Raw genomic sequence first — 258,839 nt, 5'->3', positions numbered from 1 at the left:
GGGAGCCTGTTCCAGTGCTCCACCATCCTCTGGGTGAAGAACCTTTTCCTAATGTCCAACCTAAACCTCCCCTGGCGTATCTTCCTGCCATTCCCTCGGGTTCTATCATTGGTCACCAGGGAGAAGAGATCAGTGTCTGCCCCTCCTCTTCCCCTTGTGGGGAAGCTGTAGACTGCGATGAGGTCTCCCCTCAGTCTCCTCTTCTCCAGGCTGAAAAGGCCAAGTGACTTCAGCCACTCCTCGTACGGCTTCCCCTCTAAACCCTTCACCATCTTCGTGGCTCTCCTCTGGACACTCTGTAGTAGCTTTGTATCCTTTTTGTACTGTGGCGCCCAAAACTTCACACAGTACTCGAGATGAGGCCGCACCAGTGCAGAGTAGAGCAGGACAATCGCCTCCCTCGACCGGCTGGCAATGCAGTGCTTGATGCACCCCAGGACATGGTCGGCCCTCTTGGCTGCCAGGGCACACTGTTGGCTCATGTTCAACTTGCCATCGACCAGAATCCCCAGATCCCTCTCCACGGGGCTGCTCTCCAGCCTCTCGTTCCCCAGTCTGTATGTACATCCAGGGTTGCCCTGTCCCAGGTGCAAAATCTGGCACTTGCCCTTGTTAAACTTCATACAGTTGGTGATTGCCCAGCTCTCTGATTTGTCCAGATCTCTCTGCAGGGCCTCTCTGCCCTTGAGAGTGTCAACAGCTCCTCCCAATTTTGTGTCATCGGCAAACTTGGATAGTAATCCTTCAAGTCCTGCGTCCAAGTCATTTATGAAGACATTAAAGAGTGCTAGACCTAAGGTGGATCCCTGCGGAACCCCGCTAGCGACTGGTGGCCAGGCTGATGTAACCCCATTTACTACAACCCTTTGAGCCCGGCCTGTTAGCCAGTCAGGAAGCTGAACCACATCTGCTGTTGGTCAAAAGCGCCATGTTCTCTATCTGCATCCCATGTGGGATTTGTCCTACAAGGTTCCAGGTGCTGCTAGAGTAGTGAAGTGCTCAAGGATTTCATAGCCTTGCTGACAGAGGCAAGAGAAGCCAAATCTGTGCCTCTTCCAACACCTTCTCTTCTGCAGGCCTGTCATGCGGCGGACAGGCTGCTGAGTGCCGTGACTGATCCAAACAGAGCTGTCACTTGTTATGAGAGAGGACAGCCATGTAAGTGTATTCCCTGGCTCAGACACCTCACTGCGAAGTCAGGCTGAGTTTTTCCCCGTCTGCAGGGACAGTGAGGGACTTGCCCTCTAATGTGTCCTGTAGTATTCTGGATGGTGGGATGCTTTTTGAAAAGAAAGTGCCTAGTATTTCTGCTAAGCACTGTTCTTCCCAGTCACCCTCATGCTTCAAAGCCCCTCTTGCTTAGCTTGGTGCTCGTGACTTGTGGGCAGGCCCCCGTGCTCCTAGGAGGATGTGGCTGACCTTTTGCTTCTTGTTTCCTCTGGGCAATGGGAAGGAGGCTTGTGAGGGCAGGGGGTGCTCAGGGCTCCCCAAGCAGGGAGAAGAAAGGAGTTTGCTCCTACACTGAGGTGTCTGCAAATGGGAGGTGACAGCCCTCTGCATCCCTGCATGCTCTTGTGTTGTTTAGGTAGAAAGAGAGTGATTATATCCTTCCAGGTCTCCACTGAGCTCCAAGGGAACATGCGTCTTGCTGCCTCTGATCAAGGGGCTACCAGGGAGTCTGAAAATAGCATTATTTCTCCTACTGTCATTTCTGCTTTCTCAAATTACTTCCTGGGTGATTGGTGGAGACAAATGCTTGAGAAATGGGATCTTGGCAAAGAATCTGAATGCCCCCAAGTCTGAGATGGCCAAAGAGCTGGAATCAGACAGACACACACACAGACATCGTTAGCCGCTAGCCTGCATGTGAAATGAATTGAGATTTCCTGAGCTGGGATCCAGCTGGCGCCCTAACGAAGACTTCCCTTTGTTCTTGCAACCAGACAATAAAAAACAACCCAGATACAACCCCAGCTTCCCCAGGCATTTCTGTTATATAAGTAGTCCGGGTCTTGATCAGTATTTCTTTGATTATCTCTGTGCGCCCACATAAATATACCGTGTGTGCGTACACACAAAATTCATCTATTTATCCACCCCACAAACCATTTTGCTGGGAGACAGCATGGTCTCCTGAATTTTTTATGGCTCCGCTTAGGTTGGAAACAATCCAAGGGTCAAACACTGTGCTGTATCTCCAGTCACCTTGCCAGTCAGCGCAGAGCATGGGTCTCTGGTACTTTCTGAATCTCTGATCACCCACAGGGCACTAAATTACAGCTATTACACTGCAATTCGCTGTACAATTTTATTCTTTGATACACTACCTGCCTTTGTCTGTCTGCATAGCAGTGAGAGCGGTATGCATTATTTACCAGGCTAAGTACACTGCTGCTGCTAGTGTTGGGAAAAAAAAAAAAAGATAAGAGAACTGGAACAGGCTTGAAATATAAAAAGATGGCACAAATACAGCTTCCTGGGAAACGCTTTTGCAGTTATATAAAACTTTCTGAGATTTTGCAGTCCCCTCCCTGCACAGGGGTGTGTCTGTGGCCTCCCAAAGCTCTTCAGGAAGAACAGAGGTACTGGGGCAGATGCAGCGTCTAGTCTGGCCAGTGCCTGGGCTTCAGGAGGACCCCATGGCAGGCACTGTGCCTGATGAGGAAGGCCAATGAAAGGCACATGGTGAGGAGAGCAGGATGCCGCTCCTCTCCTCATGGGATACCCCAGGGCCTTAAATTGGTCTCTGTTCCTTTGTTTCAGCCAGAAATCCTTCTGGGCACCAAGAAGCCATTCCTGTGTTATTTCAGTTGATATATTCCAGCCTTTCTCCAACCTAACCATGGTTTGTGTTCCCTCGAAGCTGTCCCTTGAATCTACTGGGGCAGGGATTTGGGGAATAAAATCAATTCCAGAAGATTTCCATTTAGTGCAGAGATGATCAAAACAGATCACAGTGCTCTACTCTACTTTGGCAGCCTGAGAAAGGCAGGTGATAGCTGGGCTTTGCTGCCCTGCATTGACTGCTGTGTCCTTTGGGCTTCCTTCCAGGGCAAGGGTCTGTCTGCAAGGCTGCTTTTGGAGTGTGCCCGGCCAGAGCTGGCTGGGTGATGCTGTCCCCAGTTGACCTGCTGAGAGGCAGCTCCAGGCTTCTCTGCAGCGTAGACAGCTGGTGGAGGTGCCAAGGCAGAGCTGACCGAATCCTGGCAGGAGTGAGTGGCAGAGCCAAGGCCAGCCCAGAGAGGGAGAGCCTGGGAGAAGCAGGATTGCTGCTTCTGTCTGGTGAGAGGAGGTGGGATGTGCAGGCAGACTGAGTTGTTGCTTTCCTTCGCAAATGCCCTGCAGATGTTCCCTTCACTTTCCCCTCATCAGTGGCAGCAACAGCCTGACCAGCTTGCCGTGGCTCTGGCTTTAGGTACTACATAGAGCGATGGTCAGACAGCACCTTAGCCATCAGGTTGTGAGTACGCTGGGTGCTAGTCCTGCAGGGAGAGTGCAGCTGTGTACAAGCTGCCTGTAGGCAGAGCTGAGCACAGTCACGCACTCAGACCAGCTCCTGGTCTTTTATTTGTTGAGATAAGCTGCAGCCAAAGTGGTTTTAAATCTAGGCTGTGGTCAGGAAAATGTTTGCTCACTGGCTGAATGTCATGAGGCAAATGTAGAGGGGAGAGAGAGCTGGGGCTCTGATTATTGCAGAGCTGGTTGAAGTGGCATTGGCCTGTATTGCGACAGTCGGTGCTCTGATTGTTTCCGCTCTCCCCAGTGTTTGGGGACCTTATTCACTTTCTCTCCATCTGCTTTCCATCTGAGCTGGCCCCATTATTGCTCAGCAATACAAAGTAGATTGCAGGTTGCTTTCTCTGTTTGGCCCCCAAAGCAGTCCTTACAGGGGATGGATTTCTGATTGAAATCTTCCCTGTCGATTGCTACTGGGATTCTTCTGATACAGCATGAAGACACTTCTTGTGAAATTGCTAGCAAGAGAGGGCTGTGTTTCCACGAGGCTCAGGCTCCCGCTTCCTTCCTTTTCCTGGCAATGCGACACTGTCCCCATTTCAGAGGTGCTTCACACGCCCGTCAGCTTTTGCAAGGCCCTGAAGTGGGAGCATCAGAGCAGCCCGTGGAGGAGTGTCCCCAATCCTCTCCCCTCAACAAGCAAGACTGTAGGCTGTGCCTCCCTAGATAGGCGTCTTTCTGAAATCAGTGCCGAGAACTGAGTATTTTCCTTTCCTGCTGAGGTGAACCAGCTCTGGGTGAACCCTGAAGACTGTTTCTGACACACAAAGCATCAACCGTCTTCCTGTCCCTTGTGGGCAGCTGGGCTCAGGCCACTGGCTGTGGGCTGTGCTGCGCAATGTTGCCCTTCCTTGGGCCTGAGCAGTCCTGACTGTGGGAGCAGGAATTGAACCCACACTTGGATGAGATGCTTACAGGGTCTCTGCCCTTGCTGAGAGCCCATTCCAGCTCTCCCCTTATAGTCGGCATCTGAGCATTGGTTCAAGGTTGACAGTATATTTTTTTTAGCCCAGTCAAACTGTGTTCAAATATGGGATCCCCTAGGAGGTCAGGTGAACCTGTGCGTACAGGTTAAACACAGTCTAAAGATTGGATGGGGCCCCATGTATAAGCTGTGCCGGGCGGATGCAGGAGCATAATTTTTGTTGCTGGTTGTGGAGGCTGCTCTGACAGAGCAATGTGGATACAGTCTGAGAGACGTTTTAGCTCAGCTGGGAGGCAGTTCAGGCACAGTTTGATGTGCTCCTGCCTTGCTTCAAGGGTGGCACCTCAATCATCAGGATGTTGGTGTGAAAGGGGAGTTCCCTTTGCTGCAAGGTTTTCCTTCTGTGGACAGCAAAGGCTGTGGCTGTGTGAAGCAGGCTAATAGCCTTATTACCTTTTCTTCTCAGATTGTCTGGCTGATTAATTTAAGAAGTTAAACATCAGCACCATTTTCTCCATTCTGTCCTTCACCTGACGTTCTCTACTTGTGTCTCAGACCTGAGAAAAGGTTTAAATGTCCAAGAGCTAATCTGTCCTTTCCAGCTAAAGCAGTTGGAAAAACAATTCTCCTGCCTCACATATTAGGGATAAAGCAGCTGCCCTGGTTGGGCTCATTTCTCTTCCAGGAAGAATATGACTGCTCCATGCCCCTCTGATGGCTCTGAACCTGGGGCAGCTTGCACATCTCCAAGATGAGGCCAGATACAGCTGGCTGTACCGCTCCGGGCTGTGTCTCACAGCCATTGCCTTGGCTGTGAGCGCGGCGTTGGCAGGCAGGAGGGAGACCAGGATGTGGAAGGAAGCAGTAGGGGAAAGAGGCTGCAGCACAAGGCGTGCATTTTCTTTTCTAATTTGGGATTTGAACTGTGTGTGGCACATGCAGGTGGGATTTGAATGCTTTTTGATGACTTTACAGAAGGACTCCACTGTTCCCAGATTTCACAACCTGGAGAGAGAAGGAAATTAGCCAGATTACTTAGCTCCAACTGCCAATGGCCACTTCTTGAAATGACATCAAGGGTGTTGCTTCAGAGGTGCTATCAGGGTTTGGAAGAGGCTGGAGAAGTGCCATGAAACAGGGGAAGACATCTATAGGGGAAACAAAGAGACAGACAGAGCCATTTTGTGTACCAGCTGCTGCTAAAACTGACAAGCATGGCTTAGCCATATTTTGCTCTCAGGTAGAGAGTACTCGGGTGTTTTCCACACATGTTCATCTCTGCAGTTCATCTCAGAGGGGAGTGCTTTGTCTCGGTTGACATGCAACCCTGCGAACACCATGCCTTACTGACCTCACTCACACTGGCAGATTCTCTTTTGAGGGCTTTACGGATAAACTGACCTGTATCTTACTGAAACATGTTGAGACCTTGGCCCGGAGCACCAGTCTCTGATGTATTAAGGTTGCTGTAAATTCCTTTAAAGAAGGAGGACCCAGGCTGGGACTAGAGACATTGAAATACCATGAAAGTGTTAGTTCCTGAGCACTCCCACACAGGGACGCTCTCCTGCCACTCTGCTTCTGTGAGGTTGGTTGGTTCGCATGTGGGGAAATTTGCGGATGGAGGTAATTTGGTTCCTTCCCTGAAAAAGCATGCCATTGCCCTGCTTCACTCTTCAGGCTCTGGAGGTCTCTGCCAGCAGCAGAGCTTGCAGTGGATTAGAGACAAGGAGTCCAGGAAGGGATCCCTGTTCTCCTGGGATTTCCTACATGCAGATCCATAGGAGTGCACTGAAGGCAGCACTTTCCTGTGCAGGCTGTCCCAACTTTGGGCAGCCCTGGCAGCTGACAGCTTTGTCCAAGTGCTGCCCAGTGTGTGGGCAAGAAAGGGATGACATGATGGAGAATACGGCTTGTGGCAGCCCTAACCCCCTGTTGAGCCTGCCTGCTTTTCCCTGGCAGCCCTAAGGGACTGTGGGGTGTAGTGGAGCATGTGGGTGAACTGATGTTAGGGTGAAACAGCGGGGCAGGGGGACCAGTGGCTGCGAATTCCTTGGCTCTGTGCTTCCCTGCTACAGGGGCAGAGGGGCACTGGGGAGCAGAGGGTGCTGCAGAGCCCAGCTGCAGGAGGAGTCCCCAGCACCCAGCCCTGGTTGCATTGCCCTGGAGGAGCCTGGGGCATGGCTGGGACCTACCGTGTCCTTGTCTCTGCTGAGGGAAACGCTTTTTCCCCAGCAGGCATATGTTTGGCATATGAAGGCAGCAGGCATGCCAGCTGAGGTAAGACCTACTCCGTGAACTGTCTGCATTGAGGCAATGCTCCTTCCAACTCCAAATGTGCTCTATGGGAGACCTGACTTTGAAATTAGCAAGAGCAATTTTTCTATGACTTCCCTTGCAGTCCCTGAGTGGCTGCCAGCACTGCAAGCAGCAGGGACCCAAAGCTGCCATTTGAAAGCTCTGACAACGGGAGACTGGCAACAGAAATGCTCTGAATGAGCTGCTTGGAGAAGCCTTCAGAGCCATTCAATTCAGAGACTGATATTAGCTAATTTCTGCCTCCCGTTGCAGTTTATTATTAGGAACCTGGAAGCAGACACCTCATCTCTTTCTTTGAAATGTCTCCTGGCTCTCCCCCTGCAGTCTCCATCTCCTGTCAGCAGCATCCCAGGCAACTCCAGGCAAATGAACAGAAAAGCTGTGAGTGGCAGATCCACAGGCCTTGGCAACAGTGCAAACACCAGGAGCTGGTAGCGGTTCGGTTCAGAGGATAACATCCCAAACGGTAGCGCTCCAGGAACGCAGATGTTGGCAATACCTGCTATGAAAGCAAAATTTACTCAGCAGGATGGTAGTTGCAGTTCACAAGGAGCCAACACCTCATTAATTTTCTGCTGTGTGTAAAATAAAGCTGTTAATGATATTTAGTCCTTCTTTTGCACCTTCCCTTTGAGGAACTTGAAAGCATTTTGCAGACGCTAATTAGTAACGGGTTGCAACTCCTTGGGAAACACAGCAAAAAAATAATTGGTCTTTTATACCTGGGGAAACTGAGGCACAAGGACAACGTGGTTCCTACATGATGCCAGGAGAGCACGAAGCAGCAGGTGAATAGGTTGGAGGCACTGGGATGCTCTCCCTGTGTCCTCTGTTGTGGCTGGAGAAGTGGGGGAAAATAACCAGCCCTGTTTGTTTGCTCAGAGCAGGCTAGTGCGGGAACGCAGGCAGCGTGGGGTGATCTGCAGCCATCTCCTGAGACATCTGTCCCAGAGTTTGTAGGAGCAGCTTGCGGGACTGTAGGAAATCCTGACCCTTGCCGTCTGCCTCTCTCAGCTTCAACTGTGGTAGCTCTGGCTGCCCTTCTCTGGCATAAAGCTGGAAGCAGAGATGAGTAAAACTGTTTTGTCTATTGAAAGACAGGCTGAACTGAGTACCTGCCAGAATGCTTTGAAAGCTCCTCTGCTGAGGGTCAAAGTAGGAAAGGCGAGTGGGGAAGAGAAGAAAACCCTGTCTCTGGGTCGCTGGTGCCTCTCTAGAATTAGCACTTTGTGCAAACTTTTCTCACTGCAAGCTCGGGACTTACCAACATGTCTCTATTTGGTGGGCTGCAAAACCAGCACATTCAACAGCAGACAAACGACAGACAAAGCCACCCTGTCCTGACCAGTTAAGACACCAAATGGAGTACTTCTAATTGGCAGAGTGCTGGGAGCAGGGATATGCTCTCCAGGTGACCAGGCAGTGGTCTTCAGATGAGGCTGAGTGTGTCTGAGGTGTGTTTGACTCCCTGCCCGTGCTTCAGCGTGGCTGCGAGAGGGATGCATAGGTGGGAGACAGGCAGTGACTCTTTTGTGGCCACTCTGGAGGTTGCTCTTTCAGAGCTTTACAGGCACAGCCTGTGATTCATAGGCCAGACAAACCAGTAGCTCATCCCACCTGCATAAAACAGGCCATAGGACTTCATGGTGGTCCCTTGTATTGTTCAGAGCTGCAGGGACAGTCACACACATTAGCCATCAAAGCCCACTCCCTCTGCTCTTCTCCACCAAGCTCTGTTCCTCACTGCCAGTTGGGAGGATTTGGCTCTCCTGAAGAAATATTCCCGGCATTTGATTCTTGGCTTGTGTTTCCCACCTGCCCTTTCACTGAGCACCATTTCCGCAGGATCTGTTCTCCAGGGGCTCTGCTTGGGTAGTTGCCCTGAGACCTAGCGTAAGCCCTGCTGTGAAGGACAGTGGGGTTTTGGACACAGGAGGGAGATGGGAAGTTATTTACTTTAACTTTTTCCAGTCTTATCTAAATTCAGTAAAGCAAACCTTTCATGTAAGGAAAAGGCTTATTGTCCTCTGCTTTATTCAGGTGAGATGAGATTCGGGTCTTCTAGCTTCTCTTGGAAGAGTTTATTTTCTATTTAGCAAAATCTTTGTCAGCTAATGCTATTAAGGCCTGGTGAATGCATGGCAGCTTCTGTGCGAAATGAGTTTGGCAAGCTCATTTCACATCCTAGGCTGTAGGTATAGGTGTCAGAAACCAAGAGCTTGTCTGGCTGTGGCCAGCAAAGAATCTAGCAGCCTTTGGGATCTGGGGTCTTAAGAACTGGGGCCAGATCCATTGCAAGACAAGGCAGAGGGAGAGAAGCAGGCAGTGTTCTTCCTCAGCTTCTCTGGAGACAAATCACAGGCTTTCTGGAAGTTTCAGCTGGCCACCTTTGTCTGGGGCTACACAAGAAAGCCCAAGAAGAGGCATTTCAAGGTCTGACAGGCTCAATCTGTAGGCAGTGCAACTGCACCATGCCTTTGCTACCCATTTTAGAAAGGCTGACTGACTAAGGCTTAATTGCTGATGAAAAGCCTCTCCCAGGTAGCTCTTACCCTAATGTAGCAACAGTACGGCTGCAGTATCCTCTGATCCATTAGAGCCTTATCTGGAGTTCTTTATTCATCTTCTAAAATCCCTTTAATTCATGTCTTCCCAGAAGATGATCAACCCTCTTCTGACTTCATCCTACTTAGCCGTATATATAATCGCCTATTGTAATCCACGAAAACAGCCCTGATACCTTGCTGCTTGAATTATAAAAATCCACTTTATCCTCTGTAGGAAGAATATTTTTATCTCTTTCTTGCTTTTTCTTTAGACAGATTAATAATTTTCTGGGTTTATCACAACCCCCATGGGTGTTGGACTATTCCCCATGCCTGGTATATACTGTTCTGTTCTTCGATGCTAAAAGTTCAGCATCTCTTCCAATATTTTAATAGCACTTCATCGCAAACAGTTGGTTTTTATTTGCTTTGCATTCTGCTCTTAGTTTCTTCCTATTTTTTTTTCCCCTCTAGTATGACATAGGTTTGATTTGTTCCCTGTGGGTGACCCTGTGATGTGACTTGGCGTATCCCTCAGCAATACGTGGGAGCAAGGGCTACTGAGTTCAGTTGTGCTTGGCGCATGAGAGCGAGGAAGCATCTGCCATTCGCCTGGACCCGCAAAAATGAGTTGATTGGTACCTCACCTAGAAGCACCTGGCCCCACAGAGCCCCGGATTAGGCACCTTGGCTTTCTGATGGGGAGAGAGAAGGTCACAGCTAATCCAGCCTTCCTCTGGGACTCATGCTTCTGCTTCAGCCTCTGCAATCCTCCCCTGAGAGCAGGAAGCAATGCCCAAAACACAGCCTTTCCTCACATCGGCCTTCCACTTCTCACCCGTCTAATGCAAGAACCAGGTGCTCATCAAGCCATGTTGACAGCTAGCAGGTTCAAAAGAAGAAACATCAGTTCTTTGCACATCATGTAGCTAAGCAGTAGAAGACCTTGCCATGGGGTGTTGTGTGTGCTTAAACGTTACTTGTGTTCAAAGGGAAGTTGGATAGGTTCATGGAGAAGGAATCCAAATTAGTTTACTACATATACAGAAACCAAGGTCATTGGTTAGATGGGCTTTGGTGTGACCAAGCCAGCCTCAGGGTGTTTCTTACACTCCTCACCCCATGGGGGAAATGGATTGAGCTCCCAGTGGTGTGCTGGGGAGGGGGTCAAGCCCAAATCTCACAGGAGCCACCAAGCTGAACACCAGAGCTGGTGTCAATAGGTCATTCCCCAGTCCTTCTCTGGGGGCAGAGGTAGAAGGCACACTTGGGCTTGCCATGCCTTGGCTGTGCCTCTTACCTGCTGAGCTACAGCATTGCAGGGAAGGCAACAGCTCCGCTTCCCCCAGCTGTGCTTTTCACAGTGGCTGGCTCTGGCAGCATGCTCTGAAAAGGCCTAGCAGGGGGAAGGAGGCAGGTAGAGGGTTGCCTGGTTGATGTATTGCAATGCTCTTAGCTGCTCATGGAGCAATAATTGTAGCTTATAGGCTCTGCAGGGATGTTCTAAGAATCTGCATTTTGTGCTCACACATGCTGCTTAATTCACATGTTAATTTTTCATTTCCAAATTGAGATGGTATTCACCCACCTGCATCCTTGGCATGTTGGACTGCCTAGGTAATCTTAATGAACTGTTTTGCATTCTTGGGATGAAAGATGTGATCAGCCCTAGGCAGGGAAAGGACGCCTTAGCGTGAAGGCCTAGGAGACTGGTTACAAGTCTTCTCTTTGGGATAGTTGGTGAACCACATCCCTCTGCCACACTCTCTCCTTCTGGAAAGAAAAGATAATGCAACATGCCTTACGGGGAACCATCAATGCTGATCTCAGTGAGCAGCAGTAAATGACGCTGAGCTCTTCTGAGAGAGGGTAAATACTGAATGCAAAATGGCACGGAAACAAGTCCAGTCTCCTCTGTAAATCCATCGAAGAGTGTTTAGCACCTAAGTACTCTCCAGCTTCAGATAACTGAAGTTATTTTATAACTTTGGCTTTGCTATGAAAACGCTAAAGGTATGGGTGAGGTCAAGATGACTAGCTGAAAACTGGCCAACTCTTCTGTCAAGGAGGGACTTTGGTCAGATTTGCAAGAGATAAAGCAACAGCCTCATCTGGCAGAAAGCAGGGTGAATTCTCCTTTCCTCCAGAGATATCAAGCTTCTTAGGCCTTGGGAACCGGCAGATGGCTGAACAATGCAGAGATGGAAATGAAAAGCAATTAAAATCCCTTCTACCAGAACGCTGGAATTATCATATGAGAGCGGCTCTGCCGTCCCTTAGCCTTGTATTTGTCTTCTTTCTCTTCCCAGCACCGAGAGCTGCAGAGAAGGATGTGGCAGCCACTGTGGTGGCTAGAACAGAGCACGTGCCCAGGAGATATCTTCTTTCTCCCCTCCTAGTCAAGCAGCGGAGGTCCTACACTGGGCCGGGAGGAGTTAAAATCCCTTCCAGAGAGATTTTATTCTGTCAAGTGTAACGGTGGATATTTTCATTATTCATATCAATGGCTTTTCCTGTTCTGAATGCCGCTAAGCCTCTGTCCTCCGTAAAATCTCGTGGCAGTGAACTTCACAGGTTAATTATTCATTGTGTAAAAATAGTCTCTCCTTTTATCAGTTCAAAATGCATTGCCTTTCACTCTAATTGCATGTCCTCTGTTCTGGTATTATTGGGCAGTCTGTATGAGAGAATGATTTACTTCTGCCCGTCCAGACATTATTTTGTACGTATTTTTTCCATCCCTTGTATTCATCTTCTTTCTATATTACCCTACCTCAATCTCCCTATCTCTCCCCATTCAGAAGGCTCTACTGGCTTCTAATCGTTTTTGCTACACTCTCTGTTCCTACTGTGTCATTTTGTCTGTGACTATAGCAGAGCTGCTGTAGTCAAACCCAGAAGATGGGACTCACCCCTGTGTGTCCCAGGCTTCAATCCCATGGAATCAAATAGCGCTGCACTTGGGTGACACAATGACAGAGCAGGGACAGGCCATCACCAGGCTTTTGTTCTTCGTATCTCATCCTTTATGCACCCAGATGCTGTGTTGACCTTGGTAACACATAGCCCAGATGGCACTGGCCTTATGGACACCCTTTGGGGTGCCACATCTGGCAAGGAAAGGCACGCTTCCTATCAGCATTTCTTGCTGTGCGCCACTTGCGTCTGTCATTAGAGTCCTGCATCATCACGGCTGTTGTGCCTCAACGCATCACAAGGCAGGAGGCAGCTCCAAAATGAAGTCGGCTTCAAAGTCATGTTGTTGTAGAGACTTTTTTTTTTTTTTTGGTTGAGTTTCCTTTTATCTGTTTTTTTAAAATGCTTAGCAAATGCAACTTCCAGCTTTCTTTTCTGTAATCATGTAGTTTGAAAATCTACAGGGAGGAGGCAAGCTGAGATGCTCAGAAACTAGCATGCCTGCAGAAAGTGAGGATTTGAGACTCCCCCTTTTCCTATCCATTAGGCAGTATAAGATTTACGGAAGAAAGGTGAAGACTGATAACACAGGCCCAACTGGCTTTCCACAGTTTCCTCCAGGACTGATGAGCACAGACACTCTTGTGTGATCTGAAGAGATGGCAGAGGTACTCTTGTAATAGAGCTACATAAAGAGAGGAGGAGATTGCTAAAGTCTTCTTGGCTCTGTGATCACTTGTTAATTCTATTACCCATATAGGTGCTGCTGCATTTGAAATCCCTCACCAGATTGGCCACTGATTGTGTTTTAGCAGTTCTTTGAACCTGTTTTTGATCTTCAATAGCTGCTTACATCTTACTTTTGACTGCTTTGCTTTCAAATGGTGCCAGTCAGTGTAAGGAGTGTAGATAGAGGCTTTTTGAAAGTCCAAATAAACCACCTCACTTTTCCTTTATCTGCTGTTTTGCTGACATGCACAAAGCATCTTGGTAGATGTGTGAGGCATGAATACTTTTGCTGAAGCAGTGTTGGTTTGTTCCTGTTATATCACCACTGTCATCTAGATGCTTTATTCTTTGCGCTTTAATTATCTTTTCAGCTAATTTGCCTAGTTCAGAGTAAGGCTCATTGGACTGTAATTCCCAGGATCACCACTAATGCCAATTTTAAAGATAGATATGCTTTTACTGCCCTCTAATCCTCCTTCAATACAGTAGCTTATTTTAATGAAATATCATGAGCATTAGAAGACCTGGATAAACCATTGAGGCTCTGTGCCTTCCTGATTTGTGGATGCATTAGGTTGTTCCCGCACCTATTCTGTTAGCCTCTCAGTCCTTTGCAATCCCTTTTCCATTTTGCCTGAAAAGAGTGATCCTGGACTAGCCCCATCCTTTTACTCCCCTATCCCGCAAATGTGTGCTGAAAGGGATGCTGAGGAGAGATCACCTTCTTTCCCCTGCACTGTCTTTCCTTGCTCTAACAGTCCCTTTCAGTCCCTTGCACTTGACTCTTGGCAATGCTTCCTGCTCCTGGCAACGCCTTGAACAGAGATTTCCCAGCCGTTTTGATCCATGGACTGGCAGTTGTGGTCCCCCAGTGGTGGTACAGACCAGTACCCACCAGATGTAAGGACTCAGATGGCCAGTGTGTACTCTTTACATCCCCAAGGAAGGCACGAAGGCTGTGGAGGGAAACTGCCATGTCGCAAAGCTCATTTCTTCAAGGCTGAGTCTCTGCTATTGCTTTTGTGGTGTTCTGCGATGCTTTTGGGGCCAGCATTTCCCCACGTGAGCTGCCCCAGCTGTCCCCCAGCAGCTGCCCTGCTGCAGGCTGGTGCCTAGGCAGGACCTGCATTGCAGACAGTGGGAGAAAAGGGAAGATAAACTGCGTGAAATCACTTTCTGGGTCTGTGGACTGCTGTTGTCTTGTTTCTTGCTTCCTTCAATAGTACTGAGCTCTTAGGAGGTGAGGGGAAGAACCTCAGAGAAGAAAAGCTTTTCAGGTTTTGAAGACCGCAGGGTTTGGCAGCTGACTCAGGTGGAGGGATGAAGGGCTTGCTGCAGGTCTAAGCCAGGGGAAAGGCTGAGCTGTGAACGGTGGGGGGTAAGACAGAAGTCTTTCCTGTTGGAGGCTTGAGGTGGTCCATGGTACCTCCAGGCCCAGGTGCAAGAGGCTGAAGAAGCTTTGCATGGGCTATGTTGGGGGCTAGCACAAGAGTCTGTTGTTTTCCGGCTTCCCTCAGCACTACAAAGAGGGTGACACACATGCCGGGGGCCTTACAAATGACCTTATGGGTGAATAAAGCCTGGGGCACGTCTTAGTAAAACTGGATTCTGTATGAGGCATAAGAGGAGAGAGCTACCTTTTCCTTCACCTCCTCCTGTGCTGAACTGCTCTTTTCAGCCAGGATTGATTTATCTACATAAGAATGACATTTAAGGGCAATCTGTTCACATTTGGTACATAGCAATTTATAATCCATATCTGCACCTTGTTTAATCCTGCTGCTCTAACGCAAGTCTCTTTATCATCAGCTGGAAGGCTCAGTAAGTGAAATGATACATCTTTGCTCATTAAAGACACAACTCCCTTTCTCTGTGATGAGTATGTAGCGTAAAACATTTTAGCATCCCATTTGCTTTTCATTTTCTCATGCTCGCTATCTGTCAAATGAGTCTTTTGCCTCTTAATATACTGATTTTGTATGTGTATGCATCTGCCTTTCAACAGCCTTCTCCATTCCTGTAGGCTGCTCTATCAGAAATCCAGTGCTGGTTTCTAAACAGTGACTCAGATGACCCCCAGCTGAATTTTCTCCTACCTTTTCCTGGTAATGTCAGACCTAGGGACTTTAATAATATATGTGTCTGAGACCTCTTAGTATGACATTTAAACATATACTCTGTCTTGCTGGCACAAGATAAGCTGTGGAGGCTAATCACACGTCTAAATCACACCATGATCATCATCAGCATCATAGCTAGCTACCTCTGTGTCCAAACCTATCTGGAGATGGGGCAAACATAGTTTAACACTATCATCTGCGGTGCTCCACAGGAAGCAACTAGCTCATCCAGCTTGGACTGCCTAATGGTTAGGGGTGGGATGGAGAAGTCACCAAATGTTTGGTACCAAGCAAGGGCTCAGCACTCCCACTTCAGCCAGCAGAGATGGAGTCAAGGCAGCCTGCACAGTCTGAAGGGCAACACGGCTCCCTGGAGGGAAAAGCCACCCAGTGAGCCATGCAGCTTTGCAGGCTGCATTGGCAAGGGTGGGATTTAGTTGCCAAAATACAGATGCCTCATGCTGTTTGAGACACCTTGGGGCATCCAGGGGTTTCTCACTGGCCCCATAGCCCCCTGAGGAGCAGCCCAGGGAGGCTGGGAGTCCTCAGAGCCATCATACTATAGTGGTGAATGGCTTAACTATGTGGGAAACATGTTACCTTGAACTCTTATGCTGGGTTCAGCCTGATTTTGAGATGGGAAAATGATTATTAACATGAAGTATTAAGTGGTCATAGTCATTGATATAATGACAGAAGGCATTGATACAATCTCAGGGTATGAACTCAAACAATGGTATCTAAACATCTTTATCCTGCTGCGTGATGTCAGATTGGTTTGGATGTGGAGAAGAAAAGATTCAAAAATTGTAGAGAGCTGGCAAACTTAAAAATGAAAGTCCTTATGAATGCCATTAGAAATGCCCATTTTTGTAGGCACTGAACAAGCATCAGAATCTGTTGCTTTGCTCAACAGGATTTCTAGTACAGAGGGGGGAAAAAAAGCCATGAAATAAAGGTATGTTCTGATATCCCCAGCAGAGTGCCAGATACTCTTATACCCATCCGCCTGCATACAGTCAGTGTCCTGAGGACATATACTGATGACACAACTTCTAGAGAGCTGAATTGTCACACAGATACTTTCTGGACTTTCTTTCTGTGTGTGCATAGAAAATAATCTGGCAGCAACGTGTAAGAAACCTTCCTGGGTAACTAAGGGACAAATGAGGACGGTGTGTTTAATTTTAACTGTCGATGCTACATGCTGTCCTCATTTGTTCCTCAGCCAAGCTACTAGCATGTTTTTCTTTTAATTTGATCTGCTACTCCTAACCTACTTTATTTCTAGCACAACCTTTCACCACAACAGTTACCCATCTGCCAGCTGAACAACCTTCCTTAATGTGGGAATAAAATAAAACATCTCCTTCTGTGCCGGAGTTCCCGAAAGCCCTAGACCAAGCCTGTGGGTGATGCCTGTAGGAAAAGCAGTCTGGGTGCCACCTGGGAGAGTCTCTGAGCACCCTGAACCTGCTGGGCATGAGCCACTGAGGGCTGCTGCCTTCTCATTCCCACCCCGGCCCTTCTCGATTTGCTTTTTGGCTAGAGGCAGCTGTATTAAACTACCATGTTCTCCCTCTTTAGATGGCCAGCTGAGAGCATCAGGTACCAGACAGGCGAGCAATCACATCAGGGTGGAAGCTGACTTCAAATGCTGGATGCGGTCAGTTTGGGAAGCACAGGTAATTTGCATTTGCAAACTCCGAAAGACTTGCATGCAAATGACAAGCAGCTGGCATGGAGCTTTGATACATCCTTCAAACTGTGAATAACACCTGATTAGAGATTAGCAATGGTAGTATCTCTAGTTAATAAGGGCGATAAATGTGCTCTGGGCATGTACATGGCCATGTCTGACCTCAGCAATATTTAAAGCTTTTGAGCATCTTGTGAAGGATGGAAAAATTAGCAGAGGTAAATGGAAAAGGTCATACCAAGAAACATGGGTTTTGCCCTGGGCAGATCATGGCAAAGCAATCTGATATCTTTCTTTGAGAAGGCAGCTGATTTTGTAGCCAAAAGAGATGTGGGGGATCTACTTATGCTTCGAATACAATTTTGATAGAATGCCACTGAGAAACCAGTGGACCTGAAGTATTTGGGGATCAGTAGAGCTGACAATTAAGGTAAAAAACTGGCTTGAGAGCAGATGACAGCAGAGTGTGTTTCACAAGAGCGTACTGACCAGGCTTAAGGGTCTAGTGGTGTTTCTTAGGGATGAATATTAGGACTGATCTAATATTTTCATTAATGGAAGCATAGGTGTCCTCTGGTAGAATTTGATATTCATGGAAAGGTGGGAGACATCAGCAGAACAGAAGAGAATCAGAATATCATGCAGCAGAAATTGGGTCACTTTGAAGACTGGAATAATAGAGAGGTAATAAGGTCTGATACTACAAAATGCAGTGTCAGAAAGTCTGAGAAACTGCTTATGAAAAGCTCAGCTGTAAGCTGGCAGTCCTTCTCTTTGAAACAGTCAGAAAGATAGAGATCCTGGGGGTGCTACTGCATCGTACTGGCTGGCAAAAATGATGATTAGTTTCTCATCAGTGTGTACAAATACCTGAAGGGAGGGTGCAAAGAAGGCAGAGCCCGGCTCTTTTCAGTGGTGCTCAGTGGCAGGACAAGAGGCAATGGGCACAAACTGAAACACAGGAGGTGCGTGAACATCAGGAAACACTTTTTCACTGTGAGGGTGACCAAGCAGGGACACAGGTTGCCCAGAGAGGTGGCTGGAGATACTCAGAAGCTGTCTGGACACAGTCCAGGGTCACTGGCTCTGGGTGGCCTTGCTTGAGCAAGGAGGTTGGACAAGATGACCTCCAGAGGCCCCTCCCAACCTCAACCTTTCTGTGATTCTGTGTGAAAATGATACAGCAAGGAGAAAGGCAAATGTCAGCCCTCTCAAATAAGGTATATTTCCTGCAAAGAGTGGGAATTACTACTGCCATCAGAAGGACTGCTTACAAATAAAAGTATGCTGGAAAAAGGCTTCGTAAGCATCAGAAAGCAGTGAGGTTCTGCAATAGTTTCTCAGCAGGTGTAATGGGGAGAAAAAGCTCCAGTGGGCTTTAAGAAGGAGCTTGTCAACATATAAGAGGAATATGGTCATTTGCTTGCCAGAGGGAGCAGGGGATTGGGCTCAGGTATTTCAATTGCAAGCCTGTATTTTTAAACTGCCAAGAAGGACAAATCCACCTTTTAGGCTATTTCTCCAAACCTGAAGCTTCAGAGAGGGTCCCTTGGCATCAGCAGGTCAGTGTTATGTTTTATATTCTTTCCTTTTCTAGATCATAATTTTTAAGCCTTTGCTGAAAGTTCATCTCTTCCTGTTGGCTTCCTAAATTGGGAAAAATTACAGACATAGCAGACTTATAATACAATCTTCTGTGCTTTTCTAGGTTACTGTAAGTCTAGGTTTTGGGAAATAAATGTGTCACTATAATTGGCCTGGGCTGCCTCCCTGATGCTCCCTGCTCCCTGCCAGAGATTTGTGCAGTATTTCCTGTTATCAGAGGGTTATCTTTTCCCATAATATACCAAATATCTTTAATGGTGCTCTCTGGGAAAATGTCTCCATTCAGCAGTTTCACACCTCTGGGCAACCTGCTAAGAAACGCAGCACTCTGATGGCATGACCAGTGAGCTAAAGCCCCCCATTCTGCACATTGCACCAGGAAACATTTATATTCCCACTTTGAATTTTCCTACTCAAGCATGGTGGCTCACACCCTTCGTGGGTCGCTCTGCTTCCACCTTTGCTCTTCTGGAGTTGTCACTAGCCTGCCTGGGGGGGAGGCTGGCAGGGAGAGCGGTAGAGGTGTGCAGGTTCTGTGTCACTTGTAGGTGACAGGAGCTGGGGGAGAGGAGGGTGAGGGACATCTCTGTGAGCTGACTCCCATGTACGGGCTCTGTTGTCCTTCCCTCTGCTTGCCATGCCTCTGTATGCACCTGGCACGGACCTTGGCATATGCCTTGCAGTGCAGAGCCTCCTGAGCACCAGCCAGCTCGCTGCAGGACCCAGAGCATTATGGAGCTGAGGTTTCCAAGAGAGAAGCTGATTCCAGGCAGGTCTGGACACACCTACCCCAGCCTCTGTTTTGAACCCTAGGCCAGCCACTGCAGCCAAACTCTTATTGCTAGAAGTTTATAAACACAGAAGGGAGAGAGAGGAAATTCAGGTTACCTTCATCCAGGCAAGGATGTGATCAGTGTGTCCTAGTGCCCAGCCCTGCCCTCTGGTACTGGTCAGTGTTACATCTTATTTTGGGCTAATGGAGGAGCTGTGGCATACAGTTAACTGCAAGCCAAAGGGAACAAAACACTGATGTATCTGTCAGCTGAGAAGGATAATTTCTTTTTTTTTCTTTTTCCTTTGGTACGGAGGTGTGTATTTTACTGACAGCTTCAGCTGTAAAACAACAGAAGGATGTTTGTGCTGGGAGACAATAATCTGTGACATGCTGGGGATCTGTGCTACTCTGCTCTCTGCGTCATAGATAACGGCAATGTCACAGTGCATCTCCCCAGCTGAACAAAAACACCACCACAGCAGCAGCCCAAATGCTGCAACTCAGAGTAATGATGCCACTGCACTTGTGGCTATTACTCAGAGATATTCTCCTTTCTGTGAATCCACTGCGTGTGTTCAGCTTTCCTGGCTGTGATACGCGGTCTGGTCAGCTGGTCAGGCAGGCTTAGAGAGGCTGAGATGTCAGATTTCGGTTCAGCTTTCTAGTGCTGCTGGGAACACTCAGAATCCGAAAAATGAGAGAGTTTTGCATCGCTCCTACCACTAATGGCATTTTGTTGCTATGGCCAGAATCCCACCTGGCCAGGCTTACATCGGGGAACTGGGGAGTCCCCATTGCAGCCAGCGCTCAGAGCCTTCTCCAGCCTTGCCTTGGTCTGGGACCCCTGTCGGAGCTGGAGGCTGAAGCAGAGGGGGGCTCAGAGCTGCCAGCCCTCCCTGTGCACCACACAAGTGAAGAGGGAGCAACCCGTGAGCCTGGCAGGGTCTGCTGTCTAGAAAAGGCTGGAGGAGCTTTTGAGGTCTTGTGGTCCTGGGCTTATTTTCCTTGACCAAGGGCTGACAGCCACATTTGTTGTGCCAGTCCTCCAGTCAGTAAAAAGGGGATAATGAGTCCACTAGCAAATACTTCATTCACCTCCTGTTTCCCCCCACTGTTTGCAAAATGCAGAGCTCACTCCTGGCTGTGTTGATGGCTGACTTGTTCAAAGTGCTACCCTAATGCAAGCAAGTGACAAGTACAGGGTCACTCAGCAAATCCATCCAGTAATCTGTAGATTCCTCCTCAACGGGCTGTAACTTGAACAGCCCTAGCTGGATTTGATCCTCCCAAGAAGCCTGTGAAGGCAGCATGGCACCCAGCTTGGAGGTGAGGGGGGATTGCTCTGGCAGGGTGCTCCTGACGCCTTCTCAGAAGATGGGTACACAGCAGGGTCCTGGCCATGTACTCAGCACTTCTCTGCAAGCTGCATGAATCCTTGGCTGCCTAGGAGCACACAAAAGCTTTCCAGGTGAGGACTGTGGGATCAGCCCAGGATGATGCTGCATCTCCTAGCTTAGCCCAGAAGGGACTTAACTGGAGAACAAAGGTTCACCCATGTGCCCCAAGGCTCACTAGTGCCCGCTAGAGCAACACCAACATCAGTGCCTGAGCTTCTCATCTGCCGGTGAATCATGTTTCAATGGACCAGTTCTGGAGCTTGTCTGTGCCCTCACTTAGCTGTAGCCCAAAGCCACTCCAGGCTTGCCCACTATCTGCTCTATAAACTGCAGTCTGGGCCAGGAGACTGCCCCAGCATAGGCAACAGGCTGTTATTATATGCTGGATAAATTGAACTCAGACTGGGTCAAGCCTGGGTGCAAGAGATATCCCAAGCTTGGTACCTCCCACAGACGTTGCAGGTCTGAACTACCAGCAGCACCATGGACAAAAACATGTGGATCACAGAGCCCTAAGGGCTCATGACCCTCACAGACCTGTTCTTGCTTCTCTCACAGCATGTAACACAGACTGACTGAAGTAGGAGAAACTTCCCCAGTGATAGATTATACCTTCAAGTTTATATCTGTTGCCCTTGGAAGAGTCCAGCACTGGCGAGTGCCAAGGACTGGTCACATTGAGCCCATCGGTTCCTCTTTTCTCATGGAAGCAGGCTATGCTGCTGCTTCTTAAGACTCAGGAGACTGTAGAGAATATTTCAAGACTCATTGCACCAAAGCCTCCCTCGCTTCAGAGCTTTGATACGCAAAATATGGAAACAAACCCGAGTTTCGCCTTTTCTAATTACTGCTCAGTGCTTGAGATGTGTCTCTCACATTTCTGGCTGCCATGGGAAGGTGGTGATGTGGAAAGCTGATGTATATTAAAAGAGCGCCGATTTGGCTCCCTGTTGCTGCTGGCTCTGCTTCTCTCCACAGAGCCTGCAGTACACCCTGAATTTCTGTAGATGTTGCTGCGTGCCTGCAGTCTCCCAGCGAGGTTTTTCACAGAGGGAAGCCCACAAGTCCAGAGCATCTGGAGGAGGCTGCACTCTCAGAGGGACTTCTCTTTCCTCCCTGGGCTCCAGAAAGCAAAGATACAGGTGTGGATGCTGATCTCTGCTGTCTGGCAGCGAGTCTTGAGGAACCAGCTAGCTAGGATGGATTGGGATGGGTGCCGAAAGGTCACTGTGACTAAACCTTGTAGAGTTAAGAGTTTGTTGAAAATCATTGCCGACCTCGCGTGCAGGCAACGTGTCCGTGGTGCATTGCCTGTGCCACTGGGTTCTTCAGCACTGGCCCCACACTGGTGGGTGGTGCCTGGTCTGAAAACATGGCTGTTCCTAATGTCATCCTTTCATCTTGGGGAATCAAAGGGTTTGCAGGTGTTGCACTCCTCAGTGTGTCCCAGAGCATCACACAAGTCTGAGCGTGGCCTTCTTCAGCAATTGCGTGTACCCACTCTCTTGGCTTACAGGAGCCCACTAGCTCTGAAGCACAAGGTCTAGGGACAGAGAGGATACCTTTTATGACCTTAGACTGCCGTGGCCTCTGCAAAGTAATCTGCAGTTACCAGCTGAAACTCATGGTGTGCAAGCCCACGCGCTCCCTGTGACAGGTCCTGCCCTGGGGATATTAGCTGAAGCCAGGTTAGAGATTGATGTGACTGCTCTTGATTGAGAGTGGGTAGGCAGGAATCAGCTGGGTTCCGGGAACCCACAGTAAATCCCAGCAGATGGGAAATACTCCTTGTGACAGATGCAAGACCTTAGAAGCAAGGAACCTTCAAAGACGATTACCCTGAGATGTGATCTGTGCCAGGCACACACAGAGCGACTGGAGAGACTCTAGCATCAGTGCTCTCAGTGCCAGGTATTATTGGGCTTCTCAGCCCCACGGAATGGACAGAGTGGGAGGCGAGAGGGAAGGGAGTGGGGCAGCAGGCTGCAGCTGGGGAGTTAGGCTGCTGCACAGCTGTTCTCCCTTCCTACCACCTGCAGCAAGCAATGCACTGGGTAATGGTGATGGCAGGGCTCCTTCTTTCTCCATGCTCCTCCCAAATAAGTCCACCTTGTTTATTTAATGCAAGTCTCTGATCTGCAAACACAGGAGAAATTTCTCATGGGAGAAATTACTCTGGTTTAAGAAAGCAGACGAAGAAAGAAGGTGATGGGTTTAAAGAAACAGCCCTGCCTGAAGAGCACACAGCCAGAGCTGGAACAGAGGACTAACATATTCACATCAGACCTGACCAGGATCTGCTGGGACTGGTCAACAGTATATGTGATAGACTTGGCACGAGTGTTTGGCATGTTTGTTTATAGGTATTGTTTCTTTTCAATGCTTATGTCCTGAAATGAAGGGTATGGTGTTTGGAGAAGCTGGCAAATCACTGATTGTCACTGTCCTGGAGCAGACACAGAGCTGTGAGCCCTGAACTGAGGCTGACGGTGCTCAGAATAATCAGAGGCAAGGGCAATGGGGATGCTGTTATAGAACTATGGCCCTGTCCTAGAACAATGGTAGCCAAAGGTCTTAGCACTAAGTGAAGTATCTGGCAAAGGTTGGGACGGAGGGATTAGCCCTCTTCACCCTTACCTCTATGTGTCAAAGCAGCCGAGCCTGACTGCAGGGGGGAGTATCAATGTGTTGAAGGGAGTGCAAATAGTTAGAAGGCCAGAGGAGCTGGTGGTGCCACCCGCAGCAAGCAGGGCACGGGAGAAATGCGCCCCTCTGCCCTCCTCCATGCAGTTGTCTCAGACCTCTGCTCCCTGCTAGTGGTGTAAGTCATGGATGTCCTGAAGAGTACAGTGGGGACCACGGGGCTGTCAGACTGGGCTGCCCAACAGGAGAACCTGGCTGGTTGGGTAAACTTGCCACTTCTTCCTCAACTCAAATCCTGGAGCTGAGGGATTTTTGCTTGTCCTGCCTGCCCCAGGCTTGCAAGGATGTGTGGCTCCCATGGAGACCAAAGTGCAGGAGCAACCAGCAGAGCAGAGCTGATGGTGTGCACTCCAACGGGAAGAGTATGAGAAGAGGACAAGTGTGCGGTGCAGCCTCTCCAAAATATTCTCCCAGCTCCCAGCAATCTGCAGCTCAGGGACTGCTTGACCAGAGCTGCTTGGTTAAGCTGTTGATGCGTTTGTCTTCCTTGAGTTTGGTCCACTGCCTTCTGAACCCATCTTGATGTTGACTATCCCCAACACCCTGTGGCAAGGAGTCCTACAGCTTAACAAAGCATTGCATGAAGAACCACCATTTCTTGTTTGGTTTGGACAAGCCACTTCATACATTCATTTGATGCTTCCCCACCTAGTTCTGGTATCAGAAGAGGCAGAAAATATCTCTGGCTTTGGCAAATGCACTGAAATCTGCCCAGTCCAACCTCAACCCTGGCAAGTTCAAGGGCAGGCTTAGGCTGCATTCAGCTTGCAGGCTGTGGATTGCCCATCACTTTTAGGACTTGCAAGTTATCTGGACTTGAATGTCACTCTACAGCTTCATCTTTAGCAAAGAGAGGGAGACCTCACCAGATACATCTCCTCTCCTGAAATGCCAGGCCAGAGTCAAGGCACATGCTTCTCAGGAGGTCCTTGCTCTGCAGGCAGAACTTGAAGCAGGTCTGGGTGAGCCCCCGGCTGTGCTGAGCTCCTGGTATTGCAGCCCCCCACACCCCTGTGGGCTCCCTGCCTGACTGGCACCCAGCGAGCAGATAGGATCCCTGTCTGGCTATGCCACTCGTGGGGCCTGAATACCTCACCCCAGACTGGGATGAGGCAGAGATAAGCCCATTCTCCCTTGCATGTGCATCCGACAGGACTGAGCTGCTTTCTGAAGGGCTGCAGGCGGGTGGCAAGGACCCGTGTCCTGTGCGCCACGGCAGCGGCTTGTCTACCCCGGGGTCTTGTGTCCTTTCAGCGTTAGCCCTGTGCACAAAGGGAGACTGCTTTGCATGCCAGCAGGAGCTAGCCTGGCCTTTGAGCAGCACAATCAGCCCTTTAACTGCTTTCAGCTGCCTTGCTCCCCTCTGCACCCCCATGAGGGGCTGGGAGCAGAGTCCAGGGTGCCGGGAGCCTGAGCATGGGGAATCCTTGGCCGGGAGATCTGCTGCTCTGGTTATTTGAAGAGGCTGCTTGGCTCCTTTTGGATCAGCAGTTCTTCCTACCAAGAGCTGCAGCACTGAAATGGTGACATGGCTACTGTAGCAGCTGGGGGAGAAATCTTGGCCCCATGTAAGGGCATGGTTTTCAGGTGGATCATCGCCTCTCCTCACCAGCACCTCCCTGTGCCAGTGCCCAGAGGGGCAGCGAGAGCTTGGCAGCCCTGCCAAGGTGGACACTTTGACCTGGCTACACCCTGGTTGGTTTGGGTGCCAAGATCTTGCACTGCTCTTTGGGAGTGGTGCTCTGGTGTGCCTGTTCACCCCTCAGGGACAGGGAAAGGTGACCCAGCCCCTCTCCCTGGGTGGTCTGTGAGGTGACAGCTTGGCTCGGGGAGCACCGATGCACAGGACACCAGGTCATTCACCCCCTTCTTTCCTCTTCCCTGTCATGTATTTCGGGGCCTCCATTCACTGTCTCCAGTCATTCATTCCCCTGCCCCAACATGTTGTTTTAGAAGTTGCTCCTTATTTTGGATAGTCCCCCGAATCACCCCTACTTCAGAGGGGTACACTGGGGAGTGAAGGAAGTGGGGGAGCAGCCATGGAAGGCACAGGTACCAGCATCAGCTGGGCTGCAGGGTAAGCAGGTCTTGAGGGGAAAAGTAGTGGAATTTGATTTTTTTTTTTTTCTTTTTTAGACAATACCGTAGGACCTCTAAATCCTGCTCAGAAATCTGCTTTATCAAAGGCCAGCCCTGCCTCCCAGAGTCTGCTCCCTTTACTTTCTTTGTGCTTCTGAGCAATCTGCTCCTACACATGTTAAGAAGCACTTAGTGAGTGACTAAAACAAAGCCTCAGAAAAGGAATAACCTAAGGATTTAATAAACTGCAAACGAAATTATATAAAAAAATTTCCCAGGCAGTTGAGTTTTCAGTGATTAAGAAAATACAATTTCCTGTAATTAAATCTTAACAAGAAATGTTATTAAAAACACTCTGTCCTGGCTTTTGTAATAATTGCCCATTCCCCCAGAACAGTAAACAGAATTAGAGTCTGCAACACACACTGTAATCCATGTGTCATTTTGATCAAATTTGCCTTAATAACTTTATCTGGAGAGAAAAGTTGAATCACAGTGTCTGAAATGGAAACCCCTGCACGGCAAATGTGACATGTGGCTGCTGCTAGGGCTGGGGTAGGGGACAGTCAGAGTGGAGGGGGTGCTGGCACTGGCTGGAGGTGGGTGACACTGGCAGGGCTGCCCTGTCCTTGCATGAGCTCCCTCCACAGCTGCTGCTGCACCCTAAGCCCCGGGGGCTAACAGGCTCAGTGCTCCTCTCCGTGTCATGGGGCATGTACCGCACTCATGGCTCTACCCCTCAGCATCTCCATCCCAAACTCCTTTGACACCCTGGCTTCCCCCATGATGCCCCAAACCTCCCTCCTGGGAAGCGCTGCTCTACAAGAGTCATTTGCCCATATCTGTGGTTTCAGCCCCGTCCCACATCGTCTCTCGTGCCTGGTGAAGCACTCCTGGTGCTCCCTTTCACGTGGTGTTTGATGGCACCGCTGCCGCCTGCGTTTTAGGGCCAGTGCTGGGCTTTGTGCCGACATGTCTCTGTCCCCCGCTCCTTGGGTCCGGCTGCTGGGGGACTCTGGCTGTGAGGCTACCACAGCCTTGCCGGTGCTGCTCTGCCCCCCTTCCCTCTGCCTGCCTGTGGCTACAGCCTGCTGTGCCCCCTGTCTGTGTTTCTGTCTGTGCCCCGTTCCAGGAACAGCTCCCTCCTGCCAGCCCTAGGCTCTTCTCCCCCTTTCAGGCTCCCCAGCACTTGCCTAGCATCGGTTGGCCCTGGCTGCAGGCAGAAGGGGGGTTTTTGTCCCTGCCCAGTTGCTCTCTCTGGCGTGGCACAGCCTCTCCACCTCTCCCCAGGGCAGCTGGCAAGGCGTTGTGCATTTGCCCTCCGATCCCCTCCAAAACCTCCTTCCCGAATGCTGGGGCTGGGAATAAAAGTCGAGCAGAGCACGGTGTGGGGAGTGCTGGCACATCCTTCCCAGGCAGCAGAGACTAACCAGGAGCTCTGTCAGCTGGCTGACAATTTCCAGCCTAACCTGAAATCAGTCTGACAGCAGCTGGGCAGCCCACTCAACTTGGGGGTAATTTTTAAAGCTGGTAATTGGCTGTCATTGCTGTTGTGTCAGGCTCACCCTCCAGCAAAGGCTGGGAAACGGATGGGGAACCTGCTTGCACAGAGGATGAAGGTTTCTCATGTGTGCCAGGGTGGCCACGGGTAGAGATGGGGCAGCAGCTGCACACACTGGGAAGGGCTGTCCTGGATGCTCCTGCTCTGCATCTTGCAGTGCGGGGGAAAAATAAAGTCCCTGCTATGAACAGGAGCTGTTTGCAGCCAATGTGAAAGGGGAAGGGATCTTGTGAGCAGCTTTGTTGCAGAGAGCTGCTGGCAGATTTTTCTAGGAAAAGCAGAGAGACTTGGAAAGTGATGGTCTGGTACCACAGGGAGGGGCGCGGGCTTGGATTTGGGGTGATCTTGCTTCAGATGCTGTTCCCAGCCACAGAAAGAGGCTGGTTTCTCTTGGAAATGTTGTCCAGATGTGCTACAGGGCTGCAGAGCCTCTGCCAGCAGTGGCAGAGCATGGCACTGAGCAAAACCTGGATCCACTATCTGCAGGGACTTCTGACATTTCAGCAGTTGCTTACATCCCCAGGTAGAGGCGAAATGTAGAAACTGGGAGACTTGAGGGGAGCAGAGAAGCTTTTGAACTACTATGCCATTTTTTGTCAAAGAGCAAACATCTGGACATGCTGTACAATTCTGTTCAGTTCATTGCATTTTCCCACCCAGCTTCATTGCCCCTTTGAGCTGCAGTTTAAGAACCTGCTGTCCTTGTTCTCCTCTAGTGATCCAGCTTCCCAGCTAGATGTACCCCAACCCTTATGCCTCCTATGAGACCCTGTAACCCATGGAGGCTCTCCTCATTGCATTATAGGAGATATAGGCCAACCCAAGCAGAGAGGACTCAGCTTCTCAAGGAGAATCTGAAGCCTGAATTATGAACTTTGTACTTACGAAGAAACATGGATTCAAGCCAGAAAAACCTAATGAACCAGTTGCGCTCCATCTCTTGGCCCTGTCAGTAGGTACCTGGCTGTGAGAAGAGGACAGATCCTGCCAAGGTGATGCTGACCAGCCAGCATGGCAAATAGGAGGAAGATACATGGTGGGATGCCGCTATCTATCTATCTACCTACCTACCTACCTACCTACCTATTTTTCACTCCAACCTCCCTTTTTCTACAGCTACACCAATCCATCCATCTCTCTCTAGCAGAGAAATGCCCCATTACACTGTTTGATGGTAGCATCTCCCTCTCTGAGTAGTGTTTCTGTAGGGGCAATCATCACAGTATCAAGGCATTATCTGCCTTTATACCAGAAAAGGCTCAGAAAGTGTTCTGCACCTAGCTCTGAAAACTCCCAAACAAACATACAGCAGATGCTGTCTCTCTAAACAATGGCTTCTTGCAGAAACTAAGTTATTGGTTGTATGGGATCCAGTGGTCCCGCTACCCTGCAAAAGCTGCACGCTCCCGCTGGACTCCGTCCTGCATTATTTCAGGGAGGTGGCAGGGCACACTCTGCAGCTCACATACTCCATCAATGCATTTTGCTGGCCAATTTCTTATCTGTCGGAGTCTAAAATGCCTGCTGCTGTCAGAGTGTTTGAACAAACTGCCAAATCCTCACTCCGTGTCACACTGCTGGCATCTGTTGCTTGTTCTGGCAATAAACCAGTTTATACTGTCACGATCCAACCCAGCGGTTCTCCTGAGTCTGTGCGGGATGGCTCGGGAAGGCAGTTTCCTTTTCGCAAGGCTTTTATTAAAAACAACATTGGAGAGAGGAGTTTCTGTGCTGAGATGGTGGAAGCAGTCGGGGGATTGTTTTTTTACAGCACACCGTGCAGGCGGTATTTTATGTGTGTTCTTCCTGCAGGGGATGGCCTCTATTCTTCTCTTCCTTCCACAGGTGTAAATGAGGAGTCTTTTTAGTGGAGTTACCCTGCTGTGAAGCAGGTGTAAGCGAGAGGAAAATCAAACCCCATCTAAAAAGAATTGGCAAAGATAAGGTCTTGGAAGCATGTCGGAGATTGCTGCTTCAGTAGGTACTTGAGGAATATTCTCTGTCAACCCAGACAGCGGGGCCATCGGCAATAGAAACCAAGTTTAAATAAAAATTTCCTCAACTATTCTGTGGAAAGCAAGGCTACGGCAGGGCTAGCCTTCAAATGACAGGGCAGCCTCCATGGGAATCCACTTACCTCTCAGGGGAGGGCTTGGTGCAACCAAGCAGCTCTGATGAGAAACTGGGGGATCCTGAGGCTGGTGTGAGTACAAAATGGCATTTGAAAACAGGCAGCTCTGAACCTTCCAGCAAATGAGAAATTATTTCAAAAGAACTGGTGTCACGAGTGAATCAGACAAGCTGCTTTGAAACTGAGCTTCTCGTGGCATCTCAGCACCTGAAATCTGCTGGGGGCTGAGTTGTTTCATGCTTGATGTGTCCATAGCAGCATTTTTAGCTGTGAGCCCTCAGGCATACAGAGGGGTGCTGCAGACCCTTGTCTGGAAGTTGGGGTCCAAGGGTCTGGGAAAAGTGTGTTTGGATCAAAGTCAGTGTGAGGTCCTCTCAGCTATTACCTGCTAGAAGTCCAGCTCAGGGGGATGAGATACTCCTGGTATTTCACCTTGTGCCTCTGTCTTTCAGAGGTCTGGCCTTATTGCCCACTGGGAAGAGAAGTGATTGGAAGCCCGTCAAGCTCCAGGCACTATAGTACGAGGGTTTATCTGAGCAAAGGAAGGAGAAGGTGTACAACTGGGCCACAAGCAGTGCTCCAGGAAACTCCCAGATGGGTTATGAAAGCTGGAAGTTAACACTGAGACCTCGGGTAGCACTTGTGAGGAAGGCAGCTACTATACCTTGTGCACACTGTGCCTTTGCTGGAGAAGCCTAATGCTCACCGGCTGCCCTGGGCTACCACCCCCAGCACCCCTGCCATTATTAGATAGGACAGTGATCTTTTAGAAACTGATCCTAAAATCTTGCCCATCTAGTGAACCCACTCTTGGAGACCCCCCACTAGGAGATGTAAGTCAGATCAGAGCTGTGCTGGTACAAAGCTGTAGCACTGGTGGTGTTTATCCATCAGGAGACTGTCAGGCTGATTTCTGCGCTGAGGGTGTTTAACACCGCTGCTGTGGTCCTGCCCAGCAGTGTGCAGGCTTCCCACCTCACCTCTTTCCCCCAGCCCTGCAAACAGCCAGTGCCTGAGCACACTTGGCTTGTACCTTACCTCCAAACTTCAGCATCCATTGCTCCTCCTTCTAGGCAACACAGTCCCCTCTCTCCTCCACCTCCTCTAGGGAGGGAGCAGCATGACGTGATTAAAAGTAGAAGGCTGGAAGGAAAGGTGGCTTTTCTGCAGTAGCAGATACAATCAAGAAAACCTACAGAGATTGTGTGCCTGGATCAATTTCATTAAGGTTTTTAGCTTTCGGCTGATGACAGGTGTTGAGTTAAATCACTCAGGTCATGTTTTATAGTCATTAAAAAAAACCCAAAAAGTGAGAGATCATAAGCCATTTTCAGGAATTCCCCTCCCTTTCTGTTACTGCAAAATTTTAATTATCTTGCTCTGCACTTTGCACTGATCTTTGGACGTTAAAACTGAGACCTTAAGCTAAGGATCATGCTCTAATTTGGCATTGCTGTTGCATAGTGATACACCTCCCTTGGCACTTTTTGCAAACCTTGAATTCTCCTTCTAATCTTGCACTGGCTGTAGGGGCAGCAGAGCTCTCTGCTTTGGTCGTGGCTCTTTTGAACACCATCCACTGGATCCCCCCCGTCCTAGGAGGCTGTGCAATCAAAGTGACGTTCTTCAAAGTCAGCATGCCCTGCAGATGTATGCATGCAATTAGTAACCTTCCTACCCACCTGAATTTTTGGTATCAAACCTTCCTTTCCTTTGAAAATGCCTCAAGAACGATCCCCCTGTGGCCTTTATCATCCATCAGAGGCCCGGAGATCCTATAGAGTCAGAAGGAATGTGAAAATATCTGTTTTTCTCTAAGTGGACCCAATGCAGTGAAGATCTGTGGGACTTTGAAGCTAAGGAACTCCTCACCAGAGGATGTTAAGCTGCCAAAGTTTATATGGGTCCAAAAAGAGATGGGACCCAGAGGCTGCTCCCAATGTGCTCCTCCTCGGCCCTGACACCCCTTCTTTCTGGCCGATGGGTGGGCTGGGCTGATGCGCAGCCTACAGACACACAAAACTGATGCATGCACCCATGTCCCGCTTCTCTGCCTAGCTGGGGGGCAAGTGCATTCCTGCAGAGGGGCGGGGAGAGCAGGCAGGTGCACGAATATGTAAAGTCGCCGCAGGTCAATGTTACAGCACACATTTGCTGGAAGCCACAGCCAGCCTTTAATGCACAAATATGCCTGTCTGCTTCCGTTCATTTGAATTTTGCCTGGCTGTTTTTTGAAGGCTTTGAAAGGGCTCTAAGTTTGTACTGTGTTATGCATGTTCAATAATGCATTTCCTGCTCACAATGCTTAAATTGTTATCTTCATTGTTATTTATTAAAACATCTCCAAGAATGTCTGGACATTCATGGCTCTGCATCTCAAGTGATTCATTAAAACACCCACTTTCCCTGTCAGAAACTCCACTCTTGCATTATATTGTGATCTCCATCACTGAGTGGGTGAGAGGCCCCGTGTAAGGTGGGATAAAATCTTTATCCCACTGCACATCCACAGGACAGGGGTGTTTGCGGGGTCTCTTGCGGATGGATGTGAGCATATACTTTCAGTTCTCCCCTCTTGGTTACATGTGAGCCAGCTCTCCCCTAGTGTTAACCCCTGCTAGCAGGGTGCTAAGCTTCAGATGTCCTGCCCCTGTCTCCTCAGCATGGCTTAGGAATTTAAGTGTCACACCTTGATAACCCAGCTATGTGGCTTCTGGATTAGAGCTGGCTGGTGCCGAGCTCAGAAGATGGGCAGGCAAAGCGGGCAGGCAGAGTCTGCACTGATACCTGCAATAATCCTGATGGAAAGCTCAGGTAAGAGCAAGGATAGTATTTGCAAACCCAGGGAAAACGCGCTATCTTGAGTCAGCAGTCCCCTCTGTTTAGCACTTGTGAGATTGCATCTGGAGTACCGGGTCCAGTTTGGGGCTTCCTGGGAAGAGATACCAACAAACTGGAATGAGCCAAGAGGAGGGACACTGGGATGGTTGGGGGCTGGAACATGTGCCATGTGAGAAGAGGTTGGAGAAGCAGGGAGCTGTTTGCTGTCTTCAGCTATCAAAAGAGCCGTTGCAAAATAGGATGGGGCCAAGTTGTTCTTAGAGATGCCCAGAAAGGACGAGGGGCACAAATCGCTCCAAGGGAAATTCTGATCAGGCATAAAGGGAAAAAAGATTGTCCCCATGAGAATGGTCAAGCACTGGAATGGGTGCCCAGAGAGTCTGCGGGGTCTCCATCCTGAAGATATTCACAGGAGGCTGGACTGGGTGACTTCCAGACATCTTCACCCTGAATTCTTACCTGGTTATAGCAATCTTGAATCTGCTGCTTATTGGAGGCAACATTTCATAACCAGCCCTTCCCCTAACAATCCCTCTCTTGATCTCCAGACAGAGCTTGCTCCTCCAGCTATACCTTTTGCCTCCTGCCACCCTTACACAAAACACAAACGGTCAAGGAAGACGTTCCTTCCTTCCTAGTGCCCACACTTGCTGGCAGGCTTCCCTGCCTAAATTTTGGTCTCCCAAATGCAGACTCCACCTTGCTCTGTTGCAGGTAAGACCTCCCTCACCCCAGACAGGTGTCCCAGAAGGAGCTTTGCAGGTCTGGGAATCAGGTCGCAGAGTTCCCCAAAATCTCTGGAGGAACGACAGTGTCACCAGATTTTGACTTGTTCCCTCTATCCTCCAATTCAAGAGCGAGCAACATCAAATAAAGCTAGTGGGAGCTGGGCTTGAAAGAAGCAAAAAGAGGCATCTCTTCCTAAAAGAGGTAATTACTCTGCCTCACTCTTTGCTGCAGGATGTTACGCTAAATTTTCCATTAAGTCCAAAAGAGGAAAACCCACGCATAGTTACTAAGCACGAAGAAACTGCCTGTTTCAGGAAGTCTGTGTTGAAAATGAGTGGAGAGGAAAGGGATTAAAAGCAAGTTTTGTATATGCCTGCCCTGCTCTGCTGTGGCCACTGTCAGGGACAGGGCCCTGGGATCCTGTGGGATCCTGTACAGATGTTCTTATGCAGCGAATGGCATTTTCCTCGCCGCAAAACTCACCCCATTGCAAAACGGCTAACAAAAGATCTACTAACCGTCTTCTGTCAGGCAATTAGCTAAGACAACGAGCAGCCTGGGTTTCTGTGTTTCTTGGAGAGCATGCCACTTGCATTCCTGGGCAGCTGTGCAGTCCCTTGCTCTTACCTGGTCAGTAGAGATTTTTGAGGAAAGTGACATTTGACTATAGCTGTGCAAATAAGCACTGCTTTGGTTTGCTACAAGAGCAGCAGCATTAAAAAAAAACAAAACCCACAACTGGGGGTCATTGTGAAATTCATTATTTTTCAGTTTCCTGCTGAAATGAAAAGCAGAAAAATCATCCTGTGTTGAGTAAATGACTCAGTTTGAAAGCAAATGTTCTGATTAGGGATCTAAAAAAAAAGGTGTAATGGGTTATTAGAAATCTGTAAAATAAATGGTTATTTCAACACGAAAACGTGAAATGGCTAACTCAGAAAATGTTGAATGGTGTCTTTGAACTTCTCAGTTTTCTTCCCCTCAGCTGAAATAATTCACTGATTTTTGCAGTGATCCATGACTTGGCTTGGTCAACCCAAAAATGTGTCTTTCAGTGAGAAACAGTGACCTGGAAAATTGGCTCCTTCTCCTGCTCAGGACCACCCCTAAAATGTACTCCTGCTCCTGCCATGCTGATTTTCAATTGCTGCAGCTGCACTGCTGTCCTTGCCACTAATGGGCTCTGCGGCACATCCCTGAGACGCTGCCTTCCTGGTGCAGTTCTTCTAAAAAAACAGCTGTCACAGGGTTGTCTGCCTCATTTCAGCCTTCTCCTCCTCAAGGGTCGTTCTTGCTTTGCTTCTAAGTGACTGGGTGGCTTTAGATACTCTTTCAGCTGTCTGGCATGCAGTGCTTGCCACGGTCCCTGCCTTGTTGCCTGGCATGGAAAGTGGCGCTGCAAAAAATCAAGAGCAGCAAGGGTTGCAAAACCCTTCTGGAGGCCCGTGGTATTTAGGAGGGATTACGGCATGTGCCTCATCTGGCCGGAGGACCTAGGATCCCATGGTGCCCATGCAGACCCCCAGAGTAGCTCCACATAGCCGGGCTCAGCTGCTTTAAGAGAGGACAGCGTGGATGTTGAGCATTTGAGGCCACACCTTGAGTACTGTGTTCAGTTTTGGGCCCCTCACTACAAGAAGGACATCGAGGTGCTGCAGCGTGTCCAAAGAAGGGCAACGAAGCTGGTGAAGGGTCTGAAGCACAAGTCTTATGGGGAGCAGCTGAGGGAACTGGGGTTGTTTAGTCTGGAGAAGAGGAGGCTGAGGGGAGACCTTATCGCTCTCTACAACTACCTGAAAGGAGGTTGTAGCGAGGTGGGGGTTGGTCTCTTCTCCCTAGTAACAAGCAATAGGACGAGAGGAAACGGCCTCAAGCTGCGCCAGGGGAGGTTTAGATTGGATGTTAGGAAAAACTTCTTCACTGAAAGGGTAGTCAGGCATTGGAACAGGCTGCCCAGGGAAGTGGTTGAGTCCCCATCCTTGGAGGTATTTAAAAGACGAGTAGATGTGGTGCTTGAGGACATGGTTTAGTGGTGGACTTGGCAGTGATAGGTTAATGGTTGGACTCTATGATCTTAAGGGTCTTTTCCAACCTTAACGATTCTATGATTCTATGATTCTATGATTTGGTTTTTAGTCTTGCAGTGCTAGCTGGCCACAATGATGTGGAGCAGTGGTGTGCTGTGGATTTGGAGGTCCACTCAACAGTGGCACATTTCAAGCACAGGCAAGAGTGCTGGGTATGTCCATGCCATCATGGTAGCTCAGGGCTTAACTCTGAACACCAACTAAAACTCCCTGGTTGACAGCACTGCGAGTCCTGCACCTTAAACTCGAAGCCTGCACGCGGATGGCGTGGACGCAGCCAGCTTGAGCCTGTGATGGGGTGAAGGTGGGCCCAACTCGGCAGGCATGCGGAGATGAGCCAGGGCAGAGTGAGATTTTGCATGCTCTGCTGCAGATGGATGGCATGTCCTTGGGAAAGTAATTTCCTCCATCTGTGTCTCGGCTCCATCTCCTGTGAGTGGAGTGTGGGGAGGGTAGCCCGTTTCCGTGGGGTCTGCGAGGCTGAATTCGTTAGTCCACGAGGAGAGCAGCAGTGTTGGCGAGGAAGGCTCTGGGGAGGGCAGGGTGGTGATTAGTCATTTGTAAACAGCCCCCCACGCTCGTAGGGATCCGGGCACTCAGTAAACCAGATTCCAGGCAAGCAGAAAGAGTCCCTTCTCTCAGCTGCTCTTCCTCTCAGCCCCCTCTTGCCTCCCAGAGCTGAATGCAAAATTAACACATTTATCACATGCTGTCTGAAAAAAAGAGAGAGATCAATTTAGAACAGGCTGTATTTGCAAACATCTGAGCCCAAAATAAAGCAAACAAACAGTTGCATGACAACTCTGCCGTTGCTTTTCATCTGAAGCCCTTTGCTGGGGTGGAATGTGCTGCTCCCTTGCCTTGCTTTTCACTGGCCTCTGGCAGGTGATGCAAAACACTTCCACGCTCAAGTCTCCAGTTATTCCAGCAAAAGCTTTTTAAGGAGCACCAAATAGGATCTCAGCCAATGACCCATGAACATCTCCGGCTGCCCCAGAGCCCTTGCCTGCTGCATGGTGCTTCCGATGGTGGTTTTCTGTACATGGTGTGGCTGGGGTGTCCGTGGTGCTCTGATCCTCAGGAGAAGACAATTTCTTCCGCAGCGGACTCCCACGTCCAAACAGCTGGAAGAAGCTGAGAGTGGCTGCATTGCCAGGCTGGGAGAGACACTTTCTCTCCTGTAGGAAAAAGCAGAACCTGATTTTACCCACATTTCCTAATAACAATCAGAAAAAGTGGTGGCTCTGGAGGCAAACACCCCACCTCTGTGAAGCACATACAGTGCAACAGGAACAAGCTCCTCTTTCAAAATGGCACTGGCAGTGCATCGAGCCATACCCTCCAGAGGTCCTGGTGGGGGATGAGGAGCAACCTGAGCTGGCATGGCCCTCAGAGTTCCCAGCTGATGCTGTCAATAGGTGCTGCTTCCCAGCGTATGTTGTGGCAGGGTTTATTTTGCTGTGGTGTGGGTCTGCCCCGTGGGGCTGAGGCCCGGTGAGGTGTCTGCAGCAGAAGAGACTCCCTGTATGGAGATCTCAGGGAATCTGAGCCTGGCGAGGGAGGGCGATGCCTTCAGAGGGGAGGAGACCTGTGAGGTGACTTGGTGGACAGTCTGTTAGACCCAGTTCCCTTCTGTAACTGACCCATGCAGAGACCTGACACTGGAAGAGTCACTCTCAGGCGGGTTATTTGTACAGGCAGGAGTGGATGTTAAGGTGCAGAGGCAAGCGGGGAGAGCTGTTTATTTTTAATCTGTGCCAAACCTTCAGAGCCAACTCCCTTCACCATGCTTCTTTCTCAGTTCTTCCTCTGTCCCACCCTCCCTCTTGTTGTCACTGTCACAGGCTCACAAGGATGATGGATGAAAGGCCTTAGAAGCAGCCGGTTTCACATTTCATCATTGTCACATAATTCGCTTTCCTCTGTGCCTGAAACCGCTCCTGCTGCCAGAAATGCCCTTGGCATCCCAAGGTGTGCTCTTCCCTTGCCAGCGCCCAGCCAGGGACAGCCTGTTGAAGTTAAGTGCCTCTGTAGTTTTGCAGAGCCCCCGGATGCCTTGAGAGGAGGGATTCATCACAGCCCTCTGCTTCTGACAGCTAGAGACGACAGCATTGACTTTCATCACAGGACAAAGGGGTGATCTGAACGTGGCAGGGACATCCGTGTGGAGGTGACCAAATGGCTCTGATGAGCGAGGGAAGGGAGCCAGGCTGGGAGACCTCGGTGGCCCAGGGACATGTGGGAATGCCTGTGGGACCTCTATATGCTTGTGCAGCTCAGCCTCCTGCTAGCTGCGTAGCTCTGCTCTGCTCATGGGGAGGGGTGGCAGCTGTGCTTCTGGTGCAGCGGGCAGGAAGGTGACTCCTTTGGGGGTTGGCACTGGGTGTCTTGGGTCCCCTGTGGCACCAAAGAGGGTTTCTATCATGGGCAGTGGCACCTTTGATGTGGGGGGCAGAGGAAAGCAAGTCCCACGGGGACTGCAGCGCTGGAACCCCTGATGCCCATGGATAACCACAGCGCGTCTCCCTGTCACCTCTGTGTGCCTAGGCATGGCCAGATCTCACCCTATGTCCCCCCACATTGGCAGGCTCAGGTCCAAACCATGCCTGCCAGGCAAGCCCTGATCCTCAGGAGGGATCTGGGCAAGGACTAGTTAGTTAGAAAATATTTCCACTGTTGCTTCTCAGGTTTCCTCTGCTTGCAGTGCAAGCAGGTGAAAAGCTGGGTTGCAACCCCCCTCACAGATAGCTGTGATTGAATGCCTAAGGAGGGGAGGAGAGGGGAGGGAAAGGAGGAAAAGAAAAGAAATGATTGAATAAAAAAACGCCTAAAGTAAAATAAGAGTCAGTGTGAAGCAAGAGAAGACATTGTAAATCAAACCCTGCAAAAGGAGGCAGAGAGCAAACACTTCAGCCAGGTCTGAGCCACCACCAGTTATTTATTCAGATAACATATTATTAGTGAGGAGAGACACTCACATCTGATATATATCTCTCAGTCCCAGAGAAATATGAAAAGGCAGCTGGCTCTGCTCCTATCAGAACCATTCCAGATGTTTTCAGCTGGTGTCAGTTGTGCTGCTTGGCATGACAAAGCAAAGGAAAAAAAAAAACCAGAGAAAGACAGGAAAAGAAATGCCATCATCTTATTTTTAAAACACAAAAGGAAAAAAAAAATCATGGCTTCCCATATTAAATGTTTCCCCTGGCAGCCCATGGTGTAATTGTCATTAACAGCTGAAACAGCAAGAGAGATAGCAGAACACAGGGCTCCTATTTACCATTGTTAATCAAGCACTAATTGGTAGTTTAGGCATTCTTAAATTATTGTGGGGAACATTTCAGAAGTGTCAAGAGCCCAAGATCCATTCTCAGAAGTGCATCCCAAATCCGATTTCAATGTCTGAGTCATTCAGGTGCTTTTGAAAATTTTTACCTGAACGGTCACAGCTGAGACTGAAGCATAAATTTTGGTGCCAGGTGCTGCAGCATGGAGCAGTGGCCGTGCCCCGAAGGTTTTTGTGAACATGATGGAAGGTGCAGGAGGAAGCGCAGTCACCCTGTTCTACAGCTGGGGGACGAAGTTATGCAGGGATTAAGGGTGGTGCCTATATTGCTTTATTAGATAATTCTGGAAACAAGCCAGGCTGGTGTGTGTCCACAGGCTAGCTCTGAGCGTGCCACCCCACCAGCCCTTGCAGCGTGCCTCTCGGGTGGTGCTTGCTGATGCCCGCCGGCACCTCCAGGCTCCTGCCAGGCCACAGCCACTTGTTTCGTGCTTTGGTGGTTAACCAGCGCTGCTGTGAACCAGTGGTCACTCTCAGGTGATGAGCAGGGAAGGTGTTGATCAAGGTAATGCCTTACCTGCAGAGATCAGCTAGTCTGTGGTTAACGCTGTCTGTGGGGAGGGGAGGCTGGAAGCCGTTGCAAGACCATGCTTTCTGCCTTTCATCGGGAGAAAGAAGAAGTAAGCTGCGAAAGGAGCATCAAAGATAAACACAAGCAGTATTGAGGAGAGGCAAACATGGAGCTGGGATGCAGCCGGAGACAGTTACCATAGTTACTCCCCATTCCTGCAAGGAGAGAGGCTCAGGCAGCTGCCCACTGCTTTGGCACACAGAGCAGAGGTATCTCCCAGCGCCCAGGGGTGCTGCTGGCAGCTGGAGTCAACTCAGGGGGGACGTCAGTCTGCCTGCCCTGGGCTTAACCCCTTAGCTGTGCCAGCCTGGGCAAGGAAAATGTCCCTACCACCCTAAAGCTAGCAGCCTTGAGGGTGATGGGGCACAGCTAGGCACGTAGGACCGGGGGGTTTTGCTAAGGGATGGGCAAAGCTGCAGGAGTACAAAGAGGATCCAGAGGCTGGTTGCAGACTTAACTGGGCTGCTTGTGGTGTAGATGTGGGCCTGGGAAGCTTAGGGGAAAAGAGGGCTTCCCTTGAGATTCCTGATTTGGCATCAGGTCAGGATTTCAAGGATAATTGGCATCTCTAGTCCAGTTGGGGAATTGAGTTTAGATCTCTTTGGGGCCACTGGAGGAGGTGCATGGAGGATCCCATAAACTCTTCACCCATCTTGATTATGCACATTGTCTCTCTGCTTTTGGGGTCCCTTGTCCCAAAGAAAACAGCCAAACTCGGGCTATGCTTTGGGCCTAGAGTTAAGCCATCATTGGGATGACACAGAGCATGCGTTACCTGCACTCTGTATGAGCCTCAGCCCCAAAAAAGCCAGCTGGATACTTGAGCTGTGCTATGTGATGACTATGGAAAAAGGGCAGTTAACTTTTACCCGGCAAGAAAAGGCCTTCAGGTAACATCAGCTGACATGCAGTGACACCTCCTTGGCCACTGACTGGCTTTTTCTCTCAGAAAGAGTAAGAAGGAGAGAGATATTTACCTGTGAGCGAGGGATAAGAAGCCTACAAAATGAACCACAAGGCCCTGGAAGTTGCCGGTTCAGCTCCAGCCCACCGCGGCCACCCGCAGCACGCCGGCTTGGTGCTCGTCTCCTGATGGGCAGCCCCAGCATCAGCCAGACCTGCTCGCACTGGCTGCCGGCAGTACCACTGCTGCTTCCCTCGGGAGCAGGGCTCACCTCAGACCGTGGTGTGCTGGGTGCCTCGGTGCAACAAAGCTGTTTTGAGCTCAAAGCCAGAAAGTTTGCAGATACAGAGATCCGATGCAGGGGTGGCCAGAGAAGCTGTTGGCTGGGAACGGTGCCAGGCAGCCCTGTCCCACAGAAGGGGGTCAGCGTGGCACACGGGCTCCCAGGGCTCAGCACCCTCCACAGGCTGTAGCTGAGAGCTGGGTTTAGGCTGGCTGGGACCGTAACCATGGCAGCAGCAGCTTCTGCATTGCAACATGGCTTGGGGACACTAAAAAAAAAAAAGGATGAAAAAAAAGGAAAAAAATTATAAATTCTAATAATTATATAAGCTTGCTAGCAGATCAGGTTTGCTGCATGCCTTTCACCTAGGCAGGGCCCACCCCTGGGCACCAGCTGAAGATGTGATTTCTAGAGGAAGCCGAGCATGTGCTCTGGGAAATCAGGTCGTGAGCATTCAGCTGGATCTGTGGAAGGGGCTCTGCTGGCTCCTGTGCTCCTGCAAGCTCTCATTACACTAATAGGGAGCATGGGGCAGAGACATGGGTGCCGGCACCCTTGCTGTGCGCTTAATAAAGTGCCTGAAGCTCCTCTACGTATTTTTATTAAAAAAGTGTCAGTGCCTCAGTGAAAGGCAGGGGGGGATGACTAAATTGCTGTTAAGCGACATGTTGAGACATGAAATCAAGCGGAGCGCTACATTTTTAAATTAGTTTTTGACAGTCCTTTCCCCAGCATCTCACCAGGCTGTAGCTCCCGGGAGGCTGCGTCCCGTCTCTCTCCCCTCCTCGCTGCAGCTCCTCTCAGCTGGGATCCGCAGTGCTAGTTTCTCCTGTTGGGGAGGTGGGACAGCCACGCTGCCTGACAGACCCTGTTGTCCTGGAGGCTTAGGTAGCTAGTGAGAGCTGGGGAAAGCACGGCGGGTCCATCAACACCTGTGGATGTTGATTGAGCCCAGCTCCTCTGGGCTTTGCCAGCTCATGTGGGTGCAGAAGCTGCTATGTGAGTGGCCTGTGCCTGCTGCACCCCAATACGTGGCTAATGGCAGGGTATGGGTGACGGGCTCTCTCTGGGACTGTCGCTCCCAGGGGCTGGGTGTGATGACCACGCCAAACTCCTGCTTGACCTGAGCAAGTGGCTTGATGACAATCCCGAGTTTCATGGCTCTCTGGCATATGGCCATTCCTTTGCCAAAATCAGCTCTCGGTCCATGCTTACAGACCAGACCCATACCCAGCTGCCCATCCCTTGCCCCATCCACATTTTGCCATGCCCCTGCTCTCCTGCACTGCAGAAGAGGCTGGGGTGAGGGATGGGATGTTGCTGGGAGGGGGTATAGGTGTGTGGGACTCCTTCAGTGGTGCTGTAAGCAGAGCGAAGCTGTATGTCTGGAGAGGCAGACTTGTTCACGTTGCTGGAGAACGTCCCCCTACCACCCACCCCGCCAGCAGAGATGAAGTGAGGGGTGAGGGATTCAGCCCGAAATCCCAGGGCTTGGTTTTCTTCAGCTTGCCTGGGATTTTCACGTAGGGGGTTTAGTGTGAAAAAAGTGGCTTCACAAGTTATGAGTCAGGGTTAGGAGCCTCATTAGCTATCACTGGGAAGACAGCAGCGATGGAGCGGGGAAGGGTGGGGGAACGAAGGGAAGCTCAGAGAGAAGCTGGGGACCTGCGCAAAGCACTGGATGTCTTCAGGCTCACTCTGTCCCTCCTTCACCCGCCTGGCATGCTGCAGGGGCTCTGGCGATGTCTGTGCAGGGCTTGCATGTGAAGGGCCGGGGTTGTGAGCGGAGAGCTGTGCTGCTCTAACGCTATAAATGCATGCGGGGTGATGTGCTGATGCCCAGGGTGCAGGAGGGTGCCTGCTGCCAGAGCTGCTAGCTTGTGGAGGGGCAGAGAGGGACAAAAGGAGGGAGGCACTTGCAGGGGGGAGCAGCGAGTCAGCAATGGAGGTCTTGGGAGTGAGCAAAGGCACTGAGGAAGAGCAGGAAGCCTGCACGGCTGTCCCTCGGTGTGATCCAACACATTGGGCACTCTGATGGCAGCCGGTTGTGTGTGCACGGGTGGGTGTGGGGGATGAGGTGGGGAGCGGCTCCCCAAGGGGCAGGTCTGCAGCAAAGCTGGCCGCCACTGCGGCAGCACCCTGGGCTCTTGCTAATCCGTCCATGTCAGGTCAAAGGGGCGTTAATGCATCCTGCCCTGCTTGCACTGTCAGGGCTGATCTCGGCTGGCGTTTCCACTAGCTGCAAACAGAGGCGAGAGAGTTTCCGTCACAGAGTGACAGCACGTCCCTTTCCCTGTCCCTTTGGCCTTGATGTCCTGTTTGCCCTCTTTCATTCCACATTTCTGTGTTGGGCAAGACAGTATTTTTGATCTTCACATGATCACAGACGGCAGGAGGGGGAAAGACTGGGGGATACCTAGAAATATCTGATGCAAACTCAGGGATATACACGTACATGCCCAGCTAGGAGCCAGCACGCACATCCCTGGGTCTGGTACCTCAGCACACACATTGCTATGGTACCTCTCCTGCAGCAAGGCAGCTGGGCAAGGGGCCCAAGCAAGCTCCATGGCACACACGCCTTCATCCCTGGCCAAGCAGCAATGTCTTTGAGCTTAAACTTCCTGAAAGCATCACCAGCTGAGATCCTCCTGCTACCTGCCAGACATTCTCACGGCTCTTGGGCTGCATTTCTGGGTGCCCGGAGCTCATACATAAAACTTAAAACCCCATCTGCACTGCATCCCTTGAAAGCTTCTTGGGTCAGAGACATGAAGATGGTCCCCGGTGGGAAGGGAGGGGGCAGGCTGTCATCTCCGATGAGGAGGGCACCGGGAAGAGAGGAAGAGTTTCCTGCCTGACACCCGCTTGCTTCTCCCATCCATCGCTTCTGTTATGGACTATTAAAAATTAACCAAATCATGTTCGTCATTAACACGCATTGCCTTTGTTCTCCAGGCTCCCAGTACCCATTTGCAGGGCTTTTGTTATGTATTTTTCAGCACTTTGTCTCTTTAATTGCTCGCTTCTCTCTGATGTGGTGAGCTGTGGTTTGCAAGTCAGCTGCAGGGAACAGAGGGGCATTTTTATTGCTCCAGACTGGAAGTCAGTGAAATAAAAGGCTCCGCAAGTCCCAGCTATTGCAGCCGAAGCAGGCCCTGCAGTCTCTGGTGCCTGTGATAGATGCTCCTTGCCTACTGGCAGGCAGACAGCTCTGGAGTCTTTAATCCATTGGGGGTGAGAGGGAGGGAGTCTTTTCTGAAACTTAGGCTGCCTTTGCTCCTTTTCACCCCTTTCCTCCCACACACGGTCCTGCTGCTTTTCTCGCTCTCTGCTCTTCAGTGATGTAGCTGGTTTTGGCACCCTGATGTGCAGTGTGGGGCTAGGCTGCGGGTGCTGCTGTGCTGGAGGCCCTGGGCTCAGCTGCTGGCTTCACTGCAGGTGCTTGCATGGGAAAGAGAAGCAGGACCAGGCTGGAGGTATCCCCACAGCCCTTTCCTGATATTAGTCCCTCCCTCTGAACCTAAGTGCTGTTTTCACTGGAGTTTAGCTGGGCCAGGCAGGCCTCCTAAGAGCTTGTAAGGTCTGGTTCCCCATAAAAAATGGATGCAGCATGGTAGTCCCAGCAGCTGGGCTGGGACTGGGCGAATGCCAGCAGGAGGTGAGAGCAGCTGCCCCGCGTTTGATGGTGTGATGTAGGCATCGCTGTTGCTGAAGGGAGGTGGGTGTGCAAGACAACAGTGGTCGCCAGCCCTGAGATGCTTCCTTCTGCTGAATGCTCCAGGGGGACGGGGTGAAACCAGAGAGCAGGCTCAGCAGGAGGCACATAGGCTGCTGCTGTCGCCAGGAGATCTTCCTGTCTTGCTGACCCGGGAGGAAGCCAGGAAAAGAGGTTGTAGCGTAGGGTACCATCGCTGAGTCTCCTGGGGCAGCCCGTCTCTCCAAGCTACCAGTCACTCTGGCAGTCAGCTGGAGAGCATGCAGAGATGGGTCAGCTGTTTCGGTGCTGATGCAGAGTGACTCAGGCCTCTGCCCACAGCTCCCCAGTGGGATGCTGAGTGGAGCTGACAGGCAAAAGCAAAACATCTGCTTCAAACCCTTGTTCTTTGCAAGCTCAGCAAGTCACCAGTCAAGAGCTCACCTCTTGGAAGAGAGGTACCCAAGGGAGAGGTACTAGGAGCTGGGGCCTCTGGTTTGGGAGCAGAGGAGCAGGAGGCTGCTTGGGACTGAATCCTGCCCTTTGGCAGCTTGGGCAGAGAAGAAAGACTTAGTTTCCCTTTGGGTATGGACAATTAGTAGCACTAAGGTTGGTACTCAGCTCTTTGATCAACAAAAAAAGCCTAGACACCACATTTCTGGGCTTAATTCAAGGGTTGCTGACTGCAGTTAGACAAACTGTGCTATTAGGAAGGGCAAAGATAATCGGCTGTTTCTTCTGCCCTGAACCTCTGTGAATCACCCTGGTGGAGGAGGATCTTTGGTCTCAACTACCCTAGTTAGTCTCCTAATGTTTCTTACCAGAAAGGTGTTAGATCCTCAAAGCACACGTGTTGTAAGGGTACATTGGTCTTTGGGAAGGAATCAAGTCCCTCTGAAGATGATGTAAATCTTTTCCTTGACTTCATCAGGCTTTGGATCAGGGCTGGACTCATCACGGTCTCCACATGGCAAGGTGAAGTGCCACCGTGATTAAAACAGCCAGGCAGGGACCCAGCTGCAATGGTGATGGCAGGAAGTTTTAGGAGGGGAAAGGCTGGTGTCAGCCTTCCCTCTAAGAGCTTTAATGCCCAACATGTTGAAATTTAATAATTAAGGAGGTGCTTTCACATGTGTTTTTTTTTCTAATAGTCTAACAGCGTGAAATAAGCCATTCAATAATTAATTGACAAAGTTGAACTGCACATGCCAGCACCCGAGCTGAGAGTGTGGGCTCAGCCTTTGCAGACAAATGAAGTGAGAAGTAATTGCTTGATGAAGAAAAGGAAGATATTAACATAAGATTTGTCAGGTCCCTCATAGGAATTCATCATAGTGGGTCTGGGGCTTCAAATGGGATTTGTGCTGCTAATTCATCACTAATTAACACACTAAATTGGCCCAGGAGTGAGGGGAGAGAGGGAGCTGGGGTGATAGTAGACTTCAACAAGAGCAAGAGGAGGGAGAGAGAGAAAAATCTTTATTTGTAGGGGATGATTCAGAGGGAATAAGGAGGAGACAAAAATGGACTGCTGGCACTGGACAATATCTGCACATGCGTGTTTGTCATCGGGGAAGTGCCTAGCAATGTTGACACCCACATGGATGATCCCAGTGTGTTTGGATTGGAACTTGGTTCCAGTGAAAGGGGTCCCAGCTTTTCTCCTGGCTGACTCCAGGCTCCTTCCTTCTCCTCATCCTCGGGATGCTGCTGCTGTTGCAGATGTTACAACTGCTCTCGCTGGGTGAGATTAGCAATTCAGCCTGACTCTGGTCCTATGCTGCCCAAGTCTTGCTTCACTTACAGTCTGTAGAAAGAACTAGGTGCAACAGCGAGGGCTCATACGCAGGCTGAATGTGGCTCTGAAGTGCCACTGTAATACGTTAAATCCTCCCAGGTGCCACCTAGAAAAGGCAGCTCTATGTGCAATAAGAGGTGGCACCTCGAAGTTGCCCCAATAATTTAAGTCTGTCTCTCCAGGTTATCTGTCTCTCTGTATGTGTGTTACATGGCTTGGGTCTCTCCTAATTACTTGTTACCACATGGGACAGGGAGAGACAGTGAGGGCTCAGTCAGTGTACCCAAACCTGGCAGTTAGGGTACTAACTAAACTTGGGGTGTGCTGTTCCCCTCCACATACTTGATTCCCTGGCTGTTAGAGGAGTGTCACCTTTTCTGTGATTTTTTCTTAGTTTTTTTTCTTTATGAGAAAGCTCAAAAGCCTACTTCAGCATGATAAAAACACTAAAAGCTTTAAAAGTGTTCCTGAGAGGGAAACAGCTCCAAGTTTATTCCCAGGGCAATAGATTAGTAGTGTTTAGGGCTGGAAAGGATCACTAGTTTAATCAATAGATTAAAAAAGATCACAGCTGTTAGTGCCAGACTTTGATTTTTACACTGCCGCTACATTTTATGTGGCTGCCTCCCCATCTGTGGCATTTTATAGCACTCAGGATACCTCTGTGTTACCCCAATCCAATTTATGCTCTAATCTTATACTATTCACCTACCTCTTTGCTATCCCTTATCTCCTCAAGTATTCCTGGATTTGTGTCCTGCCGTGTTTCCATCACTCGCAGGATGTACCAGATGGAAAGCAGTCCCACGAGAGGCTGGCAGTGTTTGTGTGACGTCTCTAAGGCAACGCAAGGGCAGTCTCTGTGCTGTGTGCTCTTTACTTCAGGACCAGCTACTCCTAATTTTAGCTAGAGGCTGACCAGGAAGGGATGATTTGTATCCCTTGACACTACAGCAGAATTCAGCTTGGAGTTCTGAGCTAAGCCTCTCCACCTTGAACATGTGGACAGGGCACCGGCTGGGTTCAGAGCACCGGCTGCCAGAGTCTTCCTGGATGAGACTGCTGGGAATGGGGTCATTTCTGGTGAATAAAAAGGTATTTCTCTGCTCTCTCCCTTTCCCTGTCTTACAGCAACTGAGCTGCTTCTCTCTCCCCACCCGACCTATTTTTGATCTTTGGCTGTCCTGATGGTGATAACTCAAGCACTCTTACGAAGGACAAAGTCACAGGCTTCAGGCGAAACACACTGCTGTCAGCGGCTGCTCGGAAGCAGGGAGCACTGCAGAAAGGGCGGTGGCAAGAAGGATCTCTGTGTCTCTTGTTTGCAAAAAAAAAGGAATGGATACAAAGAACAAACTTGTTTTCGCAGGAAGTCAGCTCCAAATGTCCCCTGAACTTGTGTAATCTTTTTGCTGCCTCGATGTGACTAGATACCTGGGTGGATGGATTGAGATGCTGCAGCAGGACAGGCTACAGACAGAAATAGAGGCACTGATAAATTACAGTGTTTCTTTGGTGAAGTTTATTCCAGAGACCTTGCTGCAGCTTGTAGGAAAGGAGTTACCCTTGAGGGAATGCTACAAGTTTTTAAAGTCTCAGAAGGTAAAACCTTTCATAAAAATGCAATTGGCTTCCAGCCAGGACCCCTCTAAAGAGCATCTTAGTACGCTTTTGGCTTTGGGTTATCTATCTGTGGATTGTATGTACAAACATACTCCTTCCTCATGTCTTATGCACTGAAAAGGAAAATTTAGGTGGCAGCTGTTTTTATGACTTCTGGATTTTTTTGAGAGACAGCAAAACACAAACTTCACTGGAGAGAGCCACAAGTCCATTCTCTGGCTTCCCAGTACAAGTCTCTGGATGACTTTTCTTTAGTTCTGCTACAGATGGCTGGCAATTTCTGTGCCAGTTTTTTAAATTAATTTGCATTGAGGATCTCTACTCTATTGTTATGTTCCAGATGGGAAAATGAAAAATCCCCAAATGAGGTATCCAGCTCCATATTTCTGTCTCTGGAGAATCAGCCTTCATGAGATCCCCTTGGGCATTGCTGATCTAGCAGAAAGCCTCCACAAGACTTTGTTTTTTGCTGATCAACAAAGCTTCTTCCAGTCAGATTTTCTCTTTGGGTTCCAGGGTGAGTTGGGAGTCTTAACAGGGTTTGGGCATCATCTGTAAGCCCAGAGCAGTAATGTCATCTGATAAGTAACTTCTTGTAAATCTTCCGCCTTAGCTACAGCATGATTTCTGCATTGGCTTGTGTTTGCTCTTGTAGTGATGTGACACCCCATTTCCCATGAATGAATAATCAGACATTGATTTGAGGAGGGTCCCAGCAAACACTGCGCTTTTTGTGACAATCCTCAGGACTCCATGAGGTCAACACCTCACTTGTAGCATGGTAAGAACACTGAAGCCCTTCTTCCAGAAAGCACCAGGAAATCCTGGATGGTTATCCACCATCAGTGCTATAACTTCACAATGGTAGAGAAGATGGCTCTCTCCAAAGCTCATCTGGGGTTCACAAGTCAGTACTGATCCAGAGGGGAACCTCACAACAGACTAGAAATACCTGTTACTGATTCCCCAAGGCTACCTCTTGTGGCTCCTGATTCTCCTGGCAGGTTTCCTGTTCCAGAGCCAACCGAGGACTCTGCTGAGGATGTGAGCATCGTCTCAGTGTGTACACATAGTCCAGAGGATGGTGCAAGCTTCCTTCTTCAGTGAGAATAGCAGGTAGACGCAGCCCTGGAGAAAAAAACCAACATCTGCAACTACTTCCACAGTGGGATTTTTAAGACAGCAGAGCCAGAGAATGGACTCTGCTCTGTGAAACTCCTTGGGAGCTGTGTCTTGCTGCAGTTATGAAGGTGGGTGCAACCTGGGAAGAAATGCCTGAATAAAATGGCTCTGCTTTTGGGGTGTTCTGGGTACACGGCAACTGGTGGGGAAGACAGTGTCACGACTGTGGATATTCCTGTCCTTCTGGGTGGGATTTCTGCTGTTTGCCATATGCTATGTCCTGCAGTATTTGAGCAAGATGTATGAGGATGAAAGTCCCTGGTGCCTGGAAGGCAGAAGGTCTCCAATGAATACTTGGATCAAACAGGACTCAGCCAAATAGGGACCCATTGCACTAGAAGAGACTTCAGATTAGGAGGTGGGACTCTGCTGGCTGACAGGGATGCAGTTCCCATGCCTGTCACGCCCCAGAAATGCTTCCCTGGTCTCATTGACATATCTCAAGACATATCTCAAAGTGCTAAAAGTCCTGAACCTCGTGCATTTTAAATGATATAAATCAGATTCCCACTTTCCTAGCAACATGGAGGCTGGAGAGTCCTGCTTTTATTATCGCTTTACTGTGCCAACAGCTCCGCATCAAGCCTATTACATTTACATTTCTGCTTTCTGAATGAGGGAAGTGGGTAACAGTACGGTGTACCTGGAAAACACATCTGCAACATTAGTTTAGGCTTGCAGCTCCCTGGAAAGACCCAGTGAACTGCAAGAAAAAGCAATACATTGGAGTATTGCAAGAAAAAGCAATACATTAACTCAGTACAAGCGATAATGTTTCCACGCAATAGCCAGCTCAAGCGGCTCTAATAGCTTTCTACTGACTTTCTGCTGAAAGAATGACTCTTAGCTCGAACAACAGAGATGTATCTTTGGGTAGGGGAGGTTCCTTCCTACCAGAGGCTGCTGTGAGCTCTGTGAGGGTCACTCCAACATTTCCAAACTGGAAAATCTGCAATCAAAATGACCCTGAAATACCTGCTTTGGTGACATTGAAAAGAAACCTTACAGCTTCATAAATCAAACTGCAGTGAGGAAAGGAAGTGGAGGTTGCAAAGCCTGAAACTGGAGGCTTTAACCAGTGGAAGGAGCACCTTGGGCTGTAATGCTCGGAGTCAGCTTTATCAAAATTTTAGGAGTAAGCAATGGCGTCCTGACTGCATCTGATGGTAAGAGGATGGATGGCCTAGTAAAGTCTGGGACAGGCAGATCTACAGTTGAGCAAATAAGATTGAACGTGCAATATATATCAGGCAACTCAGCCTCTTTTCCTCCTGGGGGGAATGCCAGCCATCTGCCATTTCACTGAATCCAGTTAGTATTCAAAATAATGGGAGTGACATGGAGAGAGGGGAGATAAATGTATTTTTTATAAGTGACAGCAAAAGCGTCAACTGAAAGGGTCTGATCTGCCATGGCTTGTGGCAAGGCTCTGGCATTACCCCAAAAGGTCTCGTGCCATGTCCAGGGGAGCGTGGCGTGCGGCACTGGAAGGGGCCCTCCCTTGGACACATGTGGTATCTGCTTTGCTTCTGTCAGCTGCTTAGAAAATTGCCTGCCATGAATAACCTGTTCAGGAGTGGTCCCCATCTGTCTCCCTGGGGACTGGTGCCTTCTCTTTCCTCCCAGTATCAGGGATGGGTCAGAGGGTGGGGATGCTGCCAGTACCTCACAGAGCCACGGGAAAACGTCAGCGAGAGGTGGAGGAACGTCCCACGGGTGGCACCACAGAGCAGACACGGATGGGAAGAGTCAACAGAGCAAGACCAGCTAGGGAGGGCAGAAAGGTGTCACCCGTGCTTGGGGAGAAAGCTGTGGTGTGCCGCGGTCCCTTCAACAGCCCGGCTGGGGCGCAGCCTGGGAGGGACCATGGTGTGGGGTAAGGCACAAAGGGCAGGAGCCCCCTCAAATATCCTCGGTCCGTCCCCTCTTCTCCCTCAGCAAAGCGTGCCCTGGCCAAGAGGAGCCAAGGTGGAGCGGGATGGGGGCGTGATGCGGGGAAGGGGTGACCCCACTCTCAGCCATCAGCGAAGTTTGCTAGCGGTGGCAGCAGGGCTGTAACTCTCCCCCTTGTAAACACTCAGTGCTTCCTTCGTTCAGGCAGATTTAAAAGGAAATCCAATGCGGTTTACAAGCTCCCAGCCCATTAGTGAACGGGTTCATAAAGCAGCGAACAAAAGCTAATCAATATGCTGAGTGCAGGGGAGAAGGAGCCTGAAAGCATTTGCTAATCTGGAGGATGCTGCCAGCCTTATAAATAAGAAGGGTCTCTCCGATGGGAGTGGGCCCAGGGAGCAATTTGGCACCTTTCATCTCCGGTCGCCCGTAAACGCCTCTCTCCAGTAATGAGCCTGCTGCTCCCCTTCCTCCTCAGCGTGGAGCAGAGCGAGGAGGAGGAGGCAGGCAGAGCTGCTGCTAATGGTGACTTGCCACAGGGATCAATAGACGGGAAGCAAATTAACTGGGCTCCCGTGGGAGGGGATTTGTCGATAAGTGGGGTGGCGGGGAGTGACACCTGATCGGATGGCTGTGCCGCTTCGCAAATACCAGCCTGTAATGAACCCCCGAGGGAGCGGGAGGAAGGGGACCCTCCTGCCTGTCTGGGTTGCTGCCTTCCCTCACCTCAGCCTCCCATTAGCACACACACAGCTTTGATTTTTTTCCCCTAACCAGTTCTCTCGCTGCCTCTCTCCCTCTGTGAGGTGCTGCTCCCTCCAACAAAACTTCTCCTGTGGAAGCCCATGGGAAGAGGGAAGGGTCCTCAGAGCCCAAACCCCTCAGGCTCAGGGCTCCTCACAGAGGGTGGCCTGGGGGGCTTTGCCTTAGGACATCTCTGAACCCCTTCTGAAGAGGCTTGCAGCCTTCTTGCCCTGGAAATGTGATATGTGCTTGAAAAAAAAGCCGTGGCCTTCTTTCTTAGCCTCCTGGCCATCATGGCACTGTGCTGTGAGGTGGGGAGGCGGGCGAGGAAGGTCTCAGCCAGGCATTCCTCCATCAACCCCTTCTTTCTCCCAGGCCTGGGGGAGGACGGACTGCTTCTCTGGGCAATGAAACTGGCAAAGCACGATCCTTTCCCTGCCAAGCCTGGTGACTTGGTCAATCTTTGGTTTTTTTTGTCAGCACTCCCAGAGATTGAGGTGTCCTCAGGCCCCTCTGCTAGCAGCTGGCGCAGGAGGCTGGAGGATGAGGTTGATCCCAGCCAACTGCTCCACAGAGCAACCTCACGGACGTGGGGCTGCCATGAGGCTGGGATTACAGAGCAAGCGTCTTCAGCAGAAACTGATGCAGCCTGTCTGGACTGTTGCTTGACCCCGAGCTGCTCTAGCTACAAAATTAGGGGAACAGCCCTTGGCTGGGAGCCCTGGGGGGACCTCCTGCCTGCACTCCTCCCCTGCCCATGGGGAGCCTGGCACTGCAGGCATTAGCCCTGGGGTTCTGCACCTCAACTGGAGCCAGCAGAGGGGGCAGGAGGGGGTTAAGGAGCGATCGCCTGCTGGACCAAGCCTGGCTGGGAAAGGACAGGACCTGCAAGTTGTGGCACCTGCTGGAGGTGTTTTGAACAGGAAATCTGTGCACAAGTAGTGCTTTTAACAACTGGAACAGATTTCATTATCTTCATGGTCATATTAGGCAGCTCTGGCAGGAGGGTGGGTGGATAGGAAAGACAGCAGCAGGAGAAAACTGTGCACTAAGAAAAGCAAGTTCTGAGCACATACAGAGAGAAGGATGACCCTGCCCTAGTGTGAGTCATGTCTGCAGAACAGATCCATATTTAGTATCTTTCCTTTGCTGCAGACTTTAGGGCACAGTGTAGCAAGGTATCAGTCAGCTGCTGAGACAGCCAGGGACTGGATTTCCCAGGGCAGTCGGCCAAGAGGAGGCTGCCTTGGACTCCTGCAAACCACTGCCAGCCTCTTTGCAAGGCGAACCTTGCATTTGGACAGCACAGAGCGTTCCTCCTGGAGCTGACCAAGGAGATCCTCATGGTTCTGGACCTGGCTCAAAGCAGAAGTCATGAGAGGAGCCTGAGTCCAATGAGTTTTGTGGGGAACACCCAAGTTCCCTGGGAGGCTGGGGAGCACGTGGCCGTGCGTGGGCTGGAGGTGTGTCCCTGAGCAGGCAGAGGTGGGCGTCCCGTGCCTCTTGCTCTCGCTGCAGGTGGAGGAGGAAGCGGGACGGAGGCCACCAGCCTCTTCTGTGGCAGGCAGCCTGGGCAGCCTTCTACCAGCAAGCGATCTGAAGGAGCGGGGGCAATTTCCCAGCTGTGCTGCCTGTGCTGCTGTGGCAGGGAAAGTTCTTGCTGTGCTGGGAAGGGCTGCCCCTCCTCAGCTGCCTGACAGCTCATGCCCTGGGGGGCTCATTTGGTGCAGATCCAGCAGTGAGTTCAAACCGCATTTAATTTTGTCTGCACGCACAAAAGAGAAAATCCCATTGTTTCTGCTACTAGCTGCTTGACTGGCTGCCCAAACAAACAGGCAAGATAAAGTGACCCTGGGCATCTCTGCTGAGCTGTGGCCAAGGCTTGATTGAGCAAATGAACCTGCAGACAGAGAACAGAAAAGGCCAGGGATTTGCTCTGCCTTGGCTGTCCTCCCTCCAAATGCTGCTGGCGCCTGAAGGAGTGGGGTCCCCTAGGCACCCTTGTTGCTGGGGGGCTGGGGGGGCCAGTAACAGGACCAGCTTTATGGTGGGAGGAGAAGGGAAGAGAGTCCTTACTTGGGTGACCAGAGCACTAAGTGATCAGCATCTTGCTTGCAGGAAGGAGAACAGCATGTCTTTGGGAGGCACCCTTTGTCCGGCCGCTGGGACTACAGCTTGTTTGCCTGCCCCCCTTCTCTCCTCATGGTCAAAGTCCCCGGTGTCTGTAGGCGTGCTTAGGAAGGTATGCTCAGGACCATGCTGTAACAACTTGAGAATGATCCTTCCTTCCCTCCTTCTGTCTCTCCCTCACTGCCTTCTGCACCCTGCTTTCTCATCCTTCCATCTCTCCTTCCCATCTTGTTGCTGATCTCCACCTGCCTTCCTCATCCTCCCTCCTGCCTCTCCCTCCTATTTAATGTCATCCTCCCTCTGCAGCGAAGCTGTGCCTTTCAAGCAGCCTATTGAAGGGACTTGCCAAAGGAGCCATTAGTTAGAAGCAAAGCGGAGGCCTGTGATGCTGAAAACAAAAGGAGCGGTGGTGGAGAGCAGGGAGGGAAGAGCCGGCCTGTATTATGCAGCTCTTCTCCACTGCCAAGTTCAGAGTGACCCCCTTGCTACATATCTATCAGCCACACTGTGACAGCCATTTGTGAAATGAGTTCAAGCGGTCCTATTTGCATTCCCTAATGAAGACAACTCACAGAGCCCGGGCCTCATTGCCCCACCCCACCCCGCCTCCCTTCAGCCCCAATATGAGAAGCATGAGCACCTGCTGGAGTTTCTGTTTCTCTGGAGGAGAGCAGTTCTCGTAGGAGCAAGGAAGGTGTGTGAGCATGAGGAGAAGGGACCTAAGAGAAATCTAAAGGTGACAACAGAGGCTGGCAAGCTCCTGGCTCTTTCAGGCTGTTAGGAAACAGGTGAGAATGAGTGTATTGTCCCAACAAAAATACATTGCTTTGTTGATGTAGCAGGGGCTGAGTGTGAGACTATCTCATCTCTTGGTCACTGTTAGCAGTGAAGGAAAAAAGGTCTGTGTACAAGAATGGAAAATAAGATTGGATTGGACTCTCTTCCTCTCTGTACCAAAGCCCTTTGAGGTTAAAATGATGTCTGGATTTGGAAATTACTTCTGTTGGGACAGTTTGGCAGGATCTTCTGGGCATTATTGCTCTGCCTCAGATAGCAGTGAAGCCTGGCTCCTTCCCCAGCACTGTCAGAGCAGTTTCCCTGCACAAAGCTCTGCCCTAGCAAAGAGCCAGTATGTGCCCTCAGGTCTGTTTGCTCTTTCTGTGGCATCCATGGTCGCAGAGTACCTTTGCTTGGGCAGAAGGAGGGTGCCTGCAGGATGGCTGGAGTTCTGTGTTCAGGGCCTGTGTACTGCAGCCAGTAAAATACAGTGATGCTATAGGTATAAGTCCATATAAGCAAGTGCTCCAGATTAAAAAAAAAAGCAGTATTGTATTGCTCTTCACCTGTTAAGTGCTTTGAGATCCTTGAATATAACATTTGATATAAATGCAAAATAATTATTATTTTGCAAAAAATTATTCATTTCCTTCCATTATACTCACACGCACCAAGGCGTACGTTCCCATTGCCAGGCATTTGTGCATAATCTCTAGAGAGGGACTTGTCTGATTGTTTATTCAGTGTAAATAAGTTAAATGCTGGGGAATGAATGGTTCTACTAATTGAATTTATTCTTGTAAATTTAATGCCATTCTAGCCAAATGTGCCATCAAAAATGTGCATTATTTTGTTCATCTGCATGGTCACCATTGAAATTCAGAGAACACATCTGAAATCCTAGTGCATAGCTGGAGGAAATGGTCTTTCCAGCAACCCATGGAAATACTGTGTGGAATTTCAATATTTGTATATCCAGAATGACTACTTCTGTTCTTATAATAGAAGGATCAGTGACTGCAATTGTGATGCTGAAATGTGCCCACTGTGAGAGAAAGTACAGTTTCTTAGTTTTTCTTACTTCTCGCATATGGATTCCTTTGAGGCTTAGAGTCCCTGTATTTGTTCTCTGCCCAGAGAGGATTTTAAAGTAAAGAGGAAAGGGCCAAGGAAAATCTATAGGTTTTTCTATAATTGTGCTTTATGTACATTGTAAGAATTATATCTGGGCATAACTCAGCACCAGTCAGGTGTATTTTGCTCTAAAACAAGCTGCTTTATAGCATTTATGGAGAACTGACAGCAATGAATGAGTGGTTTGTGAGGACACTATTAATTGATTTGGAAGTCCCGAGTGCAGGAGTTTCTTTTTATATCCGAGTGCTAGGAGAGTCTATTATGTTTCTTGAAGCTCTTCATCCATGTCTCACACCACAGTGGGTCATATATCTGCTGCAAACCCAATGTGACCCTTTTGAGCCTGTTGGCGTGGCAGTTCAATGAGATGGTTTGGAGGTGGAGGAAGCTCCTGCTAGACCTGCCGTAGGAAGGAAAATAAAGCAAAGCAGAGAACATCATTATGCCATTTGCTGCGTGCTGAGTAGGGCATACAGCTCTGGCTTCTCCAGCTCAAATGTGTTTTGTATAGTCGAGCTAAAAAAGGCTCAGAGCAGGGCAGCAGCAAGGGTGACTAAAGGTGGGGAATGGCTTAAGTGCAAAAAGTGATGAACTGGTCTAGGACTCCTCTGCCTGGAAGAGACAGGTGAAGAGCTCTGAAACAGTGAGTACTGTGGAGAAGGAGAACAAGGAACAAATGTTTTGTCCCAGCATCGGCACCGGGGGAGTCAGAGGGAACTGGCAGGCAGCAGTTTCAGAAGAGACCAGAGGAGGTGGCTCCGCGGCAGGGGCACGGCTGAGCAGTGGGCATCTGGAGCGTCCCAGATGTGACTGGACAACTCTGTGAAGGACAAATCCATCGTGAAGTATTAAAGACAGGAATGCCACGTGTGACCCAGGACGTCTCTAAGCCAAAGGTGGCTGGGAGAGTGATCTGGGGAAATCCCGCGGCGTGCTTGCCCTGCCCTCATCTGCTGCTGGCTGGAACAGGCTGCTGAGTGAGACAGGTCTCTGGTCTTACCTGGTACGACCGTTATTGCGCTTTCATGTCCGTTGCTCAAAAAACACCCTATGGCAGTCAGCTCAGCTTTAAGAACACTAAACTTGAGAGAGTTACGTAACTATTAACCGCTTTATCTTCATGCTATTAAGTATCATTAGGTCCCTACTATGGGTTTAGCAAAACCCCGATGAGCCAAGAGGGAGAAATAATTGCAGCCCATATGCCTGAAATCACCCATCCCACTAAGGACTGCAATTCAGCTCGTGAGCTGTAATCACATCAATTAACCTTTGTTCCATTTAACATTAGGAGGGCCATAGAATTACAGTTTTCGTAATTAACCTCCTAAATAGGGATGCATCCAAACCAAAGAGAGATCCCTATGTCTCCTGGGCTCATACAAAGGCAGGGGAAGAGAAAGATGAGGGTTATTAAATGGAAGGAAAGAGGGATTAATGTCCACAGAGCTCTGTTGTTGCCTTGCAAGGGGAAGGGCTGCCCTGAGCCCCCTAGGCTTGGGAGCCTCCTGGACAGGCAGCAGTGCTGCACGAAGGGCCTTGGATCCAATACCAGGGAAAGTAGGGACCCAGGATCAGGAATGGGGAAAGGGGGAAGCTCCCAGGGCCTAAGTAAGGGTGAATAAAAGAAGCTCCCTCCCCAGAAAGGTGTCCTGTGCAGTACCCTAGCCCCTCCAAGAGCAAGTGCCTAGCTGAAGACCCATGGGCTGCTTAGGACCTGGTCTCTGCTGCCTCAGGGAGGGAAAACCGTGGAGCAGGCATTGAAAGGGAAAAAATGGAGAGGATTCACTGAGCAGCAATGGGAAAGTAATTGAGCTAAACTGAAACATAATTGGAAAATAATCGTGGTGAGCAGCAGTTTAACACATTTTATTGTAATTTGAACAGAAGTTGCTTTATGAGTTTGTGTTCATCCCCATCTTGGAGCTTGTGGTGTGCTGTCTATAGCATAGACAAAAGACTTTTTCTGTGGCTTGGGACTGAAGCCAGAAACAGACTCTGCTCCCTCATCCCCACTGCCACCTCTGTCTCCATATGCAGTGCTGGGGAAGAGCGGGAGGAGGAATCTGGTTTCTCCAGCAGCATGGGAGAGGATGGTGGTACCACCCACAGCAGGAGGTGGCGGCTGCCAGCTGGGGGGATGATGCTGGGAGACCCCACTTGCTTTCTCTGGGTTAGTCAAGAGTATTTTCTGTCCATGCTTTCTATGTGCTGATTTGCTCCAAAGCCGCTTATGCAAAGCGTTCAATAAATACCCCCTGAAACGTGGAGGAGATGAACAAGGTAATGAGAAGAATAATGAAATGTCCCTCAGCCTCCAGGGAAGCAGTATTGACCAGCCATGGAGAGAGCTCGTAATGAGGCCCACTTTACCCAGAGAGAACAGTAATAGCCTTCCCTTTTGCAGCCCCCCTCGTCATCCCTGTAAATTGTGTTTGCTCAAGAAAATTATTTGTGCAGGAACGGAGCCAGGCAGCAAGTGTGGACTGGAGGAGCCAGTGTGGAAGGAAGGAGAAAGGTTGGGGGGGAGTCATGGGCCAGATGTGGCTCCTCAAGGTCAGTTACTGCTGCAGACAAGGTCTGCTGTGTAAAATGCCCCTGTGGACCCTGCTGGCCCAGGATCCTGGGGGCAGGGGACTTTGGGAGTGTGGGAGCCAGAGCTGGAAGCAGGGGGTGGATCCTCTGCTCAGTGAGTGCAACCCTCGCCTCAATCGCGTTTTCCCCTTGCCTCATCCACATCTCTCTGTCCAATGCTCTGTTCTTTGTGCAGATGGTGTGATCTCTGCGCCAGTCCCACTCTGCCCTGACAATTACCCCAGCTCCTGAGCAATGCCCCTGCCCCCAGCCCCTGTTCTGCTGCGAGAGGCTCACAAGATGCCTCTGGATTCAGTGCACTCGCCCGGTGGACTAACTGGCCGCTCTCCTCTGGCGCCTTTACCCACCTCTGTCTGCTCCAGATAAACTGTGTGCTCAGTGACAGGGCTGCAGTTTCCCACCCGCAGCAGCTCTTGTTTTCTAGCCCATGACCCAGGGTTCCCAGCAGCCTCTCCTGCACCACAGTGTCTCTCCTTTCAGCAGTCGTAGAGATTTCTAGAGCACACCATCTGCTCACCTGGTTTTAACTGTGCTATCCGCTCAAGGCAGCATCCTGTCTACCTTGACCTTTATTGCATTATCCCTGCGCCTTCCATTCCTTGTTTCCATTCCTTGCCCCCTTGTTATCTGGGGAGGCAACAGGTCTCTGTCACTTTGCCTTGCTGTTCTTCCTATTCGTTTCTCTGCCTTTTACTGTCAGAGCTTCCTTTGTCCGCTCTCTCCTTGAGCAGCATCCCAGTTGGGACCGGCATCTCATTAGACTGCAATTCCCTTTGCCTTGGTCCGGCGTACAAAGTGCCAGAACATCTCAAATTGAGCTGGGACTCTTGTCTTGCAGACAGCAAGGTCACTGCAATCCAAGGAGCTCCTAAGCATGCGTGTATATGATGCGGCCCACATTCACACAGTGCAAAAGGTAGCTCTGCAGACTTTAGAGCTATCTGAGTCCTTAAGCTGGTGCATGTGAGCACCCACACACTGCATCATTTGTTTGGCAGATGGGGGGAATAAGGGTTTATTTTTATTACCATTATCATTGTATCATTTATTTCGTCAGTGATGTCCAGAAGAGAGAGTCCTTTCTGCCTCCATGGCAGGTGAGAGAAGGGTGCAGAGAAAAGCACCAGACAGTGGCGAGCTGAGCTAAGGCAGGAACCCGCTAAGTGCGGTTGGGAGATGTGAGTCTTGAGTGTGTGGTGGACCACAGACATGTGGTGGTGTCGTCTGCCCCAGGTGGGTTTCTTCTTCCCTGCTACGCTCTGATGTGGTCCAGTACATGGTCAATCCAGACTGGGGTTTTCAGAACTTTATGGTGTCCTCCATGGTCTCACCCTGGCCCTTGGGACAAGGTGATTCTCCCCCTGAGCTGTGGACAGCCTCATGCTGGCACCCTCGGGGATGTCCACCTCCCCACTCCAGGCAAGGAACAAAGGGGTTAGGTTTTACAGTGCCCTGGAGAAAGTGCTCTGGAAGCTGTCAGCCTAAAGCAAATTGGAAGAGCCCCCCCACTGTGTTCAATCTCTTGATTAAAGCAGCAGCTGATCTTATTGTCATTCCTAACAGATCAGTGCTGAGTTTTCCAAGGCTGCTGCTGAGCCCGTTGTTAGCTTGGCTGGTTGCAATGATCTGAATTTATCCTAAGAGTTTTTGGTTTTTTAATGGTTTTGAGCCTGCTCAGAAAAGAACTTCTTTCTCATTTTGTGTTCATTGGGGTTTTATGTGGAGGAACCTGCCAACCTGGCAAAAAAACTTTGGTCATGAGTTGTTGAGGGATGCTGAAGCAAATCAAACTAAACCTAACTCCATGAAATCAGAAAAAGCTAAGCTAGGGCCTAAACAGACCAGATTGAAAAAGAGCCTATCAGACCAGCCTCAGCCAGACCAAACCAGAGACCTACCTTGACTTGAGCAGACCAAGCCGGACATATTTGGGTTAATATTTGAGTTGAATGGAATAGAAAGGTCTTTGGGCAGGGGAACAGAAAGACATTTTCTTTCCTTCTTCCATTGATTCCAGGAGGAGCCCTGCTCTGCTTTCCTTGGGAAGTGGGCTTTTTGCTCAGGTGCAGAGCTTCCTAAGGTGAGATGGCTACTTGGAAAGCTGACCACAATGCCACAGCATTTCAGGAGGGACCACTTTTCTTTCTGTAGCTAGTAAAAAGGCCCTGTAGTAAAAGCCAAATGAAAGCAGAGACTCATCCTTATCCGTTATTTACTGCCTTAGGAATCTCTGGAAACAACATGGGAAATGGTACCCATTGGTATCACAGCACTGACTGTGACTTTTGTGCTATGGTTGATGCCAGATGCTAACCTTGGTTTCTTCCTACCTGGAGGTGACACACAGCCCTGACCTAAATGAAGGGGTTAAGAAGCCATGTGCCTATGCCATATGATCACAGTCAGCAGCACCCATTCATGGCCTTGCTGCTCTCCACACAACGAGGTATCCAATGGCAATCCCAAACAGGAACAGTGAGTGTTAAATGGAACAGCTCTCTGGAGACTGGGTATTTACCAGACTGTCGTTATCCATTGTAGTCCCGTATGATTTTTTTCCCATAAAAACAAGGAAACAAACAAGCAACCCAGCAGAAATAATTTTCTGCAGTCTCAACAGTTAGGATAAAATCTTTGTTTTTAGACCCTCTCTTCTTCCTCATGCTTCAAGTTGAGCTCGTTACCTTTCCCAGCTAATTAACATGCAGCCTGCAGGTTCTATTGCATCAGCTAAATATAAACCATCCTTTTATTTTTTCCTTTTGTTTGAGAGCTGTTGACAGGCTTTTTGTTCACTTGAAAGGTAGAGGATTAGCCATGTGAGGTTCATTCCTCATGTCTGTCTCCTGTCATCAGAGGACAGTGGGTCCCATCCATTAGCCAGGCACACGTCCAAGGCAATGCATTGGGCAAGGCTTCAGACAGGACAATGTCACAGCCAGACTCAAGGGAGTGTGCTCCTGGGCTCTGACTTGGCTGCAGTCTAGTGCTGAGGACAGGAGCTCAGCTCTCATCAGTCCTGGGTTTTCTTCCCTGCCTCTTGACTGTACAGAGAAGTTACCTCCCTTCAGTGTGCTTCATGTTCTCCACGAGGCGTTTTGGGAACAATCCTGCTTGGGAAGAAGAGCAGCTGAGGTCTATGAATAGGAGAATTGCAGGGAGGTTGATCCCAGTCATCCACCTTTTGGTTTAACCAGCTGGTACCTGTAAAATTCTATGAGATTTCCTAAGAAATGAGCATCTAGCAGACACAAGGCAATGATACGTGTCCTCTCCATGTGCTTTCCAGGCTTCTACTAACAGAGCTGGCCCCTGTATCTGGCTTGTCTGCCAGTTTGTAATGCTTTAGGAGGAATGACATTCCAGACTGAGGAAGGATGAACACAGCCTCTGATGTTAATTTCTCATCATTTGGTGCCCCCTGTGTCCTTTTTATACCCATTAGGAGGACAGGGTGACATTAAGGGAGCCACAGACTGCATTTCAAAGCCTAAGGGATCCCATCTTGGCTGAACTGTAGCTGACATTTCACCCACCCCGGGCTTTAATGTGCAGCAAAGACCCTCTGGGCATGATACACAACTGTTTTATAGAGCACTGAAACAGAGCATTCTCCAGCTGGGATAATAAAGGAGGGGATTTTTTTTTTTTTCAATGGCTCCTGTTGGAACACGTTATGAAACCCTTTGTGAGAGGCTTTAAAGAGTGCCTTTAAAATTAATTCAAATGGAGTGAGACTTGGCAGAGATTGAAGTGGAAGAAGAAGGTGGGGGATGGAGAACCTCCAAACTAAGGGAAATCATTCCTGGAGCATGAAGAAAGCTGTCTGCGGGATTAGAACTCTTTCCTCCTCCCAACCCACGAAGCAGGTGGCAAGACTCAGCATTCCCTCCCTGATGCTGGCACACAGTCGGCCAGTTTAGCACAGAGTCATTGGTCTCGCTGGTCCCAGCACGCACTTGCTACCCACCAACCACAAACAGCTTGGTGTGCACCCTCGAGGTGACCAGGTGATTTGGCTCTGGTGTGATCCCAAATGAATGTTCCTTTGGGCCTACACCATCTCTGCAGCCAAAAGGTTCCCAGCCACATCCATCCCACTCTACTGGCAAGGCTCCTACTTATTTCTTTGCTTCCTGTGGGAGGTGGAAACAAACACTGCCACCCCTTATAACATCTGTCCTTCTCCTCTCTAGGGCAGTCTCTGTGAATTCTCTCCTTTCCTACCCAGTTCCACTTATCTCCTGTCTGTGTCCAGCATCACCAGTGATTTCAGCATGGAGAAGAAAGTTAAAAAATGGAAAAGATCCCCCCTCCCAGCACACCCTGTTTTGCAGGAATTTATAAAACTAGGGAGTCTGAATCTAGCAGTTCAAGAGGAAAGACCTTCACCCTGTTGATCTGATACCTCACCTTGCCTGTGTCCTCCTTGCTGATACTTCGTCCCGGCAAGCCCAGAAAGCTGGGCAGTCCACCTTGCATCCCAGTCCCCTGCTGCTCACCCAGGGCTGTGCTGCCCTCACATGAGGACAGCAAGGGATGAGGAACAAGCCATCTGCTGAGGGGACATCATCATTGGGAGGCACAAGGCAGGGACTTCTGTCCCAGATGTTTGTCTGACTGGCAGCCAGGGCTGTTGAATGTCCAGAAATCAGTAGGTCAGTGCTCAAAGTGTTAAGACTGGCAGAGCCAGGGATGATGTGTTAGAGGCTTTCTGGTGCCTTGTAGCTCTGCTGGGGAGTCTGGTGAAAGAGAAAGCAGGTGCTTTCTGATAAAGGCTTGCTTTCTGAGTCAGATTAAAGAGTTACTATAAGGAGCAAGGGGATGAAATTTGAAGATAGGGATGAGCATGGGAATCTGTATGGTAAGGTCTCTGCTACATGTTGAAGTCTTCTTCAGAGGGAAGAAAAAGATTAGTCTGGAACTGAAGCATAAGAGAGCTGGAGTCTGCTTTGGCCTTGGGAGAGGGAGAGAGTAAGGGAATAGTGTTTGGGGATCTCCATGCTCTGCCAGTGAAGCCTTATGGTGCAGTACAGGTCTTGTGTCATCTCTGGGCTTTCCAGCAGCAGCGCAATGGCACATCTGTGGTACTCAAAACAAAAAGAGAAGCTAGAAAGCCTATAGCCTGACTGCTAGCCTGACTCTGCCATCTATTCCTTAAATCCAGCCTCAATCCTACACTAGAGCCACTAGTTTCAAAACCTTGATTCCTCTGTGCCTGCTCCAAAGTTGATCCGTATGTTAACTGTGCAAGCTGGAGTTTTCAAAGCTGGAAATATGCCTCGGGCTGTTTTAATGTTTCATCTAAAGTGGGTCATTCATTTCTGAGGAGAAGATTAGGGAAAAACAAACACCGCTGCTTTGACCACACTGAACAAAATTCTGACAGATGGGTGGCTGGAAAGTGCAAGCTTATATGTTGGAGACGGGAATCGATGTTTGTAAAATACCACTCAGCCTAACTAGAGCTGCCCCAGTGAAAAGCCATGCATCTTTGAAAACTCCCCAGCCCATTTATTTTCTGTAGAGACCGGTTGCAGCTGGACTGCTCTGTCCTCTGAAGCGCTTCTGTATGCTGAGCTTGCTCTACCTTCCCATGGCTCCCGCAGTCCAATTTGACAGCATTTCCAACATCTACAGGGTGATTTTTTTGGTGCAGCTCTTACTCTGTTGTATCATGGTAAAGTTTTCAGTCCACAAAGCATCCTACAGCACTAGTGCTAAAAGATGTCTCCTCACCGCACTGTGCTCAGGAGGGGCCTCCCCTGGGAGAGCGGATGGGTGAGGTAAGGCAGGAGGCGGCTCCCTCTCCGAGAGCTGCCCTGGCTGCTGCACATGGCGAATGTGGGGAAGGAGTAAATCAGGCGAATGCAAAACGCAGAAGGATGATCTCATGCTGCCCACCCCAAGGGACCGGCTTTCTTCCTCTGTCACTGAGCTCCTTGCTGTCAGGGAAAAGGTTGCATAAGGTAAGATGTTCATTGGGACCAACTCATTCCTCCTTTTCTGAGTAATGAGCGTGATTTGTGCTGTCCATTATAACCAGATGGACTCATGCTTCAAACATAAAATCCCATGTAAACCCTGAAAAATCAGACTTTAAGATCTTTGCAAATCTAGCATCCCAAATTAATGATAATTTTGAATGAATTTGGCTTTGTTTCTGTCCCTTAGTTCATCAGGTATGAAGATCATAAAACCACCCGATTCAACAGGGAAAGTGCTGATGAACAGTTCATTAATACCTGTGGCACTCAAACGCTATCATGAGCAGAACTTAGAAAAGGCTTTGAGGAAGGGCTTTGTCCTCTGCTGAAGGCTATGAATGAGCTGGAGACAGAGAGGCTGAGGCAAAACTCGGGGGACTGGAGCAATGGGAGTCAATGTGAGCAGAGGGAAAAGACTACCTGTCATTGTGGTCCCTCAGTCTGGAAACCTTCTCCCTGGTCCCTCTGAGGAGAGAAGGCGTGGGGGTACTTCTCTTGGGGTGCTTGGTGATAGGACTGGAAGGATGCTGAGGAACAATCATGCCCTGGTACCCAGGAAAGGACCAGACAGGGCTAAATTGGTCATCTCCATCATAGCATCCTGTCCTGTAATTCCCTCCTAGAAAGGAGCACAGGCATGGAGAGGAGACAAATGGCCCTTCTGGAGACAATGCAGTGTTGAAAAAAGGAAGTCCACAAGGTGCAAGGCAGCACAATGTCAGCTAACACCCCTGTCGCCATGCTGCTGCCTCGCTCCCACTCCTTGTCCACCCCACACCCCGGCGCTGGACTGAGAGCTTGTGCTATCAGCCCAAATCCAACTAGGGAAGGAAGAGCATATGTTAAATATTAAGTAGCGTATAGCCATTAAGCACTTTTGAGAAATTTCAGCTTGGGTGTAAAAACTTACTGAAGTCCTAATAAGTGGATTATCTGCCAAAAGGTAGTGTACATCAACAGAGTGGATTATACGTTTGTGCACACAATGCGAGGCAAAGTCATTCCCAGAGCTCTGCTCCTCAGATGGGCTCCCTCCCTCTGTTTCTGATCCCCCCCCCGACAGTTTTCTCATCCGCCAACACTGTGTCTTTTCCCTTAGTGCCTTGAGATGGTAAGATATTGAAGGGTTTAATTTCAAATATTGACACTGAAAAGGGTAGGAGTTTTTTGAGAGGTGGCTCACATATGCAAAAAAAAAAGATCAAGGTGGTTTGTTTATAAAGGGGTGGTTCTCCAGCTGCTGGGCAATTCAAAGCATCTGACATACTTCTTCATATGGCATAGTGGTGATATGATTTCCCTTTATTCCATAGAAGTCCATTACTTATCAAAAAGATTAAAGGGATCTAAGTGATGGGAATAATCCATCTGGAGGGTTGGATGGAGGTAATGCACATCCTCAGGTGATCCAAGTGTCTGAACCCAGGTGACTTCGACTTCTTCCATGAGATATCACCAGAAACATCAGGACATGGATCTGCAAGTGTCTCTTGACTGTGTTAGCTCTTGGTGGACAGCCTACATCAGGTCAAGCAGTGAGCTACTACTTTGCACCAGGTCAGAAGTTACCTGCTTGAGAGAGAAGTATGCTTTGCAATAACCTGAGCAGTTTGAGCTAAAATTTGATCAAGAAAGTGCCACAGCAATGGGGTTTTCCACTGGAAAGCTCCAATTTATTGAAACTCAGAGTGTGTAGCAGTAAGAGCTGACTTCAGTGAACGGGAAAAAAATATATGTGCAAGAGTATACATTTGTAGGGAAAGAAAAGTTCCCAGATTGTCAAAAACATGATGAAATATTTGGAGCTTTCAGTTTGCAGCAGCTTTCCATTCTTGAAATGTTAGTTAATTCATACGTAGAAGAAAAAAAAAGCCAGGCTGTATGAATAAAGGTCTGTAGCCTTGGAACTGTTGGAGAGGCACGCTTGCTGCACAAGAGCCGGGCTGTCTGGCAGGGGAGCGATTTCTCCCATCTCCTCTTCAGAGCACCAGGGCAGGATCCCAGCCCCAGAGCGGCAGCCAGCTGCTGGCCAAGGGCTTCTCCTGGGCCCCCTCCTTCCAAAGGGCCATTTGGCAGGGAAAGGACACGTTGCCATTGGGCAAAGGAAAAGATTCTGCGGCTTCCTTCCCTGCTGCTTTCCCCTCCCGAGTCACAGCTGGATCCGTCCTTCTCCCTCTCAGGCTGAGGGGAGGAGAGAGGGGAAGACATGCCGGCAGGGATGTAACCCTCGATAAATGCCACGGTGCAGCCAGCATGAAATGAAGAAATATTGCTCCTGGTAAATATTTATTTTATATCAGAAATTAGCATACCAAATGTAATTAAAAACAACTTTATGTGCACATCTCTCCCCCCCCAAGTCTGTCAAATGACATCTTAGAATAACTAGTCATAAAGAATGTGGCCTAATTAGCAAGCATCCCAGCCTACTGTTGCTGTTTGATAATTACCCTACAATGAGCTTCTGAAATTAGGATTTCCTTCCCCCTCTCTGCCCTCCTCCAGCCAAAGCCAGTGCTGACTGGTTTTCTTCCTCTCCCCTTTTATTTTACCTTTCTCTTAGTGAATACCCGAGTGCCTACATGCCAGAGCCACCCTCGAAATCCCTCACGTTGCTGAGATGGGGATCTGAGAGTGACACTTGTCAGCAGAGGCACCCCCATCATGCAGGGCGGTTTTTGGAAGGAAGGTGCTGGGGTTTCACCAGTGCTCCTCAGCTCCTCATCCAGGAGCTTAGCTGCGGCGAGAGGAGCAAGGGGATGGGAGAGCTGGGATGGGGGGGAGACAGGAGGGAGGCACAGGGAGGAGCAATTAGAAAGGTCTTAAGACAAACAGGAGAGCAGTTAATCCTGATCTGGTGTGCAGCTACTTAATTGCTCATCCTGGGGCTGCTCCGGGAGTGCCGGCATGCAGTAAGCCTGCTGCCTCTGTACACCAGGGCGTGTGTGAGATAAAAAACGGTTGTAAAGAGGGCTTACAAGCCTTAAATCCATCAGAAATGACCCATCAACAGCAGAAAAAGAAAAAGAACCAGATGGTGCCTTTTTCCTTTTGTTGCTAGAGTAAAAACAAGGCTGCCTTCCCCAGCCCCATGCAGGCTCTGAGACCAAGGAGAGGGGCGGCTGGCTGCTGGAAGCCTGAGGTTTGGGGGCATAAGTGGCTCATTTTCTCCTCCTGAGATTTTGGACTGTCTCTTTGTGATCCCTGCTGCCCGTGCTCATGTGCAGCCCTGTCTCACCCTGGCCCCTTCTTTGCAGATCCATCCCCTCCAAGAAGCATCCACGGTCTCCCAGGGCCAGGGTGGGTGGAGGACGGTCCCTGGGGCAGGTCCTCAGGAGACCTAGTGGGGAATCACCGCCTGCCTCAGACATCTCCAGTCTGCCTGTCTCTGCCCGAATGAGCCCCTTGCTCGCCTTCTCCCTAGGGGACAGGACAAGGTGCTTTTAGGACCTGACTCATCTGACTTATTTTAGACGTTGACTTTAGCATGAGACAGATTACATCATGGAAGAGTCTGTTTTCTTCCCTGACTAAGCAGAGATCCCAGGGTGACTTGCTCAGATAAAAAACAATAGTGAAATGAATCCCATTCTGAGATCTTGTTTTCCCACAAATAGAGGCTATCCAAGACAAAGCAGAGGAGAGGGGCAGCTAGTATTAAAGAACAACAGAATTAACTATAATGGGAAGCATTTCCCAAGAGGTTTTTCAAAAGAAGCTTTTCATCAGCACACAAGAGAGGCATTGGCTTTGTCTGGCTTTGTCTGGGATGCTTTAGCAAGAGGAGTAAGGGCATGAAGAGCCAAGATTTTGGAGAGACCAGCATCCAAAAGGGTCATGCTGGAGCTGAGTTCCCTGGAAATTCAGAAGTGATGCTGAGGCACCCTCAGGTCCACTGGCACACTGGTGGTTTTGATAGCTTGGTTGGGAGGGGGAGGTGTAAGGGAACCTGGGACTTCGGGGTGTAACCTTGTGCATGTCTGGAAAGAACAGGTCTATTCAACCCATCCTGCTATCTCTAGGGGCAGAATAAAAGCTTTGTCCTACCTACCCCTTCCATCCCATGTGGGACCAGAGACCTCAGATCCTAGTGTTGGTCACTTGCCAGTGCTGTGCCTTTGGTCCAGTGTCCAGCACACTGGGAGATCAGCTCAATGGGAGCTGGGAAGAGAAGCTGTGATGAGTTTGCTGGGTCTGCAAATGAGGAGGGGCTTTGAGCAGATATGCTGCAGTAGGGGCTGTGACCCTCCTTGTTGCCTGCCAGTGATGAGTCTTGTTTTATATGAAGGTTGAAACTGGGTTTGGTGTGCCCAGAGACTGTTCCCCAGCCGGACCCTGCCCTGCCTGGGGGACGCTGGGGCTGTTGCATGTTTCCAGCCCTGGTGTTGGCTCAGAGGCTGGGCTCTGAAGGGCTGTGGATGCCATGAGGAAGATGAAGAGCACCATGCTGCTGGTGGGCTGAGATGTGCTGGCAGCCAGAAGGAGGGTGGAGGGCAAGAAGAGAGGGGAAGGGACCTGGCTGGCTTAGAAAAGCCTTCCTGAGACTCTGCAGTAGTCCCTGTCCCTGTGCTGGCCGTTCTCCCGACTTTATGGAGACCACCGCTTTTTGGAGAGGGCAGAGAGGATCTCCATGCAGTCATTGCAAATGCATCAGCCTCAGACACTGGTTTCCTAATTGCTGTGCATGGCTGGGTCCTCTTGGGGATCCGGCAAGGAGGGCTGTTGAAGATAAAGAAGGCTGGTGTTTCATTTAAGTCATTATAGAGCTCCTCAGGGAGCTGGAGGGAAGACAAAGTGAGAGGGATGGAGGGGGTGAGGGAGGGTGAGGCAGCAGGAGAGGAGGGGAGCGAGGAGACAAGGAGGGAGTGAAGGAAGGTGTGGGCGAAACAGGATGGAAATACGGTGAAAGTATCTGGAAGGAAGAAAAAGAGAAAGGGAGAGAGAAGGGAGCGTGGGTGAGGGAGATGGGGGTTGTGATGGCGGAAGAATGCTCCCTATGTCAGAGGATGAGAAAAAAAGATCTGGTGCTTACCAAGAGCAAGGAGCGGGAGCACTGCAAGCCCCTTCCCCGGGGCGTGCTGTGCTGGGACCCTGCGGCCTCACGCTTCTTCCACCCCTCTTCCCTCCCTTTCACCCTGCTCTTTGTGCCACCTCCCCAGTCGTTCTTCTCCCCCTAGTTCCCCCCTCTGCAGCCACCTCCCTCCTCTGGCTCGGGCAGCATCAGGCAGATTTTTAATCTAGGACATTTTAATTTTAATTTCTGACAGCAGTGAGAGCAGCACTTAGTCTCCTTCACCCACTTCTTTATTCTTTCTTTTCCTTTATTTTTGTTTTCTTTTTTTTCTTTTCCATTTTAAAATTTCCCTTCCTTTTCCTTCCTTTTTCTTTCTTTTCCTTCCTTTCTTCCTTCCTGCCTTCTTTCCTTCTCTCTTTCTCTCTCTCCCCACCTGCTTTTGGACTCCTCAGCCCTTCTCCATCTCCTGCCTCCCCCCCCCCCCGACGGAGGGAAGCGGGCGGCTGTTTGCAGAGCAGGGGAAGGAGCCAACAAACAGCAGGGTGAGCTCAGCATCGCAGGCTCTACTCTCAGGAACTTCTAATTGGAAATGGTTGGCTTGTTTTCTTTGGAAATATTTTCTGGTTAAAAAAATGACCCTTTTCTCTACACTTTTTTTGGGTAGCAGATTGTTGTTTCTGTCAAACATTATGTTTTGTAGATGGAAGAAAATAACAAATATGTATAACAAATATGTCCTCTCTTTTCTTCCCCTTTTTCCACATGGGTAAGAAGAGAGAAAACTCAACAAAAATGACACTTCTGAAAAAGTGAAGTATTTTCATGGATTATTTTGAAGAAAGTGATTTTTTGTTGTGGTTGCAGAGCAAAAGAAAAAAAAAAGACAGTTTTGATGAATTCTGCTGGCATTCTGAATAGACAGAGAGACGTGTTCTCACTATGGCTATTTCACTGCTATCCTGCAGCAGAGGAAACTGAGGCACGGGCAGCTTCATGTCTTGTCTCAAAGGCAAGCTGTGAGTCTGTAGGAGAGTGAGGTATCGATCCTGGCTTGCAGGCAATGCCATACCTGAATATCTTCCCTGCTGGCTGTGAATCCCATCTTACCAGCTCACCAGCTCTGCAAAGGGCTGGCCCAGGGGGCAGAGGGGAACACAGTTCTTGCTTCCCCTGAGGATGGGGGAGTGGGAGAGGGGCTGAATTAACCTTGTCAGCCATGGCTAATTGCCTTACAGACAATTATCTCCTTCCAGTCGAAAGTGCACTGTGCTTTTTCCCCGCTACACACAGTATATTTACACCTCACCCGCTCTGGGTGCGTTCCACCCAGGTGCCGGCTACACCCTTGTGCTCAGGACAGCGGGCACACCAGGTAGGAGCTGTGCACCAAGGATGTTTCTGTAAATGAGGAGGCCAGGCAGGAATGGGAAGGAGGAGATTTAATTGCTGGGCTCAGGATGTTTTCCAGAGCTTGCAACACAGACTTTCTCAAACACAGGATGCATCAAACCTAATTGCTCTCCAGGCTGGCCTGCTCCTTAATTAGAAAGTGTTTTAAAGCCCCGTATCAACTCCCTGCTGCTCTGCCTTGCAGTATGAAATGAGAACAAGCTGCCCTGGCACCTTGCAGCACTGCCCAGACTGAGGCAGGAGCGCAGGCTGCCCGGTCCTCTGCCTGCAGAGAAACCCCACAGGGATGCGGCATTGTGGGGTGCAAGGGTGCCCTCTGCCTCTGTCCGCCCCACCTTCCCTCAGCCTGTTTCCAAACAGGACTGTCCTACAGGATGTGTTTGCTTCCCTGGGAACAAAATCCCCTGGATTGAAATCCCAGATCAGTGAAGACATGAGGAGTTGTTGTGGGTTCAGCCTTGAGGCTGGACAAAATGACAGCAGCAAGGGGCAAGCAGGGAAGATGCTCCCTGGCTTTCCCTGGCACGGAGATGCAGCTGCATCAGCCCTTCTGTCTGAGCTGGTCCAAGTTGTAGCACATCCATGGGAGAGAGAGGAAGCAAATGGTCCCCAGTGCAGCCTCCTGCCTCTGAATGTGTCCCCCTCCTCTGCCTTTCCCTGCTCCCCCGTTGTCATTTCCCACGTGGCCAGCTCCACAAACATCTTAATTTCATGCCTGCTTGTCAGGGCTGCTTTGTGAAACATCTGAATGACATTAGCACAGTTTAAGAGTGTGACAGACCGAGGAGCAGCAGCCTCCTGTGATCGCCTATTCCAGATGGTTAAGTGACAAATCTCACTTCTGATATCTTAACTAGAGAGGTGCAGCAGGCAAATGTCCCCAGAGAAAAACCACCCCCCCCTCCAGCTCTGAGCCTTTTCTGGGACCAGGCAGTGGTTAATCCAGACGGAAGGAGACATGCAGCAGATGCCATGTTCTTTAGGGACCCCAGAAAGATTTTCCACTCCCTCTGACTTGTTGCTGTCTCATCTCAATTATGTGCACAGCATGAACAGCTCAGGCAGTCCCAGTGCTTGTTCCTGCAAGAGTCTTTTGCCCAGTGACTCCTCTCACGAGGGTGGTACTCTATGATGTTATCTTCGAATGGTATTTGCAGTCTCACAGGCATGCTTCAAGCCCCAAACCATCGCAGGACGTTTTGGGGAAGAAACTCTGCATTGACACCGATAGCGAAAGACAAGCATTGCTGGGGGGGAAAGTTTAGAGTCATAACTTGATGTGTGTGTAAGGAAAATGTAGTCCAGGCTGGCGAAGCCCCTTGCTCAGGGTGACACTGCAAGCTGCTTGCATCTTGACTGCCTTGCTGAGTGCAGCTTTGCTTTCCAGTGCAACCCCTCCTGGGTCGTGTCTAGTTCCTGGACCACTTCTTACATTAGTCTAAGAGTCTCCTACAACTACTACCACTGGGAGTGATAAAAATGCATTGTAGGACTAGTGCTTAAAGGTTCAAACTCTGCTAGCAAGTAAAGCCAGAAGTTTCTGGGTCAGCACAGGGTGTGTGTGTGTGCGCGTGTGTGTATGCGTATTGCTATTCTACCTCTTGAAATTCAGCTGACCCCAGCTTGGAGCACAGCAGCTGGTTGGACAGGACAGGAGGTGGTAGGGCAGGAATTGAAGCAAAATACTGTAAAAGTGGGGAGGGGTACTTAATGATCATGGAGTTTTGTGCTTCCTCTGCAGTATAGCAGTGTTACAAGACTTTCAGTGAATAACCTGTATAAAATGCTTCCTTTTGTCCATGCAATTTCATGTGAGTTTCCCATCCTGGCTTGGGGTCTGGCTCCTGGGACGATAGTGTCCTTTCTCATGCTGTAGCAGCATATGTATTCTGGGTCTGCAGGCCACAGAAAATACAACATGCAAGGTAAATATTGGGCAGCTATGTCCTTCTATGCTCCCAGTTCTCTTCCCATTGCTATAGTTACAGCCATGTGGGTGTTTGCTTGGTAAATGCCCTCTCCTCTCCTAACCCTCCCCTATCTAGCATCTACTCCCAAGCTCAGACAGCCAAGGGGCAGAGGCTCACAAAGCCTTTGCTGCCTGCTCACCCGGCTTGCTTGTGTCAATGACCTGGACAGGGAGCTGAGCAGCTTTACTAGTGCTCAAACAGGGAAAATTGTCCGTCCTTCCTGCCCTGATGCAGCCTCCCAGCCCTGAAGCGAGGGTTCCTTGCCTCCTGGAGCGAGAACCCGAAGTCATTGGCGACAGGTCTGGGAGGTGGGAATGAAAGACAACAGCTGATCAGAAAATAAAACCAGAGAGTCCGGGGAGAGGAAGTAAATCTGGCTTTTACTGATCTTAGATAAAATAGCAGCAACCTGGTAGTTAGATAATTGCTTTTGTATAATGCTTGGATTTCAATGTAATGGTTGAAGGTTTCCTGGTGATGCCACATGAATAAATTTGGAGTCTGTGCAGGTACTGCTTTCTTCTCGGTGAAACATTTGCTTTTGGTGGCAGGTGACTCACAATTGCAACCAATGCTCTGGTCTATGCTTGCACTCAGCTACTGCAGTCCAGAGGCAAGTCTGACTTGCAGGCTCCTGAGAAATGCTTGCAGGAGGCATCCATCAGCATCTTGGTCCCTGCCTGCCTTCCCCTTGCTCCGTTGGAGCACATCTGTTACTTCAGAAATATCCTTTGAGCCTCTTTGAAATAGAAATTCATGGGAATTCGTATATGCTGTTGAAACCCTATCTTCTGCCCTCTGCAGATGGGAGGCAGAAATGGGGTTGGATCCAGCTAGGATTACTCTGGATGGTGGAAATGATTCCCAGGCTGGTCCCAGAAGAACGATATGCAGAAGAAAGGGTGCAGGGGGAACAGACCTCTAAACCCAACCTTGCCAGTGGAGAAATGTTTCAAGTTACACCCTCAAAAAAGAAAGGAGATGTTCAACGGTCCAAGGAAGGTGACCTGGCCTGATGCAGTTCCTTCGAGAGGCTCTGGATGTGAGGAATCACCTACCCCAGCCTCCGCTGGTAGATGGTCCTGCCCATCACCTCCACCCATTGCCTCCCTCCCCAGCGATCCTGGAGAAAAGCGACAGGCAGAGCAAAGTGGAACCAGTGGGACTCAGGAAGACAGCAGCAAAGTCCCCAGCCATGAGTAAACTGTGCATTTCTCAGCGCTTTTAATCTCCTTATTATGGTAATGGGCTGATAACTGATTGTGTAGTTAAAATGGAATTTGACACCAGGGCTGCAGTTTCTCTGACTTCAGAGAGATGCTGCAGTAAACAACCTGGTAAAGAGCTATAAGAGCTGATGTTCCGCTTCAAACCTGAGCTAATGGGAATCTGGAGAAGTGCAAGAGAATAAAGGGAAGCTGAATTTATGTGGATAGATGCATCAAACGGCCCTGGGTAAATAAAGCATTTCTTGGCCTAGAAAGGGGATGGTAAGAGAGGTCACCCTGTGGGTGGAGATGAAAAGGCACGGAAGATACAGCTGCTATGTGAATAAAAGACTCTGAGGCCACTGGCTGCAGTGTACAGCGTCTGCACAATCCTGCTGCAGTGGAGGTATGCATAGCCTCAACAGGCCACTGGCCTAGCTGACACTGATGGTCCCATCATCTGCTTACCCCTGCAACAGCACATCACCTTCTCCTGACATGGTTCCTCTTGGCTCAGCTGATCAGCCAGTGTTTTAACTGCACTTCAGGCTTTTCCTTCTGCTGTTTTATTAATTCCTGGCTGCTGTTTTTTCTATTGTCTACTATAATGCCTGCTACTGAGGTCTGGAGTGGCCCAGCATGTTGGCTAAGCATTTGCCCTCCATGGATTTCCCTTGAATTTTCAAAGTGTTTGGGAACTTAGCTCTATTGCTTCACCTGATCTGACAGCTTTGCTTCTATCCTGTCCCATCCCATCCCATCCCATCCCATTGCAGATCCCCTGTTCATTTTAAGGCTTTTCCAGCAAAGCACAGTACAATGACTGATGTCCACGGCCTGTGGTTTGCTCTTATATCTTCACTCTTGCCAGTGGTTTGGCACCAAGCTGTATCTCTACAAAGGAGGAAAGGGATCTCTATCATGATCCTGGCAATTGAGTTGCAGAGGATAAGAAACATGAAGCTGACAGGGCTATGAACCTCTCTTCTTCTCCATCCCTATAAGCACATTTCTCCCACACTATAGAAAAAGAAGGGGAAGAACCTCTCTCCACTCACCCTTCTCAGATAGGTGACAACAGATGAGGCAAATGGCAAACGACTCTGAACTGCTGAGCTCCCAGTACTTTTCGGGGATCCTGAAATCTGAAGAATTGCAGATGATGGCCTGAGGGCTGCAGAGAAAATCCTTGTGTGGTCCTGCTGGATTTACCCCGATGAAGATCTTTAGTCATGCTTTACCAGCCACTTAGACGACTCCATTCTCCCTTTGAAAAACAGAAAGAAAAAGACCATCATTGTGAGACTCTGCTTTTACTTTTTTTTAAACTCATGGTCAAGTACATTTGCGTGGGGAAAAAAGACCCATTGAATTTCAAGGTCTTGGGCAGCAGCTATTTCCTCCATTAAGCAGACGGATGTGGGGAAATGAGGGAAAGCATATTGATTGATTTTACCAAGGTCCATTATAAGTCGTGTGGATATTGAAATATGAATCTGGCTTTGACATTAGGTGGAGAGGAAGCTGGACTCCTGAGAGGGTGCTGTAATGAGAAGGCACAGGCTCGGTTTGTTGGTGGGCTCAGCAAGCGGGGGTTGAGCAGTATCCCCAGGTGGTGCCAGATTCAAAGTGGCATCCGGATGCTGCAGATAGTCCCCAAGTGTTCACGACCATCCTCCCAGCCTATCCTCCTCCTCCTGAGGACTACGGGCAGTGTAGGTGTCCATGAAGCCTCAGACCCCACCGTGAGCACATAGGGATGGGGTTGCCCTCACTCCCCAGGCACCCTCCGCCCAGGTGCTAGTACTGGGAATGATCCTAATATGGCTCCTTTGCAGGAGAAGCTCGCGACTGCACTCAGCCTGTCCCTGAGTGCTGGATGACTCAGGTGCTTGATGAAAAAGCAGTATTTTATAGAGGAGTCCACTGGAACCTAAAGCCTGAAAGGTGCTTTTTAGGGGCAATACTGGCTGTCAGGTGCGATTAGCTGGGAATGCCATATTTAGCATGGAGGCTTTTATCTAGCTGCACGTAGCACCCTCAGGTAACAAGAGGCGAATCTGCAGGCCTGCAGAAACCCCTTGCTGACTGTGTTCTGCAAGTGCTGGAAGGCAAGCAGGTCTGAGGGGATTAAACTGTGATGCCCAACAAGGTTTGTGGGCTAATGGATGTCTGACGCCTACCCTTATTCTCAGCATGTTGAGAGCAAAGAGAATTCACTGTGCAAATAAAAGCAAGTTCAACTCCTTTAGGCAAAGCAATACTGTAAATCAAGCTGTGCTGATGCACACAGCATGTACTAAGCTGTGGAACTCCTTGCCACAAGAAATTATCCTGCTAATGGTGAAAATAACTTAACGAAGCTTGATGACACACGTAGCTAGGCAAACCAGCATGTGTAGTAATACAATCTTGTGATCCATGGTGTAAGAAGGAGTTTCTTTACTAGCTATTAGGTCTGGGGGGGTTTCCCAGCTTTTTTCTCAGCCTGCTGAACAAATGCATCTTTGCTGTAGGCATGTTTCTGTTCGCACTCATTTTCGTAGCAGGGAATTAGAGGGAGGTGGCAATGTTTGTCATCTGTGGGATGCTGGTTGGCTGATGTACCCCGAGTCAGAGACATGGGCTTGTGTAAATGTAGCTAACAGGAGCCTATGCTCTTCTCTTTCCCTCCTAGAGCTGTCAGTAAATCCAACACCACCATCTTACAGTTCAAGCCCCTTAGCCAGCCCTGCTGTTCTTTGGAAGAATTTGTGACCTTCTTCAGTCCTGACAGTCAGCATGGCCTGCTCTTCTGCTGGGAGACTCTCCTTGTCCTTTTCTGTCTACATCCCAGCTCCCTCGTCCCAAACCTTGCACTTGTCAGACACTGCCCATCAACTCAGAATAAACGGACGCTGTTTGCTGCCTGCTCGGCTGCCTCCTTCATATTCCTGTCACTGTGGTTGCACACCAGATTCAAGGCAGTGTTCCCTCGTGTGAGCTGGGCTCTGCTTTATTCCTTCCCCTCCACTGCGCATCATTTGTGTCCTTGTCACCTCTCTGGTGCCACGCTGCCTTCTCTCCTTGCCTTCTCCCTGGCCTCTCCTTATTAGTTGCCACTTCCAGAGGTTGCACTGGGCTCCCTCCCTTTACACAGTCCCAGCGTCACCCATCAGCATTAGACTTTCCCTCCTTACAAGTCACAGGCAGCCCTGCTCCTTTTGGACTTAGCCTCTAATTTTAGCATCACTTTTTCTTACAGCTACTCTTCCCGTAAGGTCAGAAGAGTCCCTGCCCTGTCAGAGACTTTATTCTCTTGGCAGCAAACAGATATTTTGCAGTCATGCAAGCCAGCCTTCTCAGAACAAAGCATCCTTTATTGGGCAATGGGGATGCAGTGATTCAGGGTCATTAGGCTAGGCTGGCATGGGAAAGCTCACAGGCACATCTGTGTCACAAGCAGGTACCTGCAGCTCTGCCCGGCAATGGCTGGGGGCCTAGCTCCAGCCCTGCACTGGGCAGCAGAGGAGCCTCCGTTCCCTGGCTGGCACTGCTCTACGGCTGTGCTTCCAGAGCAATGCCATACATGCACAGACCTGGATCACGCCTCTGCGAGCAAGCCCCTTTTTCTCTTCCCAGTTCCCAAGGTGTAGGGAATCCCTGCAGACCCTGCAGGAGTTTGTGCCTGGGGATGGCCCTAACCTTGGTCCTTACTCAAAGGTTATTGCTCTGGTTTTGCATTTCAGAAAGCTAGTTAAGTGCTTGGGAGAGCAGAGGTAGAGCAGAGCCCTCCCCTAGCTCCTCTGGGAGAAAGATGTGCTTCTCTAAGCAGGAATTCCCCGGGTCACTCCTCATCTCCTCAAGTACGGCTTTTCACAGAAATTGCCTCTGTCATCTCCGAGTTGACTGACACCCTCTGTGAAGTGAGCTGCCTTTTGGTAGCACTGCACTGATGGTATGACAGGGCTGTGTATTGAGATTCTTTGGGAAGAAAGACAGCCTATGAATTATTTAAGCACCTCTATTTCTGATTGGCTTATGACTAATGTTCATTGCACCAACCCCTGAGACACTGCACGTTAAAACTACTGGAAAAATATAATGGGTTGAATTGCTTTCTAGGTAGCAAGGTACACACAGAGCTTTTGTGGACTTTTGTGTGTTTGTTTTGCTTTTAGTTTTAAATAGGCACACTGAAAGAGAACTCAGAAAGTCTGCTCATGGATTGGGAGTCCACAATGGGCCTGAATCATTTTTCAAGGGCAACAGGGAACAATGGGGAGTGAATACCACAGCAGACAAGGGAATTAGAAAGCGATCTTCTTTCTGGTGTTACATTAAGGTTTTAAAAGCCTTAAGACCAGAAGATGGAGCAAGGAGTAGATGTGGCCTTGAGATAGCCCGTGGAATGAAGGGTGCATGAGCAACACCAGCAAATTTCACACCATGTTGAAAAAAAATAAAAAATAGTGTTGGTGGGGCTCAGAAGCCAGAGGCAAATGTTACAGCAAGTTAATAAATGCCTGGTATGTACTGACCTCTTTGTGGTCTATGGCCAGAGTTGGAAAGCCTTTCCTGCTGGAGTGGATATACGACAATCCCAACTACCTACCTCTTACCAGAGAGTGCAAGTCTTATGTAGGAGCTCAGCTACAAAACCCCTTTTAGATTGAAGAGACCAGCCCAGAACCTGACAATGCAGAGATTTAACTAACGGTTTCATGTAGGATTCGATACTCAATGTTACAGTTTCCCAGATGATTCCCATACCTATTAGCAGCCCCCCTTGCTGGGTGGCAGCTCTGTCTTTGGGTTATTGGGGACCACAGATATCTTTTTGTCTGCTTCTCTTCTTACTATGGGTCAAATGAGTTGAAAACTCTCAGCTTGTTCTTCTTTATTCGCATGCACTGACTGTTAGCTACATGTCCCTCTGGATAACTGTGTGCTGGCTTATTAATCACCTGAGTTACATTTGCTAAATAAGGGTATGGTTCTTGATCACAAAGCCCAAGCAGCGACACAAAAGGAAACTTCATTACTTGTCGCATTATTCCACAATATCAGAGCCAGCTGCACCATGCTCCCAAAGGTGTGAGTTTCCTGCAGACTTTTCCATCAGCTGAGCTCCCTTCAGGTAAGACAGCTAGAACAAAAGCCACTTAAAACAAAAGCCACTTGAACAAAAGTTTGGGGTCCAGAAGGAACACAAGGATATTCCCTGCTGGGGACCCCAAACCAACTCCTGCAGCCTCTTTCAAAACTTGCATCTGGTTCCCAAACTTCTTTTTTCTGCACGTAGGTCTTTGTTTGGGTTCCTTCCTTCTGAAGGAACAGTATGTCTTGGGCCTGTCAGGATTGCCTGAGACCCCACTTAGCATCAGGAAAAAAATTATGAAAAAAAGAAATATATAACAACAAAGCCAAGGGCTAAGGTCTCAATAACAGAATGTGCAATTCATTGCACTGATAAGCATTGTCAGAGGGTACTTCATCTGCTCTCGTCATCTGGAATAGATGAGGTTTCTCTTGTCCTTGAAATGGCTCTTCTACTGTAAGAGGAGTCTGGGGTGATTATTTCACATGCAGGCATTTGCAGAGCAGACATCGAAAGGGTGGGCAGGAGGGGGACAGATTTTGCCCCTGGTTACAGAAACAAATATCAAAGATGAAAGCTGTCACCCATCTCTTCTCCTCGCTCCCTTTTAAGGTTTTGTGGAAGAATATCTTGGCTGCAGGAACCAAAGCAGTGTTTTCCAGAACAGACCCAACCAGTGAGTTTCTGATCCCCATTTAGACTTGGGAGCTTCCAGCTTCTACCAGAAGCAAAGAGAGCTTCAAAGCATCACCCAAGAGCTCCTCAATGGCCCTATTCATTTGAGGGATCCCACTGTGCAGTAGCTGTGCCTGGCTGCTTGGTGCGGGTGAGAAAGCCAAGGGAACATCTGATCCACAGCTGGCTGTCCTGCCACAGGCACAGAGGATGCTGGAGCACAGGCTCTCCCCCGCTGCTTCCCTCGCCTCTGAGGAAGCCAGCTGAATCACAGCTCTGAATTTATGTGGATGTCTGTTGCCAGTCCTAGCTCATCAAGGCATCTCCTCGCTGTGCGGTGAGCATTGGGCTTCCCAGCAGTTTACAGAGACTACATATCTCAGACTAATGCAATAAGTGTGAGCTAACTAGGTCTTTTAAACCATTTGAAGTCTCCAGATGGTCTCCCTATAGTCAAGATTTCTCCAGATCTCCTAAAATAAACAGGACCTTGCCTGGTCAATGTCCCCATGGGAAGCCTGCAAGGCACATGCGAAGTGCTAAAGCAAACAGTGGTGGCTTTCTGCATCCCTGGTGTGGTCTGACATGAAGGGAAGCTTCACTGCAGGATGAGCAATCTTGTAGCTAAATTCTGAAATGCAGACTTCGGTGATGCCTTGACAATTTTTAGCCCTGCTTTTCTGACCGTACCGCAAAGTTTGTGACGCTGCTTTGTGCACCAAGCTTCCCATTGGGGCTGATATTCTTCATTCCTTGCTCAATTTCTGCAAGTGCTGCCTCATGGTCCACCCCAGAGGCAGCTGCAGTGCAGCACTAAGGGACCCCGTTACCTGTGGTTGTCCCTTGAGGTGGAAGGTGCTGTAGCAGTGCCTTGATGGTGGCACAAGAGAGGCCATTGCTGGGGACCAGCTGCTCTCCCTCTCTGCCATATGTCTGTTTCTGTATGCAGCCTGAGTGCAAATGCATTTTATTAAATAAAAACATCTTTAATTGAATGAAACTCCCAAAGCTGGTTGGACTCCAAAATCAACGTCAGCTCCAGGCACGGCTTTCCTTCTCTCTTTTGACTTTTAGCTTCTTAAGTCCAGACATCTCTCTGATATTATCTCATCTGCATTTTTAATTGGCAGGGCTCAGAGGGTTAAAACACTTCTGTGCTCCGTTCAAGGAACAGCATGGTCTTGGAACTGTTGCCAGTAGGATGCATGGGTGAGGCCATCCTGCTTCGGGAGGAGAAGAGCATTTAGCTGCATGGATGTCGGCACCATGCCATGCTGCTTGCTTTCCTCACCAGAGAACAGCCCCTGGCCTCTGAGACCAGGAGAAAGGGTCTGTTGTCCTAGTCCAGCACTTCTGGTCTCCTAATGCTCCCTGTTACTGTGCCAGAGTGCGGAGGCCAGGCTGGCTGCAGATGGAGATGCTTCACCTCCACAGTTCTCCCAGGAAAAGGACGGACAGAGCAATTTTTCTGCAGCCCTGGGGCTTTTCTCCTTGCGCACATCCCTCCCCAGCCACCATAGCTAGGCTTTACTTGAGGAAGGTAGCGTGCTGGACTGGTACAGGCTCTTTGCACTCTTGGGTTTCTCTGTAAGATCTTCTTCCCAGGCCAGCAAGCCTTTTGTGTCCTATCTCACATCAGACGGTCCTTCCTCAGAGCATGGCTAGCCCTGGAGGTACTAAAATGGAGCCCCCCAAGGGAGAGATCAGTTCTGCCCTGGCCTGGGCAGACAGGGCACTTTTCTATGATAATAACGCTACCTTGCGTGTCAGTTGCTCTCTGTAGCAAGCCAGGGGCAGAAGACATGCACGCTAAGTGATCTCTGTTTGACTCATCTACAGCCCCATAGCAACTCTGCTAGCAGGGACGATCACCGCCAGCCCTGTTCACAGCCTGAGCGGTGTTTACAGCATTGCTGTCCTCGCGGGGTGCCACGGGCAGGACGATGCTGAGACAGAGAAAGGGCCGCAAGCTGTTGAAAATGTGCAGTAGGCTAAAGTGCTCAGAGAGATGTACAGTATCTCTCTCACTAACATCTTAGAGGCATAGCACCAGTGTGTGGAAGAGAGTCTCCCTCTCTCGGTATAGCTACAGGAGCAATTTTCTACTCTGTTTTCTTACGGTCACTTGTAGCAGGGTCATGAGTCTCGCTCGTGCACCCCTGGTGTTGCTCGAGGTTCTTTTCCATACTGACCCTGTTATAAAACATCCTACTGAACTTGTCCTCTCCTTGATACTGCCAGTGTCACCTGCTAAGAGAGGGGACCTGTCCCTTTGTCACTTACAGCCTGCTAAGAAATCCCTCTCCCTGGAGGTACTCAACCCCACACTGCCCATGCTGTGCTGAACTAGCTGAAGTGTAGGCAGCTGCCTACCACCCAGCAGCTGCAAGGGACTCACGCGTCGTGGAGATGGCCAGATGGGCTGGTACGGACCTGGGCCATGTATAGGGTGCAGAGCAGCCTGTCTGGGGTCTTTGGGGGGTAACCAGACTCCAGCAGGACATTTTCCTCCATTCATGTGTCAGTCTCTGGCTGCCACACAAAACTCCTGGCCAAGATCTTCCCACAGATATGCAGCATTGGAATGTTACAGAGCAACGTGCTCTGGCGCTGTGCATTAGGCAACCTTGACTTACACGTAACTGTTGTTTTCAAACAAAGAAAGACAAAGGCAGTCATTAGTGCGCAGACATTATCTCATCCATCCTAGCAGCACCCACTCCAGCTTCCTCAGCATTTCTTGTGGCACCCCCTCAGCAGTGCACAAGAGACTTGACTGCCTGATTCCTCTTCATTGCACGTAAGTGCTGCTGCATGCAGCCAGCACCAGAAACAACCTGTTTTCTCCCAACAGTGCTTTCAGGCTTGGGATTAAAGCAGCAAGAAGCCAGGAGTATTTCCCTTCTCTACAGTCAGGCCGTTGCCATTACGAGCCTTCATTTGCCTGGGTTGAAACTTGAAAGCAGAGCTCAGGGATCTGCAATCAGAGCCAATTGTTTCTATCACCTGATGCTTTCAGCACTCACCTGGACACCGTCCCCAGCCGTTCCTACAAGAACTGACAACACTTTCATAGCAGCATCATTTCTTGCAACGAAAGCACTTTGCTTTTGACAGTTGTCCACACTATTCTTTTTGTAAGACCCCTGGTTAATGTGTGGTGCAGATCATGCGACGCTGTCTCAAATCCCTGGCATCTTTAGTACTTGTTTCCAGTGATATTCCCATTTCTTGAGCAGGTTTGTCAAATCAGCCCCCTCTATAATCACTGGTTGGGGGCTGTTTTATTTCCCTGAACACAGAGTACCCAGTTCCTTCGTGCATCATTTATATTCCCTGCACCCTGGCAAAGCTCTGGCCATTTCTCTATTCCAGCCACGTTTTCAGAAATGTTCATTTTCTTTCAGATTCTCTTTATAAAAACAGAAATGCTCTATCATCTCTAGTGACTCTGAGGATAGGTGATTTTGTAGATTTTCCACAATCTCAGCAAATGTTTTGTCTGCAGATTTAAGACACTGTTAGGCTATGCAGCAGATGATTATAAATTTTAGCCCCTATTACAATCAGTAAACTGCCAGGTTTTTTTTAGATGTTATACATTGTTCACTCTCATAGTATAGGGGGAGCAGTTTTCTCGCAAGCCAGTGGCAAAGCCTGTTTTGCCCAGACAGCTGGACATGTTTAATCCTTTTTCTCTTTCCCTCTGCATGAGTGGATTACTCACAGCCCTGTGCCTGCACCATGCCGCTCCTCCTGCTGTTTGAGTGGGTCTCATGGCTCTCCTCATTCACCAGCAGCCCAGGAACAGGATAGAGCTGAACCACAAAAACGGGTGGGGAAGAAATGGCTGTAAGTCCTGAGGGCTGATCTGTACAGGCAGCTTTGCAAGGAGATGGTTTTGTGCACCCATGCGGGTGGAAGAGCTGTGCCATTACCTCCTGTGATGCTACCCAGGCCTCCCCCCGCCCTTCTCTGTCTTGCAAAGTTACAGCAGAAGCTCTGCTGACTCCTGCTGTGGGTTTGCATGGCCAGCACGCTCATCTTGGCTGGGACCCCAGTTATTGCCATGACTCAAACACTGTTAACCTGCCTGCAGGTTGCTATCAAGCTGCTGCCACTTCCATGTTGGAAAAATGACAGACCAGTGGGCTCCGTGCAGGTTTTTGCCTTAGCTGGAGTGTCTTCAAAGAGGAGGGTGGCTGCAAACTGAGCAGATGAGGCATTAAATGTGCTTTCTTCCTCCTTCCCCATGCCTAGGTTTCTTTCTGATTGCTGGGTTCTGCCTGGCTCGTGTAGGTGGCTGTTCTGTAAGCCTGGACATCTCTAGCCAGGAGAAAGCTTCCCACCTCTTCAGATTTTGCAGGCTGGCTGATGAGGGCCTGCGAATGCTCAGCCAAGTAGCACAACTCCAGGAAAGCTTCTGAGTCCTCTCACCACCTCCCGACTCCCTGCCTTCTGATCCCATTGCTTTCACCTTACATTTCCTCTGACAGCTGGATTTTACTCCTAGTCAGCTCTCCTCCTCCTTTGGCTTTCTGCAGCTTACAATCAGTTCACTGGATGGAGGCATGGGGAGATGAGCAGGAGCTGGATGGACAGAGCAGGCTGTGAATGTGAGATGCATAGCCCTCAGCATCTTGTGCGGATGGTGCAACCTATGGATTATGGTATCACTCAGTATCAAGAAGCTAGACACCAAATGCCTTCACTCCTCTGTCGTAAGATGGAGGCATTGGGCTGGCCAAGTGGACTCCCAGGCAGAAGCACCTGAAGCAGGAGGAAGGGCTTTTCCGAGGTCCCTCAGCCCTTGGTCTCTGGGCGGAGGTGACGAGGGAGGTCACACTGCACATCCCAGGCCCAGCGTCCCTCTGGAGAGCTCTCTGCTCTGGGTTGACATGCCCTCTGCTGAGCCATCCCGACCTTCAGAGACCTAGGAGAGATGGGTTAATGCAGAGCATGCCTGAGCTGCGGGAGGCCCTGAGGCTGCGATGCAGCTGAGCAGAAAGGCGGCTATTGAGTCTGCTGAATGTTTTATAGTGCATTCAAGTACTGAGCCCACTATCAAAGCTGGCCATTATCCATTTAGAGCCTTGTCTTTAAAATAAATGATAACTCTTTGAGGATGAGCTGCTGCCAGGTGAAGGAGGGGGGTTGTAAGTCTGATATGGGAAGAGGAACTATACCAAGAAGGCTGAGCACTTTCACCTGAAGGGCAGCAGAGGTGGGAAATCAGCTCACAGAGCCTACGTATCTCTCCAGACCATGGCATCATCCTGAGCAGATTTCCATGCCAATGATATTTTTGCATTAAATTGGGGAATTTTGAACTCACCCCAGAAGAGAAGGTTTGCTTATTTTTTTTTAAACTGTGGAGGTAAGTAAAGCCTGAGTCTGTACAAATGGTTGGGGGAGGAAAGGGGAAATAAAAAGGACTGTGCTGGGTGGGAATGCGATGCCACAGGCTCTGGCATGCGAGGGGAGGCAGCATGGGCCTGGGGAAGGAGCTGTGGTGTCAGGGAATTAACTCTGGGATGAAGATGATGTGGGTTGTGGGTAAAAAGGAGCTGTAGGTGTTTACAGATGTGGGAGATAGGTGAGTAGTGGGGATATCGGAAGGTTTGCACAGATCTGCAGGGAGCTGTGGGACTTGTGAGCCCCAGGGGCACAGTGGTGGGAGGGGGCAGGGTTTAACCTGAAGGAGGTACATAGAGCAAGTGACTGGCATTTATATGACAGTAATGCTCACCGTGTGCCCAGCCTTGCTCAGATATACAGAAAGAGACAATTGCTGCCTGGAAAAACACATGAGCTGTGAAGCCAAGCAGTAAACAAAAGGCATGAGGGAAGGGAGAAAAGGCAGCCATTGTGAACACAGGAGATGCCACACCGGACAAGATGAATGTCCCTTTAGGCCCTTATCTCAACCTTGACAGTGGCTGATATCAGATGCTCCAGAGAAAGCTGCAAAACCAATCTTCACAACACATCTGGGCACTGGTGTGATAGTATCCCCATGAGGGCTCTTCCTGCCAGACCCCATTTGCTGATCAGCCTACACATGGAACTCAGGAGACTGAGAGCTCTTGTCAGTTTTGCTCTGGCTGATATTGCAGCCAGAAGGACTTTCACTCAGGTAACCTGCTCGCCCAGCTGGTTTCCCTCCCCAGTTGCTCTATTCTGGGTATACTATGGGCTGCTCAACCCTTCTGGCAAGCGTAGAGCCATGAGCTATGTCCCTAACGCCTGTGCACCTGCAGAAAAGCACAGCCTAAGCTGGGGCTGCACAGCCTAAGCTGGGGCTGGACTATACCCTTTCTAGTTATGTCTAATTGCCAAGAATTGAGGGCTCATCCATTCTTCATCCCATAGTTTTAAGCAGCTCCCTTTAACTGTGGGTAGGCAGCTGGAGCAGCGTGCCACCACTCTTCTCTGTGAGGGACCATTCCAGGAGGATGGGTTAGCAGGAGTGTGAAGAACAAACCAGGTGATCCACATACCACTGCCACAGATAGTCATGGAAGGACCAACAATGCTACATGGCCCAACTAGAGGGTCTATACCAGCATTTGCAGGTGCTCTAGACGTTGATCCTGCTGCCTCCATTCTGTGTGCAGCAGGACTGTTGAACAGGGAAAATAAATTTGAGGAAGGATCCCAGTAGCAGATGACAAGCACCTGGGATTGACTGACAATTGCTAAGCAAGTTGATGGAGTGCAGCATTATCCTGAGAGACCTTTGACAGTCCCTAGGATGATCATCCTTAAGATACCAGAGTGGGATCTACAGAGCTGTTGTGCATAGATCTCTTCATGGAAAACCCACACTATCTGTTCATACTCAAAGCACAAGGAAATCAAACAACAAGAGAAAAATGAAGAGGAATAAAAGAACTTTCAAAGTTTTATTTGGCTGTAAATGACAGTTGCTCTGGGCTCTCTGCACAGGATGCTCTTCAGGAAAGATTTCTCAGCAGCTTAGGTGGCCACCTACAAAACCAGAGGTGGTGAAACTCTGATCTGATAGGTTTTCTAGGCAAAGTCCCCATGGATCTGCTTTGATGTGAGCCTGGGATTGGCCTGAGAAAGACCTTCCCTTGCCTCAGTGCTGCGTGGGAAGTGGCAGCATAAACCACGGGGGACCTCCTGGCTCAAGGCTAGTTCAGTTCCTCTGATGGAGACTGCTGAACACATTGAGGGATGTTGGGTCTTTGTTTTGGGACCTCCTGCCCCCTTGCATGCACACACGCACATGCACACGCACACACGCGCATGCACATGCACAGTGGTTTCTAAGTGCTGTTTCTGTGATTTTCCCCAGCTGCAGGATTACATGCCCAGCAAACAGAAATGTTTTTGTTCTGTCCTCCTGTGCCCTCCCTCAAAGAGCAGTTTATTGTTATTCCTTTATGTCCCCACTGTAAAAGCGTTGACCGTGGATCACAGCTCCCCTGGCCTAACGTTCTCGGGTTCACAGCACTACAATCCCCAGGCAGCAGCTGCAGCCTGCCAGCCTCGCTGTGCCCACTTGATGGAGGTGCCCCAGGGAGGTGAGCGTTTGGCTGCTCAGCTGCTGTCAGCCCTCTGGATGCCTGCTCACATCTCCCCTCTGATAGCTGCGGGGCTGTACGCCACGTGGCACATCATGAGAGGCAGAGGACCATGGGGCTAGGTTGGGACACATGCGGTGAGCACATGCTGTGGTGAGGTCTGTCCCCGTCCATCTGCCCTCTGTGCCCTGTTGCAGCCTCTAGAGGAGGTGGTTTTCACTCCTTGACTGCCTGCATCATCGGGTCAGGGCTGCGGTGGCTTTGCATTGTCACCGCGTGGCATGCAAGCGCAGTAGAGGAGAGCAGGTCATTCATAGGAATCTTAACACATGAGACTTGGCTGGGCACTCCAGCTGCATCAAAGTTCTTGGGAAGATAAATCACTGGCTCTCCAGGGATGATCTCTCCATGCACCAGCCCTTTCCCTCTTCTTTCTCCCGGCCTTTGGTGTGAACTGTCTGGATCTCAGGGAGGTAAGTAGGGACACTTGAAAGCTGTGATTCACGGTTTTAGGCTTACGCTGCCTCACTTTTTTAGGCTCAGAATTATTTGCTGCCAGACACCACACTCGTGCTTCAGCAGCCACTTCAGTGCCATTATGTGCAACAGCGCTCGTGCAAGAGACAGAGCCCAAAGCAATGCCTCAGCAAGACCCCAGCTCTCCATGGGTTATCACTGCCCTTCCTTGGGCAGCTAGGGGCAGTGGCAGCTCGGCACACTGCTTTCGTATGTGTAAGGCAAGGGCAATGGGTAGTATCACTCCTTGGACTGCTAGTGGGCCCTGGTTTGGTTTACGTGAGCTTTGTGGTTTCTGGTACTTGGTTAAGAGCGACTGGCGCAGAATGACTAACGTAATGTAGAGCAGTAAGCAAAGCCTATTCACAGACCACATGAATGCTTGCACTCTCTTTCCCTTTAAATTACCACTTTCAGGTTGTAAACATGGAGGTTGGCAGCTCGCAGGGATTTGGGGGTTTTTTTGCCTTTTTTATCCCCACTTCAATGTAATTGTTTCTTCAATAAACATGGTTGGTTGGTTGGTTTGTTTTTTTTTTGTTTTGTTTTTTTGTTTGTTATATTTTTTTAGTGGTAGCAATGGCTATTTCAAAGCTACTTCCAAAACAAAAAAGCCCCAGAATTACTCAGAAAGTTTTTACCAGGCTGGGAAAACCTACAAATGATGCAAAGGCAGCTATGTCCTGACACAGGTTATTGAAGCACACTAGACTTCACCATCCCTCACTTGCAAGAACAAAGCCTACAGCTAATGCAGACCACAAATTAATGGAGTGTTCCTTACACGGTTAAAACAGTCCCCCCAACATGTTCTCCTCTTCATATGCATTATAACCCCCCCACGCCCCAGAATAGGAGCTTGGAGCTAGGGTAATGCCACTGTCCGCACAACATGGACCCACAGCTGAAGGACTACACCAGCCAGCTCTCCAAGGCTTGCTGTGGGGCAGGGGTGCCGGGGGAGTGAAGGTTGTTTCTATGCAAAAAGTTTGGAGCAAAGTTCGGGTCTCATGAAGCTGAGATTAAATGGTCTATTAGCTTTGTGGAGCCAGCGGAGGGTTTTGAGCTTGAATACTCTGGAAGTCGCAAAAGGCATTTGGGAGAGAGGGGAGAAGGGCAGGATTGTGCCTCTGGCAATACAACCGTGTAGGAAAGTGTTTAGCTGGATAAATTGAGTAACATCATCCCAGTGTCACAGAATAAGTGTCCATGTCCTAAAAACTTGCTTTCACTGTTGGTGATGCACATGCCGAGAGAGAGGACTGAATGATGGATTTGTAGCTCCCCAATTGCTCCTAACAAAGATCCCAGTACTGATGCATGCAGTGCCTGTTATCTGTTCTGTGCATAAACAAGGGAATTTATCCTCTGGGGACTCTCAGTCTAGTTTCTTTCATTAAGAATAAATTAAACATTAAAAAAAATTGTAGGGGGAAATTAAAAAAAGTGTTTTTTTGATTGGAACACATTTCTGTAAAGCTGTGATTGGAATAAGCAACATGTAGTGCAACGTATTTCAAATAGATAGAAATAATGCCCTAAATATACCAGGCTAATTAGATGTACTTTCTCTACAAAACCACAATTCTAATGTTCCTGTCTCGTTGTAATTAAAGAAGCATTTACCACGCATTGGAACTTTTAATTAGGTCTAACATCTAATAAACTTGGAGTAAACTAACAAATATTTTCTCTGTCAGTGGGTAGTTTTTAATCAGTGTTTAGAGGTTTAAAATTTCAGATAGCAGACGTCAGCCAGTGTCTAAAGAGCTTGAAGAGACATTTGAGCATAACCCAGTAACCATTATGCTCACCCTCATAAGGACGTGTCGAGGGAACCAGTTCCCAGCCTTTTCCCTTTGGTGGTTTAGTTCTCCTGGGGGGGGATTACTCTGCAGGCTGTATTTGCACGAGGTTTGGTGGGCTTTGGAGTGGATTCAGGCCCCTGCGGGGTGCCAAGTGTGGGCTCCTTCCCCCTTGCAGCTGCCCTCCAAAAGCTAGACCAGCTCCTTTCACTCCTGCTGTAGTCAGTGGAGGAAAAGGAGGTTCATTCCCTCCCAAATAGGTGTTTAAGAGAGGTGAGGTCAACCCCCTGCCCAAGGTTCCTCTCTTTCTCCATCAAGACAGAGCAACTCGGTGGCCATTGCAGGTTAAGTATCTAAATTATAGATGGACAAAGCCAGGTGGGAGGTCTTTCCCCACCCTGTACCCCAAGAAAGCCCTGCTACTAAGAGCTGGAGATCTGGGTGAGTTTGCTGACATGTCCCTGCACAGAAAGAGCAAGGCCCACAGGAGAGCTATCAGGGAGGAGAAGACATCTCCTGATGGCAATGAGGTTGCAGGAACCCAGTGGGCAGAGCTCGTGCTGGCCGTCTGGAGAACTGTGGTCCTTTCCTCAGGAAGGGGGACAAAGCTGGGGGAACTGGGACCTGGATGATGAGGAGGACGGAGGGGTCGGGGCCACAGCTACACCCATGTACCACATGCCTGTGTGGTGCAGGGAAATGGACATGTCTCTTGATGACAAGTGGCTGTGAGTTGAAAGGCTGGTAGTCCATACTAAGCAGTTTGCTAAGGCTGCGTTAAGGTTCACATGGCAGTAAGACAACCAGGAAAAGACATTACAGTGGCCATACATGTGCACAGCTGGACAGCAGAAGTGCACAGGCCTGTCTGTGGGTTGACAGGTCTGAGGCCTGGGAAGGAGGATGTCTGAGGAGATGAGATCACCAGGACAGACTGCACTGGAGGAGGAGAAGAGTGGGCAATGGAAGAGTGCATCCATCTGCTTTCTCACAGTGGCTCTTTCAGTGGGATCAGACCAGCGTGGACCCTTCAGGACTTGCCCTCTCAGTGGGTTTGCTGTGTGACAGGACAGCCCTTTTGAATCATATCCTCCTTTATTTGTTCCTCTGGACGGCAGGGGCATGATGCCAGAGCAGGAAAAGCATAATCAGCATACAGTGTATCTGCTTGCAGCACCTTCCCCGAGCATCCTAGACTGCCTCCAGGCACCAGTCTCGCTATCTTCCCATCCTCCATCTTCCACCTCCTTCTGGCAGTTGTTTGAAGTTAATGATCCAGATGATGGTCTTCTATTACAGCTCCAAGCTAACTTTACTCCTATGCTAACAGGTCCTGAGAGACATTCCTACCTACTTATTGTCTTGGGAAAGGAATTCCCCCTACATTGTACCCAGTGGGGTGGTGGGACACGGGGAGTGGGGAAACTGAGTCATGAAATAACTCAGACATTTCCACATTCTCTGCAGAAGAAGGGGCTGGGGGGTAGGGTATAGGAATATATGTTAAAGGAGCTACTGAGGAAGCAAGCAGAGAAGGCAGGAGACACGTGCACAGGGCAAAGGCTGAGGGAACACTGTCTGGAGAAAGAGAGTGTAACGGAGGACTGGATGCAGTGGAGAAAACTGGGAGGATGGGGAAGGGGTAAAGGGTTTCAGATTTGGCCATGGAAATGGGGTTAGGACCCTTTGGAAGGGGCAGGATGAAGCAGAGGCGCTGCTGAAAAATGGGGACACAAGACTGTCTGTGAAGGAGCCTGGAAAAAGGAAGACGGTAATATTTGCTTCAGTAGAACTGGCAGGTTCCTGTGTTTTTGGAACAGAAGGTCATATATTTTGTGTGAAGTCTCCTGCATCTAGGGAATGACTTTAACGTAGCTTGAAGTGTCAGTAAGTGGAGTAAGTATGTGCCATTACCAATAACAATAACAGCCCTGGAATACTTTCTACCCAAGGATCTCAAAGCACTCTTTTTTATAACTTATTCATTGACTCTTTATGTCCCCAGGGAGGGAGGGGATTATAATGATCACCCACTTCACACGTGGTGAAATGAAGGGTAAGTGGCTGAGCTGTGAATGGAGATGTGACTGTTCTCCTCCGACAGCATCAATTTCCCAAGTCATTCGTTGGGAGGGAAAAAGCTGCAGCAGCTGCCCAGAAAGGCCTCTGGCATCGCACGGGCTGTGGAGGGGGTACCTGTTGCACCTTCCTGATGTGACTGCGGTGTGGAGAAGACAGACACCCAGGCACCTTGAGGGAAGACCCGAGTAGGCTCAGCCTTGTGCCGGGCAGCACGTTCCCAGGTGCTCTGGATCCCAGTGCCATTCGGAGGTGCCTCAGCTGCAGACCTGCTTTGAAAAACAGATTTACATGGGTGGACCCCAGCTCTCTCCCCTCACTCCTGGGCACACAGGCTGGTTTCTCGCCCACTCACAGTGGGCAATTCATGAGGCAGACAAGGGTGGTTGGTCTGACCTGAGAGTGTGGAGAATATTTGTGGCCTGCTACATCCATCTGGCTATTACTGATGTCCATGTCGGTTCTTATGCTAGCAGACCAAAGATTAAAGGGTTATGGCACAGGTCTACACAGCTACGGGTCACAGTGCAGGCTATATGCTATAATGTGTGCAATACATACAAGGTATACAGATATAAATGGAAATTTGAGATCCTCCATAGGGTGCTTGGGAAACTTACCTCTATTTACACCTTTAAGAAGCCTACTAGGAACTTACCTGGGCACTACCGATGTAGTAGACAACTTCCTAAAAGGCAGCTATCCACACTGGTGGAGATGTTTGTTTCCAGATGCAGAACAAAAGTTCAAAATATTTGTGTTGCAGTGGGAAAGGGCTTAGTCCCTAACTGGACAGGGTACAGTTAAGCGGCGTGGCCAAAGCCATTGAGGAAGTCTTTGGCAGTGTTAGTGAAGCCTCTCTTTTGCCTCCCGACCCTTTCCACCAACATGATTCCCTCTTTTCCCACTTGCTGCCCTTACTGGACCTGACTGAACAGAGACATGAGAAACCTGGACCATCAGACCCAAGCTCCTGAAGATGTTTGTCCAGCAGGGCTGGGTCTGTCCCAGGGTCAGAGGGTGGCCTTGTCCCTGCCTACACTGGCTGGCTCCATCTCTCAAACATGTACAAGCTAAAGCAAAAAGCCTGAACTTGCCTTGTGCAGCTGAGGGGGAGCTACGTGGCAGCACTGAGAGTTATTGCTATGGCATTCATGGAGCATGTTGCTATGAATTGATCTCTCACCATAATTACCTCATTTGCCCGTTTTTCAAATTAGATAACAAGGTTGAATGCTTGACCAGACCATCTCTCATCCAGTTACATTTCCTCCTCTCCTTGGCAGAGAAGGGGAGCACCTCTTCAATTAATTAGCAGGCCTTGGGGTGAGTGGGGTTACACCCTTAAAACTCACGGCTCCTTTTGCCTCTCATGCCCAGACATCATCATCAAAAGGCAGGAGGCCAGGCCAGACTGCCCGCTTGGCTTCATGCTGAGACTGGAGGTGGAGGGGAATGAGCTCACGCTCTCTTCAGACGCTGACATTTCCATGGGGCAGGGCTCATCCATCATGATGTGGTGGCTGGGGAGAGCTGTTAACTGTTTCGAGCTGGCTGGCTGCTTCCTGCGCTGCAGCCAAGGCTTACTCCCGTGGGGAGCCCAAGGACCTGCAACAGCCCTGGAGGAGTGATACCTGGGGTGGTCTGGGGGAGAACCCAGCCCCCCGAGACAGGGATGGTAAGGAGGACAGGAGACCCCCACCATGACTCAGTGTTTGGGGAACACAGGGCATCCATCTGTAAGGGCTCCTGTTTCACCCCCGCCATGGCCAGCACTGGGGAGAGGGTGTTTTTTTTTCCTCCTTTGTACCTGCTGTTTTCTTCATGGGGGACAGGCAGACTCCCCCCAACATGTTTCTCGCCTGTGTGGGTGTCCATGATCTGCACCACAGACTGGCATGCATCCATCTCTTACCTTAGGGGTCGATTCCTAGCTGGACCCATCGCCTCCCCATGCTGTGGCCAAGGCTGTTTTGTTTCTGCTGCTCAGCAAAGCAGCCAGGCTCATCTGGGTGACCACTTGGCTTTTGTGAAAAAGATGCTTGCTCAAAACCAGAGGCTCTTGCAGCTTAAATCCCATCCCACGTGTCCTCACCCCTCTCCGTGCCCCATCCTCCTGAGCCAGCCTCCAGGGTAATACCTATTACCAGGTATTACAAGCAAAGCAAATGCTTGTAGTCAGATGGCTCATTAGCTCCCCGCTTCTCTGGGGATGGCCCTGTGCCTTTCCTCTGCTCCCTGTCCCCTGTGAGGAGCAAAGGACTCCACCTTTGTCAGCGCTAGATAAAGAACAATTAGACAGTCATTAATTTGCAGGAGGGAGGGCAGGAGGGGCACCAGCTGCTGAGCTGCTGTTGCACGCTGAAGTGTAGTGTTTCAAGGGCAGGCGGGAGCACAGCTTGGATCAGAGATGGGGGAACAGTCTTGTGTCTCTCCCTTGCTGTCAATTAGTCCAAGAGGTTAGCCTTACCTCCAAGGAGCCAGGAGACCTTGGAGCAGTTCTCAAAACCTCAAGCAGACTCTCTGGAGACTAATTGGGGTCTTTCACCTCCTTTTAGCTGCTTCTGAGTGATGTGCTCTGGAGTGCAAGCTTAGTAGCACGCCTTACCCCTGCTGCTGCAGGAGGCTGATGGTGACTTCCATCAAAAGGGAACGGAAGGTGTCCAATGAAAAAGGAAGGGGAAGGCCAGTCCAGAGGTCTCCTCCCAAGGAGAGGAGCAAGGGAGGGGGTTGTTCTGAAGAGACGCTCTGGACTGCACCAGAATACGCCATGCAACGAGTTTGAATGGCAGCTGGTTATGAGCCCTGGGTGGGGGGGCAGCAGGATTCAGGCTCAGTTATTAAGACCATAAATCACGGAGACAGTCATGGGGAAGGCTGATGAGGCGGGTGCGTGCAGCCAGGAATGCTGGGAGGGAGAGGCGGTGGGCATCAGAGGCACACGGCTTCTCCACATTGCATGTTATTTTAAGAATTTTTCATTTTTATGGCAGTGCTGTCAGTTTTCTCAGAAGAAGGGACCAAATGATTTCAGGTTCCCTGATTTCCTGAAGACCCAGGCATGAATTCCAAGTTGCTCCTGATCAAGAGCGAGGGATGGGGAGTGGGAGTGAACCGGCATTGGCAAGGCATGCAGGGTAAGAGCTGGAGGCAGGGACAGAGACTGAGGTGAGGTACTGAAATACCATGGGGGAGCCTATGTTCAGGGCAGGGAATGGCCAGGACTGGGGATGGCAATGTTTTCACTGACAAAAGCAGGAGGCAGTTTTTGGTGAGGGTGGAAGTCAATCTGTAGCGCTGACAGCAGTGGAAGATGTTGCTGTTTGAGGTAGCTGGGAGTGAGGCTGTGCAAAGCCAGGTGAGCTGCAGCCCTTTGCCTTGGGCAGACCATGCGGCGCTGCTGGCTTCTCTGCTGTCTAGTCTGCTCCAGCACCCAAGCCCTGCGGTTTGTGGTCAGCTCTGGTATCTCTGTGCTACACTGTAGATGTGATGCCTGAGTATCTGGAGGATACAACAGGCAGAGCCTTGCCCACTTGCAGATGTCCAGGCCTCCTACATCTCCTTGTGAGCCTTTGGCCTTTTCTGGTTAGATGCTGGGGTGTCTCTGAACTGTCTGGGCATGGAGAGGTAAACAGTCACTCAGAGCTGTGCAGCCAGCGTGCCTGGCTACTGCACTTTGCTCAGGGAGAGCCATGGTTGGGCTCAAGACAACTGCCCGGCTCTGGCTTGGCTCTGGCTTTGGTTTTGGCTCTGGCTCAGAGCATCGGGCACAGCTGGAGCTGCACGGGAGACGTAGTGAGCTTGAGACACAGCCCAAGTACTGGCAGCAGGGTGCAGGGCTCAGGCTTGCTGCAAAACCCGTTCAGGACATGGGGTTAGCAGAGGCTGAGTGTTGTGAGTGTAAACCTATTGGAAAAAGGACACCCCAGTGATTTCCCTCCACTGTGAAGCTCTTTTCAGAGGCAGGTGAAGCTGAGAGCAGCCCATGAGAATGCAAAAAACTGGCCCTGGCATTTCGGGAAGATGAGCTGGCACCCAGGCTGACATAGGTCAGGAGCCTGGCCAAGAGCTGCAGCTCAGCTATCAGGCATGGGGTGATCCCCGCTCCTCCTCAGTGGTGCGGAGCATTTTCTGATGCTCGTGCAGGCAGGAGGTGATACCTTGATCTGTTTTGTGGTCTCCTGTCAGACTCAACTTGCAGCCCTGCACCCTGCAGGAGCAGCCCTGGCCCTCCTGCCTCATCCACTCCCAAGGAAAGCCTCTGGAGGCACATCAGTCTGGCTTTCGCATGGAGTGGTCCTGCTCCCTGGGAAATCTCGGTGCCTGCCGGTGGGGTCCCGCGCCATGCACACAGACTGGCTTGGCGAGCGGGTGAGGGCTGATCCATCTCTGTCACCCCAGGGAGCCATGGCCCTCTCCAGCAGCATGCTCTTGCAGGGAACAGGGACGGATGGGACAGCTCTGGGCTCCAGCTGCCGAAACCTTCAGCCTGCCCTGGCATCCCCCCACACCCACCAGCTGTGAGGCATCAGGAGCTGGGCCCGCCTCTCCTCAAGGAGATGTGAAGTCATTAGTTAATTAATTCCTGTTCACTCTCCATGCTGGGGAGGAGTATCGGCTCCATGCCAAATCTGAAGTGTAGGAGCAGGCAGCGATTTCGCCTTATGCCAGGTGAGGTAGTGGAACTGGTCTGAAGGGTTCCAGCACCCCAAGCCCTTGGTGCAGCAGGGGACAGGGCAGTGAGCCCTGGGGACCAGGCTGCACAATCTGCCTCCTCCCATCAAGAGTCCCCAGGGCAGCAGAGAGGGTCAAGTTGCAGCTGTGAGAGGCTGAAGGGAGTCAAGGTGGCTGTCCCCATGCAAGGTAGGACACTGCTGGTGTTGGGCCATGGAGGGAGGAGGGTTTCCCAGCCTTGTCTCGGGAATAAGAGATCCGATAGGAGCAAAAAGCCAGGAGCAGATCTGTAGCTGGCATCAGGACAGAGCTACGTCTGATAGAAAAGGGCTGGGGGAGGGAGTCAGGAACAGACAGAGCCCTCATGTGGATGGATGTGTGGCGGGTATAAGCGACCACATGATGGAAGAGCATGACTGTGTGGAGAAGGGCAGCTGGAGGGAGGTGCCTCCTCCATCATCAGATACCCAAGCATAGTCTAATCCAACACATCTTCCCCTTCCCCTGCACACTGAGCTGATGGACAAGGCTTTCCCAGACAGACTCATGATGCTGCTGTGCTCTGGGGCTCACATGGGCTGGCAGGGTGCTGCTGTGGTGGGCTGTAGCTACAGCCTGTATCTCTAAATCTTTGCTTTTTAGGACACTTTGTTCTGCTTATAAATCCTGGCCTTGTCGTACAAGCCATAAATCTTCCTCTCCAGTCAGGATAATTTATTTTTTTCTCTGGTCTTGTTAAAATAACAGGATCAGAATCTTTAAAATCCAGTTTGTTGCATTTTTGCAGTTTCAGCTCATAATAGGTATTCTTTTCCTCTCTGTGAAACTGCCACAGACTCATGGCCAGACAGGACTGCTTGGGAACTTGGGGGAAAGGAGGAATGAGGGAAAAAGGAATCCAAAGGATGTGCTGAAATGATCTGCCACTCAAAAAGCCCTCATACGTATGCACAATCTCATGTATGCCTGTAGCACCTATGTGCATGCAGCCTTGCTTTCCCTGCTTTCGCACACCTACTGCCTTGCTGGCATCCTGCACCTGCCTTCCCTGAGGCACAACCTTGTGCAGATCAGAGCTGCATCTTCTCCCCCTGTCCCTGATCCCCATATCCCCCAGATACCTGGCAGGGAACCACACAAGTGGGGCCTATCGTGCCCCTTGCCAAGCAGGACTGTTCACCCAAATCTGGTATCTGCTGTCCTAGCTTGGTGCTCTACAGCTTTCCTCCCTCCCCAGTGCCTGAAGTACCTTCTCAGCCATATCTTTACCCAACTGTACTCCTCACCCCTTCCCGCAAGATGCTGTTGGGTCCCCAGCTGGGAGGAGCAGCACCTCTCCTCTGCTGCCTGCCTGGGGAGGCGGAGAGACTCTATGGAAGCTGGGTTCATGTGTTGACACAGCAGGAAATAGCCCCTGCTCAGCACCAGGTACCAGGGCAGCCCTGCGTGGGAGCGTGAGCCTGCCAACAAGGCGCGTGTGATGGTGCGAAGCCAGCGCTCCCACGCTCAGCCAGCCAGGAGCCCGCAGAAGTGCAGTGAAGCATCCCTGTGTATCTGCATTACCGTCCCCTTCTTAATGACCATACAACTAGTGTTTCTGCAGGTTTCATGTGAAGGGCTGTACTCACTTGAGCATGCAGTCAATACTCCTTTCGATCTTCATCACTCACTGTCTGGCTCCAGGCTTTATTTATTGCACAGCATCAAATCACCGAGCCAAAGACAAAAATGGTTCGCTCCCTTGTGGCCTTTTCGGTGGGCATTCCCAGTGATCGAGCTTTAACAAAATTAGCATTGCTTCTATCTTTGGAGGTGATATTGCTGTCTGCAGTGCATGCAGGAGGGGCTGAGCCGTAACAGCTGTACAATCAATAGTACAGAGTACCTTGCAGGAACAGCCTGGACCTCAGTCTAGTTTCTAATCCGCTGCCACATCCTCTTCTCCCTCAGGGAAGAATTGCAAGATAAAGTCCAGGAATATATTAGCCTGTAGGTTGTGAGAATGACTGCAGATGGGGTGTAAGGTATAGACAGAAACTAAAGAGTAAAGACTGGGTTCTTAGAGTTAATTCTCAATGGTGGTGCCCTGTTTGAGAGAGCCAGAGCCCATGCTTTTAGAGTATGTATCATTTTATAGCTGACAACACACTGAAAGATGTGAGTGCTTCTGCAAAGCAAACCCTAGTGTTGGGACATCTAGAACAGGTGGAATTAACAATTCATGACAAAAACACAAAGTGACAGGACAAAAGATCAGTGGTTGGAGCAGACTCCAGCTCTCTGAATGATATTTAAAAACCTTACATGTTCCTTCTCTCGCTGCCCCCCTGCCTCATTTGCCTCCCAGCTTGCGCAGGACATGAAGCCAAGTTCCTGCAGACCCCAGCCTGCTTTCCTGCTCAGCCCCAGAGCTGTTCTGGTGTGTGTGCTAAAGTAGGGGGGCCTGAGGAGAAGTCACAGCAGAGCTGGACTCTGTGTCTCAACATGTGCATGACAAGGGTGAGCTGAACTTGTGCAGGGGTGACAGAGATGAACTCTATGTGCATGCATATATATATATATATATGTTGCATACATATATATATATGTATTTGTTTAATAGTACTTTCCATCTTTAAGACCTGAAGCTCCACAGTAATTCCAGTATCCACTTCCTTCCAGACTCCCATCTGGAGCAGTTATTTTTCATTATGAGAGAGAAAAAAAGGAAGCGTTTACTAGGCATGATTACTTTCCCCTGAAGGAAACAGCCATCCGCTTTGCCAGTGGGTTTTACAAGTGCTCGCTGCGAGGGAAGCATAAGAGGGAGAAACGCCGGGTTGGCTTGGAGGACCCTTTGGCATTGCTTTGAGCCCTATCCCAAACTTTCTCCAGGCAGCCCAAGATGCCACTGACTCAGCATCGTGAACACCAGCCGAAGTGGAGGCTATGGCTGTAGCTTACGTGATCCACTGGCCCACAGTCAGGGCAGGTACCTTTTAATGTTTTAGCATCTGTGGAGCTTCAGCCAACAGTTGCAGCTTGTGGCATGTAAAACGAATCTATGTTTGGCTCTCACATCCAGTTAACCACAGTGCTGGGATGAGGCCATTTTTACCTAGACTATAGCTGAGTAGCCCTGCAGACATCATGGCACAAAGACACCTTCACCCAAGAACGTCTTAGGCATCACATGGGCCATGGCTGGCATTGCCCATTCCCTGATGGGTCCGTGGAGTAGCTGGACCCATGCTGGAGACCCTGGGGTGGAGGGGAGTACCAGGACAAGGGGACCTGGCGCCACACTGACAGCCCATGGCTGCCGGCTTGTTTCACACCTGCTAGTTTTGCAGCTGCTGCCCCATCTCCTCTCCTCATGGGAGCGGTCAAGAGCAAGGGACAGAAGAGGACCAGCTTTACTTAGCGGCAACAGGAGCCAGCGGCCTCAATAGCTGCAGGCCTGGGGCAGGAAGGAAAGGTTTGGGAAAGGAGGCAGCAGTTCTGGGTCAGGGCACATCAGGGGAGGGCTCTGCGCTGCCCACCCCGTGCTCCTTTCACAAGGCTCCCCCAGCACTAAGTGCCCCAAATTTGCCCATGCCATGTCCTATGCCCAGCCCCTGTGGTGGGGTTTGAGCAAAAATGAGCAGCTTTCCTCAGGGACCTAAACAGACGTTTTGGGAACACCCAAGGGTCAAACACTGGCAGGTACTTCAGTGTTAGGCAGCAATACGAGCTCCTCCCTGCCCCAGCCACCGTGAGCACAAATTGCAGGCTACACCTTGTCATCCCGACCTGGCACAGAGGCACACGCAGGCTCACCCACTCGAGTACTGCAGCTTTATTTGAATGAAACAATCCACGTTGAGAGTCTACAGGTTACATGGTGGGTGCGTCGGGGTTGGGGAGGGGGATGGATGAGGCAACACTTATAAAACGTCTCACCCTGTTTAAAAGGTTCAGTTCAGTCCCTTTGTGTTTTGTGCTTGTAACATTGTGGACGGCTTGGTATCGTGGTGGTGAGAGGGTCCCAGCTCCGCTCGATGACGGTGGCGGCACCCTGTGACATGTGGAGCGGGGACGGGACAAGATGTGGTGGCAATGAGGGAGGTGGGTGGAGAATGGGGCTCTGTCCCAGCATCCCCACTCAGGATACAGATGGGGAAAGAAACGAGAGACACCAGAGGACCCCCCCATCCTCCATAGTATCCCCAAATACAGAGTCTGTGTGTAGCTCCTTTTGGGGGGTTGTTTCTAAACGCTTCTGTCAGGTCAACATATACTTTCTACTGGCCTTGGTGACCTGGAAGCATGAGGGTGACGTAGTCCCACTGGCACTGGATCCCACTGAAGTGGCTCACCGTTGGGCCTGAGCTGGTTCTCCCTGCCCCTCGCAAGCTGAGGACGGGATATTGGTGTGATCCCCTTCTATGGGATCCAGGGACGAAGTCTGCTGCTGACCTCTCCAGGCTGGAAATGAAACACTTGGTGAGGATAAGCACAGAGCCGGGGGACGGAGTGAGGAAGACCATGGAAAACGCTGTCTGATGCTCACTTCTGGCCAAAGGCAGGAGGTGCCACAGTTGTTTCCCCATGAGACAGTCGTATATCGGGTGACGGCCCCTTTCCTCCACTAAGTGCACTGCGATACAGGCAGGATGGTTCTGGCTGGGAAAAAAGACCCAAGCAAAACCATGCTGGCACCAAATTTTCTATCCCATCTAGAGATTGTCTCCATGCTGTCAGGCAAGGGCTGTGACCAAAACCACAAAGAGCCATGTATCTGTAGCATCCACAGCTTTTAGGGAATGTCCTGAGATGAATGCATGCTGTGGAGCCCTCTGGGGTGAGATGGTAGATCTAGAAGATCCCAAGAACCGGGAAAACAGGCCAAGCTCATGTATTTGAAAGCACTGACACTAAGCCACTTTATCTGGCATTAATGCCACCAGTTACATCAATGCACTGAGAAGCTGGGGATGGGCAGCAGAGAAGGACAAACATCAAGGTTTGATGAGAGGGAAAGGTCACCTCCAGCAAACTCTGAGACAGTCTTCTTGTCCCAAGATGTTACATACCAGGGCCTCCAGGAAACAACCAAATAAATGCACAGGAAAGCTCCTTTGCTCCCAGCCTCTAAATACCTTTCCCCATCAGCATCTGAATTTTCCCAGGGACACCTCCAGTGCTCACTAGTCCCTCGCTGCTCAACCTCTGTGTGGTACATGCTGCCGCCTATACAAAAGACCTAAATACTGCCCCTAGTCAATGCTTGTGCCATTTCAAAGACAGAATGAAATCAATTTTCTCCTCTCACCACAATTTCGGCACTGTCTGAGGTGACCCTGCTGCTATGGCCTCTCCTGGCTGTTGCTCTGTTTATTGATACCCATCTCTGGTCCTCGAGAACAAGGCCCAGTGAGACATGATGTACCAAATGCCCCTACCTTGGAGGGTGCTCAGGGTTGGAGTGTGGACAGTGGGAGAAGGGAAAGGTGGGGACTGGACAGAGATGCTGCTGCCTCCAAAAGGGGCTTTCAAGTCCTGTCTCCTCCCTGCTGCATTTCTGGCAGCTGCAACACACCCACACCTCAGTTTTCAGCTCTGATCCCTTTACAAGCTGCTAAGATAAACACCTTACCAGCGCTGGACCTACACAGTGCAAGCAACACCTGGCAACAGCTTCATCTCAGTGCCACATTATATATCACAGTCACCAAAAGAAAACCAGTCGGTGCCTGCCCGCAGAGGCTGCGATGCAGAGAGGGAAGTGGGGCTGCACTCGCTCTTCGCTGGTTTGGGCTCAGCCTGTGCCCTGAGCAGCTGTAACGCTGAGAGCAAAGGAGTCACTGCTCAGCCACAGTGGCCGAGCAGGACTCCTGACATCTGGCATGTTCCAGCTCCTACCCAGGGCCTGCCTTTGCTGATTATCTGAGGCATACCAGAGTTATGCAAGTTTTTAACATCGAGGAGTAACTCTCCATTATACCAGCTGGGTTTTACACAACTGAAAGCCAGTTCACTGCCTAAATGGCAGGACCAGAGCCCAGCTCATTCAGCCAAAGTAGTCCTCCACTGGCTAGCAGCAGCAGCGGGTCTTTTATCTTCCTATAGACTTGGCTGGTAGATAGGACATATGCATAAGCAGGGTGGTAGAGCAGCCAGGTACCCTTCAGTTGGCTCACTGCTTCAGGCAAGGACCTGGCCATTACAACATAAAGCACATCCAGCACTGTGAGCTTTGGGCACCGGCACTGCTGAGGGTACCGGCACTGTGAAGGCTGTCCAGCTGCCCCTGTATTATGCTGAGTTTAGGCCACCCTGGGGGCCAAAAAATCCCACTGTAAGCCAAGCATTCATAGCCAAATTCCCCCTTAGGACAACAGTTAATGGAAGCACAAAATTTTGCCTCCTTCCACAGGAGCAAATGGTTTATAGGCCATACCAAATCTATGCAAAACTTGGATTTACCCCAAACCTTCACAGTTCTCCACAAAATCCTCTACTCACCAAGCTCTACCTTTGCAACAGCTGCCAGCAAAGATGGCACGTTTCCCTCTCCCCTTCCCGTGTTCTCTGCCCCATGTTGGAAAGCCCTTACCATGAAAGGCAGCAGAGGGAAAGGCAGTGCTCCTGTGATGGGACCCAAGCGCTACCTCCCTTTGCAGCTTCCCCCAGGGATCACCTGTACGGGCACAGGGGGTTGCTTGGCGTCTTCACGCACAGATGTGCTGAGGATCTGGAGCTGGATCGGCACATTTTACTAGTACAGGTCTAGCTGGGAAATCTGGTCCAAGGGCTTTTCTTTAGTCTCCATCGCCTAGCATCTGAGCAATTGCAGGTCAGACTCCACTGCCTGCCACCAGTGAAACGAGGGGCCATGCAGTGTGGAGCTCATCTTTCCCCTCTCCTTTTCAAGAAGATGAACAAGGTCTCTTCCATCCTCTCAGACACCCATGGGGCTGTTGTGAGCCCTCCTTTGCCTCTGACGAAGCCAGGATGCGACCCACGCTAGGTCCCGATGGAGCCAACACATGCCCTGATGTGCTCCTGTCTTCCCGCTCCACCACCACCCGCCCCAGGCAGCCTCCCCAGCCCCTCAGGCTGTGCCAGGGTGGGGGGGAGCAAGACGGAGAAGGTGCCAGACCAGATCTAGGTGATGCAGAGTGTAGTAAGTGCCAGAGGCAGTTATCAGTGGGACCAAGCCCCCCATCCCCTGCAGCCACACACCACAGGGACGCAGTGAGCCCTGCTAACCTGCTGTCTGTCTCTGGAGCTCTCTCTCCTTTTGAGGAACGATGCTTGATGGCAAAGCAACTCAGCATGCACCTTATACCCAACCCAGGGTCTAGATGTCAGGCACACACCTCACTCAGCCAAAATGGAGCGGGATGGCACTGCTCTTCCATGGGCAAGAGGTGTCCTGGAGACTACAGCTCCCTGCAAGCTGCATCCCCCCTCTCCGGAAAGCTGGGTTGGGTGAAGGTGGCGCTGGGCTGTCCTGCAGGACTCCTTGGGATGTTTAAGGCCTCCAGTGCACAAATGGCTGTCTCTGGTTTGATATGACCATATCAGGCTGTAAGTAGCCATCAGAAGACCCCAGAATCCCCCTGTGGTGGGCTGGGTGGTGGCAGACGGTCAGCCAAACTGGCATGTGTCTTACTCCCACGGGGAGTACTGAAAAACACATATATACCACAGCTATCATTTGGGATGCCGAGTGTACCGGGGCTATTCAGCTCCCTGCTGGAAATCACCAGCTGCCACTTATCACCACAGAGTGTAAATTGGGTCCTGTTGAAATGCAATTCCCAGAGCTCTTCATCACTTGTTTTTCCACACATGCCTTTTGTCTGCATTAAATGCCTTCCCAGGCTGAGCAGGATGAGCAGTTATCAGTTGGGCCAAGCAAATACAAATGGTGGCCACACTTGGCTTCTGCTGCTGTAAGCTCATTGCCTCTACAAACAGGGGTGCACTCGCATTGAGGGCAGCCTAGAAAAGACAAGGTGTCAGGGCAGTTTAATGGAGAAAGAGCGAGGGACCAAAAGTGGTCTCTGCCAAAGCCAGGTGCGTGAGAAGGCCTCTCTTTTGCACAAGAGATACTCACAATGCAACTTGTCCTCACTAAAAAGCAGGGTCCTGCTCCCTGGGTGCAAGAGCTGGGCATTGCTTGACGCTGCGGTGCCGTGTCCCACTGCACCCGGCTTAAAACACAGAGCCCACAGTGATGTGTCCCTCCATGCTGTTGCTAGGCCATCCAAAGTCATTCAGGAGGCAACAGGGTGCTGCAGCACTTCCAGGGAAAGATGGATATCTGCATGGCTCTGACGGACGAAGGGGACTGAAACAGCAACACCCTGAAGCAGCAATTCCCTGAGCTCTCTGCTTTAAGGCAAAAGTTTGTCTCTTCGAGTGGGGTGAGGTGACACCGTTTACCCCGTCTAGGAGGGAAAACGCCCTGGTTCCTTTGTCTGTCACTGCCTGAGGCAGGTGGGGCTCCTCAGGGCAGCGTGAAGGACCCCCTGGCTGTTCCCACAGGTAAAACTCTCTGCTTCAGCCTCGCTGACAGCTAAGGGGGAGCAGGGCTTGCACCTGCCAGCGCCTTGCACGGGGACCCTGGAGACAAGTCTCAGGGCAGCGATGGTGTGATGGAGGGATGCTTCTCCCACCAGCACCACTTGCTCTTCCCAGTGACAGTCCCTCCCAGGCTGAGAAGCGCAGGGCACCAACCAAAAAGCAGGGTGCTTTTCCTGGCACAGAGTGATAGGGATGGGCTGAGGAGGAGGAATCCAGACTCCCTTTGGTACTAAAGCATTTTTGTGTCATTCTGGAGTACTGCACCCACAGGATTTCATATAGAAAGAAATTAAATTTCTGTACTTTGAATAGCAATAGGGAATAAAATACAATTTGTATCATGTTTATACTACACTCGTTCATACATCCATAAATTATTTTTGCAAGAAATTTACCAGCCTAAATATCTGAAAACCCCTCTCTACTTTTTCCCTGATTGCCACCCTATTTCCTTCCAGAAGAAAGCTACTTCCCAGAAGAAGGACTCCGTATTGCTGCTGCTCCAGCTGCTCTTCAGGCAGCACGCCACACAGCTCTGCTGGGGCAGCTCTGCATGCATGCCAATCACAACACTTCACTTTAGGAGTTTCCGAACCGTTTGTGCACTACGCAAAGCTTTTCATATAGATGAAACATTTTTTCACTCCCATACGTCTGGGAAGAGTTGCGCTCAGGCGTTCCAAATTACTTAACTCCACATCAAATGAAACATATTAGCTCCATGGCTTTCCAGTGGCTGATCTACGTGGAAGAAAAATAGTCTATTACTATTACCAGCCAGGAATTGGTTTTCAGAGCAAGTGGTAGGAATTGATGTTCATATTGTTAAAAGCCATGGATTAAAGCCCTGTTGATGACCTGTTATTGGGACTTGCATTGAACTGTGGAAAATTATAATAAAAAAAGTATATTTTTCAGAATACAATGAGCAACTACAAAAAGAGGTTTCAAATAGAAGTTTCTTTGTAAGCCCCACTTGTAACTACACAGTAGCATTCACTGCTTCTAATATCTACAACTGATACCCAGGAGCCTGCACACTCACATATTTTCTGTTTTATACCCTGAAAAAAAAAGGAATTGAGTATATATCAGTTTACACCCACACAGCATTCTTCCTAATGTATTTCTACAACTACCAAGCAGAGGTCTCCTTGTAAATAAAAGCAGTCTCTTAAATTTATATTGCACTTTTCTTCTGCGGGGACTTTCATACTACGTACAGGAATAATCCCTACCATCACTGAAATGCAGCCACTTCTGGAGTGGAATAAAGCAGCTACTCGATAGGCACAGAGCAACATAAAGCATCAGGAAGAGAAACACAATGTTGGGACTGCAACAGATATTTAAGACGACAGTCTGTAATTAAGTTTAAGGACTGTAATTTAGCCAGAACACTGTGAAAAGTGTGAGGGGATCTTTAATTGCAAGGGGTAAGGAGCATGGCTTTATATCTCACCTGGGATGATACTGGGATTACCACGGCAAGGAGAATTGCCCCCTCAAGCATGGGGTAGTAAACCACAAATACCACTGTCCTCAGAGAGGAGGGACACTGCTCCTCCCACCCCATCATTGCACAGCTTCTCATCCTTGCTGCTGACATGCCTCTTTCCTCTGCTACACTCTCTCAGCACATCTGCCAGGGAAATGAGATCCCTCCTTTTGTCCTCAGTACTTCTGACAAGCTGAGGCACTTGCGTTAATGACTTTCCCCCAAACTCATCACCAGCTGCTTTCTAGCCAAAGGAGCAGAGGTCTAAGCGGGAAGGGGCTCCCTGAGACTTTTACTGAAGCTGATGTGCCCACGCCTGACAGAAGGAGATGGTTTCACCTCTGGCTAGGGTGATCTGCTTGCTCTGCCCTGGACCCACTGCCACCAATGGGCTTCTTGCCCCCTGCGCCGTGGGTTGGCTCGGTGAGGCACTGACATCCTTCCTCGCAGGAGCGGGCAGCAGGGCACAGACACCCTCCCTGCAGGTGTCCCTTTCTAAAAATGTGGTGCCTCTTTGCTGACGCTTGCCTCACAGAGGACGCTTTGTTCGTGATCCTGAGCCTTCAGGCTGCGCCTCCCCAGCCCCACAGTACCTCTGCTGCCCACTAAACATCAGCAAAACATGCTCGTGCAACCCTGGCTAAGCAGCCAGGAGAAGCAAGGCCACAAGGGTCTCTGCCTCACAGCCTAGAAGGTGAGATGGTTGCCCTGGGCTCTCTCTTACCAATGGGGAAATGCTCCTGTCTCCACCTGCTGCCCAGCAGAAGCCCCCTGGAACCAGCAACGTAACACAAGTGTTTTGCCACTGACAGGTCAGGAGCCATCATGAAGGGCCCCTGGAAAGCACCCTCTCTCTCCTGGGAGTGATAGTGGACTCTTATCAGGAGTGGGGTCATGAATTCTGGCCTCCAACAAGCATGGAGGAAAGGAACAGCATAGGACTGAAAGAGCTCAGCTAAAAGATGATGGTGGCACTGACTGCCCACGAAAATGGCAACAGACAGCAAGAAGCAGAAACACTGTCAGCACCCACAGCATCCCACCACACTGCCTGGCCCTGGGACACAGCCACAGGTCTCCCGGTCAAATACACAGTGTGATTGGGGTCTGGGCTCTGGAGGGAGGAGTGGAGACAGAAAAGACACAGTCCTCATTCTTGGAAGTGGAGAAAAGCAACAGGAGGAAGGGAGACCCGTATCATCCCCTCTCACTATCTTGCAAGACCTCCTGTGAAAGAGGTCCCCTTTTCCCTCAGAGCTGATGTCCTTTCTCTCTCCGATGGTTGCCAGGGAGCATTAGTGCAGATGAATGCCCTTCCAGGAGCTAGAGTGATGGGTTTCAAGACTTTAAACTGGATCTCTTGGGAGTTAAACAAGAGCTTTCCCGCTTTATCAGTGGAGGAAATGAGGCACCAGCTGTTGCTGGAAGCTGAGCAACGCAGGAGGCAGCTAATACATTCACGTGACTTTAGACAAACACGGTTGTCTCAGAGAAGCTGATATATTCATCAGAAATGGGTAAGGAGCCATGGGTACTGGGGGGGGGTCTGGTGAGAGAGCTAGCTCATCATACATCCGCGGTGCACCAGATGATAGGGAGTTTGGATGGGGTGTCCCTTAGGGGGAAGAGCCCCACTTAACTGAACTGCCAGAGCATCGGCTAGTAAACCCCAGTTCACAGTCCTGTGGGGACTAACTCTGCCCTTTACAGGGAGATAAGTCATGCCCAGAGCTGCTTCCAGTTGCAACAAGGCTACTGCAGCTCTCACTTGGCCGGTGCAGGGCAGACCCTTCTCCTGGGCGTTCATCTGGAGCAGCACGTGCCTCCCCCCTGAGGAGGTCAGGCCAGACCTGCTGCAGGTCTGCAGCAGAGACACGAGCTGTACCCTCTCATGATGCCAGCAGGAAAAAGGTGAATTTCCCCCATCCCTGTTCCCCTGTTCCTCAGTGGCAAACGGGGCCACAGTTCAGCACAAGCCCCTCTTTTGGGTCAAGCTTCCTGCCTCCATCCTTCCTGGGGCACTTTCCTGCCTGTTCCACCTTCCAGCTCCTCTGCCCACTACTTTGGCAGTGGAAGCTGAGTGCCTGCAAGACTGCACGTGCTGACAAAATTCAGCCACCTCTCCCCTGAGCAGCGATGCCATTGCCACACTTTGCCCACTCTGCAGCTAACGCACCGCGTGTGCTAAAAGGCCTCAGAAGGTGAGAGGGCAGCATCGGAGCTGCCTGAACGGCTGGTCCAGGGGCTGGGCCATGGGCACGGGACCCAGTGTCTGGCTGAAGGAGTTTTAAATGCCTGACTCTTCCCATAATCCAAAAAACTCGAGGTGTGGGAAGTTAAGCAATGGAATAAAAGACCAAAATAAACAGGTAACGAAAGAGAGGCAGAGAAGCAATCCTGGGCTTAGTGCTGAGGCGACTGTCATCCCAGCATTCACAGGGGGAAGCCAATGTGCAACTGCTCCCCCTTTCCCATCCCATCCCACTCCGCCCCATCCCTCAGCCCCACAGAGACACCCTTCTGTCTGCAGCTCAGACCTGCTCTCATAGTTTCTCCACCCAGCAAGAGTGCTGAGAGAGAGAGAAACAGGCGCTCAGAGGCCAACGCTGCGGCCGGTTCCAGCTGGGACTTCTCCACCACTCAGTGTGGTCCATGTGACGGGTCCATTCCTGCTCCATCTTCTTCAGGCTGGTGGGTGAGAAGCACAGAGCGGTGGGGAAAGGCCAAAGCAAACCACACAGGGGGCAATTAAATACATGAGAGCCTGGAAGATGCGGATGGATGGAGACACTGAAGCACATGCGGTGCGAGGCAAGATGCTCCGGCCACCGGCACGCAGGGCGACTGCTGCCCAAGGTCGAGGCCGGTGTTACTGCAGGGAGCTGCAGCCAGAGCGGGGCAGCCCCAGCCAGCGGGAAAGCATGGGTAGACAAGGGGAGTACTGCAGTATATCATCCACTAAGCTGTGGGCTCTGCAGTAAAGAAGGTAACTGTTCTGGTAGAAATTTGTGCTTTAATATATTTTTGTTTGTTTGTTTGTTTAAAACAAGTTCCCACTTCCCTGAGGAAGCCCTCGTCCGACATTCCCAAGGAAACATGGGGGTGGTTTTTTCCTCCTTCATTTGCTCTTCACATTTCTTCATTCCTATTTTTTGTCTTTCATTCCTTCTTTTCTGTGTGTTTCTGTTTCCTTCCTTCCTCTCTCTCTCTCATGTACGTACTTCTAAAAAATTTTTGTCTTTATTTTTTAATTTTGTTCTAGACATTATGACTTTCTCAAGGAGTGCTCCAGTTCTGAACCAGATCCCTTTGTGTGGTCATGCCTGTCAGTCTTTGGTAACATATGGACACTTTGGTGTGCCAGTGAGGAGGGGAGGAAGAGGAGCAGAGGTGGCTGAGTAGGAAAGGAGCAGGAATGTCTCAGTCCAAAGACAGGAGCGCTCGCTTGCCATCATCTGAGCAGCACGTAAAGGAAGAAAGTCAATGGGCCACAAAGAGATGGGCTGTGCAGGGCCGGGACACCGCTTCCTGGAAGAGCAACCGCTGCCGGCCGAGAAGAGAGAAAAAGAATTAGTGATGGGATGGATCCAGACCTCATCAAACAAGTCAGCACACATCAGTGTCTTAGCCCCTCCTCCCACCCCAAACCACGAAGCACCTCCCAGATCTATTGGAAAATCTTTCTAGGCTTCCCTGGACATTCTCAAGGTTTCCCAAAATTATTTCTTTTCCAGCTCAGGAGAAAAGGTTGAATCTTAGTTACTTTTGCAATCCAACCCTCCTTTTTTCCACAGAAGATTCAACTTGAGTCAAACAAAAGGTTCTGTCTGTGTTTTGGTTACAGCTTGGCCATCCTAGGCTGAAACAGACCTTTAACTGCACCTGAAACTTTGAAATTTTTAGGGTGTTCTGACTTTTTTAATGTTTTGTTCCCCCCTTCACCTTTGGAGTTAAGAAAATTGCTGAAAGTGACTCTTCCTCAAGAAGTTTTTTTTCTTTCAAAAATAAATAAGACAAATTGCTCAGAAGTGCCTGTCTGGCTCTGGTTTGCATACTCTGAACATCTGCTCTCCTGCCCACCTGAGGCATGTTATCAAGGGCACGGGCAGGACTAAGGCACAAGGCACACCAGTGACTCCCACCCAAGGACTAATGCCTATGTACTGCTTAGGCACCTTGCTATGGCTTCAACCTACGGTGCACCTCAGTGAGAGCGGGATTGTCTCCATTTCTGCAATGCTGGCACCAGGATGATGTGGATGGACTGGAAAGGGGCTGGTGGGATTTAGCTCAAGCACTCACTGTCAGGATCGGGAAGGGAGGTGATAAACAGCTCGGGTAGCTTGCTCCCATCCTGCATGTGCAATACCCTGCCTGGCTGTGACTCTCTGCTCAGAGGGCAATGGGAAGAAGCCTAGCCCTCCCTGGCTCCAGGACCCAAAAGGCAGACTTTTTTTCCTGGAGAAGGACTGACTTAACGCTGCAGAGGCCATTAGAGCCTGCAGAAAGTCTTTCCCTTTCCAAAGCTCCCATACCTAGGGTTTCCAGGAAATGAGATATTGCAGAAGCCTTTAGCTGCTTGGGGATGACTCCCTCAACCCAACATACTGGTGCAGACTTCAGCATACTGGTGTCTGGCAGCACAGTCCCTACAGGATCTGGTTGTTCCTCTGAGCTCTTGCTAACTCACGACTGTGAAGAACACGTTCAAGAGTCTGACAGCCCCTCTGCTGACTTCTACTGATGGAGTCAACCATCTTGTTGAGTCCCAACAACATGTCAACGTGCTCTAAAATTAAATGCACATCCCTGGCGCGTGCATTCATGTATGCACTCCCACCGACTCGTTTTCCTCTGAGGCACGCACACTCTCACCCTTATTTGGTCCAATTGGCTTCCTTGGACAGTCCCCCTTTTTCAGAGTGACGTCATCGATGGCAATGTCCCCCTCGTAGCTCGTGCCCCGGACACCTTCGAAGATGATCTGCAAGCAGAGCATGGGACAGAGCCCAGCGTGAGGCTGCAGTTGTGGAGGACCCTTCCCGCGCTGCGGGGCTCTGCAGAGGTGGGCAGGGCACAGACCAGATCTTATCAGGTCCCCAAGTGAAAGATTTCTTCCTGTTTCTCCAGTTCTCATAGGATCTGGAGAGCCGGACCCCACTGCTTATGGGACCAACCCCTGTGTGCTGAGCATCTGTAGAGTAATAAATGAGCATGTAGAGCTCTGCTTTATTAAGTGTACTTCACTAACAAACCAATCAACACTGAACAGCGCTCGCAAGAGTAACTAAATTCTTATTTATTATTTTAAAGTACCCAAAAGCACGCTGAGCATTTTGCCACAGTGCCACAACTTACCAGCCTGCACAGACCCAGCTCTCACAAACAGCCCTACAACAGCAAAGCAGCATGTTGGCCAAAAACATCAGCAATAAAACATCCAGTAACAAAGCAGCCCACTGCCCGGGTACACATAAATGACTCAGTGAGCAGAGACAGAGTGCCCAGTTCACATTCACAAGCTGTCCTACAATCCTAAACCAGGGGGACAGAGGCGGTGGGCTCTTGCAGTACATGCTAGAAGAAATCTCTAGCGCTCCAAGTCACTTTACACCAACAGGCCCGCATCCCCCAGCTGCTCAACACCAAGAGACCTGTCACACACACCTGGTAACAGAAGGAGCTTTTTGACAAGCAGTTTCCAGACCAGCAATAATCAGAAAATTTATAGTGCCAAACTGATGCTTGCACATAACAATGTTGGATGGCTTCAGAGAGAACTGGATTTGATTTTTGTGCATCCACCAAGCTCTTGCCTTGCCCCAGTGACCCTGGGGCGGGAGAGCTCCCAGTGCCCTCCCTGTGCCCAACCAGTCCCTGTGCCACGGAGGCAGATGCCTGCTGGGAAGTCTCCTACAGCCCATGGCACGTGGACAGGACAGGTGGCAGGCGGCTCCTTGGCTGTGGATCTGACTTACCTGGAAGGGCCCGGGTGGGTTAATGGGCACGTGTGCCTGCTGCCACATGTTCCCCCGGTTCCCACTGAGCGACCAGACCTGAGTGTCGATGGCTCGCTTGTTCCGCACGCGAACTAGCAGGTTCAAGGAGCCTGTAAGAGAGAAACCGGGCGCTGGCGTGCCGGGGCAGGCAGGCAACCCTGCCTGCTGCGCTGGCCCCTGTACAGCTCTGGGGCTCAGCCTTGAGCCACAGCTGTATGTCCCCGCTGGCCCAGGGACAGCCTGCAGAGCCCCAGTGGTAACCTCTGCAGGGAGCCAGCTTTCTCCTGGGTTGATTGGCAAGTGCCACTGGCAATGTTTCATCCATCTGGGCTATCCAAGGGAGGCCATAGACCCAGATGAAGACAGAGAGGATGGGACAAGGAAGAAGCAGTCTGTAGCATGGCTGGGGTGGCACAAGAAGGGGGTGGCAGAAATGCTAACTGCAAGGGACCTCCAGAGGCATCCCACCCAACCTCCTGCTTGAAGCTGTCGCCAGCTCTACATGAGGGCAGCATGGCTTTGCCTGGACAAGTCTTGAAATCCCCTGAGGACATCAACTTTTCCTGATGTCTAATAGGAACCTCCAGCACTACCAGTTGTGGCCACTGTTCCCTATTATATTGTCTAATACTACTGATAAGATTTTGGCTCCGTTATCTTTGAAGTTGCCCTTCAAACAGTTGGGGGCCAAGGGCTGATAAGCAGCCTCTTTGCCAGACTGAGCAAGTCCAGCTCCCTCAGCCTCTCTTCCCCAGAACTTCTGCACCTGGCCCTTGACCATCCTGATGCCCTCCTTGGACCCACACCAGTTTCTCTACATCCCACTTGAACTGGGGAGCCCAGGACACATGTTTGCCTCTCCCTGTTCACCACTAACACCTGACGTATGCTATGCAGCTTACAGCCCTCTCCCTGCCCTGGCCCTGGCTATCGGCTGCGTAAGTGCGACCTGTGTCCTCAGTCGCCACTTGCCCTGGAAGCAGCCTTGGAGCGAGCAGCCGTTCTTTGCTAGCGCTGGGCGGCATTGCCTGTACCACACTGCCAGTACCACCCCAGCCCCACGTTTTCAGAGGGACACAAAGACCCTGTGAATCAACACTGACTTCAAGTTCTTTCAAACAAAGCAATTCCCAGAAGGTTTCGTCTGACATTAAACCAAAACCAAAGCCAATAAATTTCAAAGCATTTCCAGTTGTCACTTTGAAAAGTGTCACAGCCCCCGACCCTCCACCCACAAATGAAACCACCTCAGTTTGTCTTCCTGCAGCATCTTTTTAGTAATCCCCTCAGCTGACTTTTTTTCCTTTTTTGTTTCAATGAAAAAAAATATTTTTAAACATTCACTCAGGGTTGACCTGAATCACTTTTTCTCTTTTTTTTTCAATTCAGCTGGCAAACCAAAAAATCAATCACAACTCTAGTCACACTGTTGCTCATCAGTGTTTCTGGTCTCTGTACACAGACATATCACACCTGAGAGCAGAGAGGCAATAATAACCCTTATTTATATGTCCATAGTCTGTCTGCACTTGGGATGCCGCATTCCCATCCGGGTATGCCCTTCTGAGAGGCAACAGCAAGAGGTCAGGAGAAGAGACAGGGAAAGAGACTTTCCTATATAACCTGCCTCCTACATGATCCCCTGAAATTCTTCATTCTTGGCTCCCCTGAAATTCTTCACTCTTGGCACATCAGCCTTGGGGGCACTGTGTGAAGGACAGGGACCTGGAAGCACCCCCGTCAAGCGCCTGGCTGTCAGAAAGCGAGAGATACATCACAGGGAGTTCAGAGATGCATAATAAAGATGATGAAATGTTTAGATTCTGAGTGGCTGACTTACAAGAAAAGGTTGAAAGAATGAAATATGTGTATAATTTAGTGAACTGAGGAAAGAGGGGCATGCTATTGCCTGGAAATATTCAGAAGCATTAGCGCTAAGACTAGCTGAGAAAACTAGATGAAGGCCTGATGGGAGAGGGAGAGCATATCCAGTTCCCTTCCCCAGTGGTACCCAGTTTGGGATGCACACCACAACCCAAGATAAGAAGTGAAATAACTTGTTTCTCTCTTTCTTGAGACCAGCTGGCACTGCACCACCTTGGGGAGACAGAGGTAAATGAGTGGGATCTCCTCCTGGAAACACGGTGCCAAGGATGAGAGAAGTCACTACAGGAGCCTCTGGCAAAACCAGCTTTGAGCCACTGGTTTCTTGGTGTCCTCCCTGCTGTCAGGAGCTTCCTACGAGGGAAAGGCTCTCTGAGAAGGATACCTAGTCCTCACGGAGGGCCTTGGCCAAACTGATGGCCCATACAGGAACTACGTAACTACATAACAACACAACAGAGGTATGTTCAGAGCAGCTAATTACAGACGCCAGAGCCGGTGAAGTGAGAGACTGAGAGTGAATGAAGAATTAATACGAAGCTGCTAGCAAGCAAGGACTAAAACCAACCATTTTCTATTCTACCCTCATTTGGGGACTTGCAGCTAGGATCTGCCGTGCAAGAGCCTAGCTGAGTAGCCAGCACTGAGACAAATCAGGCAGCAAATGAACTTTGATGCCCTAGGAAAAAAGCAAAGGCGAGAGAGAAAGAGACCCAGAGAAGCATGTGGAATGCAAATTAGTGCCCCAAAAGCACTGGCTGTGAATGCCTGGCCTAAACCCAAACCAAGCCTGAGCATATCCTGGCTGACAGCTCCATGTCCTTGCAGCATCAGGAAAAAAGTTTCAACCTTTTGGCCCCTGAATTCCCTAATTGAACAATACTGAATATGAGCAGGCATTCTTCAAATGGTTTGCAATTGGAAAGGAAGCTCCCTTATCTGCCGACAACCTGCACTGTTTCACCACCCCTGTCTACACATGGAAAACTGAAGGTCAAAACAAATGAACAGCATGCCCATGACTGTCTTTCTTACAAATCATTCAGAATTGTGAAGGGAAGTCAGATCTAATAGCCCTGTCTGCAATCCCTGCTAAGTTACAGAGCCTCCCTGAGACTGGGAAAGAGCCACACCACCTCCCTTTCCCAGTAATGCTGTCACTGGGAATGTGCTTCTGGGAGGCATGGCAGAGACTCCAGGACTTCAAACTAAACAGGGATGAAGCCTCTACCCCATCTGAAGTGGTCCCACAGTGTTGTAGATGTTAAAGATTGTGCAGGTCTTCTACTTTATTCCCTTCTACCATGTGTCAGTCTGCCACAGGCTGCCAGTCAAGTTTAAAGGCATGTAGCCTGTGATGGAGGTACTGGGAAATGAACCTTCAGGTCTGAGCTCCAGGCAGAGCCATAAAACATTGCAGTCCTGGACTACAGAAAGCTCCAAGTCATCTTTCCAATTGCTCAGAGCTTCTTTATCTCCATTCTTCAGTCTGGCCCCAAAAGCCAACTGAGTGATGGAACAAGTGCTGCAGGGCTTTGTTTTCCAAAGGAAAGCTTTGGGTTCAGCCCGCTGCCCTAAAATCAAACATTGTTCCAGGATCCCCCTTACAGTCATGCAAATCCATAGATTAAGTCTCAGGCTAAAAAGGGAGGTGGAGCCTATGTAGATATTGACATCTGTAGCTCCTGACCTCTGGTGAATTCACACCTGCCCACACCCACCTCCATGCAAGCTAGCAATACCCACCTCATGACTTATTAACTATCTTCACTCCCTGTGTAGCTTTCAGCATGTCACACAAGTTCAGACCAAACCAGCCACCTGATGCCTGTAAGGTGGCCCTCCTCGAGCACAGACTCCACTTTGCAGGAGGTGGCCAATGCACGATCCACGCGTGTGTGGGGTGTGAGGAGCCCATTCACAGCTGTGAACTGACTTGCCACGTGATCCTTAGCAAACTGCTTTTACCTACTTTTTTATCTGCTGACATGATACGACGATGATAATCAAGAAGGATAATAACACTCACTCAGAGGGGAACACAGAAACACAGCAAACATTTTACAAGACCTGAGCAAGAAGACACTGGGGAACAGAAGTGCTTGAGCTCTTCTGCCTTTCCAGCGGTCACAAACTGAAGAAGAATGAAAGTGGGACCTGGTCTCCAACCCCCATGCCTCCATCAGTGGAGATGTGAAAGGCCCATCTGGGATGGTCTTCGGCGCCAGCTGTTGCAGCCACCCCTTTTGCCTGGTTTTATACTACAGTCATGCCTAGTTTCCTATATCAGAGTCCAAATCCAGCTGGCCAGTTTTGTTACCTATTTCTGTCGTTGTCGCCCCTTCCCCATCTCCCCCATCAGATGTGCCTGGCATTTCCAAAGGGCACCTGCTGGCGAGGCATGCACAAAGACAGGCCATCAATCTGCTGCTAAATCTCTCCAGCTGACCAGAGACAGACAAACACAAGAGAAATCCCAGGACACCAGCATTCCTGTTGTTACCTCTCCCCATACAACGCAATCTTCGTATTTGTCTTGTAATCTCTATTATTCTTTCTTCCCAATCAAAAGGGAGAATAAAGGCCAGTGACAAATGATGAGGAATCAATTACAGGGAGAGTGAGCCGTACCTTCTGCTGGCTGCCTTTAAGACCAGAGCCGGCATTTCAAAAGAGTGGCACTCACACAAAAGAGCACCAGCTGGGCTGCCAGATAGAGCAGCCCAAGGGATGCCTTTAAATGTTACCTTCTCACAAGAAAAGGTCTTCTCTCAGTTTCCATGGGATGGGGGCTTCACTGTCGCATTGAATAGCAGCATAGCTCCAGAAGAGCTGGCGCAGGCAGCACTGGGAAGGAGGCAAGGTCTGTAAGGGCAGGGCCATGGGCACAGTTTGTGCGGGATGGCAAGGAAGGTAGAGGTTTCCTTAAGAGCTCTCCGTGGGACAGCTGCGGGGGTTAATGCAGGGTGATGCGGTGGGGAAAGGCTGAGGCACAGCGCAGTTTACGCGGCTTGGATGGAAAGCAGGCAGCTGGAGCAGCTAGGAAGCAAGGGAAGGACGATGCTGCATGCTGAGAGATGGGGTGCTGTGCCAAGTGCAGCAGAGCTCCGTGGGACGGGTAGGGAAGGCTGTCGGGATCCACAGCCAGGAGCTGGGCTGGCGGCAGGCTCGCACGCAGCCTCGTCTCACTGCGACTCCCTGCTGCGCTCGTGCAGGATCCCTGCTGCAGCACGGGGCGATGTCAGGAGATCAGCTATCTGTGAGAAATCCTGGCTGCAGCCCCAGTTTAGGTTTGGCACCCAACCGGGAATCCAGGGCTGAAAGCCCCCGTAGAAATTCCCACGGCACTTCAACTGCAGGCAAGACAGATTGAGATAAGAAGAAGAAACTGATTCATGGCAAAAGATGTCCAGTGGATGGAAAGAGATATGCGGCGTGGAGAGGACTCAAACCTTGAATAGCCTGGCAGAGTCACTTGCAGACCCAATATGAGGGCTAAAGGCAGGCCAGGGAGAAAAGAGCTCTTACCTTTCTAAGAGGGGCTCCGAGCACTTCCTTAAATGTGGTTTAGTGTTAACACCACTGATCACAAACTAAAAGCCCAAAGCTTAGTGCAGACCAATCCCAGGAGCGAACGACAGCCCCCAGAAAGAATCTATTACTGTTCATAATCCCCACAACAAACACGGGTCTTTCTCCCTCTCTCATTTAAACGGATGTTAATGAATAGCAGTCAGTGTCAGGCTGGTGTTCTCAGTTACAGTGCTGGGGGGGAAAGTTACTGCTCTGAGCGCTAGAAAGCAGAGGGTGAAAAATAAATCATAGCACAGATAGAGATGGAGAAATAATATCAGCTTGTACTGACTCATCATTTCTAGAAATGTAAGTTGTTTTTGTGCCATGACAGAATGTATTTACTCTTTCACAGTCTCTAATGATTCTTCATGCATTAACATATGTGGAGTAAGACAATTAAAGCCTCTCAGCTGCTTTCCACTCCCGATTACAGAGAACTTTATCTCTACGTGTCTTTAACTGACCTCAGCTTGGTGTGCAGGGTTCCCGGTGTCCAGTCACAGGGTCACTACACAGACCCCTGCCTGCAGCCACCGCTTCAGTAACTTCAAAGCGGAAGGGTTCAGAAAGCTTATCAACAGCGAGAAAATGGAGTCTTGGTCAGAGTTTGGAAAGCACCACTATCCCACCTCTACTCACAAGGCATCCCCATCGGCTTTAGAGAGGCACTGAGCATGTTCAGCGCTGTGCCACAGGCTGGCTAATTGCTATGGGACACTCTCTTTCTGCTTCATTACGGTGGGGAGGCTAGAGTGAAAGGGATCAGGGGAATCAAAGCCTCCAGTTCCCTGCTGTGGCTGCGACTCTCTGGGGATATAAACAGCAATATGGTAAGTTTTGATTGGCAATGTTTCCCCTACAGCAAACCTGTGAAAATTACTTATATCTGGCTACAGGGAATTTTCTTTAGATTTTACTGTGGATTTAAAAAATCAAAGAAACAGACGCATTTCCACCCCTGACCTCCTAAACCACCATCAAATGAGGACGGGCTTGAAACAATATCCCCTGACATGGCAAAGCCAATTGCACAGATTGATCTATGATCCATCACTACCTGACCTGCCTGGCATGCATATGAATTTTGGGATGGAGGGAATGGACCAGCAGAGAAGCAACAGAACTGCACCGTAAAGAAGCAAAGTGGACACACAGCTAGACCCCGGGGGGGGACATGCTGGGCAGGGGGACTGGGGGCACACAGGCAGTGGGGTAAATGCAACGGTATGGTCATCTCTGCCTCGTGATGAGGAATGTGAGTGCTAACAGGAGGAAGGCAGGCAAACTACAGCTACAGCTCCTTCTCTCCAGCATATCCCCACCTGTCTGTGTACATAGAGAGCAGATGGTGATATGGTAGGAGCAGACTTGCAATGGAGCTATGCTTGAGCTCCTTTGCTCATTTGATCCACGGTCTAATTAGAGAAAGTGTTGGCATAGAAAGATGAATGATATAAGACTTCCATCTTTGATGCTGTGTGTATGGAACAAAATCCTGCCGTCCCTTTGCATGGAAAATTCCCTCAGAGGTTGTTTGTGACCAGTAACAGGCTTTCTATGTGTGGACAACAGGATGTGGTTTAAGGAATTCAAAAAAGGGAGAAAAAAAATCTCCACGCTTCGTAATGTTAAATTTATGCTATCTCAAAAGAACAACAGCCCATCCAATATGCAGCCAGAACAGAGCAGAGGGAGGGTACAGAGTCTGTCATTTAAAAGACAAGAATCGGGAGTCCTCGGGCTTTTCGCCAACTTCACGTCCAATTCATTATACCATCTTGCTTAATCACAGCCCTTTCCCGTACTTAAACATTTTGCAGGGGACAATGTGGACAGACTATGTCCTTCCCTACAGGACAGATGGGGTGTCTGACTCTCAGCCCCAAGCCCAGCTGTGTTTTCACAGCCCCTGAATGCTGCCGCGGGCAGCAGCTCTGCTCCCATGTGCCAGCTCACCGTGCTGCCGCGCTGCACGGCGCCTGCCCACGGCCAGCGCAGGAGCCACCAGGGCAATTCACAGCAGATCTGACCACGGGATCGGGCTGGGAGCAGGTTCCCTCTGCCTATCATCACCTCCTGGGCCATGGCACCGCTTGCCTTCAGCCCAGACACTCAGCCTAGTAGTGACCAGATCCTCAGTTTCCCCACACCTCCTGCAGACCTCCTGCCCTCTGGAGGCAAGCAGGCAGGATGGAGCCTACCACTCTCTCAGCTGGACGCGTGCTTGTTTACAGCCCAACAAAGCGGAAAACAAACGGCATCGTGAGCTGAGCAAGTCTCCAAACACCTGCGCTCCAGCACGCGTCCCCCTCCCTCGCCAAGCCTGGCGGGGAGAGCGTGCACTCAGCCCGTGGTGACCAGACAGCCTCTCTAGAGCTTGCTCTTCCCTTCCCCAGCTCAGGGGACACAAACACTTTCCCAGAGAGGCGGTCACTGACGCACATCAATAGGACTGGGAAGCACCCAGTAATCTCAGGGTCAATGATGGGAAGGACCTTAGTGTGTGTCCCGTGCTGGCTTACTGAGCAGGATGGTCCCTGAGCTGCCTTGCTGGTCTCTTTGCCCTCTAGCAGCCCCAAATGTGCTGCCAAGCCCCATTGCTGCACAGTGACGCTCCATCATGAGATGGAGATCCCCCCGGGGTTCATCCTGCCTTGCTACGGCCCCCTCCATGCTGGTACATGCAGCACAGTGTTAGAGGGCACTGTTTGGATGCAGAGAAGCTCCCATTTGCTCTGTCCTCTGTGCCATGATAATTCATGCTAACGCTCCGGCTCCTTGTGAGACTCCCTCCATAACCCGTATGTGTGATAATTCACAACTGTCTGTCCATACACCTCTCTACACAGAGATTCTTTCTCACGGGATTTCTCACTCTTCAGGAAATACCACCAGCCTCAAAAGGGAGAAAATTGCATTACGAGAAAAACCATATATCTGTCGGAAATGTCTCCTGTTGTTTTATACTCCAGACCTGCCTCAACAGCTTGTTTTTATCCAGAGATCCTTGTGAAGGCTAAGGATGTGCATCCTTAGAGACCTCTCCATCTAAGGAGAGGGCGTATCTGTGGAAAGAAATTCTCCTGGACATTTTGAGCAGAACTCCATCTCTAGAGATTGAGAACAACCTGTACCACCCCTTGTCTAGTGCTTGCCCTTTTGCTCCTAGCAAGGATCCCCCATAGAAAAATGCACACAGGATGTAGCCTGCCTGAAGTCACGGAGCAGGATGAGATATATCGTGGTCTAAATGCAGTTGTGCAGCTCCTCTTGTACCCATCCAGCCCTAAGAAGGGAGTTACGACCTTTCTATAGCCACCGCTTCTACCTGTGTAGCCAGAGAGTTCATCCTTGCCTCTAAGCAAGCCTGCGACAATACAATCTACGTAAATGCACAGCAGGCAGAAAGAGACCCTTGCCAGACAGCAGTGTTGCATTCCTTGCATAGTTTATCCTTGAACAGATAAACTAGATAGTTTAGAAGCCGCTGCCTTCGTTTCTCTGTGCAGCTCCTGGCAAGCGGGATGGGACGTGCTGGTGGGGATGCACCCGCAAAGCCCTGACTCCCCCAGTGCAAGGCGGGTAGCTTCTGTGGGCAGCAAAACAGCCCAGCCTTCCTGCTTTATTGTGGTCCTAATCCTCCCAAACATGGCACCATCTTGCCCTTAATGTAATGAGCAATTGTGGGACTATTTCCGCACCATTTCTGGTGGGCGCGTGGGGCAGGGGGACAGGCGGCTTGCAAATTAGCCTGTATGGGGCATGTGATGGGGAAGGGGGCTGGCCCCAGCTTCAGCTGCCAGCAAAACCACCTGCACAGGGGCTTGGTATGTCCAGACAGGGCTCCAAAGGAGGCCCAGAGGATGGTATGGTGGGGATAGACTCCTGTTTGCCCTGAGTAGGAAGACAGCCAGTGTTGGTCTTTGTCAGACACAGCAACCTCTTTCTTCTCACCTGGCAGCCTTCATCACTCACCGCTCTCCTAAAGCTGAGCGCTGTAGATTAGAGCATCTAAATTAATTTCAGACCCTAGAATGGACTGTCTGGATTATGGTCCTAAGGCCCTGCAGAGGGTAGATGCCAGACCATGATTTCTCATTACAAAGACCAAGCCCAAGGCAGGGCTTGAGACCTACTCTGGTGAAGCAGCTGTGAAGAAGAGCCTCCACAGGCAGCAGTGCTGGCCAGCCCATGGACAGGATCATTACACTTGCTCTGTGCCTCAAGGGAGTGAGCTGCAGCAGCCCATCTTTCTTCCCCTCCGATATTTTCTGGAATCGAGCAATCTGAAGGCAGCCAGGCAGCTCCTTCCCTCTTACTGTTGCTGTACCTGGTGGTCTCCAGAAGTGCTGAGTACTACTTTAGGGAGGAGAGGCCAGCCTGGTGGAAAATGGGAGTGTGAGGAATGTAGCAAGAAGGAGACCATGTGTAGGCAACTTTTCCCACCAATTTTGCAGACTCAAAAAGCAGAGTGAACCATAGTTGCTGTGAGGTCTGCTTGCTCCTTGTTCACCCTCTGTTTCGTGACATGCCCAGGTGCCTCCAGGCAAATGCTCTCTCGTCTCCCAGCTTTGATAACAGACCCTTTCATCTTTGCCACCAGGGACAGCTGGGTCCTTTGCGCAACTTGTGCTCAGCTTTCAGACTGAGAGCACGCACTGTGCTCAGCTCTCTCAGATGAGCTGAAACAGAAGTCTGCTTCATAGACACTGCCATGTTTAAAAGAGCACATCAGCCAGACAGGGGCAGACTGCCTGCCTCCCTTCTGTGGGCACACTTTGCAAAGACCTCACCTGGAGAGATGGGAGCCTCCCAGAGCCCCCAGAATACAAGTGGTGTGTATGTGGGAGGGTTCCTGACAAAAACCCTGCAGAAGCAGATGTACTTATACTGAGGAAGACTTTGCCTCTCTCTTCTCTATCCCTATTAACAACCTATTTCCCCATCATCACCCAGTCTGTGGTCTCTCAGTCCTGGGAGCCAAGCACAGGGCAGCTGCATGGCTGCAGGGCTTGGAGCAGATGGGCTGTTTTAGTGCGACGCTGAAGTCAGCAAGACGGCAGGAATGAGCAGCTGAGATCACATATTCTTCCTGTTGAACTGAAGACATCACTCAAAATCTGCTCTCTGGCCTCCTCCTCCGCCTGACCCAAGGAGATGTGAGAGGTGAATGTTTCAGGCCTGGGAAGTGGTTTGCTGCGGGAAGGCTGTTAGAGTAGGCTGTGTTCCCAGCTTTGAGGCAGGATGCATTATAGCAAAAGACTCCTTTCCCATTTCATGCCCAGCTGTACTTTCACAAGAAAGCTTCCAGGGGACTGGCTGAGCCAGTGAGACTCCCATCCTGGACCTGCAAACCCCTTCAATTCAAGTGCTGGGGTGCCTGTCGTCCCTGCAGAGCTCTCTCTGGGAGAGGCAGTCACTCCTGGAAGTAATGGGTGATGACTGACAGCTGTTGAGCATTTTTTTTATTTTCTGGGAAGCATTTCAATACATGTTACAAAATCATGTCTTGTTGAAGTTCAAGAACAGATTGGGATGCTTGCACAAGTAGTGCAAAATGGTTGTGCACTCTGGTCCCCCAGCCTTTATCCTGCCAGAGCACCCTGGGGTGTCTCCAGGTGTGCACCTGGAATGACCAACTTCAGTCTCCACTTGTACAATTATGGCAATGGTGAAATAGTTAATGGTCCATGGAGAGAATAGAAGAGTGACCTGGGAGGGCTAAAGAAGTAGCTGGATATGTACTGAGAGCTCCCATTTCCTCCTCAGTGTCTGTTAAGTTTTGTATCTAGCAATTTCAGGGTCTGAATAATTGATGCAACACCTGATGTCTCAGGAGACGATCAGGTTGCAGTATATCCTCACAGCTACTCAACTCTGTGCAAGGCTGCTGCTGCGAGCGAAGTCTGAATGGAAAGATGCTTTGCTGAGAGCCTGGAGGAAGGGAGGGAGGATCATAGCAGCTTCCCATCAGATGAGTAGCAGTGACTCAAATCAGGTGAGCAGGAACAAAGATGAGTGTCCTGTGGGGATTCAGGGCATCTGCAAATGAATTGGTGTCAGCAATCTGTACCCCTGACAACCTTCCCAACAAATTCTGCAGCAGGAATGTGGTCAGATCATGACTAGTAGAACAGAAGAAGAGAACTTTTGAAGAAGGCAACATTTCAGTGGCTATCTGCACTGGGAACTTGACTCAGTGATGCACTTTTAGTGAGGGGCAAGGAAAGGCGGGGATCAGTGCACCCAGATTCAAGGTACTAAGCAGAATGCCTGCATCAACATGAAGACACGTTATTCATGGAATAAAAATGACATATAGACAATCCACATCTGAATACCTTTCCCTCCTCTCCATGTCTTCTTCAGTTTTACATGTCAAGCTCTTTGGCTTAGGGATGATTCAGTCCCACATCTGCAAGCTGTGCCAAGCATGCTGTTGGTGCTCTTTATAAGTAAACACCCAACGAAGGTGTAGACACAGTATTTATTGGGCGCCAGCAAGAGTAACTGAAGGGAGTTCTCTGCCCTTGGGTATGCAGGAAGTTTGATTAGATGATGTATTGGTCCCATCTGGTCTTAATAATCTTTAAATCTATGGCTCTAATCCAAAGTTCACTGAAGTCTTTAGAAAAACAATGACTTCAACGGTCTTTGGCTCAGAGCCACTGTATTGAACTTACAAAGCTTGAATGACACTTTACAAATAGGTAGTTATCTTGCCAGGTATTTATAAACCTTGCTCATGACCACAGTATTTGACTAACTTCCCCAAAAAACAAGCAGATACTACCAGAAGAGACCACAGTCTATCCAAAGGGTCCATACCATAGCCCACAAGAAGCTGCTGGATGTCGACACAAAACATTAGTCAAATACACATCTATTGATGGAGGAATGAGTAAAGCCAAGAACCCATCTGAATAAGTGGAAAAAGAAAGAGTATTAAAAAGATTGAATACATTTTTTCATTACAAACTGTTCACTTAACTCTAACTGCAACTTGTTTTCAAAAGCCTAGAGGGAAGTGAATCATACTCATTAGGAAAATCAGCCTCCCCTCAATCAATCCAGTGATGTAATCTCTACTGTGTAGAGTTATTGCACTGGAGATAATGGCAGAGATTTAATGAACGATACATTTGTATATAAGGCAAACTTTATATATCCAACAGAATGCAGCTACCTCCAGGGTGCCACCTGTGTAACTGTGTGCAGTAGCAGGGTGCTGTGTTCATAAACAAGGTTTGGGTAGGAACTGGGAGCTGTGATGTTGAATCTTACAAAAAGGACGTCTTCATGGTTCAAATTGCTTTTACATTGACTTAGCTGGTACCTATCAATCTGTGTGACCTGACAGCTCTGACTACTGTCACTTGTCAGAAACAAGATGCAGCCACATGGCATCTGTGCTAACACTGGCTCCTATGTGTGATCATCCACCACAACCTCTCAGACACACCTTTGCACTGGTTGCATTATCCGAGTTGAAGGAATAAAGAAGCAATTCAGTTTGGCAGGCCTTCCAGATCTGTGTTTCCTACTCAGCAGGAGGGTGTCAGTGGTGACACCACCAGTGTACGTGGCCTGCCTACAACCCAGTTACCTCCGTGAAACAGCTTATGGCTTTCTTGAACTTGGATGCTGTGGCAAGTGACCTAATGAGGTCTCACTGTTTCTAGTGACTTAGAACCAAAATCCCTCCTAATGAATTCCAAACACTGTTTCTCACAGTATCTTAGAATAGAATAGAGTAGAATAGAAAAAGGAAAGGAAAGGAAAGGAAAGAGGAAAGGAAAGGGAAGGGGAAAAGGGAACGGGGAAAGGGGAAAGAGAAGGGTCTTCCCTCTTGGGAAAAGGGAAAGGTTAAGTTGGAAGGGACCTACAACCATCATCTAGTCCAACTGCCTGACCACTTCAGTCACCTCTCTAGGAAGCCTGCTCCAGTGTCTGACCACCCTCTGAGCAAAGAAATGTTTCTTAATATCTAGTCTCATCCTCCCCTGATGCAGCTGTGAGCCATTCTGACATGTCCTGTCACCGGGTACCAGGGAGATGAGATCAGCACCTCCCCTTCCACTTCCCCTCCTCAAGAAGCTGTAGAGAGCAATGAGTAGTTTACAATTTCATTGGAAGCTTCCCATCCTGATCATACATAGGAGTTGGACTCGATGATCCTTGTGGGTCCCTTCCAACTCAGGATATCCTATGATTCTATGATTCTATACATAGGCTAGACTTAGCTGGGGTGGTCAGATCAGGTCTGTGTCAGCACTAAGCTGGAACAACAGCACCTTTAACTCTCCATGAGTTTCACAGATGCTGGACACATACCAGAAAATAAGCCTGTTCCCCGATTTCTGGGAGAGAAACTGGCCAAGGTAAAACCATGACACTGCTAGTGCAGAAAGGAGGCTCAAAGTACAAAAATTGCAAGCCAAGAGCAGGGTCTTCAGGCACTGCATTCAATCAGGCCCAGCTCTTGAAGCCCAGGACTTGCCAGTTTCACTACAGGAAGCAGCTGAGCAGTCCAATCTTGCGAGGCAGCCCGGGGTAAGGAGGGGTCTTTGCCTTCTCCCTTCTCTGAGATCATATCTCATCATAACCCTGTGTGCAGTGACCACTGCTATTAAAAACACAGCAAACATAGCCTGAAAAGGATCTACCAGTGAGCTCACAAATCAGAAGGAGGCTAAAAAAATGCTGCTTGGGTACACCCTACATCACTGCTTTTACGCAGGTACCGCTGTGAGCAAGTAAAATTTGACCCAAGTGTTTTCCCCAATGAGCACAGTCACTGGCTCTCGAGATAGGGAGCTGTAGCGTCAGCAATCACTGTGTACCACGGGGACCATGATGGCCACACAAAAAGCTAAATCCACCATGGCTGAAATTTCCTCGTCTCTCTGAGCAACCATCCTCCTGCGGTCTGACCATGAAGGCATCTCTTGCTGCAGGGTCTGCGGGAGCATCCAGCAGTGGGAAGGAGGCCATGCAGATCATAACCTGGCTACCACTGAGCTAGGCGATGTGAGAGAAAGGTGGCAGGGGACTGCAGTGGGAGCAGTCCGATGGGGACACTGTCCTCTCAAAGCATCCCCCTCCCAGGCAGCCCCTGGGAAGGGAGGAAGAGGAGCCTGATGGCTGAAGTAAGGACTTGAGGATCCGCTCCCAGTTGCGGTGCTGACTCACCAAGCCAACTCGACAAAGAGGCTTTTTGAACTTGGTGACTGGTCGCTGCCGGCCGTGGCTAGCTTCCTCTCCTGAAGAAAGCAATTCCTCATTTGATATATCTGCGCCTGCTGGAAGCAAGACACCCTCGTTCGTGAATGCTTGGTGGAAACGGGATTTCTTTCCTTCCCCTCCCCCTGATTTTTGTGTTTGGGCTGGCAGGATCATAGGGCAATGTGAATGCTCACTCCGGAGGTGGCCAGAGGAAGGAAAACCGATGACCAAGTAACTTCAGAAGAATGGGAATTGCCTCCAGGGAGCTCCCCTTCACCCTGCCCTCTCATCAGCTGAGAGATATTCTACATCACCCTGCTCTGCTAGTCGCTGAATATTTTATACCATGGCTACAAACGCTCCATTTGTATTCTGTTTCTCTCTTTCGTCATATCTATTATAAACGAGTAGTGTCTGGGAACTCTCCCAGGGAAGATTTGCCTGGATGGCTATGGATATTTTATAGTCAAATTGTGAGAGTAAACCAGCTTTCAAGTTCTGTAGAGGGGGGAAAAAGGTAATAAAAGGGTTATTAAAAAAATAAATAAATGTCGGGATTTTATACAGCTTCTTTTCACAGTGACAGAGCTTCGGTTTGCTCCACGATGGAGCTGGAGCTGCTAGGAGAGGCTTGGGCTGGGAGGTGTCCTCTTGCTGGCACTGTCTGCCAACAGGAGCAATCTGATACTGCTACGGCTGGCTTGGCAGGGCTGGCATCTGGCTTGGTAGGACTGGGCTGGCACTAGGTGAGCCAGGGGTTGAGGCCGTGTCTGCAGGCATCACAGATAGCTGGCTATACGGGAAGCAAGACATGGCCCAGGGCTGTAGCGACCCCATCTTTACCTTCATATTGTCACATACGTGATACAGGTAGGAGGCCAGGGTCTGTCTCCTCATTTGACAGGGGAAGTCCTAGCGAGGAGCCCTGTATCTGAGAGGGGGCACTCTCCTCCAACCCAGGGCTAAAGAAGAAGAGCTGAAGAAACTTGCTTCACCCTCAGGCAGGCTGCCGCTTCCCCAGGTGACTCTGAGAGGACTTCAGCCACCAAGGGCATCAAGCCTGGCACCGTCCAAACAAGCTAAAGCTTGCTGGCAGGGTTGCACAACCTCCGCACAAGCAAAACCAGCCAGGGAGTAACCAATGTGCATTAGCAATGTAGATCGAGCCATTAGACCTGCTGGTGAAATAGAGCGTGTCCCAAACGCGGGTTCGTTCATGCGTGTGCAGGGATGAAGACAGCTATGCCAGAGTGCTGCCAGCATCGCAGTGAGGAAAAAGACCAAGTAGTAGAGTTAGTAAGTAGCATAGCGGGAATGATGAAAACCAGACGATGTTAGGATTATCAGGCATTCTGATTTTTCCTGGAGAGGTCTCAGTTTCACCCTGGTGCCCCAATATGTAGAAGAGAAGCCAAAACGATTACAGAATATCATGACTGGCCCTGAAAGAAACTCCAGAGCAGAGAGCAGATACAAGATACTGAATTTCAATTTGCAGACAGATATATTGTGGGTTTGCTAGACCAAGCCACATATTCCACAGGCCAAGACAAAAAGAACTTTTTCTCATTTCTTTCTCTTTCATTCTCCGACTGTCTAGTCAGTCTAATTTTAAAATAATTTATTCACTCTCAGCTCAGCAGCACACACCCTGGAAATCATCACGTGGCATATCCACCTTGCAGAAATTTATCAGCCCCTTTGTGCAACAAGGGCAAAATGGGGAGCAGACAGGGGTGGCAACATTCAGTATGAAGGGAAAAAATCAACAGATGTAAAAGGTGCCTGAAGCAGAGGAATAGAAAATGGCATTCAGCAGCTTTTGTACGTCTTGGGAGTCACTGTATCTTTTGCTCTGGGCAATTTGTGGGTGGAGCAAATGAATAAAGGGTTAAAACGCTAAAAGTCAGAAACCTGTAATGAATTGATTCCCTGGCATGTCCAGTCCACCCCACCTCCAGACAGACCACCACATGAGAGCTGTAAAGCAGAGCTTTCTTCCAAAAGCAAGCAAAAGCTGATGGGCTTTTACTTTCCCCGTGAAATGAACTTGGAAATATGACACATAGCTGTATTCCTAAAGGAAATAAAGCAAGGAGAGGGCCCCCTCCCTCCATATCTTCTTTCCTCGTCAGTCTCCCACAGGTCTGGGCCACCCTTCATTGCAATCACAAAGAATGAGATCCCTTTCAAAGCTTCCAGGAGAAGACATGTAGGATTTAGGCAGCAAGGCTGACTGACCCCAACAGACAACTGCAGGGAACAAGGGAGTTTGCCAGCCAGCATTAATAGCTGGACTCTGTCAGCTAAGCAAGACCAGCAGGTCCAGGAAAACCCGGTGTGAACCAACAGTGACAGTGCTCTGCTTGAGCAACCTACTGCCACCAGCATGAAGACAGCACGGAGCAGCCTGTCTGCAGGAGGCATACAGGTGCATACAAACACCTCTGACCTAGCCAGACTCTGAGTGCAGACAGCAAATACGAACTCTCAGAGAAAAGACGAGATGGAGACCTGCTCAGTGAACCGCAGCCCAGCCCTTACCCCCCTGGCACCCACAGGGTTAGGGTTTCAGCCTTGCCCCCACTGAGAGGAGGAGATCCCAGATTTTGCAGCTTAACCTCTCTGCCATGCCACACGTGCGCAGAGACGTGATGGCTGGACTCGGGAGCATGTTCCCTCCCAATGACATCAACGGTGCCAAGGCAGAGAGCTGTTAATTAACCCCGTTTATTGAAGGGCGGACACATTCCTGCCTGGGCCCCAATTTTTTCAGTCAGGCTCCAGTCCAGCAGGTGATTAATAACCTAGTGTGCTGTGGGAAGAGTGCATCTATTATTCAAATTAATGAAATTATAATCAAGAGGTGACGAATTAGCAATTGCTCCTTGACTGGATATGGAAACTCATTAGTGTGCCAGGCGCTTCTGGGGTGCTCACTGCACTCGTAGGCTTACGGTTAGAGAGGAGGGAGTCCGGCAGAGCAGACAGCCCCTCGGCACAGTTGAGGGAACGCGCATCCTGCCCACCCCAAAATAGCTGCAGCCACTGAAGAGCCCTCCAGTCCCACAAAGCCCCTCCATCTCCTCTCCGACAGACTGTTCACCTGGTGTCCTGCTGCCTGGAGCAAGGTGGTTGTGGCTGTGAGCAGGGGAAATGTGTGTACACGGGTACAATGCTCTTTTTTGTGGAGGGTAGGGAGCTTTATGCTAGGGGAGGAGCATGCCAGAGGGGAAGGGGTGATGGCTGACTGCAAGACACTGCCCCGAGGATGGGCTGCAACAGCCTCACAACCCTGACACTGCTTGGGTGTGGGTAAGGGACAAGCATCTGAAAGCAACAACCCATCCTGGCACTTTAGCACTGGAGTAGGACTCATGAATTGCTGGATGCAGGCACGGCTGGCAGAGAGGAGGCTGGAGGTCTTCCCTGACAGCCTGCACTAGGCTGGGGTTACCCCTCCCTGGAGGGTACTCACCGATGTGCTTCCCGTACATGTGGTAGTAGAAGGAGACACAGTAGTACTTGGCAGTCATGTTGTAGAGGGGGCTGATGAGCCGGGCTTTGTCTCCTGTCACCCGGGGCCGGGACGCCTCAATGAACATGTAATAACCTACAAAATGAGAGGGAAAGGTGGGGAAAGGCAGCATGCGCTGGGTCTCCCTCCCTGCAAGCGATGGGATGCCGGAGGCTGGGAGACCACTCCTCCTCTGACAGACATGGCCTTGCTCTTCCCATTAGCTCTGCACCCACTGCAATCCCGGCCGTAGACACTTGCAGGATGCCCGCAGTGCTGCCCCGGCCTCTGCAGTACTTAGGGGAGAGCAGGAGAGACGGGCATCAGCAGACCCGCTGCGAGCGCGCACAGCAGATGAGCCCCTGGACAGGCACACACACATCTGTCTGGGTGCAAAATGAGCCTTTCTCCTGACTGTACCGTGTAACGAGAAAACCAGAAAGAGGAGGGAGAAACCATTCCAGCCTAATTTCTTTGCCTCAAGCAGAGGGAGAGAGGATTTGGCCTAAACAATATTGTTATCTAAAGAGAACAATACCAAAGTAGTTGTTAACAACCCAGGGAGGAACAGATTAGCTATTTAATTTGTTGGCATTGTTTTCAATGCTCGATCAGGCTGGTGTACTGAACGCTAATGGGAAAAGCCATTTCCTTAGCCGGCCATTGGATGTTTCCCATTTTTTCTAAGTTCAAAGATTTGTGCTTGCATACAAATTTACTTTCCTCATTAGAGAAAGGGGAAAGTAATATCCAGCTAAAATGGAAGCACGTACTCCACGCACAGCTAGTGTGAGCAATACGCAACACCAGTCTTCTCCAGCTAGAGGTGAGGCACTTGCTGCCACCCCACAGGCAGCTCCCGCCTGGTCTCTCATGCTCCTGCTTGGTCCTAAGGAGGTCTGTTTGCCTCCCTGAGATCTTCTTTGAGTAAACAGCTGGCTAAAACCAGCAGGGCCGTTTCTAGGTGTTAGAGATGTTCTCCTACTTGTTTATCCTTTTTTTACTTCAAAGCAAGCATCAAATGGGACAAGGGCATTAGGCAGCAGGCAATTAGCTGGTAACAAGAACTAATGCTCACACTATTCCCTTAAACAAAGTCGTGGGCATTTTAATTGTGTGTTTAATGCCCATCAGTAACATGCAAATTAACTGCCTGTTCCCTGCACCCTGTGCAGAGGAGCAGCGTGTTGTGTGGAAAGCAGATCAGCATTCCACCAGCTCCCAGAGCCGTAGGACTCCTAACAAGCCAAAAGAAACCCAGAGGTGTGCCTACCCTCTGGCGTACCGCTGATGTCCGTGGGGGGCCCCGTGTTGACGGTGCGCTTGGGGTTCTGGGTCAGGGCGTTCTGCCGGGTCCAGTCGAAGTTGTCCATCTTGTCTTGCACGAAGCCACAGATCTTCTCGTCCTCAAAGCGGCAGGTGTTATCTGCGGGGAAGGGAAGGGGCTGGTCAGCTGCAGCTTTTCAAACCTCCTCCCCAAGGCTGCCTCCTAGGTGCTTGCAGCAAGTTGCGCAGCACTGCTACGCCACCACTGAGGCTCTGAGTCAAGCTGGGGACAGATGGGCAGCCCCCGACCCCAGGAAGAGGCTGAAAAGGAATATGTCCGTGATTAGTATGATTATAGAAGGGTTAATCCAGGTTGATGGATGTGATGGTCTGACGAAATGGAAGAAGGCTTTTAGGGCTAAAGAGAAAGAGAGATTCTGCCGGGAGGTCTGAGGGGGCAAATGTAGAGGAGGGTAAAAAGAGCATTGAAGGCAAACAGGCCACAAGGGCTTTTAAACCAGAACAACTTGATGGCAGAATAATTTCCCCAGGAGAGAGGAAAAAGCGCCAGCAGATGACCCCCCTTTGGGCGATATATTAAACTAAACTACAGCACACATGGAAAAAATCAGCTGTGGAGAAGAGGTCAGCTCAGTGTTACAAATGTGTCATTTAGCTACAGTACACCCAATTTATACCAGTTAAAAGGCACATTTGATATTGCAGCTTATGCTAGTTCCCCTAACAAAACAAGTCATGCAGGTAAAAGATTTTTATGTAGGATCAACCACATGTGCAATAGGGCTCGGTTTTATTACTACCACAAGACAGTCACGCCCTAGAGCAATATTGTAAGACAGGTGAAAAACCTTGTGCAGAGATATAACCCAATATGAACCTGCAGAGATTGGAATGAATTGGACTTGACCAGGCTGAAGATGGTAACCTTTGTGGTAAAAAGGTAGTTCCTGAGCCACAAAAACAAAGGCCAAGAACCAGCTTTGCATTGCTGACACAGTAGGAGAGGGATGAAGGAAACAGGCAGAAGAGAAAGAGAAGACAGGTCCAAGACCAGACGTGAAAATTGCTTTGTGCTCTGAAAGGTCCCTGGGCAGAAACTGGAGCTGGAGAATGGGCCGAGAGTGGGATCTCAGACCTCGCGAGTGGTGCAGACACAGTAAGCACAGATCTCTTTCCTTCTGCCTTTATATAAGAGCAAGGAGGTGTGCTATGAAACTGAAAGATAAAGTACTTAAACGCCATGAAAGAACACATACAGAAAGGACAACAAGGCTCCTGCAAAGGGCTTGGGATGTGCTAAACACCTCATCCATGGCATGCTGGTGCAAGACTCAACTTTTTGGGGTTTACCCCCCACACTGTTCCTGTTATCATGCCCAGATGAACAGAAGCCCAAATGCCTGCTTGGGCTCCTGCATTCCTGAATCTCCAGTGGTGGTTTGCTCTGGTCCCTGGGCAGGAGGCTCTCTGTCCTAGCATGGGTGACTCTGGCAGGACATGTAGGGCAGAGCAGGGCCAGCAACCTATACACTGGATGCCAAGGATGGGATGGGCAAGGGAAGCTTTCTGCAACGCCAAAAGCTCCAGACATGGTACATTGCGATGGTAGGAGTTTCATACACCTGCCACGGACACCAAAACCTACCATCTTGTACTAGAGAGGAGAGACTACCCATGAAATGAACAGCGTCTTGACACTGAGATGCTGCACCACCTGGTTCCTACCCTGCAGTTAAGGCCCCCCCCATCCCCTCCCATTTGGAAATGAAAACAACCGTCATCCAGACATGAAAAACCTGCAGACCCCTGTGGTAAGGAAATGGGATTCTCCACGCTGTTGTTCTCCCTTCTTGCCTGTCTCTCTGCAGCATTCCACCAAAGCAGTGAGAAAAGAGGAGGCAGCCTCCTGCTGTGGCCCACAAAAAGGTCTATGCCACCACAGGTTGGGCACTGTGCTGCCAGCCATGGGCTTGGTTCACGGACCAGGGCAGCTGGGTTTTCTGTAAGCTCAGCGGGAAACGCCGCTCCTGCAGGCTGAGCACAGCCATCGGGAGCTCGGCTGGGCTGGCCACTTAACTGCTGATTAACCCTGGCTAAGTGCTTTCCGTTCAATCTGCTCATTTCTAATTAGCATCCTAATCCAAATTAGCCACTGCTCTGAAGTGCCAAGCACGGGGGGCACATGGCAGCTGGAGCTGAAGGAGGAGGGAGGAGCAGGGAGCCGATGACGATGACGGGGCAGATGCCTGTGGGGTCTGAGGCAGGGCAATTGTGTAGGCTGGCGGGCCCCTTTCATCCCCAGCACAAGATGATGGAGGGGGAAAAGGGTGAGAAAGAAGCTTTTAAGGGTCCTTCCCCAGCCCTCATGGCTGAGGAGGGAGTTCATGGCTGCACCAGGCACCCACTGGTCCTTTGAGGAGGGGCTGGAGCCCACAAGCTTTCCGATAACACCCCAGCTTCTCTCCATCGGACCAAAGACAAACATTTGTGTGGCTCCAGCTCACAGGCTCCCAGCTGCAGTTAGAAGACACAAGTTTTCTCTTGCAAGGGCATTATCCCACATAGCAGGATCCACCGTGACTGTCCTTTTGCAATCAAGGGGACCGGGATGGTTTGCACCTCTGACCCTGTTGTGTACGTGGACCTTCAGAGGAGAAAGGTGACATCTTTCTCCAGCAGAAAACCCCCTTAAGAGGGAATATCAGGTGGAAAGCAGAGCTGAAAGCTGTAACACAGAGGCCAGACAGGCAACTGATTGAGAGGGAGTAAACCCACAAAGGACGAGGCACAGAAACCAAAGGAGAGGCAGATTAAGAAGAAAGCCCAAGCTCAGGTGGAGATCAGAGAGAGCTGTGCAAGACAAGAGGACCGAGCACAGTATTCCCAGCTTTGTGCCAAGGCCTGGTTGTGCCAGCTGTAAGAAGCCCCCCCCACTCATGGGATGAGACTGCTCAGAGAAGAAGACTCGAAAGCCTGAAGAGAGCTCTTTTAATGCCAAAACAGGGCCCTGACTCCACTCTCTCCTCTCATTCAGATGCAGCTACTTCCAGAAGGCAACACTTCTAGCAGAAAGCATAAAATAGAGAAGGGTCCTATGCACCACAGATACTACAACATGATCAGGCTTATGTGCAACACCATTTGCTGTGCAGGAGTCTATAACTACAGCACATTGCCTCTGCCTAGCTTGGGATTTCGAGGCACTTTGCAAGAACTAATGAACACGGCTTTTTAACATCTCTGTGAGGTTGCAGTGCCTCTTTCTATATATCTCCTGCATTACACGTGGGGAAACAGACAGACAAAAGTATGGAGACACACGTTTAAGGTCAGAGCAGGCAGCACCAAAGCTGGAAACAGAACCCAAGTGCTTTGACTCCTGGTCCTTTGGTTTAAAACACGCCACAGGAAGGCAAAGCTCTGGCGTTTCTCTGAGCTAGTAGTGGAGATGCCCAGAATAACTAGGAGATGTTCAGTGTGGTTTGGGACACTGCCAGCACGTCACCTCTGTATGGTTATCAGCAAGGCTCACCAGGAGAAACCTGGCACATCCAGCTGAAAAGAAAACCTCTAAATGATCTGCTGTGTCTCAGAGGCCACAGCGGTGATCTAACTGTTGACCTCAGCGGTGTGAAGCAAACCTTCTTGCAGACTCACACCATCTGCCAGGGATCCTGGCTCAGCACTGCGGTGCAAAGGAAGCTTCCTGTTTAAAAATTAAACAGTGGATTTAAATATTGAACACAGAAGTTGTTCTCTGGATTGTTAGAGGCAAGGTGGAGGTGGCAGGGGAGCCAGTTCCTCAAAGGCTGGAGTTATCACTGTCTTCACCAAACAGATTTCCTTGGCAGGCGTTGCAGTGGTGGCAGCTCAAAGTGCAGAGATGTTTGCTCCCAGTTACAGACACCTCCCTGTATTCCCAGGGGAGAGACCCTCTGCCGTGGCTATTAGCATTTCTCGTTGCTTTGCCTTCTTGAGAAACATAATGGAGGTTTTCGTTTCAAGTCCTTAGGGCGAAGCCATCCCTGGTCCTGAAATTCTGGCTGCCAGATGAATGCAAAAAATTATAATCCTACTCTAGGTGCAGACTATGGGTGAATAGCAGATGGAGCACACTTCAATAAAATTGCCTTCGTCATTTGGCTGTGGTCTGATGACTGAAACTGGCTTGGAGCATGGTCCCTTATGCTCCAAGCCTCAGCTCTGTCGCAGACCTGCTGCGTGACCCACGGGCTATCACTTTCTCTCTGGAGATCAGTTTCTCCATCTAGAAGATGAAGACAATGAAAACTGTATTGTAACCTGAGAGTACGTTGGGATCTAAGAAAGCGCATTTAACAGCCTTTTCCATGGTAAGTTCCTAAAGCATTTATAACCAGTAATGGAAGAAAGCTTCACAATACTGTAACTGGTTGGGTCAAACTGGATTGCCATCTGCTTTGATATCTCCATCTGCACCAAGGGGATAATATGGCCCAGACAATCCTATTTGCCATCATGATACAAGGAATTGGTGGCACTCACCTTTTTTAACCTTCGTGTTACACACATTCCTGAGAAATGGGCACAGATTTGAGGAATCCAACTCTAAACACCAGGCTCACATCTCATTCCCACATGTTCACACCAGGACAACAAGCTCAGATTCCTCTGGACTATGAGGTGTTATCAGAGACAGGACGCACAAGTACTAGACAGTAAGCAATGAACCAGGGTAATCTACAACAACCAGCATCTGGTACTGATCACCACTCACTGTACTCGTCCATGATCCCAAAACATTTTAGCACCACACACAGCCAGACTGCAGATATATGAGAAATAGTGTTGCTGCTCTGGAAGGGCAAGACACACCAGCCAAGAGAAAAAAAAAAAACAGAAATCCCATATGCTTCTTAATGCCCTCATCACCAAGGTTGCAAGGCTACATCTGCTAGAACCAGGGAAACCAAACCATGCACTGCTGATGAGCTGGAATAGCTTGCGGGGCAGCACTGCAGGGTTTGGGTTAGAAAGTGAAGGCTATATCCAAATGAAATTGCAGGGGAGAGGTAAGAAGGACAGAGCAGATTCCCCAGCACTGGAATTTAGCCATGACATTAAAATGATCAGTTATTCTAAGAGATCCTTAAGGTAATACCTGAGAATTTAGATAATTCTAAGACAGTTTTTTAAAGATAAATTCTGGTTTTTAGAACCAGATTAACTGATTTTTAAGAGTTACTGTCAGTCTTACTGCTAACCTCTAAATAGTTGAAATCCTCAATGCCTTTTGTTCAGTTCCTCTGCTTTTACTTTGCTTTTGCTTTATAACCCTAGTACCTGGCTCTGTAACCATGCCACATGCATGCCTGCCCCAATGTCATTAACATCTTATTAGGCTGAGAGAGAAAATGCATGAAGAAATAATTGTATTAAGTGACTCTCAGAGTTTGTAAATTAATCACCATTGTGCATGCCCTTGGATCAGGCTGCCACAGGCATTAATCATCTAATCTTTGCCTTTCACTTGAGAGCTCTCACTGTTTGCTCCCAGAATTTGGCTGGGCAGCCTAGCGTGAGGATACCTTTACAATCCTGTCCCAACCCTTTTCTCTGGGGGTGGTGGTAGCAGGGAAAGTGGGAAAATAAGAGGTAGTAGCAGGGATTTCCGTGTTACTGGGATGAGAGTCTGGGAACTGAGCTGTGGCCCGGAGACAGAGCTAAGAGCCTTTGGGCTCATATTTCACTGGCAGCAGGTCTGAGTGGAAGGGACACCTCTGAACGCAAGTGGGGTGGGTGCAACTTTAGGCAGTCCATCTCAAGGCGCTAACTCATGGGCGAGACCCTGATGGCTGGCTCAGGGGCCCCAATATCCAGCACAGGCTGGGTAACTTGTATCAAGGAGAAACCCTAAGTGTTCAGTTTACTGCATGAAAATACAAGTGTGGCTGAGTTATCCTCCACCATAGGCAAATTTCATGCAGTTGTTCTGGTCTCAATCAAGCTGCCAAAGCAACCCCAGGCGAGCAGTCTGAAGGCTCAGTTTATGAAGACCCAAAGAGACTGATACAATTAGGACCAAAGTTGCTCTGGCTTTACCAGTGATTTATGTAGTGTAAAAGCAACTGGCAAAAGGCCAGATTTTGTCACTTCCTCCTGTGGGCTGGGATGCTTGCTTCCTCCAGCAAATACCGAGGGACACATTCTGGGGTGGGCCCCTGGCAATATGCTCAGTGTTTCCCAGCAAGTCTTCTACGGAGAATGTTTAAGGAAGACCAGAAAGTGGGGAAAAGTAAAGCAAAGGGAACCAAGAATTAGAGCCACAAAATCCCTCTGCCTTTATAAGAAGCTCCTGCTCTCAGGCAGAGTATGGTTCATCAAACCGTCCTCAGAGTGTGAACTTGCAAGAGTGAATGCTTCATGGCTGCCTTAACAAGACAACCCCATACCCTGATTCCTGGCTGCTGTTGCCTAATCCTGGCTTCTTCCCACTGCTACCCTGCAGTGCAGTAGTAGCACTTGCCTACACATACACAGAGTAATATATAAAAAACTCAGTGCTGGAAACAGGGAGAAAGAAACAGCTACATGGAATCGCCTGCTCCCCGTGGACCACCAGCAAGTAGTCTGCCCATCTCTGCCCTAGAGCTTTGCCTGGGCTTATATCCAACAATCGAAGCAAAGGGACTTTGTTTCATCCCCTGAAGATCACTCCACCACCACTTACAGCATGCTAGAAATCCTCTTTTATGCTCGATGGGCACCATCATGTTCTTGTTAAAGATCACTGTTCTGAGACGTTGTGTATTCTGCTCTCAAAATCAATGGGAACTCTGGGTGCTCAACAAGGATGGGCCTGCATCTTGGCAGGAATGACCAGAAGGTAAATAAGCAAGTAAACAGTGATGACGCTGGAGGGAAAGGAGAAAGGGACTATGCTCAAGGAGTCTGCAAGAAGAACCAGATCTGAGCTGGAGACTGCTCCATACCAGCCTGCAGAGATGTCAAGTGGTATCTTTCCTGGTCAGAAGAGGATGGGGGATATACATTCCTTAAACACAGATATTTTGGGGAACATTTAGTAACCTGCTTACTGAATGCAGATTGCTAGTGTTAGAGGGAGGGTGGGTTCAAGATCATAGCCTATCCAGTCACAGAGATATCAGGTGTGAGTGGGCGGTATATCTCTGGTGTATATCTCCTGGCAATAACTCAAGGTACAACAAATGGCATTACTAACTGGAAGCATTACTGTATGCAACTTCATCCTCTTTTGGGGAAAAAGATTTAGCAAAGCCAGCTGTGTATTCCAGCTGTTTGGGTTTCCTGATCTGCTGGAGCACCTGACTAACATGCATTACATTCAAAACATAAATACAAAGGTCTTGTTGCTTACCTGTTGGGTTGGGATAGTTGATTGCTGGAAGAGGAAACAGAAAAACAAGTCAGAACAGCTAGTACTCCCTCAAATCGCAAATCACAATCAAAGTCTGAAAATAAAACAAACACATCAAGAAAGGTCATAGATGCACAAATCTTCTAGCAGCATCCCTGTGAAACAGCAGTGCTCGGTGTCTGCCTTCGTGATGGAACAAGATGCTGACTCTCTGATCCAAGCAGCAGCAGCCCTTAAGAAAACCCCACTTAAGGGGTGATCCCAGGATTGCACAAGGGAACCCTTCTGGCAACCCAAGCAGTTTGTTTTTGGAGTACCCAGTGGGATAGCACCTACTTAGATACCAAAGCTTGGTGTCTAAGAGGGACATCAAAACAGTTTGAGACACTGTGGAAGTCTGAGACAACAGGTATGCTGGGGACACCAGACACGTTGTCACTCCACGGGACAAGAGGGTTGTGTGAAATCATGGAAACACAGGAGGAGGGGGATCTGTACTTTCTGCTGAAATACAGGGGCCAAACTCCTGAGGGGAGTAAAGAAATCATAAAGTTGTGAGAACGAGGAGAGTTGTTAGCTGTTGGGATGCTGGGGAGAGAAGCACGGCCAATGTACATCAATGGGATGATCTGGGATTCAGGGTATTGGACAGAGCTACAGGTTTACTAGCGACTAGTTAGGAAAGGAACCATGCATTCAGCTCTAGAAAGAACTGAAGCCCCCTCAAATCCTAAATCCTCTTACTTTTATGGGCATGTGGCTAATAATAGGCAGGGTCCAGTGGCTGTCCTCTAAAATATGCCATTGGGCCAGGGGAGGCTGCAGCATGGCCTGACCAGGGACTGGGGTTTTGAGGCTCTCCTGCCCACAGAGTGGAGAGCGCGAGTGAGAGCTGCTGAGTGAAGGATGAGTGGCGACTGGCCCTCAGAAGTCTCTATCTAGTGCTCTGCATTGATGGCAACAGCCAAAATACAGCCAAATGTGATAGCACCGTGCCATCAAAACTCCATAGAGCAGAGAGATCCACCCAAGGGTCACAGGAGACAATGTCTATGCATGCCCATGTCCCTAGGCCTGAGGCTCAGACCTGCTCTTGTAGCCAGGACCGAGGAGGAGACACCTACGTTCCATGTACTGGATGATGCGGGAAGCCATATCCCCAGCTCCAAAGCTGGTGATGGGTGTCAGGCGAACTTCATAGCTCTGAGGTACTTTCAGGTTGGGCAAGATGTGCTCCAGCAACAGGCCTTTCTCCATTTTCTGCACAGGAATGAAGCTTTGGATGGTATTTCTCTGAGCCAGCTGCATAGAAAAAGAATCCACAGTGTTACAAAAATCCTGAAACTGGAGACCTGAGGGATCCTATCCACCATCTAACACCCTGTTCCTCCTCTTCCTATACAAACAAGTACACCTGGTTTATCAATGAGATCTTCATGCGGAATTGGTTTGAAAATTCCCAGCCCTGGTACAGAACAGTGATCAGGAACCTGAGCTCTCCCTGAAGGAAAGCCTTCGGGTTCTCCTGACTGCGGGGACGACTTGAACAGGTCCTGGAGCAACTGTGTGTTGGAACCGACGTCTCCAAGAGGGGAGGAATGAACCCAATTCACCTTTATTAGCGCACCAAGGTCCCGTGTGCACTCAGCATGGCATTTTGCCAAGATACCCTTCAGTTCACAATCACTGCTGCAGAATTTATTCATTTGCTGCCTGGGTCCTGTGGCATTTCATTGGGACCTGTCTCCTGCCATGCTTCCTCATCACCCTTCCATAGGATTCGCCCTTGAACCCTAGCTCACGCTGCCTCTGCAGACCAGAGCAAGGGGTCTAGTTCAAGTCAGTGGTCCTCTGGAGTCATCCATAGGCTCCCTCTTTCTCTGGTGCCCACTGAGGAAGGAGCTGAACCATGCTAGCTGAAACATACCAGCCTGCACATTGTTCAGTCTGCTAAGGCAGCAGGGAATTTTCAAGAAAACAATGGGGAAAATATCGTTGTCAAAATCACCACCACTAAAATTGATGAATTATGTGTCAGTGAAACTTCCCTGCCACAGTCATGCTTGCTTGGCGGGGGAAGGACAAGAACAAGGATTGTATTGTGAAGATACAATTTCCTGCCTGTTGCTGTGCAGTGCCTGGATCCTTGTGGCAAGATTTGGTCCTGATAGGTTATTGGGGATGCTGGTCCTGGTAAAAAGACCTTCAGCAGGGCTTTCCATGGCCCAGTGTTCCCTGTCCCAGCCACTAAGCCTCCCCCTGCCTTTGATATATCCTCTAGGCTGACAGGTTTCATCACAAAGGCAATTCTGATAGGCGGGCTCAGTGTTCATCATTAACTCTGAAGTTACAGGATGACTGGAACAGGGCTGCAGGGAGGAAGGTTTACAGCAAATCTGTCAGTGTGGAGAGTGGGACAAGAAGATGTAGTGAGGGCATGGCAGGAGCGAAGGCCATCAGCAAGGCAGGGCAGGGGAGCAATGCAGATGTGGTGCTCAGTAAAACAAGCACATGCAATCCCTCCTCTGCCTGCCTCCAGCCCTAACGTACACAACCCTAAATTCAAACTCAGAAGCAATGGCTACCACTGGAGAGCTTCCCATGCCAGAGCCCTGTTCATTTCCAACACGGCCTGGACCCACCTCCTCACCCGAGCTTATCTGCCCACAGGCTGGACAGTGCTCCCAAGTGAAGGGGCAGGGCTGGACCAGATCCTGCCATGGTACTGTGTTGGGGCAGGAACTGGCCCCTGGGAACCTGTGGCTGCATGTGGTTCTCACAGTGAACAACTTTGTACCTGCCTTACAGACTGTACCTAAGAGAGACCTTTGTACCTAAACAGATCAGGGTGCAAGTTGCTTAAGGAACTGCTTTCTGCACCCTCCTCCTCCTCCTCCCCCAGGCAAGATGGGTGAGAGGGCTGGGAACTGCTCGGTGCCTTCCCATGAGGCATCTGGGAGCAGTCCCGGCGGGCAGGACCAGGGCAGTGACTCTGGGAACCAAGCATGAACTTGGCACCGGGTTGCTGCCAGGATCCATTCGCATCAACAACGCCCCATGTGCATGCATGCAAGCTGGGTGCTGATCCAACTGGCATGCCTGCCACTCAGCCCTCCCATCTGCCAGCCCTCTGCACCGCCACTCTGCCAAGCAAAAGCAGAGCCGGCTCCTAGTGGCAGTCATCTCACCTGGGATCACTAGCACCAAACCCTTAACTATCTGGGAAGAGAGGAGAGGTCATAAGCCAGAAGCAGGAGGCTGGAGCGGTGTGGCTCCTGGCACTGGGCTTTTTGGGGAGTGGAGCCTGACTCAGGGTCTGGTGGCAGCTCCTCCCCGCAGGCTGCCATGAGCCAGGGCACTGGGAAGGCAGTCAGCAAACAGGAGGAGGTCAAGAGCCATTTCCCTCGTCTAGACATAACCTTTAGAAGAGAAACAAAATGGAGAGTCAGAGAGAAGCCTGAGGATGAGATTCAGACAGTGCAAATTCCACCTCAGCTGGGAGTTAGGTGGAATTTGGGTATCTAAAGCCTCTGGGAGCAATGTCAAATCACTTACTCTCCCACATCACTTAATCCAGGACAAACTGAGAAATCAGCCTCCAGTCTGGACTGCAAAGCTTTAGATCCTCCAGTTGAGTCTATCCTCAGGGGCATGTGGGTTTAACCAAATAAATACCTGACTGCCACCCACATATGGCTGTGAAACAGAAATTAATAAAGGCACATATGCCCCCCATGGGTAACAACTGTCCTGCTTCCCAGGAGAGACCTGGATCACTAGGTAACAGGAAAGGCACAGCCGAGGCTCGGCATGTACCTCCTCTTGGAACACAGGGGAAAAGTTTTGCAAGAGTCTTTTCCCTCCACCAAATACTTCGGACCCAACTCTTCTCTCAGCCTTTCTCCTGTTTGTATTCAACCCGCCACTTGGACAGACCCAGGAACTGGCTGCCAGCAAGGCTGCCCTCTGCACATCCTTACTACAGTCCCTACAGTCCTGGCATCCCAACAGAACTGGCCCAGGATATCTTTGGAAAGACTGGCTCTTCTGGGTGAAAAGCAGCATGGGCCAAATGTATCCCCTGCGCTAGCTGCAGCCATCAGGAAAGGGCCAGATGTACTGCCAGCACAGTTTAAAGGGCATGAAATTAGTGCAAGGGAGAAAAAGGGGACAGCTCCAGCCAGCTGCTCGCTCTGTGCACACAGAGCAGGTGCCAGCTTGCAGCCACTAGCACAGGTCCAGCAGACCGAGACATTAAGGCCAAGGTCTGGGTCTGGCTCTGCCTCCCCCTCCCTAAACATCCTTTGCCTCCCTGATTGCCAGGAGCAAGTCTTTAGAGAGCTGCACGCATCAGTCCAGCAGGAACCCACTTTTTAATCCTCCACTTCAATCACCTGCTGCTGCCCTCATTCTCCTGCTCTGTGCATGCTTTTCTCCCATGCTACCCTGGTACCTTCTTCCCTCCACCCCCTCCTCAGCCTCCTTCTTCCTTCTGATCACGCTGGCCCAGTGCGCCAGCTTAATATTGCTCTGGTGCAGTTAATAAAGCAGAGGCAGGCACAGAGGACAGTGAAATGCTGGCCACCTTATTAGAGATGCTGAAGCCTCAGTGGAGGATCTCACGCAACAAACTCATTCATCACCAGGCTCGGGATGCTGCCAGTGGGGCCAGAACAAGAGCACAGCGCAATGCGCAGCCTCATCTCTGCCCTCACCTCCTTTCATTTCCAATAATGAGAGGGAGGGGATGGGAAGGGAAAAAAACAAACAAACCCACAGTTTCTAGCAGCTGGCTGTGAATATCACACAGGCTGCAGAGGGAAGAACGTTCTTGCAGAATGGGTTTGCTAAAAACACCTTACAAAGGGCAAAATCAGCCCTGCGTGGGATATATGTGTTCACAGGCACAGTGTGCAACCTGTCCCTTTCCCCTGTCACTTGTAAGCAGTATTAGCAACCAAGGGAGAGCACACTCACATGCTCATATGGACTTAGCCATCAAGCCTCCGGGACCTGCAAACTAGATCTACCCTTTTTCATTCCTCACCATCACCTTGTGTTGGTAGGTATAGTCTGCTCAGTCCTCCATCTTATCATTTGAGCTGGCTCATGATGCTTAGAGAGTGGTTGTCCCACTGCGGCCAGCCGAGCCAGCTCGTAGTCCAGGAACACACACCAAGAGCCTCAGAGAAAAAGGCAGGATGCCACACTACCCCTGCCCCCTGCTTCCATCCCAGCTGGGACACTGTGACAGCAGAGGGGTCCAAAGCATGACACTGCCACATCTACGTTTTCTGTTTATGTAGGCTATTAAAGGAAAAAAGGATGTTGTTTTCAGACTGAATGATGTTTAAGCCAGGTACATATCGGCTAACAGACATAATAAAGCCGAAGCATATTAATACACGCATCTGTCAATAGTAATGTTGCAGTCCTGCTCAACAAACCGCATCACGGATTCACAAGCCCATGATAACCCTCCTGTGCTGGGACTTGGTGTGACCTGTGTAGCTACGCACATGGTCTCACAACCAGCTGCACATTAAGCAGCTGCATGCTTGTTTGAGGGAGAAATTAGAAAGAAAACCTGTTTCATCACCAAGCCCCAGGGAACTGTTGCAAACACCAGCTAGAAAAACGTACATTAAAATCACGCAGATTCCCCAACAAGCTGACCGGAGCAAAGAAACTGCTCTGCAGGCATCCAGCTTCCCAGCATTACTATTCACTCCTGCCACTCTGTCCTTACTTGTCCTGCTTCTTCAGCAACTTCTCAGCTCAGGGCACGAGCGCTAGCTCTGCTTTCCAGTATCTCCCCTCCAAATCCTTTCCATACACCCTCACTGTCTCTCCCTTTTTTCTCAGCCTCATTCAAATTCCCCTGGCTGCTCCTTCCTGCAGCACAAACAAGACGGGGGCGGCTGCCCGCGCTCCCACTCCGTCCTCGCCAGCTAACCGCAGATGTGGGGCGCTGGGAAAGCTCCCAGCTCCCATCGCCAGCCAGGCTGGCCTCTCCGAAGGGAGAGGAGACAGCAGACAAAGGCAGGCTGGTGTGGCGTAGCAGCCTCACATGCAGGCTCCCTCCCTCCGGCAGGCTCTTCCTTGCTCCCCATGCAGGTCCGCAGAGGAGAACAGACAGATGCTGTCCCTGGCACGCGTGCAGGCGGGGCGTTAGGCTGAGTCCCGTCCCCCTCCCATCTCTGGAGAGCAGACATGCACGGGACCAGGAGCTGTGCAGAGCCTGGTGGTGCAGGAAGCATAGGTATCTCAAATAGGTTTGAAAGAAGCACGGGGCGACAACGTGGACAAAACAATCTTCGACTGCCCGTGCAGCTGGTGGGCCGCACTCTTCAAGCAACCAGCAATTACGGTGGTCTTCAAAGCTCAGCACCCTGGCAGCAGTAGGTGCAAGGGCATCTGTGTCTCTCATGCCCAAGAGAACAGTCTCAGCCAAGCTACCCAGTTTCTCATCAGGCATAGACATCCCAGTTTAGCATGGTCCAGGGTCCTGAAGAAGGTGACAGCAGCAGAAGGGCACTTTTCCTCTAACAGGCAATACCACTCAGGATGTGAAAGAGCCTCCCATTTTTACTCTTTGCCAACAGTCTTGGACACATTACAGACACAGCTCTGTCCTAAGGTGCTGCAGGCACCATCTCGTATCAGATTTCCCCTGTGGCTGTGACTGCCGTGAACTCATCCCAACAAAATCCAGCTAAGACACAGCTGCTCCCTTCCAAAGGGAGTGTCGTTCACAAAGACCAGAAACAATCACACCATCACCCTCATCGTGATGGAACTGGCAGTGCCTGTGGCCTTAAACTGGTGACAGCCAGGAAAGATACTCCCAAGCACCCCATCCTAGGGAGTGAAAGGGGCTGAGCTTTGTTACGGTGCTAGTGACAACTCCTGGGATGAACACGGGGCTCTGCAATGCAAAATACCCTGCTACCTCAGCAGACATGCCTTGCCCTCAACTTCTGCCCCAACTGCACCTCCAAAACCACAGGATGTCTTGCAGAAAGGTAACTTCAAAGGGTTTAAATGGCACGGACTTCTTACAGTTAAAAAAAAAAAAAAAGGAAAAGATGATGACAGGATTTATGTGTGTCAGAGTTTACAGTGTCAAAGATAGAGAGCAAATTATGCAAGGGCCAGACCCATTCTCCATTGCTGGAGAATAAGAGCCTAGAAGATGAGTTCCATGTGTAGAAATAAGATCATTGTAAATTCCTTGGGAAAAGAGGAATGAAAAATGCTCAGAAACAGGGGCAGGAGGGAGGTGGGGACAGAGAATTTTAAGAACCTCTCCTGAACATGAGGCTCCAATATTTTCCGCAATGATGGAAAAATGTGCCATAAATCTGACCCTTCTCTCCCACTTCTTCCCATGGACTGACACACAGCAACGCATTGAGATTCTAGTCCTTGATGTCACCTTAACACCACAAGACAGAGCAGAGGAAGATGGTTTGTCTTTGACATTGCAACAGAACACCACAGATTTGATTCTTGCTCTCTGTACTTTGGCAGATGGATAAAACCTCTCTTTACTGGCAGCCCCCTCCTATCCTCCAGGAGTTCTGAGAAGGGAAAAGCACGGCCACGTTCAGGGACACAGCAGGGGAAGTATAGTCCTGGCTGACAGAGTCCAGTCCCCTGTCACCACAGGGCATTACCTTTGCTTATTCATTTTATGAATGCACCACATCCCATCTTAAAAGCCATTCCCGTTTGCCCGGCTGCTCCCACTGGATGGCTGTTCCAAAGCCTGACCGCCCTTATGTTCTCATTTCCAGCCTGAATTTATTCACAAGCAGCTTACACCCTGTTGATCTTGTGCCAGTATTGTCCTCTAGCTTAAACAGCTCTTTTCCCTCCCTGCTGCTTGACCCCCTGATGTTTTTATAGACAGCAATCACACCCCCTCTCAGCCTTTGCTTTGCTAGGCTAAACAAGCTGAGCACTCTATGTCTCCTCTTGTAACAGACTCTCACTTTCCCTGACCTACTCTATAATTGTTTTCTGCATGATCCCACTTGCTGGAGGTGGGTATTCCAGCCCTCCATATAGGATGCAGTAGCACTTCTCCACCTTGCCTGGAAGCACCTCAGGCTTCACCTAGGAGTACATTTGCCCTTTCTTACACCTGCATCTTACCAGCAGCTCCTTGAAGTCAACTCACTCACTCACCTCGTTCCTCCACTTCAGTCATTTCCCACTGATGAGCTCCCAGCCTGTAGCAGATTCCTCTGATAGCATTCTCCACATGCATGACCTTGCATTTGTACTACTGCATTTCATCCCACCTGAACCACTCAAGTAGTTTTCCATCTTTCAGATCTACCTCACAATATCCTGATCCTCCACTGAGGTGACACTGCCTCCCAACCTGGTGTCAGCTGCATGAAATTTCAGCAGCACAATCCTAATAGGGCATCCTGATCTGACTGGCTGGTATCAGCCATGGGGAGGATGACTGCCCCCTCAGCAGGGTAGCTGCTATCTGGAAAAGCCATTTGGGTAAGTTTCGGGTAGTGGAGAGATTTGGTTTGGATATGAAGACAGTCACTGTAATGTTTCTCTATAATCTCTCACCAAACTTCCTGTGCTTGTCAGATTCGATTAAAACATTTTCCTGGGTTAGTACTTCATCACCACCTTGAATGGAAATGATGTCAAGCATTAACAGCATCAATTAAAGGGCTAGGATAAGTTTAAACTTGGATTTATTTCATTTTCCTTGCTTGGTGACCATTACTCATTAGGGTTTCCAGAGTAAATAATCATATTGCAAACAAAGTCGGCATTTGCTATTCACACCAGTGAACTGAAATTCATGCCTATGTCGTTCATCAGTCAAGCACACAGGTTCAGATCCGAGGGTTAAGCAAGCATGGATGGCCAAAGCAAATCCATTATTCAGTCTAAATGAGGAGTCCTGGAAGCTTTTTCTTCTAAATTGTCCTTAACAGGAGGCTCCCTTTCTGGGCTGAGACATACCCAGCTCCAAAGAGAGAAGCAGCTGCGACCTTCAGTAGCTACTGAGGACAGCTGGAGCCACCTAAGCCAGGAGACAGTCTCTCTCTCTCTCTTCCTCTCGCACACACAATCAGCTGCCCATCCTCATTAGGTGCCGAGAGCAGCAGTTTACAGCTTCCCAGAGAAGCCAAATTGGTGCTGTCATGAATTACTGTAAGTGCTTGTTCCACACTCTTCAATAATGTCTTTCATTAGGAGCTGATCAGAAAGCAATATGTATTTTATTAGCATATGTTCCCCGGTCTAAGAAGAATAGACCTAATCTTCACTCTGTCAGGGAGACAGTCAAGTAAAAGCCTTAACGGAGGCACAGCGTGACTGGCAACTTCACGAGCCATGGACTTACTGCGGCATCGCACAGCTGCACGTCCTGAGGAGGGGGAGCCCAGGAGCTGGAGAAGAAAAGGGTAAACTAGCACCTGAATCTGGTGATGGGTGGGAAGGGAGGGAGAGCGACGCGCTCCCCAGGCTGTGCAAGGAGCCTGTGTTGGTATCGCTGTGGTTGGTACTGAGGTAGACAGGTTACGTGTATGCCTAGCTACACTTGTTATCTCTCTCCTACCGTCTCACAGACATATCTTCGATCCTGAAGGCACATGTGGTCCTTCTGTTCCGACTGGAAGCTCTATACTGCTGCTGCAAGATCCTACCTGTTCTTGACTATGCACTGCAGAGCCTGAAATCACCTCTCTGTCTGCAGCATGGGCATAAGCTGAGTAAGGGACAATATCCCTCATGTTGCTTCACAGCCCCCTCCTGCCCAGAGCAATGGTTCCCATATCTTTTGAGGCTCACATCTGAAAACTGGCACTGCTCGGTGCCTTACTGGATCCAACTTTATACCCATCCCTAATCTCAGGGAGTACAGTCTCCTCTTCTACCCATTTCCTTGCGCTGGACATGACTGCCTGCAGCCAGACCCACACATATACTTATGTACTGTGCTGTCAGCACTTCTGGCTCCAAGGAGAAAAATCAAGCAGTCTCTCCATAGCCCAGGTTTGCTCAGCTCCAGCTAGGTTGAGGTCTGAGACATTTTGTCTATAATACACTTGTGACTTACCAAGGGAGACATGTTCCACCAACAGGAGTTGCCATCTCCCAGGCCTCTTTCTTTGGGTTCTCTACAGATGCTGGCAGAGCCCACTGTTAGGCCACCTTTACCCTTAAAAACAACAATTAATAAAGGATTGGGCTATTGCTTGGCAAGCAGAAACAGCCTTTGTGTGGGACTCTGGCCTTCCCAGTCTGGTACACGTAACGGGAGTTTATAGGTAAGTATCACTCCAGAGCCTATGGCCACCTCTAACTTGACTGCACTTGCAGTCCCGTCTCTAGTAAAGAAGGAGCAGGCAGCACAGCATATGCAGGGAGAGCCATAAAGCCCTTCACATAACTCCACGCTGCCTGCACTGACAGCATGACTGCATAAGTTTCATTTCTTTATGAAACACAGTCAAAACATCTATCTAGTGCCTATTCCTGCCTGTTTGTCACTAGCTATGGGAGAGACTACCTCGCCCTCCCAAACCCTTCCCCCTTCACACACTCTCTCGCCTTATCTCCAACAAGTTCTAGGAAGCAAGAGCCAGGAAAAAAACCCAAAACCAATAACAAAACCAAAAAAGGAAACAGAAACAACTGAGAGAAGAGGTGGAAATAGGAGGGGGAACAGGGAAAGGGAAGAAGGTGCACAAAGAAAAGACTCTGAAGCAGTAGGAGGAACATGGGCTGACTACTGAAAACAACAGATGAGCAGAGTAAATGGGAAGAAGCTGCATCACAGCCCATCAATAGGGACTCTCAGAAAGATTCAATAACTAGCATGTACCCCTTGAAGCCACCAAAGGAGTGTGGATAAGAGATGCACGCAAAGGACTCACTCTTATCTTTGATACCTGGCAAGCATTTTTCATTCTGTGCTCAGCTTTGTAAAACACAACCCAACAGCCTGCTGGATACGAACAAGCACAATGGTGTGAAAACAACATCTCGAGCCTGCAAGGCTGATATGAGGGGTATATTGGTTGGGGGAATGTGATTATCTCTTCTCACATTCTCCTTACCCTGAATGAGCACTGAACAGTGGTGTTAGGAGCTAGAGATAGATGAGATTTTGCTACTAGATGTGTTTTAAGATCATATGAGCCTTTCCAGCAAGATTATTTATACTGTTCTTCTCAGGCACTGTAACTATTACAAACAGAGCTAAGAGTGGGAAAACTGTAATTATTCCCTTGTACTAGGAAAGCTAAACAATATCCTGCTTTCTCTCTTGCCCAATCAAGTACTTGAATTGCATTAGGAGCAGTGCTTATGAAAAGTGAATGTTAAGACAAAACCTCTGCTGCAACCTTATGAATGCCAAGCCACCTTGTAAAACCTTCAGCTACCCTGTTTTGGGCAGGTTACCCTACTTACACTAGATAATCAGAGAAGAGAAATGGTATCACGAGGCATAACTAACCTGCCACCGCTCATATTACCAATTTTCCCAACTAACTGATTGCAAATGATCTGCGGACCAGGGATAAGCAGCTCAGGAAAACCATGAATCATACTGAAGAGCAATTTGTGCATGCAAAAAGACAGAATTAGTCAGACTAATTCATTAGTTAGGCATCGTTTGCTAAGCTCTCGTGGGCAAAGTGAAGTCTCAATAGTGGCATTGGAAGATGTTAGGCAGCCCTAAGGGGGAAAACTCATCCCACAGCTCCCAGCCATTTCCACTGAACTCACCTGACCCATTGGTGCCAGTCAGGCCTGTATTGAGCTTCCCTGGCCAGCCTTGTAGGAATCACTCTGATGCTCTGACAGGACTAATAACAACTGTGGCTGGGCAGACACCTCCGCTTGCAGTGAGCAATGGTCAGGAGGAAACTCTCTTCCTTTCCATTGGGTGGAAGCTCTGCTGTTGCTGACTTAGCCAGTAAAGAATACATACATGAAATGTGGAAAAAGCTCCTTGTTTCCCACCCCCACCAAACATCCAGCTGTCCTGGAGTCTTCCCTGACAGGACAGGTAGAGAGGACCTTGTTCTAGCAGCAGGTCTCATTGACACATCATCCCCCGTGAACAGATTGCTAGGAATGAAAAGAGAGATGGTTCAACGTGCTGTCAGCTGCAGTGACTGACGTTGTGTCCCATTTTCAGGCAGCAGAGAGCATAGCTGAGGCAGGATCCTGCCCTCTCCGCTCCCAAATGCCTGTGGCAAAGTTGCTACTTTACCCCCAGGTCCCACACAGAAATCTCATTAAGCTTCAAGCACAGCTTGTCTATCACATGCTATTGATCAGCCAGCTCTCCTTCCACCAGCACATGGCTGCCACTCAATCCCACTGTATGTCCCAAACCTCTCCTCCTCTAGCAGCCTAAAAAGGCAGTGTCACCTCTCCCTCCTCTTGCTTTCCCTGGCTTTGCATCATGATGGCTGTTCGAACTGTCCGCCAAGCACACCTCCTGTTGACACGCTGGCTTCTTTCTGCATCCTTTTCTACCTCCCTCAGGGCTGAGTTCTGCACAGCATCACGTACGCCACTAGCACAACTGAAGGCAATTGACTTGAGAGCGCAAATGTAATCTGCCTATTCTCACTGCCTGAACAAAAGTTGAAATTAAAAAAAAAAAAAGAAAAAGAGCATCAGTAGGGGAGATGGGAGCGTTAGAGCTGAAAAAACACCTTTTCCTGCTACAGAGGAGGGCTCAGCAGGTAGGTTGAACTGCGTTGGTTTGACATTGTCCCATACGACAGCAGCCTGTGATCAGACATCAAACTGGCAGCCAAGTTAGACAAAAAAGAAGACAGGACTAAAGAAGCTTTCTGGCAGGTGTGCCTTATAAGCCACGCTACAACAGAAGATCTGCTTTGAGATTCAGTCCTGGGCAAACGTGGTGAGGTGAAAGCCACTGCAGTCCCCAGTCCTAATGCCAGTGAGACAGGACCAGCACAACCTGTATCAAGTGAAATGACGAACAGTAAAGGGATATGCCATTTGTCACACCCCACACGTGTTTTGATCCATGCAGCATCTCGCATGCAGCCAGGGCCACCATCTGCTGCTTCACGGGAAGTCATGGTCCCTTCCTCGCTGCAGCCGGTTGGGACTGTGATGCTTTAGCAGGGAGAAGGAAAGGAAAAGGGACTCGCACATCCCTTTTCCATGTGCCCTGTCTATGTCCCACACCGGGGCATCAAACTGGGACATCTAGTTAAGCAGCCTCTCAGCAAGAGGATTTCTCAGTGGATGCGGCACCACAAGCCCTTTCCCTTTTCCAGGTAACACCAGGCGAGTGCACCACAGGTCACATTTTATCCAGAGCAGGATGAGGCCATACCCACTTTACTAGCCACAACTCCACCCTTTAAGCTTTTCATTTTCTAGTATGAAAAGCAGTTAAGAGGACAGCCCTGACTGCTTTTTTAGCTAAGGTGACATAAAACCTCACCATAACACCTCCTCAGCTCCTGCAGCCTCCCCCAGCTGAAAACCCCACCACAGCACTAGTGGGGGGATGCACAGGATGGGGCCACTGGGGGCTCGGTGCCCCAGTGAGCCTCGGGATGAGGGCTACCGACCCAGCCCTGTCGGCAGCCCTGTGTGAGGTGGTTACCTTGGTGATGGTTGCCCAGACAGCATGTAATCCCCCGGAGGCAGCAAAATGTCAGACCCTTGGTTTACGAAGGGAGCTCGGTCACCCCCGCCTGCCTTGTGCAGAGCTGCCTTCTTTCCTAGCCCTCGGCGTCCCCCCGGCCCTGAGGTGCAGCCCGCAGGCCACCCCGAGGCGCCGGCTGCTCAGTTTCCCAAACAGCTTTGCCTGAAGCCATGGTTGTGTCTGCAGAAGAAAAAGGATTTTGTTCACCTCCCAAAGCACAGGGCTGGGCTGCTGCAAGGGCCATCACCCGCTCAAGTACACCACCACCTGCTCGAGTATGCCAGTACCCCCTTGAGTACACCGCTTTTCTGTGTTCATAGCCTTTCCTAACCTGGGGCCCAATAAACAAGCGAGCTTGTAATATCTAGAAGCAGAGAAAGCAATACTGCATGTGTCTGTCTTGCTTTTATACTCTTCTCCAGACACTAGCTACTGCTGAAGATGGGAGGAGACAAGCTTTTGGTGTGGATGTTCTCACTCCTGATGAATACAGGGCTGGGTGGATTATCTTGCTCTGGAAGTTTGTTCTACCTTGGCTGCACAAACTAGCTGCTTATTTTATTACAGGGTTGCTTACAAGCAGTGGAAGATACATCCAACTTCACTAGGCTGGGTTCCTCATGTGCCAAGGGCCACGCACGTGGGTTTATCAAAGCATGGTGGTGCATGAATGGGGGAAGCATAGTGGTGCAAGTTAACAGTTAATGAGTTACCGAGTTAACAACTAAACATTTATGTAAAAGACTATGGGCTGGTGCACTGCTTGCTCATCCTCCCTTTCGAGTAATACCAGCCCTGCTCAGTGCGTGAAGAAGACGAGAGACATCCCTGCCCTGGTCTGCGTGCCCTTGGAGGGGCGTCTGGCTCCGCGCGCTAATGAAGCCAAAGACAGACAGCAGTTGACAGATGCTGCTGAAGTGGGCTTAGAGGAGAGCAAAAGAACAACTCAGAGGCAGAAATGAAGCAATACAGATCGGCAGCCCATGGGCCTCGGCATAAAACCTCTCCCACTGCGTTGCAATGGCCGTCAGCAGAGTTAACCTTCCGCTGTAATCACAATCATTAAATTCCTGCTAACGCCCCTGTCCTATGTCTGTCCAAACAGCTCTGTTATCTGTCACCTCCCCACACGGTGAGCCCGGCTCCCCACTGCCGCAGCTCTCATTAATGCTGCTCTGGCTGGCTGATGAGGCAAGTGGCAGCCGGCTCCGGAGCCCAGATGAGTTTTGTAGACAGCAGGGGATGTTTATCCAACATGGAGGGGATGAAAGTACAAACAAAGAGAGACCATACAATTACTCAGGCATCGCACAGGGCCAGTCTCATTAAAGACAGTCTCCCTGACAGGAATTAATCTGAAGTGACAACCCAGTGAGCTAATTTAGCAAATGGGTCTGGGGCTTGGCCCAGTGCAAATTTCAGGGGTCTGTCTGGCAGGTAGAGCTGAGCCTGCGCTAAGGAGGGGAAAGGCAGGAAAGTGTTAAGCTGGCCCCGTTCTGGCCCAAGCCTGCGTATCAGAAGGTATGGAGGAGACGGCAGCCTCAGGTCTCCTTGAGGGGCACAATGAAGATTAAACTTCCCTACTGCACCAATACCTTCTCCTTCCTCTTTCTCTTGCAGCCTCAGGTCACAGATGGGTTCCAGCTCATTAAGTGCACAGTAATTCTGCCACTATCCCCTGTAACCGTAACCACCAGCCCAACTCAGATCTTTCTTCCAGGATGCAACCTGCTTGCAATATTAGATGGCTTTTCATTTCTCTTTAATGTTAGAGCAGAGCTCTGGTAGGGGATAAAATACACAGAGAGAAACAAGCAACTTAAAAGGCTTTTTATTTTTTTAAGCAAAGATCTGGTTTGGGGAGGATGCTTTGAATCCCCAAGCAATGAAAAACATTTTCAGTTGGAGTGCAGTGCCTCAGTGCCTTTCTATCCTACAAGAATACACAGAAGAAAAAAAGCTGAGCAAACAAATAGCCCAAAAGCCTCATGGCATCTGCCCACAACCAAACCACTCAAGGCTGTGAACTCATTAAGTTCACTGGCTAAGGCAAAGTAAGGTGGTCGGCATTTGGATCAGTGGCCTTGGAGCAAGAAAGGAAAAACCTCCCAAGCCGTCAGGACAGACGTCTGCGAGGCCCCTGCCATTCCTCAGCGGGGATGTTTTCCCCTCCGAGTGGCCACTCAACACAATGCCGCTGCCTAAGCACACCTGACCGACGCACTCCGGGAAAGAACAGCCTATTTGCTGAGACATACAAGAGAGGTTTTACAAGAAGCTTGCTCCACGTTGATATCATATGCGTTTTGCCTGGGTCAGTGGCTCCAAGCTGTCGGGCTGTTTATTTGGTTTTAATCGAAAGTGAATTCTTATTCTACTGGAACTGGTACCTCTGCTGTGCCGCTCAGCCTGCTCGGCAGTGCCGGGAACGATCAGCTCTTGTGGAAATGCACCTGCCCGTCTTGCTGGGAGCCCCCATGCACCGCTTAGGAAACCAAATTCCCCCAGACTGCTTGCAATCCCCCCAGGAATGCCCAACCAGTCCTCGGAAGCTGTTGAACAGGAAGAGTTGGAAGAGCCACAGCACCAGCCAATTAATAAGCAGCACTTTTTACTCTCGCCCAGCCCTATTTTCAGCAGCTGCAGCAAGCAAATTTAATTCAAGGGTTCCCAGGTGCCTTGCAAAGCATCCTGCTACTTAGGGATCTTCGTATTACATATGCCAAGAGCTCTTCATACAAACTGGGGAGAGCAAAATGAAAACAGGCAAAGCATTTTACAACCTGTGGGCATCCCAACTGGCTGCCCTTCAAATTCCAGCTCAGCAAGAGTTAACATCTCCCAGACAGCCGCTCACCGCCCTGAGACTGCAGGCTGCTGCTGCTGCCCCATTCATCCTTAAGATGCTGAAGAGCACTTGCCACCGACCACTGAGGCTGGGGAGCTCCCAGGGCTAGAGGAGAAGGTGGGCGGGCTGGCTGGGTAAGCTTTCATCAGCTTGATGCTGGCGATAAATCAGTCGTGACTGGCTGCGTGTAAGGCCGGTTTTATCTAGGGAGAACATTTCACTTCAACCCTAGCTTTCTAGGAGGATTTTTGTGCCACCACAGCTTCTGCCTAGAAGCCAGTGTACCCAGTGAGGAGGGCACACAGGCAAACGGCGGCTCCGCATTCAGGCAGACAAATCTCCTTTCTTAAGAGCTCTACAGTCAGCAACGCTTTTAAGCTTTTGAGCTTTTCACAGTTATATTCAGTAATGTCTCCACGTTCTGTGGGCCAACGATGGAACAGCAGGACATGAAGCTTAGCCCAGGCACCCCAGCACGGAGAAGAAGGTGCGACAAAGCAGAAAAGCCTGCGGGATGTGGAAGAGGGTGACGGTGCAAGGGAAGGAGTGAGACGTCAGGAGCTGTCACAAGGCTGCTTGGAGCCCAAGTGAGGCATCACGGGGCAAACGCCAGGAAGGCAAGACAGGAGCACAGAGGCAGCTCTGGGAAGCGGCAAGTTGGAGACAAGAGGGGATGTGATCCTCTGGGACAAGGAAATGAAAAATGCTCAGTGAGACCTCAGTACGGCACACGGAGGTGGACACCTCACCATGAAATGCAAGTGTCTTCGTCAGAGGAGGGCCAGGAGGAGGCAATACCATAGAAGCCTTTTCCAGAGTGCTTCCTGCTTGTGCTTGACAGAAGTGGGGACAAATCTCCCCTGCTTCCTCCTTGCTCCGCCCTCATTCAGACCCAGGCCACTGCGATGGCACCTGTAGCCATTTCTAAGAGCCTACCCATACATGAGACTGGGCTACAGCAGGGCCACGGTATAACACTCCTCTAAAACACACCACTCAATAATCACAATTATGTAGCGATGTTGCAAAAGAAACATTAACAGCAGTAACCAATGAGGTATGAACAAAACCAGGGGGGGTTAAATTTGCACGGGCACTCAGCTTTCCTTCATGTCACAACTTAAAGCAGAAATGTGATTTTCCCTTTTCTTGATCCCTTTCAGTAGAAGCTCAACGCGGAACAGATCCAAGATTACTTTCAGGCACTGTGCAAAAGGAAAAAAAACCTCAACATCACTGGAGAAGGATAAAAATCACAAATTAGTTCATTGAGTTGCAGTGCTGATAATAGCAAAACTCGGCTAAGAGGGAAGGGGTACTATGACAAACTGCCTTCATTATTAGAGGCTCCCCTGTGTCCTGTATTATTATTAAGCACTGACAATGTGCTCCACACAGTTTGAGTAACAAACAAAGGCTGCCCCACCCCAGAGAGCTCACAATCAAATGGAGACATAAAACTGGAGCCTACTGTGCAGTACTAGAGGAAAGAGACGCTTTGGTCTTTTTAATGATTTTGTTTTCTATCTACAGTAAACAAACTTTTCCTTGCAAAATACATTTGCTTCCAAGCTACCACTGAATGGCAACAACCACCAATTTTAAGTGTCCTCATTTTTAAAAAATGTTGAACGCAGGCACTTTGCTGAGCGTGGATGAAAGTACCTGGCAATCCTGCTAGGTAACTGTGCTCTTTAAAAACATCAGACTCTTTTCCCTAACCTGCTCCAACCAGTGATCTCTTCAGATTTCCCTCAGTTCTTCCTCCCCCCCCGGTATGATTTCTCTTTAGACTCAGAAACCTTGAAACCCACTTCTCTTCCCCTGCAGAGTTCATATAGTCCAAATAGCTTCATTACTGTGACAGTATGAAAGCCCTCCTGCAACACAAACAGCTGATGACTTTTTCCTGTAGTTCCTGCCTGGAGAGCTCTTCAGCTTATTCCCTTTATTTCATATGAGCAAGGAGGGTGGAATTCCACTCGCTTGAGTCTTTGGCCTATGAAATCTACAATACCTACTAACAACTGTGGGGTTTTGTTCACATTAAAACCCTATTCAAAACACTAAGCATGAACAGTCCGATGGGAGGCAGCAGGGCTTTGAAAGCCCTCGATTGTACCCAACACCAAACGTAAAAACAACTGCCGAGCTGTGCACTCGGCCTGTCTCTTCCATCCGGTGGGGAAGGTGCAAGACCATCAGGGTCTGGCAATTTCAGCTCTTAATCGGCAAGGAGACATTGATGTAACTGCCTCCTGAGAGGTTGTCTTCCCAAGGGCACGCGCTGAGGCTCCAGAAGAGCAGACCTTACCTGCCGGACTTCCAGGCGGTACTTGAGGATGGGATCTACAGCATCGGGCTCCTTCTGTGTCCACTGCAAGACGTAAGAGTAATTCTTGGATTGCTTCTGGCTCAAGGTGGGGTTCGGAGTGTCATAGTAAAACTCTGGGCTGTAAGCTTTTGCTGGAGGGGAGGAAAAAAAAAAAAAAAAAAGAGGGAGGAAAGTAAACAAGTGGGATCAAGTGGAACATAAATTACAAAGAGATGTGGTGACAGTGGAACAGCTCTGCTCACCCAGCTCATCCACCTGCCTTTGACATGATGGACACCTTTACTATTGTAGCTGGTGTTGCACTGATGTGCCATCATTTTCTATGAATCACTACTGCTTTCACAGCCTAAACTACTGGGAGGGTTAGCAGCCCTGCAACACCAGTAGGGCATGACTGACACCAGAGAAGGTGGGAACAACTTCAGTTCTCCAGCTGGAACCAGCTCTAATCTTTTCTCTCTTGCTTTGTAGTTTAGAGTGAGGTAACAGCTTTAAACTGGCATTTCTTCTGTTTCATCTGCTGCTTTACAGAGTCTCCTGCTAACAAACCCCGAGGAAAGATCATTTGGCCAGTAGGTCATAGGAAAAGTGCTATTTATCACACAGGGACCATGGCATTAAAAAGGAGACCTTGCTCCTTCTGCATCTCCCCTGCCTTGGCAACACAGTGCTCCAGCCTCTTTGTAACACGACAGTCAACTTGGCAGCAAAGGGGATGCTGACCTCAGCTTGGGTAAAAACAGCAGGAGCTTTTGCAGGGGCGGAGAGGTCTTTTCTAAACCCACGTCTCCCCTTAAAAACAGAGGGTAGCAGGAGGAAGGGAAACACAGGAGAAACGATGTACCAGAGAGAAACTGGATGGTTCAGAGAAGGGATTTCCCATCATTTCCCTAGCTGCTGCTGTCCTGAACCACTAACAAACACGATTTGAAGGCTACTGCCATGCAGCCCAGCAGTTGGTGGACTAATGCACAGAGCCCAGAAGCAACTCAAGGTCTTACCCACAAGTGGTTTTGCCCTATTTGAAATTACCTTCATTTCACCCTTTTGGCAGGTCCTGTCCTGGACCAGGAAGGAGCTGGGCCTGAACCAAAACTCCCTTTTCTGGGTTCAGGTCCGGTCTTGACCTGCACAGACCAGAAAGATGTCTGAGCAGCAAGGGATGCTGGAGAGCAGAAGAGACATAAACACCATCTCCCCAGGCAGTCTGCTGTACCTCTCCACTTGAATCACAGGCCCTGCCATTCTGTGTGGTTATAATTAGGCTCGAAAGGATTCAATGTTTATTTTTTATGAACTCAGATGGATAATATTGATGTTTACTTCCAAGTCCTTTTCTTCTTATTATTTTTATTGACTTGAATTTTTGCACAAGCAAGAAGTTCAGAACCACCTCAGAGACTAATTGCTGCTTATTCAACTTGTATTGACTGTGGAAGTCAAGCTTCATAATGGATCCCAAAATAAAATCAGAACTGATGATAATCATCATCTTGCATGATATTAATACCTTATTAATTGACTCCAAGATGGAAACGGAAGCTAAAAAAAAAAAAAAAAAAGCCTTCTAATAGAAATGCGGCACATCAAGATACTTTGGAACTTCCTTTCTGGGAACTTTTACCATTGCTGGAAAGTTTTGTCTTTCACTTACAGCTGATGGGAATTGCTGAAGGTTATTCACTCCATCTTTCAGGGCTTTTCTGCACTTGTAGCTAGTAGGAGAGAAGGTGGTGACCGGTATGGGCTGCCCTGAGAAAGTGCTCAAGGGGAGTGGCCTGGCTGTCTTGCTGCCCATTTCAGAAAGCTAATTTTCCATCCACAGAAGAAACTAATCCCATCCTGGGCAGGTTTATGTACTCTGTTTCCAATACACCTGCACACCTCACAGTCACAAATGAGTCAGTGCCTCCCTGTCAGATAGGAAGGTTTATGGTCCTCCTTTCACAGAGGAGAAGCAGAAACAAAAAGAGACTACGCCATTCTCTCCGCTCACTCAGGAAGGCCGTGGCAGATGGGAATTAAAACTCCAGCAGTCCCGAGCCCAAGCACAGCAGTCTGGCCATCACATTATTTTTTAGGTTGCTCTACAGGCTCAGAAGGTCTAATTGATTTGTAGTTGTCCAGGACACAAGCAGAGATGTCTGGAGCTGAAAAGCCACCATCAGATACCAATGCCTTGGAAACAGAGAAGGGATGCAGGAAAATAAATGCTTGTTGCTTTCCTGATGACTGGTCTCCAGGGATGAATGCTGCTTTCTGCTGAGGGGATCTTCTCTCGTGGGGCACAGTATGGCACACTGGGTGGCAATATGTATTTGTTACTACTTCCAGCAAGAAATTCAGATCCTGGGAGCATTCCCAAGCTTGCTAGGGAGAAAGTTTGCCATGGTGGCTCATAGTGGGATATGGTTTGCCATCATTTAGTTAGTGACATGACAGTTGCAAGCATATGAAAAAGGGTAGAGAGGGCCAAAGCTCTTGAGCAAAATCCACTGCCAGACAAATTCCAGGAGATCTCAAGGGGTGACAGCAAGGTCCTGAAAAGGGGCCCAAACAGTAGAAGTGGTTTGGGCTTCCCCATTTCTGAGAGCATCTCAGAGTTACAACATACCTGAGCTCTTCCAAACCCTGGGAAAGAGCTGCTTCAAAACCAGGCCTCTCTGGATGTTATTTATTCTCATTTGTTCAGCCCTGACTTGAAAAGTATTATAAATTGGCCCTGGTCTGAAAACCCAGTATTTTGGCTGAATTTACTGCTTATTAAGGCAACTTCATCGGAGAGCTTGTCTAGAAACTGGTGCCCAAGTCAATTCTGGGGTCATGGGAAAAACAGATTTAACGATCAGCTGGAGAGGCTAGGTCAGATGTGCGGTTTTAGATGCTATAACTCTGCCATCCCTCTTTGCAGTTGCAGGTGCTGGAGAGGAGCCCCGTTACGGTGCCTGCTGGGTTCACAGAAAACTGTGAGCAGCAAATCCACTGAGTGCTAGCATCCATTTCCAGCTTATGTTTGTCCTAGCAGGCATCGCAACACAAAGACAGCCAGTGGACACAGGGAAGGTACAGGAATACAACTTTTGTTTGTTTGTTTGTTTTTAAAGGGGAAATTAAATGGTTTTGGAGGCTGCTGAGGGGGATGTAGAGCCTTTCACTCCTCCTTGGTCAATACTTATTTACAATACAGGTTGTCCAAGCTTGAAAGCTGATGGGAGCCTCAAGTTTAAGTCCTGTATCTTTCAGGCAAGTGGTCAAACACTGCTAAAATGTACCAGTGGCTGCCACTAGCTGCCCCAGGTCCATCCCAGACTTGACGGACTGCCTGAGTGATGGAGGCAGATCTCCCTGTTGGCTTACGGAAATTCACCCCTTTTGAACACAGCGCCATGCACAAAGGAGGCAGCAGAGGTTGCTTGTACTGGCACCAGTTTATTGGGAGCAAGCTTCCCACCTCCATGACCCCATCCAACAGCTAGCTCTGATGTGCACTCTGTGACTTACCAGACACCTGGAAGAGGCAGGTGGAGACCCCTACATCGTTGGAAATGCTGCACTCGTAGTTACCGCTGGTCTCCCGGCTCACGCTGTCCACCTTCAGCTCCGAGTAGTCCTGCTGCTCTGCCAGGGGCTGCGCCAGAAGGGTCCCGTTGAAGCGCCAGACGGAGGTGGCCACCTTCATGGGGCTGCCCTTCAGCATGGTGCAGCGCAGGGTGATGCTGCGCCCCATGCCCTGGCGCACGTCCTGGAAGGCCGGCTCCACCACAGGGGGGACTGGAGACCAAACAGAGCAACAGACGGGGACGCCGTCAGTGAACAGCCATCTCACTCAGCACGGTCACCCCGGCAGTGCCTCTGAAGAGACAGGCACCTATGATTTCCAAGAGGATATTTATTTTCTAGTGGGAACCAGGCTTCATCAAACCTAAAGCAGCAATAGTCGTCTGACATCCCCTTATGACTGGGGCAGAGCCACCTCCCACCTCCCTCTCATTTATTAGGTAGGAGTGGCCTTTAGCAAGTATTCATCCCCTAGTGAGATGCTGCTTGGAGGAGCTACTGAGCCCTGCTCTTTCACGTGAGAAGTGCAACTCCAGCAGCTGAGCACTATAGCTTGGATCCTAATCAGAATAACCATAGTCCTCATACCCTGCATAAACTGCACTCTCTGAGCAAGCAGGTATGCTCCCAATCGGTTACATTCATGTTCTTCTGGTCAACATCCGACAGTGTTATCAGGGACACCATGTTCAGATGGAGGGATACGCATTGGCTGTCCCTACAGAGCACAGACCTGAAGGGGTGTTAGAGGGCCTCTCCCAAATACATCAATACAACATATCAGGGACTGGCTACAGGGACTCTGGGTCCTATTTTTATCTCTGGCAACAATTCCCTGAGACTGGGAGGTGAGTCATGTCTCTCCGTGTCAGCTTCTTTGCCAGTAGTGTGAGAATGGTGATGTGTGGCCACCTCCTTAGCAAAGGGAGGTTATTAAGTCTTGTTCTTTAGCACTTATAAAAATTTACAGGAACCTTATGATTTGGGCATGGTTGAGGCAGAGCAAGGAGAAAGTCTGGAGTGGTACTGCTTGGGTTACCCATTATTTAATGCAACGGCAGAGGACTTAAGTCTCCACAGCCATCTGATGGACGTTTCACTTGCAATAAACTCTTAATTAAAACACTACAGCGTGGGAATAAGCAGAAGCTCTCCCTCTAAAATGAGAAAGGCTTCCTGAACACAAAACAGCTGTTAGCCTGAACGTAAAAGAGGAAGAACAGATTTATAGCAGCTCCAGCACAATCACAACTCACCTTCTCCAGGTTCAAAGCACCTGCTCTTCCACAGACAACTTCTGTGCACTATGGATCTACAAAGTACCTGCCTTCTCTAAAGGTCCGCAGAGCTGCCAAGCACAGCCAGGCCCAAAAATCTGCAACAGACAGCCTCTGCGTCGCCACAGACACAGCTCCACCAGGAACCACGGGTCACACAGCATCCCTGCTGCCCTGAACACAGCCATGCCTGGATGGCTCCAGCACACCAGTCTCTCCCCTCCCACAGCCTGATCCTAGCAAGACCCACCTACAGCCCTGTAACACTAGCGACATCTCCATCTTCACCACAGATCACGGTGGCGCATGCACCACGCTGTGGGTCTGCATGTGCAGTGTCCCCTCTCCCAGGGACACAAATGCATCTGTGGGTAGGCAGCGTACAAGCATTCCCCACACCTGGCAGCCCTTGCTTCACAGTGGCTGATTGTTTTCTAGGTTCCTGTTCTCAACTCTCAGCCTCTGGGCCCTTTGCTGCACTTAAGTGGATTAAAAGCAGCCCTTGACTGAGCTCACGTTGCTGTGCTGAGTGGCATGGTCAGCTCATTACAGATGGCTTTGCTAGCAATGTATTTCTGCGGGTGCTCCAAGCGCTGACTTGCCTTTGGCTCACACGTCTCCCACCTCACAGTGAGAATAATGTGAGAAGTTGTTTGATTAGACGTAGTGCCATGAATGTGTCATCTCCATCCCTAGCTGCTATCCCATTTCTTGGGTCACATCTGCTCCTTAATTGAAGCTGGTGGGGTCTCACATTATAATCAAGGCCAGCTGGTGACATAGGGAGGGAAGAAAAAAAAAAAAAGAAAAAGGGGAGAGAAAAACGAAAGGAAGGCTTGAAAAAATGGCACAGAAGCTCTGGATGTACTCAAAGCAATCTATCTCATGAGGAGGAGAGAGAGGAGTGGGAGAGCAGCTTCCCTTACTGCACTGAGCAGCGCCTATGCATGGAGCTGGGACAGAGGAAGAGAAAAGGTCTGAAATTGGACAAAGTGCCCGCCGCAAGGACACACGCTGCAAGGGAAGTGGCCCCCTGGGCCTCACTGAGGGAGCGTCTGGGGCTGGTAAAGGGTCACAGGGGAGCAGGGCTGGGACAATCCAGATGCTTCCTTAGGTCACAGGAACAGCAGGGCAGCCAAGGATGCAGAAGATATTTAATCTTCTTCAGCTAGGAAATGGGATTTGATTTGCACTAGGACAGGCTCTGGGTCTATGTTATCACCTTGCAAAGGGAATGTCTGAAAGTGCCTATACAGTAAAAACTGATTACATTTTCTCCTTCTGTCTCTGGCACTAGGAAACACCCGACGAGCATTAACTCTGCAGGTAGTCCTGGAGCCCCTGGGTTTTCTGGAGAGAGCACTGAAGCAGGTCATCTCATTGCTGCAAAGGACACATGCAGTACTATAGCAAGGGGCAGCTGTTGCTGAAGGCTCCCACCATATATGAAAACAAAGAAAGGTCAACAGCAATTACAGAGCCAGACATCAGCTCTGGCCTCCAACGCCTACTGGGGAGCCCACACTTGTTCAAGTAGGTTATACAGAAAAGGGAGACCACCACCAAGGCAGGGCTTCAGACTGCAAATCCTAGCGGATAACAACACAGCCTTTTCTCATCCCTGGCTTAAACGCAAAAGAAAGCTTGTTTAAATGAGCCGGTGCTCCTGCTCCCCAGAACTGGGAACTGAACAGCTCCGGTACACCTGAGATGGTGACTGTCCTGGGGCTCCAACACAACTCCTGCGCAGACACCTTTAGGGAGCTGCAGGAAATGATAATGATTTTCCAGGTGCCTCTAATACCCACAGAGAAGCAGCATCCTTGCTGGCTGTAAGGGAGCTGTTCTGCTCAGTACAGCAGTATCTGGCTATTCTGGCTCACTAAGCTGCCATGGTGCTCTTTGGGGAGCTTGGATATCAGCCTGAGTTTTTAACCCAGTTCCAAAGGAGGGTCCCTTGTCCAGAGGCTCCTCAAATGCCTTTCTGTGTCTCCCCTGAACTCCAGTGCATGCAGCTGAAGTGCTCTGTTAAGCAGCAGCCACGCTGCAGGCAGCACGTTGCTATGCTTCAAGAGGGAGGTAAAAAAACCTCTCTGCATATACAGGGCTTTGGGATCCCCTGGTAAGAAATAGAGCAAACAAATATAGACGATTACTGTTTTCTCTTGGCTTAACTCTAGAAGAGCTAGCTGGCAAGAGGAGTCACAAAAGGGGTGAAGGGGGCAGCACATTACTGTTCTAGGCAATGTTGAAGGAGCAAGGCTCCTCCAGCAACCTTGTTAAGATGCGGCTGCTGTGAAACACAAGGCAGGGCAGCCTGCCTTCGCAGCAGAATTATTGTGCAACAGGAGAAAACATAATCACTCACCTGCTTGTTAGGAGCAAATCAAATCAGCCGAACACAGGCAACCTACTCCAGCGTGCCAGGCACCCTAAAGTAAAGCTGGGCTGCAGGCAGCTCCCTTGCTGTGAGCCAGAGCAGATGCTCTGCACTGAAGGGTTGCTAAGCTAGCACGGTGTTCAGGATGATGAAGGGCAAAAGAGTGACAGAAGCACAACAGAGAAATGTGAAATGTTAAGGAGTGTTGCTTTGTGCCCCAATAACCTCTTATTTTCTTGGTTTCACCGGAAATAACCAGGACTGAAATGCTCATCCTGCTAGATGAGTGAGAAGTGCACTGGCTTTTGAGCTGTGGTCAAGTCTGTGAGTATTTATTTTAAGTCTGTTTTTATTTTAGCCTTGAGGAAGGGAGAAGTGTTCTTCCTTACAAGAGCCAAAGTGCTTGCAGGAGAGACTACAGTCTCCTTGCAGTGTTACTGTACTGTCCTGCTCAGGCACAGCTCGAGGAGGGGTACTCAGCAATCCCTGCAGTGCTGTCTGATCGCTGCAGGTTCCCATCAAATTCAGATGCCTCCAGAAGGCAGAGATGCTTCTTTCACCAACGATGAAGTCACAGCATCCCAGGATGGCAGTGATGCACTATGGAAAGTTTTTCACTTGTGGGGTAAATACAGGAAAAAAAAAAAAAAAAATAAAAAATTTAAGTGAATTTTTTTTTTCCCCCCGCTTTAAAAAGTGGGGATGTTGCCGTGATGCTGCTCAATCTGACATGGATGAAAGGCAAAGAAAGGATCATATTGGAGTGGACTGATGCACAGAAATCAGTGACAAGCTTAAACACAAACCAGCATCTGCAGAACAGGGGAACACTGGACAAACAGACCTCACATTAAGAGCTCAGGCAAGAACCGAGAAGGCTGAAAATCCTAGAAAGCACAGTACAACACTACTATGCAAGACACATGCAAAGTCTGCTTTCCCACCGCAGCCTGAGGACTGTGAATAGCATATCCTGGTCAATTCCCAGATGTTGGCTCATTTTGAAAGGGCTGTCAGAGCCGAAGAGCTCACTCATAAGCTGCTTTCTGACTCACAGGTAGCCCTTTCCCCCCTGTAGCCACCCTGACCAGCAGCTGACAACAGCCATCTCTGTAGGTGGTCAGCTGCCCGCACTGTACTGCTGGTCTATGCAGCTGCCACGGGCTGCTGCACTCTTATTTTTCTAAAGGGATATACTTCCCGCAACGCTTCCTCTGCTGCAAAGAGCACCACGGCGCAGCAATGTCCAGGCAGAAAAAGAGGCACAAGCAGAAAGACGGCCTGCCCGAGGTCACACAAACTGGCAGCACCAGACAGAAGCAGCGCAGGAGTCCTGTATCCCAACCCACACTTCAGTCCTTAGCCCAGGCTTCCTCCCCTGTGAAAAACACCCTCTACTCTACCCTCCGGAGTCAGTCATCATTTACATTTTTATTTAAATCTAGAAAGTGCAACACGTAACACAAGTGACGAAAATAGCAAGCCTTGCTAGATTAGAAAGAAGCTATATTTTCAGCAGCTCTCATCCCACTCTGCTGAATGACTCCCTCCAAGTTTAGCCATGCAATCACAGCGCTAGTGGGACTCCTGCTTGTAGTCTTCACTTATCCCATGTGTGACAGCTAATTGACCACTCACTTGCTGGATTAACATTGCAAAGGACACACAGATAACCTGGTACAAAAGACGGCACTTTGTGGTTAGTTACAATTATTAGCTGTGTTTCATTATCCAAAGTGGCTAATGACACCAGGCAGTAATTTCTCTCCCTGGAAAGCAAATCAGCACAGGCTGCTGATTTCATAGGGCCTTATGAGACCTATATGACCCCATCCAGCATCCATTTAAATTCTGACAGGTACCCTTCTGCAGCCACACTGGATGCAGTCTTCCCTAATCTTCCCTGGACAACCAAAGCGACCCCAGCAAAGGGTGTCGTCCTTATCCAGCCCCTGGTCCCATAATCCGGGGTGATAAAGATGTCACAGGCATCAAAGATACTGCACCCCTGCTTTCACAGCAGGTAGAAAACTCCATGGTTTCAGCTCCAGGAGAGACCAGAGCTCTCTACCCAAGCAAGTGGGAAACTCTTTTATTGTCACAAAGCTGGGAAATCACAGCTGAACAATTCTGATCCCTGCAACAGCACCCAGACCCCAGACCCCAAGAATGCACATTAGGCACCAGCAGTTTTCCATGTGGAGACAAATATCCAACTAGGATTTGCAAGCCCTATCTCATCTGCTTGTTTCTGAGTGATGACATAATTGAGTAGTTAGAAGAGGGGAGATGGAGGAAGGCTTGCTCAACCTATTTTAGCTAAAAGCCAGAATCTCTTTCTTTCATCTTCTATGCCTTTTCTCTTCGCACTTCAGTCTCTCCATGTATAAAGAGATAAAATGTGTATTTTTTGCAAAGTGCTTGAAAGCCAAGTTTCAAGTATTGTTATTTCAAACAAAACAAATTTGTTTGAGTACATTTTCTGCTAGACAAGTGGGTGGAGGGACCAGAGAAGCGGGGCTCAGAGCAGAGAAAGCTTAGTTCCGTGCTAGTTGACTGCTTTTAAAAAAGAAGAGCAAATGAAATGTATTCACTACCAACTTTTCTGCTTTCCTCTTCTCTGAACTTTCCAAGCCAATTAGCTCAACTAGTCTTTGCCTTGTTTTAATAAAGAGGAATTTACTAAAGGATTTCCTCTTCTGCATGGTGAGCTATGCTGATTAATACATGAGACCCCTAGCTCTCTTTACAGAGTGCTTTGAAGAAAGTCCATCTTGGGTGGGAATTTCCAGACCTTCTGCCTCACAGATATGCCTCCTCAAAAAAGATCTGTCCCAGACATGCTGGAACTCCACTCAGACTCACTGCCCAATTAATTCATGCTAACAAGACGCTACAAAGACAAGTATTCCCCTGCAGTGTAAAGCCACCTCATTCCCATGCCTCACTTACCTTCTTCAAGTGCCTGGTTTCAAAACAGTATGCTCCCCTAATTGAAAAAGATAAGTGGGAAAAGATGGTGTATGTACAGAAGACACATGCACATTTGTATGTGAAACGCATGCTAATAATCCTCCCACCCCCTACGTACTGCCCAATTAGCAAAGTTATGCACTAGAGAAATGAAGAGGGTGAGAGAGTGAGCGTTTCAGAGCTAATACCTTCAATTACTGCCAGACCAATGACATAACCTAAATCTAGATTTTTTTTTTTTTTTTTTTTTTTCCCCACAGACTAACATGAAAATATTGTCTCTAACTCACAGCCAATTTTGCTAGTTACAGCATGGTGAAGCAGGATGATGGCTAGGGTGGATCTGGGATTCTCCTGCCCACCCACATACCCACAAGAGGGGAGCCTTCCATGTGTAGCAGTGTCAGACCACCAACTCTCCGCCCAGGTTCTGCCTTTTTCTTCTAGAAGATAACGAGATGTCAGCTCATACCCATGCATCCATTATTACATGCTTCTGTTTAACAAATTGGGCTGGCAGTGACATGCTGCTCCCAATAGCACATAAATAGTTTAGATCCAAACATTCACTAACAGTCAGCCAATGATACTCTTTCCCCAAAAGCATCCCATATGCATTAACTTTTGGCAGAGAACCAGTTATCTTACTACTCAATAATTCATAGGTGAGCTACTCAGCTGGGTAGTTCTGGGAATAAAGCAACTCATTGCCAGTGCAAACTAAGGAAAAGAAAAAAAAAATCAACCCACAAAAAAGAAACAAATGAGATTCTTCTTCCAAAACAGAGAATCCACATCTTTCCTCTTACCTCATAGTTTATCACTAGTTTTTCTTACCATCTAACCCAATTCCCTTGCTGCAGTTTAAGCCTACTGCAAGTCCTCCCCATAGGTGTTTTTATGTTCTGGTAATCAACTCTGTCCTATCCCCAGTAGCCCCCAACCTCAACAAATACTAGAAGGAGAGAATTTTTAGTCCTCTTCTCCTCTCCCAAAGACCTTGACAAGATGATGTTGATGTTTTATATGTGCGTGTGCGTATGTACATATGTCTTTACAATTCCCCTTTCTCTCCTTTCTCTGCTCTTCAAGTGGCAGAGGCACGGCTTTAGTTCCTATTTAGATTTTGTTTTCTCTGGGCAGAAACACTGCCCCAGAGTTTTAAATGCCAGGGGAATCACATGCAAAAAGTTTGGGAAAGGAGAAAATAAAAGAGAAACCTGAATCTACAGCTCTGACTCTCTTCACGTGCCTGGCAGAGACAAGCAGGGCACAGGGGCCTATAATGGGGCAGAAATCAACAGGTACCAGTTGCAACCTTGCGAGCAGAAAGAGAGCTGCTTGGCCCATCACAGCAGAATGCATTCCCTATGCTTCCATCTACAGTGTAAAGAAGGGAAAATAGAGGGAAAACAGCCCATGTGTGATGTTCATCGTCCTAGGACAGGCCCTCCACATTCTTGTGAAAGATTTGGAACAACTAAAAAAGGACTGATCATCCCCCCAGGTTCGACAGCAAACCTGGAGCTAGCTGGAACAGGACTTTAAAGCCCAAATTTATCCCATCTAATTTCAGGCTCTTCATTGAGGCACCCAAGTTAGGAACGCCACCTCCCTCCAAAGCCACTGAGTGAGAGGGACATCTCCAGAGGATGATTCGGATGGTAGGAATCCCTAGCTGGCATTACCTCCCTCCATCCTGTGCCTGCACAGGGAGCCTAAGGTGATCCCAGCCCTCACATCTCTGCTAGGTGGGATGAATGCAGACCACAGTAAACGCTTGTGCGACACCTGCACAGAAGTGGCTAGTGTCACCCCTCTTTATGAACCTCTCCATGAATTCTCAGTGCCTTGTTTAATGAGTTCATCAGTAAGCTCAGTCATAACATGCATCTGAAACTTGGGCAGCACATCCTGCTCTTGGACAGGAGACACCTACTGTGTTCGAGCTGCTGCGTACCACAACTGAGCTACCCTGGGAAGGAAAACAGACACCAGCCTGCACATTCCCCACAGCAAATATAGTGATAAATCTTTGGACTCCAGCCAGCATCCATAGTGCCACTGGTAGGGCTCATGTCCAGAGTATGCAGCTGCCGCCTACAAGGAATTGACTGAGTTTCCCCCAGTCTCCTATGGAAGATCTCACCCACAACCTGAGCAGCTACCAAGCAGAGGTGACTGCTGACGCCAAGCAGCAATCCAATAGCAACAGGCTCCTATTCCATCACCAGCTGCCTGAGCAATTCAACTGCCTCCATATACTTAAACCTTTTTAACAAAAGAACTGACAGTTAAGAGCAGGGAGGCTGCAGGAGAAAGTGCCTCTGAGAACTGCAGTCCTGCCAAAATGGAGAAGGGTCCCTGCTCTCAAAATGCACTGATTGTCAGGGCCACAGGTGGTCAGAGCCTTCTGCTCACAGCTGGGCTACAGCATTACCTCCCCTTCTGTTTTCAGTTTGAAAGCTAAACTGGGAGCACTAGATGATCCCTCCACAGCTGCTTTCCAAACAGACAGGCAAAGCAAGGGGCAGCATAGCCAAAAGCAGAAATGCTGATTAAAAAATCAGACCTGCTTTAATGATGGGGTGGTGGGATCAGAGCTGGAAAGGGGAGAGATCCAAGCCAGAAAGAGCCTGGTAGGGGAAGGAGGGCCATCCAAGGCAATTAAGATAATCCAGTATTAAACAGCACTCCTTAATATGTTGACTTTGAATTCTTTGTCTGTACTGGTAAGCAAAAAGGACGCATGGGGCAAAGCTAGCCCAGGAAGAGTTAACGCAGTGGTTCTCCACTTACCTACAGAGTGGAAAGAGGACAAGCTTCCCCATACAAACCAGGCTCTTCCTCAGCCTCTCCTTCTGGGAATTTGGACCGAGGAGGAAGAACTCAGCATACAGCAACACCCCGTTCTCCATCACTTCTCTATCCACTGCCTCGGAGTTCTGCTGCCAATTGCTTAATATCCTGCTCCGCTAACTGTCATCATTACCCCATTTTTCCATCCTTCACCCTTGACTGATCTTGATTCATCTGAGGAAGATGACGACAATGAAAACGTAACCGTTCAGAAAGAGGCTGAAAGGATGCTCAAACTAAAAGATTTATGGCAAACGTTCAGTCTCATAGATGAAGCAGCTGAGGTCAACAGATATCGAAGCAATTTTTCCCATAAGAATTAATGTAACAAGGCGGGTGGTGCATATAGGAACTTAAGAAATGCATGCAATTTAAAAACACAGGATCAGTATATATAGCATAGAGAAAGGAGAGGCAAGAACATTTTTTACTGTAAGCATTTTTGCTGTCACTCTCTGGATAGCTACCTCTTCATCATTGTCATCATCATCTTCAGATGAATCAAGGTAGATCAAATCAATCAAGGGCGAAGGATGGAAAAATGAGGATAGGTTCAGGCGGTCCATCAGATGAAATGGCTGAGGTCTTTCAGAATAGTGACCAGCTCCAAAAAGCAAGCTGCCAAATAGCCACCATCTCTGCCATCTGACAGTCCTGTCTTCCTCCTCCATCCTTCACACCATTACCTGCATGCATTTAAAATGTGTGAATTTCCTAAGTGCCTGTGTCCAACTCCTCTTCTATTAATTAATTATGAAAAAAATGCTTTATCTGTTGTATTAGTAACTGTCAGCTTTTCATGAATGTATCTTCAGTGGATTGTTGGTTACAGAGAATCATCTCCCTATACCTTGTTCCCAAAAGTGCTAACCACCTATGGAGACAGTAGAGGATTTGGAAGTCCTGTATCTTCAGGCCTGGATGATACCACCCATCTCAGAGAAGGGCATGGACTCAAGCTATGAAGGACTCACTCCACCACGGGAAACCTCGTGTCTTCTCTCTACGTTGCCACCGTGTTTCCAGGGAAGCAGCAGCAGACCAGCCTCACTGCTGAAGCAGACGCAGCCCTGCGGCTCTCATCTTTCCCTGCATTAGGAAGAGCACTGTCACTTCTGATGGCCGCAGGTGTTGTGGGCTCCCAGAAATCAGTCTCTGGGGCTTGGGGTCTCTTCTGCAGCAGAGGGCACAGGAAGGAGGCCAACGACAGAACTGGCAATCATTCAAGGACAGCAGCCTGCTCCCTTGACCTCCCCATCTGGCTATCAGCTCTGTCCCATCTCCTCTGGACTTGGACCAGGAGAGGGAAATTTATTAACAGTCCCGCTCACTGGATAAATCTGCTCTGACATTCGATTTTCCAGGCTGCTTCTGTAGCTGACCTCAAACCGGGCCAGCGCTACAGGAACCGTTTGGAGGAGCAGTATCCCTGTAATGTGGGCACATGGCTGTCTCACACAGACACTTTTTCATGTTGACTGAGGACCTAGGCTGCAGCAAAGGGGGTATTGCAGGACAAGTAGGAAGAACACACTCCATTTCTTCTCCTGGCGCCTGGATTTTGGTCCAACAGATAAATGCCTGAAGCTGGTTCCATAAAGTTTCTGTTGTTCACATTCCTGACTCTTCTGGGACACAAAAAGTAAGGCCATTACCTTCCTCCTTCTCACCCATTGCATCAAGAGCTGAAAGTGGATCTGGCCTGAGTCAGTCCATCAGTGATTATCAGCCCAAGGGGCTGCAGCAGCAAACCCTGTACCGTGGCACCCTGCTCCTTCCAGCCTCTCTGTGATAGATAATAGCACCTCCCAGAATCAGATACCTCAGGTGGAAGGAACATTTTAAACAAGTTTCAGCAATGTTTGCTGAGCCACCCCACTCTGGTGGGCAGAGAAAGGGTATAATTCTGCATACAGCTCTGGAAAGAACCCGTGTGGACTTAAATCTGGGAATATCCGTGGCTAAATCTGTGATAAAAGCCAGAGATGATGAAAAGACAGGCTTCTCTATGTCCTGTTTGTAAGACTCTAACTGGATCTGTGTACCCTAATCTGAATTCATCAGTGCAAAAATGGCAGAATAACAGACTAACAACACATCATAAAAACATTAAAATGCCATGGAAAGTAGGAAAAGATGGAGGAAAACTTCATCTAGCCAGGCCTTTAAGGGAAAGTTTGTGATAGCATCCTGCAAACACCAGAGGAGATAAAATTATTCTGTACCCTCCATGCATGTACTGCCTATGGGAGTACAAACACAAACCAATTGGGTCAATGTAAGCAGAGAGGACCTCAGAACAAGCAGCAATAAACTTTTTTATCTCTCACTGATTCCAGAAAAAACCTCATGGAAGATGAATGTAGGATGCAAATTTGTAAGTTAAAAAATGAATGATGATTAATATAGTTTTATGGGTCCTTGGCAGACAAACTGGGTAGTGTTTGAGAAAGCAACAAGAAAAGTAACTATCTTGTCATAACATCCTTAGGCATTGGAAAGATCCTGGCTTGCTTCCACACGACAGACTAATTGAAGATGTAATACTGTTCAAATGCAGCCCACATTAAGCAGATTAAAAACACATTAACTGAAAGAGTTCAAAAAGAAATTTTAAATGGGTGCATGCATCACTGAGATCACTGAGAAGGAAGACTTCTCTAGGAAGACCTCTCTAGTGAGATCCCATATGAACTTCAAACTGATGCTATTTCACATCTTCATCAAGGTCAAAGATCCAGCCAGCAGGTTGGCGTAGCTAAAGCATAACAATTATAAAGTCCCCTGTTCAGGCTGGGTAGCCAACATCACACATAACCACCTTTGGTGTCTGAATGACCTTATATCCATTTGCAGCTGGGGTGACTGGGCGCAGACTTTGGCACAGATCTGGGATGTGGCTTGTGCTTTGCTTCCTTCCTTCCCACACAAAGGCAGCACTTTAACGTGCAATAACTGACAATCACCATCCTTAGGTGCCTATGTCAGGATAAGATATCAACATCTGTGGAGGACACAAAATACGCAGCAGTAAATACTAGAGAGAAAGCTTGCACAGGACAACTCGGTTTGCTTGAAGGAACGGGTTTATGGTAACTGCGTTCAATCTGTCTTGGAAAATGTAAAGGTGTGGAAAGAAAACTACTGAGGAAAGAATGCGTCACTCTTGTTAGGAAAGAGACAATGACTCCAAGAGGAGCCTGAGTCAATGTAACCCAGTGAACATCAGCTTTCAGCTTAATTCTGTAGTCCAAAGATATCCAAATCTTTGGATGATTAAGCCAAAGCTTACTAAACGTATTGTGAGATGGGCATCACCTCTGCATCTGCATCGGTGAGCTCATTTTTGAAAATCCGTTTAATACGGGTGACCACACTGCCAGAATGATGTTGAGAGAAAAAAAAAAAAAAAAACTGAGGGCTATAAAAATGAATCAAGGGCTGGAAAACATGCCTTGCGGTAAATGGCTAAAGAGAATCTTTCTGGATTGCATACTGAAAAAAGGCTAAGAGATTACTTGTTCTGGTGTCTGAGACTACACAAGGAAGAGACTGCTGATAACAAATAGCTCTTTATGTGAAAAGACAAAGGCATAAACAGAGCTTGTAGTGGGAAACTGAAATGAGACAGGCTTAGATTAAGTCATGACAACTGAACCATGAGAGTGAAAAAATGCTGGAACAACTTAGTGAGGCACACACTGAATTCTCTGTCACTTCAGTCTGTGAGTAGATCCTGCACTGAAAATGTACAAATAATCCAAGTTTAGATTCACAAAGGTAAACTCACCTTGTTCCTCAGCTCCACTAGTGAGAGAGACTATGCTTGGCATATAACTAAGTCTCCTATCTAGACAAACAGCACAAAATGGTTAAAAAGAGATTCAAAGAGCTTGTGCTTTCCCATAATGATCGGGAAGCTGGAGTCCCAGCATTTTGGCTAGGCAGATTGGGGCACATAAGCTTCTCCAAATGGTTTAAAAAAAAAAAAAAAAAAACAAAAAACAAAAAACAAAGCAAAACAAAACACCACCGCAAAACCCAACCACCTTTGCTCCTCTCTTTAAAACCTGTAGGTAGTTTCATTTGCATCTTTTCATTTATACATGTGAGTTGGTTCCTAGAAAGCTAATCAGAATGAAAACTTGTCCATTTCCGTGCATAAACTTGGACTTTTGCAAGGCCTCATTACAAGAGGCCCAAGGGGAAGAGAAAAATCCCCAAACCACAAAATCCCATTTTGAGGGTTGCTCTGTTTTCCTCTGACCCAGCCAACTGCCACCATCTTCTAATCCCTTTAGAGTCATGTTGCTCTTTCCAGCAAACCACCTTAGATGGAGGGCTGCTCCCCTTCCTTCAAGCCTCAGTTCCCAATTTTACAGCATACCAGGATGTTGGCTAAAGGGCCTGTATTATGCATAAGCTATGAACTGCTCAGAAAATCCCAGCAGACCTAGCACTATTAAGCCCATCTATATTGCATTAAGTTGTTATTAGCTACTGCATTCTAGCTTATGATTAGGACAGTAAAATATCTCTTTGCAATCAGCACTTGGTAAGAAAAATCCCTGTTCAGTGGAAATGCCACTAGTATTTATTGTTTTCTTGACCTCAATCACAGACACTGTTCGGAACCCCTGTTAGTTTTGGCACTCCAACCAATTCCTCCCATCAAATGCTTGGCTGAGTTGGGCCCAGAATTGTAGCATGTTTGCGATGGATGAGATCTACAGCACTCGTTTCATCAGATGTGAGAGCAGGTCACAATAGAGCAAGAGCCTACAGAGGGTTGGCTGGAACAGCCTTTGGTTGCCATTCTTTCTTTAGCCAGCAGGGATTTATCCCAGATGCTTCTTCACCACAGAAATGGAATCATTTTCAGTCTCTACATCCCATTCATCTCCTTGCAGCTTGGCAAACAAGCAAAGAGTCTCAGAAGTCAGCTTCCTCCCAGTCAACAGTAATGAAAAATTTCCATTGTTTCCTGTGATCACACACAACCCTAGAAACAAGGACTCCAAAATCATACAAAATGCAACAGGTCTGCATGCAACTAGGAAATTTAAGCATGTCTGTCAATTCCTGGGACCAATGAGGGTTTTGCAGGTTCATCACTGGGTTCATAAAAGAGAACCAACTGTTTTACCTCAAGTCCTGGAGGCCAATTAAATTTGAATCAGAAGCAAAAGCTGAGATAAGGTAGGAGCGTGTGCACACACATGCTTATTTGTGTTTGCAATAGAGAGGCAAAGAGGAATGGAAATCAGGAACTACATGAAGTGAAATAGGGTGAGAGGGGTGCATGTTGGAAATGTGATCTCTGCTCATTGAGAAAACACTGTTTCCTAGCTTCACAGAAAAAACAGTTTCTTTCTCAGAGACTGGCCCAAGTGGAAAAGCACAGACTAGTAACTTAACAGTTGTTTCCCCACAGAAACTTAACAGTTGTTTCCCCACAGAAACTTCCAAAAGGCCCCTACGCCCTTCCTAAAATCTGAACCCTCAGCCTCCCAGTACAGTGACCCAGCACAGAACTGGCAGCAGGAAGACCTGCTAGGATGCAGGGAAGCCTGAGCACCTCTGAAATTTAATTCACATGGGAACAGTTTCCCTATAGGAATGAACATAATTGGTGCTGTTTCAGAGCTTGGGGTCAGGATGGTCACTGCTAATTAAAATTCAGAACCCCCCCAGGATGCTTGGTTTCCTATTAGGGCTCCTGTTTGTATCAGGAGTGTCTCAGGGTCTTCCCTGCATAAGCCCCCTCCTCAAAAGTGGCATTGCTATTCTGCGTGTTGCCTCCATGTGCCTGCCACAGTCCTCCAGCAGGGCAGGAGATAATAGCTCTGCTCTAGTGCCAGGGTGCAGGTAGTAGGTGAAGAATAGCATGGGAGCCTGCTCCTGTACCCTCATAGGTGCTGCTTGACATGGTTTATGGCCCAAAATCATGGGAGAAAAGCAAAGTCACAGGCACAATGCCATGGCACCACATAGCTCTCTCTGGGAAAGAGGCTGGGGGAAAAGAACCTCTGCTCCCCTGGCACAGATCCTGTGTCAGATCTGATGTCCTATGCTCCCCTGCAGGTGTGGACAGCTGTTTTCACTTCTCTGTGCCTCAGGCTCTTGTGCAGAGGCTGAGAGTTATCATGAAAAAATGAATTGCTTTTTTTGCCTGCTCAGTGTCTTCCTGGTTCTCCTAGTGAGTTCTGGTCTGTGGTATCTCTCTCCTCACAGCTGGGCACTCAACATTCTCATGTCCTGGTCACCGAGCAGCAGAATTTGGTACAAACAGGGAATTCCCTCCTTTCCTGTCCTGTGACCCCAGCCTTTAAATATGAGAGCTGACAGCAGCTTTCTAACTCCCTCCATCTACCACCTCCCTTGCCCCATGTCTCCTGATGCCACGTTACCGCATATAGCGCATGCCTTCCCAAATGTCCTTTGCTCAGGTGTCAGCAGAAGCTCTCTCTTTTGCTAGAATATATATACAAACCTTCCCATCCTCTTAGCTCTCCTATCCCCAGTCTTTTCCACTGGCTTTTCTCTTTCAAACATAGCCACTACACCCAACCCATACAAGCAGGTGCCGCCATCTCCTCTCCCTAATGCATTCCCCATAAACTCAGATCCCAGTCCCGTCCATCACCTCTGGCAGAGAACATCCCGCCACCCCACGTTCCAGGATCCATGGTCCTTTCTCTGCCTTGGCCCAGTTCCCATGTCCCCTGGACACGTACTGGTGCTGCACAGACCAAGAGGGAAAGCTTGGCAGCAGCTGCCGTGCCAAGCTCACCATCTGACCTGCTGACTGGAGGTAAGCACTCGGCAGAAGTCCTCACAGTGTATGTTAGAGAGGAACCTGCGTTACATCCCCATGCAAACAGAAGCAGAGCCAGGACAACCTTTCCCTCCAGCCAGGCTGCCTCGATGCAGCCTGGGTACCACCAGCTGTATCACAGTTTGGAAATCTTTGATACAGGTGGTTTCACCTACAGCCTAAACCCAGACAGCAAAAACAGGGCTCAAAACCAAAGTGGTTTCTTCAGAATAGCAAGATGGGAAGCACTGGGAAAGTGTCTGACAGTATTTCAGCAGCAGTATGCTCCTGTGCATTGAAGACAGGGACACGCTTGGGCAAGACCCAAACATGCACAGCCTTGCAGGATGCCCAGCACAAAGCGTTTGAGAGGATTCTGGAGTTGTTTTTCATCCCAATGAATTGATCATAGAATCACAGAATCATAGAATGCTTTGGGATGGAAGGGACCTTTAAAGGTCACCTAGTCCATCCCCCCTGCAATTGGCAGGGACATCTACAACTAGATCAGGTTGCTCAGAGCCCCATCCAGCCTGGCCTTGAATGTTTCCAGGGATGGGGCATCTACCACCTCTCTGGGCAACCCATTCCAGTGTTTCACCACCCTCACTGTAAAAAATTTCTTCCTTATATCCAGTCTGAATCTACTCTCTTTTAGTTTAAAACCATTACCCCTTGTCTTATCGCTACTGGCCCTGCTAAAAAGTTTGTCCCCATCTTTCTTATAAGCCCCCTTTAAGTACTGAAAGGCTGCAATAAGGTCACCCCGCAGCCTTCTCTTCTCCAGGCTGAACAACCCCAGCTCTTTCAGCCTTTCCTCATAAGGGAGGTGCTCCATCCCTCTGATCATTTTTGTGGCCCTTCTCTGGACCCTCTCCAACAGGTCTATGTCCTTCTTGCACTGAGGACCCCAGAGCTGGAGGCAGTACTCCAGGTGAGGTCTCACCAGAGCACAGCAGAGGGGCAGAATCACCTCCCTCGACCTGCTGGCCACACTTCTTTTGATGAAGCCCAGGATACGGTTGGCTTTCTGGGCTGCGAGAGCACATTGCCAGCTCATGTCCAGCTTTTCGTCTATCAGTACCCCCAAGTCCTTCTCGGCAGGGCTGTACACAATCCCTTCATCCCCCAGCCTGTACTGATACCAGGGATTACCCTGACCCAAGTGCAGGACCCTGCACTCGTCCTTGTTGAACCTCATGAGGTTCACACAGGCCCACCTCTCCAGCCTGTCCAGGTAGGTCCTACAGCCTGTCCTGTAGGTCCTACAGGGAAAATAGCTGCCATGGCAGGAAAACCTTAAAAGGAGTGTCTGAATTAGAACAGTACGAGATGTGGTATTCAGCCCTGAAAGGGCCATGGTAGGTGAGCAATTGTCCACAGAGATGACCAAGACTGTCTACCATCCACTGTGTCTGTATAGCTCTTGTCTCTCCCTTCCTGACAAAACCGTATAGCTTGGATCTCTCTCTCTTGATAAAATTAAGTTGCTCTTCCTGGAGAGTCTGGCCAAAAAACAGGATAATGGCAGCTTATGGAAAGTGTATTTGTTTCTCCCAACAATATCCGAGAAATGGATTAGCTGATTTAAACCAGTACTCTTCTGAACAAACAAATTCATCTCTCTAGGCGAGGAGCTCTCACACAAGCTTTTACTCAGCCTATCATTACAACCACAGAGGTGTTTAGAGATGAGCAATGAGCTGCACAAAGGCTGAATGGCAGTGCAGGCAGGCTGCAATCTCACATAGCAGACCCAGGTCTCCTCTTTAAGGAGGGCTCCCACCTTCCTGCACATATCTGGGTATCATCCTCTCTTCTTTCATGCTCATTTACCCAGGGCACAGCGAGAAGGCCTCCCAGTACTTTGCATCTGACGTGTGGTGCCACAGACTGAACAGGCCAGCTTTGCAAAATCTGCTCCCTAGCCTCCAATGCCCTGGTGAATTCTCCCTGCCATCTGGGCCTTTTGCTTTATGTTTCAAGTCTCCTATATCTCTTGGCCACCACAGCATGCAGACATGCAGTGTCAGACCAATTTCAATCAAAGAGGTAAATCAGAAAAGCTGTCGGAGTGCAACAGAGACTTCCCAAGAAAGTCTCGGTGAGTGGCAGCACGTGGGAACCTTCCCCACAAGGCAGCAAGCAGAGAAGAGACTAGGGTCCTGCAGAGCAAGTCCTAACTGCTACACTTCAGGCCAGCCAAAATTCATACCACCGCTTTACCCTGTGAAAGACTTTTTCCTCCAAAGCTGCATACACCAAATGCTACAAAAAATCAGCACTGGCAGTCCTGGAGCTTTGCTCCGCAAACATAAAGGTGATCACAAAGAAGAAGGTTTTAGCTAAGCATCCTCAGCCTGTCAGACCACCTGCCCCCTCAATGCCACAAGGCCGGCACGAGGGCAGGGCCAACAAGTCCTAGACAAACAGGAGCCATCCTCTTTTCAGCTACAGTTGGTACAACCCCATCTTAAGACCCAATCCGAAACCAATGTAAGTGCTGTCACAGCCTCCGTCTACCAGGCCCCAGGACCAATAGGCGGTAATTGTTAAAACAAATCTGAGGCCAGCTAAGCCTCTGTGGTTGTTACTGTGCTCTGAACCGTGGCCATTTGGGTTTACAGCCATGACGGAGTAACACTGATTCCTTCTTCAGCCTGTCCTTAGACTGACAACTCTAATTAGTTGTTAGCAGCCCAGGCACTGGGAAGCGGAGTGAGCAATCCTAACGCCGTATCGCCGAGGACAGGGCTACGTGCACAAACACAAGCTCTAAGCAACTTAATCCCAGACACAATACTGCAAGCAGAAAGTGTGTTGACAATCAGGAACAAAACTCTCTGCTCTTAATGGGGGGGAGCGGGGGGGTTCTGTGTGTTGATAGGAACACAGAAATAACATGTATACTTTCAGCTTAGTCACACAAACCTCTGTACAACAAATTAGGGGATAAACAGGGAGGATTTCCATCAAAGTGGGACCTAACAACCAGGTCAGGCTTTGTTCAGACTAGTGGTTCGAGGTCATGCCCATGACTACAAATGATTTTCTTCTTTTTGCTAATGAAGGTCTCCGGGTTTGCAAACACCACATTTGCAGAAGGCAGAGTTTTCCTGTGGCTTTGAATACAGACATGCCTTCCCCAGGACATCAGTTCATTCTTAAGCCTCTGATGGTCTAAAATGAACCAGAGCATCCCAGAGCTCTGGTTGCTAGGAGAGCCCGAGGTTTCCCTCTCTTGGGACCAAGACCTGTACCACGCAGAACAGCAATACTGAAGCATGAATGGAAGGACAGGAAAGCCCTGGCCACTGCAAAGGTAGAAAAATCACCTTCTGCCCCCAAGTTAGCTCCTGAACTGCTCTCCTCAGCTTGGAGGAGGGTGTCAGGATGGACTTCACTGATGAAAATAATAAAAAAAATTAAAACAGTCACTATTAATAAATACCCTCAGAAATGAAACCAGCCAGGTCTAAAATTCTTAGCAGATGGCTCCATACTCCAGCTCACATGGCCAAGCAGCAAGACAGATAAGCCAGCTCAGTCACAGATATGGGTCAGCTCTGGCCACAGACAGTCTCATTTCTCTTAGACTCCCTTCACACAGGCAGGGAGAGCTGCAGGGAGCTCTCAGGAGCCAAAAGCCCAGTCCTAGCCACTCTGCAGGAACATCTCCATGCCAGGAGCATGTCTCAAGAGCGCTTTTAATGGAGCAGTTAATATCCAAGCTTATGTTTCAGAGGGGGCAGGGCACCAGCAAAAAGCACTGACATTGAGCTATGGTTTCAACAGCTGATCGAAACAGTTTAATGCATTTCCATTTCCAGTTGCGTGGATCCAGCAATGCTTCTTACTTATCACCCCCTCCTCTCCTCCCTGCTCTTCTGTTTGCTACACAGATAACAGGGGAAATTGATGCTGACTATTGCCCGCCTGATGTACAGCATTGCCAATGGGTTCAGCAGGATTTTAAAGAGGAATGAGTCAATAGCGTGTGACCAGGAATAACATTTGCCAGCGTGTGAGCTTGAATAGGAAAACATATCTGTGCCCACTTGAACATTAGTTTAAGTGACAAGGGCAGCAGATGCCCCGACAGGACATATTCTGGCTGCCTTCCAGGTCAGGGCAGAGCCAGACCTGCTGGTAATCAGCCTATGGCAATGCCTATGCTAGGACTATGCAATGGCTCCTGAAGTCCTGTTAACCATGGTAACTGCCCCTCCAAAGAGAACATCAGTCTGCTTTCCTGATTACACCTAATATTCACTATGCTTTGAAGATAAAGCTCAATAATTCTCCTGCTGCTTAATGCGGCAAAACTCTACCAAAGGGCAATAAGCATAATCCTTTGGAGATCAATCCCAGATGATTGTGGACTATTATTTTGGATCCAGAAGGGGCCAAATTCACAGGCCATGTTATGCCAGGGAAGGAGACACTCAGGTTAATTCCTTTTCTAGTCTTTCTTCCTGCCAAGATCTCACCTGCTGCATGACCCAAAGATGAGAAACAGGATCATCTTTCAGACTTGACTATCCAAAACAAGGTCAACTCTATGTAAATATCTCCTTTTCCTTCTCCCCTTCTTTCTCTGGGCACTTAGAAACACCAAGACTTCTGCCAAAGACAAAAATGGCACCAGCAAAAGTCTGCTTATCCAGTCATCAGAATTTAGTGAACTAATTCACATCTCTGAACAGACAGGTGCTCTGCTACCAGGCTTTGGTGGTTATCCAAAGAGGGAGAACCCACTCAGGTGATCGAGCAAGGGCCTGAGACAGCAAGTAGTGAGTGCTGTAAAAGGAGGATAAACCTATCTGTAGGAAAATACTGGAGCATATGTATCAAGGATCAGGCGTGATGAGAAGTGCAGGGTTAAGCTGGACTTTGATTGAGCTGTCCAGTAGTTTATGACATGCTGTTCAGGACTGACAAAGCATCAGAGCTGACACAATATCATTCAAGCAGGATAATGTACTAGGATTGCAATTTACACCACAGTGTTATATGAGGCTCTAACAGAGCAAATGTAATATTCATTGTGATAAGACAGTCATCTCAAAGGCCAGTTCTAGCAACAGCTAGAGTTTAGAGTCACTGCTAATCTTTGTAATTCATGGAAATGCTATTTTGACCAGGCTTTTAGGATACATGGCTAATATATTTTTTGCAATTTGTTATTATGTGCTTGCTAAATTTGTATCTAGGTAGCATCCTTCTCACTGATCCACACATACATTCTTTCTTTCTTTCCTCCTTTCATACATATTGGCTCAAATGACACTTTGTATTCCAAAACCCAGAGTGCTGCACATTTCAAGCCCAGTGTGTGTTTTACAACCTTATGCTATCTCACCTACACAGGGTGACCCAGCCCTGATTTTTAAGCCCACCTCTGCAGAGGATTCATTTTTCTGCTGGGATTTTCTTGAGTGAGTACCTGGTCCTGAAAAAATCCTTGACAACAGCATCAGCAATAGCACTGATACTATTAACAACAGCACTCGGCCCTTCTATTACTATTTTTATTTCAAAATTTCAAAGTGCTACGTTATGCCCCACAAATCCTTGAGGAGATGGGTCAGTTTTATTCCTGTTCTGAAGATACAGGAAAAGATGACAAGACACTGCCATTCCAAGTGGTAGCGAGATTCCCAGCCATTCTGACAAGCCCAATCTCTCGCTGTAACCAGTATACAACATTTCTTCATCCTCACCACAGAGCTATAAGGCTGTATGGACTTTCATGAACTTATTAATCTTCCAAAGCTCTACAGTTCAGACCAAGAAGCCCAGGGAACAGCCCATCCAGCCTGTCAGAGAGCTGATGATAGACAATTACAGCTCATAAGATAAAAGGAGAGCAACTTTTTCTGCTTGCAAAATACAAAAAATAATAAAAACCCCAAACTGTTGGTTTTTTTTTTTTGACAGCTGACTTGTTCTTTTTGTCTTCTTATTCTCTTTCCACTACTGCAGTGCAGTTGGCAAAGCCTATTTCTGGGCTAGTTTGTTACAATACATCACTATATGCATGAGGGTGAGGGGAGAAAAAGAAAAGAAAAGAGAAACACAGAACAGGTTCTGACATCTAATCAGATCTGCTGTATTGATTTTGCAACTTTAGCTTTGGAGCAAATCAGAGAAACAACCACATTATCACCCAGAATTCGCTCCTCCCTTGAGTGAGCCAGTTCAAAAGGAGCTCACACCGACACATAAACAGGCACGCCTGCATGCACACACACACACGCACACACGTGCGTGCACGCACGTGTGGACGCACACCCCGCCTAAGCGGCTCTCCGGTGGGATGCGTGGGCTGGGGGAGGCGGGGGAAACGCTCATCACGGAGGCTGCAGGAGCCACACGATCCCCATTTCCGACAAGATGAGAATTCCAGAGCAAGCCACCGGACTAATGAGCTACCCACACTGGAGAGCAGCGTTTCAATTAACCACAGCGGCCCCCACCACGGCACCCACCTCCTTCCAGCTGCGTGAACAAGGAGGAGAGGGATAAACAGGGACTGTGTTGCTTGCTGGTTTTTTTTTTTGTGCGTGGGGAAAAGGGGGAGCCTATAAAGGGGATGAGGGCAATTCTTGCCCTACTTTCTTGGTTCGCAGTTTGTTTTTCATGCTGATGGAAGGAGCAAATTGACAGCCCCAAAACCAAAGCTGCCTGCTCAGGCACAGAACAGGCAGTGCCACTGTAAGGTCCTTCCACAGCTTCCAGGCAGGAGGAGACAGCTCAGGTGTACAAACACTCAGTACGCACCCAGCTCCAACTAAGGGTACACAGAACTGATGGAGAAGGGAAGAGGGCTGTTTGGGTGGGCTGCTGCATGGACCATGCCACCATTACTTGGGCAAGATCACAATAAAGCATTGCTTGGCCTTGGGAAGAGCTCTAGGAAGAGTACGTTGAGTTGCTCTTTACGCAGAAGTTCATCACATCATTGCCTTCTTGGGTGCCGCATCAAAGGCTCTGCCCCAGAACAGCTTTTGGCTTGTACCTACCATCTTTCTTGCGTGGTAAGTCACATGCTCCCCCTCCAGCCCAAGATTCAGGGCTGTGAACCCCCTCCAGACCACCTAGTAAGCCTGAATTCATCCCAGGCTCGGCACTGCTGCTCCCTCTGCAGGGGCAATGAGGGTCAGTGAGGACCACACAGCTTTCAAACACCAACACCAAACTGGGGACACCAGCAGGTCTGATGGTTCTTTGCTCCAGAGTGAGATTTTGCTCCATTTCTCATCAGTTCTTGGGGTGACCAAAAGTCACCCTCCCTGCCGTGTTCTGCCGTGCCCCATACACCTGACCCAACCTGCCTTCCAAAACAGCTTAAACCAAGATGCACATTTCCACTCTGCTTAAGGGAAACTTCTCCACACATACTTACCTGCATGGAAATCTATATACATTGCCCTGTCCCCACCCTGTAATTTAATTCCTGCCATGATCCTGGATGGACAGAGACAATTTTAAAAGGGGATCTCTGAATACTCAAAGTGTCTGCAGGATTTCACGCTCCTCCGTTACTGCTGTGCTCCCAGCAGCTCCCATCTGTGAGCAGTGTGTCTGGCTGGCTTCAGCCAGGTTATCCACTCTGGTCTCACTTCTCTTTTTCCCGGGGAGCAAGCCTGGGAGGAGCGTGGCAGCATGTCTAAGGAGCGCTGCTGTGCTGTGCGTGGAGGCTTGTCAGTCACAGCCCAGAGGCAAATTAAGCTGCTCCCTACCCATCCCACACCTGCCAGATCTGTGCTGCTCAGAGGGCTCTGCGAGAGTTCAGCAATCGCACTATCCTGATGGGACAAGGTCTGCAGGGAGGGCTGCTCCTACAGTCACGGCTCCTTCAGGCCAAGGCATTTTAGCCAGCTACCTTCCCCCCACCTGATTCAAAGTCTTGAAGGAGAGAGCACAGACTCCCGCATGTCAAAACACGCCTCAACAACATGGGAGCTGAGCAGGCACTCACTTCTCCGGAGGGAGAAGCCACTGCAGGGAAAGGACAGAGACAGTCACCCAACGCAGACACCAGCAGCACCCCTCCCTCTGTGTTCACCTGCATGCACAGGTATCGCCTTCAAGCAGGGCTGGGAGCACCACCCATCACTGAAATCACTCAATACACCACATGCTAAGAATCAGTTTTCTGTTACTCCCAGCTTTATTGCATGGAAATCATTTGGGAGCATGCAGTCCCCATTAGGGTCTGCCTAGCACTGCTTTTCAGGCAAAATGGTTCAGGCATGTCCAGAAATGACAGCTGGGGTAACTGAGTTGAAGAAACTGGTGTGGGGTGGAAATGGTCTAATTAACATTCATTTGCTGCCTTTTGAGTCCTTGACTTTACAGACTCACTAACATACCCTGAAGGTATTTTACACATATGTAATGCACACAAACACACACCTGGTAAAGCTGCTGTTCTGCACTCGTCCACTGATAGGGAAATGGAAAGCATTGTATACAAACACACACAACACCTCTCCCTTCCACTTGCAACACGCTGGCCATACGATATCCTGCCCTTAACCTTGTGTAGCCAGACCAATTAAATATAAACTGTTCAAAGGTACCCAGACAAGAGAGATGTGTCTGCTCAGCCCCGTAAGAAAGGTCAACTCTGCCTGAAAGCAGCACTGAGTGTGTCAACCCTGATTAGCCCACAGGCTTTTATGTACACAGGCATTCAGACAGGCACTCCAGTACTGTATGGTTATACTCACACTGCACGTTGAGTTGCACCAGGGCTTCCCGGGGTCTGATGTTAAAGCCATTGTACCTGGCTGTCTGACACTTATAGGTGCCGCTCATTTCTCGGCTCACACTCTCCAGGCGCAGCTTCCCATCGTATGTCTCCATCGTCATTGTCCCTGAAGGCATGGGGGTTTCCTTATCTACCCGGGACCAGATGATGGGTGGCTTGGGCTTCCCTCGAACCTCGCACTGCAGCTCAGCCCGGGAGCCCTCCCGAACAGTGATTGTGGATTGACCCTTAGGGACACTGATGGTTGGTGGCACTAAAAGGGAGACAAGAAGGGAATCGTTTTACAGTGAGTTTCCAGCAAGCAAGGAATATTCTTGAGATGCTTGTGTTCAAGTCACACCGACAGCCCTGAAACTCCAAAGGTTTCCACTTGACACAGTGCAACCCCTAGAGGAAGGGGTCATCCTACAGGATCTGGAGCTGCAAGGCATCAAGGAAGATCCAACAATGTATCCCACTGCCAATGGCAAGTACTAGCTGTATTGGGACATTCTCCCAGCTCCCACCCCTCCGGTTGCAAAATGCTATCCAGTAGCAGGGCTAGCGCACAGACGAACCCAAAGGCAAAAGCCTCTTTGATCCATTTCTTAACTTCTGGTCAGTGAATTTCCCAAATGGAACTGCAGCCTTTTGGCCAAGAAATAGAAGTCGTATCTGCCAAGGTATCTAGTTCCCTTACACAGGTCAGACCGGAACCAAGGCTTACAGGATTAGTGCTTGTAGATCACATCTCCAGCCTTATCAGACATCCAGGATCCCTGTTCACTGCTAAACCACAGCAAGGATCCAGCTCTGTTAAGTGCTTAGGCTTACTTTACATTGAGATTTGCAGTGCACTAGTTATCTCTGGCTCACTTGAGCACGAGATGGGTCCCAGCAAAGATCACTTCTGGCATCCCTTCCAGGCCAGGCTGGGAACAGCTCACCCAGCAGAACTGCTGCCGAGATGGGGCTAGAGCTGGAGGCACAGTAATGCTCAAGAAATATCAGCTATCAACTGACAAACAAAACTTTGATGATAAACAAAGCTCAAAAGAAACCCAATGACTGCAGCTAAAGGGTGCGGAGGTGTCGGTGGGAAGAGGTTTGTTGTTCACGTCCCCAGCTCCACCAAGAACAAAGGGGATGTTTGTGCTAAACCTCATGTAATAATCACATTTTATTTGTATTAGGCTTCAGAGTTAACAGTTCAACTGAGGTAAACAGGGCCGTAATAATTTTCTGAAAGCTCTTCTGTCAGCCCTTCCTGCTGACAGTGGAGACACTTGGATTGACACTTCCATAACTGCAAGGGCCACATACTTCGTTTCCATTTAAATCAAAGTTTAGAACAAGCTGGTCTGACCAATGTTAGCTCAATTCAACTCCAGCAAAGGAGTGTGCTACAGTAATCGCACACGTTACAGCCCACAGCTGCTTTAAGAGCAAATTTAGGATGGCTCCAGACCAATCTCCCACTGCAGTGATCTCCCTATGCAACAGGGAGGCCACATTTTCAATTTGCAGGTCTCCTGTGGGCTGGGGAATCTTATCACACCCTGTCCCACATAGCACGAAGGGACGACAGCACTCTCGGTGCCCAGTACTGCCAGCAGCTGCTCACCTGGCGAGAGGCAATTTTCTCCATGGGGAAAAGCTGTAAATTGCATTTGAAGATTTTTTTTTTTTAATTAAAGCTATCTCTTCAGAGCTGCTTAGTGGAGGCAGCCACCCTGGAGAGCTCAGGCTTCGCTCAGCAGGGAAACATGGAGCCACCACTGCCGCCCTCCTGCTCTGATCCTGTGGTCTGGGGAAAACCCGCTGGGTTTTTATGCGGGAACCACATGTTGGAGGCAGCTCATGTCTGTTCGTGGGGATGCCACAGGCTGGACAGCCTCAGCTGCTGCATGAAGGGCTGCTCCAGCGGGGACAGCTGTTTTCATCCCCTGGGTCACAAAGTGGTCCTCCTGGCCCAGGATGCCAAAGAGAGGCATCAAAATGCCCCAGGCTGCCCTCCTGTCCTTCCCCATCAGCAGCATCCATATGAGCATGTGGGGCTCATCCTCCACCGGCCAGGCCAGAGCACAGGGCAACCTGTCACCGCAGACACCTCCTTCGAGGCAGCGGCCAGCTGGCACCTGGACTGACACCTGCAACAACAGACACTGCCCAGCCTTTTGGTGGGGTCATCCAGGGTCTCCCAGCCCTTCACTGCCTCCTACCCTTGCAGTCTTAAACACAAATGCACTCTGCCATCTAGTGATCTTGGGCAAAAAGGATTACTCCTGGCGGCAGCAGCCACACGAGGTTGGGAAAGCTGGCTTTGCACCAAGACTGGGGGGTTCCCCAGGTTTTATTCCCTGCTGGTACAACAGGGATGGTGTCTGCTGGCACAGAGAGCGCCCTACTTGCCAGGGCTGCCAGCAGAAGGGAAGCACCACCCTTCGGTGTTTAGTAGGTCCATGGCATGGTCAGGACTTGGTCTCCAGGCTGCTAATGAGCACTGGGCACAGTCCCATTGGGAGCAGGCTGGCCTCAACGTTTCTGCTGGGAGACAGGGGCTTCCCAAAGCATCAAAAGCACCATCTGCTGGGGGGCTGAAGCAAGCAATGTCCAGAATTAAAACTGGGATCAGCCTGACCAATGGATCCAGCACAACCAGGAACTGAGAAGAAACTTTCCATGAAGGTTCAGGACAAAATCTGTGGGCAGCTGACCCCCTTGGGAGTCCTCACCAGATTACTAGCCCAGTGCTGCTTTGTGCCGTACCCTCAAGGTCCTGGAAAGGCATCAAGGTGACATGGATAAATGGGAGAGCAGAGCTGGACCCACTGCTTCCCCAGAAGCAAAAAGGCAGCCCCAAGACCCTGTCCCCAAGGTGACTGACAAACACACTTACGGATTAGTCCTGTCCTCACCAAGCCATGGGGTGAAGCTTTGACCCTGATCTGAAAGTGGGGAGGCATTTATAACACTTGTACTCCTACAGAGAGTGCCCAAGACAGATTGTAATTGCAATCCAGTAAACGTTAAAGCTCTTCACACAATTTGCTATGACAGAAGATACCAATCTCTTGGCCACAGCTCTGCAAAAAGGGACATTCATTATAAGCAATGCCAAAGAGAGGAAAGAGCATCTTTCTTTCTCTTTTACTCCCTTCTAAGCAAAGGGACATTTGAAATTTGGTGAAATACCACCCCCTCTTTCTTCCTTCACAGTTTGGAGGCTTCTTTGAATAATGACACTCTAAACCTGTCTTTAGCTTTGACTGGACTGCACTTTGGACTTTCCACAGGGAGAAAACATAAAGGAAGATCCGCTTGGTGCACAACACATCTGGCAGAGAATCTGTAACTATGACCCATCTCCAGTCTCAGCCAAATGCTTGCCTGAAAATGTGATACGTTTTCCTACTAGGATTCAAGACACTCATGCAAGGTCCTTCAAAAAAGCCAGAGGGATGGGGGGCAGCCAGTGATGCCAACCACTCTCCTGGGGTCCCCCAGCTGCCACAGAGAGGCTCACCTGTCTCTGAGGAGATGTTCACCTCCACACTGAGGTCAGGAATGGGTGCTCCCTGGAAGGTAGCCACGCACAGGTAGGTGCCGTAGTCACTGAACCTCAGGTCAATAATCTCCAAGCTGCAGGTCACAGGTGGGAGCTCGGGATCATTCCTGGTGATGAGCAACCGGTCTGAGAACCTGGCTGGTTTCCCATTCTTGTACCAGGAATAGACAACCTTCTCCTGGGGGACAGCATCCACGTGGCACGAGAGCTTCAAGTCCTGCCCTAACTGGATGGTCTCGCTCTCTTTGATCACATCAGGGGTGATTTGGAACGTGGCATTCTTCATGGCTGGGATGAACACAAGTGCAAAACTGGTTAGGGACAGCAAAGTGTCTTGCATGGGACAGGACAACAGCTCTTTGCTCCTCAGGAAGGCAACATCTCCATGCAAAACCTGCCTCACACTTCCCCCAGTCACGTTCCTACAATAGAACCCCAGGGCCTCACATCTGGCAATCTGGGATCATTCTCTAGCCCAGGACAGTGCTACAGCCCAGGATGAGGCTGCAAGCAGTGCTAGCACAGCCGCTGGTCTGGGAGCAAAGAAGCTTGCACAGAGGCTTCTCCAGAATACTAATGTCTGCTAAGTATGACATTCACCCTCAGCTGTACAAGAACAACCAGGAGAAATGCAAATCTAGCCACTCCACCCTGAAAACCCATGCTCTGAGAAAAAGAGCAACTTACACCGCACTAGCAGGTTCACCGTCTTCTTTGCTGGGTTCCCCACGTTGTTGATGGCCGTACAATTGTAGTAGCCTGAGTCCTCCACGCGGATCCTCCAGATAGTGAGGTTGCCTCCTTGCACAAGGCTGTTGGGAGGCATTGGGCCAGGAGAGTGAGACCAAACCACCTCTGGCTGTGGGTCACCGCCCGTCAGAGAGCACTGCATAGTGATGTTGTCACCAGGGTTGACCACCAGTGTCTCATTGACAGACAGCTTCAGAGCAGGTGGGGCTGGAAGAGTACAAAGAGGGACACTTCGGAGCTTGAAAAAGATCCACCCACTTGCCTGTGCACAGCTTCATACTTTCTAGGATTTGTTCTTGAAGAGGGCTGGTTTGAGTAGGGAGAGCTGGAGGGACCCATGAATTCATTACAAACACAAGGTGTCTGTGAACTTAAAGCGTTATCATTACCATGCCTTTCAGTTACAGCACCCTGCTCTGTTATGGTTAGGAAACACTGCAGGCAGGACCTCACACTGCCCCAGAATGGAAGCCATACCTAAAACACTCCACCGCTAGTGCTTAGGATTGGGGCACAAGCTAGGTATGATATTTTAGCAGTGTTTAGCGCAGGTTCTCTAGGCTTAGGACTCAGGTCAGAGGAAAAGCCTGATGAACCCCCTTTGCACGGGTAGGAGGGGCAACCAGACAAAATTCGGCAGTGGAAAACCTAAGGCCAGAGGCTTCTTGACTCCTGATGCAAACAACTGCAGCAAGGCAGAAGGGCAATGGAAAGCTGCTGTGGCTCTGCATTACTTACCTGCACTACACCGAGCCCATTCCCCTGCAGACACCACAGTGCCTTCTGTTCTCCCTGTATGTAACTCCCCTGACTCTAGACAGGCCCTGCAGAAGCATCACTGGAGAAAAGGCTCAACTGATAGCTCCTGCTAGAGCACCTGTATTTCCTTTGCTGCAACACTATTGTATGAATCGTTAGTCTGCTTATGCCTTGGACAGAAACAGCACACTGGACAGAGCCCTGAGAAAGAGAAAAAAAAAAAAAAAAAAAAGAAAAAGGCAGGAGAACAAGAGATGCATTGTCATAAGGCATGGGAAGTTGCAACCATGGACTGAGCTTAGCATCTGAGGACCTGATCCAAAGCATGCTCGGAAGCTCACTGGGATGTCAGCGTTTGCTGGACGGTTCTCACAAGCCCAAGGGGAAGGTCAGGCAGAGCACTAGATGCACACTCAGTCACAGCCTGCTCCTTCTGCCTGACCACCAGAGCTCCACCCTGACGGAGAGGTGAAGGTGAAAGCACAGGCTCAGAGGAGCCTGCTTGAACCCAACAGCTGTTTGTGTTCAAGGACAGTTGGGATTAAACCACTCCTCCCATACAGATTGCCATCCCAAGAAGGAGTTTTGGGGAAGGTCTACCATTTAAAAAGGACCTCAGTTATCATATGCCTCTCCATCTATCACACCCAACTAGATGTCTTTGAGAGGCAAAACCTTTGCCAGGCCCTTGCAGCTCAGAGCCTGACACAGAGGAACAGGACCTGTCTGCACCATAACAGACCATGAACGGCAGCTCTGCACCTGCTTTTAACCTCCTTCACCTCCACAAGTGTCAAACACACTTCTCTATAGACCTGGGGGCTATAGACCAGGTCACAGGGATCGTCCTTCATGTACAGCTGAACAACTGGGACTGATTCAAAATGTCTAGACAACCTCTCCTTTGAATACCCTAGTACCTGTTTTGGTTTATTTTATTTCTGCACGCTTCTCACTACATCCCCCTCCAGGAACTGATCCAAAAAACTTCCCTTTGTGTTCTCTATTTCATCCCATGAAAAGCCTTTTAAAAGCCCTTGTCAGCACCATCACTGGCTCCATCCAGACAGAGCGGAGAAAGTAGCAGTCCCCAGCACAAAGGCGGGGAGTATGTTTTAAGTAACAGCCATAATAATGCAAAATAAGACATTGTTCCATATTCATGAAGCCTGATTTAACAGCATCATTATTTCTGCCTCTTCTCTCCCTGGACCCTGCGTTAATGAGCTGTGCTGGATTTGTGCTGGATCTCAGAATTACAGCCCATACAAACAAGGCGAGGAGGACTGCTCTCTCCTCAGCACCGGCGCCATAATTTAGCAGGGCAACTACTGCCATGCTGGGATATTGCTTTGGTGCACTGAATCAAATGTCCTCTCCCTGGCCACGGCGCATGCTATTTGTGCCAGAGGTGGCCAGCTGTGCCTAAGGAGGCTCCTCTGCCACCTGCACTGGTCATTTTGAGGCCAGTGGTTGGAGTCCTTGAATTTCGGGAGGCCACAGCCTGCACTCAGAGCCTCTGACAGGTCTCTCTCCTAGAGTCTTGGAAACAGTGTGCAAGGGTTAATGCACACTAATTGGCAAAGGAAGGATTTGTATGTCCTCTCCAAGCTCCAGGTGGTATCATGAGACTCAGTGAAGCCCAGGAACGCAACAGCTCAACTCACTGTGGTCAGGCAGGGCACATGCCTGTCACTAACAGGCTGTCAGATGAGCGTAGCTGATACCAAATAGCTGTTCCTGCCCTCTGACATTGAACGGTCTCAGGTTCACAGGACACAGACAAGCTGACAGACGCAGCATCTTGCCTGGGAATCTCTACCCATCCCCACCAGAGCCAGAGAAAGGCTGAGACCAGCCTATGTCCAGAGAAGATGTCAGAGTTGGGGAGCACAAACCAGAGGGTCCTGCAGGCTCTGGTTAAGAGTTAGGGATCTTACAGTGTTTGATGTGCACTTATTTGAACAACACTCATCTTGCCGAGCAATGACATGTCCTGGGCAAGGCAACATGGAAAAAAAAGTGACACGCTGGTGCAAGCACTGCCTCAGGGTAGGTTGTACGTGCATGCAGGAGGGAGGCAGGGAAACTGCAAAGCTGTCACCTGCACAGCTCCAGGCAGCAAGCTCCCATGATGCACCCCAAAACGGAGCCCTGGCTGTGGCAGCCTGCGCAGGCTCCCACTCCCACTCCTGTCAGCAGACAGAGGTTAACAGTCTGCAGACATTGTTATGCAGGAGATGAATCTCATTTATTTGTAACCTGTGGCAATTCCTTTTGTTCTTGGCTCAGAAAACCTGCTGGCGGAATCTGCCGAGCAGCAAGGGGACCATTAAAAACAAAGAGTCGCTTTCAATTCCCTTTGAAGTCCAATTTGCTGCAGTAAAACTGCAGGAGAATTAACCAGCTGGGCTGCTTAATTTTGCAGAAATCAAGGAAGAGGAAAACATCAGCCTGACCCTGCTGGAGCAGGTGACAGCAGCCTGGTGCTGAGCTGGTCCTGTGGCTCTGTGGAGCCTACCTGCTGCTCTAGAGCCACACAACAGCAGCAGGACAGAGGAGGAGCAGGGGAAACCTCCTTCCCGTTAAGGTCACAGACCAAGAACCCATCCCCTGCTGCAAGGGCCAAGCTGCGGACACGGAGCTCGGGAGAAGCACACCTCCTTGGCAGAGACTACAATCTGCCCAAAGGCCACTGCCAGAAGAGCCGAAGTGAGCCAGCTGAGGAACAGCAAATGAACTGGGAAGAGAAGATTCCCTTGGCCTGACGTGACCTGACCCACCAATTCCCCTCTAGGTCTGTAGTACTTGGGTCTATAAATATTTAAGAGATCTAATTCCATGCACCTTGTGCCCTTTGGGCCCCCGTTAGTTGCAAAGGCGGAGGCATCCTGAGCAAAGCTGCTCAGGATTCTGGGCACAGCCAAGGCTACAAAGGCTGCTAAAGCATGAGCGCAAGAGGGAAAGAAAAGACCTATGCAAAAAAGGAGAGAATTAAAGATTTTTCTTCAAATATTTTCTCACCTATGCACAATAATACCTACAGGGCGAGTAAGCCAGATAATATTTCATGTTAAACACATTTGTGTTATTTAACACAAACCCTGCTCACACTGCAATGCCAGCTTCATTTTCACTGCCAGCTTTTAATACAATTTGCTAGGAACACATTTTCCATGGCCCCTTTGAGCCTGTAGTGTCAGGCTCCACTGTAACTATGGATAAATATGCATCTATAACTAAACAACAGGAAAAAAGAACTAGATATATGTGCTACATGGTCCAAGTTCAGAGCTTAGGTAAGTACCTAAGAAGTTGGTGTAAATTCAGCCATATCACTGGCTTCTGATCTGGCTACAACTTGAAAATACATTTTCCCCATTCACTCAGTGAAGGGGCTGGACTGAAATGAAGGATAGTTTCCCTGTGCTCGGGCTGGCAGTGAGGAGTGGACATGAAGAGAAATTTGATTTTCTAACTCTTCAAAGGTAAAGACACAACAGGGAAGAAGAGCTGTACGAGATCCCTTTTTTCATCATGAGCACAAGATAAGTTTTTAAAGGGAATATTACAGCATTCGCTACAGTCTCACCCTGAGAGAAATTCCGGCAGTGGTGTGAGTTGCTTGAGACATGTTCCAAGATCTTACTACATAGAGAATATTTTTTTCTGACATTAGCTATAGTTCACTTTCTTAAGCTCATTATTTTTATTATTTCTACATAAAATGATGCAACTGTTGTTCAGCACCTTGGGCTCAAGTCAGATCAATAAACATAATTTATGCAGTATCAACAATATCCCATCAACAGTTGGCAACATCAAAAGAGTTCTGTTTCCACTGCACAAAGATGACACAAGGGATGCAAACCACTTTGTGTTACATTAGAGAGGTGAATAATTCAAAAAACTACAATGCCTTTCTTTCCGATCATGGAATATCCCAGGGCTGGAAGCGATTTCCTGATATTTACTTATTATTTGAAACTATTCAACACATGCGGGGGTATTGTGGGTGGGGGTTTTTGGTGAGTGTGGTTTTGTTTTGGTGTTTTTTAATGGACAGGCTGCAATCAGGTCCTTGCAAGTATTTGGTACATGATACTCAGTTATCAGTCAGTTATTGCAGGTCAAGCAAGAGGCACCAAACTGATTCTGTTCACAACTGGAGGTGCACTCAAGCACCACCAATATGAACATCGGTGTAAAATTTATTTATTGGGAAGGCACTGGAGATATTTGCTTTCCACAAACATTGGCACCAGCAGAGCCCGTTAGCTAGGAGGTGCTGAGAGCACAGCCTGGCAAACCAGGCCAAAGTCACACATAAATGAATTATTTGTAAGCACTCCTGCAGCATCTGCCCCGCTCTACACTGTATGGAATCTATTTTTAAAGTCACTTAGAATTATAAATAAATAAACTAGTGTCTGCATTAAAAACTACATAGTGCCTCAACACCTACACATAGTCTGTTTTAATGATCTCACATCAGGCCTGGCCAAGGCACCGGCTATACAGAGAGCTACAAGAAATTAGAGCAGCCCTGGCCACAAAACTTCTGTGTGAAGGATTTGTAATCCTAGCAGCCATGTACATGAACGTGAGGTGCTGCAGGCCCCGGACAGGGTGCTGTGTTAACCTCCTGGAGGGGTAATGGCTGTGGGGCAGGTGATGATCAGAGGGCTGCGGGGACCCTCTGTGTCCCCTCTTACCTGTGGTGTTTGTGAGCTGGAACGTGATGGATTTGTCAGGGATGCTGCAGACGTTGCGGACTGACACCTGGCATGTGTAGCTGGCGTAATCCTGGGGCCGCAGGTTCTTCAGCTTCAGGACTTTGGTTTCACCCTGGGAGTTGGGGAAAAAAGGAGGGAAAAAAGACACAGGTGTACAAAGCACAGCTCATCATTGCAAGTTCATAACCTGTCCTAAAGTTTACAGATTACCAGCAGCTCCCACCAAAGCCTCAAGGAACTGTGCAGACTCCAAGCCCCCCTAGCAATATATAAAGGAGACAAAATGTTTGCAGTGGTAAATCCACCTCCAGCATGTCTCAAAACACCCAGTAACCGATTGACATTTAACCTGAAAACACTGCCGAACATTTTTTCTTGTCAACTGCTGTCAGCATCATCTTGCAGAACTTGAAAATACTCAAACGTCCCAGAACAGACCCTGAGATCTCACACTGAGATGTCGGTAGGAACCCAAGGGACATCACTGGGGTCTCAACATTGCAAAACCAAAGTAAATCAGAGCAGATTCAGGCATTAATGCTGGCCTAAATATGACAAGTTCAACAGGCTGTAAAAATTTGCAGTACAGGGGAAAAAAAAAAAAAAAGATAATTCAGAGAAACACTCAAAGAACACCCCAAAACTTTTTGATTTCCCTTCTCCAGAGTCTAATCTCATTTATGCTGGTGTAAATCCAGAGTGACTGCATGGACTTTGATAGCCTTTTCTCATACGATGGTAACAAACAAACAAAATCACTTCCTGGCACTCCGTTAGTTACTGGCTTGTTATAGAAGCAGAACCAAGTCATTACATTAACAATAGATGCATTCTGTAGATTTTTATTTATGGAGTGTGGACAGCTCTGAGATGCATCTTGTGGTTTGTACACCCTGCAACTCATATGTCTCCCCAAGACAGCTTGTTGCTGTTGTTCTCCTTGTGTTTGTCTAAATCTCTTTTGCAGAAACCATTCCATAATTGCCTGAAAATGTGAGAAGGTGTCAGCACGACAAATCCTCTTGAGGACAACCTCAAGGGACTGGACGATGAGCTCAGGCATGCTAATATGCAGAGAACAAGGATCTGAACTGAGTAAATTAGAAAGATAAATACCTAGGAGACCAATAACCCTATGAAAGTCCTGTCCCCTGAGATTTGTTGCTATGCCACACAAATGATGGCATTTACAACGTGCATGTCAACTACTTACTTACAGTGTCATATGTATCTTGTTTATGGATTAGTAAATGTTGGATAAATGTGTACAAACTTTCAGCGTAAATAAGTTTTAAAAAGCATAAACAGTAAAGTCTTCACCTCCTTTTTAATGTAAAAGCCTACCCAAACCTGACACCGATACCACTTCATCTCTAAGACAATATTACAAACCCCTGCAAAGGGTGCTTGGTTAAACGTAGTGCATTTGAGCTCCAGCAATATTTTCCCCTCCCAACAGTGTTGCAGAGGTGTGTTTTTGTTAACTTCAACTCTTACCAACCCAAACTCACAGGTATATGTTAGTGCTAAGGAGAGGACCGTAAGGTCCTGTGTGAGCACAGCAGTCCTAACACCCTCTCTCAGAGCTGGGAATGACCCATCATGGCGGGAGCATTGCCTGACAGGAGCTGCAGGATGATGGGTCATTTACACATTAATGCTGCAACATGGTGAAATTCTGCCAGATGCCTTATTTAGCTGAAGAAAATATCTTAAGTCCTAAGACATCCTCTCATTAAGCGATGTCTCCTCTTAATTACAGAGCTTAGTAAAAGCTGGAAGAGCCCACGGTGGCTTCCTCTAAGGCCAGGGATGTCCTGGTTGGACGCCACATAGCACTGGACTAGGCAAAGCTCTCTTCAGGGCCCAACAGCAGCGCTGACCTACAGCGTTCCTGCAAATCTGCTGCTAACCTGCAGCTCTCTTCTCTCTCCTCATCCCCCTGAATGTTTCCATTTGGCTGCCCATTTCCATGACCTACAGAGATGGTGTGTTTCAATAAAATATGAACATGACTACATTAACTGAAAGGTTGCCTGAAGCATCGCTCAGAAATCAAACTCAGCCAGAATGTGCTCAGGGCCCAGCTTTGGGAGGGTGAGGAGGTGTGTGGGATGAAACGAGTTCCCCAGGGAGCAGCCCTTTCAGCCCTCCCTTCCCACCCATCACTGCCTCGTGCTGCCAAATGGCCTTGCCAGAAGTGCTGGGGCTGGTTAGCACCTGAAGGGACATTCAGAGCCAGAGCACAGCTTAGGATAACATGTCCAGAGTGCCTTTGCAAAATAAGAATCCCCCTCCGTCTCCCACTGCGTTGGCAGGCTAACAACTGTGAAGAAAGTGGCGTTCAGAGGGCAAGTCCAGCATAGGCAAGCAGCAGAAGCAGAAAGGATGTGGATATCCTGCCACAGGATGACAGTCAGAAAGTGCCCAGGCAGTTGGGCTGCCTCTGTCACTTATAGCCGCTAGGAAAAGCTCTTCATCATTTGACTCATGGATCCCACAGTGACTCCTGCCATTCACTCACACTGCTAAACAGGAAGAAATTCCTATGCTTTATGGTGCTTGGGCACTCAATTAAGAAAAAAAAATAGTAATAGGAGATAGAGGAGACCCAATCTTGGGACTGTTTGCTTGGATTTTAGTCTCAGCCATCCAACAGCCACACAACCTCATTAGGGAAGCTGTGACCTGCTCTCAGGGACAGTGCCAAAAAGGGGAAGGGAATTCTAGGCTGTCATGCCCCCTCCTGCTGCTCTGCTCCTCTTGTCCCCTGGGAACCCACACACAGAAGTAGGCTCTACCAGCCCTTTTGGGGACAGTGCTCCTTGCAGTGGCCACAACCCTCTCCCCAGCATCGTAATCCACACAGGGAAAGAAATGCCATCCACTACAGAGTGCCCTGCATCAGCAAGATGCTCAACACAAGTTGGTGGAGGTTTGTCTTTTTTCACCTGTGTGTAGAGGGGTTCATAGATGTCCACGCCATTGTCCTGACTGTGGGAAAGTGTCTCAGCTCCCCGTTTCCAGATGAAGCGAGCTGGTGGGTTGGAGTTGACAGTACAGCGGAGGAAGACAGTCTTCTCCTGGTAGAAGCTGCCACGTACATCGCTGATGGTCTGGTGAACGGTGAGAACAGGTTCATCTAGATCTGGAGGAAGGTAAGGAGGGCCCCAGCAGTTGTTAGTGAAGCTTGGTCTGCACATACAGCCTGCAGAGCAGATGATGCTCCAGGCACCACAGAGGAGAGGGGAAGCTCCCACAAATTTGACTGATGACAACTGCTGAATTAAGAGCTGATCTAAGGGCAGGTAACACAAACAATACCTAAAGGGAACAGACAGGAGAAGCCAAAATTCTCCCGCTCACCACACAACCTTCAGAGAATAGAAAGCACCCTCTGGTTTGCAGATCCCATGTAGTCCTCGAGCAAACTGCCTGCCTGCCACATGCCTCCTAGACCAGTGGGCTGCTTCACCTTCCCCAACAACACCCCACACCCCAAATCACTGCTCTCTACTTCACTGAGAGGTCAGAAGGAGCCCAGGAAACTCTGCTCCATCATCATTTCTTCTGCTCCCACTTTCCACTTCCCAAATTTCTCCTGAAATCATGGGGCTAAGCCCGTGGCTGCAAGATACCCACACAAAGGACATGACAAACCTTCAAGTCAAGGGGTGAGAGTAGAAGTCAGGACAAGATCAAGAAGCTGAGATGGAGAGTCATCTCCTAGACAGGAGCAAGTCTCATGGGGTGCCATGGGAACACAAGATGGAAAACACTGTGAAAGGTATGTACAATTTCTCTCTCTTCTTATTAAAATATCGTCTATGTATTTTCTTCTTTTCCAGGTCTGTACTGACTCTCCCTCTTCAGCAACTTCTACTCACTGCATCCCTATCACCCACCCCTAAACTGATCAGATTCTTTTCTGTTTTCTCCCTTTATAGAAAATGCTCCTTCCAATTCCCTCACCATACCTGCATCAGACACGCAGCCGTCATGATTGGATCCATGTTTATCAGTCACTTCACTTGCAAGGACACAAACAGTAGCCCTGCAGGGAGTGTACTTTCTCTATCCACCCAGAGCACACTGCTCCCCAGGTACTACCCTCCTGCTAAAAAAGGGATCACTTTCTTGGGCTTTTACACCACACACCAATGTTTGAATGTCAAGGAAGCATGGGGAAAACCTCAGAGGGGTTCTCCTTCCAGAACCACTTTGAGACTGATTGGAATTAAATGTAAAGATCCCATTTGACAAGATGGGACCAACTGACCCTCTAAAATGGAAACCTGTCCCCATGCCCTTAAGCATGTCTTATAAGGCATCTGTTGAGCTCAGCTGAAACAATTCTACATTTTCAGCAGCCTTATGACCCCATCTTCAACTGCAAAGAAACTGAGGCACAGTATCCCCTTGTGCTGCCAGCACTGTCTTCTGCACATGTTAGCAGAGAGGATGAGGACACATGCTCATCACCTCCTGCTCTCCTATGCCACCTAATTTCCATGATATTTTATTTTAGAGATTTGTAAGTTTGGAAATCTGACTCCCAGAAAGGAAGAGGGAAGCAGGGACGAGTTTCTGCTAATGTGTCATCCAAATAATGCATGTTCTCTGCTGAATCATAAGTGTCAACTTGTGGATTTGCATATTTTAATGAGCTGTATGCTTGGTAGACAGCAATTGTAATGGGACCTGAGATTTGTCGGCTTGACCACACCATAGCTCAGAGATATGAGTAGAGCCATTAGCAGAACAATGACAAGGCACAAAAAAACCCCCCAAAAAACAAAAAAAAAAACCCAAAAAAAACAAAAAGCAAACACCCAAGACTGAAGAAAAACATACAGATGTGGAGAAAAAAAAGGCTTCTCTCCATACAGTGCCGTCTCTGTGTAGCCATATGGTGACTGAATTTTTACACCAAATTCTCTTAGACCAGGACCTTGGGCACAGCCTCTTGTCTTTCCCCCTTCTTTGTCCTTAACCCTCCTTTATTTGTTCACACTTTACATGAGTAACTCTGCAGCTACCATCCTTCTGGGGCTCCATTTCTCAGCAGGATGCATCGCAAAACACTTCCCTTACTAATCAAAGAAGATACTCACTATTCAGGTCTCCTGGCTCCCAGCTACTCCCCACACAGAAAACATCATCTTCCTTTTGGTTGCTGAACCTTTCCTCCCTCAAATCTTTCAGCCTTCTCTCATAGCAGTCAGCTCTAAGTCTAGCCCTCCTGAGAAAACCTAAAACAAGACCTACAACAGTATGTCCTTGATGTACAAGTAACGCCACTGCTGTCAGTGAGCTCCACAAATGATAAATTTGGCCCAAGGCTGCTCATGGAGATGATCACATGGGATGTTTCATGCACAATATAAGCTTGCAAACATCCATTCTTTCTTTTTCTTTACTTTCCCTCCCTCCCACATGGAAATACTCCAAACAGCAGCTGCCACTCCGCCAGTATCTAACCAATACTTTAAAGCCTCACTCGATGCCCACTTGGGGCAAAGGAATAACTTGCTACACAGGTTAGCGTTTCCAGTTTAATATCCTCTTGGCACCAGTGGTGCTCTCCACACAAACTTGCTGTCTAATACTAAAAGTATGAGTGAGGTCTAGCACTAGCTGTCAAGGTCACCAAGGTTCCCATGAGGGTGATTACTTACCTCCAACTACAAATTGGGATGCAGGGAAAGAAGGGGTTTGTTTTCAAATTCTGGTTCATTCAGCTGAAGGTTGCCTGGGTGAGCGTTCAACAAAAACTGTGGCTTTTCCTATGTGTTCCCTTGTACCTACTGCAAATACTAGCAGAAAATAGTCTCTCCTCTCCAAAGACCAAGTGAGCAGAACAGAGGTGCGTTACCAAGTCCATCTGCAGAGTAGATGTTAGTATGAGAAGGCCCTTGGCTACCCCATTAGCCCCACAGTTCTACAGGTCAGAGCTGCAAGAGGGACCACGGGACACTACATCACTCTAGCTCCAGCCTGCACCTCAGAAGTAAAGGGAGCACCCTCAGGGCATAAAGATATTCATGCCACAGTCCTGTTCTTAGAGACACAGGCCCTGGCAAGGTGTCATACTGAGGCTTGAGAAAAGCAAGTCTCCTTTGCAATGGAGAGTTATCATATGCCTCCACCACAGGTAGGAGAAGAAATAGGCAGAGAAGCCAAGCAGATCTAGGTGGGTGTCAGAACTCCTCCAAAGCTATGCAATGCCCATGAAGAAATCCTGTCCAAAGTGGCTGCTGTTGAAGCAAATCTTATTTCCCAGCCTTTGGGATGGTGCTCACACTACACTACTCCAATACAGGGGAGGGCAAGGAAGGAACAGAGACATGAGCTGCTCCAAGCCATATAATACAACTGCGGATCATGAACCTACCAAAGCCTAAGGATGTTTAAGTCCATGGCATACTTTGTGAGGGTCATATCATAGTAGGGCTGGACAGAAAGACTAAGAGGAGGCAGTCAGGCAGCAGTCGCTGTCAGCAAAGCTCTGCACAGACTCCAGGCAGGTACTGGGGTTTTGAAGCCCAGAAATTGCTCCACTGAGAGATAACCACAGTGCACCTCAGCACAGAAGACTGTCTTGCTACGAGTGTGGGAACAGGTGGTGACAGGTTCAGGGAGAGTTCTAGCTGCTTTATCACACTTTGTATCTTTTTAGCATCAACCTCTTGCTGTCTGGGCCTTCTCAGAAGATATGAGTGAGGAGAGGAATTTGGTGTTCCTCGGGATGAACAAAACTGGGACAGTGGATAGCCAAGGACAATGAGTAGAATGGTAATCTTCCCCAGGAGAGCAAATCTCTTCAAAAGTTGCCTAGACCTTAAATCTTGGATTCCTCCCATATGGGGGTTATGTGGTACGTTTAATTTCCCTCCCTTTTGGCCACGGCAGCCCAAGAATAAACAACATTAAGCCAGCATGAGCAACCTTCCAAACTTGGGGCCCAAGGTGAAGAATCGCTTACAGCATCTCCAGGACACAAGAAGGATGGACATTGCAACCAGCCAGAGAAACGCTGAGTCACTGAAACCACGGGGTCCTCACAGATTCCTTCACATTCACCCCTTCGCAGCTCAGCCTCCTCAGGTGCACCCCAGAGTCTTTTGCTCTGTTTCCACCGTGCTGCAGAGGTAGCAATGCTGGGAGCAGGGCACTGGTTTCAGCAATGCCCCAAGTATGTGAGGCACTACCAATTTCAAGAAGCATTGGTTTTCTTCAAGCATTGCCAGCTTCAAAATGAAGACAAAGAAAGCAGAAGCCATCTACAATGCTACATACCAGACAAGTGCTAGGGACCTCTGGAAGTGACAGACATCACAGCACCTAGGTAAGAATGACTCACATGGACAGGCAGAGCTATCTTTTTTGTGGATGGATCTAATCTCCTAGGGGAAAGGGACCCCGGGGACACCACACCAGTCCCTTTGCTCCTGAATCAGGTGCGCATGGTCCTAGGGCAATGCAGCTCCCTGCTGGCCCCGCAGCGAGGCAGAGACATGCAGTAGAACTGTGGGAAGGTCTGGGTTGCCGCTAAACGACTTACACTGCACATCTACTCGAATGGACTTGATGGCAGGGACCCCAACCCCATTTTCTGCTTTACAGTAATAGCGGCCCCCCTGCAGCCTTTGAATCTTCTCAATCCGAAGGGTCTCGTTAAGCACTGACGTCTCTTGGAATTTGTCCGACGCGCTGCCAGCGGTTTTGGTCCATCTCACCTGCACGAGAAGAATGAGAGAAATGCAAGCAATCAGTGACACAAAGTGGAGATCCCAGGGCACAGAAGCACTCCCTTTGCTCCTCTTTCCCCTCCTCCCTAGCCATTCTCAAAAATGGGCCCTACAGCACCACCAGACCTTACCAAAGTTCAACGGCTGATCTTAGGATGTCTCAATAGACCAGCTGCTGATTCTCATCCATCACCAATCTCCACACCTGAGTGTCCAGGACAACCCCCCACTTCACCCAGACACACACTGTGAATTTACTACTCCTGCTCTGGTCCTGCAAACCCAGGAACTTCGTTGTTTTATACCACTATCTGCACAGCACAGGACTTTCAGCATTAAGCCTTGGGACCCCATGTGGGGTCTGCTACAGCAGACGTCAGCTCACAGCTACAGAGCTTTTATTGCAGTCAACACTCTTTCATCTTTCTCCAGACAGCAAGGCTATTTCTGCTGTTTGCTTTTCCAAGTAAGAGTGAGAAAATGCAGTTGCTATCTGGCTCTTGCCCCTTTCCCACAGGGAATCCCTGTGTATGTTATTTTTATAAGTCATCCTTTTGCAGTACATAAGCTTTTACTTTGATTTTAAAGATACAGAAAAGGAAAAGAAAAAATTCCTTCAGATTTCAAGCAACCTTGCATTTTTTGTCCTTATGTTACATGTCTTAAGATCCTGGCTTGTGGGGGCAACGGAGCTGCCTGATATTTCATGGTGAACGGTGGCAAGAGGACAGCACTCCTAAAGACGGAATGGTTATTCTTATGTCTGGAACGAGGTACAGCCCTAGCAGTGGTGCTACAAGCTTTCCCCTTGTTTTCTGCAGTCCAGAAAATGAGAGAGAGAGATGGCTTTTCTCAGTCCATTGGTTTCCTATATCTGCAACCTCTCTTCTAAAGGTTGCTGACTGGTGGTCTCCCACACTGGTGCCCATCTAGCCTCTGGGACTGAGATCCAACAAGATCAGCCAACAGAAAGGAAACAGACTTTCATTCAACGTTGGCCACAGCTGAGATGGACCAGATAGCTTTACTCCTCCCCCAGACTTTGCCTAAAGCTCACTACCACCACCTGATTGATGCTGATGCTCTACAAAGAGCAGGGATGTCTCCATCCCACTCCCAGAGCACTAAGCTGAGCAGATTTTCGGAGCTAACGACCATGGATTTATTTAGCCTTTGTAGGCTTATTATAAAATTGTCTGAGGGCCCCAAGACTCTCGGAGTCTCCTGTTTGCAAGGACACTTCAGCCAGTTCTTTAATCTTTTCAATTTCAATCTCATTTAAGCATTTTGGCCACATTTTCATGCTTTAATGACTGGCTGATAGAAGGGAAAAGAAAAAATTAAACAAAGGTTAGGATAAGAGCTTAGCTGGGGAAGAAATCTATCTGTGAGTAGGGAGGGCAGAGATAGGACACATGCCACGTTTTATGTGCGCAGGTTCCAGCCTCCCCAGTCGTGCCTGGTTCCACACTCTGGTGTCCCCTGTGCATGTCTGGGCCATGAAAAGCCACAATGCTGCCCACTAGCATGCTGTCTGCATCAGGCTCTGCTCCAGCAATCTCTCCAGCTACTCAGGCTCAAATCCCCACAACCTGCCAGCACCTTCCCACACATTCAGTACCCTTAGGCAGGGCCAGCCCTACCATCTTCCTCATTTCTGACATACACAGCTATTATCTGCCCATCACTGTCACAAGCCTAGGCTGGTCATTTTTGCTGGCCTGGCTCAGATCATTTCCTTTTTATTGTTTCCAGAATATGCTTTGATGGATAAACCATTTCAAATCCTGCTGGCTGAGTCTCTCTCCCTCTCCTTTGTCGTCGCCTCTTAGCCAAGTAGCTCCTCACAAGCAAGTCCACAGAGGCGTTGATTGGTGTATGCAGATGTATGGCTTCTCAGCACAAATATCTTTGGCAGGATTGGGGACGGAGGCAAAGAAGGCACACGTATTGTACTTGGCTCCCTTGAGTGTATTCTGGCACATCCAGCCTCGTAGTACGCACCAGCTGCCACTCCTACCAGGCTCTGTCCCAGAGCGGGCAGACCCATGCTCTCGTCCAGTATCTCTATAGACACATCCACACTAATATTGAACCAGCCTGCTTGAGTGTCTGAAGGGTGGGGAGGCGGTTGCATGGGGCTTGAGGCTACGCAACCCTCTAGGGACCCTGGGGAAGGACTGTCGCAGTTAGCCAAGCTCTGTTCCATATCTCTCCACTCAACTGTGACTTTGACCACAGCATGGATATATGCAGCGCTGCAAGGCTGAATCTTCCTCTGGTTGGTGGCTATAAAGCAATGACCAGCGGGCTCTGTGCAGGGCTCAGTGAAGTGCACTACAAACCACTTCCCAAAATCCCCCAAGCAGATTCCCCTTGTCTGTACATCCAGAGAAGCTGAGAGGCTGATGGACCATGAAGGACCAACTCCTGTGGCCAGCACATGCAGGAAGCCTCCTCTAGTCTGTTCAGGCTGTTCCTGCTTTGTAGTAAGAGGTTTAAAGATTTCAGGGTGGTTTGTATAACGGATTCAGTTTGGGTTTTCAGTTTTTTGGGGGACTTCACATACTGAAGACCAGTAGAAGGTCTGTATAGGCTCCTGCAAAGCTTTGTGGACTGTTTTCCGTGAAAGTAAGGCTAGATGCTTCATAGCTTAACAAGTTACCGCTTGCGCTGTGAGACATCCCTACCTGACTCCAACACATAGGAGCAAGCTGGGCACCCTGCTGCCCACAATTCTGCTTTACACGGAGACTCCAAAGAAGTGCCACGGGGAGCATGGGTGACAGGCAAGACTGAAAGCTTACCTGTGGCCGGGGGTGTCCTGTGACCAGACACTGCAGGACCAGCGTGTCCCCCTCCCGAATTGTGTAAACGCGTTCACTAATGTTGTCTTCCTTCACCACGCACGCCTGCCCAGCATGGATGATTTGGGCCTGAGCAGGAGCTGCGGAGAGGAAAGAAGAGGTAAAGAGGGAAACAAGCAGCACCCCAGCCCCTTACTCCCACTGCCCAGGGTGGCTGCTCCCACGGCAGGGTGGAAGAGCCACCTCTTAAGCCACAGAGGGGAAGAGCCAGACAGTGCTGGGAATGAGACATAAAGGTCTTAGCAGATACAAAATTGAGCAATTTTCCCCATCTCCTGGGCAGATGGTATCAACTGCTATTTTAAAACCTTTGGTGCTGTTGGGATGAGCAGCTCTAGGCACTGAAAAGCAGAATATGGAGTTTTTTTGGGGGACCCTGTTGCACAGACTGAGGACCAAGAATTCCCTGCTCTCCTCTCTCCCAGAGAGGAGTACATGCAAGTGGTTAAAGCAGGGACCTGGTCAAATCACAGCTGCTCTATGCTTGTCTAAACCAGGCCTGATTATTATGATTTACCTTGCAGGGGACTGGAATAACTACCGAGCAGTCAGAAAGGGCCTTGAAGCTCTGTACAGCTTTTAGTATGTGTCCCCAGAATAAGCATAGCACACGCTGCAGGAGAAACAAGTCTTTCCCGAATTACACAGCAACCTATCTCAGCCCTGAGCCAGAGGGAACAGCCTCTGTGGGATCAGGGGACCCATAATCTCTAGGGATCTCTCCAGCTAGGCCTCCAAGCGGTGCCCAGTTACTGCCAGTCCGGCCAGGAAAACAAATGAAGACCAGTGCTGTGGAAAAATATGTGGGAAGAAAGTTCCCAGAACAAAGTTTAAAAACTTCATGCCCCCCAAAAGGCAACTATGTCCCACTGCAGCCCTGACCAACAGCAGGGAGAGACAAGCTGTAAGAGAACAAGGTTTTTTAAAGAAAAAAGCCTCAGCTCCAGAGTCCTGTGCAAACAGCCCCTGGGTCCCTACTCCAAAACCATTTGTGTGATCACCGAAGCGGCTGAGATGTATTGAAGGTGACTGTGCAGCCCAACGGGACACCTGTGCTTGTTCGAGGGGAAAACTCCAGTCGCACTTCAAGGAACAGAGAAACCCACAAACGTGTCTAAGAATCGGTGCCTCAGTGAGGGTACCCCGGGATACTTCAGCAAGACTCTCCGTCTTGCTACAATGCTTCCAGGTGACTCTGGAGTCACAGCCCTACCTTCCATTAGTGAAATACAATGCAAAGGAACAAAACCACTGAGGAGATGATCAAAGGGTTTAAAGCAACGAGCCTTATCGAGCCTTCTGAAACAAGCACAGACTTTGCACAACTTGTTAAAGCTAAACTGAGCACCCACTTTTTCCTCAAGGTTAGCTGAGCTTCAAAGACTACTACTTTTTTTTTTTTTTTTTTTTTTTCTTTTTCCTTCTCATTCTTTTGGCACAACCAGAATGCTCTAAACCCAATCATCTGGGCAAAGGAAGTGCTCAAATTTATGCTGGTTTAATCCACCAGCAGCACAGACCTAGGGGCAGGCTGGGCTCAGGCAGTAGAGGAGATCTGCCTTTGAGGCCAGCCTGTACAAGCAGGTGTCACCACAATGCACTGACCAAGGAGCAGTGACACAAAAGTGCACACAGGGCTAGCGGACAGCAAGCTGCTCTTGCTGCTGGGGCTCTGCAGCCTGCCACGGCCACCCAGCACTCAGGCAGCAGCAGTGCACATGCAGCAAGCTGCTCCCTCCTTTTGCATCTCTTCTGTCTTTCCAGCATGGTGGCACTTTGTTGAAATCATTATTACTGCCCAAACTGTTGACTAACAGAAGCAATGTGTGTGTTTAAATAATATGATGGCACAAACACAGACAAATCCCTCAGCCTCTCCTGTCTTCCCCCTCTGCAGGGCTCCCAGGACCGTGCCTGCCATCGCTGGAGCATCATGGAATGCTGAAACCGACTGTCAAAGCTTCACTGACACAACTGAGCAGATGAGTGACCTTCCCCTGCCTGGGTGGCAGAAGATTCTTGTTGAACCCAGGAGAAAGCAGAAACCTATATATGGGCTTACATACATCTGTGTGTTTGTATACACATACATGTATGGATATACATACAGATATGTAAATACATTAAGGAAAATAGTGGCTTATCAGGAAAAGACGTCATGAATGCTTGCCAAGCAAACAGTGGTAGAGAAGTAATTCAGAAGCTTATACCACTTTTGCCAATACACCTGAATCCAAATGACAGTCTCTTGTGCTGTTTTAGCCCTCAGATCAGTCCTCTGCAGACTCGCCACCACACTTTTAATCCCACGTGCACTTCAGAGCACTGCTCACAGTGCCGAGACCCAGCCTGTGATGCTGAAAAATCCCTACCCTATGATTAAAAGGGAGACCCTGTCTCTCCCCGTCCTGTACCATATTCCTCCCCATCCCCGACCTGTGCTGCCTGCATTTCAGTTGGGTCCTGGCACCCTGCAGCAGCAAAGCTCTCATAACCTGTCTTCACAGCCTCTGGGCTGTATTTGCCAGCTGGTGGCTCTATTCTCCCTTTGCAAACATGCCCTTGCTGCAAAAACTAATTTCCAGCCACCCCATGGAGAATCAGAATATTTATCTGCAGCTCTAGCTCCCAGTTAAACCTTTCCTTAAGTTGCACTGCTGTACCCCACATGGTATACAATGTAAGTCTTTCAACTTACACTCTTTTCCCTTTGGCCATCCCACTTCCATAATTTAACTTGTCTTCTGTAACCCTTTCCTGCCACCTGCCTAAAGGCACTTTACTTGGGGAATTTCCACAGCAAAATCATTAGGTAGAGTGGTACATGATTAGAGGGGTTTTGTGCAATTATTCTGGTGCCAAAATGCATTGTGGTAATTTGTTGGTGTCTCTGAGTTTGATAGAAATATTATTTAAACTAATCTTTATTTGGCACTACAAAGCATTATATGGCACTAGTCTACAGTAAAATGACAACCCTAGGGATAAGCCCTATGTCATAAATTTGTCCTCCCAAATTCTCCCTGGGTCCACTGGGCTGTAACGAACCTTACAAGCAAGGGTGTGCACATCCAGCTTTGTTCATAGGTATCTTAACTTGTTTGTGTTACCGTCACTAATACCTTTCAGCTGTATTCATTGGAAAGGGACATCCCTTTAAGTGAATCCCCACTGTTAAAGCTGTAACATCTCTCTTGCAATCACAGCACTAGGTTGCCAGCAGAACAACAACCATTTGCCCATGTCTTAAACCGTATATAAACACAGATCTCTCAGAAAGGGAGCTCAGAAAGCCTGGGGTTGCCTTGGAGAGAAAAGCATGCGGGTACATGGCATAGGAGTCTGCGAACCTCTGCCTTTGGTTACAACTTGACATTATCAAACTGGTGACGGCTGAGCAATGAACCAACCCAGCTCTTACGGGATTGCATTAAATCACGAGGTGAGACTCGCGAGCCTGCCACAGCACACAAAGGCTGAGAAAGTCACCTCATGCTGTATTACAGATGGGCAGAGACATTGTGAGGATTAATTGCAGTTTTAATGTGCTTGAACAGAAAGAATACATTATTGTTTGACATCATCCCAGGTCTCCTGGAGGATTTCAGCATACAGACAGTTCGCGCATTGCTAGCACAACAGGATGGCAGGACCATGCCTGTCAGAGTAAACAGTTTCACAGAAGGCCCTTAGGAGGGAAAAGAAAGGCCAGAGCATGAGGCCAGGTGCTGGAGATAAAGCACTAATCTCAGCCATTCTCAGCGGTGCTCCACGAAGAACAACCCTTGCACAGATACAACCTGCCCTGCTAAGTCCTGCTGGAGCAGAATCCCTCTCCTCAGGCTGGCAAACCCCAAAGCAGAGGCCCAAGGAAGACCTCTGATGACCTCTGCAGGAGAAGAGGGGACAGGTTGCTCCCTACCCTTTTTCCCATCATTTTGAGGGACAGATGCATCATCACTTCCCTTCCCCTCCCAGGTGACAGATCAACTTAGGGAAGGTTCCTAATACAAAGTCCTGCAGAGAAACTGGGCCAGTCAAATACTGGGTGCCAGATGCTTTACAAAGGAAAAATTCAGGCTCTGAACCTGCAGCATTAGGCCCTTCCTCAGGAAAGGGCTGGCTTGCAATGCATTTGGCCTCTGCACTGAGATTTCCTACTATGCTTTCGCTTGATGTATTTACACATTAAAACAAAAGGAAATTGGAGTGGATAAAATAACTTTATTCCCAGTGCAGCATACTGTACAATGTTATTATTACCATAATCTGGAAAGTTTATGAGACTCTTGGTGCTTAGAGGTTGCTAATATCATTAAAATGCAGAAAAGGAGAGAGAAATGGTCTTTTGGAGAGGACTGAGTAATCTGTATTTGGTTCACAGGTCTAGCCATTGATCTTTTTGAGCCTGAGATCTCATCGCTACAATGGCAATGATGAGACCTCCTTCACAGAGAGGGTGGTGAGTGACATACTGCATTGAGACACTCTCAGTCACAGTCAGCAACCACAAGGACAGGCTGCTCACCCCTTTTGCAGCACAGCATCAACTACACTTTACTGTTGCCCTCTCAGCAGGCTAAAACTAGCCATCACTGTTAGACTCTGTCCCACCACCACCTTTGCCACCTGCACATGTCCTTCAGATGGCCTCAAGGATGAAGAACATTCATCTCCAAAGCTGCTGGCCCAATACCTGCAGCTACACACACAGGGAATCCACCCAGCTCCTCCACCACCCTCCTGCAGGGTGGGGAGAGAGGGAAGCTACACCTGGAGCCTTCCCTCTTCCTCAGGCTTAACCTACCACCCTGCTCTGCAAGGCAAATGATGCCCTCCCATACATCTGGTGTAATTATAATTCAGCCTGTTCTGAGCATAAGCTAGGCAAAGAAGTCAGGGTCCTTTCCCATCCCTGTTCTCAGGCTGCTTGGACTCACATTGCTCGGTTACAGGGGAGCAAGGCAGGGTGCAGGGGGCACCAGCTGCTTATCTGCTGCTTAAACCCTCCAAGAACCTGACTGTCTCCTTCCCTCACCCTTCCTGTCCTGAGCAAATGGCATGTAAGGGATGCATCTTGAAGTGAGTTCCCAGAAAGGGGAAAAATACATGGTGTTTATGGAGCACGAGGGCTTGAATAAGCATTTCATTACAGAAATCCGCATGTGGCATGCCTTGCTGAACAGCCACTCTCAGTAACTGCCTGTCCATGGGTGGAATTGCCCTGCAGCACTGTTAGTTACAAACCCTGCATGGCAAAGCAGCCAGGGGGCATCTCAGGCCTTGAAGTCACTGCTTTAGTTAGCATTTTATCCCGTCTGTTCATGCAATGCACAACTCTGCTTGAAGAGCAGGGGCATACAAAGATGAAGACCTTTGAGGAAGGGGTCATGTCCCCTTAGCAGAGCACAAAGAGAAGCCAGCACACAAGTAAAGGGAAGAGATGTGCTAGCAACGCTCAGCAGGAGCGAGGATGGTCTAGTAGGATGGGAAGGGTCTGCAGGGGCAGCATCCTGACAGTCAAACAAAACACCTTGCTCGTGCCTGCTCTGGGAGGGGATGGCCAGCTGCCTTTTTGTGTGCTCCATCACTATTCAGCTGGTCTTATTGATTGCTCCACTGTGGATGAAGACCACAGGCTTTGCTAAAACTTTTGACAAAACAAATTAACCAGGCCAGCTCCAGCCCACAATGCAGGGCACGATATCGATGGGCCATTTGAAAAGGAAAATTCACTCCAGCTTGAGGACGATTATGGAAATAATAATACACAATCAGTGTCCATTAACACTGTCAGCAGGGCTGTGGATCAATAGCGTATTAATGGCTGAAGAAAGACCGCCCGTACCTATCAGCACAATAGCAGAGGGAGAGGAGATGGCAGTGGGCGGGTGTAATCGAGCCCAGACACTGGATGTCTTTGCACAGCCTGCCCAGGGGAACCCCTGTCACCGCCACTTTCTGAACACGTCCCCTGGCTGCTTGCTTGGGAGCCGCCTCCTCCACACCTCAGCCCCTCCCAGCCTCTTTGCCCAGCACAATGGCAAAGGGTGCACAGCCCCTGAAGGCAACTTCCCCAGCTGATGCTGCCTGGTACAGCTTAGCCTGACCAGGCTCCAACTTTTAACACAAGGCCAGGCTAGTCCCATAGCAGAGAGGGAGGCGATGCAGAAGCAGCCAGGGATATCTGAGGAGCAAAGCACATCCGTGGTCCCAGGTCTCCTCCCACTTCTTGGACTTCTCTCTTGCCCAAGCTCCTCCTGTTGACTCTTCCAACACGGTGTCCTGCCTGGGCAGCTCTGTGCTACCACAAGGCTGTCCTAAAGCAAAATCCACCATGAAGCCCTCCCGTGCTGACACTAAGGGTTACAACCCTAAGCAAGACAGAACTCCACTGAGGTTCTTTTGCTCCCATGCATCAGTGTTCTCACCGTAGCCCAAACTATGTATGCAAAAAAAAAAAAAAAAAAAAAAAAATTCTGCTTACTGTACTCCTGGCCTAAATTTGCAGCAGGGAATGTGTTATATTTCAGCAGCAAAATGTCTCTGACTCCTTTGGTACACTGATCATGATTAAAACACAAACATCAATCCACGCACAAAAGACATACAGCAATTTACGAGATGTGCAAACCAACCACGTCTAACCCTACACAACACTCCATAGCACTCCTGAACAAAAAGAGAAGAATATAATTTTCAATGGGAAGTTCACAGAGAAATGACAGAGTTGCAGAAAGTAATTACAGAGCATGAAACTTGGCTACTTAAAATAGCATGGGATTTTTTTTGACTTGGAAGAGACCAAGACTATGTCTTTACATCTCTGGCTGATTGCATCACCAGAAACTGAGTTTCTTTTTGCAAAGCTCAGCCAGATGATTTGCACAGTCTTAAAATAACTTTTTGCTTAATCAATGTCACTTTCTTAAAGCATCTCTATAGTTTTGTTTCTTGTAGAAAAATGCCAGCAACAAAATCACATGAAGTGTCATGAACAGCAGGTACACCCCCCAGAGACAGCAACGCCTGCTCCTGAGACCTTCATTCAATTTAAAACTAAAGAGGTATTGTGTGCTTCACTACAGTATCAGAGTCACCAGATCATTACTGACCGCCCCCAATCCCCAACTCCACTGCCTGTAGCAGCTCACTAGTTTTCCTAGGTGTACCCAAAATTTTCTTACATAGGTCTACCTAACTGCAGAGCATCAAGCAGCAGAGCAAAATCGATCAGCAACTTTGTTTGACAGGAATCAAGTCACAGATGTTACACACACAAAATTACGCTGGCATAAACTCTGCATTGCTGCCTAACTCATATGCCTGAGTGGAATTTGTATAGATGACTCAATGCTAGCAATACGAAGCAGGTTGTCTTCAAATCTTTAGGGGCTCCAGATATGGTGGCAGTCACAGCCTTCACCTCAGCAATACTGTCCTGGAAGCTTCCAGCTTTGGCTAGGAAATGAAAAAAGCATGTCTGTCTTGTAATGGCCATAAAAGAGACTTTATCATCTTTCCCAACCTACTTCCCACTGTGTCAGCTTCAGAGCCTGAGCCCTATCTCTAAATCTTGCTGCAAAACCCAATGAGCCACACAACCACACTCAGGCGAGGTGATCCTGCCAAGCTGAGTGCTCAAAGCATTGCACTTTAAAACCCATTTCTTGTCCGGTTGCTACTTAAAGATCCTAAGCATTTTTGGGAAAAACACAAATGAGGCAAGCAGCTTGGCAGAGAAATCAAGCATCCTCTATTCTGGAGACCACTGACAGACTGACTTGTTTTCAGCTGGTAAAACACCTGAAAATGAAATGGTCCAGTCAGAGAAAAGATGGCTGCAAAGAGAGGAACTCAACTGGACATGGGCAGCACAGACACACGCTTATCCTGCCCATGCACTGCAGAAACACTCCCCAGAGGACAGGCCAGCACCAGGCTCCTTGGCAGGTTTGATTCCTTGCCTCCCCTGCCAGGTCTCCAGCCTCCTGAGTCAGTCTTCAGCTGCTCCACACACCCACCACCCTCTACAGGAGAATGAATGGTTACAGGCACCCATAAAACCTGCTGACCCTCCAGCCTTTGTAAGCCCTCAAACTCTCAACTTCCAGCGTGCCCATCACCAGGAGCCTCCAAGCAGCCAGGAGAGCCAAGCCTGCCTCGGACAGACGGCAGTCAGCTGCTCTGCATGCATTTCGCACTTCTGCTCTCCCTTCTTGCTCCTCCATCGCAGCGCGCAGAAGCCATTGAAGCTGCACATCCCCACTCAGCCAGGAAAACTGCCTTTCACAGCCATGCTGCAGCTTGTCAGCACAGGTAGCAAAGCCCAACAGGCAACATCCCCAAGGTCTGCTGCTAATAACCTTTGCAAGCAAATGGGCTTTGCTTGAATGGTCCCAAGGGTTTTCCCCCCTCCTCTTTTCCCTGAATTCAAGATCAGCTCATTCCCAAAGTCACCATTGGTGCTGCTTGTTCCACTTCCTTTCCCTTTTTATATTTTAAACCACTTTGGTACAATAGTGACTCTTCAACAAAGAGGTCCATGCTCACAGATCTATAAACCAGCGTACTTTGAAACTCAGCTGTTGTTTCATTGCTGGACCATTTAACATAGGAGATGAAAGGAGAGCACAACACAGACACTTCATCCCTTCAAAAGGGAGAAAAAAATGTCAATTTGCTAATCATCTGCCGACTAGATGAGCAGCAAAAGTGCATGAACTCTAATCAATGAATGACTACAGGCTCCTTTTCATATCAAAAGGGGAAAAAAACATCAGACAACAGCTGTGGCTCCTGAATCATGAAAAATAAGGAAAGGCAGAGGGAGTGGCTTCAAAGTGGGTTCCCTGGCTGGCAGGATGCTGAAGACTTTGCTGGTGAGGACTCCACCAAAGTCACACATATGTGCTAAAACCCACCCCTGGAAACACAGGAAGAGAGACAGATTCAAGCTCCAAGTACACTAAAAGCAATACACATGAAAAATAACAAAACCCAAACCAGTATGCAATCACAGTACACTAACACAAGCTGGGTAAGAATAGGAGTATTTCCATGAAACTCCAGCTGCTGCTGTTCAAAATGCTAAACCTTGAGTCCCAAATTCTTCAACACCGAGGTGAAAACTGGGGTCTGGTGAGCAGAAGGGTTGGCAGAGAAGAGCTGTTGGAGGAGAGGACTTCTCTCTACAGAGAGAGCCAAAGGGGACATTGCACACTCAGGGCTGCTAAACCCAGAGGGTGGATGCACGGCTGTGGGTTAGCAAAGCAAGGCACCTGGGGCTTTGCCTAGCTGAGGCCACAGCTCTCCTGCAGAGCTCCCTGCCCACGTGACTGAAGCAGCTCCACTGTTGTCAGACAAGCTCCTGCAGGGGCACAAAGCTCAGTGCAGACCACAAAGCCCATCCGAGAAGCTGGGTAAACACTCAGGCACTGAATCTATGCTAAATTCTCACCTATCACAGCTCAGCTGTTTCCAGGGCCCCATCTAGCTGGCTCGGAGGGAGCTGGGGATGAGAGGACAATCACGCCATGATGGCAGTGCAAACATTCCCTCCACTCAGGAAAGGAAAGAGTCAACAAATGGCCATGTTTACCTGCTGCTATATCCAGCCTCCACTGAAAGCAACAGGCTATTTCAACTGTGAAACGGAGTGTGTGTGGGGGGGAAATCACTGCAGGAGCCAGAGGGTGTAAGAGTCACAAGAAAGAAAATGAAATAAAATTTCACTGAAAGCCTGTTTTGTTCTTGCCATAGTTAGAAAGAGCTGGAAATACAAATGCTACCCTTAATTCAAGTATCTAAAATCCAATTTTGCTACTGAAAAGTGACGGGCAGCAGGGACTCATCTCTGTCCAAAGCTCTATGCACAGCAGTACCCATCCCAGAGGCACCCCAGGTCCCCTGCAGCAAGGTCACTTCCCAGGGGACAAAACCTATGATACAGTTGCCATCACAGAAACATGGTGGGATGACTCGCACAACTGGAGCACTGCAACAGATGGCTATAAACTCTTCAGAAGGGACAGGCAAGGAAGGAGAGGCAGTGGGGTAGCCCTGTATGTTAGGGAGTGTTTTGATTGTCTAGAACGTAATGATGGTGATGACAGGGTTGAGTGTTTATGGGTAAGAAACAGGGGGAAGGCCAACGAGGCAGATCTCATGGTGGGAGTCTGTTATAGACCACCCCACCAGGATGAAGAGGCAGATGAAATATTCTATAAGCAGCTGGGAGAAGTCTCATGATCGCTAGCCCTTGTTCTCATGGGGGACTTCAACTTACCAGATGTCTGCTGGAAATACAATACAGCAGAGAGGAAACAGTCTAGGAGATTGCTGAAGTGTGTGGAAGATAACTGCCTGACACAGCTGGTGAGGGAGCCAACTAGGGAAGGCGCCCCGCTGGACCTGTTGTTTGCAAACAGAGAAGGACTTGTGGGTGATGTGATGGTTAGAGGCCCTCTTGGGCATAGCGATCATGAAATGATAGAGTTTTCAGTTCTTGGAGAAGTAAGGAGGGGGGTCAGCAGAACTGCTACCTTGGACTTCCAGAGGGCCTGTTTAGGAGACTGGTTGACAGAGTGCCTTGGGAGGCAGTCCTGAAGGGCAAAGGAGTCCAGGAAGGCTGGACGTTCTTCAAGAAGGAAATCTTACAGGCACAGGAGCAGGTTGTCCCCATGTGCAGAAAGACAAGCTGGTGGGGAAGACCACCAACCTGGCTGAAAGAGAGTGCTTTGGCTGGAACTCAGGAATAAGAGGAGAGTTTATGACCTTTGGAAGAAGGGGCAGGCAACTCAGGAGGACTCCAAGGATGTTGTGAGGTTATACAGAGAGAAAATTAGAAGGGCCAAAGCCCAGCTAGAACTTGATCTGGCTACTGCTGTAAAAGACAACAAAAAACGTTTCTATAAATACTTTAGCAATAAAAGAAGGGCTAAGGAGATTCTATGTCCTTTATTGGATGTGGGGGAAAACATAGTGACAATGAACAGGGAGAAGGCTGAGTTACTTAATGCCTTCATTTGACTCAGTCTTTAATAGTCAGACCAGTTGTTCTCCGGGTACCCAGCCCCCTGAGCTGGAAGACAGGGATGAGCAGCAGAATGAAGCCCCCATAATCCAAGGAGAAATGGCCAGCGACCTGCTACACCATGTAGACACACACAAGTCTGGGGTTAGATGGGATCCACCTAAGGGTACTGAGGGAACTGGCAGAGGTGCTCACCAAGCCACTTTCCATCATCTATCAGCCGTCCTGGCTGACCAAGGAGGTCCCAGTTGACTGGAGGCTAGCAAATGTGACACCCATCTACAAGACGGGTCAGAAGGAAGATCCAGGGAACTACAGGCCTGTCAGCCTGACCTCAGTGCCGGGGAAAGTTATGGAGCAGATCATCTGAGTGCCATCACGTGGCATGTAGGAGCAACCGGGGGATCAGGCCCAATCAGCATGGGTTTATGAAAGGCAGGTCCTGCTTGGCTAACCTGATCTCCTTCTATGACAAGGGGACCTAATTAGTGGATGAGGGAAAGGCTGTGGATGTTGTCTACTTGGACTTTAGTAAGGCCTTTGACACCATTTCCCACAGCATTCTCCTGGAGAAACTGGCTGCTCTTGGCTTGGATGGGAGTACTCTTTGCTGGGTAAAAATCTGGCAGGATGGCCAAGCCCAAAGAGTGGTAGTGAATGGAGTCAAATCCAGTTGGCGGCCCGGTCACGAGTGGTGTTCACCAGGGCTCAGTACTGGGGCCAGTTCTGTTTAATATCTTTATCAACGATCTGGATGAGGGGATCAAGTGCACCCTCAGCAAGTTTGCAGACGACACCAAGTTGGGTGGAAGTGTCCATCTGCTGGAGGGTAGGAAGGCTCTACAGAGGGACCTGGACAGGCTGGATCGTTGGGCTGAGGCCAATTGTATGAGATTCAACAGGGCTAACTGCTGGGTCCAGCACTAGGGTCACAACAACCCCATGCAATGCTACAGGCTTGGGGAAGCGTGGCTGCAGAGCTGTCTGGTGGAAAAGGACCTGGGGGTATTGGTTGACAGCTGCCTGAACATGAGCCAGCAGTGTGCCCAGGTGGCCAAGAGGGCCAATGGCATCCTGGCTTGTATCCAGAATAGTGCGGCCAGCAGGACCAGGGAGGTGATAGTGCCCCTGTACTCAGCACTGGTGAGGCCACACCTTGAGTACCATGTTCAGTTTTGGGCCCCTCACTACAAGAAGGACATCGAGGTGCTGGAGTGTGTCCAAAGAAGGGCAACGAAGCTGGTGAAGGGTCTAGAGCACAAGTCTTATGAGGAGCGGCTGAGGGAACTGGGGTTGTTTAGTCTGGAGAAGAGGCAGCTGAGGGGAGACCTTATTGCTCTCTACAACTACCTGAAAAGAGGTTGTAGCCAGGTGGGGGTCAGTCTCTTCTCCCAAGTACCAAGCGACAGGATGAGAGGAAATGGCCTGAAGCTGCGCCAGGGGAAGTTTAGGTTGGATATTAGGAAATACTTCTTCACTGAAAGGGTAGTCAGTCAGACTGGAACAGGCTGCCCAGGGAAGTAGCTGAGTCCCCATCCCTAGAGGTATTTAAAAGATGCATAGATGTGGTGCTTAGGGACACGGCTTAGTGGTGGGCTTGGCAGTGCTAGGTTAATGGTTGGACTTGATCTTAAAGGTCTTTTCCAACCTTAACTATTCTATAAGGCATGGTGGCTGCACGAGATCAGCTCTCAGCCCCAAGCCACTTGGTGGGGGACAGGCAACCGTGGCACAAACCCCAGCACAACCACTCACTGGAAACCCTGGCAGAGATGCCAAGGACCCAGGGGACAGTAGAGACTTGGCACCCCTTTGCTGGGTGCTTATCTGCTCCCAGCAAGAGCAGGATTAGAGACAGGGGTGCTGCTGGTAATACAGGGATGCTGCTGGAGATACAGCCCCTCGGTGGAAAGAGGCCTTTGTGCTCAAATGAGTTCCCATACAGGCCCTCACAAAACACTGATGCTTTTATCTTCCCCAGCTGGCAGTGTGCAATAGCAGCATTTCCCCACCTAACAGCACTGCTTGGGGGATAAAGAAATGAAATGGTTTGTCCACCATCGGGTGGGAAGCCTGAAGTACAGCCAGGGATCAATCCGTACCTAATTCCAGTCTAGCACCTTATAATGCAAAGGCCAAACTTTAGCCTCCAATGCTGCCTAATACAGCACTAAAAATTCACATTCACAGGGAGTGGAAGAAGAAAACTTCTTGTGCAACACAGAAGGGTTTACTCAAGAAAAAACTGTTTTCCCCTGGATTTTCTCCCATATCCCTTTTCGCCAGCACAAGGAACTCGCGCCTGAAAACTAGTGCCAGCAAAACGACCTAGAGAGGGAAAAGCAAATACAACAGCTTAACTGCACCCCAAAGGAAGAGAGTGCTGAAAGGAAATGCCAGGAAATTGTCAGCAAAGCTGAGGCAATGGGGGCTGCGTGACACCCCTGGAAACCAAGCCAAGTAATGTTTTATCTCAACAACATCCTTTTACATCCCTGCAGTGCCTTTGGTGCACAGAGTCTGAGAAAGTCCCCAGTTCTTTCCCTCTCGAGTACCAATAATTAATAACCACAACCTGGCAGGCCAGCGAGCAATTCCCTCTGGTTCCGATAAGAGGAGCTGACATCCCTCTAACCCCAGCCACCTCCATTGTTTTATTCTCTTTGTTTATTGATCCTTTTATGCACATAATGCAAATTGACATTTAATAATTCAGCCAAGTTAATGGTGCTTAAATATTAAAAGGCTTTTCTCTTTTAATTAGCTGTAGCAAAATAGGCAACAAAGGAGTGCTAGATAGATGCCATTTAAAATGCTCTCATCCAAGTTCTCTGGCATTTTTCTAGTGACGGTAAGGAACAGTTCAAGGGAAATTTTGTACAAGACTCCTAGTCTCGCTAGGAAGGTAACTAACCCATAGAAGCGTTTCCAGAGGCTTTGATTCATAGAGCATATTCATCTCTGTCAGCTCTTTGTTTTCGCTCCCTTCTGCTCTTCTCCTAATAAAGACGGCGGGGAGGGGAAGGAGGGGCAGAGGGTAGAAGAAAAATCCTTCCCTGTAAGAAGTGCTGCCACTGGTGACCGGCACCTGCATAACACAATGCAGATGCAGAAACCTTCCAATACGTCATTGCAAGACCTGCAATCAGGTGAAAACAGAGCTAAGAGGAAAAAGTACATGTAGCTAACTGAAGAGTTACAAACAGCACAGAAATCTTGCAATTATTCCCTGGGGCAAGAATAACTAATCCAGGAAATTAATTTAAGATCATACTGAAAAAAAAAAATTTTAGATGTAGCAGGGTGAGGGAACACACATTTATTTCTCTTCTGTTCATTATGCCAAGGGTTGAGAATGAGAGGAAAAATACATGTTATCTTTAAACTTCAGTCTCATCTCAGCTGGAGCCAATGGCAGTAATACATCTTAGTCATACTGTTGCTGGTGTATGGCATCACAACTGCAAAGAGTTGGTATTATTTGGGCTGTTTTAACTGCGCATACCTCCTCTCTTAATTAGTTCTCATTTTAAGTCCTGGATTGGTTTGAGTTTGGGATAATGATCTCCCGCCTGACCCAGAGCAGAACCATGTAGTCACATAATTAGATATAGTAACTGTTAATAACTTAGTTTAATTACAACCTATTTTCTTCAAATTTAGCCTAGACATAAGATTTCAATGAATTTTAATTACATGCCACATTTGAAGAGCCTGTGCTATTGCATTATTAAGTTAATTCCAGACAAAGAAAGAGACTGACAAACACTAAATTCCTTACTGAGGACACTTAAAAAAATTAATCTTAATTCAAGCCAATTAATAGATTGATTTGCAAATTCTCTGCAAATTCATTCTTCCAGTGAGGACAAAGTGCTGTAAATCTGTAGAGGGTAAGCTGCATTTTTCATGCATAGCAAAGAGATCAAATCCCCAGTTTACGTGCAAAGTTGAGTTCATCCTTAACAGCAGAGCAGCTAGTTGCATTTCCACAAAACACTGAAGTCACCGCTCTGAACCTGCCAGGCAGGGCATCATGGCAAAGGGTTTCCCCGTGTGCAATGGCACCCAAGGATGTCAGCATCATGGGAGAGGGCAGAGCACCCGTCCTTCTGCCCAGAAGTGACAGAGGTGTGCAACACAGCCTTGCTCTCAACCAGCAACCCCCATGCACACAGGAGAGGGCAGTGGTGCACATACCAGAGTCAGCCCATTATACTTTTATGACTGATTTTAAGGTGGGGAAATTCAGATGCAGGAACCTGCTATTTTATCTCCCCTTCCATGCAAATGCTAGAGGAGGGTCTTTCACAACGCTCTTAGACTCAAGGTACCCCTTGCCAGTTGCTTTGGCAGAACACAGGGAACCCCTCCTTGCCTCTGTAAGGCTCTGCACACAGGGAGCATTTTCTGTCACTCTGCATCTGCCACACGCTGCTCATGCAGTGAAATATTCTTGACACCATAACAAACAGTTTGCATTGTTTCCCTTTAACAGATTATCCATCTACTCCTCTCCAACTGTGCAACACATCTGGCCACGCTGCCTCTCCTGGGTAGGTACGCCTCAGCCCAATATTCTGCTTATTGCTCCTCAGGAGACTTAGGAGGTGATGGGGTAGTAAATGTCCAGCAGACAAGTTGCATCTCCAGGAGATTTTAGATGCAATAAAACACTAGCCTGTTTCCAGCCTCTTCAGCACTGAGTTACCAGCTTTGGCCTTCTGTAGACTCCCTTCCATCTGCAGCTATTCTCAGTAAGATAGGGCCACTCTCGGGATGTGTGTGTGATTAGCTGCCACAGTACTGCAAGGCTGTTCCCACAAAGGGGATGGGCTTTAGGCCACTACTACAAAGAGCTCTCCTCAACCATAAGTGCCAGGTGTTGGTCTCAGGAGCATCCCCCAACCCCTGCAAAATGAGAGTAGCTTGTTTGTGGCATTGCCACATCCTGGCTATGGTGATGGAGTTCATTCTGACAAACAGCTGCAGCAGCTCAAACAGTTAATCTGTTTGGGGGGGGAAGACAGAAAAAGGAAAATAGTCTAGTAAAGAGTTTTGCAAAAAAAAAAAAAAACTGACTACAACCAAAACACAGGGAAGGAGAAGCAAGGCAGGCTGATGCTGGCTTGGCTGCTCCCTGGTGAGAGACTGATAGCTATGAACTTGGGAGCAAAAGTTCCACAAAGCAAGGTTATGAATTTATTACTCTGCATCTGTGCAGAGTCAAGAGATCGTCTGAAACACCAGAGACTTGCAGAGGAAATTGGGGAAGCACTAATGCACATGGGACAGTGTTTAAAATAATTTCTCAGCTGGCTGACTGCACAGGGGGTAGGGACAGAGATTAATTCTCTACCCGAGATCATGCATTTGTGCAAACATTGTTGAGCAGCTTGTTCAACAGGGGATTCAGGGACTAACGCAGCCGTATCAAAGCAGCCAGGGTCTAGCTGACAGCCTTGCAAAGGAAGCAAGATGATCTTTGACACTAAGGAAATAAAGCTCTGAGAGACTGAAATGCTGACAGGCACCAGCCTCAAAGCCAAAGCGTGTCTGAAGAGGAAAGCTCTTTAAAGACTTTTGTTCTCAAACTCTCTTCTGCAAGAGAAAAAGGCTTTGGCCTACTTAGGCAAGGCCAAGGGCAGGCTAAGACCTCAGCATATTTTAAAATCACTTATCCTCAGCTCCATTTGATGTTCTCTTGATATTAGTAAGAAATTTCATTTCATTTAAAGCACTCCTGGGCCTTCAGCTGTTTGTGGAATGACACAGAGCAGCCTATCCCACAGAGCACAAAACAGTCCCCTGGCTTCTGAAGGGGGCAGGAGGAAAGCAAGCTCCCAAGGAGGGCAAAGTCTCAAACCAGCATCCTTTCTTAAAGGACTCAACCAGCCCAGTCTGCTGCAGAACACCCTTAGACAAATTAACACAAAACTAGGCAGTGGGCTTCCCATTTAAAAGAAAAAAGTGTTTGACGAGGGAAAGAGGCACGTTTTCTGAAAATACGCACTTACTTGAACCTCCATAGTGTACAAACTTGAACTGCCATCCCCTAGATGAGCAAGTCCCTTGTGCTGCCCATCAGGCAAGGAATTGGTTTACCTTCTGAAAGCTAGTTTTGCCCCCAGTTTCAGCCTGCTCCAATTTTCCACAACGGGTTAAAACTCCAGATCTGGTTATGCCCCAGAGGAGCGTAGCTCCCCAGTAGCCCACCAGACTGATGGCTGCCTGGGATGGTGGAACTATTTCCCAGTGTTTGTCCCACAAGACATGGTCACTAATTACCAAGGCACCACCAGTTTGTTTCACCAAGATGAGCAGCACATCTATCCTGGGGCATTTCAAAAGTGACAAAAGATTGCTTCTGTTATAAAATACATCAGGGAAACAACCAAGAACCATTTGAGTCTTGCAAATCACTTCTGCCAGTCCTCATCTGGAGGGACACAACTTGGCCTGGACAAGCTCATGAAATTGAAGTCATGCCTTGCTCCAGCAATGGGTGCAACCAGGGCTGCTCCTCCTTCCACAGGCCAACAAGCACGTGTACTGCTGAACACCCAAAAATGAGCCACTCTGTCACATATTACAGTCACCACGCCTTCAAACTTCTCTCCCTGTTTGATCATGTCCTAAAACAGGCGGGGAACAAAAAGTTCAGTTATCAGCCATGTGCTTTCCCTGTTGCTGCCTGCCAAGGAGCAGGGCAGGGAGCCAACTGATGTAGCTGGGGAGCTACTCATGAAACACCAAAGTATTTCACATGCAACAGCAGAAATGTTCCAAACCACCAGCCACCATCGAGCATTGACAGCAAATAGCTCTTCAGGACCCTGTTAATGACGAAGATTTTCAGCCAAACTACCCCAACTCCACCCAGGAAACATGGCATCCTGTATTTTTGCTCAGTTACATGGACCTAACCGTCTTCAGTTCTTGGCCTTCACCCTCTACTGCTCTCATATGTCACTGCTCAACTATGACACCACGGAAGACAGAGAGTGGGAAAGAAACCCAGAAACTAAGAATAATCTTCAATGAGCACTAGTGGGTAATTGACTTGATGTGTGACCTTGGGCAAGCACATTCTCTCCTTAGTGTATCTTTGTCTCCCCTTGTGCCATTTGAATAATTGCACTACCGTGTCATGCAGGGTACTTTAAAGCTTATTGTTTATACAACTTTTTGAAGATGCAAAACGCCATTTAAATGCTAAGTATTATTGTAGTTATTACCTTCCTCACAGGGGGGTTATGAAGCTTCGTAATTAATGTTTGTAAAACAAATCTCTGTCATCGGATGAAATGTGCTAGAAAAGTGCAAAGGATTAATATTCTCAGCAATCTGATGTGGGTTTTACTGTTCTGCGCAACACTTAATAAAAAATAATTAAAAACAAACCTAAGCCGATACTGATAGGAAGGATGAGGAGGCAGGGCCAGATGCACGTGGGGACAGCCTGCTCTCCATTAATTAAGCCCAATACCATCAGTCTCCAAGACAGTGCCAAGTATTTTCTTGCTCCTGGTGATAATCACGCATTAAAGTTAAAGCTGATTTTGGGTAACCAGAACTCTTGAGCGCTCCAGAGAGATTCACGCTGCAGTCAGGGATACCAAACAGCTGAAGCAGCACAGCTCTGAGCCCCACAACCCTTTACACAGCAACTGCTGCCTGGGGAATTGGATGGGCAGAGAGCAAAGAGGTGCAGGTATGCTCAAGGAGCCCACAAGCACCTAGAAGGGAGCCAAAAAAGCTGGAAACCCACCCACAGGGCCCCACTCCCACCTACTCCAAGTCCCTGGCCTCCAGTCAGTAGCCTAGAGGAGAAATACCACTCCTTTGGCTGTGCAGGATTCAAGTCCCCCAGAGCACAGGCAGCTACTAGTCCTACGCATTGAGAGCCACTAGCTCAGTGGCTCTGTAAAAATACATACCAACAGCTTTATATTTCTTCAGTATGAGAAATGTGGTTGCTGAAGTGTTTTGCAGTGCAGCCACTTCCACGTGCAACAGAAATAGAGAAGCCTTTGGAGAGTTTCTTGTAGAACAATTACCACCAGAGAAGGAAAATTTCTGGCAATTGCTTTAGCTGCTTGAGTACCAGCTTTCTTCCCAGCACAGCAGATGTGGACAGAGTAACCCCTCCCAATACCCCTGTACATGCATTAAACAAAACAGCCCTCCAGGTGCTTCACGTGACTGAGTTCCCACCACACATGCCTTGTACTGGGTGGTAGAGGCATGGGCTATCCTGCCTTTACACACACGGGCTGCAACAGCAGCTCCCTGGCAGACTCCAAAATCAACAGGATGGCTAAGACGCACAGATTTTTTTGTGCAACTGTTAATTAGGCTTCACTCTTATTTACTGCATTTGCGCGCATGATTTCTTCCAGTGTCGATTGTCTTTGGTTAACACCAAAGCGATAAAAGTAATGCCGTTTTTTCCCTGCATATGTGCATACAGATAAGCCAACACTTTCCACAGGCAAGTGGACTGACAGCAAACTCAGAGGAGTCACAGAAAGAGCTCAAGGAATCACACAAATTACAGACAGAAGAGTCCCATGGTACTTGCCAGGTCATCTGCAAGCCTTCCCTACAGCCTGCTCTACAGTGATGAGCCTGATCAAGCTTTAAAATGTCCCCAGCAAAGCATCTCCACAGCTGCTTTCATGTTTGCATCAAGGAACTTATTCTGGCATTCAGCCCAAGTTGTCCCCACAGACAGAGAGTTTAAGACAGGGTGGAAAAACAGCACCCAAAGCACCTGTCTTGTAGCAGGTTCGTCATCTTTTTGTTTATCACTTGAAGGCACACAGCAAGGGGATCTGAGCTCGCATCACGTATTACAGTAATAGGTGTGATTATTGACAGCCTTGGTTTGGCCCTACACACCACCATAACAAGGAAGACACACATCCTCTCTCTTTAGAGGGCTTCAAGTCATGATGGGAGGCAGACTACACCACCACAAGACAGACAACAGCCACTCAAGGAGCCCAAGGGGTGGGAGCATGAGAAGCTAAACAAATACGCTTCTTCACATAAGAGGCTCCACTCAATACACACTTTTAAATCCTGAGAAACCACTTCCCCTCTACACTGACTCACTTGAGACTCAAAAGGAATACAAAAAGTGTGTGGCACTATGCAAAGCGTAATATCCCTTCTCCTCTCTCTGCCTGGTGCAAAGGATCAGGCCAAATGTCCCTCACCATCTTCAGTTTTACAGGGGAGAAGTTGGAGGGGGTGTGCTTCATTGGAGGATGCTCTGCTAATCCTTGCTATACATGACCGATAAGGGCAAAGGATTAGCATCACCAGCTGCTCTGCGAGGAAGCGCAACATGGAAAATTGGATGCATATATGCAGTGTGGAGCCATTAGGAATAACTGCCTCAAACACCTCCCCCTCCTCATTTTGCAGTTCATCATTCCCCATGTCATGCCTGCTGCACTCCCCTTCAACACAGCCTTTGTCTCCTCTGCAGCCTGTTACTCCAAGTGCCATTTCCACCACTGAAACCCAAGTGACACCCCTTTCCCATCTGTACTCCTGTAGAGCGCGTTACTCTCATCAAAACCATCCGGGGCAGCTGGCACACACTGCAGAACGAGTACCGAATTCAGCACCTTCTGCAGCTTGCCCTTAGCAGAGTGGAGATGCCAGACACTCCAGCTGTGAGAAGTCACTTTACCTCACATTTCACTATCATTTGTCATATCAAAAAGACTTTATAAGTACACAGGTGGGGGAAGGGAGCTGCTTAAATAAAACACAGCTTCCTCTGAGGTGGAACATAGCTGGTTAACAGGGCTCAGGAATATTGTCTAATTGCTCAGGCTAGAAAGGGAAAAGCAATCTAAACTGATTTGAAGCTTCAGAGGGAATTAGGAAAGCAGAATATAATTACCTAAGTTGGAATTTGGCCAGAACTCGTGGGGAAAAAAAAAAGTGACTCTGGTCTTTAATGACCACATACAATCAGCAACTTAGTTTTCCATTCCTTTCCAGAGTGGTACAGGCATGCATTTGCTCTCATTCACGCTAACATTGCTCTTTAAGAAGCAGCTTTGAGGTGAAGAAAGATGCGCTGGATTTATACCGACATTGCTGTCAATTACATTGCAGCACCACGCTAGAGAGACCATACTGTCTCACATCACTCAGGTGACCTCAGATGTGGGAATATGCAAATTTTCAGTCCTTGAACTTCACAATTTTTAAAATCCTTCAGCAAATCTTCAATAAAGTAAGTACAGACTAACAACCAACTGCAGCCAACCGCTTTTCAGAATACTCCATATCTGTCACCTCAAGACTTTTCACAAAGCACCCATGGAAGAACAGCAGGTTTTCTGTGGCCAGCTGCTGGCTGCACAGCTCTGGGTCCAGGCAGCAGGACAGCAGCACTGTCCTGGGCTTCTGTCCCAGCAGACGATCTTGGTGGCAAAGGGCTTGGTCAAACCCTGCATCCCCAAAGCACATGCCAGTACTGCTCTTAGCAGACCCAGTGTCACAGTGAGAACAGACCAGAAAAGCATGCATTTTCAAGGCTGTAAAGCCTTCAATCTCATTAGCTCCGGCATGCTGTTACTTTAAAGCTTCCCTGGTATTTTACAAGCTGTGAGAAGCAGCCAAGCCAAATCTGGTCTGTTTTAAAGGACAGCCAGACTCTCACTCAGGTCTGAAAGACTACACAGCTGCCTGCAGCTCACATGCAGTCCATATGTGGGACAGGTCATGGGTAAAACACTGCTCGTAAAAAGCTGGCAGCAATGCCAGACTGGCCCTTTTCCACTTCCAACCTCGCAAACACCTGTGAACGAATAAAGACAAGGTTGGCGCCCTTCTGCTCCAGCAAAGCTCAGCTCTGACAAGGTCTGAGCCTTGACTGTTCCTGTTGCAGACATGGCATGAGCAGGCTGGAGTGCACAGAAGACCGTGGAGAGCAAAGCCTGCTTCTCCAGTTCCCCTGGGGAGAGGGCTTGCCCCATGGCAGCCATCTCCAGCCCTAACTTTGAGAGCTTCAACAGGCAGCCTTCACAGTAAGTGCAAGCCTTCACAGAAAGAAAAATGTCACAAGCTAAAACACTTAAAAACTATGCACCAAAAAAACAGGAAACCATTGACAGTAGGCTTTGCTCTCCACCCTCTGCCACACTTCAGCCCTTAATGGTAAAGCAGGGTAGTGGGAGACACTGGCATCTCCAGTCCACCGTAGACTGCGTGAAGTGCTGGTCGCAAACACTTGGAAAGTGTCTTGCACTGACCTTGGAAAAAGGTCCAGAGGAAGCCAATGATGGGTTTTCTGTCTCTAATACATATGGATCCAATTCCACCTTCCACTGCAAAACTGTAACGTTCACTGCAGTCGATGGGAATTACACCTATTTAATAGATGGCAGAATTGATTTTGTGATCTCAGGTGTCTGGGTCTGCAAGATTTCCAGCCCACATAACTTCAGATAAAATCCAGCAAACCCCAAGATAATGAAGTCTTTGAGATTCCACAAACACTGCCTCACTGAGCAAAGCTCAGAGGTGGCTGGAGCTCAATGCAATCACAAGCTTCTGTTAAATTACCTTGAGCCAGAAACATCGCAGATCAGGACACTTCCAGCCAGGCTAGGGACTAACATCACGAGAATTGCTACCTAAGGGGTATTTTTATTGCTACTCTATTGCTCCTGGGCAAAATGCAAAGGAGATGATGTGTACACAGAGCTACAATTCCCATCTAAGAGTTGAGCCTAAGCTTCACATCAAGCTGTTTGACTTTACTCTGCAAGCTTTGCTTGTCACAGTGCAAATGTGTTTAAGGAGATCCTGTTACCAGACAGAAAGAGTGAGAAAGACAGCAGGAGCAGCTGTCACCTGCTGAGACGCGGCTTTGCAACTTAGTCGGTGTCACGTTGAGGACTGTGAAGTGCCTCACAAGAGCAAAGAAAGGTCACAGATATATATTTCACTAGTGGGTCTTGGCATCTCGATCTAAGCACCCCTGGGAAATGGGAAGACTCCTCAGCTTTGCTCCCCTTTGTGCTCTCCTTGCTGAGCTTCTGAGCACAAGCCGAGGGCAAGAGGCTGCTGCCGGAGCCAGCGGGTGCCTGGCAGCTGGGGGAGTTTGATGGAGAGGGCAGGACAAAGACCTGCAACGTCAGGACAAGCATCTACACCTTTTCTCCCAAAACATTTAATGTTTTCTGCAGCACAGGAAGCCTCACCACGCTGGAAGAGCACGTGAGGCACCACCTTCTCCCCAGCAGCAGTGGAGAGGAGAAACTGGAGCCATGCTGACCACCAGGCTGGGAGCTCAGCAGGGCTCACCTCACAGTGCCATCCCACAGCAATGCCTGTTCCAGACCTAAAGGCTGCCCTAGAGTCCTAAAGATGAATTAAGAGTGTTCAAGCAAGATTTTGGCATGCAATTCCTGTTCCCCTCGCAGGACACAGCCTCTGCTCTCCTCTTCCCTTGGGAGCACTCAGGGAACATTACGGCATGCAATTCAGCATCCCTTCCCCATTAACAGTAACTCAATACCAGCAGACCCTGCGGACCTGGGTGATGCATTGTTCCCTCTGTGCAGAAATTACATTGTTTAGCAGGCACGCTGGCCACAAACTGCGTCATTTTGTTGGCTCTTGGCCATAATGATGGTGGCCCACTAGGATGGGGAGCAGAAGCAGCTTCCAGGGAGCGGGCCCTGCTGATGGCCCACTGCTCATCCCTCCAAAGGCAGACAGCAGAAAGAGGTGCTGTGGCACCCTGCGGGAGCCTGCAACATACCTGGAGACAGGGAGGTGGGAGAAGAGGGAAAACAGATGACACATCTCTCCTCTGTGGAGGGCACGTGGTTAGACTGAAGGGTTTCCTCCCAGCCTTACACAGGCCTCTCATTTGCAAAGGGACAGATGCTCATGCCCTCCCAGAAGGCTGGTCAGCAGCTGCACAGGTAAGGGACCCAGGCACAGAGAGATAAAGGACTGTGACCAGGATGCTCAGGGAGTCAGCAGTTCAGTCCAGGAACTCCCTGTACTCATTTGTTCCCACAGCTGTAGCAGTCTTCAGCAACGTATGGTGAGGAACAGCCTCTTTGGTGCTCATCCTTGCAATTTCCAGTCCAACAGCCCAGTTGCATGTCTACCAGCCTCCCACAAAGGGAATCACAGTACAGAAAACACCATGGCCCTCAGGGCCTGTTTTCTGTACGGTATCCAGCACACATTAACACAGGCTGCCTGATGCACCCCCACCCTGTGGTAACTGCTCACTGCAACAGCTCGTGCCACACAACACCCTGAGAGCCTAGAAAAAGAGGTGCTAGGAGATGGAGGGTTTTACTCCACTCACGAGCAACCTGATTTACTGCTGGAGAGATACAGCCCCTGAGGAATAACACAAGGGAGAGAAGCGATGAGCAGGCAGTAGGAGATGGAGACAGAAAGTCTTCTTTGTGTTTATTAAACTAGCATCTGCTAGTCACCTCCTTGGCAGCAGTGGCATTTATGCTGTAAAGCAGTGCCTTGAGGCAGAAGCCAGTGCTCCTGGAGTAACATCACCACCCCTTTGAGATGCACAGAGTGTAAATGCCTTGTCCCCCCAGGAGGCTACCAGCAGTTGCTTCCTCAGCTGCAGGTCTTTCACTTCCAAACTGCCCCAACACACAGAGGCCCTGGGCCTCCTGGAGCCCTGTCTCACACCCCCATAGCTCTGCAGACTGCGCTGCCTGCCAGGAAGGGCTGCAGTTTCGCACTGTCTGAAGTACCCAGGTGCAGGGAGGATGGAAACAGGGGAAGGAGCAGCTGGAGATGCAGGACGCTGCTGCTGCTGCAGCAGCAGAGCAAACCCTGTCGGCTAGACACGTGGCCAGTCCAGCCGTGAAAACCAGCTGGGGAGGCTGTGCCCCACAGAAACTGCCAGCACTGCTCTCCCATTATCCCAATAATGCACATTACAGTAGGCTGGACTCTTCAACAAGGAAGGCATAAGGTCTCCCACACAGCTTCTTCAACGACAGGTTTCAGGCTACTAAACACATGACCTGCAATAAACTCCTATTCATTGCTTGAGCCAGGTTCCTCAAAGTGGAGGTTGATCCTTGCACGTTAGCATTTACTGGTTCTCCCTTTGCATGCTCCCTCCTTCCTCATAAAACCAAATACATGTAGGCAGTTTCATGGTCTGTATCATCCAAACCAGTCCACTCACCACAGAAACACATCCACATGGGGGCAGAGCCCAGCAGCAGTTTAATGGTGTGTTGCAGTACCAAACACCACTTGAGTAGGGCAGGAGAAGGGGGAACATTAAATATGATCTCACATCAGACATTAAAATCCTTCTGCACTCATAAAAAAAAAAGCCCAGAACAGAACATAAAGCCATGGTGGTGGGTTTTTTGTTTTGTTTTGTTTTTAAATCTCTCGGTAACCAAGCAAGCAAAAAGGCTAGTGCAACACTGGATATTCACACCAGCACAGTGGGCTGTACAGCATTTCATCATTCACCGCCCATCGATGCTACCGAAGAGTAGCAGAGTGCCCTTGCATACGCACCGGTGGCAATAGTGCTGCCAGGCAGATGCTCTTCTACCAGTTCCCACATAAAAGCCATGAGTTAGAGACCCAGGGAAGGCAGCTTTTCAGTAGCTGTAAGGGCAGCTCATGTGTCAGGGCTTGAGGAGGGTAGGAAGCAGTGGTGACCTTCAGCCCAGATGCAGCCCCATCCTAAGCTGTTAGCACTGTCATGGGTGTGAGAGTGCTCTGGGAAGGACTTGCCTCAGGAGGCCACCAGAACCAGCCAGGTCTGTAAATGTCTTTCCCGGGGTACCATGACAAGAAGAAACTCCAGGTTCAACTGGCTGGAGACACACATGCCGCTTTCCTTCCTGCCTAATGCTGCTGGCTGCCAAGCCCAAATGAGGCAGGAAAATAAGGGGATTTGTTCTGACAAAGGGAGGAAAAAAAGAAATAACCTGCTCTAACTGTTTGGAGAGAATGAAGGTTAGTCAGAGAGAAAACATCAGGGAGCGGCATCAGACCTGCCTTGGGAAAAGCAAGTCTCTCCTCACTTGGGGGATGGTATTTTGTTCAAAGACCGAAGAGCAGTTAGATACAGAGCACAGAACTGAGTTTCAATACAGGAATGGATGTGGTATAAGGAGCAAGTTTCATCCTGTAGCACGAGAATTGTCTTGGTTTTCCTTGGATTGCATTTCTCAAACTTTTTCTTCCCCCCACCCTGCTAATCCCTTCCAGAACTGAATCATGCCTCTTCTGCAGATACAAGGCTGGGGAAGAAGCAGAAAGCACCTGAGCTGGGAGGCTGAAAGCTTCAGTTCCTTGCAACGTGCAGCGGCCAGAGAGACAGCGTTGAATCCACTGTGGCTGTCTGGACGAGAGCACACCTGCCTCGCAAATCTGTTCCCCTCGGTCCTCTCTGCTTCTCACACAAACCTGCCCCTAACTCATGCGGAGAGAATGGAAAAGTTCCCATCACTGCCCTATCCTGGCTTGCAGGAAGCCGGTGTTTTGGCCACAGTCTGCTGCGCAGATGACCACAATACAGAGCATCCCCACACTGACTCCAATTTACCCCTACATTCGATGGGAATCTGTGGTCTGAGGCCTGAAGTGTAAACCTCTACTCATGCCAAGGAGGGCTGCCGGGGTCAGCAGCGAGGGCCAGCGGAGGGAGCTGATCCCTCTGGTGCCGTGACATCGGCCCCAGATGAGGAGGAGATGCGGCCCCTGGAGCCCACCCATGCAGAGAGGCTTGTGCAGCATGAGATTCAGAGCTGGAAGAGACTTTTAGTTGAGCAGTGCCCTCCCTGAGTCACACCAAGCCCCCAGCAACATGGGCAGGCAAGCACGTAAACAGGCAAGCATGTAAATAGGCAGACACAAGTGCAGCCTGCAAGGAAGGCTTCCTCTAGCATTTCAGGGGAACTAACCCTGCCAGTGGTGTTACCTCATAAAATAAAATACACCGTACAAGACATTAAAAAGAACACAAGAATACATGTCCACAGAGATGGTGGAGGGAAGCAGGTGCTGTTTTCCATAGTCCTGAACCAGACATAACCTGATACACTTTCTAGGAGAAACATGATGAACCAGTCTTGCACAACAGCAAGGACACAAGAGGCTGTTATTGTGGGGACCTGTCACAGACTCTGCTCTGCATCCCAGGGGCACGCTAGGTTTCTATAGATACCTCGTATACTTTCCCAGTAGCTATTTTCAAGCAATACTCCACAATATATGCTACAAAACTTCAAACGTCAATTGGAGGAAACAGCTTGCTTCAGTCCTTGTAACTTGTGAATTCCATGCATCCCTCCCTATGCCCTCTTCCCTCAGCAGGGGAGAGTCACCCACAGCACTTTCTCCCTACAGCCTCCCTACAACTAAGGCAAAGCAGCCCCCAACAGCCTTCCTGTGTGGTCCTACCCCAGCAATCTCCTCCTGCCAGGTTGCTGTTTGGTGCACAGCATCTCCCACAGGAGCAAGCACACAACTCGACACCAGCTTAGCTCCATCTCCCCAGCACAGTAGCTTGCTTTCTTTGCTGCACGAAGCAACGCTGCAGAGGACAGGCAAAACGTTAAAGACAACAGAAACAGTTCAGGTCCCTCCTACAGCCTGTGCCACAGCCCAGGAGGAGGAAGACAGTGGAATGAAAGGGCAACACATCCAAAGCAATGCGAAGGACCCGCAGCTTGACAACTCTGTTTCATGATTCATTCTTCTTTCTGCTCCAGCTCTGGGAACTGGTCACACTTAGGGCAGGGACTGGGCTTTCAGCTGCCCTGAAAGGCTTAAAATACTGCACCTGATGGGAGCCAATCCCTGGTGCACATCAAGCAAGCGGCACCTTGGATTGTAATTGTCCCCCTCTAGCCCGCTTTGCTAGAAAGCCTGGAACAGCACTTGCTCTTCCTGTTGTCCAGAAGCCATGCTATAAGCTGGAGGAACAGGGCTCTTCCTCCCTTGGGAATGTGGCCGGCAGCCCTGTTGCAGCAGCTGGCACCCTTGCCAGCTGGGCAGAGGAGCCTGCCCTCCACCAGCCCTCCCTCCAGCACCCTAACAAGCCCTCTGCTGACTACAAAAGCAGCAACAGCACACTCCGCAGCCCCAATACTGTTAAATACTCTCCTAAATATTACAAAACGCTGCTGTCGTCGTCCCCGTACACACTCCCCTCATGCCATCGACTGCAGGGACCTCTGCTTGACTGCTTTAAAAATATCATAAACTTTCCCACTCTTTCTCAAAGCTGGAGTTACTGCTCTCCCCGGGACCGAGGCGGGTTCCCTGAAAGTTATGGCCAAGTCAAAAATAAACTCATGGTTTAAAAATTGTACAGATTTAAGATTTAATATGCTTATTTATTTCTGCCTTCCTACCCCCTCCCTCCCTGTAAGTGTCTCTATGACCATCACTAAATTCAAGCAAGTATAACAAGGCTGAGGAGAATTTCAGCCAATTTTAAAAGCTAAAAACAGCATAAGGAGAATAAACCCATCCTCTTACTCCCCTCCCTACTTTTACCCTTTGCATTTATACAATGGAAGGTTTTCCTCTCTTCCCCTCTTTACTAAAAGATTTTTCCACCTTAGGCTCCTGTATTTGGGCAAGTAATGGAAAACAGGCAGCATGGTGTCACTGGTTAATGTGAAAGTCCAATATAGACTTAAGGATCAGGAACTTGGTTAGCTGAAGTTTAGAGGTCTTCTCCACTTCTTACATATTTCAAGATGATGTACTTCAAGACACAACTCTGACTTTTCTGGCCTTCTCAGAGGCAGAGTGCCAGCTCCCATGCATAAACAAGGGCTTTCCAAATCACCTCCTTTCTCCAACCATGACTTTACAACTGCCTCGTTACCAATACAAGGCTAAACGCCAAACCTGGAGGTCTCAAGGCTGGCATGGGGACCAGCAGGAAGCAGCTGGCATCAGACCTGCTGGTGACCCAACAGACACTGGAAACCATGAGCCTTGCTAACCTCGTCAGGTTTTTCACTATTATTGAGACTTCTCGTGGTTCTTGATAGCTGCAGGAACTGGATTTAGGGGATGCTGAGACTGTTTCCTCATCTGGATTACTTCTGAAGCAATAATGTAACAAGGCAGCCAACTGGGAGGACTGAGGTGAGCTCCACCTCCTTACAGCGGCCTCAGCACAGCTTTGGGTGGAAGCTTGTTGTCATCAGGCAACTTCTGGCAGACCCCAAGAAAGCACTGGGATCCAGCAACTCCTGTAGCAGGCTCTTAATTCAAGAAGCAGCACCCACACTGGCCCTTCCCAGCAGGAACAATCAGGGTCAAACCAGTTGTGAGCCAAGTTGGTCCAGGCTGAACCCAGTGGAGAGAGCCAGCCAGCCATCCCCAAAGGAAACCTGTTCCTCAGCCAGGACTGGCAGCACATGGAGGGAAGGTGCAGGCGGGAGGCAGAGACCACCTTTGCCCTCTCTCCCCAGCTTTTTAAAAGGCTTCGAGGAGGGAAGTGGTTCAACCCTTTCCTGCAAGCCTCGCCCTTCAGGGCAGGCAGCTGTAACTGGACTCAACTGCAGTAAAGAGGACTTCAGACTCCAGGACTACTGCCAGGCTTGTACCTTATACCTCAGCATGAAAATTCAATGGGATATAGGGGAGTACAGGTGTGCAAATTCATACGCCCTAATAGCACAACTCCTCCTAGGAAAGGGACCTCCCCTCCTCCGTGGGCAGCTTTGGCATGGCAGGTCTGTGCCTCCTCCCTGCCTAGGGGATGCAAAGGGCTTCCCCGCTCCCCTTGGCACGCGAGCCTGCTGCAGTGCCTGGATAACCCAAAGATACAGATGGAGGGTGCCCAGCTCAGAGTTTAATCAGGCTTTTTTTTCAGCCAGTTACCTGGCTCAAGCTTGATTCCCACTTGAGAAGCACCACCCCGCAAATCCCCACGATGGGGCCCCGCTCTGTACACTGTCCAAATTGGAATACAAATCAGAGGAAAAAGCTTTCCTCTGTTTGAACAAATTGCTATAGATTCACCCCCGTCTTGGGTCAGAGCCCCCGATGGGAAATATTTTCACTAGCTGACTGCTAATAGACTTTGGAGCAGCCATTGGATCAATACCTAAATAAGAAAATTAGCCAAAGCACACAATCTGATTTTGCCTTGTTTTGAATTACAGCAGGTTTGTGTTTATTTCACTCCCTTTTCTCTCCTTCCCTCTCTAACACGCTTCCCCCGTCCTTGCTCCCTGGTTACCTATCTATCAAATCTAGTCAGATTTGTGGGAATATAATAAAGTACGTGCAGGAAGATGTAATGCCTTCTGAAAAATGTTTACATGCATTAATATTTCCTAGTGAAACTGCAGCACTGCCACTCCCTCAGAGGAGACTGCTTGGGAGCAACAGCAAGATTTTCACACACATACCCCTCAAAAAAAAGCCATATGCAAACAACACAAAAAATCTGCAAAGCAGGAGTGGGGACTGGCTGCACACTCCCTCTCAGAAAACCTAAGAGGTCAGCAGTGAGGTTTCAACACTGTGAATAAAAAAAAAAAAAAAAATAAAAAAAAATAAAAAAAAGCAGCTCAGTCCTTTCATTCAATACTGGTAGCAATGGAGATGTGTAACTACACCTGGGCTAGATTTCAGATGCACAGAGGGTGAGACAGACACTAGAAGTCATCCCCGTTCTTTGAAAGACTTCACCAGGAAGGGAACAAGCAAAGTTGATGCCCTTCACAAGGATTCAGCACCATGTTTCTGGCAGCTGAACACACGGACCTTCTGAACTTCTCAATCCCTTCTTGCTAGTTTAGAGCCTATTCCATTTTAATCTGGAAATTGCCCTACAAGAAGGGGATAGAGAGAAAAAGAACACAGACACCAAGCACATTAAAAAAAAAAAAGCTACTAAACCAACTGTTCAGATAGGGCACATTGCCCAGATAAAATTCAGTGGGAGTAAAATAATTCCTTCTACTTCCTACCCCTGCATCCCACTCTCCATGCCACCTACCATTGTGTCAAATGAAGAGAGAAAGCAAAACTCAATCTTCAGCTTCCTGCTCCAGCACATCACGCTGTGAAGCAAAGCCACCAACTGGGCGCCTATGGAGAACTCGAAGTGTAAAGAAACCCCAGCGCATTCAACGTGAGACGAGGTCCCCCTGTCACATTAGCACACTGCAAGCAGCTTCAAACTAAACAGGCTGAGCAGCACCTGACATCCCCTTTACAAAGCTTCCTTGAGAATCTGCACATCTTTCTTCCTACCCAGTTATTTACTGCTACACACCGGGGACGTGACCCTCTTCTCTTGACACGGTGCAGAGCACAGGGCACCTGCTGGACACTCCCTGCTTTCTAATCAAACAAACTGACCAGGTATCCCAAGACAGATCCTGCAAAATGCATTTGTATGCGTCGGTCTCTTCTCCCTAGTAACAAGCAATAGGACGAGAGGAAACGGCCTCAAGCTGCACCAGGGGAGGTTTAGGTTGGGTATTAGGAAAAAACTTCTGCACCAAAAGGGTAGTCAGGCACTGGACCAGGCTGCCCAGGGAAGTGGTTGAGTCTCCATCCCTGGAGGTATCTAAAAGACTGGTAGATGTGGTGCTTAGGGACATGGCTTAGTGGCGGACTTGCCAGTGATAGGTTAATGGTTGGACTCGATGATCTTAAGGGTCTTTTCCAACCTTAACGATTCTATATACGTGTGTATACGTATATACATCACACACACAGATTTTACTCCTTGTGGTATGTGGTCAATGGGTTTATTACCCTTTTCCACCATCTCTAACCCCATGTTAGTTTAACCTTTATGTTATGCTCACAAAAGAATATTAAGTATAACTATTACCAGAGATTATGCCGCACATAATGGAAAAATGTACAAATGTCTACCAGTGCATCTTCAGTTTCCCTGCTTGTCTGTGGCAGGCCACGCCAGGAGTGTGCTAATTACAGCGGTGTTTATCAAAGAACTTTAAAGAGGAGGACAGACCATAAAGTAATCCTTTCCATAAACACCTCGTAGCAAGGATCTCTTGCCTCTTCCAGGGGGAAAGAGAGGACATACCACATTAAAAATACACACCACCACCATCTCCCTTGACTCAAGCTAACAGATTTCCATTTGGAGATGTAGAAGCAAGGTAAAATACCAAAACCACCACGGAGGACTGTCGTGGACATTAGACTTATTAATAATGTATTTTTTCTTTTGTTTGCTTGGAGTTTTATTTGTTTTGGTTTTGGTTTTTTTTTTTCCTCCTGTTTTTTTTTTTTGTTTGGTTGGTTGGTTGGTTTTTTTGTTTGTTTTTGTTTTGTTTGTTGTTTTTTGTTTCGTTTTTTTGTTTTGTTTTTTTTTTTAAGATTTGTTCCATTATTGCAGATGTTGACAGAGATGAACAAGGGGGTTTTTTATGGTTTAGGGCCTCTAAACTAGGCTGCAGTCCAGGCAGTAGGAATTTCACTGAGATTCAGACTGAATCCTCAATTACAATTACTTTGGTGCAGGTTTAAACCTCTGGGCCTTACTGTCTCCCAGAAAAAGGTACAAGGAATGGAAAGATGTCACAGATTAGATGCAAACTCAGTCCCAAGGAAACAGAACTGTAGGGTGTCTTTTTCCTTTAAATACAAACATGGATTTCCCTCTCCCCCTCTGTATACAGTGTTGATTTTCACCACTCTGAAGTTACTATACTGTTTCCCCCCTTGAGGACCATAAAACCCAGAAAGAGCTTCTGGGAACGTGGCCACAGAGCTCCCAAAACAATGCAAAATGTCACAGCTTTCCCCAGGCAGGGATTCCAGGGGAACCTAGCGGATTATCAGAGAGACAAAAGCAGTTTTCCCCAAATGGATGAATCACGCCTTTGCTGTAGTGCCTACAACCGTACTGCTGACCTAAAGCACCTCACTGCTGCCGTCTGTGGGCATGCGTGCTCCTGGGGGAGAGCCACCAAATACTGGAGAGGATGAATAGACCAGCTGCAAAAGGGGAAAAGTCACACTCCTGAGAGACTGGAAGGAAGGAAAGAAAGGTCACTACAATTTAAGTAGATGAGGGCTTCGTGCGATTCTTTTCTTCAGTATAAAGGACTGCACTTACCTCTTATTCAACCTAGCCATCCCCAGATGCTGCACAAGTACTGCAGTTTTACCCTTATTACTTATGAGTTACCTGAGAAACAACAAAACACCGATCCAGCAGCAACGCACATTATAAGCATATAACAAGTATCACAAGGAGACAGCTGCCTCTCCACCCTGGGAAGTTTAGTGTCCGGAGGTTGTTCTGTCCTGTAAGATGGAGAAGTTGCATTTTGGCTTCACGTCAGTGCCAGCACTGGGCTGGCAGGTACCCTGGCCCAGCTGACCCCCCCCCCCCCCCAGCAGGCAGGGCAGTGCTCCAGGAGACACACCAACCCCAGAGGCCCTCAAGCACTGACAAACCTAGAGCCAGCACTTCTTCCTGGAGGGGGACGAGAAGATGGACAAGGAATCTGGGAATGTATCTGCCCAAGAAAGAAGTAATAAATACAAAATAAAGGCAGAAACATCAGCAATGCCTATGTTGGGAATATCATGGACTGAATTAATGTGTGTAAATCTACACACTTAGTTGGCCAAAGAAGAGGGCGAGGCTGGCAAGATGTCTCTAAACAGGAAGGAAAGCAGAGCAAGGGAGCACTGGGAATCTGAAAAGCTGCTTGACAGGAAAAACAAAACAGCTGAAAGTAAGTTTGCTCTCACTCTTGCTCTAAAATGGAAGCAGTGATGACAGTTCATACCAGCAGAGTAAATGCAAGAGCAGAGGTGGTTAGTGGGGCTACAGAAGCAGCCCTGGAAGACTGCAGCTCTGCCTCAGTTCATGGCTGGTCTCACACACAGTCCCCAAGACACCCAGGAGCTGACCCTTGAACCCAAAATGCCAGCTCCCTGATGACTACCAGGCCAGGTTCTGACCCCAGTGAGATGACATATTTAATGTCAAATGTGTATGAATTATTACAAAAATATTAACAGGAAGGAAAGGAGAGAGACGGACACAGCAAAGTCCTTCTGCTCTGGAGTAGTTAGCAGGGCAATTGAAACACATTATGCTTGGGTCCTTCTCAGATATTTCTCCAGGACTAACAAATACAATCTGGCTACATTTGACAGAAAGAGCCTAGATTCACAGCAACTCTGGAGGCCTGTATGCACGCACACAGCTTCCACAGCATACAAGGTGTTTGGAAAATAAAGACCAAAGCAGCAGAGGCAGGGTGAGAACATATAGCCTACAGCTCAGACCCTTACACCTCTCACAGAAAGCCAGTCCTGGAGCATGTGAGCCACCGCAAAGTAGCCATAAACGCGGGAGGTGGAGAAGGACAGAGGTGTCGTGCAAGGCGCTCCCTGAGGGAACGACCCTTGGTTGCAAGGGCAGCTCCCTTCCCCTTACTCAACTGCCATGTGCCACCAGTCTAACTCATTAAGTCAACCATTCAGATGAAAATCAGGAGAGTCAAGTTGGAAATACCAACCCTCCCAAATGGAGGCCAGTCACAAGCACAGCCAGTCAAGCCACACACATGAACACCACGAGGCAGACCGATACCTCAGTAAAGGAAAGGGACCCGAGCGCTCTGGTCACCATTCCTTCAGCAGGTGCTGAAGATACACCGCGCTTCTCCAGAACTGTTCAAAAGCTTTGTAGAAGAGGGTCAGGAAAATCCCCCTCACCAGCACCATGCCTGCTACTTAATCTTATTCATACAAAAAGATAAAACCAAGCTTCCAGCTGCTGTTTGCCTTCAGTGCTATAACGCACTATTAAAGGTATCACTGGCAGTGTTTCAATGCCACCTGGTTTTTCCTTGCTGCTGCTTCAGCAGTAGGAATTGCCATTGTATTTGGATATTTGCATGCGGGGAAGCAGGGAAAAAGGGCTTTCTTCACTTGCAGACCTCTGGCAGGATTTTGTTTGCATACTCATTTTACGTGCAAAAGCATACAGTTAGACTTTCTTTGCAAAGCCCTCTCTCGCAGAGCCCATATGTGTATTTAAACTAAGTGATAATGTATCCCTTTAATACAGCTTTTATTGTTCAAACAAATATTATTTTAAGCAAAGTGAATTCAGCAAGGATTCCGAAGGTGAAACAACAGGAAGGGAGGAAAGAAAGAAGGCAAAGGGGAAGATGGTGGGGACAATGGAACAAAGACTCCCCACCACCAGGCCCTCAACTCCAAAGCCAAGTGAGATCCTGAGCACTAGCTCTATTTATGCCCCTTCCTTCTAGCTGTACTTTTTAAGGCCATCAGAAAAGTTAGGAAACAAACGTAGGTGACAAAGGCAAGCAGAAAAGATTTCAACCAGTATAACGCAATTAAGCAGAAAAAAAGAAAAATTCCTCTTATCCCAACACAACAATCCTGCAGGAAAGCAAAGGATGGGAAAAGAAAACACCAAACAACTCTTGACAGCTGCCTCCAATTCACTTTGAGACAGCAAGTCATGAGAGTGACAGGCCTGCTGTCACCAGGAAAGGCTACTCAACCATATCACATACCAGAGAAAACAGTTAAAAACTTTTGTGGTAGGAAAGATTGTTTCAGAATGGGATAATTCTTATCATACTTGAACTATAGCTCAGCTCTCATCAAGTCATGCCTCTGCATTCATTGGTCAGTCTGGAATAATGGGAAAAACAATCACATGTATAATCCAAGTCCTCCAGAGTTAGTGGGGTTTGAAACCAAAGCATGCAGACACTTTTCAAGCCCAGAGAAATGAGGAATCCCCCTACAGAAACCACCATCTCAGGGGATAGATCCAGAAAGCCCCGACTACAGAGCTTGGCCTCTCTGGCAGTATGTTACCTAGCTAGCCCGAGCCCCGAGGCACTGCACTCTGGTTGTACAAAGCAAGCATCCTATTGCTTTATGAAGCAGGATCACACTCGAGGGTTTTTCCATGCTTTGATGACAGATCTGCTGTCGGGTTCTCCAACAGCAGCTCGCCGAAGGCAGCTCAGGGGCTGCCCAAGAGAGTGGCAGCAGCTCAGTGACCACAGCAACCAGCCGTCAATGAAAAGATGCTCACCAGTGCATCAATGTGGAAACTGCCACAAAACTAAAAAAGTCTTGAGTCAAAATTTAATGGCAATAGGGGGGGGAACCAAACAAACAACCGATGTCCATGAAAACCTGTAAACTACTAAGACAGGACATCACACAAAAAAGGAGGTTGCCTATCTATGCCCTCCCTTCACATCCAGATGGAAACACCTCCCTGAAATCACCAGCTTCATCTTCAAAACATCTGTCCAAGGCAGAGTAATGGCACCACCTTCCATTCACACAAGCAGAAGGCCAGGAGAAACTAACAGACTGGCCTTTTTTTTGTGATTTGTTTTAAGGCTTTTTTTTTTTTTTTAAAAAAACATACTTGGTTTACACTGAAGTCTTCAAAAAAAAAAAACTCATAAAGAAAGACTGACAACGACAGGATCCAAGCCATTACAGACAGCATTTCAGGCCAGCATTTTTACCAGAGCAACAGCTCATCTGGATTTAACTCCCTTGCCTTAGAATTAAAATGCTATCTACATGAGCAGCACAGCCAAGCCAAAAATTGTAGCCAGGAAAGCTAATCCTCTAAGATTTCCCCTCACCCTGCTTCTAGCTTCTGTTTTCATAGAGGATCTGAAGAAACACAACCATTCCTCCCAGCCAGACAGTAGCAGAGGCTGGAGTCAGAGTCTGGCCACCAGCTTTTGCTGGTGTATCACAGGCACAATGTCTGCCTGCTCATGCCCCCGTAGCTCCATCGTTTCTATCCGGGCTAATGAGTAAAAAGTCGACTGTGTCAGGAAGGTGAGCAGGTATAACAAAGCACATGCAAGGAATAAGTCCCTATATCAACAAAAATCCAATCAGCCAAATATGCCTTGAAAACTAATTACAATGACTTCAACTGGATACAACAAAAAGGGAGAAATAAAACACAGGAAAAATCAGAAGAGTTAGTTCAGCAAATGAGCCACTTAATTACAAGCTATCACCCACCCTACACCACCTTGGGGTTTGGGCTCCAGCCTCGGTGTTACCCACAGCCATTTCCCCACAGGCAACGGCAATGCTCACAGAGCATCCAGGACCTTAAAAAAGTGTTTAGGAATACATACGCAAACGCTACATTAAATCCTCCTGTTTATTTTAACGGGGGTGCTAAAACTAGCCCCCTTTTACGTGACCCTGGAATTAACAGCTATGGGCCTCTAGGAGATGTGTAATCCTGTTCAGGCAAGGCTTCCGCCTGGCGGGGACGGCAGTTCTCACTTGCTCTTCCAATCCCTCATTTTCAACAGCAACAATGTCACGGGTATTATCATGAGGCCAATGAAAGAGAGAAATATTCTCACTCCTAGAATTTACACACCATCAACAGCATCCATTTCTTTTCTCTCTCTCCCCCCCCCCCTTTTTTTTTTTTCAATCTAGCAATAGCTAGACACATTTCTTTCTCATTTCCCTGTCTACCTCACCAAGCATATCACAGATCCTAGTACTTTTTAGCACCTTCCCCTGCTTCCTCCTTCTGCGAAGCTTATATTTAGGCCTAACAAGCAAAAAGCTTATACGGTGGTTTCCTTCCCCCACCCTCCTCACTTACTACTTCCTCTAGACTTGCTTTGAGACAATCAAATGCAATTCTTAAATTAAAAGCTGTTTATTAAGAATTAGCTCTGCTGGAGCTTTCCGGCATGCTGATCTACGCAAGGAAAGAAAGTTTCTGATGCCGTGATGCAGGGTTCGCTCCTCATTCTTCTTTACTGCTCTTTTAAGTGTCTGTACAAAATGCCCCGCTGACCCATCTGAAGCTGAGTGATAAGCAGCTGATCTACTGTGTTTTACTGAACGTCTCTTATCTAAACCGATCTCCTTAAGCAAGCCATATGCTGCAAACATACTTTGAAATGTCTCCATAATAATCCGAGAAGCAGAACTGTTTGTCAAATAGCACACACACTACTGCTGGCCACTTGGAATAACCATCAGCCACAAGTAGGTACATATGCTCATTGTGATCTGCAAAAATCAGCATGGCATCTTTGCCAAGGCTTAGCAAATGCCAGAGTGGTTTCTAGTTTCGACAACTACCGTTCACTTTGGCTAATTTCTCCTTTTACATAGAGTTTCAAGCCTCATTACCAGCCGCGAATATGTAACAAACTGCTCCTTTCAATTTGTTGTGGTGATATTCATGCCTTTCATCCAACATCCCCACATGAAAGATTTATGGTATTAATCATGCACATCATAGTAAACAGTCATTCTCTACTGTCGATTGCATTTTTCTGCTGGAATAAGGATGAAAGTCTTGAGCTGCTTATCATTTGACCAGCCAGAAAACAAACTATTATTGTGCTATTTTAACCAAAGCTGAAGCTTAGTTTCTATGGGTAACTTCTTCACATGCAGCTACATGGTTCAGGAGCTTGACTCTCTCATTTTGAAAAACAATTTAGAAACTTAATCACAGCTAAATGCAGGGCTTGTGCATGCAAGGAGTTATTCAGGAATAGCTTTTCAAAATTAAAGATTAATTCTAGACCTGTTGCCTAGAGGCTCTCTTTCACAACAGCAAGCTGCATTAAGCCAGCTTGCAATCCCACATTGCAAGCTATGCTTCCTTGAATGATACCACAGAGCAAGAACAACCCTGGCATTTGTCTTGCTAGAGTTAGCAGCTACTGGATTGCAGTAGCTAAGCCGCTGCAGCCCTCGAGCCTCAAACTGCACCCCACAATAAGCCAGCTAGTTGGGTTTGTAGGATCACTACCCGGTGGCACAGTCAGGAGTTGAGTGTATTTGTTTGCGCTGCAATCCAAAAGCGAGCACGGACCTGGTGTGGGTGCCCCCCAAGTTACTTATCAAGAAGTCGAGCGCAGTATGTTGCTGCCAGGTGACCCCAGGTGCAGAGGGCTCAGCACACACTGCAAAGCCCACTCAGGACATTGCATAAACGGTTGGAGCACAGGCCAGGCTGAGCTCCACGATGTTACAGCTGTACTACCATCAGTAACCAAAACAGGCAATTTAAAGCCAACTCAAGAGTGCACTCACAATTTACAGTCCTACTTTTTGCGTAGGCATAGTGTACGTGCACCTTAAGTCAATTTGTTTGCAAAAACATTGCCCTAATCCCACTGTCTCATAGCACTGGAAAGCTCCTGTATTCTTATCCAGTTTCCAAGGATTCCTCATTTGTAGAGGTACAAGGAATAGTAAGGCGCTGTCTTTCACTACACCTTAAAAACACGCAGCTAACACCACTGCCCCCTTCTGAGTTCCAAAGATAAGGTCTTCTTATTCAGCCATTACATGATGACTGATCAAGATAATCTCCTTCTCAAACATACACTTGTGAATTTTAATTGCTCTAAATATAAAGGAAAAATCTCTCTTTCAAAAAAAAAAAAAACCACAAAAACACACCACCAAAAAATTACTGACATTAATTCCTTTCGGCCTTCGTTAGCATTTGGGAAACAAACACTACAGATTTCTTCTTCCTATCTTCATACTTGTAAGAAAAATAGGAATACGGCTTAGCGCATACTTAAAATAACAAAACGTGTTGGAATATTCAGACTTTCTTTTTGCTTCTTCAAAAGCTGTGCTCTGCTCTGGCATCCAGAATCCTTGATGCTGAGATAACTGGATCAGAGCCTGTTTTCAATGGCTTATTCCTTCTTATCGAGGATGTATTTACCTTGGATCTATCAGCCACAGGGATTGCACTTAATACCAGCTGCACTTTACCAGAGAGAAAAGGATGGTTAAAACTTTGCTGATGTTCGATTCTCCATTCTGCCACGGGCAAATCACTTAATCTCCATCTCATTTCCCCACATGCAGAATGGAATAACTGTAGGCAACAGAGGCATCATAAAGGTGGAAGTTCATAGATATTACAGGGATGGGAAACACATAAACCCACAAGAAATCCTACTTGTGCACTCTGAGAGATTTTCAGGGTCTAACAACTGCAGTGGAAATGCCCCAGACCAGTTAAGTTTTCTTAACACCCAGCTGGATTCACCTGACTGGCAGAGGAGTTTGGTCTCCCATCCCCAGCTGGCTCTTGCTACTCAGGTTACTTTTGTGAGCCTCAGTTTCTCACATTCCCGCTATTTTGAGGGATGATCTGAGTCAGAATAATCCATTTATTAAAGTTAGCGAGAGACAGTCATTCTTCACTCTAATTCTACAAATGCCTTTTTCCACCATGCAAGGCACACAACAAGCACCAGAAGGTGAAATGGCATCTGTAAGCAAAAGCCATTTTGCCACGTTTCTCAAACATCTGCCTGAATCACATCTTTGTTTTTCCTTTTTATTTCATCACAAAGGCACATAAGAAATGCTCAAGATTCCCATCCACATTTATTTTAAAACAATTCATGCCAATTAGTGAAGGACCATTTCCTTCTGAAACAGGAGCAGCAACGGCAAGCAGCTACTCTTGTATTAAATGTCCACCTGCAGACATCCTAAAGCCTTTCTCACAGCTTGACTTTAGCTTTCAATGTTATGTCAGTTCTTCTTTAGGCGACATTTGCTAATTTGTCTTTAGAAACTGCCGTTCTTACTGCACCTTTGTCAATTACTGTCCTCACCCTGCCATCATTTCCATTTACACGAACCCAGCAAAAGTATCTGCACGCCATTTGTCCTACACTACAGCTCACAGCGGAGAGAAGCCACAAGCCAGCACATCACAGCCAGAAGGATTTTTAGTTACATCGGTGATATCTCCCCTATTAAAGCTAAAGCAAAGGGATAACAGCCAACACCACGTCCACGAGTGATTCGCAGCACGAGTGAATGGAACAACAAGAAAGCAAGAGGCTGGCCAGAACAATAAAAGCTGTTCAAGGTCCTTGCTCACCACCTTGCTGCACCCTCTCCCGGGAGGTCCACAGCCCAGCACAGAGCCGTGACCTGCTCACAGAGCAGCACTGGTGACTCCAAACCAGGCCAATCCAGCACCACGGCTGTCCCCAATGGGCTGTCCTGCCTTATTTGCACCCACTGAAATATATAGCATCTATGCTGTTGTTCATTACTAGCAGGATACCAAGAACATGGAGTGCTTCACAGAAGCGTACAAAGGGAGCATCCTTCTCAGAGGAGTTTAAACATTACTAGACCATAAAGCTCTCTGCAGATTTTGGGAATACAGTCATACAAACACATACTGGAGTAACCATGTTGCCTAGTCTAGAAGAACAAGTAGAAAATGTAAAGAACTAATCATTTATACTCAGCTGTCTCTTTCTAGTTCCCTGATTATCTTCAGGCATCTACCTTTGCCAGCCAAGGACCAGAGTATTTGGGCATTAAAACTAAAGGTATTAGTAGTCAGGAGCTGACGTGGGATACAGCGCAGCCAATGCACTGGTGCAAAGAGCTCCCTGTAGGCCGCCACAATGCTCAGAAGACAATGTTGCACTAAGCTAGGGCCCCTACCTCATGTTTTCCAAGAGCCAAAGCACCAGCATCAATCAAATACCTCTGCTGCGGCACCCTCAGCTCTGCTGTCTCACGGAGCCAAGGAGGTATATCGCAGCACTAATACCCTCACCTGAACACTTCAGAGGCCCTGATAGCCAGCTGCCACCTTGCTGTCTTCTTTCCTCCTCCTGCCCGAGCAAGGCCATGCATGAGGATCCCTCCTCCCTCCTATCTATTCAGATTCCTTTAACTCCTTTAATCTTACCTTTTCTTTTTGAGAACCAAAACCAAACAAACAAAACCCCAAACGAACAAAAAACAAATAATCAAAAAAAACCCCAAAACCAAACCAAAACCAAACCACAACCACACAGATATGTGAAGAAAAAAAGAAATGGAGGCTACGGTTGAAGAGCTAATTAAGGATTTAAGAGGCCTGCACTGACTTTATCGTATGGTCTTTTATGGGAAACAGACAAGATGCTGCTGGAAGGAAAGAACAGCACTTTCCCACTCCACAAGAGTATTACAAGGGGGGGGGGGGGGGGGGGGGGGAGAAAAAAAAAGGATCATGAACTGATTGCGTACAATGTGACAGAGCTTCAGACCCTAAAACAAACCAGAGAGAGATGCAAAGCAGCAGGCAAGCAGCCAGCACCAAAAACCTGGAAGCAGCAGCTCAATCCCGGGCATTCACTCCCGCGATCTTCGGCCTCGCTCCCACCTCGGGAAGCCGCCGGGAAGAAGGACAGGCGAAGTCCCCCAGGGTGGCAAGGGAGAGGACGAGCTGCCTCCGGGGGCTCCTTGGCGCTCAGCCGAGGCCAGCCCGCCCGCCGCCCCACGCGTGTCCGGCAGCGCCGCGCTGCGCCCCTCTGCCGCCGGGAGCCGGCCGCTCCCCAAGCGGCGTTTCGGTTCCCACGGGGTTTGCCCTCAGCAAAGTCTCGGCACCCCCCCGGGAGCCCCCCCCGCCGCCGCCGGGGCGCTGCGAGGCCTCCCTGTGCCGGGCAGCGGCGGAGCGGCACGGCCCCGCTGCCCAGATGTGGTCCCCCCCCCGCCCAGATGTGCTCCCAGCCACAGCTGGAGGGAGCCCGCAGGCAGGACGGTGAAGGAGGGGCAGCTTCGTTCCCCTTTCCCTCGGGCCGGAGGGAAAGCAGGAGCCGCCTGCAGCCCGGGCGTTGCACCTGGGCAGGAGTCAGGAAAGCAAGCGGGGAGTCAAGACCTTTGGTCACAGAAACACCCGACACCGGGCAGGAGAACTCTGGCTCCCAACAAGCCCTGTCCCAGCCAACCTGTTGGTAACAGCCCTTCTCTGACTTAACTTTTGCTGAGCCAAGACCAGCTGATGCCCGGGATCTCCCTTTCCTGGCTCCACTTCCCAAGTTCTTTCCTAGCTCTTTAATGAAGCGCTTTTGATCATCAGCTCCATGGGTTATCACACATTTAATTTCTTCTTTTAAACACTAAGCAAGTGCTTGGCTATAAAAAAAGAAACCTCTGTTGTTCCTTCAACCCCCTCCCCCAAATAAGGGCAGATGAAAGCTTTTTTCTTTTCAAAGCAAGTACTTTGGATCCTAACAGAGTAGAGATCTCACCAGTTAAACACGGGCAGAGAGACACGAAACATGCACACCCTCCTCTCCCACCTCTTCGCAGCACATCGCTCTCTCTGGTGGATCCTGGAGGCCCTGCCAGATCTGCATTCTGCTGTGCGGTGTCAGCACCGCATCCCTCCCTTTCTTCCACAAGCTTGGGGGACACTTGCACGTTTTCCCCTTCTGAATTTAAACCCGTGCAACACCAGCAGCTGATGACTGGCAAAAAGTGGCTGGGACACGGGCACTCAATGCGTTCACCTCCACTGCTTGAGAGCAGAAATGGTCTCAAAGTTTTCTTCATAGTTTCAGTCTACATAAGACCTCAGCTACCAGGTATAGCCTAAAGAAACCCACACTGTATTACCAGATGTGGGTACCCACAGCATCTCTGAGAACAAACCAACATTTTCAACTGCCTCTCGTCTGGAAGGAGCCCGTCACAAGCTGAACGCTCATCTTCCCCACAACGAAATGCAGCCCCCTCTGAGGGCACAACACAGCAACCCCTCTGCACAAGAAATACCAACATCTCACCCACTCTGATGAGAACTTCACCACTGAACTGTCTCTCCACAGCTACACAGGCAAACCCATTGGCTGCGGACTTACCTTACGCTGGCTAAAGAAACCTTCCGCGGGTAGGGCTCAGGACATTTCCACAGAGTAAGAAACACCCTCCACCCCAAGCAGTCTTTCGCTAGTAGAAATGCATCTATCGCTTTTGCCAGCCCATTAACATTGGGCAGAATGCAATTTTTCCCCACCCCTCAACTCTGCCCTCCTCATAGCAAGCCGTAGCCACACAGGCAAGAGCCTTACGCATAGACTGTGCTTAATGAACCAAAAGAGCACGGTATGTGTGGAGGGAGGAACTGGAAGCCTGAAACTGCACTATTCAGGAAAGCAGAATAGCAGCAGCTCCAGTCAAAACACAGGCAAAACAATAGGGCTTCTGGCTGATGGGAAGTGTCAGAAGATCTCCAAGTTTCTGGCATGGAAGTCACTTTGTCTTGTTACTTACAAATAAGAACAGCAGCCTCAGCAGCACAGCATCCCTTACTGCCACTGCCAAATTGCTGTCTGACTACTGAACCTCCAAGGCCATCTTCTGCTCTATCTTCCACTTATTGGGAGGCACTTACTATATCTCCCTCCCCTATCGCTTAAGCTCATCTGAAATACATACATATAGTTCAAAAACTCCAGTGCAAACCTGACACGGTGATAATTTTAAAAGCTATGCTGCTCATGTCAAATTATTCAACATCTGTCTTCATGTTCCCACAAAAATTAGCATAGGATGGTGGTTTCTGATGACACCTAAGTGAAATATTTTGACTTCTACCAGCAAGTTGCAAACAACCTGTCAAGAGGATAATGTCAGTTTTCTAGTACTGCATATTAAAGCCAATTGAGGGCTTATCTGGTGTGTGAAGCTACTGACCTGACCTAAAAACAGAGGCTCTGGTGTCACAGGAGGGTGAATCTGACACCCTACAGCTGGAGAACAGCAAGGCATGCTGAAGCACAGGGATAGACAGATTTAATGCCTTTGACCTTAAAGAGCTGCTGAAGAACTATGCAAGTCTTGGACCAAGCCAGTCCTTAGGTGAGACTATTTCTATAGCCCTCCAGTTACAAAACTCATTCCTGTAACCAAAAGGCTACAGCCTAAGCCACCATAGATTTAAGGGCCAGACAACAAGGAGAAACGGCTAAGCACAAAGGATGTGCGTACGTGTGTGTGTGCATATAAACACACACATACATATAAATATATATATATATTTATAATTTGGAGGATCACTGTGCTCATACATTGCATTTTCCAAACGGAATCAGCCAAGAAGTGGCTCACAGGAGCCAGTGATCTGCTCACCCGTTTCTGAGGGCACAGGGCTGGGCACGAGGTGCACTGGGATAACAGCAGGATAGCTGAAGAGCTCCTCGTCTGGACTCCTGTTCCCGCTGGCAAAACTGCTATAGGCAGAGGCAGGGGAGTGGGACTGATCTGGGTCACCAGGCTCAAGGTTAACATTAGGGTGTGTCTGTGCCCCCAGAAACCAGCAGCAACAGACAGGCACACACAGAGGTTGCAAGAGGGTGTGAGGCATCATGCATTGAAAACTCTAGGAAAAGAGGAGGCTTTTACTTTACAGGTAAAAGGAGCAGGAAACAAATCACGTCATGCGTACATGAAATGAAGAAGTGCAGATGTTTATGGCCTAAGCCCAGGATATGTTTTACCATGACACTCGTCCATCGCAGATGCAAGAAAACATTCTTCCACTACGTTTTTTGGCTGCCCGCAGTGGCATCTCATGGGTGATTCAGTGTGATGGTGTCTCTTTAAAGAAAGAGCTTTACTGGGTCATTTATTCCTCACCTCAGAGGCCAAGGTAGGACTACTCTGTACTGCAACTGCTTCACCCCCACCAGTTTCAAGTGCCCGAAGTAGTGCAGCCCATCCAGCCCCTCCGATCAGGGTGCCAGGCAGCTTTCCTTGCTGCCCAGCCTAAACCTTCCTTTTATCCCCTTTCCATCACCTTGCTGTAGCCCCTCACCACACACTGTGATGACCATTCCTGAAATGCCTTTTCTGCAGGTGAATGATGAGAGGCAGGGGACAAAACATCCCACTATTTTATTCAGCCTGAAAGGCTGCTGCTGATCAGCTGGACTGTGCTAGTTGCAAGACAAGTCAGAAATGTTAATTATATACTGCACACGGAGCAAGCAGAGCGGCAGCCCAGTGCATGCTCTGAACCAGAGCTACGCAAGTCCCAGGTCTGCAAGGCTGACTAGGAAGCAAGAGGCGTACTCCTCCCTTTGGAAACACTCCCTATTCTCCCCTATCAGTCTAATTTATAGTCTTTAAGTGTTGATAACTCCAAGCCTGGAAGGGCAAGTCCTCTTTCTCCTTACCTCTTCCTCCCTCCCCCCAAATTCTGACATTTCCTAGAGATCTATTACAGCTTGCTCCTCATCTTGACCAGCAGCACTAATGCACCAGGATTGAAAGGCACATGCAGTTTGGGAAATAGGGTACCACAAAAGGCTAATAAAAGTTGCCTCTTGGCAGTCTGCTGAACTGCCTTCCATATCAGGCCAGACTTGTCTTATTGCAACAAACAAGGCTGAAAGGATGGGACCAGCTAATGAGAAGAGGGTTTCAGACACACTTCGGTCATTACAACAAATGCCAATTTATATAACAAGCCTCTTCAGGTACCAAGCTAAAAGCACCTTGACTCCTAATTAAATTGCACCTCCATTGCAAATGCTCCTTTCCCAGAAACCCCCTTACACACATTTTATTTCTACCATTCATCTCAATAAACCTCTCCAACAACTCTGCTCTCCTAGACAGAGGTCTTTTGTGTGCATCCATGTGGGTGTATTATTTAAAGGGTACATCACATGGATACTTTATCTCCTTTAATCTGATTTAATCTCAGCAGATTTACTAAAGTAAAATATATTTATAGACCCATATAGATGCCTCTCCCCATCTCCATCACCATAAATAAATATTCAAAAGCAGAAAAAACAGATCTGAAACACGATACTTGCGTTCCCATAATTTCTACATTAAGTTCCACATGAGACCGACATTCACAACACAGAACGCTCAAGTACAGATTAAAGCTATGGCGAGAGACTAACATTTAGGAGAAACTGAAGGGGAGCAGGGCAGCAGGACTAGTTTCTAATCCTGCTTTATTTATCCTTACAAATACAACAGTATCAATCCAGCTCTGCTTGAGCCATCAATAACAGCAATCTTGCACCCAAACAAACAGTGCTGGCTGCACAAGGCATGAAATCAGTGCAGGGTAGTGGACTGAAGGCAGGATTGGGAAAGACAATATGAAAACTATTAGTCACTGTAGAAGTTTGCGGTGTGCTGATTCCACAAGACACTGCTCTGGGCTGCACTCAGAGACAGCTGCATATTAAGGCTCCTGATGGTCTCAACAGATAGTTTGAAGAGGTAGGGGAGGGGAGAGCAGGGAGGAGGCTGGATGTCTCCTTTGTGTAGTTTAAGTAAGAGAACAGATAGAAGTAGTATACCATTTTGGCTTAAAAGGATGCCTTCATCTTAGTGCATGTCTATATCTGTGCTTTCTTTTGTACACAGCTTCTCCAATCTCTCTCTGAGAGAAAAAGACAAAAACATGAGTAAGTTATTCTGAAGATCTAATTTAGCAGCAACTCTATCAAATGCAAGTTCACTGAAGTGGATGAAAAAAAATACAACAGGCAACCTTCTAAGGCACATTTAAGCAAAACCAGTTTTAGGCTCTGTCAGTAGCGACAGCTACTCAGCAGCAAGCACACCAAAACAAAATTTAAAAAGTTCAGCTAGAAGCAGATTACTTGTTTGAAAAGATTAAATAACCTGCCCTGACCAGGTTTCTGTATCACAAACTCCTACTCCTCATCTTTCTAGCCTTCGGAGGGTCCTACAGTTTTTCTCTGGACATGCAGACTGGGAGAAAACACATACACTGGGAAGAAGAAAGAAAAAAGAAAGGAAGCTAAACACCCTCTATTTAAAATGGTTATTTTACAAAATGGACCAAACTCAAATTAACATCCCAGCCCTCAAGGAGAAAGGAGGAATTGTTTCCATTAAAGAAATACATCATTAAAAAGTGACCTACAAAGACTTACCCATAGTCAGTGAGACTGAACTGATCTTTGCCAGAGCTCACACAAGAGACTGGCTGCGTGCTGTTAAAAAAGGGGGAGCGGGGGGGCTGGATTCTCTCACTGGGGTCTCTCTTCAGAGCTCAGAGAGCTTGGCTTGTTAGAGGCAGAGGCATGCCTTCCAGAAGGACTTTACAGCAATGCACAACTGAGTTGTAAGCCAAGATAAAGCCGGCTTGTTATGAGAGGCAAGTCTTGTGGGTCGCTTTTATTTATTTTTTCCCAGTGTATTGGAAATGCAGATCTTGTAAAGCAAGAATTAAGAGAGGGCTGGGAGAGGGAAAGGGGGGCTGCACGGCTGGCTGAAGTAAACCCCGGCTGTTCTCTCAGCCCAGGGCTTGCGCTCGGCGGGGCGCAGGGTGCCGTCCCCAGCCTCTGCCCCCCGCCCTCCCCTCCGCCCTCGGCCGCTGAGGGGCTGCGGGAGCCAGAGCTCTCGGGGGACACCCCAGCTTGCCATTTGCCACCCCGCCTGCAAACAAGGAGGGGAAGTAGGCACCATAACCGCAAAAATAATAATAAAAAATAGTAACAGAAAAAAAATCAGGCAGCTCGACATCAGCTCTGCCACAGACCACCCCCCACCCATCCCCTCGGTCTGAAGAAGAAAATCGGCAGCGAAGTTCAATAGGGGGCAAAAACAGCCTCACCCCTCGCCCCCCCCGGCGGGGCTCGCCGCGGCTTGCGCGGGGGGAGCCGGGGCAGGGCGGGGAGCCGGCCCCGCCGGGCCGGGCAGACCGGGGAGCACCGCCCCGCACGCCGGCGGCGGGGAGCGGGCTGCTCCCGGCAGCCGGGGAGACAGCCGGCGGCGGGCACCGAGCCCGGGCCAGGCAGCGGCGGCCGCCCGCCTCTCGGCCTCCCCGGGCCGGTGCTCCCGCAGGGGAGCAAACCCCGGGCGAGGGCAGGCAGGGCCGGGGCCCGGGGTCGCTCCCCGCCGCAGCTCCCGCTCCGCCCGGCTCCCGGCGCGGCCAGCCCGGCGGCAGCCGCGCCAGCCGTCCCTGCCTGCCATCTCGGCGGACTCGTAAATCGGAGGCGGCCAGGGGTTACGGCGAGGAATTACGAAGTAGCTACAGGCGCTGGAAGCCCTATTGCTGCGTAAATCTCCCCGCTCAGGCTGCGACGAGCTTCGCCGGCATCATTTACTTTCTCCTGCAGGTGCTTTTTAACTTTGATCCCATCGCCGCCGTCTGCGCCCTCGCCTCCCCGCTCCCTCCCAAACACCGACCGCGACAACGTCTCTTACCGTAAACCCCTTGTCCCCTGCTGTACACCGGCACCAGAGACAGGAATAAAAAACAGATCATCTCCATCTTCAAGGCAGAGCCTTCATCGCCGGCGAAGAAAAGCAGCCAAAACAGCCCAGGCAGCATCCGGCGGGGGAGCGAGGAGCAGGCGAAAGCTTCCCGAAACGCCGCCCCATGCGCCCCGCTCCGCGCCGGGCACCGGCGCCCCGGGGCGGAGGAAGGGACCCCCCACACCGGGGCCGCCTGGGGATAAAATTTAAAACGAACAAGGGGGGTGGGGGGGGGAAGAAAAAAAGGAAAAAATAAAGAAGGGGGGGGGGGGGAAGGAGGCAGGGAGGGCAGGAAAGCGGAGCGCTGCTTCCCGCTTCCCCTCGCCAGGTTGCGCGAGGATCTCCAGGAGAAGGGGCAGCCGCGCCCGCCCTGGGGGTACGGGGAAGGGCCGGCCCGGGGGCAGCGGGCCGGGCAGGGGCAGGAGCGGGGCTCGGGCCAGCCCAGCCCAGCGCTGCCCCCCGGCCCCGGACGGGAAAGGGGGCTTCTTTGTTCGGGGGGAGCCGCCGAGCGCGGCCCCGAGTCCCGCGCTGCCCGAAGTGCTGCCAACTGGGGCCAACTTGGGAGAGTCCTCGCCCTCCCTCCTCCCGACGAGGCTCTGGCCGCAGCCCCAGGAGCGAACGGGGGGAAGGAGAAGGAGGTGGAGAAAAAGGGGGGGAAGCGAGGGTGGGGGGTAGGAGCCAGCTGCTGAAAGGCGGAGGGAGGGATAGGTGATTCCTCTCTTCCAGATCTTCTGGGGAGGGGATTGTTGTAATTAATCAAATCCAGGAAGGATTTTTTTTTTTTTTTTTTTTAAAGCGGCTCCCAAGAGCTCCCCCAGCTGCACTGCATCGCCCCAGCCAGCCTGAAGGGAGAAGCAAACGAGGAGCAGAGAGACCACGCACCCTCGCTCCGCCTGCAGCTCAGCCCGGCTCTCCTCGCCTCCTCCCCAGCCTGCCAGGTCCTTCTCCCTTCAAAACTTTCCCTGATGTTGTCTGCCGGGCTCGGGCGGGTGCTTCGCCTCCGCTGCTTGCCTGCTCCGCCCGCCTCGCAGATGATTTGCAGCTGTAGAGAGGTCTGTGTCGCTCTCCCTCGACGGCTGCCGGAGCTCCGGGTGGGAACTAACGGGGGCTGCAGCTGGAAGGGAGCCGACGAGGAGGGACAAGAAGCTGGAGAGCGTTGCGTTACTCCTGCCAGACGCCGGCTGGAAACCGCTTGGCAGGTCCCAGCCCCACCGCTTTTTTTCTGAAACGCCAAAATCTCCTGCAAAAGTTGCCGGGAGCGTCACCGCTCCCCAGCCGGCCCCGGGGCACTCTGCTCCGCTCCGCCGACCCCCGACGGGGCGTCCGGGGGCACCGCGCCCCGCCGGCCGGGCTGGCCCCGGGCCGCCTCACCCCCGCTCTGCCCGGCGCGCCGTATTTTCTTCCCCTTTGGCTTTCCAGGTTTTTCCCCTCCCCTCTTCACCATTTCATTCCCCTTCGGTTAAAAAAAAAAAAAAAAAAAAAAAAAAAAAAAAAAGAAACAGGAGCCAATTAAAGCGGCCGTGCTCAGAAGAGCCCTGCCTCCTGCCCAATTCTGCGAGCCTCCCGTCGCCCCGGCCCCATCAGAGACAGCACCGCAGGGCCGGGGAGAAAAAGGGACCTGCTTCGGGCGGAGAGATCAGCCGTCAGCCCGGGGTCCCTCCATGCTCAGGACACTCGCGGCAAGGTCGGCTCGTCCTGGCTGGGCCCTGAGATGGGAAAAGCCCAGGGGCGGCGGGGGGGGTGGGCGGCGAGCCGGGGCGGGGGGCAGTGCAGGTTGCCGGGGGTGGGCTCCTGTGCCGACGCTGGCTGGTGCCAGCAAAGTTTTTTGCCCCCCCCCCCCCCCCCCCCCCCCGGTAGGTCGCAGGCTGGCGGGGCTGCCTTGTGCATGTTGCGGGGGGGGCGGGGGTGCTGTTGCGGGCCCCCAGCCCGGTGGGCGGCTGCGGGGGTCGGCGGTACCGTGGGAGCGCTGGCCCCGGGCGGTGCTGGTGCGCGGGGCCCGGGGCGAGACCTCCGGCCGGGAGGGGGAAGGAGGTGCGGCGCCACCGCCCCGGGCATCGCCACCGGCGGCGGGGGGCTGCGCCAGCGCCCCGGGAGCGGCGGTGCGGAGCCTTACTCTGCCATCCCTGCACATCTCCAGCTGCTTTGCTAGGGGGATAAAACGCTGCTTCGGGGCAGCCCAGACCGGCTCGCCCCGCGGGGCTCCGGAGCCGAAGAGCCCACCCGTGACTGGCCCGGGACCGTAGCAATGAGCCCAGACCTTAAAGCGGAGCCAGGCGCCGTGGAAACCCCTCGTAGCGGGGCGCACTGCTCCCCCGGAGCCGGCGGGCTCCGGCACGCCGCTCTCCCGGCGCTGGCCCCGCCGGTGCTCCCGGGGACGGGCTGATGCGCCCCGTCCCCGCCGCCTCTTCCCCGGGGCTGGTCCCTGCCTGCCCTCCCGCCTCGACCACGCGTGGGCTGGGCGGCCCCACGCCGCTCACGGTGCTCCTCTGCTGCGGGCTGCCCCCGGGAGCTCCCGGCCCGGCCCCGCGGCTCTGCATCGATGTCCGCTCGCCACGGTGGCTAGCGAGAGGTGCTGTACCGAAGGGAGCGCGGATTGAAAGACGTACGCCAGCAGGCACCGAGTCGCCGTATGAACAAATCACTCCCTGGATAAAAATATAATTAAAAAAAAAAAAAATTGAGATATATGGCCCAGAGAGCGGCTGGCTGCTCAGTCATGCTCTAACAAACAAGCAATAATAGATATAGCCGCTAATTGGTAAGCAGTTATGCCTGTTGTAAACGGTGCTCAGCGGGAGAGAAAGCAATAGCCTGCACCGGGAGGGGAGCGGCGTTAAGGACAGGGCAGCTTCACCCCGGTGGCCAGCATCCCTGCCTGCCGGAGGCAAGGCAGGCGGATCTCCCCTTGGACCCTGTTCCCTCGCTTGTCAGGATGTCGCTGGTATAAAACTGCTGTGTTTGGTGGTGGTGGGGTTCCCCCCCCCCCTTTTTTTTTTTTTTTAATAACCGAGCTAAGGCAACATTTGCCGAGAAACTGTGGGCTTTGCGCTCTGAGGTGTCCTTTCCAAAGATGATGGCATGGAGTGGGGCACGTGCACATGTGAAAGCACCTGATGTGAGCAAGTTTATTTTTTAATACAATAAACCCTTCTCTGAGAAGCATTTAATCCTTCCTGCAGTGGGTGGTGGTGGCAACATTAATAAAGGGTGTATAGGTAGAAGGAGGCAGCCAGCACTAGGACAGGCGGAGCAGCCCCTTTGCCAGGGCATGAGGAGAAGCAGGAGCTGATGATGATGAGACGAAGTAAAATTGTCCGCATCTGCATGAAGCAGGCTGAAAGCAACACAAGGAGATGAAACGAAGAGGTGTTTGCAGATCCAGGAAACTTGATGGTGACAAAAAAACCATGGAGACATGAATCTTGTTTTTTTCTACTCATAATTTTGAGATAAGGATATTTACGGGGCATTCTGTAGCCTTTCCTTT

At 49.2% G+C, this 258,839-nt stretch overlaps 1 protein-coding gene across 2 annotated transcripts; it reads right to left on the bottom strand.

Moving 5' to 3' along the window:
* Positions 1–108,831: 108,831 nt before the first annotated feature.
* MDGA1 (MAM domain containing glycosylphosphatidylinositol anchor 1) lies at positions 108,832–255,428 on the bottom strand (the record flags this gene model as incomplete). 2 transcript variants are annotated; one of them, XM_082305931.1, is made up of 17 exons in its annotated part: positions 108,832–108,923; positions 110,256–110,364; positions 111,359–111,489; positions 129,543–129,677; positions 130,855–131,007; positions 138,247–138,270; positions 139,371–139,548; positions 157,105–157,256; positions 160,627–160,896; positions 185,728–186,021; positions 189,274–189,603; positions 190,003–190,272; positions 195,540–195,672; positions 198,512–198,708; positions 203,125–203,299; positions 206,119–206,258; positions 255,302–255,428. In XM_082305931.1, 17 exons carry the CDS (start codon positions 255,426–255,428, stop codon positions 108,832–108,834), a joined length of 2,910 nt encoding a protein of 969 aa, XP_082162057.1. The 2 variants fall into 2 exon arrangements, with proteins under 2 accessions (XP_082162057.1, XP_082162056.1); XM_082305930.1 differs by lacking the exon at positions 138,247–138,270 and having other exon boundaries at positions 130,855–131,034.
* Positions 255,429–258,839: the final 3,411 nt, after the last annotated feature.

The sequence above is a fragment of the Platalea leucorodia genome, assembly GCF_965183815.1.
Source record: "Platalea leucorodia genome assembly, chromosome: 3".
Classification (NCBI taxonomy): domain Eukaryota; kingdom Metazoa; phylum Chordata; class Aves; order Pelecaniformes; family Threskiornithidae; genus Platalea; species Platalea leucorodia.
Note: the sequence above shows the minus strand (reverse complement) of the source record. Positions and strands in the feature narration are given on the sequence as shown.